The sequence below is a fragment of the Lissotriton vulgaris genome, unplaced genomic scaffold (genome assembly GCF_964263255.1).
Source record: "Lissotriton vulgaris unplaced genomic scaffold, aLisVul1.2 SCAFFOLD_1378, whole genome shotgun sequence".
Lineage (NCBI taxonomy): Eukaryota > Metazoa > Chordata > Amphibia > Caudata > Salamandridae > Lissotriton > Lissotriton vulgaris.
The window spans coordinates 49,655-338,012 of NW_028249917.1; the positions used below are offsets into that span (position 1 = coordinate 49,655).

The window sequence follows — 288,358 nt, forward strand, 5'->3', positions numbered from 1 at the left end:
TCCTGAGCATCTCCCCATAGAGGATGCTGTGGATCAAGTGCTGAGGATGGTGGCTAGATGCATGCAACAGTGAATTACCCGCAGTAGGCTTGCGGTAAAGTCTAGTGGATATGGTGCCATTGGATATAAAGACCTCCGTATCCAAAAAGACAACCGATTCCTTGCTCATGTGAGCAGGAAATTCAAGGTTTAAATGATTGATCGATCAAGAAACCCCAGATCTTTTCTTCATAACCGAAACCTGGCGATCAGAAACATCAGACCCAGACATAGCAGCAGCCCTGCCCTCTGATTATAAAATAGTCAGACTAGACAGAACTGGGAAACGAGGGGGAGGGACCGCAATAATCTACAAAATGGAGATCGAAATTAACATCATTTCCACTCATCTCGAGACTTGGGGAGAGTTTTTAATCTTTTCCCTTGTCCTCACTGGAAAAGAGTCCTGGAAAGGAGCCCTGATTTACCGACCCCCAGAGACCAAAGCCAATTTTGCCGCCCAACTAGTTGACATCCTGGCACCCCATATACTAGCCTGTAAAAATGTCCTACTGTTAGGTGACTTGAATCACCAAATGGAAATAAACGATGACCCCTACACAAGGGAACTGATGAATAGTATCGAGTCCCTAGACCTAAGACTACTCGTAACCGACCCTACACATAAAGCGGGTCATACGCTGGATATTGTATGTACCAACTTTCAGGATACGCATGTCAATGAACTAATTCCTGTTTTATGGCCAGACCATGTAAAAATCAAATTCACCATTAAAATAAACGAGTCCCCACAGGTTCATTTTAAAGAAAAAAAGCTGAGCCGCCCATGGAAAGAGATTAACTTAGAAATGTTTACTAAAACCTTTGTCCCCCGAGAGTAACTGAGGACATAGAGCTAGATATATCAGTCCTAGACTTTGATTCCGCAATCAGTAAGACTCTGGATTCTATAGCTCCTAAACGCCTAACAAACTGCCCGAAACTGAAATCGCCCTGGTTCACTGATGAATTGAAAACTATTAAATAACACACCAGGAAAGCTGAACGAAAATGGCGCAAATCAAAAAACATTGATGATAAATTACACTATAAAATTGCTCATAAAGAATATATGAACAAAATCGCCAATGCTAAGAAAACCTACCTTGGGGAAAAAATTAAAGCAGCTGGAAATTCACAGAAAGAACTTTATGCAATTGTAAAAGACTTCTCAAACCCCATTGCTTGCCAAAAGGTCATTCAGGAATCCCAGGACTGGGCCGATGAACTAGCCACCTATTTCAAAGATAAAATTAATACAATCCATGAAACCTTTCCCACAGAAACTGGCACAACAAGTGAGCTATGCCATGCTGATCCCACCACCATAAACCTCATACAGCAAAATTTAGCTGACTTCGGAACAATCACTGAGGACGAGGTAGCTAACATACTAAAAAAGGCCAAATCAGGTTCCCCCAAAGACCCAGCGTCCGCCCAGATTTTAGCTAAACTAGCACCTGCCCTGGCCCCCACATTTGACCTCTATTTTTAATATGTCCCTCACTCGTGCCTTGTTCCCTACCACCTGGAAAGAAGCCATTGTGAGGCCAATCCTTAAGAAAAATAACGCAGACCCCAAACAACCGATGAACTACCGCCCTATATCTCTGCTACCACTCTTTGGCAAATCAATGGAATCTATTATCAACGCAAAACTGGTAAAATTCCTTGAAAGACACTCGCTATTAGATTCCTCACAGTCAGGTTTCAGAGCTTCTCATAGCACTGAGACTACACTGATAGAGGTGGTTGACAATATCTGGTTGGCAATGGACTCCAAACAGTCGGCTATTCTCATCCTGTTAGACCTTTCGGCGGCCTTCGACACCATATCCCACAGAGTCCTATTAAAGCGACTAGCGGGGATAGGTGTCGAAGGCCAAGCCCTAGACTGGATACGGAGCTATCTCACAGGCCGTAGCTCAAGGGTCAAATCAGTACCTTTTTCATCAGAAGCTATTGATAACGACAAGGGAGTGTCCCAGGGCTCAATTTTAAGCCCAACCTTATTCAACGTCTACGTATCACCACTGGCCAAAATAATTAGGGACTTCGGCTTCGACACACTGTCGTACGCCGACGATACCCAAATTCTCATAACCCTTGGCTCTGATCCAGTAGAGACTAAAGTGAGATTCAGGAATTGTATGCTTGAAATAAAGGGCTGGATGACCAATAATTTCCTAATGCTCAATGCAGGCAAATCCGAAATAAGGCTTTTCGGTGCGGCCAAATCCATCTGGTCCCAAGAGTGGTGGCCACCGGAACTTGGACCCTGCGAATACTCAAAAGACACTGCTCGGAACCTGGGCTTCACCCTTGATGACAAGCTGTCCATGGTTCCCCATATGAACAAATTATTACACACCTGCATAGGTCTTCTGAGGAGCCTAAGGAAAATCTTCAAATGGCTACCCCTGTTCTATCATAAACCATTGATTCAAGGCTTAATTACTAGCCGCCTTGATTATGGTAACGCACTCCTCGCTGATGCCAACGAGGGCACACTAAGTAAACTGCAGACCCTTCAAAATACAGCAGCCAGACTGACCCTTGACCTACCCCCACGCTCTCCCTCTGCCCCTTGCCTTAAGAAACTGCACTGTCTTCCAGTCAGACAGCGCATAAGGTTCAAGATCTGTTGCCTAGTGCACAAATCATTAAATGGACAAGGCCTGAAATATTTAAAAAACAAACTTCAGCAATATTGCCCGGAAAGAACATTAAGATCTTCAAACAAATATCTCTTAAAGATACCAAGAGTTCGTACTGTCAGAAATTGAGACAGGAGTTTCTCGAAGGTGGGCCCGATGGCATGGAAGGAACTCCCTGCCTACGGCTTTAAGATCCAATCAGAATCACAACATCTTCCGGAGAGAACTTAAAACACTACTATTCAAGGCAACAGCATAATCAACTCCTCTCTCTTGCATCTCCCATACCCTCTGCCAGCGCTGTGAGACCTAATGGTGAAATGTGCGCTTTATAGAAAACAAATACATACATACATACATTGATGTTCAGTTTTTTGATAAACTGTATGGCTAGTTCCTCCGACCCCCTCCAAATTAGGAAAAGGTCGTCTATATACCTCAGCCATAGGGGAACATGGTTGTTCAAAATGTCCTCATGTTGCCTTTTGAGGACCTGTTCTTCCCACAACCCCATATGCAAGCAAGCATAGCTGGGGGAAAAGCAGGCCCCCATGGCAACTCCCCTTATCTGTTGGTAAATGGTATTATCGAAATAGAAATAGTTGTGCTCTAAGTAAATTTTGACCATATCAACAAGCATCCTGTTATGCAAAGAAAAGCCTGCTGGCCTGTGATTTAAGTAGTGTTCAACTGCTTTAACTCCATCCATGTGGCCAATGGAAGTATAAAGGGAGGGGACGTCCATTGTGATGAGGATCAAATCACTCCCCCAAGAGATATCCTGAATTCTACGTAGAAAATCTGAGGTATCCCTCACATAGGACGGTAAAGATGTAACCCATTCTTGCAGGAAGTAATCCACATATTTGGATGTATTTTCTGTGATACTACCTATTGCAGAAATGATCGGCCGTCCTGGAGGCCTCTGATTATCTTTATGGACCTTTGGCAGGAGGTAAAGGGAAGGAATTACCGGATGGTCATTTCTTAAGAAAAGGTATTCATCATTGCTCAATAACCCACCACTTTTCCAAGCCACCAACCTGCCATAATAGTTCAACCAAGAGGCTTTTACAATCTGTAAATTGCTTTGTTTATAGCACAAGATGTTATTTAATTGTAAATAGGCCTCTTCCATATACAACGTTCGTGGCCACAAGACAATGTTCCCCCCCTTGTCAGATTGTTTTATGATGAGGTTTTCATTGTCCTGTAACTTTTTCATTAATTCAATGTACAACGTTGTTTCCGATTCAGTTCAACACTTTCCAGAAGTATAGATTTGTACAGCTCTTTCAAGTCCGAGGTCACCTGTTCATGGAAAAGATCAAGATTATTATAAGGTAGAATAGGCTGGAATAAAGATTTCGGTTTAAAAGGTGTTTTGATAGTGCCACCCAAATCCATACCCTCCAGCCCCAAATCAGTTGTCATAGCACTTTGTTCATCCTGTAGTTGTTGCAAGTCCTGCAACAAATAAACATCCCCAGCTAACAATAAGGGAGGACTTAAGGCGATGTTGGATATATTCGTAGGTGCCTTTTTCGCCTTAAGTTTATGAAACTTCTGAAGTTTTAATTTACGAATAAATCTGTAGACATCCATCCGGGTCTCAGAATAATTAAAACTGCTCTCAGGACTAAAGGATAAGCCAAGTGCGAGGATTTGCCTTTCTGCCTTGTTAAAGATCACGTCAGACAAGTCAATTACAGTATTGGACATTGTATTGGAGTCTATTTCCGATTCCACCTCCCTCTCATTGCTTTCTTTGGAGGCTTGTTCGCGCCTGCGCCTGTTGTTGCATTTCCTCCTTGCGCTGCGTTTTGCATTTGCCCGCTTGTTTTTTGGGAGGGTTGGCGATTCTGGGATCTTAAAGTGTCTCTCCTGTCCTGGCACAGGCAGTCCACCTCCTGTGCCAGGGATAATTTTAAAGTCCCTTCGTTTAACCCTTGATTTATCCGTCTCCCTTCTCCATCAGTTTCACTTTCCGTAGTGGTGCTGATGTCGGAACCCGATGTAGAAGCGATGGTGGTATCGCTTAAAACACTAGTGTTTGTTGGTTTAGTAACACTAGCCTTTGCTCTTATACCCTCATATTTACGTGCGAAGGTAAAAACATTTCCATTTTGATAGTCCAATTTATCACGGTTGAACTTGTAGGCCGTACGTTTTTTTATGACCTCTTCGTCTTTTTGTAATTTCACCAGCATGTCTTTCCTCATCTTTGTGATACTTTCAGTTTCTTCCATTTTGGCAATTTCCAAATTTAATTCATCGATTTTGACTTGTAATTTGAGCCTGTCGCTCTCAGCATATTTCACCAGGATGCGAAGCAATCAACCCGAGGAGTCCAAATTGCAACCCGCCCATTCTTCCAACATTTCAGGGTCAGGGTTCTCGTAACTGGGCGCTAAGGTGATCCGCAAACCCCTTGGAACCCTGCCCACCTCCAAGTACCGAGCAAGCGATCTCTGCTCCCACCATTTAGCTTGCTCGGACCGCATTAATTTCTCCAATTTTTTAAATAGATCACGTGCACTGGAATTCACCGGTGGAGCAACAGCCGTGTGTTCATGGTTTATTGCCTTTCACTTGGTGCCTAAGAATTTATTAGCTTCAGTGACTTATTGCCTTTGCCTACAATATTAATAACGCTAATTTATACCTCCAGAGGTGTGTTGGACTTTCTGTGTGAGTAAGTGGTGTGCGTAAGTTCTGATTACACAAGTTGGCAAAGCAATACATTTTGGCGTAGTCGGTGGCAGGATTCGTAAATTACGCGGGGAGAAACATTTTTAAATAGACAAAAGGTGGTTTTGGTTCTTTTGGACCGAGTGAAATCCCTTTAGAACCCATGCAAATTCCTGGATGGGAGGCGACGCCGTACTCCGCGCTGGCGCGGGAGTATTTTAAAAGCTCAGGATTAAGAGAGAGCTGGTTTAACTGTCTGGTACGGAAGGTTCCTGTGGAGAAAGGTAAAGAATTATGTACAGTGGGTCTCAGAGGTTGGGCTCTGATACATGCCTACCGTCAAGTTTTCTGACAAATGATTATCTCTGCAGCAGGAACAGTTGAGCTTAGAAAAACAACTCATTGAAGCTAAGAATATTTCTACGATGCTTCCCTGTCAGAATAAGTTATTACAAGATAAGTTAGAAACATATCAAACTATAGCAGAACGGGCTGTAGTCCGTGTCGCTGAATATAGATACAGGAAAAGGAGAAGGCGAGTAAGAGGAAAGTCCATTTAGCGATTGCCAAAGCAGGCTTAGATTTCGATCCATCAACTTGGGACTCCAACATCTGGGAATCTTCAGAGTTCTCCTCCGAAGCAGAGCAGCCCTTACAGGGGGAGAGACAGGACAAGGAAGGAAAAAATGCTGAGAGAGAGTGGAAGCGCAGCCTATTCTAAGACGGAAACTTCAAATCGCTCCAGGGAACCCAGATTGATTTTACACAGCAGGAAATCAGTGATCTTTTAGTGAGGTTTAGACAGAAGCCTGGCGAGACGCTATTAGCTTGGATGGTGCGCCTCTATGATCACGGCGCATCTGGGGTCATGTTAGACGAGGGGGATGCTGCCAAATTTTTTACTCTCAGTACTGATCCCACTGTGCAGCGATACTTCCGGACTTTCCACGGTGATGACCAAACTACCCTGGGGCAGCTAGCTGTGTAGTCACAGGTACCCCACAGATTCAGACTGGCCTGGGAATGAGAAACCATGGTTCACCCTAAGAGATGCCTCACAGAGAATTAAGGAGGAGGGAATGAAGCTAGCTGTTCTTGTAGGTGAGGCGCATAATTTGATGGGTCAGTTAATAACTGTGTCAATGCGGAACAAAATCATTTGTTTGGCGGCCCCTGCATACAAAGCGGTGATAGTGACTTTGTTAATTAATCAAACTGGTAATACCATAGGAGAAGTAGTTGAGGCGGTCCGTGAGTTGGGAAAGCTTGGGGAATGGGCCAAGCCAGACAGGGCTTCACGCCCAGAGTCCCGCACTGATGACAACCGAGAGACCCGACGTGATATGTTTTTGACACTGCTAAAGGATGGGGTGTCGAGGAGTGAGATTGATGGTATTGAGACCAAAAGCATGTGGGAAATGTACCGTAAGCGAGGACTGGATAGGAAGGAGGGGAGTAGCCATGTGAATAGAAAAGATAACAAGAAAGTGAGTCGCAGGGAACTGAAACCTGAGGATAAGCCCGAAAAAGCAGGTCAGGAGAGAGAGAGAGAGGGAGAGGGAACCTCATGTGAGAGTGACAAAAGAGAAAGGTTGGGACCGAGATTGCACAGATTCAGATGGGGACCGGGAAGAGGAGGAGTTGTTCCCTGAGGGTTACCCAACATTGTATTCAGATCTGCGCCGGGCAGATGCAGAGCTGAGCAGGTGAAAATTAGATTAGGAAATGGGCCAAGCTCCGGTGCAGGGATGGGCTCACAAAGATAATAGACCACATGTGAGGGTTGAGATCTATTGGAAAAATAGAAATGTTCAGGAGGTGCGGGCTTTAGTAGACACTGGAGTGGAGGCCTTATTGATACACGGCAATCCACGAAAATTTAAAGGACAGTATTTTACTATCACAGGTTTTGGAGGACAGGAGGCCCCAGCAGTGCAAACGGTAATTCAGATGAAAATAGGCACACTTCCCAAGAGAGCATACACTGTTTTGATTGTGCCTATTCCCGAGTACATCATTGGCATTGACATTCTGAAAGGTTTGACCCTATATTTAGATGATGGATGCTATCAGTTTGGTTCAAAGCAGTACTTCTCAGTGGCTGCTGTGAGAATGGGGCGCTTAAAAATTCCCCCAGTGAAGGTGCCACAAGCAACAAAAAGTAGTTCATATAAAGCAGTACAGGATTCCAGGGGGACATGAGATTACCGCAACCATAAAGGACTTGGTGGAGGCGGGGTGGTGAGACCAATTACCTCGGCGTGGAAGAACACCGCGTGGCCCTTGCACAAACCGTATGGAAGCTGGCGCATGACAGTTGATTACCGCAAGCTAAATAAGCAAACGCCCCCGTTGACAGCTGCGGTCCCAGACACCATCACTTTGATTGAGAAAATTCAGAAACACAATGGGACAATGGGACATGGTATGAAGCACTTGATATTGCCAATGCTTTTTTCATAATTCCAATTGCCCCAGAGTCCCAGGAACAATTCTCGTGGTAGGCAGTTCACGTTTCAATCCCTGCCTCCGGGGTATTTGCATAGACCTAAGATCTGTCACCGGCTGGTGGCAGAACATTCGGATGAGGTGTCAGTTATTTCTGGAGTACAACTTTGTCATTACATTGATGATGTGTTGATTCAAGCAGAGACCCAAGAACAGGTGCAGGATCAACTAGACAGAATTGTAGAGCACTTGCAAAGCAAAGGGTGGGTGATTAACCCCGAGAAGGTGCAGGGACCCTCCCAGAGTGTGAAGTTTTTGGGCATTCACTGGCATCAGGGACACAGAGAAGTGCTGTCACAAGTGAGGCAAAGGATCAACGAGTTTGCAGTGCCGCAAATCAGGAAGGAGGCGCAGCGTTTCATTGGATTGTTTGGTTTCTGGAGACAGCACATTCCCCATTTGAGTCAGATTTTGGCCCCTCTGTACAAGGTTACACGGAAGAAGCATGAGTTTAAGTGGGGGGAGGCCCAGCAACAGGCGTTTGCATCAGCAAAGGAGGCTATACAGCGTGCCTTGGATTTATGGCCCATACGAGAGGGAAGCATTGATTTGAATGTAACTGTCCAGGATCAATATGCAACCTGGAGCCTGTGGCAAAAGCAGGGGAGACAGAAAGTGCCCCATGGGTTTTGGACAAAGAAATTACCTGATGCTGGAGAGCGGTACACTCCTTTTGAGAAGCAGTTGTTGGCATGTTATTGGGCTCTGGTGGAAACTGAGCTGTTGACCCTGGGGCACAATGTGTTTTTGAGACCTGAGATACCTATCATGCAATGGGTGATGAGCTCACCCAAGACACACAGGATTGGGCATGCATAGGAGGCTAGCGTCATAAAATGAAAGTGGTACATACAAGACAGAGCACGAGTTGGTTCTAAAGGTATCGCAGTGCTGCATGAGCAAGTGTCACAGACTCCTGTAGCAGATGCAGAAATGTTGCAAGATGTACCTAAAGTGCGAGAGTCCCGGGTGAAATGGGGTGGGCCTTTTTCAGAGTTGTCCGTGGAAGACAGAAAGCATGTGTGGTTTACAGAGTGCTCGGCCAGGTATGTGGGGACCAAGAGACATTGGAAAGGCAGTGTCATACAATCCGGTGACCAAAAAGTTGTTGTCAACTACTGGAGAGGGAAGAAGTAGTCAATTTGCAGAATTGTATGCGGTTTACCAGGCGTTAAAGCAAAAGCTCCCTGGTACATGTCACATTTACACTGATTCATGGTCTACAACCGATGGGTTAGCCACTTGGCTTCCCACATGGCGTGCTCACAATTGGATGATTCACAACAGGGAGGTTTGGGGAAAGGAGTTGTGGCAGGAGATTTGGGAATTGTTGTCCCAGAGTACAGTCACAGTTTATCATGTCGATGCTCATTGCCCGACTGACTCACTAGAGCGTTGGTGCTATTCCTTTGCAGACCAAGAAGCAAAGATTCGTGTAGCTGAGGTGGAGACGCAGGATTCTGACTTGGTGGGCATGGCTAAATGGCGCTTCAGAAAAGTGGACATTTGGGCGAGCGAGCCACTCGCATTTGGGCAGAAAGTAGAGGGATGTATATTCCCTTAGATTTGATTAAAACTGCAATCATTCACTGTCCCGTTTGTCAGAATACTCAGCACAGACCAGTTCCACAGGTAGTGAGAGGCCAGCTAGGTAGAGGGAAGTTGCCAGGACAAATATGGCAAATTGATTTCATCGGGCCGATGCCAATGAGTCGAGGATGTCAGTATGCATGCACGGTGGTGGATACCTATTCTGGCTATCTCATCGCCTTTCCATGCAAGAGAGCAACCCAGTATAACACTCTGAAAACATTGAATTTGGTGATCTTGTATTATGGAAATCCATTGCAGGTTCAAAGTCACACTGGGTCACACTTTAAAGGAAAGATGGTGCAAGATTTTTGCGTGCAGCGTAACATTGAGTGGATCTATCACATACCCTATTACCCACAGGCAGCGGGTTTGATTGAGAGAATAAATGGTTTGCTGAAAGAGCAGTTGATAAAGTTGTCTGATGGGCCATTGAAGGGGTGGAGGGATCACTTGCCTGATGCATTGCAAATTTTGAACAACTGACCCGTTGCTAATACAGAGACTCCTTTGATGCGCATGTTGACCCCAGCTTTGCAGATTAAGCCCCATGTGGCCACAAACACGATTCTGTATTGGGAGACAGCTCCCGGATCTTTGGCTCCATATCGTGCCACACCATAGGCTGCCGGTATTGATTTACATGCCTTGAAACTTTATCGATTGAAACCACGAGACATTACCTTGATTAAGACTGGAATTGGAGTTCAAATTCCCCCAGGGCATTTTGGACTGATCGCTCCTCAATCTGGGCTTGCCCTTAAAGGCATCCAGGTTTTGGAAGGGGTGGTTGATGCCGATTACCAGGGGGAGAACAAAGTTATTCTACTGAACAGTGGAAACAATGATCTGATTGTGCAACCTGGTGACCGTGTTGCCCAAATGGTCATCATGCCAGTTTATGGAGGAAATGTCATGAAGGGGATGGCCCCAGCCCTTCTAACTGTGCGTGGAAAGGGCGGGTTTGGATCTACTGACAAGAACCTAGGGGTAAAATTGTGGGTGGAGTCCCCAAATAAACCTCCTGACCCTGCAGAATTGATCGCTAAGGGCAAGTATAATATTATAGTCATCATGAAACCCGGACATGAAAAGTGGGAAAATGTACCTGCTGAAAAATGTTATTTGTGAGAGTGATTATACCAGTTTGTTTTCTGTTTCACAGTATGGCTTGCGGCTGCGACGCTTGCGCTGTGTGGTAGGTGTTTGGTTGTGTCCGGAGTGGTCGGGGAGGGCCCGGGGATGCCAAAGGGGATCAACCGCCCGAGTCGGATGACAGCATTATTGCAGCAACCAGATAACATCTGGACCTACTTGGCCAGGAATGTGCTGAACACTTCCCACTTCTGTATGAGAAATCTTCAGAGTACAGCTATGATACCAACTTGTCTTGTCGCTCTACCTACCCATGCACATGTGCTTCTGCACATCTTCAACCAAACTAACTTTGATGGGGTAGTGGAGGAAATGGATGTTCGAACACATCTGAGCACTGTCGCTTTTGCCGAAGGTTACAGATAGCCTCTGGAGGAACATGACGAGTATTGTTACTTACAATATCTCTACTGGAGATATTTGCTATCAACTAACTTGTGACCCAACCAAGATTGGCAAGTATGGCCAACTGAAATCAGAGAAGAGCAAACAATTGACCCCTGATCAACAACTTTATGTCAGTCACGACATGACAGTTTTTGTAGTAATGTTACCAATTATATGGTTTGTAATCACACAGTAGTAGCTGCTAGTCATGTTAACCATGTGAAATTACCTAAGGGATGGTTGTTCTTGAGTGGCAATATTTCATACACCTACATACCAGCTAACATAACTGGAGGACCTTGTGCCTTATCACGATTAAGTCTTATGCTTTTTCCCATGCATTCTGTCACACGTATTCGCTCTTCTAGAGCCGCTGTTCAATTACCGGAAGATTGTGATTCCGATATTGATTTGCTTTCTAGAACAGAATATACTTGTTTGGCTCTTTCCATTGCAGGAGTGCCAGGACTGTCCGTTTATAATGCCAGAACTATTGCTAAGCTTGCCTGTTTAATTGTGAAGAATCTCAAACATACTTCTGCCACTTTAGCAGAATTATTATTAGATGTTCAAGGAAAAAGAAAAGCAGTTTTGCAGAATAGGGCGGCTGTGGACTATTTGTTGCTAAAACATAACCATGGTTGTGAGGAATTTGATGGAATATGTTGTTTCAATTTATCTGACCATTCTACGTCTATCCATGCACATATTAATGCCTAAAAAGATTTAGTGAAAGGGGTTACCCAAGAAGTTGACCAAGGATGGTGGGGTTGGTTGTTTGGGTGGCTACCTAATTTTGGACAACTTAGTTATATCTTGGGTGTTATTATAGTGATTATTTGCATTTATATCTCATTATGTTGTTGCATTCAATGCATCCTTAATCTTCTCTCTCTTCTTTGTCCCAGATCCATGGTATTTAGGCCAATGGGGTATGATGGGTGAGGGGTGGAATGTACTGCATTTGCCATTTTACACGTGCTAAATTACATGTTGACCTCGATTACATGCAATGCTCTGATCTTCCATTTTGTTGCATTGCACTTCCATTTTGTGCTGCCTTGTCCTGTAGTTACACTTCAGCAGTAACAAACATGTTTTTCACGTAAACCAGTACAAGCTGGTGCGAGGCATCTCGAGAGGTTATGCTGTACCTTCAGCTTGTTTTTGTGCAAAGCTCCAAAGGCGGAGATAGGGAAAGGAATGTATTTTGCCTCGGCACATCCCAAACAGAATCTGGCCAGGTCTGTCTGGGTGGGTCTGATGCGGAGATGGGGCCAGTACCTGTGAATAGATGGGCGAGAGCGCCTGCTAGAGGCTTCTCGAACATATTGATTTAAACTATAAAAAGCGGTGTCTGTGGGGTGGAGCTCAGGAACTCAGTCTTGGAGTGGACGCACTCGCAGGACAACTTTGGTGCCCAGAGAGATTACTTCCTGAGCCCCGGTCTCTACAGGGTTCCCGACTTGGTGTTCAGTGCTTGGCCAGGGATGTTGAAGTCTCCGGTGCGGACTCATCTGGTGAGGTGCTTTGTACATTAACTGTTTATATACCTGTATTCACAATTTCATATTTATATATATAAAGTGGTGTAGTCATTGTTTATTGCCTTTCACTCGGTGCCTAAGAATTTATTAGCTTCAGTGACTTACTGCCTTTGTCTACAATATTAACCCCTTCGCTGCGGCGGCTATTCCGCCGCAGCGCTAAAGGGGCGGGGCGGCCGCATGCTGGTGACGGAGCCGCTCCGTCACCAGCCGCGGTTGAGCTATGCTGGTGACGGAGCGGTTCCGTCATGACCCGTCCCGTTCATTAGAACGCCCGCACAGGCGTGAAATCAGCGCCGCGCAGGCGCGGCGGCTGGGCCATGACGGAACCGCTCCGTCATCAGCACAGCTCAACTGTAGCTGATGATGGAGCGGTTCCGTCATCAGCAGGGGAGGGGTTAATAAAGCTATTTTTTTACCTCCAGAGGAGTGTTGGAGTTTCTGTGTGAGTAAGTGGTGTGCGTAAGTTCAGATTACGCAAGTGGGCAAAGCAATACAGGTACACAATATTTTGGAACACTGTATCCTTCAACGTTGAACAAACCAAAAAAGCTAATACATAGGATTTTCGTCCTACTCCGCTATGGCGGATTATTATCCCTACCCACTCTAGACGTCTATTGGAGTATTTATGAGTAGGGGTCACTGAGAAAAGGGCGACTGAGTTACTTCAGTATCTAGCATTAAATAAGTGCATTATCAAACCGTTGGGCGCCATGTAGTATAGTTCCTATATCCCTGATAGGCTCTGCGCATTGGAATAACCTACACTATAGTTTTGACATAGGACTGAGGTCAGTATATCTCTATCAAGTACATTAAACTTAATAACATGTGTGTGCCAGCTAACTCAGAGTTCATTAGAAACGTTCTCGAATGAACAAGAAGGGATTCGTTTCTGACAACGGCATAAACATGACAACTTTGTTTCCCTTAGAGTCGGAACAATATCTTCAGAGTCGTGGAAACAATAGAAACCGTTTCACTCAGTCAATCGTGCATGCTTCGTTTCTACAGAGTTGTTGCACAGAAATAGGGAGACGGACATTTCAATTAAAAGGGTTTATTGAACAGTCTTATTTCTCATGCAAGAAATATGAACTGATACAATCGTTAGCCAGAAAGCGAAGCATAATGCGTACAGCGTTAACAGTAATATAAAATAATACTGTAATAGCATGGTCTGTAGCTATGACATATATAAAAATACATACATAAATACCACAGGCTAAAATACTCAACTGGTGCTTCTAAAATAATACTACTCCAGTGTACCTAACCCAAGTCTAGTACGAGCGAAGATGTAGGTGCTGTTTTAGCTATAGTTTAGTTGAGCAAAAAATTGCCAAAAGTTTCTCTAGGTTCGAATCACCTCCATACCTTAGAATGAGAGAGGTTGTTATCTCTTTCCCGGGACTCGATCTCTAACACCCCGCAAGGGGAGCCAGAAACACTGGAGCTGGATTCTCGGCGAGGAGGATAACAGCGTATAGTCAGTGGGTCAGTTGGGGACTTGACTTCCTTCGGGACTTGCTGTGGCGAGCCGCGTTGTGCAAGTAGGTAGTCAAACCGCACCGTGCCTTGCCATAGCAAGTAAAGATATATTTATACCATGAAGGTGTTTAGTAATGCCAGTATTGATGTAAAAGTCAGGCATAAGAACGTCATGAATGAACTCCTAAGGAATAGATGTTCATGCATAATCAATGAGTTCTTGGAGAAATCAATATTCAAGCAAGGGAAAGGCCTAAGAGTGCGGTTTTCCAGGAACTTGTTGTGACGTAGATGAACGGATGTAAGTAGCCATGCCTGTATTTGGGTAGCATGGACTATGCCTAAATAAGGGTCGGATTTCTATGCCTAAATAGGGGCATGAATCGGTAAATTCATACGGAATCTAAATCGATACACAACAGTGGATGGCTAAGTGTGTTAATACACAGGTATGTTTTATGGGGAAAAATACTTGAGTATTCACTTAATAAAAATAAAATTAACAGTTTAAGCATGATGTTTTCAAATTTAAAAACAAACCTAAGCACTAGTTTGAAAACAAAATAAATAGTTGTGCATGATGCCGGTTACATTTTTTTTTTTTAATCGGGCGGGATACACAAGGTATACGTTTAAACTATAATATTAACAAAAAAAGATTGCATATAGTTTATGGGTAGTACGTTGGAAAATTTTGACAATGTTTTGCACACCAAAAATGCAAATTACGTTTATTTTGCATCTGAAATAATGTTATTAATCCATTTAAAGAATAGAATAACATTATTTTCACAAATATCTCTTTTAATAAATAAAAATAATAAGAATCTTACTAGGTTCCAAAAGTAAAGCTACATTTAAAGTGAGAGACTTTCTTAAGGGCCGACATGGTGAACCAAAGAAATGCAGACTAAGAATGTAATTGTTTGTTTAAAAAAAAATAGGGAAGTAATCCAATGAAAAAGTAAAGTAAAATATTAAAAATGAAGGCAATATTTTCAAGGTAGTCTGCAAGAACAAGAAATCCAAACTGTTCAATTTTTGCAGCTAATCTCTACTTTTCTTGGTAATACGAGGCTGCATGATACCCGTTGAAGACTGTGCCTGCCTCATTCCTTGAAACCTGCTCTTTTTGTAAACTTTTCAAGAAAGTATAAATATTAGGAAGACTTTTGCCAATAGCGTGATTAAAGGAGTTATGCCAACCCTCTATGGCATTATTTGTTTTTTCCTCAGCAGCTAAACAGGTTGAGCAGCAGTTCCAACTTTCAATAGGGAAACATGGTTTATGCCTACGTCCAGACGTGTTTAGATACCCAATCCATGTCTCTTCGAAATAGAAGAGGGGCCAATTTCTGCTCCTTTTGAGAAAAATAATCAGATTCAACAATTACAGTGTAGTACTCATCCACATATTCTGGTGGGACAAAACATAAAGCAGTACAGTTTTTTAGTTCAACTTGCATTTTACTGCTCGAAAAATAGTCTTCTAATAAGGCTGACGTTTGGACCTTATGCCAATATGCTTGTGTGAAATGGAAAAAACAACCTTGAATTTGAGTTTGCGGATACAAAGAATTTATTGTTTTAATCATTTGAATTTCGGAATCAATTATTTTGGATGGGCTTTTACAGTCCCCAAGGGTAACCAAATTGTAAGGGGTAGAGAATATTAGTAATCTTTTTTCGCCATTTTCATTATCATACAACAGAAATTGTTCATTGGAAAACGTTTTTGTTAATTCTAAAGGAATATTTAGGTCAGAAAAGGCTCGACAAGTTTGTAGATGTGAATTACTAGCCTGCTTTTTTCACAGTATCATTCTTCACAAAATTGGAATGGCAGGCATGCTGCGTGCAACATAGGGTGGGATATTTTGAGGGACCTCCCTCAAAACTGAGTCACGAGGTTCACTGGAGGTAGTGCTTTATTTCTTGAATTTTTTGCCTCACTTCAATTTCTGTTGCAGAGGCAGAGTGGTTATGCTTTGTTGTTTTTAACACAAGGTCACCTAGTGTAACTGCTCTGCCCCTGCAACGTGCTGCAAAGTACTCAACACACTTCCAGTGTCTCTCTGGCTTTGCAATACAGGTACCCTTGAAATTTAAGCAATCTATTGTCACATCTGGATAGAATATAGGCTTGCTCTCGTGATCAATCCATAATGAGAAAACCTGAAAAGAAAAAACCAAGATGAGTAAGGGTAACATTAGAAGATCTACCATAAAGCATACTTTCAAACAACTTTCTAGGGGGTTGAAATAACTTGGGTTAGGAATAGTAAATCTGCCCCAGAGCCCACTGTCCTGGGGTTGGAATAAAACATAAATACAATACAATACATTTGTAGAGCGCGCTACATACCCGTGAGGGTCTCAAGGCGCTGGCGGGAGGGGGAGGGCTGCTACTGGTCGAAGAGCCAGGTCTTGAGAAGTCTTCTAAAGGTCGGCAGGTCCTGGGTCAGTCGTAGGTCGGTGGGTAGAGAGTTCCAGGTCTTGGCGGCGAGGTAGGAGAAGGATCTGCCGCCGGCGGTGGTTTTCCAGATGCGAGGAGCTGTGGCGAGGGTGTGGCTGGCCGACCGGAGGCTGCGGGTGGGGGTGTAGAAGCTGAGTCGGTCGTTGAGGTATGCAGGTCCGGTGTTGTGGAGGGCCTTGTGTGCGTGAATGAGAAGCTTGAAGGTGATCATCTTGTTGACGGGGAGCCAGTGCAGGTCTCTCAGATGGGGAGTGATGTGGCTGCGACGTGGGATGTCGAGGATCAGTCGGGCCATGGCGTTCTGGATGCATTGGAGCGGTCTCAGGAGCTTGTTTGTTGTTCCTGCGTAGAGGGTGTTAACGTAGTCCAGTCTGCTGGTTACGAGGGCGTGGGTGACGGTCTTTCTCGTGTCGGAGGGGATCCATTTGAAGATTCTGCGGAGCATTCGGGTGGGGTGTTGAAGCAGGACGCGGAGACGGCGTGGACTTGCTTGGTCCTGGAGAGGGTGGAGTCGAGGATGATCCCCAGGTTGCATGCATGTTCGGTGGGTTCTGGCAGTGTTCCTAGCGAAGTTGGCCACCAGCAGTCGTCCCAGGCTGAGGGGGTGGTGCCGAGGATGAGGACCTCCGTCTTGTCTGAGTTCAGTTTCAGTTTCCTCTCCTTCATCCATTCGCCGCCGACCTTCATTCCTCTGTGAACATTGTCTTTGGCGGTGTGTGCGTCTTCGGTGAGGGATATGATCAGCTGGGTGTCGTTGGCGTAAGAGATGATGTTGAGGTTATATCGTCGTGCGACCTGGGCGATCGGTGCCATGGAGATATTGAACAGCGTCGGGCTGAGGAAGGATCCCTGTGGGACGCTGCAGATTATCTCGGTGGTCTTTGAGAGGAAGGGTGGGAGGCGGACGCTCTGGGTTCTGCCGGAGAGGAAGAATGTGGTCAATGCCAGGGCCTTCTCTTGGATTTCGGTGTCGTGGAGGCGTGCTGTTAGGATGCGATGGCAGACCGTGTCGAAGGCTGCTGATAGGTCCAGAAGGATGAGGGCGGCTGTTTCTCCTTTGTCCATCAGGATCCTGATGCCGTCGGTGGCGGCGATGAGGGCGGTCTCGGTGCTGTGGTTGCTGCGGAAGCCGGACTGGGATGGGTCTATGATGCGGTTTTCTTCGAGGTAGCGGGTCAGCTGTCTGTTGACAATCTTCTCTGTGACTTTTGCCGGGAAGGGGAGCAGGTAGATGGGCCGGAAGCTCTTGAGGTCCTTGGGGTCTGCCTTGGGTTTCTTCAGTAGGGCGTTGATCTCGGCGTGTTTCCAGCACTCCGGAAAGGTAGCGGTCTCGAAGGAGGTGTTGATGGTTTTCCGGAGATGGGGTGCGAGGACTGTGCCGGCTTTGTTGAAGACGTGATGGGGGCATGGGTCAGATGGGGATCCGGAGAAGATGGAGTTCATGGTCTTGATGGTGTCTTCCTCGCTGACGTTGGACCAGGCTGTCAGGCGCCTGGTGCGGGTGGAGGTCGCGGGGCGGTGTCGGTGGTGGGTGTGGGGGTGTCGGAGTTGAAGCTGTCTGCGATCTTGAGGTGAAAGAAGGTGGCCAGTGAATCGCACAGGTCTTGTGAAGGTGGGATGTCGTTGGTGTTGGAGCTGGGGTTGGAGAGTTCTTTCACGATGCTGAAGAGCTCTTTGGAGTTGTGTGTGGGTCCTCTTGCCGGTCCTGATGAGTTGGTGGTGTCTTCGGGTGGCGTTTTTGTGGGCTGTGTGGTTGTCTGGAGTTCGGTCGCGAAGCCATCTCTTCTCCAGCTTCCGACAGGTGTGTTTGGAGGTCAGGAGGTCTTCAGTGAACCATGCGGCTTTCTTGTTGGTGCGATGGGTTGTGGAGGTCTTGAGGGGAGTGAGGGTGTCGGCGCAGTTGTTGATCAATTTGTTGAGGTTGATGGCAGCGGTGTCGGGGACGGTGGGGTCGCCGGGTGGACTGAGGGCGAGGGTGGTGTTCAGTTGGTCCTCTGTGACCTTGCCCCAGTTGCGGAGTGGCAGCTGTTGGGTGTGGTAGTGTGTGGTGGGTTTCCTGAAGGTGAAGTGGACGCATCTGTGGTCGGTTCAGTGGGGCTCAGTGGTGTGGTTGAAGGAGATGTGTCCGGCGGCGTGGGTGGGTGTCGTCACGAGCTGTTTGAGTCTGAGGTTGGGCGTGGGTGCTGACGAGGTTGGCGATGGTGTCGCTGAACTGTGGTCGTAGTCCGGGTGGTCTGTAGACAAGTGTTCCTCTGAGGGTGGTGTTGGGGTCGGTGTGGATCTGGAAGTGCATGTGCTGGGCGGTGGTGAGCGTGTCGTCGGCGTTGGTTGAGACTCTGAGGGGGTCCTTGTGGATGATGGCGATTCTCCCATCCCACTCCGTTGGTGCGGTCTCTGCGGCAGATCTTGTAGCCCTCAGGGATGGCTATGGCGATGTCGGGTGCCGAGGTGGCGTTCAGCCAGGTCTCCGTCAGGAAGGCGACGTCCGGGGTGGTTGAGTCTAGGAGGTCCCAGAGTTCGATGGCATGCTTGCGAGCGGAGCGGGTGTTGAGGAGGATGCAACGGAGGTAGTTGAGTTCTCTGATTGATGGTTTGGTTGGCCTGATGCTGGTGAAGATGCAGTTCCAGCAGGAGAAGGGCCCTTGGGTGTTCTTCGAGGTTGCCCGGTGGCTGGAGTGAGCTGGTCCATCGTTAAGTGCGTGGAGGGTGCTGGAGTTATAGTGCAGTCTGTTGTTGCGGCGGCCTCGGGGTCCAGGGGTACTGGCGCTGGGTGTGGTCCAGGCGCGGACAGGCGCAGACGGGCTTGCCTTCGGCGTGCCCGCTGTGCGCTTCCGCGCGGCATCCTCCATAAAAGGCTGGGCGGCCAATGAGGGACGGGGACGGGACACAGAAGGCAAAGGGGTCGGGCCGCAGGAGTGCAGCGGCGGTGAGGGGGGGGACGGAGGGCAAGGGGTGCTAAGGGCGCCTACAGTACAACAGAAGCAATACCAATGAAAATGAAATAAAATAAATTACAAGAAAGAGAAGGCACAAGCAGTCACCAGAACAAAAACCACGGGAGCGCGCTAGCGGCGAACTCTTGGCAGCGGCAGCAGGGGGCAGGAGTCACAGGCGCACAGGGGGAGCCGTGAGACGTGGGGAGAGACCTGACCTGCGAACAGGGTCAAGGGTCACCTTGACCCTGTAAATCTGTAAATAGTAAATAAAATAGTAAATCTGCCCCGGGGCCCATTGTCCTGTGCCTGCCCAGGGGTTTGCACTGACTTGGGGTTGGAATAGTAAATCTGCCCCCGAGCACACTGTCCTGCGCCTCCCCAGGGGTTTGCACTGACCTGGGGTTGGAATAATAAATCTGCCCCAGAGCCCACTGCCCTGTGCCTGCCCAGGGGTTTGCGCTGACTTGGGGTTGGAATAGTAAATCTGCCCCAGAGCCCCCTGTCCTGCGCCTGGGGTTTGTGCTGACTTGGGGTTGGAATAGTAAATCTGCCCCAGAGCCCACTGTCCTGCGCCTGGGGTTTGTGCTGACTTGGGGTTGGAATAGTAAATCTGCCCCAGTGCCCACTGTCCTGCTCCTGCCCAGGGGTTTGCACTGTCCTAGGGTTGGAGTAGTAAATCTGCCCCACAAGGGGGTCCATCCTCCGGAAAAACATTCCAGATATTCATCGCATCAGGAGCTCCCCCTCCGTTTTGCGAATCCTAAATCTGAATGTTAGATCGGCTTTGAAACACCATCAAAACATTTACGATCTAATTGAGGATGAAGCCCCTGAAATCTTTGCCATCACTGAAACCTGGCTCCAGGACGCGGACGCCGCTATTTTCAACTTAGCATGCCCCCCTGGCTATTCTATGTTCACCTTGAATAGATCTTCTAGAGGTGGGGGTATAGCTCTCATAGTCAGGTCTAGTTTCTCATGTGTGTGGAGTGGCCTTAACATCGCCGGGTGTGAAAGTGCTTCTTTTAAGATCTCTGTCAGCCCTGAGTTTACGCTCTCTGGGATGGTTGTGTACCGCCCGCCGGTTAGCGATGTGGTGTTCAGAAATTCCATCCCCGATGTTGTTGGCACCTTGGTCACCGATTGTGCCAACTATTCCATCATGGGTGATCTGAACCTACATTTTGACACCCCTTCCAATCTGACGGTACGCAGCATTTCCTCTGATTTAGAAGCCTTTCAATTATCCCAGTTGGTTTCCCAGCCTACCCATATTGGGGTACATATTCTTGACCCCTTTTTTACCAACCTGCCGGAAACTAAAATCACATCTATTTCTCCACTACAGTGGACTGACCACTTCCTGGTGTCCATTCTTTGTCCTATATCTGTCACTCCCTCTATCCCTTCAGCTAGACGGGTACCCAGGAGGCTCTGGAATAAACTCAGGCTAGAAGATTTCCATCGACTTCTGGCAGAGGAGCCGCTGAGTCCATTGAACGGCGTGGAAGAGGGGTATGACCTCTTCTGTTCTTGGCTTACCAGGGCTCTGGACACTCTGATACCTATTGTATCAAGCAAAATTAACAACAGAGAGTCGAGTCCCTGGTATGATGGCGCCTTACGTGCCCTGAAGGGAGCCTGTAGACGGGCGGAGAGGGCATGGCGGAAGTCGTATGGGGCTGATTTAAAAGCCGCATACGCCGCGTCCGTCAAGCTCTACCATCGAGCGATTTGTCGAGCTCGAGCGGCATTCTATGCCGCAGAATTCCGAAACAGCACTAACCCGTCGAAGGCCATCTTTAAGGCCGTGAAAGATCTCATGGCGAAGCGGTCGACCCCTGTGGCCGTGAGCTCCATCTCCCATTGCGAATCCCTCGCTTCTTACTTTTTGGGAAAAGTCCAAACCATCTATCGGACATTCCCTAGCACAGGGATCGACCTGGGAAGTTCCAATGGGACACCTCACCAGTTTACCCTGCTCTCTATTCCCCCTCTTACCTCGGATGGGTTTGACAAGCTTGCGTTGCAAGTTAAATCTGGTTCTCCATCTGATCCAGTAAGACCTGCTCTCTTCAGAGATCAGGCCTTTATGGGACGCCCTGTTGTGTGTTCCCTTGTCAACCTCTCCCTGGAGTCGGGCGTAGTTCCAACTAAGTGGAAGCAGGCGGTGGTGTCCCCGATCATCAAAAAACCCTCTCTGGACCCGTCTAAGCCTGAAAGTTATCGTCCCATTTCGCTGCTACCCTGGCCGGCAAAGATAACAGAGGCTCACGTCAATCTGGCCCTGTCAGAACATCTAGCCCGGACCAACGCCCTCGACCCCACACAAAAAGGCTTCCGTGCTGAGCACAGCACGGAGACCACCCTCCTTGTGATGGTGGAACATCTCCTTGCGAGGTTGGACGCTGGGCAAACGGCGGCGCTGATATTATTAGATCTCAGCGCCGCCTTTGACACGGTATCTCACAGCATCCTCCTGCATCGGCCTGAGGAGATTGGTGTCGGTGGTCAGGCGCTGCAATGGTTCCGCTCCTTCCTCGACAACCGTTCCTTCTGTGTTGCCATCCCTCCCTTCAGGTCCAATTTCCAGCCTCTGGCCATGGGGGTTCCGCAGGGGTCCTCGCTGAGCCCCACGTTGTTTAATCTTTACGTGAGACCGCTGGCTGATGTCGCCAGGCAGTGGGGCCTAACTTTGGTCTCATATGCCGACGACACACAGCTGGCGGTTACTCTCAGCGGGGACGCGGAACAGGTTGCCCCCAGGTTCCAGGATGGACTGAAGGCGGTGGCTAGCTGGTTGACGGGAAACTGTCTCCAGCTCAATGCCACTAAAACGGAGGTAATGGTTGTCGGAAGGGGAGTGGAGTTGTGGGGTGACCAATGGTGGTCACCAGAGTTGGGACCTACCCCGACCCCGGTGTCGGAGTTGAAAAATCTGGGGGTCTGGCTGGACGCTGGCCTCTCTTTTGTGGGACACACCAAAAGAACAGCAGCCTGTTGCTTCGGCCTGTTGAGAGGCTTAAGACCCGTGCTCAAATTTTTTGATGCACCAACCAGACAGCTGGTAATCCAGGCTACTATCATCTCTCGCCTGGATTACGCTAGCTCTCTTCTGGTCGGGGCTAACCAGGCCGAGCTTACTCGTCTGCAACGGGTTCAAAACGCGGCGGCCAGAGCGATTGTTGGCCTGCCCAGATTTTGCCCGGTGGCGAGTGTTCTTCGTTCCCTACACTGGCTCCCAGTGAGGAAGCGTATTCTCTTTAAGGTCCTTTGTTTGACCTTTAAGATCCTGAGAGGTATAGGCCCCGACATTCTGTCCAGCTGTATCTCCTTCTATGTTCCTGCACGCGCCCTCCGCTCTCAAGGTCAGGCTTTTGCTGTAGTCCCAAGATTTAGGCTCAGCCGGATGGGAGGTCGCTCCTTCAGCGTAAAAGCTGCACTTGCTTGGAATTCTCTTCCGGTTGATATCCGGTTGCTGGAGGACCTCATGACCTTCCGGAAAGCAATAAAAACCTATCTGTTCTAACTGTTCCTTTTAGTCTTCCTTTTCCTGTTGTGTTATGTTCTCCTTGTCTATGCGCCAGGACGCTCCTTGGCTGGAGTAGCTGTGCGCACAATAAAAAACTTCAACATAACATAACATAACACAACTCACTGTCCTGCGCCTGCTCAGGGGTTTGCACTGTCCTGGGATGGAATAGTAAAATTGTCCCAGAGCCCACTGTCCTGCGCCTGCCTTGTTAAGTTGTAAAGAGAGGTGAGTTCAATAGTTGAGAGGTGATCAGTGCTGTTGGGGAAGCTTATTTGTCTTCTAGTGCAGCTCGAGGGATCTGAGCTGTGTTCCTAATCCATTTGGCTGGGGGTCCTGCTTGGGGTGTTGAGTTAGGACCGTTTGGTTAATGCAGAAAAGGATGATGTGATGACCGGACCAGTCGACGGGAAGGATGTGGTCAATGGTGATTACATTGCTTTCGGCAATAATTGCGTTGAGTGTTGCTCCTCTGTGGTGAGTTTCTTCTGAGCAGTGTTAGGTCAGGTTGTTTTCTAGTAGGAGGTTGTTTAGAGATTGAATGAGCAGGTTTTTTGTTTCATTCCATCTTAGATTGAGGTCACCTAGAATTATATTGTTTGAGTTACCAAGTGCACAGTGTGCAATCAAGTCTGAAAGGTGTTCCCCGAATTCGGAGGAGTTGCCTGAGGGGGTGGTAAAGGAGATGGCAATTTGATGGCCTGTTATTGCATGTGTTGATGTTGACTGAGAGACACTCAAAGGTGCTATACAGGCAGGATGTGATGGAGATGATGTTCTTATGAATGATAGCTATGCCCCCTCCCCTTTGCTCTTGTCGGTCATTGTTGATCATTGTAAATCCCGGAGGCACCAGCATGTCCATGCTGGGGTAAGAGAGCTTGTTGAGCCAGGTCTCCGTGATGAATGCTATGTCTATGTCATGGGAGAGGATGGCTTCTGCTAGTTCGGTTGCATGTTTAGAGGCCGATCTGCAGTTTAGGAGCATGCAGTTGATGGGGGACCCTTCTTTGCTCTGATTCTTAGTAGACCGGCTCTGGGAAGAGAGGTTAGGTGGGCTGGGGGTCTAGGGTCTCTCGGTGGAAGGTGTTCTCTTCCGACTCCCGTAATTACTTGGATCATAGATTTGGGGGAGGAATTAGAGGGAGAGTCATAGGTTGAGGCTAGGTATGCCGCTTCCCAAGAAGAAAGTGTGGCTTTTGCTCTTCTGGGTCTCTCAGAGCGATTTTCAGTATCCATTCTGTTGGTCGAAGGCCAGGGGGGGCAGGGGACCCAATGCAGGGCGATGCCTTGGCACATTCGGGATAGGTGAGAGTAGGTGGTGCTGTGGGCAGCTGGATGGGCTTTCGGATGATGACCAGGTTGGATTAGGTTTTGTTCAGGCCTCGGATCAGGGTTTCAGGAGGTTCAGGCGCTTTGTCGTGATATCCACGGTGGGAGGTAGGGAGTCTGTGGCAGCATTGCCGGAGGGGGAGAGGGGTGACTCCCAAACATGTTGGCTACTGGGGGGGAAGTTGCCTGGTATGTCTCTGGGAGGAGTCATGAGCAGGGGTAGTACTGGCTCATGACGAGGCTTAAGCTTTGTGTGGCCTGGGGGCGTGGTGTACTGATGGGAGACTGAGCTTGGGGGTGTGGCTTGCTCCTGGATGGCAGATTGGGATTAGAGGAGGGGTATGAGTGGGAGGTTCATCTGCCAGTGGGGAAGGGATCTTTGATCGGAGGCGTGGCGTTGTGGGTGGTGTCTCGGGGGGCGGGTCTGGGGATATCAAAGGGGATATGAGAAGGTTCTGGCATCTCACCTGCCGTGGTAGGCTCGCTGGTGGGAAGGGGGTCAGGCCAGGTCACGTGATGTGCAAGGGTGCCTTTTTTAGCGAGAGGAAGAGGGAGTCAAAAACCTTGAGGTTATTGTTGTTATCCTGTATCAGGAATATGCCATTCAAGTAGATGGTTATGGAGATATTACCACTCATCGTCCGGTGATTTGGTAAAGAGGACGTCAATTTGTGGCTATGGGATGTGATGGTGGTTTTGGAGATGTGTGTTGAGGATGGTGATCCAGGTATCAGGTCTTTCAGTGTGGAAGATGAGGTCCATTTTGATCTGCCCTTTAGAGGAGCAATGGAAGGTGTCTAGGAATAGTGTATTGGGGTGCTGTCTGATCAGTCTATGTTTGAAGTGTCTCTTCGATTTGCCAGTGAGGTTACAGGGGAAGAAGATCGCGAATGAGTTCGGCATGTGGGGTGTAAATCTGCCCCAGATCCCACTGTCGTGCACCTGCCCAGGGGTTTACAATGACCTGGGGTTGGAATAATAAATCTGCCCCAGAGCTCACTGCCCTGTGCGTGCCCAGGGGTTTGCACTGACGTGGTTGGAATAGTAAATCTGCCCCAGGGCACTCAATTAGAACATCACTTACAAAACGTGGATGTGGGCGTGGGAGTAGGGACGACCGTGACACCAAGTAGTGGGGTTAAAGACGGTTTTATTTTTGTTGCTCTAGCAGGTTTAGACATCAACGTCTTTCTATTTCGAAGAGTCAGTCTCTCTCTGGCGAACACGCTGGGGTCCGTGGCGGTGGTCTTCTCCTTCCTTTAGTTGGGGGTAGAACGGTTGTTCTCACAGGTGCCTCCTAGGTAGGGTGTTGTCTCCGCTGCCTCCGGCTCAGGTGCATGCAAGAGACCAACAGAAAGGGAGCTGTTAGTGTCCAGCCCTCAATGGGGTTGCACCAGGGGGTCCGGGGTATGTGAGGGTAACCCAGTGAGTCGTGCCTTCTGATATCTACAGTGCTTGGTGTACAAGGGAGGTGGGGGCAACAGGGTAGGAACTAGGAAGGGAGTAGGAGAGTGGATGGGAAGGGAGAACAACACAGGGTAGGAACGAACCGGGACTATATACACTATTCACACGCTATCGCTACGCCTCCCCAACCAGGCTGCCCAACGCCGCCGTACCTGTGACAGCCACACTCCTGCCTCGGGAGCGTGGCACGGCGGTCCGCAGGGTCGTTGGCCTCCTGGCTTCCCTCCGTCTTCCGTCTCTCCGTCTCCTCCGGGTTGTTCCTCCGGGCTGCCTCTCTCCGCGTTCTCTCCGGTTTCGCCTCCGTCCTCCGTTCCGCTTGCTTCCGCCTGTCTCTCCTCCTCCGGGGTGCTCGCACACCCAACGAACAACACTTCCCTCCTGTTCTCCAATCCGGTCGCTCTGACGTCCTTCGGGGGCGTGTCCTCCTCTTCAGTGGAGAACGCCCAGTTAAAGGAGCCGCTGTTGTTGTCTTCGTCATCCGGCTCGCGTCGTCCTTCGTTTCACCGCTCGGACTGTAAAGAAGGAGTCGGTGGATGGTCAGCAGGGTGAGGGTTCCACCAGTCACGCGAGGTAGGCGCCTCCACCTCGTTACAGTGGAGTAACGCGTAAACGTAAAAAAAGTTCTTCAGTTTCTTCAGTTCTCACAATGTCTTTTCCCACAATAAAAACTTTACCTGGAAATTAAAGATTTCATTTTTATAAAACCAAAATATACATTTTTAAAAATAGGATTCACGCTTAAGGAATGATTTCTTTAAAATACTTACTTTGGAAACTGAAAGTCTAAAACACCAGTCCTTCACAGCACGTCCGATCACCTCAGTGTGTTGCACACAAAATGGTGGAGAGCGAACTTTATACGTGTACTCGCCATACAACCAATTTTTAACTAAAATATGTTCTGAAAATGTTTCATTTACATGTTTTTAATACATGACTGAACTTTATTTTCATATAATCATATTATGCATTTCAATTTAACTGGACTGTTCCTCTCATATCAGCGTCTTGGACGTAGATTTTAAAAGAATACTAAAACACAAATTCTTAAATACAAATTGAAATTCTATTTTCAGCGTATTTAAATGTTTAGCATACTACAGTTGAACAATATTTAACAGGAAAAAAAAATACAATGTACTGGTATGTGTATGGTAGATGTTTCCGTTCTAGTTGTTTGCGCTGGACTAGTTGTTTGCGCAGTGAAGGCATTTTGCATTGCGGAGAATACAATTCCGAAAATAGTATGTGAGGGAAAAAATTGCAAATTAAAGCCAAGCGTGGTACAACCACACAATGTAATGATATACAACCGAATGCACATGTTGCATTGCTTATTGCCAATATGGTGTTTTTACATAGGAAATTGTATTGTTTTTTAAGAGTACTTTTTTTTAATTTTGTAAAAAAAAATGTATAAAGACCTTTATTGCACAAAATTACCATTATACAGCTCTAGGCCTACAACCCAAGGGACCGGCCGCGTTGTTATACAGTTGTCATTCTGCTTTGTTGGATTAACACAGCCCATCAGCCGACAATCCTGGGTCCGGCGGCGTATTGAAGGAGCTTTATGTATTTGTGTCAGTATAAGCTGTAGATAAAGTAATGTCTTACTTTTTCATAATGTATGCAAAGTAATGTTTTATCAAATAGTGATTGATAACAGTAACCAAACAGTAACTTAGGCAGTTGACATCAGTTACAACATTTTAATTTGCATTGAAATTTGTGTACGGCTATGTGTACACTGGCTGCGTCACGTCACCGTAGTGAGTCGTTCGGAAAAGTTGCGTGGGCTTATTGTCGCCACTACTCATATCCGTCAGGCTAAACTAATTTTATCCTCTTCTATCTCATCATCTGAGTCGGTAGTGGTCTCCTCAGGCAGCGTGTCTCACAGGTCACCCCTATATACATTCCATGGCATCCAGATCTTGTTCCACTTGCGTGGACATGCCCTTGTTGTATATACCCCTCTTTCTATTAGCATTAGCACATCCATATTTCCACACCAGTGCACTAGTGTAGGTACATCGACGCTCCCCACTTCTGTGCTATATCTCTTTTAGCTACCATCATGCCTATCGTTCCCCAGATTTGACCATGGAGTGAAAGATCATTTGGTTCCCATATATTCAAGAGACATTTGCGGGGTTCAGGTAGGAGAGAGACCTCTAGTGTTTGGGAGATAGTACGCATCACCTGCCTCCAGTATTCTAGCATATTCGGGCAGTCCCAGATGGCGTGCAGAAAGGTCCCTTCCTACCCACACCTGCGCAGACAGTAAGGGTGTTGTGCCCGGTGAAATTTATGTAATGAGGTCCTAGTGTAATATATCCGGTGCAGTATCTTAAGCTGCACAAGACGGAACCTGGCCGAAATGCCTATTTCTTTTGGGGATGCTAGTGCTTCATTCTACTCTTTCTCGTCCATTTCGCCCAGTTCGCTCCCCCACTTCTCTCGCAGTGTATTTGTAGGGTCTGGTAGGTTGTTTGTCTGTTCGCGGTATGTGAGGGAGGTAGCGTGTGTTGCATAAAATCCGTAAGCAAGCGGCCCTCCATCGGGGAGGCTTCAGGGATCTCTGTGTCTGTATGTACCGCTGTCAGTAAAGCATGCCTAATTTGTACGTACCTGTAGATTTCGTTAGGGCCTAAGCCATAATGTTGCTGAAGCTGGGGGAATGGGATTACTGTCTCATCTGCCCATAAGTCCCCCACTGTTGATATACCAATATTATCCCACTGTGTGAATCCCTTGCTCCGTCTTAGGTGTCCCAGCGCCTTAGTGTCCCATAATGAAGTTTGTTTAGTGATCACGCTATTCCACCCAAGTTTCGCCTGAGCAGCGTACCATAGGTTTACTGTGTGTTTCGTGGGTACTATAAGTTTTGCCGCCAACCCTTTGTGGTAGAGCGCCGCCAATAAGCTGTGTGTGCCGAGCTGTATTCTATCCGCCTTATATGCTGGGTCCTCTTGGGGTATATGTATCCAGTGATTAATGATCTTGAGCTGTGCTGCCCAGTAGTACATCTGTAGGTTTGGTAACGCGATTTCTCCCCCATACCAGCTTCTGTTCAGTTTTACATGTGCTATGCGTGCAGGGCGATCCCCCCCCCATAGTAGGCTGGAGACCATGGCCGTTACCTGTTGAAAGTTGAGTGGCGATACCGGATCTGGGGTGTTTTCGAATGTATAGAGGAAGCGGGGTAATGCCATCATTTTATACAGTGCTGCTCTCCCCAATAGCGTCAAAGGTAGACTTGCCCAATATTGCAAGTCACGTCACAGACGATCGAGCGGTGGTTTTAGATTTTTGTCATAGAACTCCAACGAACCCCTGGTGACATATATACCAAGATATTTAAAGGAATCCACTGCTACCTCTAGTTGACACCCTGCAGCCAGGACTGGTTCCGGCCCGTGTAGCACATAAATCAATGACTTTGTCCAATTTATTGTATAGCCTGATGCCGTCCCATGGGTGTCACATATTACAAGGAGCTCTGGTATTCCACGTTCTGGTTCCATTAAATAGACTAACATGTCATCCGCGTAGAGGGAGACTATCTTCCCAACCCTCCCCTCAACTGACTCCTTTCAACAATGGGGTAGTTCTAATCAAGGTCGCCAGCGTCTCCAGCACCAGGGCAAATAGTAATGGGGACAGGGGACACCCCTGTCGCGTTCCCCTCGCAAGTGGGATCGAGCGCAAGATGTGGCCGTTTGTCGCTACTTGTGCAATCGGATGTGCGTATAGGAGTCGGATCCAAGAAATACATTTAGGACCGAATCCCATATGCGAGAGCACTGCGAAGAGATATTGCCATTCGACCATGTCGAATGCCATCCTTGCGTCCAAGGATAATATCACTGCCGCTGCCGACAGTCGTGGAGCTCGAGCCAACGCCCCATGGACTCGCAGAAGGTTCAGAGCCGTACTTCTGTGTGGCAGGAAGCCCGATTGATCCGGGTGGATCAGTTGTGGAAGGTGGGCCATCAACCTAGTAGCCAACAGTTTCGCCAGGATTTTCACTTCTGCGTTTATGAGAGATATGGGGCGATAGGAGCTGCATTCTGTTGGGGGTTTGCCGGGATTCGGGATCGCTATGATTGTCGCGGTCCTCTGGTCTAGTGGGAGTTCAGTAAGTGCCAGACTGTCCGTGTACATTGCCAACAGGGGCACGCTTAATGTCTCAGACATTAACTTATACCATTCAATGGGGATCCCGTTGGGGCCCATCGCTTTCCCGGATTGCACGCCTTAATGGCCGATTATATTTCATCCGACGTGATATCGGCTTCTAGTTCCTCCGCCGCTTCCGGTGCCAGTGTTGGGGTTGGTATGTGGCTGAGGGAGGCTACAGCTTCTTCCCTCGTTACCTCTCTGTCTGGGGTGTATGCTGTTTGGAAGTAGTCTGCCAGGGTGTCGACTATATCTTCTGGGCGTGATCTAAGTGTGCAGTCTGGGGCGCGCAGTTGCAGGATACCTTTAGTACGTCCCCCTTTCTTGTCCAACCTGGCCAACATTTTCCCTGCCTTGTCTCCTACGTCATAAATTCTATGTGTGGTCGCCACAATATTGTCAATGGTCCATTTCTTCAGGTGGTCCCCATGCCGTTGCTGACATAACTGTAGTGTGTGTAGGGATTCCGGTGTAGGATCTGCCATGTGATTTGTATTTGCTGTGTGCAGTGCAAGTTCTAAGTCTGCTAATTCCCGCTGTTGCGGCCGTTTGTACCCTGTAATGGATGCTACGGCTTGTCCCCTCAGTACCGTCTTGTATGCCTCCCAAAGGACCGAGGGAGAGGAAACTGACGCTGTGTTTTCGGTGAAGTAATACTGCGTTGCTTTCCGCAAGTCTTTTCGAATTGTGGGGATTTTGAAATATCCTGGATATATCTGGTATATCCTTTTGCGGGTTTTTTTCCTGACTGGATAGTGTTAAGGTCATCGGGGAGTGATCTGAAATTCCCCTAGGGTGTATGCTTATGTTGTCAATGGTCATCGTACCAGTAGTCTGTGTCAGGAAATAGTCAATGCGCGATAAGCTATTATGTGTTGCTGAGTAATAAGTGTACTGTTGTAAGGTGGGGTGTATATGCCTCCACACGTCTGTCAGTCCCAGCGCCTCCAAGAAGCTGGTGAAGCGAGTAGGCCCTTGTGTCTGCGTCCGGGCAGGGAGTCGATCTGTTGTTTCATGTGCTCTTGCGTTAAAGTCGCCACCTATAAGAAGGTCCCCTGCTGGTAATTCTAAAAGTGCAATGGAGTGGAGCGATGGAGGTATGTAAACCAATACCACATTCAGTGATCTACCTTCCCACTGTCCCTGGACGGCCGCAAAGCGGCCCTGATCGTCTGTTTTGGTGTTTAAAACTATGAAAGGGAATGTCTTCCGCACCAGAATGCCTGTCCCTCTCGAGCCTGACGTGAAGTCGGAGTGTACCGCCATTTTGTACCATCGCCTATCTGGGGCCTGATTTGCCTTTCCGGTAAAATGTGTTTCTTGTAATAAGACCAGTGCCAGTCCAAGTCGCTTTATGGCCTGCATCACGAGACCTCTCTTAATCTTATCGCCTAGCCCCCGCACATTCCACGTCAATAATTTTAGTGGCATCCCGTATGTCCCCTGCTCCGTTGTCATGTTGTGAGCTTAGCGCCATGTCGAATTTGGCTGTGATTGTAAGAGTGTGTCCATAATTGTAGTGTACATTGTTTACCTCTCCGCGACGCTACCAGTCTGTCCCTGACATTTTGTCCTGACTCTATACTTAAACTCAATAAAACTTCAATAAAACTACAACCAGTACCCCCCTCCCATCCCACCTCCCTGCCTCCCTGCACAACGGACTTTAAACTGCCCGCCCCCCCAACTTAGCAGAGTGCATGTCCCCGTTCAAACCCACAGTACTTGCTTGCTGGGGTAAAAGGTCTTGTGGTGGCACCGGCCCTTCATGCCCTCCTCAGCCTGCCCGGAGCCAGTGTCCGATAACAGCCCAATCATCTCTGCTCGTAGCATCTGTCTGTTCTTCGACTACTGCGTGATCCTGCGGCCTGTCAGTATTCGTTGTCCATCGATCCCGTTTCCGGCGACCTTTCCGGAGTTGTACATCTTGATGCCAAAGAGCCAGTGTGTTCCCCCTGTTGTTGGTTTCGATTGTTTCTATTTGTTCGGCGAGGTGCATCCACCCGTCTCCAACCCTCCAGCCAGTCGTATGCTGCTTCCGGTGTATCAAAAAACCACGTCTTGTTCTTGGCACCACTCGCAATCTCGCTGGGAATAGCATAGAATACTGTATTTCTTTCGCTCTCATTGCCTTCTTGACTTCTAAGAAGCTTTTACGTCTGCGGGCGACCTCCGCTGTGTAATCCGGAAAAAATGCTATTGAGGAGTTCTGCACACGGATCGGTGGTGCGATTCTTGCAGCTTGGAGGATCGCGTCCCTGTCTCTGGCCAAAACTGGCCTTGGGGCCGCCCCTGGTTTTGGTTTCCCGCCAGGGACTCTGTGGGCTCTTTCCACAGAGAAGAAGTGAGATAAACCCTTGGGCTGTAGTCTGGTCTTGATCAGATCCTCCACATAAAGATCCATTGCAGGCAGACCTTCAGACTCCGGAATTCCCCAAATTCTTACGTTATTCCTTCTGAAGCGTCATTCCTGGTCACCCAGCTTCTCCTTGATGAGTTTGTTTTCGTTCTCGAGGCGAGCCATAGCCGTCTGTAGTTCTGAGACATCCTCTACTAGAGATTTCGTGACTATCTCAACCTCTTTCATCCGCTCTGTCATTTTATGAAAATCTGCCCGCAACAGTGTGACGTCGGTAGATATTGTCCCAACAGTGGTTTGTACTTGTGCCAAGGCTTTCAATACATCTTCCAGGGTCATCTTCTTGGCCCCCTCACTCTCTCGCGATTTCCCCGATGGTGTACGTCCTTCCGCCGTTGGTGTTATAGGTTTCTCGTAGGCAAATTTGTCCGATTTCAGCCGTGCTGAGTGGGTTTTTGATCCTTTGCCTGTCATTATGTCGCCGCTTGGAGTTCCCTGTAGCGGAGATGTGTCCCTCGTGCTGATGCCTTGCTCCCGGCGCTTCGTTATTGTGGCAAATACTCTGTGTCTCTTCTCCGCTCTGTGTGTGATGTTCTGCGTGGCCACCTCCGCCGCTGCAAGTATGGGATGAGTAATTCTTGCGTCTGCTATGAGTAGGATGTGATCACCATCGCATCAGTATGGCAATCTTGCTTATTAAATCCACTGCAGTGGAAGGGGGAGCCGGGGTGGCGCCCTCCGCCGAAGTAGTGCGTCTTTAGGCAGTGCGCGCTGCTGTTTCCTTGGGCAGCACTGGCCGGCTATGGGTATGGAAGTCCACCGCTCAAGCTGCGTATCCTTAGTGCTGGTACCTTAGTGTACTCCTTTTCTGTGCACTCTCCACCTTATCTGTTCAGTTGTCACCGCCACATTTGTTCTCGTAGGCGCCCAATTAAGCGCTGCAGGAGTCAGATGCGCGTCACTGCAGCAATGGCCGCCACGAGCTGTCCCCACTCCCGCACAATACCGGGTGGCCACGCCGTGTTGGGGTCGCTTGTACAGCCAGGGGGTGGGGGGGGGAGGTTTCCAGATCAGGCCCCCTCCTCACCAACACCGCCGCAGGGCCGCGGGGGCACGAATCGATCCATTGGGCGCTACCAAATCCGCTGCGGTGTTGTACACCGATGTCTCCGTCCACCGGCAGTTGCTACAATTCCAGAGTCCATTCTTGGAGGTTATAAGTGCGCAGGGATGCTACAGAGAGTACATGGGCTGGACACTCATCATTATGAGTTTCCCAGCTCCATGATAGCTTCACTGTACCTTAAGATGTTTGGTACCAAACATCTTATCTAAATAAATCCTCACTGATGCCAGTACGGATTTATTCATAAATGCACACAGAGGTGTCCCCTGAAACATGCCAGCTACTAGTGTGGCTACCAACTGGTCTGAGCCAGCCTGCTACCACTAGACAGGTGTCTGGCCTCCTAGCATTGAGAGCCTTCACTCTCTGAGGCTGGGAGCAATGCCTGCCCTGGGCTGAGGTACTTCACACCTCCTCCAGGCAGAAATTGCACTCAATGGCAGGAAGCTTCAAAGGTGATTCTGCCTTTGTAATACAACCCAGGCTCCTCCAGTTAGTGGAGAAAGCCAACCCCGTGCCCTGAACCCACATTTGGCGGTTCTAGATTAGGAGGGGGGCCTACATTCAGTCAGCACCACCCTTAAGGTGGGGCAGGTGATATGGACCCCATTTTTCTGATTCCTCCAACTTGTGTTGGAGAGAATTAGCCAATTAGGGCCAGGGTTGTGCCCACTCCACAAAGGAGGTGGTCACAGAGTGTAGGCACCCTAAAGGTAGGTAGTCCATCGGTTACTACTTATCACTCCCTGTTATGCCCCTAAATTTAGTATTTAGGTCGCACCCCTTGACCCTGAACTACAGATATGTCAGATCTAAAGAAGAACTAGACAAAGAAGAGTTGCGGAACCTGAGAACTGAGCACCTGCCTCAGAATGTTTGCACAAACCCCTGCCTGCTGCTTCAAGGATTTGACCATCATGGTGTGCTGCTTCGTCCTGTTGCTGTGAAGCCACCAAGAACCCTGGAGAACGATCAGCCCTTTGACAATCACCAGAGTACTCGGAGTAGAGGAGCTACTCCTCTGCAGTCCACAGGCACTGAACCCATGGAGTCCGGCTTCCTGACTTGCCGCTCCCTTTAACACAGCAGCCAAACCACAAGTGGTACACCAGCTCCGGAGGGTCAGATCTGTCTCCCCACCAAGACCTACCGGAGCTGTGCCGTAGCAATGCCCAGGGTTCCCACCCCCTGCAACTGACACCTAGAAGTGGAGTCCAATCCGGACTTCAACTGCCCAAGAGTCCAAACCGGACTTAAACTCCCCAAAAAGCAAGCACCCAATGAGGGACCCTGAGACCTGCACCGTGAGTGGCCCAGTAGTTGCGAAATCGACCCTGCAATCCGCCTGCCTCTGATCACAAAGACCATCTTGATGCACAGAGCCTGGCTGACCTATCTGCTCTGCACCCAGCACGCCTGCCCTGGGTACTGTTAACCAGCTGCGCTCCCGTACTCCTGAGGCCCTTGCTACTTGGTGCCCCGTTTGGGGTCCCTCCGACTTCCCTACAAGTCTCTCTGTGCAGTCTGTTTTGAGGTGGCTCCCTGCTTCATAGCGCGCCTGCTACCAACTACTCCAGCACCCTGCTCCCGGCTGAATCAGGGACGCTCCTGGCGATTTGCTGGTGGAAAATTGGAACTGGCCCTGCTATTATGCTAAAACCTGAAGGTGAACGCCAAGAACCAACTGTACAAATGTATATACACTTTGCTATATTTCACCATAGAGAGTCAGGTGTAATGCGCTCAATTGTGAGTTATTTTCCGATCTTTGAAAATTCATAATAAAATAAATACTTACCTGTGAACTATGTTCTTGGTCTTAAAATTTATATAAAAATAAGGATTGTTTTTGCAAATTGGTCTCGATCTATTCTCCGAGTGTGTGACTCATTCATTGCATGTGTGAGTACAACAAATGCTTAGCACTTCCCTCTGATAAGCCTAACTGCTCGCCCAACACTACCACAAAAAGAGCGTTAGTATTATCTACTTTTGCCTCTGTATACCAATCTGGGTCTCACTGGACACTCTACCCAATGTACTTCATTTTAGTGCACTATATTGAGAGCCACCTTCCTAAAGTTTCTATTGGGCATGAAACAGAAAATGCTTCTTTTTTTACTTCCCCTTTACCTTTAATCCCCCGGCAGCGTCTGCTTGAAACTTGTTCAAGCAAAACTAAGCTAGACACTTTAGTTTTCTTCCCAAATTTCTACAGATTCATCAAAGTTATTAGGAAATCAAAAAGCCGTTTTTCATAGTCGTGCACATAACCATAACTGCAGAGCGGTGCTTAGGCAATGAATGTATTAAAGCAACCACATCAGATGTGGCTTCTGAAGTGCATCTCATTACTATTGCTCAGTATTGATTACTTTAATTAATAGTGAAATTGCAAACATTTCTTAAACAAAAGGAAAATCTGAAGTCTTTAGCAGATGTACTTTCTCTGGATCGGTCCATTTACAGATGCCCGATTTGTGAACAGAAACTTTTCAATCCCCTCCAGTCCACATATATGTCATTTCCTCTGCTGCAAACATATTAAAGACTAAATATACTAGCAAAGCACTTGAAGGGACATAGCTTTCTTTTTATGTCTTTACCTTTCAATATCGATACCGTGTGGTGCATTTAACCTTTCCTTCTGCGAACAGAACGAAGGGTCTTTTTGCTTTTATCACAATGTACTGACATTTATTAGACCATTAGAAGGTTGGTAGTATCATCAAGGAAGAGGAGAGATATTTAGAGAAGGATCTGAAATTGCTGTTATAGCTTTACTTAGCTGTTTTCAAGTTAATATTCTTCTGAGGCATTCATTACGGATTTGTTTTGTGGGAGATACCGGAGGGTTGAAATTCCCAATGCTGGGATTCACACACTAAGGGCCACATGTACAACGTTATTTTGAGGTTACACATGTCCCAGTTCGTACAATCGTAAAAATTACATTTTAAATGTACATATGTCAAATTGAAATGTATTAACTAATAACCAAATTTGCATTTGCAATTCGGTATTTACATAATACATTACCACCAATTGGAAAACCGGTGGTAAACCATTCGCAAATGGAAAGGGGTACCTGTGGGGCTTCTTCACCATTGAGAATGTATTTAAAATATTTTTTAAGAGCAGGCACTGGTCCAAAGGGCCACTGACTTCTTTTAAAAAATTAAATAAATGTTTCATTTTATTTTTTTAAACAAATTCCATTTTACTTTAAGGAAAACGGGCTGCATTAGAGAAAAAAAAGATTGCCTTATTTAAAAGGAATCACAGACATGGTGGTCAGCTGAACCCAGCAGGTCCCCATTCCTGTGATGGCTATCATTCCTAATGGGTCACGATATGTGCCCTACCTCATCAATATTCAGGAGGTTTTGTGGCCCATTAGGATTGGCTATAAAACTTTAATACATTAAGAATTTTGAATTCCTAATTCCAAAATGCGATCTGGTAAGCATTGCAATTTGGAGATCGCAATTCCAAATGTTAATACATCTGGCCTTAAATTCCGTTGTTTATTGGTTTCTCCATTGAAGTGGAAATAACCACACAGTGCCAGAGATAATAGGCCCTTTACCATAATACAGTCAATAAAACTAAGCCACCTTATACCACATCACTGAGATAACTGAGAATAATAACCCTGTACAATTGAAAAGACTAATGGGACAGTTACTTACTTGTTAACCCACTTCTCCTTCATGGGAATATCAAAGAAGTCAAAAACAACTATCCAACTCATCATACTTCCGGGTGAGAACAACACAATGATGCTGTCAATAAGGTAACACTCCTGAGGGCGTGCAGAAGCAACTGCTGGCTCCTATAAAGAGCCATTTTTCAGCCTCATTAGGCTGCTGCCTGCGTAACTCAATTACCCTCCCTAATTAATTTTTATCTAGAAAAGGTGTTGCACCTTGGTTTTCACTGATAGCATTTTTAATGTGTCCAACACAGTCTGCAGATTAGTTGAAATATTGTAGTATATAGATTCAAGCACACGACTGGGACCGTTTCTTCATTTAAGGCATTTGTTATAGGCAGCATACACACAGGAGAAGTCTCCTGGTGCTGAGCAAGTGCCAGATATTGAATGAGAAGTATTGCATTGCAAAAAAGCCAAGCTCCTGAACTTCTGGCTATGTGTGGCATCTAGCTAACCTAGATCCAATATTCCACCCACTCCCCAGATGCCGGGACCCTTCTCCCTGTAAAGAGCTTGGTAGCCCACCCTAGCGGTGTGGCTTCCTGAGGGCTACATGCCCATGTAAAAACCCATTTGGCAACTGATTTCCCCTCTCTGCACCTGATGCCAATCTGTCTAAATGAAGAAAGGAGCAGCCCCTCTCAAGTGTGTCCACCATCTGCTCCTCAAAGTCAGCTTCGCTTTGAAGCTCGCCTTTAGGGCGCACAACATGTGTGGTTCCGAGCCCAGAAAAGGAGACACCTTTTCTAACTGTAGGCCTCAATTGTGCCTGGAAGTCATTTACACTACTCCTCATTAGGGCAAAAAGTCGTCTGGTGGCCAACAACTATCCAGGCCACTGGAAAGCAAGGGTAACAGAGTGGTAACTTTCTACAAGTTGCCTTGGCATAATATGTACATTAAATTAAACCTGGGCAACGTGTCATGTTTAATGCAATTAATATTTTGATATCAGGAATCAGACTCTGTAGCCCAATTCAGAGGTTGGCACAGGTGAGTGGTCAGTATGTAACCCTGAACCCGCCAATGGAGCTACCATCTCTGACACCAATTTAGTGGGTTTGCTGTTAGAACATATATTGGTACATGTTCCACTTACTAATATACAGCACCATGCTTGAGGGCATGACAGGCAGAACTTGGGGTGACTTACATATATTTGAAGAGGATATGTTGACTTTGTCATGGGTGAAATGACAAAGTCGAGTTCTCAGTCCAAAGCCTGCTCGTCCAGTCAAAAGTGGCAGGCCTGGGGGTCACGTTTTACACTGTCACTCGCAGGGTGACACAATAAGTGCTGCACCCCTGGAGGGACGGTTTAACTTACAGGCCCTGGGTACCCTGGGCACCACATACTATGGGCCTTTAAGTAAGATAACCTATGCTAATTGATTAACAGCCAATCAACCATATCTTTTCATGTAGCTTAGGGCACTGACAAGGAGGTCTAGTGTTCCGGAGTTAGTGCACTAACAGAATCGAACAACCAGCAGCAACATTGCTAAATGTCAGGGTGATCATGAAAAAAGGGGAATTTCCTTACAGAGGCTGAATGCAAGTTCTTGGTCAGGGGCACGTATAGTTTTGACAGAAATGATAATGAGAGGGGTATGGAGAGGGGCAGGGAAACACAACGTAATAGAGATGGCTCTTAGCAAAGAAATTGGTGGGGAGGTTATGGAGTTAGCAATTAGCAGGTTGCATGGGTATTAAGGCGACAGTCACATTTAGGAGCTGAGGTTATTGTTTGTGGCTATTGGGCGACAGCCAGATAAACAGAACTGTCTGGAGGGTAACCAATCGCAGCTACTTGGCGGGCGGAGTGGCGGGGGCAAGGAGGGGTGAAGGGACAGACGAAAACAGAAAAAAAGAAACTAAAACAAAACTTACCTGATGCAAGCCCGCCACTCTTTTGCTTCTTCTAGGCTGCAGCAAAGGCTCCCAGGCTCCGCTGTAGACAATCCTGAGTCTGCTCTCATGTTTGAAAGCAGCATCAGGATTGACCTGAGAGCTGTGAACTTGTGTTTTTAGGCTGGCAGGGATGGCAATACTCCTCTGCCATATCGGAGGACCCGCCACTGGGGGTAACTGGATAACGTCTTACATGGCTCTTCTGGGGGGCAAAGGATAGGATGTTTGGAGGTCACCTGGGGAAATTAGGGGATAGGGCACATGAAGGCAATGTTTGGGGTAGGTTGGATGAATGGTGGTTGAAAGGATCTTTTATGGGAGTAGATGGTTTGGTCATTTGGGGAGATCTGTCAAGGATGTGGGGGGCTAAGGGTGCAAGGGGATATGTTATTATATGTATTAGTGAAGTGGGGTTCGTACTATGTTTGTAATGTTTTGAGACTAGCTAAAAACGTTCATTTGCTCTTATTTTCTGGTCTTACTTGCGTGCCAGCTTGCCTGAAGATAGCAATGTTTTTGTATTATAATCAGTATTAAAAAAGCCAGGATGTATTGCCACCTTTCTCTCCAATAAACAGAGACCACCAAGCACAACTGTTAATGCCTGGTGGCTCTTTGGAAGGCAGTCTTGTGCCTTGCGCTTCATTCTGCATGCATATTCCTTCACTTTGTACACTTCCTCATTAGAAATTGATTTTTTCTTTTTGCTCGAGGTAAATAATGAATCTGATGTTGAAATAACTGAGTCAAGTACTCACAAATATTGGCTGTCCACAATGTTATTGTGTTTATTGTGATTGTCAAGAGTTTTTAGTTTTTCAATCCACATGTAAATATTACAGTTCACATTAATTTGATAGGAATACATACTCACGGAGTAGAATATACATTTGCTTTTTAATCGAATAATCCTTAGGCCTACAGCTGGCGCTGTCTAGGACGTATCTTGGTGCCTTGATACCCTCTCAGGTGATAAGCAGCGCTCTACAAATCCACCTTACAGTGCATGATTTTGGGCTGAAGAGCCGGCTGCGGCCTGAATCGCCTTCCACTGCCGTCCCATCTGTTGGTTTGAAATCAGTAACTGAACCAACCAATATGTGATGAGGATAAACAGGTCCAGGAGCTTCACCCCGCCCTAAATACCATTAAAGTAAGCCACTGAGTCGCTAAGCTAGCCTTTAATTAAATACAAAGTCTAAGATTATACGTGAGGTTGTGTGAAACATCATAGTGACACTTGTGGAAATCTTAATCACCTGAGATTTGTCCAACAATAATAATTCACATTACTGCACGAGCAGAGAGTGAGCTTGAAGGGCCGGAAGGTTTGGTGTCTATCAGACCCGCATCTCTGTTTTCTATTTTGAGCCGACATACAATGGCAAGAGAAGTTTTCTGATAATTGCTTAACGAGTTCTCCACTGTGCCTAGAATGGCTTCTCAACAACAGTAACTTTGCCTACATGCAGCTCTGCACTGTGCTTGCAGCATCTTCTCCACTGTGCGTAAAACTTTCAATCGCTGCATTATATCAGTGTCTATATCAGTCTCGCACAGTAGTGGCCTTTAGAGCCGGGCACTGCTATGATATTTCGATACCAAAAAGTATTTTTACTTTTAGCTAATGTTTTTATTAATGACCAGGAAAAAGCAGCTCCCCCAACAATAAAGATTTTAGAATAAACATGACAGAACAAACATACACAAATCTAAAATGCTAGCAGCCAGCATTGTACCTATTGGCTTTCTCAATGCTTGTTCTCTTTTATTTCTGTAGTCATCTCTGAACTGGCCTTCATCAGTCATTTTAAGTCTGTCTTGTCAGCCTCCTGTAATCAAGCAAAATACAAGTAAAAAATACATTCAAACATACATATACGTGTTGTAGCTCTTCATCAATTAGTCTGTTTGTTTTTCATACATATTTTGCTTCCAACCACCACAACATACAATATAGGGGAATGGGTCAGCCCCCTTCAGCCATTGGCTCTCTTCTAAAGTGAGTAGTATCCTTTTCCTGATAACATCTGCACATCAGCTTAAAGAGATGTGAACTTCTGTGCTAAAGCGTGTGGACAGATGGTGTACGTTGCCAATTACTATTTCTTTGCACATCTTGTCTTTTTTTCAAAATTATTTGTATTCATCTTTGCCTATTTAAACTAGAATTTCACGCTGTGCTGCGCAGCAAGTTGTCTTGTTGCACTGCACTGCGTGACATGGAAATGGCAGAAATGCGCGTATTTTAGGCAATATGGCGCATTCCTGCCTTCTTCCCTGCGCAGGCTCCATGTTGGTGGCCTAGCGCCATTGCAGGCACTGCATGAGGAGCATGCAGGATTGTTTTTTGTGCAGGAAGGGTCACCTTCCTGCACAAAAACAATCCTGAGAGGCACATTTGTCTTTCTATTTATGCGGCAGAATACAGGACATATAGAAAGAGGAAGTAATGAGGAAAAATAAAGATATTTATACTTGTTACGTCCCACCTGAGAAGGGGCATCTTTTTGGCGCATTCCCAGGTCTACCAGTTGAAAGTAAGTCTGGGAAAGGGTCAAAAACCCTTGAAGTTGCATGGGAACACCCACGCAACGCCCATGGAACGTCTGCCCAAGGCACAGTAAGGCAACGCAGTGATTTGCACTGCATTATCTTACTCTGGATTTATGGAGCCACAAGTGGCTTTGCGTGGCTTCATAAATCACATGTAAAGTTTGCGTCCCTCTAGCACCATGTTACGTAGGGCAAGAGCGACGCAAACCGGCTCATAAACAGGGGCAAAGTCTTCCAGTCACAGTAATTTAAAGACAATGGCACCTTTTCTTTGCAAGATAAAATATCATATTTTCCTGCGATAGTCACTGAAACTACATTAGGTATACCTGTACACACGACATTTCACAGCCACGTTCTTGTTTCAGTCATTCACGTTTGCTCTCTCTTCACCCATCCTTCCTAAATAATGAACATTAAGTCATGGCGCCAAATCGTTTTGCATCAGGCCCGTGAGTAGATTTCCTAGACGGACTCAATCCTTCCCTCAGAGATTATGAGAGCAGAAAACCCCTGTGCTCCACAACTCCATCTCAGACAGTGCTCCGAAAGCAGGAGTGTTTGCGTTTTCATTACTTCTGCTAGCTGCAGTTCACTGAGTTTGTGTTTGCAATTTTAGATAGTGCCTGCTATGCACAAATGTAGTGGGCGCTTTACATGAGCACAGATTACGCTAGAAAAGGTCATATTTTTTCTGTAACACATGGAGATTTGGGGCCAGATGTAGGTAATCCCCGATTACCGATTCTTAAATACCGAATCATAACGATTCGGTATTTAAGAACTGGCAATCGGGATGTAGGTATATTTACCGAATCAATTACCAAATCGGTAAGATTCGGTAATTATCGAATCGGTATTTACCGATTCGGTAATTGCCATTGATTTCTATGGGCCTTGAGGCCCATAGGAATCAATGGCAATTACCGAATCGGTAAATACCGATTCGGTAAAATTACCGAATTTACAAGGGGGACAGGGTGTCACTTCGACACCCTGTTGCACCCCTGATTCTGGCTTGTGTGCAATGTGACACACATACATGCCCTTAGGGCATGTATGTATGCTACATGGCACAGGTGTACATGTACAGATGTGCATGTACACAGGAATTCGTTATTTACCATGAGTTAGTATTTCATGGTAAATAACGAATTCTTAAGGGCCGGTGGCACTATTTTAAGTGCCACCTACTTCCGGAATTACCGATTTGGTAAATATACCGAGTCGGTATTTTACCGAATTTGTAAATTTACAGAATCTGTAAATTTACAGATTTGGTAAATTTCGGGCCCCCCTACATCTCAAAAACGAATTACCGGTCGATAAAGGCCGAAATCGCCCGTTACCGACCGGTAATTGGCGACCTACATCTGGCCCTAAGTGATTTTCCCAGAATCACAGCATGTTGAGCCGACACAAGAGCTTGAACCCAGTTTCCCAGTTGGCAGATGTGGCTGTAGCGCCCCCACCCATGTGATATTACTAATCACTTGTAATGGTACTACACACAGTAAACTCCCTGAAGTTATAGACAGTAAGTTACATTACACACAGCACCTTTCCCTGGTTACAGCGCTCTCTCACCTGCGCTGCTGGAAGTCTCTTCACTGCCATCCTGTCCCCGGCAGGATCCGCAGCGCTGCCGCATTCCTCCCTCCATGGTTGCGTCCTGGAGAGAAGAGGGGCCGCAGGGTAGGGGGGAAGGGGGCCCTGGAGAAGGTGAAGAGCAGAGAACGTTCATCCACATTGTACAGCGAGAGCCTGCCCGCCTTATAGTCCAGGAAGAGACCCACAGCCCTGGGGGTCACCCGGGGGTCCAGACGGGTGGGAGGGGAGGTGAGAGCAATGTATTTACTGTCTCTGAGCACCACTAGCCAGAATCTATTCTCAGGTGATGCTCCGAACTTCCCCTTCCTGCTCACAGTCTCGTCACACACCCCCAGGTCCCAGGCCGTCTTGTCTCCCACCTCCACCTCCCAGTAATGCTTCCCGAAGCTCAGCCTCTCTCTCCCCAGGACAGCGATGATAGGATTGAATCTCTGGGGCGTTTCCGGCAGATCCTGTGCTCTGTCTCCGTGCCTCACGCTCTTTCCGTCCTCGGACAGGATGAGGTTCCGATGAGCGGTGTCCGGATCCAGGGTCACCGCAGCTGCAGGAGAGAGAATCAGATACCAGAGCTCAGCAAACAATCACAGCAGTAATTACGACTCACCCAACCACGGAGCACCCACAGGCAAGTACTCACAACAACACAACACCGCTCAGCCTTCTTTCCATACACAATCATACAGTCCTCGCACTTTTCGGCTGGCTTCTTTAGTAGGAATAAAATACTCTAGTATTGGAAAAAGAAGACACAATCCAGCTCGAGAGGAGGCCTGTGCTGCGCGCCAGGCTCTAGACTGCTAGTTCTAGGTTTAAACACTGCTGAAAAACGTTTCCTACCACAAGAGTAACAATATGAAATGTAAATAAACAGGTTGTTACTGTTGTAATGTTACTTCGTATAAAATGTTAGGTATGTTTTCCATTTCTATTATATACACGTCATGACTGTCATCTCCGAATGTTTGGAGATGATATAAGTGATGTCATTGTTGTCACAGAGGCAGATGCCTTGATCACTTTGTTAGTGAGTGCGTCCCTTCTGCTGGCTCCCTGTGGGTCCTTTATCTAGATTAATAAAAGTAATATAACTTATCAATCCTATCTGATTCATTCTTGCGCCCCTACAACAATTGGCGACGAGGACGGGATACCGACACGGGCCCACGGGTATTGAAATTCTCGAGTGAAGTGTCGCGGTGCTGATTGATGAGTCACCGCGGTGTTGGCTGTAACGAGATACAAAGGGATGTGGATTTTCAATCAAAGAGAAACGAAGTAAGTGCATCGATGCTGTAGAGGAAATTAAGACAGCAGGCGTAGCGCGCTGAGGAACCCTGTCAGCTGTGCGAAGTGTGCCGGCGTAAGTGTGAAGAAGAATTTTACCGCTGCGCAAAGGTTGCCCCCATAGTGCGCTGAGGAACCCTGTCAGCTGAGAGAGGCCGCCGGCATAGAGCGCTGAGGAATCCAGTCAGCTGAGGCGCGTGAAGCATGCCGGGAAGTGAAAGGAAGGAATCGATGTAATCATTGGATGCTAGCCGAAGACGTCATCAAGCGTCAACAGCGTGCGGCCATTTTGGATAAGCAAAATACCTCAAAACATACCGATGCCCATTCAAATTACATGAAGTGCTAGGAATACTAATGCGGTGAAAAGGTATCGCGCAAAAGTAAATTGTTAAGAGGAAAGTACATATAACACATTCTTTGAGTGTAATTGAACAAAGAACGTTTAAAACAGTATAAGCCAGAGGAAGAAATTTAAGGATAATAAGAGCCAAGAAGTAAGGATCAAATCACATTAAGCAACTTATGAGGCAGAAAGGGAAGTCTGTCAATAAAAAGGATAAAAAACAAAAGGAAGATATACAAGTAAAAGATTTGGAAATAAATATGGTACAGAGCAATAACATATGTGTTCCACCACTTTTTCTTGATGAGCCAGGCAAACCCATCATGAAGTGGAAGAAATGGATTAGGGCATTTGAAAATTACATTGTGTCCATAGACGGAAAAGGATATGATGCAGAGAGGAAATGCTCATTATTGTTTGGTCTTTTAGGAAAAGCTGGGCAGGAAGTGTTCGATAGTTTGCCCAAGTATGAGAGCCCCCCAGGAAGTTTTGTACCATTAAACGAGTACCAGGAAGCTGTAAAAAGACTTGAGGTGCAATTTGATGAAGAAAGCAACATAATGGTGGGGAGGCAAAAGTTTGCGCTAAGAAAACAGCACGAAGGGGAGACAATTGATGAATATATAGCATGTTTGCGTGTCCTTGGAAAATAATGTGAATTTGAGGACATGACTGATATTTACATCAGGGACCAATTTGTATTTTATTGCTATTCAAAAAAGGTGCAGGAAAGGCTACTGGCGTGTAAAAAACCGACATTACAAGAGGTCGTAGACATCGCAAAAGGAATATAAAGGTCAATGGTGTCTACTAGAGAGTTGTCAAATGCTAGTGGTAACACTAATGTATTTTATCTACAGGACAAAAGAAAAAGTGAGAACAAAAGTTATGAAAAAGGTTGGAGTGAGAAAAAGGTAGGAGGTAAGCAATTAAGTTGTTTTAGGTGCGGCTCAAAAGAGCATTTGGCAGATTGCAAAACATGTCCTGCAATAGGTAAGAAATGTCTAAAATGCAAGAAATTTGGTCACAACACAGCCCTATGTAAAACTAAAAAAATGTACAGTAATGTAAACGTTAATACTGTGGTAGACTATGATGAAGAAATGTGTGCAAGCATAATTTTGTATGTTGAAATGGTAGATGGGAAAATTAAAGGACCAATAAGAGATGCCAAGATTGGTGATGTTGAGCTGCAATTCACGGCTGACTCAGGATCACCAATCACAACTATATCAGACAAAATATTTGAAGAAAAATGGAAAAATTTAAGTTTAGTAGAATCCGATGTGAACCCAAAGGCTTTTGGGGAAAAAGACATAAATATGCTAGGATATGTTTGTGATACTGTTACATGTAGAGGCAGAATGATAAGAACAAAAATCTATGTAGCAGAAAAAGGAAGGATTGGGTGGAGAGACTTGGCGAAATGTGGAGTTTTACTAAGACCAGGTGCAAAAGATCCTATAGTTTTAAGCGAGGATTGGGTAAACAGTGTATGCATAGACGACAACCAGGATTGTATTAAGCAAACCATAGAAAAGTACCAGAATGTTTTCAAGGACGAAATAGGGTGCGTCAAAGGCTTTACACACAAAATAAAACTAAAAGATGGAGCTGTTCCTAGTAAACATAAGGTGAGAACCATCTCACTGTCAATAAAGAAAGAATTGAAAGAGGTTTTGGTTAAATTGAGCAATGAAGGAGTGATTGAAGAAGCTGATGAGTCAGAGTGGGTTTCGGCTATAGTGGTTTCCAAAAAGAGAAAAACAGGTGAATTAAGGTTGTGTGTAGACCTCAGAAGTTTAAACAAAAACATCATAGTAAACTGCCACCCACTCCCTAGGATCCAAGATATATTGCAATCAGTTACTGGTTCAAAGTATTTCACCTTAATTGACTTGAGAGCTGCATACCAACAGGTATGCCTAACAGAAAATTCAAAGAATCTGACAACATTTGTCACACCATTTGGTGCATATAGATACATCCACCTGCTATTTGGATTAGCTTCTTCATCAGGTGTTTTTCAAAAGTTGACGGACATCTTATTTTGTGGAATGTAGGGGGTAGAAGCATTCAAAGATGACATCCTAATACATTCAGAGACACTACAAGATCACCTGAAAATTCTAGAAAAGGTATTAGGCATCTTAAAAAAGAGAGGAATGACCGTCTCAAGGAACAAGTGCAAGTTTATGATGACCAAAATAGAGTACTTAGGTCATGTATTGTCCTCATAAGGAATCACCCCAAAAGATGATCTAGTGAAGGCAATAAAGGAAGCACCAGAACCAAACAATAAGGAGAGTTCAAAATCGTTTTTGGGCCTTAGTGAATATTATGCAAAATTCATTCAAGGCTATGCTGGAAAGGTGGAACCATTGAGGAAATTGCTTAAGAAGAATGTGGCATACAAATGGTCTACCGAACAAGAACACGCGTTCAAAGTAGTAAAGGAAGAAATAGCGGGAGCTCCTGCTCTAAAACCTTATGACCCTGAACTGGAAAATGTGGTCACCGTTGATGCAAGTGAAAAAGGAATCGGAGCAATTTTCTGTCAGCTTCAAGGGAACAAAGAAAACACAATCGCGTTCATATCTAGAAATTTGAATGATACTGAAAAAAATTATAGTACTATAGAACGCGAAACATTGGCATGCGTCTGGGCTGTGCAGAAATTAAAAGACTATCTATGGGGAAAAAGATTCATGTTAGTCACTGACCATAAACCACAAATTTACATGATGGATGGTGAAGGTCATGGTAATGGCAGGGCGAGTTCAAGATTGATAAGGCTTTTCTCGAAGCTACAAGAGTACAACTTTCGAATAAGGCACATAAAAGGTGGAAAGAACTGTAGAGCCGACTGTCTGTCCCGCCTGCCAATCGGCGGTCAATTAGAGGAATCACTCGATGATACTGAATGCGTGGTGGCATTGGTGGATGCTACTACCATGTGTAAAGGATCCATTACGGAAAATGAATGGGTGGAAAACATGAGAAAGGATACCACCTTATTGAATGTGATGGATCATGTCAAATCTAAATGGCCCCCCATCAGAAATGTACAAAATGATCTGAAAAGTTACTTGCAGGTAAATGATGAACTGACCATCGAATGCGGATTCTTGAAAAGAGGAGAATTGTTCATACCGCCAGCAGGTTTAAGACAGAAAATAATTACTTTGGCGCATAAAGGCCACCCTGGTAGCACCGCCACTAGAAATGTCCTGAGGATGCATTATTGGTGGCCAGGAGTAGACAATGAAGTAAAGGACTACATAGACAGGTGTGAACAATGCTTAACGTCTGATAAACACTGGAGTGTATCAAAAAGTGAATTGCAGAGGGTAGAAATACCAAATGGTCCATGGACAAAAGTTGCTATTGACTTTGCAGGGCCATTCAACATATTGCAGGATGACTGTAGGAACCTAATTGTACTAACGGATTATTATTCAAAGTGGATACATTACAAATTCGTTAATACTGTAACAACAGATGTGGTAATAAAATTCTTGGAAACGATCTTTGCAAGTGAAGGGCAACCAAAGATTTTAGTCTCAGACAATGGTGCTCAGTTAGTTTCGCACAAAATGACAGAATTTTTAGCAAACGCTGGAATCAGACAGGAGAAGACACCTCTGTATAGCCCTAAAAGCAACGGTCAGGTGGAGAGAGTAAATAAATTCATCAAAGAAGGTATCCAGTCTGCCATCGCATCAAAAAGATGTGTGAAAGAGTTCATAAGGGAGAAAATAAATGCATACAATAACACGCCCAACGAAACAACGAAATATACACCTTTGTATCTGATGAGAGGTAGAAAATGTAACTCTGTACTTACGCCTAAGTTCAGGGAATGGTACAATGAAGAGGTAAATTCTGATGTAATAAATGACAGTGAAGTCAAGGTCAAAGAGCGCATTGTAAACAAACAAGAAAAGACCAAGAGATATTCAGACATTATGAATAGAGCAAAGAAAAGAACGTAAAACCAGGTGATTGGATTTTAATAAGAAAACCCACCGAAGTCACTAAGGGGGAGACTAAATTCAGTGAGCCAGTGGAAGTGAGCAAGACTACAGGTGGGGCAGTTTTTGCTAAAGGAAAAGGATGGTGGAGCAAGGATGACATTGTAACATTGAAAAAAGGGCAGGAAAAGATCATATTAAGAAACTTGGAAGAAGAGGAAAGGTTAGACGAGACTCCAAAATTGCCTGTCAGAAGTCTTTTCCTGGCTCAACCTGAATCATCTGAAATGTAACAGCGCCAAAACCGAAATAATACCTCTCGGTAAAGGTACACTATTTTCCCCTAAAGAGTGGTGGCCTCATAACTCTGAAGCACCACCAAGCGCGGTTGTGTCAGCCCGCAATCTGGGAGTTCAATTCGATGCTTCCCTCAGCTTCGATGAACATGTGCGAATCACCGCAGGACGCTGTTTCAGCTTAATCAGTCAACTAAAGAAATTCTTTAATTTCTTGCCCATCTCAGCCAGGAAATCAGTCGCGGTTGCGCTCATCCTTTCCCGGCTGGATTATTGTAATGGCCTCCTAGCAGGCATTAAGAAGTCCTCACTAAAAAAATTACAAACCGTTCAACATGCAGCGGCCAGGCTCGTCCTGAAACTCCCCCGTAGGTCTTCGGCCACTGCAGCCCTTAACGCACTCCATTGGCTGCCCCTCCACAAGAGAATCTTGTTTAAGCTTTTAGTCACCGTCTTTAAAGCTAACAAGTGTACGGGCCCAGCTTACCTGATCAAGCGCTTTCAGCATTATACTCCAACTCGCTGCTTGAGGTCATCAGGCGCTAATTTCATCTCTGAACCCCGAATCAAATTAAAAACAAAGGGTGGAAAGACCTTTTCATTCCTTGCTGCTAGAGCATGGAATCGCCTCCCCCCTAATCTTAGGCATGCCCCCTCAGAAAGCCTTTTCAGGAAATCCCTGAAGACGTGGATTTACTCTCAATCCGACTCCTCAGTTCTCGCAGCTATCTGATCCATGCTATCCAAGTAGAGCTGCTGTGGGTGCAGCGCCAAGATGCTCCCTCCGGAGCGAAAGAAGCGCTTTACAAAAAACCATAAATATCAAATATACTTGAGTGGGATAATGTGTCAGGCAACGAAGCTATTCAATTATTGAGGATAGCAACAAATCTTCTACAAACAAAGGAGAGAGATCAAGGGTTTCTATGGCAAGGTCAAGTGCTAGGATTGATGACAACGATAGTTCAGAGACACTACAGTCAAATGTGCCTGATAAGACTCTCAGTGTTTCAATGACGGACAATGAGTGTCCTAGTACCTCAGGTGTTCAGTCAAAATGTGGGAGAGCGGTCAGAGTCCCCAAACGCTTTGAGGACTATGTAATGGAATGAAAATGTAATCATCATATAAATCCTTACTTGTGTTTCTGTTGGGGAATAGGGAGATGTTGTAATGTTACTTCGTATAAAATGTTAGGTATGTTTTCCATTTCTATTATGTACACATCATGACTGTCATCTCCGAATGTTCGGAGATGATATAAGTGATGTCATTGTTGTCACCGAGGCAGATGCCTTGATCACTTTGTTAGTGAGTGCGTCCCTTCTGCTGGCTCCCTGTAGGCCCTTTATCTAGATTAATAAAAGTAATATAACTTATCAATCCTATCTGATTCATTCTTGCGCCCCCACAACAGTTACATTCTGTATTTATAGTACAAATGTGTTATGTACATGTTTTAAGATATATCACTTTAAGACATGAGACTTGTTATCTTCTGCAATTGATTCTATATTCTAAACAGAGCTTTGTTATTGTAGCATTCTGTACTGGTTGGACAGTTGTATCCTACTGCCATCCAGTCTGGACTTATGCTGTGCTGTTTCTTCAATAAACTACTTAAAATCTTTGGATTGAATCCTTACACAGGTTCTCAACATAATCAGCATAAGTAACTGATTTAAATCAATGGCTTTAATAAGGTTTTATGTAAGTAAAATATAAATAGAGATCGGGAAACAGCAGGAAGCCCTCCGCGTCCCCAACCCCCCACCTCTTCATTCTGCCATAGTGACATCCACCCAAGTTCCCCTCTTTAGCAGTGAAATAGTAATTTCCATTTCCACAGGCTTGGCCATAAGCACTTTAAGGTTACATTTCAGCTAAACTCTCTCTGCCGACAATGAAACAGATTTTCACAAAAAACAGGCGGTTTAAAAATTAAAAACTAAACTATGGGAGAAATATGGAGAACCAAAATCCGTGTGAGAAATCTTACTAACAAAGGCGTCCATGTGCGTATGGCTGCCTCCAGTTTAACAAGTTTTATTTAATTGTATTATATAAACGACTGAAAGGCCATGTTTTTCGTTATTTATTTCTAAGCCGAGCTTTCTTGGTGGATTTTTTATGTAAATTCAAACACAACCCTACAAACATCACTTTATGGTTTCTGCACAGAGGCGCCAATCAAGGCAGGATTTCTGATAATTTGATTCACGCAGCCCTGGTTGATTAGGACTCCGATGCAATGTTTTAAAACTTACCAGATATTAATAACATAATATCCGATTATTTCAATGCGATAATGCAATTAATACAAGCAGGCACATCTGATATACCCAGGAGCAGTGGGGCGCTGGACTCTCAAATATGAACCCCTGGAACAATCTGGGTTGTGGGGTCCGCCTGCGACTTGGCAAAGGAAACCAGAATAGAATTTCTTGATCCATAACATAATAAACCTGAACAGAGGGAGGTCACTGCAGAGAGTGGAGCACTGGTGAGGCTGTGATAGGAAACATCTGGAAGCGAGGGGAGGAGGCAGTGGCCATTGTATGGTGATGAGGGAGTGCAAGCCAAGGGCTGTGTAAGGAATGCCGCTGTGTAAGGACTGGACTATGCTGTATGGACTATGCTGTGTTGGGAAAGACGCTGTGCAGAGATTGGACCATGCTGTGCAGGGATTGAGGTTGTGCAGAGATTAGACCATGTTGTACAGTGATTGAGGCTGTGCAGATTGCATAATGCTGTGTAGGGACCAAAGCATCCAGAACTCTCCCGGAAGCTGTTAGTCCAAGGCCTAAGTATCTCACGCCTGGACTACAGTAATGCGCTCTTTCTTGGAGCGCCAGAGTCAACGTTTAAGATCCTGCAACAAGTGCAGAACGCAGCAGCAAGGCTGCTGCGGAACGTTCCGGCCAGGCAGTCAGCCAGGCCTGCTTTAAGAGCACTCCATTGGCTCCCTGTCAGAGAGAGAGTTACCTTTAAGGCCCTTTGCATCGCCCACAAGAGCATACAGGGGAAAGGACCAGCTATTCTGAAGGACATGATTCGGCCCTATAAGCCCACAAGAGCTTTACGTTCTGACAACAAACACCTCCTTCAGACAAAGAGAATCAGGAGAGCCCGCTCAGGTGGCAGGAGTTTCTCTATCCATACAGCGCGCGCCTGGAACTCCCTCCCACTCTCACTGCGCTCCGAACCAAACCTTCTCAGATTCCGGAAACATCTGAAAACGTATCTTTTTCCAGAATAATGTTAGCTCCTCTGCTCTCCATTAGTAGCCTGCTCTTGCTTTCTATAAGCGCTGGGATGCCCCAGGGTAACCGTGCGCGGTACAAAATTCAATAATAATAATAATAACTTGGACTATGCTGCATAGAAACTGAGACAGTGCAGAGCTTGGACTATGCTGCTTAGGGATTGGGGCTGTGCAGATTAACCGTGCTGTGAAGAGATTGAGGTGGTGCAGAGACTTGACTATGCTGTGTAGGGATTGAGGCTGTGCAGTGATGTGACTATGCTGCGCAGAGATTGCTGCTGTTCAGAGACTTGATAATGCTGTGTTGGGATTGAGGCAGTGCATAGACTTGATAATTGGTAGAGATAATAGGTGGAGAAGTGTGGCTCAATGGTTAGAGCGGCAGACCCTGATGCAGAGGTCCGGCCTGGGACCAGGGTTCAATTCCCGCCTCGCCGGCTCTTGGACTCAATTTCCCTGGACCTGATAATTCCCGCCTCGGTGCCTAGTTTAATCATGGGTCCCACTTTGTGACTCTGGGCAATAGCTTGTTTAATCTCCACAACGGCCCCAGCCGCCCTGTGGATGCCTGGCTTCACCTTGGGGGTGCCCAGGAGTGGACATTTCACAGGAAATCCAGGAAGGGTTCCACAGCGGTATGAATACAGCGCTACGAGGCCTCCAGGTAGAAGTGCGCTATACAAATACTCTACAATAACATTAACATTAACATAATTCTGTGTTGGGATTACTGTGGTGCAGAGATTGGACTATGCTGTGCAGAGACTTGATTATGCTGTGAAAGAATGTGTACAGTGTTACATTGTGCAAAGAGTATGCCTGAGTATAGAGGTATGCATATAGGGTAGAGCTATTCTGGGTTTGTACAGCAGCGCGGACAGTGGGTTGCTTGGTGTTCTGGTTGTGCAGAGACTGGAGCTCTGTGCAGATGGCCTCTAGAGAGTGCTGGTTGTGCTAGGAGCGAAGAACTGCTTAGATGTTTGTGTACAATATGTAGTGGGCTATTCTGGAGGTGGCGAGGTGCGTAGAGGTGAGAAATGTGCAGTCTAGGAAACTGTCATGAACACTGTGACTGCTTTTAGCTTTTCTTTATCTTTTATAGTAAGCGTGAAGTTCTTAGACACACGATAAATGCTAATATTGTGGCTGCCTGCTATCTAGGCAGACGTTTTACTGTTTTAGTAATGAATGTTGACATCATGTTATGCCCCCTTGCTGTACAGGTTGACTTTCTTTTTATGAGGGAAGGTGTCCTCCTCCTCCTCACTCGAGTATATTTAGCTCCTACGGCAGAGTTCAGATAACATTTTACCATTACAAGTCCCTGTTTCTTTGTGCTATCTTAGGTTGTGTCATTAATAAACAAAAGATTGTTTGGATTGCCAGTGTGTCCCTGAACTGACCTCACTTGACCATCAGTAACCAGAACACTCTGTATGCACACGTTGCTGAGTGGGCGAAAGTTCAGGCTGCAGTCCAACTGGCTTTATAATTTAATGCTGATGCATTGAACTAACAAGGAACAACACTGGGTTTGGCTCTAATCAGTAAGGCTGAGCCTGATAGAAGCAAAAACAGAGATACTGATACTCCTTTAGAGTGAACTCAAATGGTGCGTGAACATTAATCATTGGCAACCAAACCTAGTCAATAGTCATTTATTTTAGAAAAATGATTCCACTTGAATTACACACACAAACATATATACATGATGGAGCAAGGATTCGCACGTAAAGCGACTTGCTCACACTCATGAACCTCGCCCAACGTATAATCATATTAATCCAACTGTCCTTCTTATATTTAGCATTTTCCCCAACACGCGGGCGTTCCTGAGAGGCTTGCCTGTGTGTCTTTTCATCTTCACAATGCTTGCACTAAGGAAATGGCTGCTTTGCAGAAATCCAGTCTGCGCATGCGTCGGTCATACACATGTGATGTGACGCACTCGCATTTTGGAGGGATTGTATTGCTCATGCGCATTGATGCTAAAATGGCCGCTTGTGCCTCACCATGCTCTCTGCTTGCTACCGCTGCTTTCGCCTATCTGTCTTTTCGCTCTAAACTTTAATACTATTGCGGTTATAAAATAAGGGGTGTGTTTAAATCTATCACGGTATACAGTGTGATCATTTTTATGTATGATTCTAATTTGTTCTCGCTTACTTTTCATGTATCGCGTCTCTGGGGGGCCGGTAAAACATGAGCAACGCCATTATGAAGCTCCTCTGAGAACTGTCATGTGACCTGAGAGAAACCTCACTGCGCAGAAGCTAAAACAAGCCAGCTGGCTCCTGAAGCCCAATGCGCCTGAGAAAACTTCTCCGAGAGACTAAATCTTACCTTGGAAGAAGCAACACTTTTGCTACCTACTATGTACTGTATTGTCTTGCTGTATTCCTATGCCTGGGAACGTGAACCCAAGGGGCGGGTGTGCAAATGTTCATAATTATGATGGGAACTCTGAATTCTAGGAGGTGACAATGACCAGGTCACCTCTCCTGACCAATCATAATGTACGAAACTGTCATTTGCAAAATTGGTGGGTGGTCTAAGGGTCCCCAAACAGTATAATTGCCCTAGTGTAGCTTAGGAAAATTGTCCGACTTGTCCGAGTAGCAGACCTGTCACTGACCCTACGAACTCTATAGGTGCTCAATCTAGAGTGCTGCGGAGCACTCTGTCCATACTTTCCACAAACTCCTAGGGGTGGAAATAGTCTTAAGTGCTGGCGAAGCATTTTGCTGGGGAAATTCGAAAACCCAATCGGGGTTACTGGCGGATTACTTGCAGAGAGGGGTAACGCAGGCGTTGCATCCAAAGCTGTGGGTGTTGGTCGTACCTTGGTGAGCCCAGTCCTGACCCAAACCTGAGGGGTATCCTGTCCTGACTGCCCGTGAGCTGTACCTGCTCGCATTCTGGCATTCCTTTTCTGAGGGTCCTTGTCCCCGTCCTTCCAAACTGACCCGTGGCCAGGGTTAGTCTTCATTCCTAATTAGGTAAATATTACTCTGTGGGTTTGCGTCTTTCTCTCACTTTCTCTTCTTTCCTTAATAAAGCACTCTTGCCTATGATATTGCCCTATCACCTTGAAATGCAAATTGTATGCAATTGTTTATTAGAATTGTTCCACTTCTCTCCCCACCTGTAGGAGATTATCAAAACTGTCATATTTTATTAGTGTGTTCCCGTTTTTTCCCCTTTCCCTTAGCATGGTTGCAGTAAACTTAGTAAGAATAGCATAAGTAGCTTAGTCTAAATACACATTCTAGGTCCCTCGCCTTAGTTTAAACTTGTGTTGAATAGCGTGTTCACTAAATGCTCATATCCTATAGTGTTCCCAAATGCTACTGGTACTTGCCCTAATCTATAGCTATATTGTGGCTTTGGTTTTTACTGATAGATGTGTTACTGTGCATTTGGCTTGTTATTTTTACATATCCATTCTAAAAAAATTTTTATAAAGCCTTGAAAACTCATCAGGTGTCTGTGGTCATTTTACAGTACATGAAGTGGATAAATGTATTTTGGTTTATAGAATATATTCTTTCCTAGGAAACCTGTCACCTGTCCACTGCTAGCTCCTGATCCGTCGGGAGTAATGTGCCTGTGGTAAGTCAGGTACATGAATAGTAAGTGGTGTAAGAGTCACCCCCTGAATTACTCATAGTGGCGTGCAAGAAATCACCCGGTTCACGCAAACTCAGTCCTCGTTTTACAGTGCGTGGGAAAAATTGGTAAACTTGTGACCCGGGTGACCTGCGCGCTCTATCAGTAATTTTCTGGTAGCAGAGGTATGGTTAGGACTAGTTAAGATAGGTAGACAGGATAGTTGATAAACAAACCGTGAAAATAAAATGTGCTGCTGATTTTCTACTGTATTGGTTCAAAAATTTTGCAATGTTTTAAGGATTTATATGTAAATGTATATGATTTTTGCATTGCTGCTATAAGTGTTACATGTCGTATTAACAAAGAACTGTTTGTAAGCGTTCAGTGTAGTCCGAATCCCCGGGGAAGTATATAGCTAACGGTGAGTAGAATCCGGTTAGCTGGAAAAGTCACTTGTTTAGAGTCATTAGTGTAGGGTTAGGAATACCTGGAAGCACTAATTAGGATCTTTTTGCAACTGTATAACTGATAGCCACAAGTCCTTTGAATAAAACTTCCCTTGTGATATCACCTAGAAAGGGTCACATGTGGGAGGAGTAATAGGGTCTCCGAGGCTTGACTGGTAAGTAAAATAGTCCGCTGGTGAAATCCTGGCTCAGTACATATCCCAGACAGAAGTGGATGAGTCAGAAGAATAACGGGTTCTATATTGCTAGTGTGAGAGGTTAGGCAAAGAAGTCTATCCAGAGTGAATGAAAAGTAGACAGAAGTGGTTTACTTGTAGTGAGAGAAAGTTTTTCTATCTATTTAGAACACTCAGACACAGTGGCAGACGTTGTGTGTTAGTAACTAAGTTTTGCGCTCGCACTTTAGGAAAAGTTAAAAGTTTCCGTTACCTTGTGAAGGAGGGAGTCGGGCGGAAAGCTGCTCTGACGTCACTCCGTGCCGCGCTGGTATTGGTCAGGACAGCGGGTGTGTAGTGAAGCCGAATTTGTAAGGGAGGGGTGAGTGTCGGAGCGTTAGACTTGGTCTCGCGAAAGGCCGCGCACCCATTGGATAAGGATTCTTGTATTCACAGTGTTGATTGGTTCCTACAAAATAAGAGTCGCGCTAGCATTGGAAGTACCAAAGTAAACAAAATTAATCAGGCCGAATTAGAAGCGAGCCTGGAAAGGCATATGTGGTATCCTGAGTTCTTACCTAATCCACAGAACTCAGGCTTCTATAAGGAACAGATTATATGAGGTAGACCGCACATGATGTATGGAATAAAGAGAAAAATGTCATTTGCCGACAAGGTAAAGAATTTCTTCAAAACAGATAAGCCCATTAGAACAAGGGAGGGTGTGATCATTCCTCCACCGAATACTCCTGCTTCCTTCATGATGTTTGAAAGGGGTATCATACCTGTGTATGGCTAGAGAATTGGGCTAAGTATACTGCAGATGACGGAGTCCTAGCATTTCCTATTGATGGTACCTTTAATGGTAGGATCCTGTTTAACTTGAGGACCCGCATGAATGAATTGCATCCCAGACCCAGATTAACCCAGTACGAAGCCTTAGAAGAGTGGGAAATTGAGGCTTTGGAGAGAGATAGACCCCGGATGGACAAGGGAGTGAGCAAATGGTATCCGAGGGTCCATAGAGAGACCAAAGAGCAGAAAATGAAACATTGGAGACAAAGCATGATGGTGGAGGGGTTGTTTCCAATGATGGGGGTATTAGAACAAGGGAAAGGAAAAAGTAAAGAAAAAACCCATCACTCAATGCCCGTAGGGGACTCAGAAGATGAGCACCTAGAAGATTTATTGATGAAAAACCCCCCTCCCTATGTAGCCGAGTCAGAGCCTTTGAGTTCACCAAACCCGTTTGCCAAATATCCCAGATGTCGGAGGGATAGCGAGACAGATGGAACAGGTACAGACAGTAAAACCAGTGAAGGGATGGGTTTTGCAGACCTAAATCCACGGGCCCGAATTATCAGCCGTTTGCAGAAGGCCCACCTCGATTGGTTACTCCAACTGCCCCAAGTATTTACCCTCCCTTGGTACCCCAAGTATTGCATGACAATTCCGCAGGAAAGGTTTTACGAGAACAAGAAAAGGAAGCCCTGGCTAGGCAGCGGGATGATTTAGTCCGGACCATAGCCCAGATACATCCCCATCCAGATTCCCTGACTATCCCAGTAACCATTGGACCCGCTATTCCTCTTTATAGGGATAACCTGGCTAGTCCTCGTCCTCCTGTTATCTCCCCAATAATGCCTACTCCTAGCATCCCACCCCCGAGAAAGGAAGTATTCATAGATGACGATCAAGAGAGTGAATGTGAATGAGTAGTTCTGATGGATTTGCCCATTAGAGAACCTAGGACTAGCATGTCGGGGGCAAGAAGTCAGAGTAGGCCAAAAGAGGTTTTGATTGAAGGTACATCTGGGGTTAGGAGTGCCACAGTAGTATCCCCAGAAGAATTAGACAGATGGACCAAAGAGTTGGAGAAAGAGACCACTCCCCAATCCAGACCGTTAGAGATCTATAAACTAAGGATAGAAATAGAAGAGATGATGGCTGGAAATGTAGGATTAGACCGCTTAAACTCCTACAGTGAAGAAGAGTTACTGTTTATCAGTAAAAACCTTACCCGAAATGCTAGATTGCTCCATGAAAGATTAATGGACACAGCCACAGAAATGGGAATCGATGTCAGTCGCTCCAAAATCCTTCAGAAACCCTACAGAGTAGATTTTTCGGACAAAGACTTAGAGAGCTTGAATGTGGTAGGAAAACAGATCCAGATAAAGGAATTATTGAAACTCTTGCAGAAATGGGGAGATGTAGGGAAATGGAGAACTCGGTGGGCAAAGAAAAAGGAAGACAGCAGGGCTAAGTCTCAGGCTTCAGAATACGTGCTAAAAGAAGTAACCCCGACAGAAAAATTGTGTCCCATGAGAGAGGTCCCGGGAGGAAAATATGTCCATGTCCCTTGGTCCCGACAGGATATTGTGTCATTTACAAATGACTTCCCGAAATTACGGGAAAAACCAGTTGATTGGTACAGGCAGGTAGAACGCTTCATAAAAGTTCAGAAATGTCTTCTGAAAGACCTGGATGGGTTTTTCGACATTGTGGTCCCTGTAGATTTGTGGACCGACTGCAAAATTGAAATTGATTGGCCTAGTGAGGAATATGCGAGAGACGAGAAAACAGGAGCTCCCGCACCTGAAGTAATGAGGAAGTATGAGCAAGTCATACAATACCTCAAGAAAAAGGTGCCCGCAAAAGAGACAGATTGGACCAGAATAGAAAGAACCACCCAAGAACGCGATGAAACTGTCCATTCCTTTTATGAAAGGTTACTGCAAGTATTCAAGACTTACAGTGGTATCGATAATGTGGACATGAAAGACATGACCCATTTCAGTTACAGATTCGTGCTAGGATTAAGGCCTGAAATATCACAATGGATTCGAGATAATAAAATAAGTTGGCAGGGAAAGCCCATAGATGATGTCCTGAAATACGCAAAATACTGCGAAGATGAAATCGAGAATAAAAAGAAGGCCCTCAAGGAGAAGGTTATGTGGGCCTAGGTGAAATTGGCTTAACAGCAAGAAAAACAGTTAAGTAAATTGAATTCCAATAATAATGCTCAGAATGCCACTGCTGGGGGAGGAGGGAAGCCCCGGGCAAAAATGAGTCGGGAAGAGGCTATGAAGAAGTTCCCCTGCCACGGGTGCGGCCAGTTAGGGCATTGGAGAGACGAGTGTCCACACCTGCAGGCCGGTAATGCCCCTATAAATGGTTTAAATCCACAGGTGCAGAAAGAGGGGACAAGAAAGAACCAGCAACAGGTAAAGCTACCTCCAGTACCTCGCGCTCCTAGACAGAATTATAAGAACCAGGGCCAGCAGAATGAAAGGGCGGAGATATGGGAGGGAGAGAATGGAAGCAATGCAGCAATTCCACAGTACCTGTTAAATGATTCTTTCCTCTGTGATGAACAAGATTGACGGGGCCTGAGAGGGGAGGACAAGGAGTGCGTACTTGGCGCCTCCTTACCGGTAGACCAGACTGGACCATACATTGAAGGAAAGGTTGAAGGAAAAGACGTCACCTTTCTGTTGGACACTGGTGCTACCCGGTCCACTGTGAGAACAGTGGATGTTCCTAACCTACCCCTCTCGGGAGAAGCAATCCAAGTAGTGGGTGTCTCCAAACAAATAATAAGTACTCCAGTAACTGAGCCTATGGAAATCTCCATAGGAAACTTTAAAGAAATGCACAGATTTGTGGTCTGTGATTCCAGTCCTGTGAACCTGTTAGGACGCGATTTGTTGTGCAAAATGAACTGCACCATCTTTTGCTCACCAAAAGGCGTCGAAATTCAGACCCCCGATGAAGATGGTTTGTACAAACTGATGTTAGTAAGACCTGACGCTGACATTAAAACCTTGACGATTGAAGACTTGCCTGAAGAGCTTCAGTTAAGAGTGGTACCAGAAGTGTGGGATTTCACGGGAAAAGATGTAGGCTTAATGGCAAACGTGGACCCAGTTAAAATAGCAATAAAAACAAATGCAGTATATCCCAAAACAAGACAGTACAAAATGAGTGCAGAAGTGAAGGCAGGAGTCGCAACTGAAATTACCCGATTGCTCGAAGCAGAAATCATAGAAGAAGTAATGAGCAGTCCCTGCAATTCGCCTATCATTGGGATTAAAAAGCCTAGTGGGAAATACCGAGTAGTGCAGGATCTGCGCAAGGTAAACCAAATTGTTGTACCTTGCTGTCCCATCGTGCCAACCCTGCAGTAATCTTGTATCAGATTCCTTGGAATGCGGAATGGTTCACTGTCATTGACCTGTGCCATGCATTCTTTTCCATCCCATTGCATCCAGAAAGCAAGTTCCTTTTTAGTTTTGAATTTGACAGCCATATCTATGTCTGGAATCGTGTCCCTCAGAGGTACACTGAAAGTCCTTCGATTTTCAACCAGATCCTAAAGAAATGTCTTGAGTCCCTGATACTGCCCGGAGAGTCCGTTTTGGTACAATACATAGATGACCTTTTAGTGGCATCTAAAACTCAAAATGACTGTGTCACCGACACCATCGCCTTGCTGAATCACCTAGGAAAGGGAGGACATAAAGTATCCCCTGACAAATTGCAGTTCTGTAAAAACTCAGTAAAATATCTGGGGCACCAGATAGAGAAAGGGATCAGAAAGGTCACCACAGAAAGGATCAAGATAATTAAAGCAATGGACCTACCCCGAACTCAGAAAGAGGTGAGGATGTTTCTAGGAGTTGTGGGGTACTGCAGACAATGGATTGTGGGATTCGCAAATCTAGCCAAACCTTTGATAAAAATGACCAAGAAAGGAGTGGAAGACCCAGTCAGTTGGGACAGTGAAAGCATGTCCGCATGGGTAACATTGCAAAATTGTCTATGTACCGCTCCTGCATTAGGTATGCCAGACTATTCCAAGCGTTTTGAATTATTCTGTGACACCAGAGAAAATTGTGCGCTCTCAGTCCTGACCCAGGAGCATGGGCTGGTCAGGCGTCCCGTACCCTACTTCTCAGCCACTCTAGATCCGGTGGCTGCTGGATTGCCCGGATGCCTGAAAGCAGTAGCTGCTACTTGCGTCAGTCTGGAACAGAGTGAGAACATTGTCATGGGACATCCTGTCACCGTATATGTTCCACATTCTGTTGTAATTCTACTGACAAGAACCAAGACCCAGTATCTCACACCTAGTCGGCTGACTAAGTATGAGAGAATTTTGATTGGTGCTGAGAATGTAACAATTTCTCGGTGCAATGTCCTAAACCCTGCAACTCTGTTACCTGTTCCCCTGGATGTAGACGACGAGGGTGAAATGGAACATAACTGCATTGATCTAACAGAATTCAGCACTAAGCCCCGTCCTGACATCCGAGAAGTAGCATTACTTGATGGGGAGCTTACAATGTTCGTGGACGGCTCATGTTTAAGACATGAGAGTGGTGGTCTGTGTGCTGCCTATGCTGTAGTCACATTGACAAACACAATAGAAGCCTCCTACCTAAGTGAAGTGAAATCTGCACAGGTAGCAGAGCTCATAGCCATGACAAGAGCCTGTAGGAGGGGTAAAAACAAAAGAATAACTGTTTATACCGACAGTCAGTACTGTTACGGGGTTGTTCATGACTTCGGCCAACTATGGTTACAAAGAGAATTCATGACTTCCTCAGGTACCCCTATCAGAAACGGAAAGGTGGTACAAGAATTATTGGAAGCTATTCAATTGCCCAAAGAATTGGCTGTGGTCAAGTGTGCGGCTCACAGATCAGGAAATGATGATGTGACAGCCGGGAACAGATACGCTGACCAAATCGCACAATTTTGTGCCCGACACCAAATGTCCCTCCAAATTGGGTTGTGGGGTGGACACAGCTGCCAACTGATGTTGTTTGATAGTGTGTCAACATGGGATGCATTAAAAGACTTACAACAGTCAACAGGCAGGGAAGAAAAAGGTAGATGGAGTTAGAGTGAATGCAGAATGAGGAATGACGGTGTGGTGGTAGACAAAAATGGAGTGCCCGTGCTGCCCGACAGTCTGATAGATCCCATGGTCAGGATGATACATGAACCAACACATATGGGTAGGGATGCCATGTGTCGGGTGTTTGACAAGGTGTTCTACAATTCAAAATTCAGGAACCAAGCGGAAAGGTTTTGCCAGAGGTGCCTAGTGTGTCAACAATTCAATGCAGGAAAGAAGACGGTAGTGGAGCAAAGGCCCCTTTGTTAGGATGCAGGCAGACTTTATAACAATGCCCAAGTGCAAGGGATATAGGTACGTCCTGGTTATAGTGTGCCTGTTTTCCCGGTGGGTGGAGGCTTACCCAGCAAAGAAAAATGATGCCTTGACTGTAGCCAAATTATTGCTCAGGGCGTTGATACCTAGGTTCGGCATTCCTGAGACGATTGAAACAGACCAAGGTGGGCATTTTGCCAACGACGTCCTAGAAAGGCTCTGTAAGGCCTTTAAAATGAAGCAAAGACTGCACTGTGCCTACCATCCCGAGGCGTCTGGGGTGGTTGAACAGATAAATGGCACGATAAAGTCCAGGTTGGCGAAGATGTGTGATTCCACCAAAATGAACTGGACAGACGCTTTGCCCCTTGTGCTGATGAGTCTGAGAAGTATTCCAAATCGAAAAACAGGCCTGAGCCCCCATGAGGTACTAATGGGGAGAGTGATGCGACAAGCATGGGTACCTGGACACAAACTGCTAAGCATTACTGATGATTTGGTGCTAGAATACTGCAAGCAGCTGGGTGACCAAGTGCGTTCTATCTCCCACCAGATTGAAGAGACAGCTGACGAATGGCCCAAGACTCCAGCACATAAGCTACGACCAGGCGATTGGGTGGTGTTAAAGAAACACACCCGGAAGAGTTGCCTTGGACCAAAGTGGGGAAAGCCAAGACAAGTGATCCTTGTCACCACTACTGCTGTAAAGTGTGCTGGTGTGCCGAAGTGGATCCATACCAGCCACACAAAGCGGGTAACCGGAGAAAACGCGACTGAAGCTGAAGGCAGCGCCGCTGAGGAGACTCCCGAGGAGAGTCCGGATCTCGCTGACATCGAACTGCCGAGCACAAGTCGAGACGTTGAGTGGTACCCTGCCGACGACCAGGTTCATGATCCAATACGAACCAGGAAATATTCCTACCTAGACAGTGAGTGGGATAGTCCAGGTGAGACAGAACTAGAGGACGAAGGTCAGGTCAACGAGACTCACATCACACCTGATCAGGAAATAGGCCAAGTAGGGACAGATCAAGACGTCGACACTCCACCTGAAACTCCGGAGTCCGGAAAGGGACAGATAGTGGTCAAAGCTGAAGTTCATGCGGAAGAAAGTGAAGAGAACGAAGTGCATGAACCAGAGCAGATAGAAATAGATGAACGTGTTCAGGAATCAGAATCCAGTTCACCTGAAAGCAAAGAAAACCTACAAAGCGAACCTGAACAGGACCAGTTTGAGGACCCGATTTACAAAAGGGGGTGGTGATGAACAGAGTGTCTGAATTGAGCAGACCACTCTTACCCAGTCCAAAGATCAGGGCTTGATCCATCACCGTTATTTATCTCACTGCCCCATCCCAGCTCAGAACCTGGCTATATGCAAATCAGTCTGTCCCTGGCCCAGTGCATCATGGGAACAGGGCAGACTAAACTACCAAGCCAATTCTTTACCAGAAAGGAGACAAGCTACCGGGGACCGGTTTCTGGCATTTCAGCCTCGTCGGCCCGGCTTGCTTGAATCCTGATGGAGCAGTGAGAAAGGGACTCATGTCTGAGTATACCCTGCCACACCTATAGTGGCCAAAATCGATTTACAAAAGGGGGTGGTGATGAACAGAGTGTCTGAATTGAGCAGACCACTCTTACCCAGTCCAAAGATCAGGGCTTGATCCATCACCGTTATTTATCTCACTGCCCCATCCCAGCTCAGAACCTGGCTATATGCAAATCAGTCTGTCCCTGGCCCAGTGCATCATGGGAACAGGGCAGACTAAACTACCAAGCCAATTCTTTACCAGAAAGGAGACAAGCTACCGGGGACCGGTTTCTGGCATTTCAGCCTCGTCGGCCCGGCTTGCTTGAATCCTGATGGAGCAGTGAGAAAGGGACTCATGTCTGAGTATACCCTGCCACACCTATAGTGGCCAAAATCGATTTACAAAAGGGGGTGGTGATGAACAGAGTGTCTGAATTGAGCAGACCACTCTTACCCAGTCCAAAGATCAGGGCTTGATCCATCACCGTTATTTATCTCACTGCCCCATCCCAGCTCAGAACCTGGCTATATGCAAATCAGTCTGTCCCTGGCCCAGTGCATCATGGGAACAGGGCAGACTAAACTACCAAGCCAATTCTTTACCAGAAAGGAGACAAGCTACCGGGGACCGGTTTCTGGCATTTCAGCCTCGTCGGCCCGGCTTGCTTGAATCCTGATGGAGCAGTGAGAAAGGGACTCATGTCTGAGTATACCCTGCCACACCTATAGTGGCCAAAATCGATTTACAAAAGGGGGTGGTGATGAACAGAGTGTCTGAATTGAGCAGACCACTCTTACCCAGTCCAAAGATCAGGGCTTGATCCATCACCGTTATTTATCTCACTGCCCCATCCCAGCTCAGAACCTGGCTATATGCAAATCAGTCTGTCCCTGGCCCAGTGCATCATGGGAACAGGGCAGACTAAACTACCAAGCCAATTCTTTACCAGAAAGGAGACAAGCTACCGGGGACCGGTTTCTGGCATTTCAGCCTCGTCGGCCCGGCTTGCTTGAATCCTGATGGAGCAGTGAGAAAGGGACTCATGTCTGAGTATACCCTGCCACACCTATAGTGGCCAAAATCGATTTACAAAAGGGGGTGGTGATGAACAGAGTGTCTGAATTGAGCAGACCACTCTTACCCAGTCCAAAGATCAGGGCTTGATCCATCACCGTTATTTATCTCACTGCCCCATCCCAGCTCAGAACCTGGCTATATGCAAATCAGTCTGTCCCTGGCCCAGTGCATCATGGGAACAGGGCAGACTAAACTACCAAGCCAATTCTTTACCAGAAAGGAGACAAGCTACCGGGGACCGGTTTCTGGCATTTCAGCCTCGTCGGCCCGGCTTGCTTGAATCCTGATGGAGCAGTGAGAAAGGGACTCATGTCTGAGTATACCCTGCCACACCTATAGTGGCCAAAATCGATTTACAAAAGGGGGTGGTGATGAACAGAGTGTCTGAATTGAGCAGACCACTCTTACCCAGTCCAAAGATCAGGGCTTGATCCATCACCGTTATTTATCTCACTGCCCCATCCCAGCTCAGAACCTGGCTATATGCAAATCAGTCTGTCCCTGGCCCAGTGCATCATGGGAACAGGGCAGACTAAACTACCAAGCCAATTCTTTACCAGAAAGGAGACAAGCTACCGGGGACCGGTTTCTGGCATTTCAGCCTCGTCGGCCCGGCTTGCTTGAATCCTGATGGAGCAGTGAGAAAGGGACTCATGTCTGAGTATACCCTGCCACACCTATAGTGGCCAAAATCGATTTACAAAAGGGGGTGGTGATGAACAGAGTGTCTGAATTGAGCAGACCACTCTTACCCAGTCCAAAGATCAGGGCTTGATCCATCACCGTTATTTATCTCACTGCCCCATCCCAGCTCAGAACCTGGCTATATGCAAATCAGTCTGTCCCTGGCCCAGTGCATCATGGGAACAGGGCAGACTAAACTACCAAGCCAATTCTTTACCAGAAAGGAGACAAGCTACCGGGGACCGGTTTCTGGCATTTCAGCCTCGTCGGTCCAGCTTGCTTGAATCCTGATGGAGCAGTGAGAAAGGGACTCATGTCTGAGTATACCCTGCCACACCTATAGTGGCCAAAATCGATTTACAAAAGGGGGTGGTGATGAACAGAGTGTCTGAATTGAGCAGACCACTCTTACCCAGTCCAAAGATCAGGGCTTGATCCATCACCGTTATTTATCTCACTGCCCCATCCCAGCTCAGAACCTGGCTATATGCAAATCAGTCTGTCCCTGGCCCAGTGCATCATGGGAACAGGGCAGACTAAACTACCAAGCAAATTCTTTACCAGAAAGGAGACAAGCTACCGGGGACCGGTTTCTGGCATTTCAGCCTCGTCGGCCCGGCTTGCTTGAATCCTGATGGAGCAGTGAGAAAGGGACTCATGTCTGAGTATACCCTGCCACACCTATAGTGGCCAAAATCGATTTACAAAAGGGGGTGGTGATGAACAGAGTGTCTGAATTGAGCAGACCACTCTTACCCAGTCCAAAGATCAGGGCTTGATCCATCACCGTTATTTATCTCACTGCCCCATCCCAGCTCAGAACCTGGCTATATGCAAATCAGTCTGTCCCTGGCCCAGTGCATCATGGGAACAGGGCAGACTAAACTACCAAGCCAATTCTTTACCAGAAAGGAGACAAGCTACCGGGGACCGGTTTCTGGCATTTCAGCCTCGTCGGCCCGGCTTGCTTGAATCCTGATGGAGCAGTGAGAAAGGGACTCATGTCTGAGTATACCCTGCCACACCTATAGTGGCCAAAATCGATTTACAAAAGGGGGTGGTGATGAACAGAGTGTCTGAATTGAGCAGACCACTCTTACCCAGTCCAAAGATCAGGGCTTGATCCATCACCGTTATTTATCTCACTGCCCCATCCCAGCTCAGAACCTGGCTATATGCAAATCAGTCTGTCCCTGGCCCAGTGCATCATGGGAACAGGGCAGACTAAACTACCAAGCCAATTCTTTACCAGAAAGGAGACAAGCTACCGGGGACCGGTTTCTGGCATTTCAGCCTCGTCGGCCCGGCTTGCTTGAATCCTGATGGAGCAGTGAGAAAGGGACTCATGTCTGAGTATACCCTGCCACACCTATAGTGGCCAAAATCGATTTACAAAAGGGGGTGGTGATGAACAGAGTGTCTGAATTGAGCAGACCACTCTTACCCAGTCCAAAGATCAGGGCTTGATCCATCACCGTTATTTATCTCACTGCCCGGCAGAAGAAATAGATGAAAGACCTGGAACTAGTCAGACAGGGAGGGAAATAGACTCTGTCAAGCACAAGGAAAAAATTAAAAGAGTGCACGAGGAAGGCCAAGTGTCCTCGACCACTGAAAGTCACAGAAGCAAAAGTACACCCAGGTACGTCAAAAGGCTAAGACTCCGAATAAAAACAGTCGAGGAGAAACTGAAAGACCATAAGAGGGCTGAAAGTGAAAGAAAAGCAGCCCAAGGCAAGTCTCTGAGAAAGAGCGACAGAGTGAAGAAACAGAATAGACTGTATCGGAGCCCCGATTGGACATACCTGGTGCTGGAAGAAATTGATGAGCCCAATCGCAGTGGCAAAAGTGGCGAAGAGTCCATCACTGATCGGAGTTCGGACGAAGACCCTCCTTAAGACAAAACAGAGCGAAGCCTTGGTGTAAAGAAAAGAAGAGGGATTGCAAAAGCCACCTGTAAGCTAAAATGTTTGATTCAAACGTAGCTGGAAGGTCCAGATTTGGGTGTTGTAAAACTTGCTGTAAAATATGCTTATGTAGTATAGCTATGCTAATAGTGATGTGGATAGGATTAACCGTCTTTATACCTTTTATGATAAGTAAAGATCCTAACCTGTCCCCTACTGAACCTGAAATATTAGACACAGACGTTGCACAGACTGCAGAAACACCACGACGCTTAGAACGACATGACAATTCAGTTAGGCAAAGACACACACGACAAAATTTAGAAGCATCAGATGAGGGTGAACTGCACTTTCACAAAATGAAAAACAGGACGCATTTAAATGTTTTCGCTAACCTGTTAGTACATTATGTAGAAGCTATGGAAATAGAAGACTGTTATGTCTGCATGAAGCTACCCACATCTGTAGCTGAAGGTGTGACATATCACCACTTACCCCTAACCTACGGAATTTCCTGCAGTATATTAGCTAGCTTGTTTTATAGAAGCACTTTGCAGTACTACTATTCAAATGCTGACGTAGTATTTTCTGAACTTCCTATTAGAGGACATTTGAACCTTGTCCATGTTAAAAGCGAGGTAGCCCGTTATATGGGTGAATATTTCCTGACTATAGGTGACATAGACTTAGATGAAGCACGACAAGAGAATCTGACCTGTTCCTTGCAAGAGCAGGAAAAGATGTTTATAAAAATGGCAGACAGAAGGAGGGAAAAGTTTCAGAAAAAGGCAAATGATGAAAAGGATAGAGTCCCTAGGTGGGCCGAGCACATGGATAACACCTCACAAGGCGAAGCTAATCCTGCTTTGTTGCTGGATTTTGAACGGAAAGGAAAACTTTGTCTCCATAGAGAAAGGACAGAATATTATAACAATGTATTCATTGGTTCCAGCGAGTGTGAACATAATTATAAGGTAATTGGAGGTTGGGGTTTCAAAAATGGGTCAGAACCTGTGTTTCCAGGAATATATTATATATGTGGGAACAAGGCTTATTTCAAATTACCGGATCACTGGTATGGAAGCTGCTACTTTGGCATTGTTTTCCCGAAAATATACCATGTGAATAATGCTGCTGGAAGCAATGATGAAGACACTAATGGCTTAGTGCGTAGTAAACGTGAGAGTGTAGGAGAAATAATAGGTGATATTTTCAGTGCACTGATACCTGGAATGGGGGTAGTTCTGAACACACACAGAATTTGCAAATTATCTACAGTAGTGGATCGGTTATCTACTGACACTGCTGCTGGATTCCTGCTGGTCAATACTGAAATGGTTGCGATCAGATCAATGGTTTTGCAGAATCGCCTTGCTCTTGACACCTTATTGGCAAAAGAGGGCGGAGTCTGTAGAATGCTGAAAGCGCAACATTGTTGCACCTACATACCTGACAAAAGTATTGCACTTAAAAGATATGTACGAAATATAACTAATTTGGAAAAAGAGCTCAAACCATTAGAGGTTGACAGTGCCTGGACGAGACTGACTGGAGGTCTCTCCTCAATAGGTAGTCGGTTTTCTAACTTAGGTAGAAATCTTCTGTGGAAAATACTGATGCCAATAATCGGAATAGGTGTGGTTGTTCTGATCATATTCATCTGCTGTAAATGCCAAAAGTGTAAAAAGAAGTACACAGCAAATTAGAGAGGGGTGAAACGAAACATTGATGAATTAGAATTAGAAGAATTAAGGAATCAAATCTACAAGAAGGTGAAGAATCACCACTCTCATAGAGAAGCTGAGAGAAAACTAAATAATAAATTTGTCGAGATTGAGATGCATGATATGGAAGAATGAAAGTTGGCATCTGTTTCCTTTGTAGTGATGATAGTAAATATCATCAAAGAGGGGATTGATGGAGCAAGGATTCGCACGTAAAGCGACTTGCTCACACTCATGAACCTCGCCCAATGTATAATCATATTAATCCAACTGTCCGTCTTATATTTAGCATTTTCCCCAACACGCGGGCGTTCCCGAGAGGCTTGCCTGTGTGTCTTTTCATCTTCACAATGCTTGCACTAAGGAAATGGCTGCTTTGCAGAAATCCAGTCGGCGCATGCGTCGGTCATACACATGTGATGTGACGCACTCGCATTTTGGAGGGATTGTATTGCTCATGCGCATTGATGCTAAAATGGCCGCTTGTGCCTCACCATGCTCTCTGCTTGCTACCGCTGCTTTCGCCTATCTGTCTTTTCGCTCTAAACTTTAATACTATTGCTGTTATAAAATAAGGGGTGTGTTTAAATCTATCACGGTATACAGTGTGATCATTTTTATGTATGATTCTAATTTGTTCTCGCTTACTTTTCATGTATCGCGTCTCTGGGGGGCCGGTAAAACATGAGCAACGCCATTATGAAGCTCCTCTGAGAACTGTCATGTGACCTGAGAGAAACCTCACTGCGCAGAAGCTAAAACAAGCCAGCTGGCTCCTGAAGCCCAATGCGCCTGAGAAAACTTCTCCGAGAGACTAAATCTTACCTTGGAAGAAGCAACACTGTTGCTACCTACTATATACTGTATTGTCTTGCTGTATTCCTATGCCTGGGAACGTGAACCCAAGGGGCGGGTGTGCAAATTTTCATAATTATGATAGGAACTCTGAATTCTAGGAGGTGACAATGACCAGGTCACCTCTCCTGACCAATCATAATGTACGAAACTGTCCCTTGCAACATTGGTGGGTGGTCTAAGGGTCCCCAAACAGTATAATTGCCCTAGTGTAGCTTAGGAAAATTGTCCGACTTGTCCGAGTAGCAGACCTGTCACTGACCCTACGAACTCTATAGGTGCTCAATCTAGAGTGCTGCGGAGCACTCTGTCCATACTTTCCACAAACTCCTAGGGGTGGAAATAGTCTTAAGTGCTGGCGAAGCACTTTGCTGGGGAAATTCGAAAACCCAATCGGGGTTACTGGCGGATTACTTGCAGAGAGGGGTAACGCAGGCGTTGCATCCAAAGCTGTGGGTGTTGGTCGTACCTTGGTGAGCCCAGTCCTGACCCAAACCTGAGGGGTATCCTGTCCTGACTGCCCGTGAGCTGTACCTGCTCGCATTCTGGCATTCCTTTTCTGAGGGTCCTTGTCCCCGTCCTTCCAAACTGACCCGTGGCCAGGGTTAGTCTTCATTCCTAATTAGGTAAATATTACTCTGTGGGTTTGCGTCTTTCTCTCACTTTCTCTTCTTTCCTTAATAAAGCACTCTTGCCTATGATATTGCCCTATCACCTTGAAATGCAAATTATATGCAATTGTTTATTAGAATTGTTCCACTTCTCTCCCCACCTGTAGGAGATTATCAAAACTGTCATATTTTATTAGTGTGTTCCCGTTTTTTCCCCTTTCCCTTAGCATGGTTGCAGTAAACTTAGTAAGAATAGCATAAGTAGCTTAGTCTAAATACACATTCTAGGTCCCTCGCCTTAGTTTAAACTTGTGTTGAATAGCGTGTTCACTAAATGCTCATATCCTATAGTGTTCCCAAATGCTACTGGTACTTGCCCTAATCTATAGCTATATTGTGGCTTTGGTTTTTACTGATAGATGTGTTACTGTGCATTTGGCTTGTTATTTTTACATATCCATTCTAAAAAAAAATTTATAAAGCCTTGAAAACTCATCAGGTGTCTGTGGTCATTTTACAGTACATGAAGTGGATAAATGTATTTTGGTTTATAGAATATATTCTTTCCTAGGAAACCTGTCACCTGTCCACTGCTAGCTCCTGATCCGTCGGGAGTAATGTGCCTGTGGTAAGTCAGGTACATGAATAGTAAGTGGTGTAAGAGTCACCCCCTGAATTACTCATAGTGGCGTGCAAGAAATCACCCGGTTCACGCAAAACTCATTCCTCGTTTTACTCACGCCAGGGCCCAGTGCGTGGGAAAAATTGGTAAACTTGTGACCCGGGTGACCTGCGCGCTCTATCATACATATATATATATATATATATATATATATATATATATATATATATATATATATATATATTACCTACTGGCTATCGCCAGTAGGTATATATAGTTAGGATTAATTCCCTATGGGATTTTTGAAAACTCTATGTCTAATAACTTTGGCGTTTGAGGACGGAATCGGCTGAAATTTGTTTCTGAGCAGCCCCTGAAAATTTGGTGGAGTTTCGTCAAGGGGGGGCTGAGAAAAAAGGGGGGTCCCAAAACGCGTTTTTCCCATTCATTTTTCCATAGGGCGGTTGGACTCACTTTTAGCTCGAACGGCTGAATGGATTTGCACGAAACTTGGCAAAATTGTAGGGACTGTTAGCCCGATGTGCCTTTGCTAGGTCTCAATATATGTGCTCCAGTAGTTTTTGAGAAATTAACGTTCAAAACAAGATATATATCTGTAACAGCGCTCCGGGCAGCGATCCGGTCCGCTTACTTTTCGCGAAACGGAACTTTGCGCGCAGAAAGCTGATTGGCTCTCCGGTGTCTGTCAACATTCTAAACAGTCCGGAGCGGCCGCCATCTTATCTCTCGGTAGGATCGAGAGAGAAGAGGTGAAAAACGAAGGGGGAATTTATTGAAAGGGTGCAAGGTATACCCCTCTTGACCCCCTAGGATTGTTGTTGGGGTTATTAAAGGGTCCCGTGGGGAAAATAAAAAAAAAATTATTTTTCACGGTAGAAGCGTTTCCCGGGCCGCGAACTGGGCCGCAAACTGGTAGCGAAACGGGAATTCGCCATTTTGTGCTTCATTTTAATTGTTTAGAGACAAAAATTATCGCCGCACATCGGCCACAATGCATGAATATCGTTGAAAAGTCAGCGATATTCATGCATTATCCAGCAAATGCTCTTAGCCATGTTATCCACCTTCCATTGGATAACAGAAAGCTGATTGGCTCTCCGGTGTCTGTCAACATTCTAAATAGTCCGGAGCGGCCGCCATCTTATCTCTCGGTAGGATCGAGAGAGAAGAAGAGGTGAAAAACGAAGGGGGAATTTATTGAAAGGGGGCAAGGTATACCCCTCTTGACCCCCTAGGAATGTTGTTGGGGTTATTAAAGGGTCCCGTGGGGAAAATAAAAAAAAAATGATTTTTCACGGTAGAAGCGCTTCACGGGCCGCGAACTGGGCCGCAAACTGGTAGCGAAACGGGAATTCGCCATTTTGTGCTTCGTTTTAATTGTTTAGAGACAAAAATTATCGCCGCACATCGGCCACAATGCATGAATATCGCTGAAAAGTCAGCGATATTCATGCATTATCCAGCAAATGCTCTTAGCCATGTTATCCACCTTCCATTGGATAACATGGCTAAAAACCGCTCTGTGCGTGAGCTTTTTTTTTTTGCTGCGTGACGTTTGTTAACGTTCGATTCGATGGAAATCAGGAAGTGTTGAACACCATTTTGTCACTGCGAGTAAATATTTTGTTATAAATGAATCCTTATTGATAAACATTGTCTGCGCCATCTTGCGTTTTTGTCCAATGCCACAATTTTGTCGTGCACGGCAGCCATTTTAGATGCCTTGACCAGGGCCACTCTCTGCACGCCGCCGATTCTCAGCATGGCTCCCCACCCTCGCACGCATCTCCCCCACGCAATGGTCACCCCCGCTCTCTCTCTCATGCATGGGCCATATACTTCCCCCATCTGCGCTGCTCTTCTCTGAGAATCACACCCTGTGCCCGCTCGACACCTCCCTTTCACCCTATTCACTACCGCACCCTCTGACACTTCTCTTCCTCTGTGTCCGATTGTCCAGGCCGGACCTAGGCTATCACCTAGCCCTGCGGATGTAGTTTATGGCTCCAGCTGTAGAGTATCCAGACATGCCAACCCTCCCGATTCAGGTGTGAGACTACTGATTTCAGTGCTAGTCTTTCGCTTCCCGATTCCTGCAAGAAAAACCCGGGGGCATATTTCCAACAACTAGCGGTAATTTTTGTCTCTAACTTGTTTAGAGACAATAATTATCGCCGCACTTCGGCGAATTTTATCGCACATAAACCTTGCTATTAGCAAGGTTTATCGCAAATGCGATAAAAAACGGCCGCAATGCATGAATATTGCTGAAAAGTCAGCGATATTCATGCATTAGTCAGCAAATGCTCTTAGCCATGTTATCCACTTCCCATTGAACAAGCGCATGGTCTTTTAAAGATTTGTGAAGTACTCGGGGCGGCGGTGTGTGCGTGTCCTCTTTCAGGAGCGGGCGGGTGCGCACTGCCAGCAATTTTTCAGGCCAGGCAGTGTTCAACACGTGCATCACCCTTTCTCTGCCTGCTATTGCGCTCCATGCTTCGGAAAGGTAAGAAAAAGAACGTGCATTTGAGTTTGAAATGTCCGATCTTGTAGCAGTACACTTGCAAAGCCCACACATGACAATAACCCGATTCAAGGCCCCATTCACCCGATTTTTAAAAAAAATATAGTACTCCAAGACAGTTACATTTTAAAACTTTATTAATATTTAAATACAACGAACGCAACAAAAACTGTAAATATATTTAACCATTTTTTGAAATTAACCAGAACTATAACGATAACAACAACAACAACAATAATATAACTTTTATGCCTAAATTACGCAAACATTTAGCTAATCTGCTAAAGGGGGGAGTCGCCATTTCTTTACAATAATCAATAATGAAAAATCCACATCAATAGGGTTGCCCGTTTTCTCGATGCAGCACTATAGTGCAATATACACAGCACCTGGGGTGTCAAGAGTGAACAGGTCTTTCTTTGTTCCTTAAGATGTTATCTCCGAGAATGCTGATGCATTGGTGTCTGTACACTTCTTTGTCAATTCTGTCAAGATGATAACTGCTTTATAAACAGACGATATCTTTGTTTAGTCATTAGTGTTAAGTGTGTCTGAAACTACAGTGCCCTTCTGTTTTTTTTTCTTCAGGCTCTGCAGAGTTTTGTGTGTTGTTCTTTTGAGCGACAATTATTCCAGAGGTTTCAGGTTCACTTGTTTTGTTCTGCAGTGAGTTAACAGCTTTAGAGAGTTCATGTTTATTTGCTATGTCCTGCTGTTCGTGAACTGCTTCAGAGACGTCAGCCTCATTTTTTATGTTTCAGTAGATCCTGGACCTGCCCGGCCGCGCCCAAAATGGCGCCGGTGTAAATGGGACTCGTAACTGCTTGTTCTGTACTGGTTGCCCAACCTTGATATCACGAGATACATATGCAGTTTTGAAGCACATGGCGGAGGCTTGTCTGCTGTAGTGGGGCGCCCCTTTATCGTTTCAGTCGCCATTCCGCCCGCTTTTGCTACACTGTGCCTCATCCGCCATTTAGCTGTTTACCGCCCGCTCTTACGGCTACAGCGTCTCGCTCACCATGTAGTTGAGTTGCTCCCACTCTTGCGGTGCAGCGGTAGGCGGCTGCCACAGGACTCTTAAAATGGCGGCCGGCTCTTCGGATTTGGGCCTGGTCCAGTAAAATGGCCCTGGGACACCTTGGAACTCGGACGCTTGTCTGCCAGGGCTTGGGTTCCATTCTCGAAAGCGTCCCCTCAGCCTTGAAGATTGTACAAAAGTCTTGGGGGCCCTCGACTCCCGCAGGCTTCCGGTGGGGAGCGGCTGCCATGATTGCTTGCGGAATGGCCACGACGGAGCTACGAGATGGTGGTGCTCTCATGGTGACGCCAGCTTCAGTCTGAAACATCCAGAAACAAGGAGGGGCTTTCATCGTTTGGGGAAAAAAAATGTTTTAATCCAATGAAAAGTGTTATTTTTAGGTCACATGACCTAGTCTTACATAATTAGGAAAAGAAAAGTAAAATGAACCAATGAAAAGTTTTATTAACAAGTCACATGACCTGTTATGCTTACGTTACGCGCTGCGCGGCGCGCTCTGGATCGTTTCCGGGAAGCTGCGCCTTGCGCACCGGAGCACTTCCGGGTGCGCTAACGCGTCGCGTCATATGACGCATTACGCGACAATGCAGGTGCAGAATATAGTCAAAATGTCTCCACCAACCAGCGGTCGGAATTCCACCGCTTTCAGCAGTCCAAAAAGTTCGGTCAAATCTTAAGAGCGGGAGCAACTCAACTACATGGTGAGCGAGACGTTGTAGTCACAAGAGCGAGCGGTAAACAGCTGAATGGCGGAAGAGGCACAGAGTACCAAAAGCGGGCGGAATGGCAACTAAAACGGTAAAGGGGCGCCCTACGACAGCGTGTCTTCAGGTGAAACGGATTGTGGGACAAGGTCCAGAATGAAAGATTCTTCAAAAGGGAAAAAATTCCGCCGGACCCCGGGAGCCGGCCGCCTATGCCGGGGGCGATCTCAGGCCTCACCAGGGCAACACGACTTGGGGAGGGGGCAGGAGCCAAGCGCCCCCTCTCAGTCCGCGCCATCTCACCGCCCCTCGGGGGCCTCCGTCAAGCGGTTTAGGGAGGCACCGTATCACATTGTTTTCCAATGCAGTCAGGTCCACAAATGGACCCCACTTACTTTGAATAGTGAAGCTGCAGCAGGTGCAAATAAGGTTTAAACAGTGTTACAAGAACTGCTTAGAACTCTGAAGTATGGCACTCAATAACCAGGACTTATGCCATTTATGTAAGGCAGTGACATGGAAGCAACTCAGGGACAAAAAGCATGAACGAACATTCACGTATGAAAATCTTATTTGGAGAAGGGGTAGAATCCAAACGCCCCCTGCCAGTTCGCGCCACTACACCGTATGTGGAAAATCTGAAGCCATCATTCTACAAACTCTCAACGCTTGTTATCAGTGCATGACTTTCATGCTCGATCGATTGAGCTAGCCGGATCGGGCAATAAAAAGTATAAAATAGTTATGTAAATAGTTATTTAATAAAATGTTTTATTCTGTTTCTTTGGTGGTGTGTTGTGTATATTTATAATATTTGCATAGGGTTTGCCGTTATTTTGGGCGGTGTGGGTGGCGGAGTCGAGCTGTTTTGCAGCCCTCATGGTGTGGAGCTCAATTCATTTCACTATTTTCGTATTTCTCATGAAGGGTTATTCCTAATGTTTGTATTTTACCGAGGTTAAAAAGAGATCGAATTAGTGGTCTACTGATTTTGCTCGATTACTTTTATTTTTTTACACGATTTTTCACTATCTGCAAAGACTAAACAGAGTATTGCGACTTTGTGCTTGTTTGTAAATAGAGAATGATCCAAAGAGAACCAATTGTAAAACAGTAAATGCTTGGATAATAATCAATCAAATGGAGAGACAAGCAGGTACGACGGATTACAACAGGAGTAAAGGTCTGCGTTAACTACCGTTCACTATCTGCAAAGAGAGAGTACTACTAAGAGAAAAGAGGGGATTGGGGGGGGGCAGCGTTCAAAGCACATCAGCGTGCATAAACACGAAAACGTTTTTACCTATCACGTACTTGACATTTGACAGCTTTTGATGTTTGCTATTAAAAAACCATTGAAATTCACAGAAAAAACCATAGGTTATACTCCATATATAGTTAGGAATTTGCATTTACAAAACCTTGAAAATTCAATGAAAAAACCATTGGTTTTAGGCCATATATAGTTAGGGATTTGCATTTAGAAAACCTTATTTTACTCGCATAAAACCATTGAAATTCCATATATAGTTATAAGCCCTAACTATATATTGCGCACCCGCAATCCACTGCTGATGATGTCACATATTACATCATTCATGACATGGTTAGTGACATCACTGATGACATCACTGATGACATCTCAAATGACATCACTGATGACATCACTGATAACATCTCATTTGACATGACTGATCACATCACTGATGATATCATTCATGTGATAATACCATGAACCTCTTCAGACTCTAATATAACCTTAGATACAATCAGTGTAAACAGACAGTCACTCATCCATGGAGTTACTCACACACCTAGTCAGTTATGCCAAAAATCAATCACACCTCCATTTTCTCAACTATACAGTTATACACACCTTACTTATTCAAACATATACTAACACATATTTACTTTACTCTCTTATACAATCTCTGATACATGTTCACAATGATCCATACAGCCACTCACACATTCACTAGCTCTTATGCACAGTTATTTATAGATGTCAACTCTCACATGTACTGTGTTTTACATATGTACTTAATTTGACATGTAGCACTGAGATATCCATTCACTCACTAATACACTCATGCACAGTCAACCGCCCATACCGCTGTTTCCACATGCAGTTTTGAATCTATACATATAGTGACAGTCAAGTCAGTCAAGATATCTTTATTCGACTTTTTCCAAGTCATACAAAGAAACATAAACAATAAAACATGGCATAAAATACATATATGCTATTAAATGTTAAAAGCGACATACTTCATACACATTAAAAAGTACTATGTACATGATTTAAGAGGGCGAAATTTGACCGGCAGCTTTCACCCTTGCTGCGGCCACTAAAAAATTTGCAATACAAAATGTTGTACGTGGATTTGACGCAAGCTGTAAATAAAGCAGCGCCGGGCATACCTGAGTAAAACCTGCTTCTCTCTATACATATAGTGAATCAACTACTCACACATCTATGTACAGAGTCACACACCTCCCAGCCACCCATACACACACACTCAGTTTCCCATACAAATACTTGGACAACCAATCAATAACCCATACAGTTACTCATATAGCTACTGATCAACATATGCAGCAGTTTGTAGAACAACAGATATAATGATGCACAAATTAAAACAGTTTAGTCACTAACCCATGCACTCAGTGAGACACATTTAATCACTCACACATACAGTCAGTCTTTCACCTACTAAATCCTTCATCCAGACACTTATACATCCACTCATTCTTCAATATGTAAAACATATTTTAACTTTAGAGAAACATACAGTCACTGGATGTTGTAATCAGTGATGTCATCAGTGATGTCATTTGAGATGTCATCAGTGATGTCATCAGTGATGTCACTAACCATGTCATGAATGATGTAATATGTGACATCATCAGCAGTGGATTGCGGGTGCGCGATATATAGTTAGCGCTTATAACTATATATGGAATTTCAATGGTTTTATGCGAGTAAAATAAGGTTTTCTAAATGCAAATCCCTAACTATATATGGCCTAAAACCAATGGTTTTTTCATTGAATATATATATATATGAATCAAATTGTTGCCAATCTGTACATCAATAGAAAAAGAACCACACTAATTATACAAATCTACAACAATGGCAGACTGCCATCTGGATTAACAACAATAATTTCCCATCCATATCTTCAGTCACCCGACAACCATCAATTACATTAGTACACACTACACTTAACACTAGTTTGCACACCACACTCACTCCAAATACAACCAAAGCTTCCTCGGTTGAGTAACACTTTTTAAATAAAACTTTCTTAAGCCGAGAAAGAGAGAGCCAAACATTATGTAGCTTAACAAACAATTTTCTCCACATTACAAAAGTAAATTGAACTTACTGAGTTTAGAGCTGTCGGTTCTGTGAAAAGTTGTGATTTGAACTATTCAAAGTCGTCAAGCTCGTATGACGAGCTTGATGCAAGTGATTCGTACTCCTCTGAGTCACCTTTTCATTAGGGGCAGCGCGTAGAAACTACAAGAATGGAAAATTGAATTATCACATACATTCCGAAATGGAAACCGATGGATGCAAAAGAACCTTTTAAATTATAATTTTATGCCAGCATCATGTTTCCCGGAGAAAGATTTAAATGACGAATAACACAAGACCGAAGTCGAGTGTTGGTAAACGTCTGCCGCGTTTCTGAACTGCTAGCGCGTGCCATTCCTCTGTTTGTTAAAACGATAATGCGCTTAGAGAGATGTTTCAAATGAACGTGTGCCTGGTCTATTCACGCTTATCTCCGGCAATTACTTCCTTCGATGCATTGGCAGCCCGTAGTTTGGAATGGCAGCGGAAGTGCAATCAGTTACGGTTGTTCGCAATGATTCACCGGAAACTTATGGGTACTGACTCCAGTGATTCTGGGAATTGTAGTGTTTGGCTCACATTAAACTGTGGTTTGGATTTAATGGACATTTTTTATGGATGCAACGCCGCCTAGTACGCAGTGGTGTCACTCTTATTGCAATCATTACAAACAATGCTGGATGTCATTTTAACCTTTCTGAAAAGGTTCTCAGTTAACAATTGGCATGAGACTAAAGTCGAACAAAAATGCATATATATTACAGATATAAGCCTGAATTCCCAGGTGCTTGTGGATACACTCTCGAGTGGTTATGAGTAATTGAGTATTTGGATGGAACCATACTCCCGGAAAGCTTAAAATATCAATGAACATTTTTTCTGATAATCGCACACATGGGGTCACACAAACCTCCATTGACAGGCAGCCACCCAACCCAACAGAGAGGAGATCAGCGGTAAACCACCAGCAGAGGGGTCTGTCCCCCCTGCTTATCCTCTTCCCACTTTCTCTCCACTCTTTCTATCCTTCTTTTGGGGCCTTACAGATACGTCATCCACCAAGAACCAAGACCGCCCTACCCTGCGGAGACGCCTACTGTAACCACGAAGGTGCTTATATTACACCTAAAAAATGCCTTCAAGAAACCTCGTTGAAATAAAAAAAAAAGCACCTAAGTATGGAACAATAACTCATTTGATGTAATGTAATTATGCTGATGCAATACTGATGAAACTGCAAGGGATACAGCTTGTAAATTTCTGACAATTCATTTAACCCATTTATCACAGTGTTAAATTTCGCAATAAGCAGTGCTTCGCATTGGATTAATTTCATTTCAATGTTTTCTCCTCTTGGGTCCTGTTCAATTTTTGAAATTACTGTCCATCGTATATCTCTTTCTGTATGGGCTTTGTTTCTCAAATGATTAACCAATGGTGCTGTTTCCATATTTCTCCTAATTCTAGATTTATGTTGCAAAATTCTCTGTTGAACCTCCTGGTTTGTTTTTCCAATGTATAACATTGGTCAAGCACATAATATCCTATAGACTACAAATTTTGATTTACAGTTTGTAAACGTTTCATGTTTCCATTAAAGGGGAAAACAATGTTCATTCCACTGTCTGTTCACAACATATACAAGTCCCACATTTGTGGTGTCCCATCACTGGTTATAGGCCCATAAATTCACTTAGTGATGGTTTAGGCACCTTCTTGAGTGTCGCTCAGACTACATGATTAGAGATGCTTTTTTCTTTTTTGAAGGCAAATAACGGAGCACTTGAAAGTGATTGATCCAAATACTTGATAAGGTGCCAATTTTGATGAATTACTTTTTTGAGTTGATTCGAATTTAGACAGTATGTTGTAACAAACACCTGACGTTACATGGGCATTTTTTTTCTTTTTTCTGAAGTAATGTTTCCCTGGGGGTCCACAATGCTCTTTTCATAGCTGTTCTGACAAGCTTTTTGGGTAACCAAGATCAATCAGTTTATCTAACAAGTTGTTTTGCATGTACAGTGTATTTATTTTTATAGAAACAGTTGCGACGTATTTTTAGAAATTGCCCATAGGGCAGATTTTCTCTGAGGCTTCTCGGATGGTTGCTGGAAAAATGTAGCACCTTGTTTCTATCTGCTGGTTTTTTGTACTGGGTCATCACAAGGCCGCCTTCTGACGGATAAACTCCCACATCTAAGAAAGCAATTTGATGGTGTGAGTGTTTCAAGCTAAATTTAATGCCAGGTGTTCTGTGATTGAGCCAATCCTGAAATTGGAATAGTTGTTCTACATCTCCTGTCCACACCAGGAAGATGTTGTCTATAAACCACATCCAATTAGCAATAAACTGTTGAAATGGATTGTTGTTATAAATAAACCTTTCTTCATACATGCCCTTAAACAGGGCTGCTTATACTGGAGCAAAGGGACAACCCATTGCTACTCCTTTTGTCTGATAAAAGAAGTCGCCTCCAAAGGTGAAATAATTCCTTTAAAGTGCAAAAGAAGCCAATTTGATGAAAAAGTCTGCGGGCACCCTTACCGGTTTAGCTCTTTTCTCCAAGAAATAAGTTAATACTGCAAGGCCATCATCCTGTGGAATTTGAGTTTATAATGCTGTGACATTTAGGGTCACCGTGATGTTCTTATTAGCCTCAAAATTCACGTTATCCAACTTATTGATAAAATCTATAGTGTCTTGGAGATAAGATGGAACATCATCCATAAACTGTTTTAATAAATGGTCAACATATTTAGACATGGATTCAATCAGAGAATCGCAGCCTGACACTATTAGTCTACCTGGTGGACAAGTTTAATTTTAGTGGACCTTAAGTAGAATATAAAAAACTGGGGTCCTTGGATGTTTGTTTTGTAAAAACTCATACTCTGATAGCCCTAAGAAACCTTGGTCAAATCCTGCTTTAAAGATGCCAAATAGGATTCCTTGAAGTTCAACTGTAGGAACTTTTGAAATACGTCTGTAGAAAGCTTGGTCATTTAGTTGTGTGAGCACCTCCGTGGTGTATTCAGGGGTGCATCACACAAATATGGAACCCCCTTTATCCACTTGATTTATGATTACTGAATGATCATTTTTTAAGGATGTAATAGCTTATCTTTGTAATTTTGAGATGTTCTGTTTTTTTCTCCATATCAGTGATAGCAGAAAGAACAGGCTTTTCAAAAGTTAAGACTTCCTTTGGTATTTTGTTTAAAGGAAGACAGAACGTGGATTTCTTCAGTAAAACAGTCACTTCATTTGTGGTATAAAAGCTGTTTTCAGGACAGAAAAGTTTTAGGCAAATTATTCATCAAAACTCAATTGTTTCAGTTTTCATTTTTATGAAATCAGTAGTTCTTGTGGGGACAAAGGTCAAACCCCTTTCCAAAATGCTTTCTTCAACCTTTGTCAACACACGTTCTGATAAATTGTAGATTAGAGATGGTATTAGCTTTTGAAGTGTAGTCTCTGAGTGGTGATTTCCCAAGGTTGATTGTTTAATCTTGTGCATCCTCTTGGTTTTTGCTGGCCTCTCCCTAAAAAAGAAGAAGGTCCAGGTTGCTGTTGGGTATTCCATCATCTGTTTGTATTGGGGCGTGACTCGTTACGATCAGTCTCTCCTCCAGAGGATGATGAAGTGTACGAGAATTCAATAAACTGATTTTTTTATCTTCCTTGGTATTCTGGGAGATATCTGTGTGATTCAACCCTTGTATAGAAATCCCCTTGTAGGTATGGGTAAAAGTTGTGTAAGGAAAAATTATTTCTGCCCTTTGCCAAATTTATTTCCTTTTTGGTTGATAGTATAGTCCTTAAACTCTAGAATTTCCTTTTCAACTTTCTCTAATAAAGCTTTTGAATCTGTTATCAATTGATTATTTTTAATTTCTGTCTCCAGAGTAGCTATTTCTTCCAGTTGCTGTTGAGAAATCCTATGTGCTGCTTCAACAGTAAGGACCATCAGGTCCCTACTGAATTTGATCTCTATAAACCTATAGCCCTTTTTATAGAGCGGGTCATCAGTAAAAATAACAGGCATATTTCGAGTTTAATGTGAGCCAAACACTACAATTTCCAACCACTGGAGTCTGTACCCATACGTTTCCTGTGAATCAATCGAACAACCGTAACTGATTGCACTTCTGCTGCCATTCCAAACTACGGGCTGCCGGATGCATCGAAGGAAGTAATTGCCGGAGATAAGCGTGAATAGACCAGGTATTTGTTCATTTCAAACATCTTTCTAAGCGCATTATCGTTTTAAGAAACAGAGGAATGGCACGCGCTAGCAGTTCAGAAACGCGGCAGACGTTTACCAACACTCGACCTCGGTCTTGTGTTATTAGTCATTTAAATCTTTCTGCCGGAAACATGATGCTGGCATAAAATTATAATTTAAAAGGTTCTTTTGAATCCATCGGTTTCCATTTCGGCATGTATGTGATAATTAGATTTTCCATTCTTGTAGTTTCTACGCGCTGCCCCTAAAGAAAAGGTGACTCAGAGGAGTACGAATCACTTGCATCACGCTCGTCATATGAGCTTGGCGACTTTGAATAATTCTAATCACAACTTTTCACAGAACCGACAGCTTGAAACTCAGTAAGTTCAATTTACTTTTGCCGACAGGACAAAGACAATTTTAGCAACTTTTTTTTCTTTCTTCTACTTTATGTTTTGGTCACTTCTATACTGAATTGCTTCCTGTTGTTTAATGTCGTTGTAGGTTATTCCATGAGAAGTTTGGATACAACTAATTGACTCTATATTTAAAAAAATGGTAAGGCTGCTCTTTGAGGCTAGCAACACTGGTGGTTGCTTTACTTTTTCTAAAAAAGGACCTGTAAGTAAGATGGTATTTCTTTTTCTTTACAGCACAGTATCGGTCCTGATGAGAACCCTATAAAGAAGAGGGTTCAAAACGCGTCGACCCCGCTTTTTGAGTGCCAAACAATTATTTTCATTAAAAGAGCTTATCTCTTGTGCACTGTGTTACAGGGAAAAAAATATTAGTACTAAGTGCAGTGTGGAGAAAATAGTTTGTTAAGCTGCATATTGTTTGGCTCTATCTTTCTCAGTTTAAGAACCTGCAGCCTAGGTCCAAATCACAATGAATGCGCCCGATCTCAGAGGCTAAGCAGGGTTGGGCCTGGTTAGTACTTGGATGGGAGACCTCGCGGAAATACCATGACATCGGTCTAGGGGGGACGGTGCTCAACTGGTTTCGCTCCTTCTTAGCCAACCGCCGACAGACGGTCTGGGTCTCATCTGGATCTGCAGAAATGCCGCCATTGGGAGTTGGAGTTCCTCAGGGCTCAGTATTGAGCCCTACTCTATTTAACATCCTCATGACCCCTCTGGCGACATTGGCGGAATCCTATGGGGCCCGGATCGTCTCATATGCTGACGACACCCAGCTCCTTTTCACCTGCCGCAAGAGCGCAGATTTCGATGGAGAAAGTATCCGTGAGTGCCTTGGGGCTGTTTTTAACTGGTTCCAACTGAACAGCCTCAAGTGCAACTCGGATAAATCCGAGATACTTTTCTTCGGATGCCCATCGGAACCGGATTGGCATGGCTGGTGGCCCGCCAACATGTTCGCCCCAGCTCAGTCATCTAAATGGGCTAAGAACCTGGGAGTTAAAATTGACAACGAGCTCACGCTCAAATCCCAGGTGGCTACTCTTACAGGGACGTGTTTCGGGATCCTCAGGATGCTCCGAAAGTTCTTTCCTCTACTTTCTGAGGAGCATCGGAGGATAACTGTACAGGCACTCATAGGATCCAGATTGGACTATGCTAGTGTTTTGTACCTGGGTCTGCCGGAATATCTTTTACAGCGCATGCAGGTGAGCCAGAACGCTGCAGCACGAGCGATTTTTGGCCTGCAATCGCCGTACTAGTGCCTCCTACCTGCTCCAATCCCTCCATTGGCTTCCTATACGGAAGAGGATAATGTTCAAGGCTATGACTCTAGCCCATAAAGCCCTGCATGCCAATGGTGCAAAATACCTCCAGAAGAGGCTGGACTTTTACCGGCCTGCACGATATTTAAGATCGGAGTCACTGGCTCTGGCTGTGGTGCCACGTATAAAGAGGGCCCGACTGGGCAGTCGGTCCTTCAGATTCCTTGCCCCCCAGCTATGGAACTCCTTACCGCTGTCCCTGCGGGCTACATCTAATCTGCTTGCCTTCAGGAAAGGTCTAAAGACTTGGTTGTTCTCTGGTTAGCGCGCTTTCCCCTTTTTAGCCTCTGTCTTTTTTACTGTTATGTTTTCCAGTCTTTCTTTTTTGGGTCTGGAGCACAAAGCGCCGGGACACTCCTTTGGAGTAGCCGTTGCGCTATACAAGACTCATATAACATAACATAACATAACATAACATAACATAACATAACATTTATTTATCTGTTTTCAAAACCAACACATAAATACAAATGTTGTCATTTACAATGCCAATAGCTCAAACTTTTCCAAAGGCGAAACCGTTGCATTGTAAATGCTTGTTAATTACATTGGCCACACCCCTTTGAGACAACCCCATTTTTTTATCCCACTTAAAAGTCCTGCCCATGGCATTGACCGTGTTCAAGGGGTGGCCGCGCGCATGGTAGGGGTAAAAAAAGATGCATTTATCACTAGATCCTGTTAAACTACAAACCACATTCCTTTGCTGCAGAATATAGAAACCACAAACAGAAGCTGTGTTCCTTCACGCTGTCCCTGGTAAATGACTGCGTGTCTTTAGTCGTTATGAGCAGGAGTATAAAATACGTGATCTGATATTTCATGTCTAAATGCCCCTTGCTGCCTGGTTTACTTCTCATGCTTCCATTGTTGCGGGAGGCTGTGGCTGTCGATGGGGCGCACCCACAGCAAGGGTGGAAAAGATAAGTGAGCCGAGATTAATGACAGAACTGAGGGGTGGAGGGACGCCTCAGAATCATCAATAGAAGCATATGCTAATGAGGAGCAGGCATCATGCATACACTACAGAGGCAAGCCCTGTGGCCTGAACACACGAATAAAGCTCCCAGAACCGCATGTTTCCATAAATACTGAATAACAGGGCCTCTCTCCCTTGCATTACTGACGCGCCGACCCATTTCAGCCGTCTTCCCGCCAAGCGCCTTGGCACCTCTTATTCTACTCCAACACCAGTTTTTTTAAAAAAAAAGAAAGAAAAATACGATTCTAATCTTCCCGTTACATCTACAAGCAGCGTCTTCTTCGAAGCCGGGTCTGGGGAAACCGCAAGCTGCCTCCTGCCAGCAGCAGCAGCAGCGCCGGCCCGGTAATGATCCCGCCTCTGTCCCGCAATATGAAATGCATGTTCAAGCTGCTCCTTGGGGCATCAATCAGTATCGACTGCTCGCGCCTCATCTATCCCTCTCTGCATCTCCCGGAGAGCGCCTTCCCTCCCCCGCCGTGACATGTGTGCTCTGAGGCAGGGGGTGGGGGAGCGCGCAGGTGCACGGGCTGGAGGAAGGGGCGTCATTTCAAGTGAGGGCATGGCCTCGCAGGCTGGCGGGCGCAGGTGAGTCAGTCAGCCCTCAGTGGCGGCCTGGTGTGTGGGGCTTACAGGAACACAAGCCTGCCCCTTTCCCCACAGGCCGCTGTGCCCCTGAGCAGGTGATTAAAAATGCATGCCATGGCTCGCTGTGACTAATAGTTGTTTTACACGAAGGGACAGCTCTGCGAGGGGAGTCATTTTCATACAGGCCACTTGCTTCGAGGCTGCTTTGTATGTGTGTGTGTTTTTACAGGGATCGACCGCAAACATGCCCGCGGTTCTCCACCTTTCTGGAGATAAAAAAACAAGTCAGGTCCCGGGCCGGCCAGCCAATCACAGCGCGGCCCGGGGAATGACGTCACTGGGGTGTCCCGGGCCGGCAGCCAATCACAGCGCGGCCCAGGACAAAGGGGCGGGACTTAAAAAAAGACAGAGAAACGCCCCCGAATCGCGTTTTCCCGAGAAAGCGTGATTGACAGCCTCTGTCTCCCAATGGCTAGCCTCCATTTATGGAGCTAGCCAATGGGAAACAGAGGCGGTCCGAACATCCATACTGTTGACAAAAGTTTTCGATCTGGGAGGGGCACTGCGTGCCCTCGCCAGGTCGAAACCTAAAAATCAGTACCGTGGAGTTGGGTAACAAACAGCTGCGATTCAGTGCTAGGATCCGCTTGGGCGTAAGTGCACTTTACAAACACGTAGGTGTTCTCTGCACCCCCAGCAGTGCCAACTCAGGATTTCATCCTTCCAAAAATAAGAAATAAGTAGAAATGGTCCATTGTGACAAAAAGTACAACAAGGAACTGCGCAATTAAGTTGTACACTGGGAATTAAAAGTTACAAAAATGGACTTCCAAGAGTGGAGTGTTACAAAGAAAATATTCATAAAACAGTGGATTTGATTGGGGCGCGCTTACAAAGCTTAAGCTAACAATTTTCAGAAGCAAATTTTGATAAGAGGGAAAGGGTTTACGGTGACACTATTAAGAAAATATGAAGGTTATGTCCCCCTCCTCCTCCCCCACCACGGCAGGGCCAACTTGCTATTCTATCCTCCCACAGTAAGAAAGAATGACAGTTCAGTGGACAGGATGTAAAGAAAATGTCAAAGGTGAAAGTACCACATTGAAATGCACAGTTATGTGTAAAGTGGAATACGGTATAGTGTAGAACCAAAGGCAATTCAAGAATGTGATAGCGATAATGTGTGGAAAACATTGCATTTCATTGGGCATGCGTACGAAGTTTCAGCTAAAAAGGTCCAATACAAAAAAAAAAATTGGAAGAAGGAAGGGTTAGCGGTAAACCAGTTGAGAATGGCAAAGGCATCTTTTTGGTAATAACACAGTCCATAGGCACATTCTGGCTTCTGGTTTCGCAGGGGTGCTTAACGGGTTGGAGCCTGCCAGGAGTATGAGTGAAGGAGAGGATGGTATTTAAGGAAGTTATGTTGTATCACGCCTCCACAAGTGGTATCTATCTCCCAATTTTGTTTGATTTCATGTGTGACCGACCCATTGTGAGAGGATACAGTGCCATAAGACTCCGAACAGGACACAAGCGTGCCACTACATGATGGCAAGGACAGAGTAGAGCACACCATGGCGTTCGAGTGGAAGATTACCATCAGTGCTTACCAGACGTCAGCCTCTGGGAGACACAGCTAGAGGTTGGTATCCTAGAGCTCGAGCGGAGCAATGGCATGGGCAGGCTCCGTAGTAAGAGCAGCAGGAGGCGCAAAGAGACAACATAAGGAAGACGGAAGCCTCCCTGGCAGCGTGGCGGAAACAGAAGGTGTTTTGGCTTGGTTATGGAAACACACCTACAGGGCGGTGTGTAGAAGGCGGGCCACTCACTCTGGGATGCCTCACGGTTGGGTGAGTACACCTAACAAAAATCGTGTGTAGCAAACAGAGGCGGCACTCCCAGATCAGCCCCCACCAGATGTCAGGGCGCAGGAGAGACTAGCAAGGTAGCGAGTTGTGGCCTGGCTCCGGGAAAACGCTACCCCCGCCCCCAACAACAAAGAACAATCTACAAACTGTCAGGGTGATTTACGACCCTAGGATATGCAAATGAGCAAAAGACAAACCAGTGCTTTATGGCCAGCCGATGATTGATGGCTGAAGATTTATGATGCTCATGCAGAATGATTTATGACAACAAAATGATGACAGATTTGTGACAAAATGATTTATAATACCCGATGATTTATGGCCCATGATTTATGGTGTCCAAATAACACTGAGCAGCCCTGGACACTGGCCCAAGAAGGTGTCCAGGGGAGTTGTACAAATATGACGTATGTAATGAGTAATAACACTGCGGCCAAGAACCACCACAAAAACAATTACTGTTGGCTGTGTGTAGTAATACAGATACGCAGGTATGGTATGGTTCCTGGAATGGTCGCAGTGCGGCTGTTATGTGGGGGTGAAGGGCTGTGTACAGAATGGCAGATTGTGCAGATTCAGGGCAGCCTGTACGGGAATGACTCTGCAGAGAACGGGAGTCTGTGCAGAGTGGGACTGTGCCTGTGAAGAGGAGGAAGGGTAAGGCAGTAAATCCCTGGTCTGGAATGGGCAGCGCCGGTCACTGATTGGATCGATAGAGAATGAAGTGCTGTGGTGGGAGGAATGACTGTGCAGACAGTGAAGGACTGTTATCGTAAAGAGGAGAGGGCTGTGCAGAGAGAGGAGCTCCAGAGGAAGTGGAGCGGGTGGAGGTCTGTGCAGGTGAAGCAGGAGCTCCAGATGGAGTGTATAGGATGGAGGTCTGTGCAGGTGAAGGAGGAGCTCCAGAGGGAGTGGAAAGGACGGAGGTCTGTGCAGGTGAAGGAGGAGGTCTGTGCAGGTGAAGGAGGAGCTCTAGAGCGAGTGGAGACAGTGGAGAGAGAGGAGCTTCAGAGGGAGTGGAGAGATGTGCAGAGAGAGAGGAGCTCTGCTCTAGAGGGAGTGGAGAGCTGTGCGGAGAGAGGAGCTCCAGAGGGGGTGGAGAGAGTGGAGGGCTGTGCAGAGAGCGGAGCTCCAGAGGGAGTGGAGAGAGTGGAGGGCTGTGCAGAGAGTGGAGCTTCAGAGGGAGTGGAGAGATGTGCAGAGAGAGAGGAGCTCTGCTCTAGAGGGAGTGGAGGGCTGTGCAGAGAGAGGAGCTCCAGAGGGAGTGGAGAGCTGTGCAGAGAGAGAGGAGCTCTGCTCTAGAGGGAGTGGAGGGCTGTGCAGAGAGAGGAGCTCTAGAGGGAGTGGAGAGCTGTGCCGAGAGAGGAGCTCCAGAGAGAGTGGAGAGAGTGGAGGTCGGTGCAGGTAAAGGAGGAGCTCCAGAGGGAGTGGAAAGGACGGAGGTCTGTGCAGGTGAAGGAGGAGCTCTAGAGCGACTGGAGACAGTGGAGAGAGAGGAGCTCCAGAAGAGTGGAGAGCTGTGCAGAGAGAGAGGAGCTCTGCTCTAGAGGGAGTGGAGAGCTGTGCAGAGAGAGGAGCTCCAGAGGGAGTGGAGAGAGAGAGGAGGGCTCTGCAGAGATAGAAGCTGCGGAGAGAGTGGGGTTCTGTGCAGTGAGGAGAGCTCCAGAGAGAGTGTAGGAATGGCAGGCTGTTCAAACCAGGGAGTGCTGGAGAGATTGTAAAGAGTGAAAGGCTGTGAAAAAAGAAGGAGCGTAGAGCCCCGCAGAGCGAGGGGACCATATTCCATAAACTGAAACTTGCAAGTGCTACGTTACGACACACTCTCCACCATAGTTTCGGCCTGAATGGTGAGTATATAGTTGAAGAGCGGGAGCAGCGCTATCTTACTCCGACAGACAGTCTTAGGTGGTTGCTTAGTACGGAAAAGTGAAAAGCATGTGTGGTTTTTGTCTGGAAATGTAACAGCATTTAACAAACTTATATAACACAATAGCACACACAAGGCAACATAAAACAAAACATAACGGCACAACACAACAACCAGTCAAAGCAGAATGCAACGCAACAACCACAATACAACACAATAACATCACACTGCAGAGATGTTTCTGTGCATGGCATTTTTTCAGGGTGTAGTTGCAACATCATGTTGGTTAATGCACTTGGTGGAGACCATTTGTCTAGTCATACTTTTGACTCGTGATGAAGTAGCACATAGGGCTAATGTTCCTGCCGCAAAGTTCAACGTGTAACGTCCCAGATTAGTATTTTATGTAGATAACTCTTTGGATTATTGTTTTAGTGACCGAGATCCTTTTGTTAGTTGGAGTTCACCAGTTAGAATCCTTCTACTATAGCACAGTGAGCTGCATACAAATTGAAAGGCACAGGTTTAGAATCTTATTGTTATTTCCCTCAGTGTTTACTTATCCTACAGTTGCCAGAAAGGGTTGTCTTGAGTAGTAATACAGTTTAATAAATATGACACCCCCACTGATTGTGTTACATTTTAAATCCTGAGTTTTCGGGTAGATTTACTGACACTTTGGGCCTGGTTTGCGTTAAAACAGGGAAGCACACGTGGTGCAAACTGCTGTTTTGGGCCTTACTTTCCAGCTCAAATCCCAAATAGTGTTGGATGGTGGCCTGAAAGTAACACAAAGTAGCACAATGCGCTACTTTACGTCAAGGATGTGTCCCATGGGTGCTAGTTGGATGCAATCCCTATCTACTAACTTTCATAGAAAGGGGGTTTTGTATAAAAACAATTACACCTTCTCGAGGCAGGTGTAAAGTTTATTTTCTTCAAACCTTTCAAACTTTTCATGTGTTCTGTGCAAACTGGTAAAGTGTTAAACTTTGTGAAAGCATAGAATTTTATTGGAGGAGTATCCTTCTAGTCTAAAACCTATGCATTGTCATCACAAACACACACACACGAACACAGGCATGCACACACACACAAACACACACACACAACCCCCCAGCATGGTGCAAGGGTGTGCGTGCTGGGGCACAGTAGCCTAAAGCAGGCCAGCACTAAAGGAGAGAACAGCAGCAATATATCTTAGTAGATTTGGTGCTGTTGTGCTCGGTCTTTTTCATGCAGTGCAGCACAACAACTCTGCTAACTGTGCATTGTGAAAACTTAGTAAATCTGTCCCCTTGTTTCTACAGGCGAAACACTTTTAACAAACCATGAATACCAGGATGGATGACTTGACTCCTACACCTTGCATTCCTCATTGTCTAAAGTAACAGTTCCTGTACATTGATTTACACACTTGTATGATTCATTGTCTCAGTATAATATGTTTGTGATGTAAAGTGCTCCGACAGCCTACATTGGGATGCGTAGCGCTACAGAAAAATAAATATGAGAGAGGGGCTAAGGTGAGATGAGGAGCACCCGTGGAGGGTGGTAGTGAGAGAACCTGAAGAAGGAGGTCAATGGGGGGATGGAGGGAGGCTGAGGGTGGAAAAGATTGTCACAGAGGGCACCCCCAATACTAAGCCGGCCCTGCCAGCAGCACTACACATCCCAGCAACAATACAGAAACCAGAAGTGCGACAGCAGCAGCTGTGAAGACTCCAGCAAGAAGGGCACAAACTGCAGCTGCAGTACAGATCCCAGCAGTGCTGCAGACTCTAGCAGAGGAGCAGATCAAGCAAAGGCTACAGTTCCCAGCAGCAGCGCAGACTCTAACAGTGGTGCACATGTCAACGGCAGAGAAGACCCCAGCAGTGGCACAGGCCCAAGCAGCTCTTCAGATCTACCGATCACAATTCCAGCCGTGCTGCAGATCCCAGAAGTGTGAAGATCCTAGCAGTGGCACAGACCACAGCAGAATACAGACCGCAACAGAGGTGCAGATCCAAACAAGGGTGCAGATAGCAGTAGAGGTGCAGATCCAAGCAGCAGTGCAGACCATAGAAGCCATGCAGATGCCAGGAGTGGCACAGACCACAGCAGAATACAGACGCAACAGAGGTGCAATCCAAGCAGAGGTGCAATCCAAGCAGAGGTGCAGATCCAAGCAATGGTGCAGATCATAGAAGCAATGAAAAGCCCCGCAATGGTACAGACCACAGCAGAGTTACAGACCCCTGCAGCAGTGCTCACTGTCGTTCTCGCCCAAAGAGCTGCTGTCTGCTCTGATGAGCTCTACTGCCAAAGCACGAATAATACCAAAGCAAGAAAGAAGAGTCTATCTGACTAACAGAGACCCTCAGACATGCTGCACATTGTTAATAAATGAACGATAGCCAATGAATGAACATAGAGACTCTTCGATTCAAATCCTTGAAAACACTCACATAAAAACCAAATGAGAAATAAGCGAGGAAACCAAAAGAAGGACAATCTGTAGTTACCTGCAAAGCGGCGGGCCCATCTCCACTCTAGAATACAAATATAGGAAATTAAAACAGTAATGAACACATATGGAAAATACACAAATCTGGATCTACATTAGGGTTTACAATTATAAAGATATATTTTATGTGGAAATGTTCTGTTATCTAATTCACTAAAAAGCCAATTGACCTTACCCCTAGCCAATACTCCAATCCCAAACTCCAACTTCTCCCCATCCCTTAGTCAAATCCTAATCCATAAACATAAACTAGCCTAACTCTATTCAGTTAGGGCTTTTGCCCCATGTGAATAAACCAATTCACAAAGTAATATTCTGATCAGCAAGAGGCTTGTTTAACTTTAGCGTGGCTCTGCCATCCTGGGCCATGACGCTGCATCAATTCTGTGCACACCAATGCACGGCTGCTCTTTGGCACTCCGGCTTGCCGCCTAGCTGTATGGGGTAGCCCTTGAATCCCCTGGTTTTCTGCTAGTGCATTTCTGCATTTTCACTTTGACTTATCTTGGTCCTAGTTTTCATAGAGATTATTTTCATACGAATTTTGAGACAAAGGAGCACCTTTGCCGCCAACATATAAATCAAGACCAGAATGTCATCTGAGATCCTGTGCATCATATACAAGTGTCTGCCTCCATCACTTATCACTCAGTTGAACTAAGGGGCATATTTATAAAAAAATCGCGCAGCGTAGCAACTTATCTTGTTGTGCTGCATGATTGGGCAGGAATGCACCATATTTAACATTATACAGCGAATTCCCTTCTTTTCCCTGCACAATATGCTGCGTAGCACCAATGCAATAAATCAAAACTTATTCAATTAAAAGGCGTATGTTATTTAAACAACCCTGCTCAATCAATGATGAACATATAGAAAATAGGCAACAGCAACAAACTCCAAGTATATATGCAATGTTTTTAATCTATTGTCATATTGAAGTATTGAAAGCAAATTCACAGTATTATGTACTTTTTCTTATATACATTGCCCCGTATTTAGAGCGTGCAGTAAAGCAAAAAGAGGTGTCAAAAGAGCGTGAACGTGGTAAGGTGAAAGGAAAGGAAATCACACAGAATTGTAAAGATATTCTAAATGATTCAAAAAACACCAGCCAATGAAGGCCGGAACAATATATCCTGGCCACTTCAATTAGTCAGCATACAATCCCTAATGTTATTCTAAGGCATAAGATGTAAAAAATGTCTGCACTATATCATAGAGGGAGATATAGTTAGTGGTCCAGGTTTTTTAATAAGTGTCGACGTTTCGACTCGTCTTGCGGCCTTGCGGTTGATTATGCCTGGGCCATGCGAGTCTTCTTCAGGACAGATGGGACGGGACAACACTGGGATCTCATTGATGACCCCTTCTCTGGATGTAGTGGTCGTTATTCCCACTCCAAATTGACTCAGTCCTTATAAATCCAGAAAAGTTATCCAAGTATTCTCTTCAATGTATTAAGGTTTCCTATCCAAAGTGGATGTACATGTTCCACTACATGTCTTTGAAAACTGATTCCAATCGTGGGTATTGGGCAATTTCAATGTATAATTTTTGGTCAGGCAACTCCTCACGAAATAATGAACCTGAGGGGTTAATTATGTAGCATTTGTCGGTAGGCTAGAGTTGGTCACATTGCCGATGTGGGGAAAGTCAGGCAGCGAAAAATAAGGCAGGAGTTCCTTAGATTTGACACGCGTCTGTAGGAAACCACAGGACAACTGCGCGAGCTTGCCTGACCAAAAATTATACATTGAAATTGCCCAATACCCACGATACTCAAGCTCCCTAAATAATCTCTGACTGAATAATGTCTGCACCCAAAGTCTCATAAGCTGCAGAGTAAAACAAAGTTCTTATTAACTCCTGTGCTCACCAGGTACATAGATGGTCTCCTGAGTGCTTAAGAAATATATCCAATTCAATTCATAAACTTTATTCGACAATTAAGTCATAAAAGTATACATAAAATACATAATTATTGGTTAAAAAATCCATTAAAATTTATACAATAAATATTAAAAAGTTATTAAACTACAACAGACTATTGCCGAATAACATCTTATATTATTTCGAAGATCATAAAATCAATCTCATCAATATACGTTTGTTCCAAGGGAGAATTGCACAAAGGCTCATAAAAGCAACCCCTAATGTTTACGGGTATAAACAGCTTAGTCTTCACATGTCTGCCGCTATTTGTTTTGTGCGGATTACCCAAGCCCATTTCAAGAACTTGGCCACAGCAAGAGCAATTACAGGCGTCGGGTCTGTACATAGGATTCTTAAAGCCTCTCCATGCCTATGTATCCCAAGCAGTTTACATATAGGCTTGATCCACATCGATCTAGGGGCAGTATACAAGGGACAGAAGAAGAGGTAATGACTTAATGACTCTTGTTCCTCCCCACACTTAGAACATCTGTCGTTACCATTTTCGCCTGCCCATTTAGCTGTGAAAGACCTTACTGGAAGGGCGCCTACTCTAAGCTAGAAGTAGAGCTTGCGATCCTGCTGTTTCCCAATAATATCCCAATATAATTCCAGTTTCGGTTGGGCCTTGACATCCATGAAACGACCTGTTAAGTGCGAGGAGAGACCCTCTATCCTCTCTTCTATGATCACCATCTACCAATACTTTTACTTAAGACTTTTTTGGAGGGGAATGCGGCATTTTCCGAGTCTTCCCATAGTTCCCTCATTCCCAATTTGAAAAGTAAAGACCGAATGGCCTTCAGCCAGTGTATTTTTGGCAGGAATCTTTAGCCATTATCTCCCTCAGGCCCTGAGCATAATGCTGTAATTCTTCTGTGGTCCATAAGCGGCGCCAGTAGAGTAATGGTCGCAGAAAGGCAAGATCCTGCACCGCCTTTTTTCCAAGGTCCCACCTTAGTGGCTTTAACGGGGTACTTATGGGAACGCTAGTGGCTTTTCGCAGAAATTCGTTTTCTGCTAGCGTCAGCTTTCTTAGATCTTCAAATCCCCAAAGTTCGGCTCCATAAAGGGCCGAACTTAACACCTTCCTCCCGTATACTTCTAATAATGGGCTAATGGGTTTTGTTATTGAAGAGGTGATTTTTTTCAGAAGAATGCCTGCCTGCTGGCGGTGTATTAGCACCACAATATCTAACTGGCTAGACCACCCCAGATCTCTCTGAAGGGTAACCCCCAGGTAGGTGAAGGCATCTACCCGCTCCAGCGGGGAACCATTCATATGTATCATCTCTCTGAAAGGCCTGGCAGTCCCATAAGTTTTACGGCCAGTAAGGACCATACACTTGGTTTTTGCCGTGTTTATTTCTAAGCCCCTATCCAGACAAAAGTCTTCAAAGTGCTTCAGCGCTTGCTGGAGCCCACTAGGTGTCTTTGAGATGATGACGGTGTCGTCCGCAAACATGAGGATCGGGACCCGCTCACCAGACATCGCAGAGGCATCGGTCGAAACCAGGGAGAGGAAGTCCGCAACCCCACTCACAAAGAGCGAGAACAAGGTCGGCGCCATGACGCAGGATTGCCTCACTCCCCGCTCCACCGGAAAGGGCTCCGTAACCTCCCTCTGGCGACCCCACCGACCCGAGCGAACGTACCCTCATGTAGGCGGACGATCAAGCTCAGCAGTTCGGGTGCCATCCCCAGCCCCGCAAGTACTTTCCATAATGTGTTGCGTGGGACCAGATCGAAAGCCGCCTTTAGGTCAACAAAGACGGCATACAAAGTACCTTTTTCCAGGACCACGGTACGCCAATATAACATAATAAACCGGAAAACCAATATCTATGGTACTTGTTTTTGGGCGGAAACCAGCCTGGAGGTGACTCAAAATATTATCATTATCCATCCAGGTCTGGATTCTACCCAAAACCAGCCGTCCCATGATTTTTTGTATACAGTCAATCAAACTTATTGGCCTGTAGTTGGCTGCTAACGACTTGTCCCCCTTTTTATACACCAGCACTATTTCTGCCCCTTTCCATGATTTAGGGGCTTCCATCCCTTGGGCTATGGCGTTTGCCACATACAAAATATAAAACCGCCATCGCCCTCTATTGTTTAAAAATAGATCTGCGGGGACACAATCCATGCCGGTAGCAGGTCCCGCAGTGACTTGGTCCAATGCCCTATCCACTTCTCCCACAGTGAAGACCGGCTCCTTATAAAAGGTACAATCAGAAGCTCCTTCACTGGTACCAGTGACATTACTGGCGTAGTGGGGCTTAAAGTAGTCAACCTATGAATTTCGGTCGACATTATTATGGGGGCTCTCACGATGTCCCATTTAAAAAGTTCCCAAAAAAGTTTGTGATTCTTTGCATTATACGCCACTTTAAGGTCCTGCCACCTGCCCTCTTCCCAATCCCTTTTAGCTGTATGTTGCTGAAGCCTATAGTTCGCACAGGCCAATCTTATTGTGCCCATATCTTTGGATTTTTAGGCTAAACACAGCTCTACCCTAGCTTGGCGGCAAGAGCCGTCATACTAACTCTCCGGTTTTTTAATTTGAGTTCTTCTTTTTCCTGAGCTAGGTTTACAAAAATATGTTTTCAGTTTGGTGAAGAGTCTATTATGTGTCTCTAACAAAAAATTAAGGGGAGACCCATTCAAGGTGACTTCCTCCATAGCCTCTAGAGCCCCTTCCAGATCTCCCTCTATATTAGCAATAATTTCCTGATGCTCTGCGACTTGACACCATTTAAGGTGGCGCTCGTCATTTGACATGACTAAATCGGGGAGAGTGTGACCCTCATGAACATCATCCACTTTATGTATACCCAGGTTAAACATTGCAGTCAGGGGATTATGGTCACTCTCAATACGAGTCACTACCTCCATATGAAGGAGAGTAGACCACATCTTAAGGGGGACAAGTAAATAGTCAATGTTGCTTGCCCTAGCACCATTATCAAAAGTTTCCTTCCCCATTTTATCTGACAATGTGCGCCCGACGATGGCCCTCAGATGGTTTTCCATGCAGAGGCCCTTTAGCTGGATTGCGGCCTCGGTCCATTTTCTTATGGGTTTAATACCAAGCTGAGGAACTCCCCACCTAGCATCCTCATCCTCTGTTAGTTGTGTATCATCTAAGCCAAGGGGTTCAAAAGTGGTGTTAAAGTCACCGGCAATGAGTGGCAATGTGTTAGGGGGGGTAGCCTGTAGTAACATGTCCAGCTCTGCTACAACATCAGATTTCTTGCCACCTTGAAGCCCCCTAGCATAAACATTATAAATGGCAATTTCTAAATTAGCAGGGAAACTAAACCTAACACCAAGAATATCATTACTGAAGACAGGGAGCAACTGGGTATGACATTTTAAGGACTGCTTGATTCATATCACTAGACCCCCCATAGGTCGCCCCTGACTTTTTTTAACAGCAGGAACAAAAAAGGTCAGATATCCCACTCTAAACATTGGTTCAACCGCCCAAACCTCATGAAACAAACAAATGTCAAAGCGGTCAATAAATTCTGCCCATGCCTGCGAGTTAAGTTTTGACCCCATTCCCGCCACGATCCATGAGACCAACGATGTCTGACATAGTGGTCCATCAGGAGATACAGCCAGTTCGCCCCGTAGGGGGCAACCCCTTATGCCATGGTGTACAATACTCTGCCTGCCCAGGGACCAATCTACATTTGACGTCTCAATAGTGGCATCACATGTGTTACTTTGGCCAACCTCAACCTTCCCTTCTTCCCTAGTGCTCTGGGGGGACACTGCCCCCTCCCTTATGCCCCCAGCTCTACTGCCCGGGATGGACTTTTGTAGCTCATACTGTCAGTCGCAATCCCCAAGCCCTGACAAGGCCTGGAATCTGTTGAACAACCTTATGTTCCCTAGTGGGCAGAGGTTTGATACAGCCCCCTGCGAAAACATATCCCTCTCAAGCGAAACCGGAGTTTGGGGACCATAAAAATAGGCTAATAGTAGAGCTTGTATCCCAATAGACTGATCATTTTGAGGCCAGTTACAAATATAGTAACACATATCTGGTCTCTAAAATTAATAATGATACAGTCTCTTGCCACCGTCTTGCATCCCCTGCCTATCCAGTTAACTTTCCTAATACCCAGGATTTCAGCTCGCATATTTGCTGGCAATGGGCGGTACTTGTTAAGCCAGAAAATACACTTATGTTTAAGGTCTAGGTATTAATCTCTTTTCCCCTGAGCCACTGGAGGGACCCCTACCAAAACTACCACAAAGGGGGCTGATTGGGGAGGGAGATCAATATATACGGTAAGGGAGACTCACTGTAAGCCCTGGGTAAAGCAGCCAAATTTTAGTGTCTAGCATCCAGCTTATTGCAGTCTCCTTGATTTCTGCTTTTACACAATAGTGTCGCTCCAGCCCTTATATGATTAAGTGCCGGGGGTGCCTCTGTCCGTGGCAAAGTGATTTGAGGCGCCCCACTAGTCTGAGCTATATTTCCCGCCCCTGTCAAAGCAGGGGATTGAGAATTAGCAGTGTGCACCTTATCAGCAGCCAGGATTGGCCTAATGCCCTGCCCTGTCCCGGCACCACTATTAGGACCATTTGAACCATGGGCTACAGGTGTTTTCGCCCGTATAATTTGAGCACTGTGCCTTGATCCTGCCTGTTTCTGAGCTGTTGCCAGTGAAAGTTCTAGACACACCAATCTATTTTCAATAGAGTCCAACCGCTCATGTAATGGATGACACATCTTCTTAAGAGTGCCCTCTAGTCTTTTCCAAAAAGAAGGTCCCAAATCCAGGTGTGGTTCCTCGCCCCTAGTGTCCAGAAGACTTTCCTGCCCATATTTATCTACCAGACCAAGTTGTGCGGGGCTAATTGGTGGCGTCACTATTGGATCATCAGCAGGAACAGTATTTTTACAAGACCTTGATTTTTTCCCTTCAGCATTAGTTTGGGGCCCAGGGCGCTTCCTTTTTACTTGTACCCCCCCCCCTCCCACCCCTCCCCCCCCTTCGGCTGGACCGAAACTGGTTTTACTTGGCCAGCTGATCTGGTTTTAATATTAGGGGATGGGGCTCTACCTACATCGCTGGCAGGAACTCCATCTCTTGGAGAGTTATCACTTATGTTCAAGATAGTTAGTGACTGAGGCGACGTAGTAATTGCCACTCCTGACGGAGGAAGCGTTCCCTGTGAGTCAGTTTGTAAATGTATCGGTGATCTGGCTCCTGCCAGGGGGGCCAGGGAAGATCTTTTGTTAAAGGATGTGTCCAAGGATAGTCTTTTCTCAGTGAGTTCTATATCCTTTGCGAGTGCAGATGATACCCTGATGAGAAAGTTATCTAGGGTTCCCAATAATGATCCACCCGTTGATTTCCTGCTAAGTGGGCCAGCATCTGGTGGAGTAGCCATCCTTACTATATCCTGGATGTTACTCAGTTCTATTGACAGTTAGTAAATATCACAACCAATGTCTTACTATACAACACTGACCTTTTTGATACTGTGGCAGATGTCAGAAGGGTGGCCCGTCTCGTCCTTGTCCTGTCTTGAACGGGCTTAAACGGGCCCACCCTTGTCCCAGGCTTCGCCTGGCGTGTCCCGCGAAGCAGGGCTCTGCGCCTGCTTTAAGCACCTCCTGGTGCGGGCACGTCGTCAGCGGTGCGCGCCGCCGCTGTGCCTACTGGGACTTGTGGTCACGGGGCGGCGGCGCGAAGAATGATATGGCTGACTCTTGGCCGGTGGCGGCTTGGGATATGACCCTGTAGACTCTTGGCGGTGGCGGCGTCCTGTGGCAAAGAAGTAAGTAGGTGGTTCCCACCCTCCGCCGGGCTCTGCGCCTGCTTTAAGCACCTCCTGGTGCGGGCGCTTTATCAGCGGTGCGCGCCGCCGCTGTGCCTACCAGGAGTTGTGGTCCCGGGGCGGCGGCGCGAAGAATGATATGGCTGACTCTTGGCCGGTGGCGGCGTGGGATATGGCCCTGTAGACTCTTGGCGGCGGCGGCGTCCTTCGCTCTGGACAAGAATCAATTACTCCACCGTATATCCACTAGCGGGGCAGCCAGCAAGCCCTGTAGTAGGAATGACATCTGTGCCGTTAGTTCTTGAGAAATGAGCCTGTTACATAACGTAAGCTTATTGTAACATTAAGTACCATGCCTAGGAGACAAATGTATTTGAAAATCTGTAGTGACATTGAGAGCTTAATGTAACAAAGTTAGTATTAATTTATTGTGCGTTTTCCATAGTGTTGTGTGTTGCTTTTAGGATACTTCACAGCTGACAGCCTAAAAACAAGTGAAATGACAGCGGAGAGTCTAATCTGAAGACTGGATCCTGTATCCGAGGTTCTACAATCACAACCTTTGGTCTGTGATGGGTTCAATTAGAAATCACATCTGTATATTTCTGGCTTTAACAGTTTCCAGAACTGTAAAGGGCTGGGATCAGATCTCAAGGAAGAGGAGAAGCCATTCCATAATCTGTTTCATGTTCTGGAATGATTGTTGATCTATAACGTGAGCAGATTATGAGAGGAGGTTTCGGCTGGGTGAGGTGTGCACAGCTAATTTCTGCACAATTTATGCCTTAATAAGTCTTGTGGAACCTTCATTAAAAAAAATAACCTGATACTTTTTCTCAAAAGCACCTAGAAGTGTGCAATACACAGAAAAATAAACATGCACAACGGAATCTTTTTATGTAGTTCTGAGATTATACATTCTTTTGATGTCCTGAGATACATAAACTACCAGGTACATGAAAATGGATTCCTAACTAGTGTCTGGGATGGCAGGAGTAAACACACAGTGTCTCTGTCCAACTGAATGGCGCATGCAGTTAACATATTATACCACTGTCCCAGTGCCCAAGACGTTCATGACAATCCCCCCACAGTGTGGGCACAGCAAGATAACAGGGCAGAGCAGGACGCTAACCATCTGGTTTCTTACACCCTTCCTGGGGCATGGCTGGAAGCTAAGCTCTGCCTCCCTAAACCTCCTGAGAGCCTGAATAAAATATTACTTACCTTTGGTAACCATCTTTCTGGTGGATTCTTTACCTACCTACATATTCCTCACCTTATGAGTCTTCTCCAGGTGCCAGATTCGATCTAGAAAATTTGCAAAAGTCCCCTTGCACAAAAGTGGGCGCCATGACACAAAGCCAACCCCTGCACCTACCTGGATGGTATGTTATGTTATATGATTTTTATATAGCACAAATCACCAACCGGTCTCTAAGCGCTTCTAGAGAAAAGTGAGCAAGTCACTAGGGCAGAAATATCAGGCAGCAATGGAGGCAGTGATTACGCAGTTGTTAACGCCTCTCTAAATAGATATGGAATCGCAGCCCTGACTGGGACAGCAAAATCCCACGTAGGTTCCCTGACCACCACCCTCAATGCCACAGCAAGAATGGTCACAGGAACTAAGAAATTCAAACACATTTCTCCGGCACTCAAGGAACTGAAGTGGCTCCCCATTGACCAACGAGCCAGCTTCCGTACAGCCTGTCTCACCCACAAAGCCCTACACAGTGGTAAACCGAATACCTGGCCGCCAAACTCAAAAGGGCTGGCCAGTCTAGGAACCTCAGAAGCTCCAACACTCTTCTACTCATCCCACTGAAATCACGGAAACTCAAAACCGCAAACAAATCCTTTGCGGGAAATGCATCTAAGATCTGGGACTCCATCCCCCCCCACCACCACATCAGAACAACCACCTCCTTCCCGAAATTCAAGATCCTTCTCAAAGCCCTCTACCTTGAGCGCTCTTGACCGCAATGTAAATTCCACGATTGACTCTAGGAAAGATAACTAACTCCTCTTTCTGACAGCCCTCAGCCTGAAGATCTGTATTGTAACTTTGTTTTTGAATGCGCTTAAGTTGGTAATCTGCAGATGTTTGTCTTTGCCAAAAATTGCTCATAACTGTACCTGCTGTGAAGCGCTCTGATACCCTTGGGTCCAGCTAGCGCTATACAAAACTTCTAAATAAATAAGACCTTCCTAAAGATGAGCATAGCCGGTTCCTTGCGCAGGTACTCGGGCAGATCATTCCAGACCTGTGGGAGGAAGACGGAGAATGCTCTACCCGCTTTAGATGTGTACCTGGGGGGAGCTAACCTGCAAGCCTCAGATGATCGTAGAACCCGGCCAGGAACATACTTCATCAAGCGATCTTTTACATATTTGAGTGCCTCACCATAAATTGCCTTGTGGGCGAAACAGAGGCCCTTAAACTGCGCTCTCTGTTTAATGGCAGCCAGTGCAATTTATGTAGCAGAGGGGTGGCTCATGTCTTCCTAGGGTGTCTAAAAATGAGCCTTGCTGCATCGTTCTGTACAACCTGCTGTCTCCTGAGGAGCTTCTGTGGGAGGCCAAGATAAAGGGCATTCCCATAATCCAGCCTGGAGATGACAGTGGCGGAAATGATCGACTGCAGTGAGGATGCTGATAAGAGAGGAGCAAGTTTCCGTAGCTGCCTAAGTAAGCCCATACAGGTTCCCACAACAGTGGAAACCTGACAAGACAGACAGTTCAGAATTTATTTTCAGCCCCAGGCATTTTACCACCGGGACTGGTGCCGGGACTACTCCTAATTCTGGAGGCCAAAAAAGATCAGACCATGGACTATTACTTGTTGGAATGACAAGCAATTCGGTTTTATCCGGATTTATTTTCAATGAATTGGCTGTCATCCAATTTACAGTGAACCTGAGCAGGTTTTTTGCCGACTCCTGAGCCTGGCAGGAGTTATTAAGCCGGACAAGAAGTGGAATATCAGCGGCATAATTAACGACCTGACAATCCATATGGGTCAGGGTCTCCTCCAAGGGTTGCAAATAGATGGTAAAAAGAAGAGGAGATAATGTAGAGCCCTGGGGTACTCCGCAGGTCAGGGAGCCCAGATCCAATAGCTGCTTACCCAGCTGAACTCTGAGCGGGGTCTGACAGAAAAGATTTTAGCTATTGATTTACTTGCCCGTTTATGCCCAGGTTCGTGAGACGGTTCAGCAGTATGTTATGGCTGACCGTATCAAATGCCGCTGACAGATCTAATAAAATCAGGGCACTCGGCGGTTTACTATCGGCCCTAACTCTGAGCTCGTCCAAGATGGACACCATCACTAGCTCTGTGCTATGATGAGCTCTAAAGCCCGCCTGTCTAGCATGGAGCAGTTGATGATCTTCCGGATACCTAGAGAGTATCTTTAGTACGTGCTGTTCCAAAATCTTAGCTAGAAAGGGGAGCTGAGAGATGGGCCTATAGTTCTTTGAGGTCAGAATATACGCACCAGACATTTTCAGCAGGGGGTTGACCCTGGCATCTTTCAGATTTGTTGGTAAATAACCCAAATCTAGAGTTATTGAGTAGTCCCAAACCTGCTTCTCCAGCCCTGGCAGGGCCATTTGGAAAATACTCGGAGGGCAGGGATCTGCTCGAGAGCCAGATTTGGTACGATTTGCTAGTGATACCAAAGTAGCTGAGTCAAGACTAGGGAATTTGGACAGCTGACTACTAGGACAGGGAGGAGGGCTAGTCTGGTCAAGGGAACTAGAATCAATGGGGGTTCTGCTAATTTCCGAAATGATGTCCGTGACTTTCTGAAGGAAACACTCCTGAAAGGCATCACAATCTAGGGATGAGATTGTGGATTTCTTCTCGTTTTTGTGACTCAATTCCTTCAGGATGGCAAAAGTCTCTTTTTGTTTGTTTTCTGCCAGGACAATCCTTCCTTCATAGTATTCAGGATTAACGAGCCCCAAAGAAGTTGCCGCTTTAAGGGGAAAAAAACTCAATGAATAATATCCACCATACGCCGGGAGCTTTATCCACAGTCTGGGTGGATATCTGTGGACATTTTCTGCCCGAGACCAATGAGGCGAGCTGTTGAAAGGAGGGTGATGGGGCAGCCCTCGCCTAAATCTGGATTCAAGACTATCTGACAGATGTAGTGCAAGGTCCTTATTATTTATGGGAACTGACGTCACGCATCACTTGTCATAGCAGTGGCGGCTGGTAAACTTTTGAAGGGGCATAAACAGACATGGACAGCATTAAATTGTAATACATAGTCAAGGAGGTGTGTATTCTTTATGTACTTGATAATCCTGCCATATCATAGAGTGTGTGGGTGCGATAGAACAACTTTGATGTCTATGCGATGCAAATGGCAAATATTGCAAAATGTGTTACTTTTTTTTTTTTTGCATTTAATTTTCCAGACCTTGGCACGGGTTAGCAGCTGCCGGTGTCTCAAGCTAGACTTTGTTCTCTCCACAGCCAAGAATCCTTCTCTACATTCAAGCAGGCAGTACGACTTGTGTTTCCACTTCGCAGCACTAGTGTTTTTCATTTCATTCCAGACTTCACTCGCACTAGTCATTGGCGCTGATTCGCAAAAATGCCAGGAGTACTGGAAGTGACATCATCCAAACATTCAGCTGCTGATGACATCACAGGAAGTGACAGCACTTTAATTTTTGACCCTGGTGATGTTAGGGAAGGGGCTGCTGGATGACCTTCGACATAATGGCATTAAGGTAGTGACACAGCTGAAGCAACGATAAATGAAAGATTAAATATTAAATGCAAGGTTAATAAAATATTGCAACAGTGGTCTAAAGCAGATATTAATCTATTATTTTTTAACCATACACACAATACATGAACAGATTAATTTCTAGTAACTGCTTTAGAAACCTTTTGCATTATTTTATTGATCAATAAATTAATATATTTATGAAATACACGTGCGCATGATCCTCATGATTTCACATTGTAGGGGGCCCACTCAGTTGTATCTGTAGCCTCCTTGTGTGCCCCCTATAAACTCCTTCTAGAGACACTGAGGATATAAACAAATTAATTAAAATGCAGAAACTCGCTTCTAGAGACACTGAGGATATAAACAAATGAATTAAAATGCCCCAGTTTAGGATAAAAAGTAAACAGCACATATAACCAGGTTTCCTTTAGTTCCGGTCACTGCCTATGGGACCTGTCACACCAAGGGTCGGAAAGGCAGTGTCAGGGGTCCAAGGGAGGCAGGCAGGGGCCGCAAGTAGGAAGCCAGGGGTCGCAGCGGCTCCGATATGGTGTCCATGGCACTAGTACCTTTCTCCTCTCATTGGAGGCGGGACCCCTTTCTGAAGTCTGCCATCCCCACATCATGACAGTGTGAGGTGGGTCAGTGAAGCTTGCCGATTCCATCCCACTTTATGTTGAGGGGGAGACGTTGTTAAGAGTCTGAGCTGAATGACATGAAGCCACACACTGGGCTTCTCTCTACAACGGCCAAGCATATATCTTGTTGCTGCATTGCCGCTTGCACCACCCACTGATACAATACAATAGAATTTGTAAAGCACGCGGTTGCTTCAGAAGAAGGGTCCCGGAGCTAGCGGCATGAGTGCAGAACAAACAAGAACTAACAGACCCCAATATAGAAAGCCTGTGCATTAAAAATAAAAGTCTTAAATCGTTTACGAAAAACGGATTCTGAAGTAGCGAAACAGAGCAGCCGGCAGGAAATTCCAGAGTTTGGCAGTCAGCAATGAAAAGGAACAGTCACCTCTTCTTGTCTTGCGACCAGGGTCGGATTGGGATCACGATTTGGCCCGGGCACTGACGAAAAAAGTGGCCCACATTCAAGGGGCGTGGCCCAAAATTAAGGGGCATGGCCCACATTCAAGGGGCGTGCCCTTTCATGAAACACCATTTGGTTACACACGTCAATGTTCTTGAATATTAGATGTAAATACATTAGGAATTTGGACAAGTATGGTAGTGCACTGTCCAGTGACCAGCTGAAAGAGGGCATCAAAGATCAGAAATTGGATTATAAATTCAAGTCTGTTCCGAACAGGGGCCCAAAAATATGTATGGCCCAGGGCCCCCAAAATCCTTAAGATGTTTGGCACAGAAATGAATTAAAGTGAGAGGATACTGTTCTTGCACAGGAGACACGGGGGGGGGGGGGGGGGGGGAGGTGACAATGGCGCCATGCTGAGCAACTAAAAAAACAGCAAGGCCCCTTTCTGTCACAAAATTATTCGAGCCCTTCAGGGAAGGAGCACCTAATAAGCAGCGAAGCCGCTGCTATTACTAACCTACTCAGCTCTCCCCAGACCTTCAGCTCAGGAGCACATGAACAGCAGTGAGGCCCCTGCAATTAGTAAATTAATCAGCCCTCCCCGGCCCTCCAGGCCTCAGGGCAATGTCCTGGCAGGGGAGCACAAAACACAGCTGCTGGGTCATCCATGGTAGCCAGGAGGAGGCTGAGGTGAAGATGGTGCAAGTTGCAAAGATCACCTGGCCCCCACAGCAAGACCCATTCTTCCTCGCCCACTATTCACTCAGCCGTTTTTCTCTGGACCCCGACCCGCCATCTTGTCCATTCCCTCCTCTTGTACCCTTCTCCCTCGTTTCCCCCTTGACGATCCTCAAATGTTTCTTCCCTTTTCTGTTTTGCCTTTTCTCCATACCCTTGTATCCCTCCCACCCTCCCTTGGTGCTGTGACTGCATCCCCCCTCCAACCCCACTTAATGGAACTCTGCCTGGGAAAATCTACTATGTGTATATATATATGTATATAGAGAACTCTAATCACTAGTATATGAAGTAGACCTTTGTACTATCTACCATTCCTATGTGACTCTTAGAGTATATCCATTCCTACCCCTTCCTTAGGTATTTAGAGAACTCTAATCACTAGTATATGCAGTAGACCTTTGTACTCTCTACCATTCCTATGTGACTCTTAGAGTATATCCATTCGTACCCCTTCCTTAGGTATTTAGAGAACTCTAATCACTAGTATATGCAGTAGACCTTTGTACTCTCTACCATTCCTATGTAACTCTTAGAGTATATCCATTTGTTTCTCTTCCTTGAGTGACTTTACTACTTGTACATTTGCAATTTTTCTTTCTGTTTGTATCTCTTCCTTGTGTGACTTTACATCTTGTACATTTGCAATTTTTTCTGCTTGTTTCTTTTATGTAACGCATGTAATCCTAAATCCTTATGTTTCGCAACTGATTCTTATGTAAAGCGCTCTGACACCTTCTGATAAAGTTTGCGCTATATAAAATCGCATTAAATAAAAAAAATTAAAAAAAAAACCTAACACTGTTTATGTGCTGCGTGGGCCCCAGGGAGGCCAAGGTGAAAATGGCTCAAAGGCCTGAGCAACACCTGGCCCCAGGGAGACCGATTTTTGCAAACAATCACCCCCTAACCCAGCCACCCTCAGCCTGATTGCTTTGCTGGGCAGGGGGTGAAGGAGAGGCCACAGCGGATAATCACTACACAGTGAAGCTGCATTCATTTCTCTGTCTCGGTCTCCGTGCCCTCTGTGGCCAGTTTTTTTTTTCCTCTTTCCTAGTCCACAGAGATCACGGAGACAGAGACAGAGAAATTAATGCAGCTTCACTGTGTGGCTGGGAAAGGGGAGGAAATAAAACGGCCCACAGAGGGCACGGAGATACCGGCCCTTCGGCCGATGCCCGAATTGCCAATCCGCCCCTGCTTGCGACCCTTGGGAAGGTCCAGAAGCTTTAGTGTTGGATCGCAACAATCTGCCCTGGTGGTAGCAGACAATCTACTTCTTATATATAAAGGGCCTTTTTGCTCAAAGGCTCCATAAGCGAAGATGAAGGCCTTGAATGTATTGGGGCTGACAATGGGCACCCAATGTAGACTGCGTAAGGAGGCAGCTACAGATGAACGAGCCGGGATCTTCGAAATCAGACGTACTGCCGTATTTGGAAGGATCTACAAGCGATGCAGCAAGTAAGCCTGTAGACCCAGGCACAGACTATTTGCGAAGTGTAACTTGGAAGTAACCAAGGCATGGATGATGGTCTTGCAACTGCCCTCAGGAACCAGATGGAGCCTCTTCCTGAGAGACTTTACCGTAAGGAAACAATTAACGGAAACAGCTTTAATCTGCATCTTGAAAGACCGATAGAATCAAATTTGAATTTGAAGCCTAGATTTCTTACTGATGTGAAATGGAAGGGCTGCAAAATATAAATCCAAAGTCATTGCATCACTCCTGTACCTAGAGGATGTGCCTGGCTGTCCAGCATTTACTACAAGCGAGGCTCAGGTAGAAAGGCATTCATCATTACCTTCCATATGCTCAGTCAGAGTTACAGTCACGAAAAAATTATAATAGGGTTGCAAATAAGGTGAGGAGGTGGAGCACCGTAGTCCTAATCAAGAAACCCCTGCTGTGGAATAGGGGGAATTATGCATCCTTTGTATGACTAACATTAACTTTTATTATAGATTCTTGTTAATTAAATATGTTTTACCTTAAGATGACAGCAGAGAAAGTTAAATCAGTCACTGAACTATCTGTGTTGAAAGGTATTGCATCCTTTGGCTCCTAGTTCCTTCCTGCTCAGCCTGTGTGAATGTAATAGAATGTTCATGAGTGCATGCTTTGGATGAGTGGTCAGCTTACCTGTAACTGAATAAACCTACCTGTAAAATCTAAACTACTGGCTACTGGACTGATTGCCTACAAGGGCCTTACCTTGGATACAAAAAAGGTCACTTGTCAAATCACAGCAGGTTCACTCTTCCTCTTTTCCTTATGATGCTGGTTCTCCAAAGTGCATAACATTGGGCAAATAAATCTATAAGTATTTTACTAACATTCAAAGATGCCTGTCTGTTTTATAGAGTCGTCTATAATTACTGCATTAATTTCATTACCAGCTCTGATGCATTTCATAGGTTTGGATTTAAGTGTCTTCGTAACAAAACATTTGACAACTAAATATATGGGTGAGCTGATAAATCTAGACATTCTTATAGTTAACACTAATGACAAGTTTGTGGTTTCTCACCCAATGATTCAATTATCTTTATCTGTAGGTCCACTTCCTCTTCCACTACCTCCTCCTCCGCCTTCTCTTTCTTCTCCGCTAAGGTACAGAAGTCAGTTTGCTGATCTTTCATATTTTCATACCTTGGAAAGAGACAAGTAGAAATGCTATGAAATTCCCAACTGCTCAGAAGTTACAGATAGAAAAGTAATTATGCATTGAGTCAAATAAATATGAAGAAATAAAAAAAGGGAGGGAGAGGATAGGGGCTATTCACTCAGAGAAAAACAAAGAGTGGCATAGCAAGGCAGAAAGAAAAAGAGATGTATGTATGTATATGGTATTTCTATAGCACGATCCTAGCCAAAAGGCAGCGAAACGAGGTATTTGGTCGAGGACAAGAATAAAGTCAATCAGTAATAGGAGAATATAGAGATGTTGTTCCAGAACCTGGGTGCAGGTATGGAAAGTGCTTGCTGCCTTGTTTTAAAAACAGGTTTTTTTGCACTTCTTAATCTTTAGTCTGATGGCGTCCGGCTGTGGTTGTGTTGAGAACCACCAAAGATGATGAGCTTCTCTGCAAGATAAGAGTGGGTATTGGTTGTGATGTAAGATGAATAAGGATTATATGACCTCTGATTGTGTAGGAATGCATAAGGAGTTCACCTAGGTCAATGGATTAAACAGAAGGATCTCCCAAAGGGAAGTATATGACTGAGAATCTATACTGTGAAATAAAGAAATGAGATGCAGCTATAGAACTAGGTCCCACCCCACCCTATGCTCTCCGACCACGAAAGAAACCTGGGCATCATCTTGGACATTACCCTTACCATGAGACATCAGATCCTTGCCCTCACCTCCACCTGCTTTCACATTCTCCACATGCTCAGAAAAATCATCAAACGGCTCCCTCCCGACAACAAAAAGACTGTCACCCGGGCCTTTTCACACCAATTGATTGGACTACAGCAATGCCCTTTACTATGGTACCTCCACATACCTGAGGCACAAGCTGCAAACCATCCTAACGCCGCAGCCAGACTAGTACTCAACCTTCCTTGCTGCATGCACATCACACCTCTCCTCCAACAACTTAACAGGCTCCCTATCCAGAAACACTGCCAGTTCAAGATGCTCACCCACGCCTACAAGGCACTAAACAAAATGGATCCCACCAACCTCAACCACGACTACACCTCCACCAACCAACCAGGAACCTCCACTCAACATCACTCGCCCTTGCACACACACCCTGTATCCATAGAAGCAAGACAGGAGGCAGCGCTTTCTATTACTTGACAGCCAAATCCTGGATTGGCCTCCCGCCGCACATTAGGACAGCCACGTCTCTTACAGAGTACTGCAAAATAGTGAAAACCTGGCTCTTCAACAACCATCTTGCATAGCCCACACCTACTCAGCCCCTGCGTACCCTCATGGGTGTCACGATCACGCTCTACAAATCCCCATTACATTTCATTACAGTACAACAATCAAAATGGGACAAAGAATTTATACAGTGGGGCGCATAAAACGGTCAATTGATCTGTACAACACTAAATATGTTAAAGATTTATATAATATATAGTAAATGTGAGTAAATAATATATCAATGCTCTCAAAGTTAAACAGTAAAATAAAAGTACATGTTAGAAAACTGACTAATATTACTTTTAATAACGTGTCATTATATAGCACATCATATCACACTTCTATTGTTTCTAGGTGCTGTAGAAATTAGGATTATAAACCATTTTATTGTTATTTATTTTCCCAAAGCCATAAGGAGGGAAGCCTAAGTCTGAGGGTCTTTAGAATTACTGCATATGATTCACAGCAACCATTCAACCCAGTAAGCCATACAATTAATATTTAAATACTGCTTATAATATAAAATATGCAAATTGAGAGGAACAACACAATCCAAGGGGATAATTAATGTAGAAAAGAGAAAACTGGAGAAAGAGGCAAAGAAAAACAATGGCAAAAGATAGACTAGAAACAAAGAAAAAGAGTAGTGTATAAATGAAAGTTGAAAAAGACAGAAGTAAAAAAGCAAACAATAAGCAAAAAGTAAGATATGGACCACATTAAGAGAATGGAAATTAGTGCATGAATTTAAAAGAAACAGAAAGCAACAAAAATACAAAAACATCCAGAGGCACGAGAAAGGAGACAGTAAAATATAATATAATCCAGTAAAGGAAACTATGACTACGAAAAAATAAAACAACATTATAGATGGAAAAAAACACAAAAAGGCCAAATAAATGGAAAAAAGAAAATGAATAAGAAGATGGAAAAGGAGATGGAGAAAACAAAAAACTATGGAGGACGGTAAAATTATTTAAAAAAACTAAATATAAAGAAAAAATATCATCCTACATCTCCCCGTTAAATAGGGTGTGTCCAAGTAAGCATGGTTGCTTTGCTCTTCGCACCTAAGTAGAAGATAGTGAGCTATTGAAAAATTGGCTCACACGAGGGGCAAAAATACATAAAGAAGTGTGATATAATTCATTTTAATGACTCCTCCTTAATGTTTTGATATGGTGAGCTAATCAAAGAAGATAAGATAATTGTACCTGCTCAATACGGTCTTCGCATCCTAGGGAGTGAAACATAAACAGTTCAACACGTGACAATACAATTTACGTTCACAGTAAAATTAACATTTTGAAAAAGATATTCACAAGTTCACTAGTTATATAACATTTTTATATGATAAGATACAGTTTGATTGGGTTTCTTCTATTGCACTGATCATCAGAGACTGTAGCTCTTTTAAATAATGTTAATGTAAACTTTTATTGTGAGTTGTATTTGTATATTTATTCTTTTATACAGCAGAAATGCTGCGAATAAAGATTTGCTTGACTGGACTGGACTACTAATTACAAGTACCTATCCATACTAATATAATAAAGAGAGAGCCCAAACCTTTGAGGCGGGTAATCTCAGGAACCACAGCACCAATCACAACACCCAATACAGCGTTGGAAAGGGCAGTTGCAGCAGAAGGATATAGGCTATGCAGACGCCCACCATATACATTTGAATGGTAAAAGAACCGTGCCAGCAACGTAATCCCTTGTGGGCGTGTCTGCGTTGTGCTGTGGGCGTTTGCTGGAGGTGTGACAAATGCTGGGGGCGTGTGGTACGTTCCGCCCTTCATGCCATGTCTCATATCGTGTTCTAATCCCACCCTGCTCCCTTTAAATACCTCTGCACCCCATAATCATAACTCACCCTTACTCCTTAAAATACCCCAACACCCTTAAGCAGTAACCCATTTTAACCCTATAAATCAGTGGTTCCCAAACTTTTTTGACCTGTGGTTCCCTTGACCTAAATCGGCAGTTGGCCGTGGCTCCCCACCATTTTTTTACCGGTGGGTGGGTGATATGTACCTCCTGTTATCTTCCTTAAAATAATTGGGACGCATTATTTCCCTCATCCAACCATCCGTTCACTCTTCGAGCCATCCGTTCTCTCGTCCATCTCTTTGTCCATCTACCCCCTTTCACTAACTCATCAATCCTTACATCCATCCTTTCACTCATCCATCCACCCATTCACTTGCCCATCATCTACCCTTTCATTCATCATTCCATCCATCCATCCTTTCACACGCCCATCCACCAATTCACTCACCCATCAGCTGCCCTTTCACTCATCCATCCATCCTTTCACACACCCATCCACACTTTTACACATCCATCTACCTTTCCACCCATACATCCATCTATTAACCCTTTCTCTCATCCATACTTCCACTCATTCACTCATCCATCCATCCTTTCTTTCATTATCTTTCCATTCCCCCTTTCATTCATGCAATCATCCTTTCAGTAATCCATCCAGCCATTCAAACATTCCTTTACTTATTTACTCACCCACCTTTCCACATTATGAGCTGAGCCTTTGTCTGCAGAGTTGCAGGCAGAAGAGGCCTATCAAGAACGAACTACAGCAAGGGGTGGGGTGTGGTGGGGAAGAGTTCACTATGCCCCTGCACATAGGCAGTCTGAAAACGTAGAAGTCATGAGTCACACATGAGGCACAGTGCCAGGATGTGAGGTTACTGTAACATGGTGTTGTTTCCAGGGCTTTAAGCGGTGTAAAAAAACTGGGGGGTCTCTTCAAAGGGGGTGTTGGATGTAATTAAGAGGGCAGTTTAAAACACATAGGCTAGAAATCTGCGCTTAGCATAGTGTTGCGCCTGACTGGTATTATGTTGTTTATGTCATTGCATCCAGATATATAATACAGCAAGTATCATTGCACCAACAACAAGCCAGGACTATTGGCTTTGTCAATGGTTGCTAGTTCCTTAAAATAAAAAAGCAGCCACCATGGCTTTAATATTGAAAATACTTCAGTTCAAAAATGATGAGACAGTGAAAAAACGATAACCTGTTCTTTTAAACTTATTTCACAGGCTTCTTTAAATGAAGTGTTCTCTAACATTGCAGCATTGGCGTTTTACCTTTTATGTAACAGAAGGCCCTTCTGTACACTGAGGCAGGAGGCCGCCACCACATGCATGAATACCCCCGACTGCCCCATTGTCATTCTGTGTGTGGCAATCAGCCGCAGACAGTATGACAATGGGCGGGAGGGGCTGCTCTTGGGCTCTAGTATGAGTGCGAGGCGGCACCAGCAGCGGGGGTGAGGCCTCTTACAGGGGAGCAGCGCTGCTCCCTGTGATGGCCACAATTACAGATAAAAGGCAGGGACGGTCTGTGGAATTTACGGACGGTTGGTCACCCTACTGTGCGCGGCGCCCCTGGCACCTCATTATGGCGCACTGGGGTGCCGCTGCGCACAGTTTGGCAAGCACAGCTATAAATATACCCTGGACCCCAAAACCCAAACCTAACCCTTAAAATACTCATTTACCCCAAAACCCAAACCTAGCCCTGAACCCTATAAATACCCCTGTACCTCAAAACCCAAACCTATCCCTGAACCCTAAAAATACCACTGTACCCCAAAACCCAAACCTACCCCTGAACACTAAAATACCCCTGTACCCCAAAACCCAAACCTAGCCCTGAACCCTTAAAATACCCCTCTACCCCAAAACCCAAACCTACCCCTGAACCCTAAAAATACCCCTGTAGCCCAAAACCCAAACCTAGCCCTGAACCCTAAAAATAACCCTATACCCCAAAACCGAAACCTACCCCTGAGCCCTAAAATACCCCTGTACCCCAAAATCCAAACCTAACCCTGAACCCTTAAAATACCCCTGTACCCCAAAATCCAAACCTAGCCCTGAACCCTTAAAATGCCCCTGTACCCCAAAACCCAAACCTACCCCTGAACCCTAAAAATACCCCTATACCCCAAAACCCAAACCTAGCCCTGAACCCTAAAAATACCCCTGTACCCCAAAACCCATACCTATCCCTAAACCCTAAAACTACCCCTGTACCCCATAACCCAAAACTATATCTGAACACTTAAAATACCGAAACACCCCAAAACATACACCTCAGTACCCCAAAACATATAGCCCTATACCCATACTTACCTTATCCAAACATTAAAAAAAATGCTTTTACCATTCATGCATTTACAACGAATTTCGTTGTAAATGTACGCATGGTAAAAGCATATAAAATGTAATGCCAAGCGTTATAATGGCATTGCGGAGTCATGGTACTTTCGTAATGAAAGTATGCGGAGTGATGGTATGCGGAAAGAAAGTTACGGAATAATGGGTGTTTACCCTCCCCCGGTAAGTACATTGGTAGCACGGCGTCCCACATCTCCAGCAACATACTCATATTTTTTCACCACCCATTTGAAAAATGCACAGGTCTCTCTCATTGATGGCCAGCACCGACATACACCTTTAGACACACCTCCCGCCACAAGTTCTAGAATTGCGAACTTTAGAGCTGAGGAGCTACGTTCCAATCTCAGCATCAGCTCAACATTTTGTGATTCCAGGCAAATCGCTTTGTCTACCCTTGCCTACCACAAATGAATGTGTTCTTCTGTAATGTAAATTGTGCTCATGCCATGTTGTCGAGTTCGCGCTATATAATATTGCAAGGAAAAATAAAGTAGGGAAACTCGAGTTCACACACTACTGAACACGCACTTTTAAGTGCATCAGCAGTGCACTGTGAATCGGAGCGCTTCACAGGCCTGTCACACATAAGAAATGCTATCAAAACGAAATCCTACAAAACAATATACTACTGGCCGGCAGCAATTCATACCTGGACAACGTCGGGACGGTCTTCTAGTAGACAAATATAAACAAACAGGTTAATAATGAACACACATTTCTATTACTGACCTTCGCTTATGAAGTATCAAGCACAGATTTACTCGATTAACCCATGAAAGCATTCAATCCAATGGAGCTCTACTGTAATAGTAAAGTACACTACTATTACAAAAGTGTTAAATGGTACTTCCTGAATATAAGATTAGACCACATACATTAAAAGCTGAAGATTATATGGAGGCGAAGTAAATTCTAAATGATGTGTAATCAGTATCTCATCCTATCCAGGACCCTTAGACTCAGTATGGAGCAGGGCACCTCTTTCTCTGGGCACAGGAGCAGCCACGAATTGCGGATATAAATGACCGGTATCTAAGGTGGAGTGGTGTGGCTCACTGGTTAGAGGCGGCAGACCCGTAAGCAGAGAACGGCCCGGGACCAGGGTTCAATTCCCGACGCGGCAGGGTCGTGGACCAGGGTCAAACAGACTGGGTAATTCTCGCCTCGGTGCCTACTCTAACCAGGGAACACACTCGGCAACTCTGGGCATTAAGCTTGCCTCATCTCTACAACGTTTAGAAGATGGGCCGGCAAGGGATTTGTTTATGAAACAATTATATAACGTCGGTGAGAGGAACTGAACTAAATCAAGTATCCACACTTTAGCAAATTAGTGACTAAAATGCTTTTAAAGAAAACGTCAATAATGTTACGACACTAACATATTGAAACAATAAAACAGTACAAGAACCAGGTATTATTGTATCAAAAAGATTATTATTATCTTTATGGCATAAAAATGCATAGGGTACAAAACAATGCAAATGCGATATAAAAAGGAATGTGTTGTAAATATTCCTATGCTATATCACAAAAAGGTCTAAGCTGCTTACTAATGAGAACACAATGATTCCAAAACAATAATTGAAAATCAAAAGTGGTTATAACATAACAAGCAGGATTAGACGCAGCGGTCGACGTTTCGGTCTTTTGTGGATAACTTCATAAGACCATCATCAGGACTTGAGTTTTAAAGCATGTGAAGATAGTTGACCCTGAAACAAATTTAAAATTCCGAGACAAATAGTTCCCAGAAGTGGGTAGGGGTGGATATGCAGCGTGAAAGTAAATCGACTGGATCCAGCGACAAAACAGATTTGGGTTTTGAGATGATCGCTTCTCAATGATGTAATGATGTTGATCGAATTTGATCTCTCAATTCAAGTCAGGGATTTATCCTTTAAGTCCAAAGTTTGGAGTGTCCAGAGAGTAAATTGAGGACGACGCCTTATGTTTATTATTAAATAATCCGATTTTGAGCCAAAGCGACGGAAGAACGCGATCGCGATGTGTAGAACGGCAGCGGAATTAACACAGCAGCCATCGGCTTATTTAATAATCAACATAAGGCGTCGTCCTCAATTTACTCTCTGGACACTCCAAACTTTGGACTTAAAGGATAAATCCCTGACTTGAATTGAGAGATCAAATTCGATCAACATCATTACATCATTGAGAAGCGATCATCTCAAAACCAAAATCTGTTTTGTCGCTGGATCCAGTCGATTTACTTTCACGCTGCATATCCACCCCTACCCACTTCTGGGAACTATTTGTCTCGGAATTTTAAATTTGTTTCAGGGTCAACTATCTTCACATGCTTTAAAACTCAAGTCCTGATGATGGTCTTATGAAGTTATCCACAAAAGACCGAAACGTCGACCGCTGCGTCTAATCCTGCTTGTTATGTTATAACCACTTTTGATTTTCAATTATTGTTTTGGAATCATTGTGTTCTCATTAGTAAGCAGCTTAGACCTTTTTGTGATATAGCATAGGAATATTTACAACACATTCCTTTTTATATCGCATTTGCATTGTTTTGTACCCTATGCATTTTTATGCCATAAAGATAATAATAATCTTTTTGATACAATAATACCTGGTTCTTGTACTCTTTTATTGTTTCAATATGTTAGTGTGGTAACATTATTGACGTTTTCTTCAAAAGCATTTTAGTCACTAATTTGCTAAAGTGTGGATACTTGATTTAGTTCAGTTCCTCTCACTGACGTTATATAATTGTTTCATAAACAAATCCCTTGCCGGCCCATCTTCTAAACATTTCAACTGCCCAAGGGCGCAAGGGTTTATTGGGTCGCTCACCCTACCTAAAACTTCATCTCTACAACGGCCCCCCACAGACGCCGGGGATGCCTGGTTTCACCTTGGAGATACCCAGAAAGGGACCATCTCATAGGGAAAACCAGGACGGGTTCTCCAGCGGTCTTCAGTTCCAGGATACTCCTTGGAGTCACAGTGCGCTTTACAAGTACACCCACATTTACATTTAAGCCCTTCGATGCCGCTCCATGTGGCCCCACTCGCAATCCTGCAGTAGGAATAGTCAGTACCTTTGTGGTAATCAACTGTGGAAATTTTAAGACTGTCCTGCAACCGAACTACTCAATGTGTGTGCCACATTGGTCAGTGGGGTAAACTATCAGGCTATACCATTAAATATTATGGACTATGGTCCCATAAAGAACATTCACACTGGGAATAAAAGGGTAAACAACCCTTTGACAGTAATGCAATACAGGTGAATTTAGATACACTCAATGTACATAAAGCCAATGACAACTCAGTAATTTAGCACGAAAGAACACATAGAACATAACACATCACTTTACACTAATAACTCCTAGGCAGACACCTGAAGGGTTTGCATTCTTAGCGACAAACATTTGTGGGGCGAACAATGCAATCTCTAGAATGTGAGGGAGAGACAAATATATACTTCCTCAGTTAGAAAGATGTGCACATGCCTTCATGTCCAATTAAACTCCCTTACTGGCAGCCTGTACCAGGAAGGGGTACATTTGTAAGGCCAATGACACAAGTGACCAGACAGGATTGAATGTCTAGTCTCAATGAGCTAGCAGCTCTCAGTGCCATACAAGATTCTGCTTGTCCCATAACTTCTCTGCTTCAATCTACTATCAAAATAAAATGTGCTGAAAAGTCCCATCCATATCTGTGCTCCTCTACCTGAATGGTGTTGCTGTAGAGGGCCAATGATCTCACAGTTACTACTGGGTCCAGACTCTCTACACCTGTGATGCCTGCTCTTCTCCAGGTCATATACATCTCTTCTTCTCTCTTCAATCAGAAACCTCACAGGGCTTTCTGTGGGCTAAACGAGTGTCCCAGGCCCTCTCTCACACCTTGAAGAAACCCGGACCTCTGTAGAATGTTCTATTTTCTCCAGATCGATTGCACTGGGAATACTGGAAATTCATGTTACCCGTTACTCTGCTTAACACAGTTCCCTTTGGGTGCATTATATCTACTTGGCATTTCCAAAAATAAAAAGGAATATGCTACTTACCTGTATGCATCTGTTCTTGGCATGTAGGGCTGCTGACATTTATATCTGTGCATAGATCGCCACCTAGTGTTGGATCTGGATGATTGCACCTTGTTGTCCTGGAAGAGTCTTCGAAATATCACGAGATAGGTGACTCCTCCCCTGGACTACAGTGCACATGGGCATCTTCTCCATCCTCAGATTGTTTTTCGCCATTGTGGCAGAGATGGAGTATAGTAAAGTAAGAGATGACCATGAAAAAGAGAATTCTGCAGCTGCAACAGGCACCGGGGAGGAGGGTGGGCGATATGAATGTCAGCAGCCCTACATGCCAAGAACAGATGCATACTGGTAAGTAGCATATTCCGTTCGAGGCATGTGGGCTGCTGAATTCATATCTGTGCATAGACTGTATAGCAGTATCTCCTCTAGCGGTGGTTACCTGTACCAGCTGCAGCAGTCTGAAAAAGAGTTTTAAGGGCAGCCTGGCCTACAGCAGCTTGCTGCTTTGAATTCACGTCTACACAATAGTGTTTAGTGAAAGTGTGTATGGTAGACCATGTGGCTGCTCTACGTATGTCTTCAAGGGGAATATTCCCTAGGAAAGCCCTCGATGCCCCCATTTTACGCGTAGAGTGTGCTTTTGGGGGAATTGTTAAAGTGTGTTTAGCCTTTTGATAACATATTTGAATGCATTTAACTATCCATCTGGCTATTCCTGATTTTGATATGGGATTCCCTTTATGTTGTGGTGAAAAAGCAACAAACAATTGCTTGGTTTTTCTAAATGATTTAGTTCTGGCAACATAATATAGCAGAGCTCTTTTTACATCTAGTGTGTGTAGGGCTCTTTCAGCTACTGACTGTGGATTTTGGAAGAACACTGGCAGTTCTATTGATTGATTGACATGAAAAGTGGATATGACTTTTGGAATAAACTTAGTGTTGGTCCTAAGTACTACCCTATTTGCATGTATTTGCATGAAGGGTTCTTGAATTGTTAGTGCTTGAAGCTCACTAACTCGCCTGAGGGAGGTAGTGGCAATCAAGGATGCCACCTTCCATGTTAGAAATTGCAATTCGAATGAGTGGAGTGGTTCGAAAGGAGGTCCCATAAGTATGGTGAGTACTAAATTTAAGTTCCAGACTGGTGAAGGTGGGTGTTTTGGAGGAATCACCCTTTTAAAACCCTCCTTAAAAGCCTTGATTGGTGGTACCCTAAACAGGGAAAGGAGTTGTCTGTTTTGGAGATATGCTGCTATAGCAACAAGGTGTAGTCTTATAGAAGAGTAGGCTAGATTGCATCTTTGAAGATGCAAGAGGTAACAGATAATGTTTTGGATAGAAGCATCTAATGGATTGATTTGGTTATTGTTGCAATAAATTACAAATCTTTTCCATTTAGCTGCACAGCATGCTCTAGTAGTTGGGCGTCTTGCCTCCTTAATAATGTTCATGCAATCTGGAGGTAAGTTAAGGTATCCGAACTCTAAGACTTCAGGAGCCAGATCGCTAGGTTCATCTGATTGAGATCTGGGTCTCTGATTTCTCCATGGTTCTGAGTTAGAAGATGGGGCGAGAGGCGCAGCCTTTGATAAGGAACTACTGAAAGTTCCAGGAACGTTGTGTACCATGGCTGTCTTGCTCATGAGGGAGCAACTAGGATCATTGTGAGAGACTATTGCTGTAGTTTGCGTGCCAGCAGCGGAATCAGTGGAGCTGGGGGAAAAGCATACGCAAATCTGCCTGACCAGTTCATCCATATCGCATTGCCCTGTGACAACAGATGTGGGAACCTAGCGGCAAAGTACTGGCATTTTGAGTTTTCTTTTGTGGCAAACAGATCTATGTCTGGGTGGCCCCATTTTTGGAAGAATGGTTGGAGAACTTGAGGGTGAATCTCCTATTTGTGTAGCTGTTGGCTGTGTCTGCTTAGCAGATCCGCTACTTGATTGTCTTTCCCTGGCAGGTGTTCTGCTAGGAGAAAGATGTTTTTTGGAATTGCTCTGTGCTAAGTAGGACATCTGTGGAGAGTGTGTTCCTCCTTGTTTCTGGATGTAGTACATGGCTGTCATGTTGTTCCTTCGGATCAACACGGTTTTGTTGTACAAGTATTTCTGGAATGCTTTTAGGGCTAGAAATATTGCTAGCAACTCTAGTTAGTTGATATGCAGTTTCTTATGTTTGATTGTCCAGAGCCCTTGGGCTGTGTATTGAAGTAAGTGGGCTCCCCAACCTGTTAGTGTTGCGTCCGCTGTTAGTACTAGTTGTGGAACCTGCTCTTGGAACATTCGCCCCTTGGAAAGGTTTTGTGGGTTCCACCACTGCAGAGAGTTTTAAGCGTGACTGTCTACCAACACTAGGTCTTTCAGTTGTCCTTGAGCTTGGTTCCACTGTCTTGAGAGGCATTCTTGCAGTGGACACATTTGAAGTCGGGCATGAGGGACAATGAATATGCAGGAGGCCATCATGCCTATGAGCTGCATGAAGACTCGAGCTGGCAAAGAGTGTTGTGGCTGAAATTTGTGAATGAGAATCTGCATATTGGCTATCCTGGTTGAGTTTGGATATGCCCTTGCTACTAAGGTATCTATGGCAGCCCCCAAATATTGCTGTATGTGGGAGGGCTGTAGATGCTATTTTGGGTAGTTTATGGAAAAACCCAGACTGTGTAGCAGCTGGAGTGTTTGAGACGTGTCTCTTACACACTATGCGTACGATTTTGCTTGTATGAGCCAATCGTCTAGGTATGGAAACACGTGGATGTGTTGTCTCCTGAGATGTGCAGCTACTGTTGCTAAACATTTTGTGAATACTCTTGGAGCTGTGGTTACCCCGAAGGGGAAAACCTTGAATTGATAATGTTGACCTTCTATTGTGAACCTGAGATATTTCCTGTGCGCTGCATGTATAGGTATGTGAAAATATGCATCCTTGAGGTCTAATGTTGCTAGGAAGTCGCCTTGTTGAAGCAACGGGAGCACTTGTTGTAAGTGATCATATGGAAGTGCTCCAAGAGTATGTATTGATTTAGGGGTCTGAGGTCCAATATTGGTCTGAGAGACCCGTCCTTTTTGGGAATAAGGAAGTATAGTGAGTATACTCCTGTCCCTTGGTGTTGGAAAGGGACTGGCTCTATGGCCCCCTTTTCCAGCATGGATTTCACCTCTTGTTGTAACCAGGTGATGTGTTCTTTGGACATAGGACGGTGTTTGGGTGGTATGTTGGGTGGAGTAGAAGTGAGTTCTAGGCAATAACCATACTGGATAATTTGTCTCACCCACCTGTCTGTGGCAATTGCATTCCAGAATGGTAGGAATTGTTGGATTCTGCCTCCGACTGGTGTTAGATGGTCTGGAGGGAGTGTGATGAAGTCACTGTTTTGTGGAAGTGGAGGCTCTGGTGTTATTGCCTCCAAGTCCTCTACCCTTGTTATTGTTGCCCCTATAACCTCCCCTGTTGGAACCTTTGATAAAGGAACTTTGGGTGTTGCCTTTATATGTAGAGGAATTCTATGATGTGTTGCCTCGTGTAGCGCCTCTGTAGGAGGAGATTCGAAAGGAACTCCTATGTTGTTGAAACTGCAGTGCGCCCATGGATTTAGAAGTTTCTGTATATTATTTTTATTTTATCTAAATGGAATTCACTGCAGGGTCAAACAGGAAGTCCTGATTGACTGGTTGGTTGAGGATGGTGGATTGCACCTCGTTCTTAAAACCAGAGATGCGTAGCCACGCGTGTCTGCGTAGTTACACGCTAGTATTAATGGACCTGGCTGCTGTGTCAGCTGCGTCAAGCGCACAATTAATGTAAGCGTCGGTAATAAATTTTCCCTCGTGTATGAGGTCGTTAGCTTGAGCTTTGTAAGGTTCTGGCAGGTGTTGCAGTAAACCTTCAAGCTGGTCATAGTGTGCTCTATCATAGCGAGGTAGTAGAGCCTGTGTGTTTGCAATTCTCTATGAATTAGAAGCTTGTGAGGCTACTCTTTTGCCTGAGGCATCTAATATTTTAGACTCTTTATCAGGAGGTTAAGCATCTCCTGTTGTCTGTGAGTTAGCTCTTTTACGGGCGTTTGCTACTACTAGTGAGTCTAAAGGTAACTGGCCTTTAATGTAAGTAGGGTCTGTAGGAGCTGCCTTATATTTCCTTTCAATCCTGGGATTGATCACACGTGCTCTGGCTGTATCTTTGAATATATCTGGTGCGTGTTTTAGTACCCCTTTTAGCATAGGAAGTGTCCTGACATTTTTCTCAGAGGTAGGAAACATGTCAAATAGAAATCTTCTTCTATTGCGTCATTGTGCATGTCTACATTGTGGTATTGTGCCGCCCTATCTATCAGTTGATTGAACAATATGGTGTCGTCGGTAGGTGACGGCTTTGTAGGGTATGAGGAGGGGTCAGGGATGGGGTGTATGTCATATGGATCATTCTGATCATCCCTTGTGTCATCCTGTTGATGTTGATCCTCTGGATAGTTAAAATCTTTTTGAGGATCTTCCCCCGTGTTCTCCTCAATATAGTCTGAATGTGTAGGAGAGTAGGGAGCAAAAGGCATGGTAGGATAGAAAGGAGTAAAAGGCCTAGAGGGAGAAGTTCTGAAGTCCTTTTTCTTTAGAGGAATAGGGGAAGGAGTGGCCGTGTCCAATGGTCTTTTCTTCCAGTATTTATTTATTTATTTATTTTATATTCTTATATAGCGCCTGAATAGACCCCCGAAGGGGTATCTCCGCGCTTTACCAGTAAGAATATAACTCCAGATGGTTTTGTTCAGAGGGGATAGTGCATATTACCAGGGGAGAGTCAATTACTGGAAAATAGGTGCGTTTTTAAGGTCTTCCGGAAAGTCAGGTGGCTGGTGAGTGATCTCAACTCAAGAGGTAGAGAGTTCCAGAGCCTTGGTCCCACATGGGCCAGCGCTCGGCCTCCTTGTCTGGACTTCTTTATTCTGGGTACCTGCAAAAGCTCCAGGTTACTGGAGCGCAGGGAGCGTCCAGGAGCATATGGCTGAAAGATTTTGGCCAGATATTTTGGACCTTCACCTATCATACTTCTATGAATGGTGCATAGAGTCTTAAACTGTACTCGCTTCCTCACTGGCAACCAGTGGAGTCTGGTCAGCAGGGGGCGAGAAGGAGTCCTGGAAGGAACATTAAGGACAGTCCTTGCTGCCGTATTTTGGATCACTTGTAACTTTTTGAGTTGTCCTTCATTAGCTCCTAAGAGAAGACCGTTACAATATACAGTATAAAACTGTAACTTTACCAGTCTCAGGGTTTATATACAGTTTAGATTGTTCCTCTGATTGTGGATCGGGATGGAAGAGTTCATTTCCACTGTCCGTGGCATCGACTTTTTTAGCTCAGTCTTTTTCGGCTCGAGTGTTGCCTTTGGGTCGGTAACAGTTCTTGGTTAGACGTCTTTTGCTGGTTTATTAGACTTCTTTAGCTCGGTCGCTTTGTTTGGGTCGACGACTAGTTGCGGATCGACCGGATCTTTAGGTTCGATAGGCTTTTTGTGCTCTACAGCTTTCTTAGGCTGAATGTCCTTTGTCGAGTCGATGGGTTTTTTCGATTCGACGGGCTTTGAGGTGTGATGCACATCTTTTTTGGGATCGCTGGTTTTGTTCGGGTCGTGTGTTCCTTTTGGATCAATGACCAGCTTCGGTTCGAGTCCTTTTTTCGGCTCGATAGTCTTTGGTGTGACCTTTTTTGGTTAGACCACCGTCTTCGGCTCGACGACTTTTGGTTCAACGGCCTTCTTTGGTTCGACAACCTTTGGGTCGACGGCCTTCTTCGGTTCGACGACCTTTGGCTGTGCAGGCTTTTTCGGTTCGACGACCCTCTTGGGTTCGACAACCTTCTTGGGGATAACGTTACTTGGACCTGGGGTCTTGGAAGGCTTTGCTATTGTCTTCGGAGCCGAGCCGGAAGGCGGGGCTTCTGAATGAGTTTGTTGATCTCGGCTAAGGCCTTTAGGCGATGCCTCAACCGGAGCCTTCGGTAACGGGATAAGCGGTGTTGGGGGCTGTGTACTCACGGTTGCCCCGGTGGGATCTGGTCATCCGAGTCCGACTGGTCCTCGACGGTGACAATCTCTAGATCCGAATCTTCCGCTTCTGGGAGGTCGTGTTCATCATCGAAGATGTTGTCTGGTTCCAGTGCCTGTCGCTGCATTTCTTGCCTAGCGGCCCGTCGAATCCGGATGGTCTTCTTCTAACGGAATTGGGCACAAGCTGGGCAATTTTCTTCATTGTGCTCTGGTGATAAGCACTTGTTGCATACTGTATGTTTGTCAGTATGCGGGAATTTGGAGTGGCATTGTGGGCACCTTTTGAACGGGCTCCTTTCCATTGACAGCAGGCCCACGTGGCGTCGAAAAGGCCCAACGGCCCGCGTCCACGACCGGGTTGAGATGGAAACTTTGTTCGAGTCAAGAAGTACCGAGCGAGAACAATATCTTCGAAGTCGAAGGCCATTTGGCCTTTTAGCAAAGTTTAGTTTCGATTACGAAGTTGGAGTAGAGGAATAACATCTGAACCCAATGGCGGAAAAAAACAATCTGAGGATGAGAAGATGCCCATGCGCACTGTAGTCCAGGGGAGGAGTCACCTATCTCGTGATACTTCGAAGACTCTTCCAGTACAACAAGGTGCAATCATCCGGACCCAACAGTAGGTGGCAATCTATGCACAGATATGAATTCAGCAGCCCACATGCCTCGAACACACAGTTTCAAATTTTCGATCCTATGGTGAAACAAAGAAACATCAGACCTATTCTAATCCACACATCTTAGGTCCCTCAGACCTCAGTGGTGCCAGCTGAATGGAAAGCCTTTATGGAACAATGCATGCGCAGGCAGGATCTGTAGGTCTAAACAGATATCGGTCCATTAGGGCTAGTAAACTCAAACCTTATCACAGTCCTGAAAGCACCTAATAGACAAATCCATACCAGGATTTGCAAAGGGGTATCAGAATCTTTAGACCAGAAAATTGAAAAGATCCATTACAAAATCCTGAACCCTGGTGCTCTGGAATCCTTGAGCACTCTGCTAATCACTAAATAAGTTTTGCTACTTTTTCGTTCCTTAAAAGTTTCCTCGTCACTGCATGATCTGGTCTAGCCTGGTTCATGAAAGTCAACAGGACCGGATGCTATTACCATAGTCAATGCTTCAATGAGAAAAGGCTTTGTGCTAGAAACAATGGACTGAGTAAGGGTAACATAACTTCTTAAACAAACTAAACTAGAAGCCCCATCCAACATCAACTAATGCCAATGTTGCCTGTGTGCAGAGGTGTTGGAGGAAGTGACCAATGGACAGTAAAGTTTCATGAAAATGTAAAGTCAGATTAGAGTAGGAGCCAACAAAACCATCTGATGTTAATATATCTACCTGCTATCCCTTGGTTACTGGATTAGACCTTGGTTGATAGGCTATGGTCAGGATAATTGCACTGCTTTGTAAACATAATGGTAATGTCAACGTCTGAATCTTTATTATTCATCTCCCAATATCAATCTACATAATCCGATACTGCTGGACCTTTAAAGAACAGGAATCCCTAGAGAGACTCATACCTATTATTTGGACTATTAAACCTTTTACCTAGTTCCTTTTTTAAAGGCCTTTGTTACAGGTTCTCAGACCCATTCGGGAATGCCAGATTTAGAAACAAACAGATCATTGGTGTAACCACAGAGGAGACTACTCAATCTCTGCCATGGTTATGCTCCTTCAATGGTCCGACAGTGTAGGGGCCATCGAAGGCTGACCTCTACTATGTCCACTTACCAAATTTAGATGGCCGGAAGTACAGGTCAGTTTTCACTGCTCGACACTGCCAGGAAAACTTGGCAGTGAAAACTGCTCTATGGTTTCCTCACCATAGCAGAGAACTCCCATGGCAAGGAAAGCACTTTTTCCCCCAAAAGAAATCTCCTAAGGGAAAATAAAAATAAAAAACAGTAAGTCAGACGGATGACTCTGTCATGTTGATGGAGCCGTGCATCAAGTTTAAAAAGCATTGACAGGAACTGCTGCGGCAGAGGGTCCTACCAATGTTTTAACTCCTCCACCAGGCCAAAGGAGAATACTTTGTCTACCAAAATGTAAATCGGACCAAGGTATACCATATAACATATTAGGCGCTGTAGCATTATTGATAAATCTGACAAAGACTTTGTCTCATCTTCAGATTGCAATGCTACTCCAGTTGAAGACAGTGCCCAGCTGTGTTACATGTCAGGGTATTTTCAATTTCAATTTCAAAATGCTTTATTCGGTATATATATATATATATATATATATATATATATATATATATATATATATAACCATATAGCAACAAAATTACAAGACATAAAATATTACAGATGCAAGATATATTTAACCCGACAATGTTAACATTCAAATCTTAAACCATCAAATGACAAGTCCAAGCAAGTATTGCTCCTTCTTAAGCCAAAAAGTACACATGGTAAAGTGCAGTTTATCCCTATAATACATGTGCAAAATTTGCAAATAAAGTGACATATGCTAACAGTCAATAAAGGTAAAAACACAATACATATTGTATGATTTTTTAAACATATGTGCAAAATTCATGTCAGGGTATCAATATTCTGTGTCTCTGTTTTATCTTTTATCCCAGTCACTTTTCCCTGGGTTTACTTCTAACCAACATATTACTTTGTGTATTTTTTGTAGTGGGTTCAGAGAGTTATGGGATCATACATCGCTCCCACTATATCTGACTTACAGAATTGATACTTTCTTGCACTAATGAAGGTTTGCTGATCTTCTTGTTCTCTATATTTATAACCTTTTCTTACCTTCAATAACTCCACATCCTGCTGCTGACACTTCAATTCGATCTCAGTAATCCAACTTCTTAGGACAAATTGCTGTTCTTCTAATTTTGTTACTGTCTCCTTGATGCTCTGCAGACTTTTCTTCTCTTCCTCCTCTAAGTTGCTGAGGTGACGAGATTTTTCCTTCTCCAAAAACATCTGGAGCTTCTCAAACTCCTTAGTGATTTGCTCTCTCTGGCTCTTGAACTTGGCCTGCAACATACAAATAAATCATATATTCACGTTGCAAGCACCTTAGAAATATGTATTACATTTATCAAGGGACTCCGGGCTGACATAGGTTTTCTTGCCATTCACTGGGTGATTGAGGGCCATCATATCTGTAATATCAGAGACAGGGGTGTCCAGTAGGACAGCAGAAGGCATAGAAGTAGTTTTTTCCCTACAGGAAACTCAGCTGTTCTGCTCTTGATACAGACTTTACAATACATTATAAATACAATACCAGATAAAAACTGACTCGAGACAGTAATCTGTTTACTAAAAACCTCACAGCCTATGATTCTGCACTCATCCATGCCTGGCAAAAATTCTGAGATTTCACAGTAAAGAAATTTCTAACCACATAGGCTACAAGATGAGTTCCTTAAATGCCCATCTACAAATCCATGGCATAGACAAACCTAAACACCTGCTACGTGAGGCAAGCATTCACAAAGCTAATAGGTCCTGCACTTTAAAGAGTGTGAGTGTGTATGTCATTGTTTCTTTTCATGCTCAACTTACAATAAAGCCCTTCAGGTTCCATATCAAGGAGCTTAACTCACAGCAGGTAGGAGTCTCTTTATTATTGGGGGTTAAGGGGGGGGCGTGGCTTGGACGCCAGCCAAGATGGCGGCGTAAACCGAGCGCTCCAGCACCGACCGACTCCCGTTTCTACAGAATGGGCACTTTACCGGCGACTTCTCCCGCAATGAACGCCGTCCCGCGAATCGGAACGTGAGCTGTGCCCGGCGCCCTCACTGTTTCCGATTTTGCGGGTAGACACAGGAATTGCCGAGGAGATTTGTTTTCGCGGTTGCTGCTGCCATTTTGTGCGCCGGCCGTGGATCTCAGCGGCGGCCGGCTCTTCCACACTTCTCCCTCTGCAGACACTCCTCTGCTCAACTGCAGACACCATCAACGCTGCGCTCCTCGGTAAGCCTCTCAGACTTTCACCTGGCTCTATGGATGCGCCCTTCATTTCAAACTTTGCTTATGTTGCTTCATGAGGCTTTTCAGACTACTACGAACATGTAATTTACTGCAGCAACGCTTTTCAACATCTATAATTGCACCTCTATTGTGCTGTTCCTTTTAATGCCTCCTAATAAAGTCTTTTCAATCTCATACAAGATGCATTGAGGTATTTTTGTCAAAGCTTCAGTCACCAGTTATCTACGCAACCTGTGTGAGGTCCCATTTCCACGCACCAGCCGCCATTTTGCGCATCAGTAGTGCTTTCTCAATCACAACTGGCATTATGCGCGCCCTTATCCTCTGCAACGTTGAACCGTGGTGGTGACTTTTGTTATTACTTTTTTCTGGTTTTTCTAAGGCGCCTTTTTTCTCACGCTGACCTATTTTGGACCTATTGCGCCATCTTTAAATCTCAGCGAAGGTCGCTTCCATTTATTTTTGTTGTTCAGTGCTACATCCTTTCAGCGTTTTCTCCCACTACTTGAGCTCCTGTTCTCCCGTGCATTGAGATACGTTGTCAGGACACTTTACTTCACATACGGCCTTCCATTTTACTTTCCTGGCTGTTCTTGTCTCTGTGGATTATCTTCTCCTGCATAGGTGTGGCTGCTCTTCATCACGGGATTGTCGCTGCAGACTTCTACTATTTTGCATCAGCTTATTAATTTTCCTCCTTGGTCCCGCCTGCCTTTTATGGGGAAACTTCGTACCTTGAAGCTCACTCCTCTGCCGAAGTTGCCGCCTGGATCTGACTCGGATTCTCCTACCCAAGAAATGCAGGAGGGAAAACCTTCGAAGTCGGATTCAGCTCATGGGGCTATTCCTAAAGCGCAAACTGGAGGAAAGGCACAATCTTCCCTGACTTCATCCAAGCGCCTGAAGAAAGATCCGCCTTCCCCTCGAATCAACTCTTCCTCTTCTTCCATGGATCTCATTCTAGAGGAGCTCCGTGCCTTCAAGCCCTTTATGGAAGCCACCACAAAAAATATGCAGGCCATGCAGGAAAAGTGGACGTCTTTGGACTCACGTGTCACGACTTTGGAGAAATCCTCAGATTCACTACAGTCTTCTTGCTCTCGCATTCCTTCAATAGAGGCTGAAATTCTTCTCCTTAGGCGTCAAACTGAGGATTTGGAAAACAGAAACCGCAGAAACAACCTTCGCCTCTACGGCCTTCCGGAACTTTCAGAAGGGTCCAATCCTACCATCTTTTTCCAAACTTTCCTTGCGAAAATACTGGACAATCCGGCCTTGTCCTCCATCAACATTCAGCGAGCACATTGTCTTGGCCCCAGAGCTACTAACAAACCTAGAGGTGTTATCAAGCTGTTCTTACAGTATACAGATCTTCTACAGGTCCTCTCAGCCGCCAAGCTCAAGAAACAAATCATGTGGGAAGGTCACCGTCTTTACATTTTGCAAGATGTCTCCAAAGCCACCGCGGCTCGCCGGAAAAAGTTTTTAGACTTGCGACCTCAGCTTAGAGCTATTAATGCTAGATATGGGCTCCTTCACCCTTGCCTCTTCAAGGTCACGTATAAAGACAAAACAACCACATATGAAGACCCTGCGGCTCTGCAAGCTTTTCTGCGTCAGCAGCACCCGGATGTTATGGATACCTCCAATCCTGGCTGAATAGCCTTGTTGTCCATTGTCTGATACTTCTTCCTAGTCTCGTCTGATTATGGTTCTGCTTTTCTTCCTTGGTGTGGTTTTTGTTATGATTGCCGTTTCTTGTTATTATGGTTCTTGTTATTATGGTTCTTTTCTTAACTCATCTTAATGTTTTTTATCCTAATATCTTTAGTCATGTCGTGTTTTCGCGGTGGTTTCCTGCATTATTCCCTAATGTATCTCTTCTTCGTTTAGATACTTCCCTCGTCAAACTCATCTTGATGCGTCCTAATGTTTTCTGTCGTGCCCACTGGATTTCTACATGACAATGGTTGGTTGCTCGCTCTGGTTTGTCGTCGTCGTCTCCCGCAACCGTCACCCCCATTCCTGTTTGGGTTTTTCCGTTTTTTGTAAGTATGTCTTTCAGTCGTTCCTTCCGAACCTGTACTGTCTCTATGTTCATTTCTATCTATTTCCTCTTTCTCTCTTTCCTCCTTCTGCATTCTTCTTTACTTCCTCCCTGGTCTCTCTTTCCCTTTTCTTTTCTCTTTTTTGATATTCATTACTTTTTCTATAACTTCTACTCTACGTCTTATTTCATTTCTTCTCAATTGTATTATTATGCATTATTAAGCATGTTGCTTATAGCTGTTTTCTAAATTGTTGCATTCCGTGTCACGACATGGAACGTTAAGGGTTTAAATAATCCCATCAAACGGCAGAGGGTTCTCTCGCATTTAGCAAGACTCAAAACTGATGTTGCCCTCCTTCAGGAGACTCATTTATCTGAAACGGAGGCTTTAAAACTTAAACGTTGTTGGGTGGGTCATGTTTTTTGTTCCCCTACGACTTCTAGGGAGAATGGAGTTGCACTCCTGTTACATAAAAAGTTAAATGTTTCCTCTATTACTCATGAATGTGATGCGGATGGCCGTTGGCTCATTGTCAATTTACTCATAGATAACATCCCACTTACCCTTTTTAATGTGTACGCCCCTACTGCAATTGATAAGTCTTTCTGGCCTGTTATTTCTACCAAATTGTCTTCCCTTACTGGTGAATACATACTCCTTGCTGGAGATTGTAATCAGATTGTGGATCCCTTCCTTGATCGACACTCAAAAGTCAAATTTGTCCCCTCTAGAATGCACACACAATTTCTCAATTCCCTTAAAAATAATGCCCTTGTAGACATTTGGAGACTATGCAATCCTGAACTTCGTGAATATAGTTTCTTCTCCCCTCCTCATCAATCCCAATCCCATATCGATCATATATTTCTCAGCAAACACCTATCCCAACATGCTATTCGCTCAGACATTGGCTCCATTTTACTGTCAGACCACGCCCCAGTTATTGTAGACCTTGACTTACTCCCATTCTCCCCACATTCTGGCAGATGGCGGTTTAATAACGCTTTACTTTCAGACCCCACTTTTAGTGCTGAATTTACTGCTTTTGCCAAGGAATTTTTTCTTTTAAATCAAACCCCTGACTCTCCCTTTGTTATGGTTTGGGATTCATTCAAAGCAGCCTCTAGGGGTTTTATTATTAATTTTGTGTCACGGCGGAAAAAACTACATACGGCCAAATCTGAGAAAATTTTGGCGGACATCAAGTCTTTAGAACATGCTTACTTCACCTCAAAATCTGATTCATCCCTTAAAGCTCTTATCGATGCAAAAATCTCTTTTAACAAATTCACAACAGATGCCGCTTCTAACACCCTACTCAAGTGTAATTCTAGATATTATGGTGGTAAGAATAAAATGGGGAAGCTCTTGGCCAACTATCTGAAGATTCGTAAAGAACGTACAAAAATCCAATCTATTAAAACCTCTTCTGGTGATTCCCTTTTAAAGATAAAGTAATTCTTTCAGAATTTGCTAAATTCTATGATACGCTTTATACCCCAGAACAGACTCCTACTCCTGATGATCTTCTTGCTTATTTTCAGTCTCTCCCTTCTCCTCCCACTTCTCATGTTGATTTTCATACTCTGGAAAGTGATATTTCTCTTTCTGAAATTACCCAAGCTGTTTCTAAACTCCATCATGGTAAATCTCCAGGTCCTGATAGTTTTACAATTGAATTTTACAGTCACTTTGCTTCTCTTCTCCTTCCCAAACTCCTACTTTTATTTCAATCCTTTTCCGACGCTGGCTTCTCTAGCGGTTCCTTCCAACAAGCCTTAATTTGTTTAATCCCAAAGGATGATAAAGATCATTCTCTATGCAAAAACTATAGACCAATATCTTTGGTTAACACTGACTATAAGATTCTAGCGAAAATATTAGCCTTACGTATGGACCCTCTTTTACCGGACATCATCGGACCAGAACAATCTGGTTTTGTTAAAGGACATCTCTCCTCAGATAATTCCCGAGTTTTTCTCAACATACTTGGTAAATCTTCTTCACTCACTCTTCCTTTTGCAGCTATTTCCATAGATGCGGAGAAGGCTTTCGATCGCATTGGGTGGGACTTCATGTTTCAAGCTTTACGTTGGATTGGTATTCCATCTAAATTTATTTCTGTTATCTCTTTACTCTATTCTAATCCCCATGCTTCTATTTTTGAAAATGGGATGTCCTCGGATTACTTCTCTCTACACAGAGGAGTTAGACAGGGATGCCCATTATCTCCCTTACTTTTTATTTTAGCTTTAGAACCCTTCCTTACTAAAATTTGTTTAGATGACACTATTTCTGGTTTTCCTTTTGGTTCCAAACAAGTTAAGCTCTCGGTTTATGCCGATGATATTCTTTTCTACTGTTACGATCCTGCTACTTCCATTCCCTCTTTTCTTCAACAAGTCTCTTCTTTTTCAGCAGTTTCCGGTTATCGCTTGAATGCCGAAAAGTGTGAGATTCTACCTTTGAATCCTCTTTGTCAGAAACATCTCTTTTCTTCTACAGGTTTTGCGTGGCAACCATCCAAAATTAAATACCTGGGAGTTTGGTTTGCTCCTATGATTTCCGATACTCTCAAGCTAAATTTTGATTATGTATATAAGAAGATGGATACGGCTATCACTCGTTGGCATCCGCTCTTTCTATCCTGGTGGGGCTGACTCAACTCTATAAAGATGATGCTGTCTCCCCTGCTTCTTTACACTATTTCCATGCTTCCTCTACATATTCCCCTCTCTTTCTTTAAGAAAATTGATTCTCTATTACTGAAATTCCTTTGGAATGGTAAACGGTCTCGAATAGCACTTGCTTCCTTATGTAAAGACAAAGCTCAATCCGGAGTGCGTTTTCCTGATTTCAAACAATACCATCGTGCTTTTTCCCTGAAACAATCGACTCGTTGATTATCATCTAATTTGCCATATCATCCTCCTGTTTGGTTAATCATGGAATCTTCTTTCATTTCTCCTTTCACCTTCCGGGAATTCTTATCTTTCACTTCTTCCTTAGCTCGTTTTCGCTTACCTATTCTTTCACACTCTCGTACTCTTCTCTCCCCCTATCTCTCTTCCTCTTACTCGTCTCTTCTCTCTCTTCACGATCAGCCGATTTGGAATAACGCTCTTCTCAAAATCCGCAACCGTACTATATACTGGAAAACTTGGCATTCTAGAGGTCTCTCATGGATCTCTCAATTATTGTCTCAAGGTCAACCTCTCTCATTTCACCAACTTCAATCTCTTTTCTCTTTACCCGTTTCTGCCCGAACACAATATAACGCCCTTTATCCAGTCTTGCTTTCATACCTTCAAACTCTCCCATCTTCTAACGAAATTCCGGTAAATCATAGACCCACTTCCCTTTTATTGGACAAGTCTCCCTCTGCTTCCGCTTTATATAATTCTTTTCGTCTTGTCAATGATAGATTAAAATCTCGTTCTGAGCTTGCTTGGGAGCTGGATTTTTCTCAGACTTGGCCGGTCCCTTTTTGGGACAAAATTTGGACCAAACTCCATAGGACCTCCAGGGCTGCTAACACCACCCAGACTTTATTTTTTATTTACCATAGAATTATTTTTTACCCCACTCGCCCTATCTCGTTTCTCAACAGAAACTCCCTCTTCCTGTTGGTCCTGTCAATCCCCCTCCGCTGATCTCAAACATATGTTATTCGAATGCCCTCCTATTTCCCAGTTCTAGCAGTTGGTCTGGAAGCAAATTCAAAAGATCTTTCAGTTTCAGGTCCCCTTTTCGCCCTCACTAATTTTCCTTGGTTCCCTCTCGTCGGAACTTCCTCGTCCTACCAGCCACTACCCTTTACTTGACGTTTTCCTGGCTATAGCTTTTCACGTTATTACCTCTAACTGGAAACAAGCTACGAATGTTAACTATCAATCCTAGTGGAATGCAATCTGTTTCAATCATCGTTTAGACACCATTTATGTATCTCCCATTTCCTTAGCTGTTAAACGGGACTTACTTTGGCTCCCTTTAGTAACATATCTCTCTGCCTCTGCTCCGGTTCCTCCCTCTCCCGATCCAAACATATTTGAAGTCCGCAAACCCCCATGATTTCTTTATTATCTGATTATTCCTACATATATTTCATTGCTATTATTATTGTACTCGTATATATTATGCTTTGCTTAATGTTTCCTATTTATATGATATGTTCATGCTTTTTCATGCTTGTAATGCTTACTCTTATGATGTTTTTTATTTTAATGTTTATTTCTCCCATTTGCTTATTGTAATGCTTCTCCTTTCCTTCCCTTTCCCTTCCTTCCCCTTTATATTCTTCAATAAATCAAACTTTAAAAAAATTATTGGAGGTTAAACATCCCACCCCTACCTCTGCCCCATCCTCAATACTGTCCTGCACGGTGCAGCCCAGGCAGTGCCATGCCTACTCCGACCTCTAACCCTCACTGCTGCATTCCAAAGTCAGTAGAAGACACAAGAGAATTGTTGTGCTTTATGCAGCTACTGCGTGCCACAGTCCTATTCCTGTACTGCTGGAATACACAGTCTTCATGTGTAAAACTCTGAGGCCTCTGCCAGTCTAGTTTTTGCAAAGTCAGGGTGGGCTACACTATGTCTGGTACGGCTGGTGGGCTGGTTAATATATTTCAGTATAAATTAGACTGCCATCCTTTGTTTCATGCACACCCTTATTGAATTGTCAGTGTGGTTCCTTGAGTTGAAAGAGTTATTTCTACTTGGCTCCTGCAACAGGGACAAACACACTGGTGGTAAGTGTGTAGTCAAGATGTAAATCGTATCACAGCACAACTCTCCGTGCTGTGTCACCTCATACACAGCAAAGTGCCAAGTAGTTTTTATTAGTGTTGATCAATCTAGTTTTGAGTTGATTTGTGTCTTTATTTTGTAGCAATAATACTACTATGTTGATTGTTCGATGTGTTTTCAATAATCTTCATATTATTGTGGGAGTTTAAGAGACAATCTAAATATTGTAACAAACAAATACCAACAATTCGTTTTTTTCATTTAAATATCGCCTCAACACATTTCGGATGCATCTCGCTCTTTGTCAGGAAGACTCTTAAAGCATTAGGCATTAACCTACAAACAAGTGGTAAAACATAGTTAATGCCTCAAAAAACAAACATTCATTTACTTACATGGAAAAATACTATTTACACACTTAGGGGCTTATTAGGATGGAGGATTTTCCGCATCCTCCAGGCCAGCGGAATCCGGCAGCTTTTCCGCCACGGTTGGCTTACAACCGTGGCGGAAAAGCACTAATATGGTGACGGTGTCTCTCAGACACCGTCAGCCAGATTAGGATGTGCTCGGAAACATGCATTTCCGCGGCGACTTTTCCGCCGTGGAAAAGCATGTGTAACTTCACTGCGGGGGGCCCGTTGCGGGCCCCCTAGGTGAAGGGGGGTGGGGTGGAGGGTGGTGTGCACATGGGGGGTACTCCCCTGCATTTGTATGCAGAAAGCGGCAGGCACCGTGCGGTGCCTGCCACTTTCTACATACAAATGCAATGCGTGCATTTTTAACATTGCTGCGGGTGCAGCTTGAAGCTCCACCCGCCGCAATGTTAAAAATAGAGGATGTGACCGCCACCCTGGCGGTCACATCCTAATCTGCACAGAGGGAACGCCACAGCCCATGCGGACGTTCCCTCCTACTCAGGGGTCGCGGACGGACTCAAGTCCGTCCGTGATCCTAATGACCCCCTTAGTATGTATGAAGGGAACATGACATATCTTGTAGCGTTGATACGGAGACTCATTTCCAATGAGTGAAAACATATAATATTTTTCTCAATGAATTCAATGACACTATAGAATGAGTGCATACACATACCACATTGTTTATACATTCTCTAATGCTGGATTGTAAAGTGCACTGTGTGGTACCACTGCCTATCGAGCTATAAGTCTTGTCGATCTCTCAAAATCTCCTGTGACAGGTCCCGCAAAAGAAACTGGTAGAACCAGCATGTCTATGTTTTGGAGCCTCTGGAGAGAATGTTGCACACTTCCTGCATAGGCATATATGTAGGCCTAAAAAGAACTAGACCTTCACCAGCGGAAAACTATTGGAATGGATGTAGGAGTCTATAAAAACAAGCATTTACAATGCAATGGTCTCGACATTATTAAAGGTAGATCTATTGGCATTGTTAATGACATTATTTATTTTTATTTTTTAAATCATAAATAATTGGCATTTGTCATTTACATTGCCAATAGCTTAAATCGGTAAATAAATAGCATTGTCATTTACAATGCCTATAGCTTAATCATTCACATAGAACCACCTACACAGAGCCACCCTCACACAGACAGAGCCACCCACACATAGAGCCACCTACAAAAAAAGCTATCCACACAGAAACACACACAAACACTGAGCCACACACAGACACATACAGAGCCACCCACATAGAGTCAGTCACATAGAGCCACCTACACAGAGCCACCCTCACACAGACAGAGCCACCCACACATAGAGCCACCTACAAAAAAAGCTATCCACACAGAGCCACACACACACACACACACAGAACCCCACACACACAGCCACACACACAGAGCCACACACACACACAGCCACACACACAGAGCCCCGCACAAACAGAGCCCCACACACACAGAGCCCCACACACACACACACACAGCCACACACACAGAGCCCCGCACAAACAGAGCCCCACACACACAGAGCCCCACACACACAGAACCCCCCCCACACACACACACAGAGCCCCACACACACACCCACACACACAGAGCCCCCCACACACAGAGCCTCATACACACAGAGCCCCACACACACAGAGCCCCGCACACACACAGAGACCCCCACACACATACACAGAGCCCACACACACAGAGCCCCCACACGCACAGAGCCCCCACATGCACAGAGCCCCCACACACACAGAGCCCCCACACACACAGAGCCCCCACACACAGAGAGACCCCCACCCCCCCACACACACACAGCCACACACACACACACAGAGCCACACACACATACACAGAGCCCCCTAACTAAAAAACATTAAATCTTCGGACCGAGCTGCGCAAGCGCAGCCAACGGTCCTCGCCCAAAAAATGGTAAAATCTCTACTGATCTGCTCTGACAAAGGGGGTTGTGTGTCTGACCGCACCCCCCTCCCCTTTTCCAGGTGCTTATGCAGCTGGTTTGCTTTGTAAATAAGGTCCATGCAAAGCGCAGCCGGCCAGATGGAGAGAGGTATCAGCGTTTAACATGGGAGAGGAGGAAGGGGAGGCAGAGGGGGGGGGGAAGTAGAGGTAGGCAACAAGAGTTAGAGAGAGGGGGCAAAGGTGGAGGGCACTAAGGGTGTAGAGAGGGAGCCTGGTAGACCCAGAGGGAGAAATGGAAATTCAAGAAGGGGATGGGGAGCAAAAGGTAAGAAAGAGGGGTGGGGAGTAAAAGTTAAGAAAGAGGGGTGGGTGAGAAATAAGAAGAGGGTGGGGAGTGAAAGTTAAGAAGGGGTGGGGAGTGAAAGGTAAGAAGGAGGTGGGGAGTGAAGGGTAAGAAGGAGGTGGGGAGTGAAAGGTAAGAAAGAGGTGGGGAGTGAAAGGTAAGTAGGAGGTCGGGAGTGAAAGGTAAGTAGGGGTGGGGAGTGAAAGGTCAGAAGGGGGTGGGGAGTGAAAGGTAAATAGGGGTGGGGAGTGAAAGGTCATAAGGGGGTGGGGAGTGAAAGATAAGTAGGGGTGGGGAGTGAAAGGTAAGAAGGAGGTGGGGAGTGAAATGTAAGTAGGGGTGGGAAGTGAAAGGTAAGAAGGGGTGGGGAGTGAAAGGTAAGAAGGGAGTGGGGAGTGAAAGGTAAGAAGGGGGTGGGGAGTGAAAGGTAAGAAGGGGGTGGGGAGTGAAAGGTACAGTGAGAGCTACACCGACCAGTAGAAACAGAGAGCCACAGAGTGGGTGGAGGGGCAGAGAAAAGAAAAGTCGCCAGAGCAGGCGAGCTGGAGGAAGGGGAGAGCAGCTCTAAGGTCAAGACAAGGAGGGCGAGTTGGTGTGATGAGGACTCGGAGAGGTGCAGTGACTCCGCCCCAGCCCTGCCCACCGTTCAGAGTCCCAGGCCTATCTTCACGTCTCCCAGAAGGCTCTGTGTGCATGAACCAGGCATTGCCCGGGACCCTGGGCAGAACTAGGGGCTGCAATCCGGGGCAGGTCTGAAGGAAGCGAGAGAGGACTGGGGGCGCACAAAGGGGCTTGTGAAAATCTGACACCTGGGAACTGAGGGCCCCAACGGGTCTTGGGCCACCAGATAGTTTTATCCGAGACGGGCGGGAGGCAACTGCCAGCGTGTGAAAGGCGGCCTGGGTGTGGTGCCCAGGGCACGGGCACAGATAGGACCCGGGCTGACCACACATTACCGCCCCCTCTCCTGTGAACCGCGCGCGAGCTGGAGGCGCTTTATGCCACCCAAATTCCACTTCACAGCGCTGCGTGGGAGGAGGGGGAGCTGGGGGGTATAAAGAAAGAAGAGGGGGAAAGAAATGAGGCGGAAACAAGGCCGAAATGAACCCAGTCATACACACGCCTTGCAGCGGTGCAAACTCAAAGCAAATGCTCCTTTGTGCTATTTTCTGTCTCCTTCATAGGAACTGGATAGGATTTGCTCCACTTCAAAAAGATTTTTCACCCTGGCAAAAGATAGATTAAAGCGATCTGCTCTACTTTTGCTGAGGTAACATGTTAAGGAGAGGCGTAGACAGCGTTTTCACCGCCTATAAAATGTGAAAGATTAAACTAGATTTCGTGAAAAGCAAAACAGTGAAAAATCAACCGGTTTCATTTTCACATTATTTTTTAGCACTGCATTACTAATTAAAGAAGAGGTGGGAAGAGACGGGGAAGGAGGAGGAAACCAGGAGAGGGAGAGGGATCATGAAAGAGCCCCGTCCTTTTCAGACTGGGGGGCGTGTTTTTTCATGATAATGTCACAGCGAGAAAGAAACTAAAAAACACGCCCCCGAATCTGGAAAAGACGGGGTTTAAAGGGAGTGACGCCCCTCTCCTCAAATGGCTGGCCAGCATTTATGAGTCCAGCCAATGGAGAAGAGGGGTGGGTTCATGCCCCCTAACTAAGAAACATTAAATCTCGGAGCTCCACCCACACTGCTACGCAGTGCGACGCAGTCCTCGACCTAAAAAAACAGGGCGTCTGTTTTAGCTGAAAAGATGTCATACACTGTCAGCATTCACAAGTGTCAGACAGCATTCATAACTCTACCAATCTGGCCAGTAGTTCTGATTTTTTACTTTGCTTTTAGAATGCTGCTTACATATGGTCTGTGTGTGCCTCTAGAATCACGAGCTACTGGTTGGAGACCCCAGCTCCAGATGGTATCTCTTGCCTTTCAAATGTCCAGATGCAACACACTTAACTTTGCCACCAAGCAGGACTAGACCTATCAGCAGCAGCATAAAAGGAGCAAGTGCATACTGGTCAGACTGTTGGCATAGGACAGTCCTCAGAGACCTGGCTGTACGACACAGTGAGGGTGATAATCTCCGAGGGGCAGACAGGCTAGTGGGTGGGGTGGAGCAAGAAAGCAATATCGAGGTGGTTGTAAGGCTAAAGCTAGGGCTCCACCCCGCCAAAGGGCAAACGGCTAAGAACAGAGATTGAACGATAAATCACATAGCAACTGTTACAAATTACCATCTTTGGAGTGGTATTTGCCCAAATGCAATTACAAGACGAGGGCCACTATTATGCTTTATTTTCTTACATTTCTTTTAATAGCAGCCAAGGATAAACTACAGTTCCCATCTTGATTAGATGTAACTACAGTATGCAATCACAAAGGCAACAACCAATCATGTAAAAGCAAATCTAAAATCCTTGACTGGGAGCAACAAGTCCTCTTTTCTTGCTGCTCACAGTCAAGATAAGTACTTATCATCCTTTATTTCCTAATATAACAATTATGTTTATATTTCTATTTAAATTTGTGCTGTGTGTTGGTTAATAGAGATTTCTACCTGACGTTACCCCTTGATTTGTGCAGTCCAAGTGTTACCTGTGTGCTTGCTGAGAGATAGTCTGCTCAGGAGCTTCACTGAGCCACCCACTTACTGCTGTTTCCTACCCTCTTCTCAGTTCACTGCGGCCGTTCAACCTCTATCTTCCTCAGCAATGTGTCGGAAGGATGCTGGCTTTCAGGGTGTGTCTCCTTTGCATTGGTGGCCCACAAAGCTTTCTTTCAGGAAGGTGTTTCCTTTGTCATTGTCCCACTAGCCATCAAGTCCAGGCACTACATCTTTCTCGGAGACCTCAATTTCCATCTGGATGACTCCAAAGTCACCAAATCTGCCAATCTCCTGGAATGCATGGGCAACATTGGCCTCACCCAGCTGGTCACCGACCTCACACACAGATAAAGACATGCTCTGGACCCTATTTTCACAGCCAGCGACAGTGTCACACACAGCCATGCCATAGAACTCACCTGGACTGATCACACCATTGTCCTCCTCACCATCGTAGGATCACCATGCACTGCCACCAGCCTGTCCAGCTCTACCTTCCAAAGCTGGAACAAAGTGACGCAGGCCCAAGGGATAGATGCCCTCAACACCATCCAGTCCGACCCCGCAAATAACCTGGAACAAGCAGTCCAGAACTTCCCCACCAGGATCACCAACGCCGCCAACTGAGTGGCCCCTCAAACAAGCCAAGAACCGCAGATCCTCCAAACAAGCGGGTACAGGCCAGAACTCAGGACAATGATCCGCAGCTGGAAACAACTGGAAAGTAGATGGCGCACCAGCAGAGACACCACAGACCGAGCCACCTTGAAGTCAGCCCTCAACAAATACCACCAACGACTCAAAAACGCTAAAAAAATGCCCTGGTAAACCGAATTGAAGCAAGCGCCAACCACACCAAGAAACTCAGAGAGTTCTCGTGCCCTACGGCCACTGAGAAAACAATCCCTTCCTCACAGGATCTCTGCGACGCACTAGCACACCACTTACACAACAAGCTATCCATTGTCCACTTCGAATCCCACCCCACTGAGCAACCCATCCTCCTCACTCTAACGGTAACCTCCCCCGATCAGCCACTTGCCACATGGGTACAGCTCACCACACAGAACACAACAGCCATCATAACCTACATCCACTCTGGAGCACCCATGGACCCCTGCCCCCACTACCTCTTCAACCTCGGAGGCAAGGAAATCAGCCACCAACTCGCCTCCATCCTCATCGCCACAGCCACCTTTCCAGACAAATGGAAGCATGCATAAGTCAGTCCTTTCCTCAAGAAATCCTCCACCAACCCCACTGCATCTTGCTGGTCCCTTTCCCTGCCAAAGTCCTTGAGAAGGTCATCAAACTGCACCACACAGAATACCCAGAGAGAAACAGCCTGATTGATGGCTCCCAATTAGGTTTTCGTGCCAATCACAGCACTAAAATTGCCCTGATCGCAGGTACTGACGACATCCGCACCCTTCTCGATAGAGGAGAATCGGCAGCACTGATTCTTCCTGACCTCTCCACAGTGTTTGACAACGTATCCCACGACACACTCATCAAGAGACTGCATCACATCGGGAACCAGGGAGATGCCCTCAGATGGTTTTCATGGTTTCTCACGGGTCAAACTCAAGAGAATCCGCCAACCTCCCTTTGCTTCGGAACCCAAGAGCACCATCTGTGGCATTCCTCAAGGGCCGTCCCTAAGCCCCACCCTCTTCAATACCTACATGACACCTCTAGCCAACCTTGTCAGAACCCACAATCTCATCATCATATCCTACGTCGACAACACCCAACTCATCCTCTCAATCTAGGCAGGACCCACCACCACGACGACAAACTTCCACAACTGCATGGAGAACGTCGACGAATGGATGAAGACCAACTGTCTGAAGCTCAGACCTGACAAGATGGAAGTGCTGATCTTTGGCAACAACACCTCTCCTTGGACCGACACCTGGTGGCCCGCCGAACTTCGGATCACTTCTACACCGCCCAACCATGCCTGCAACCTGTGCATCATCCTGAACAGCAAGCTCAACATGAAGCGACAGATCAACGTAGTTTCCTCCACCTTCTTCAACATCTTCCGCAAGCTTAGAAGACTCTTCAAATGGCTCTCCATCGGCTCAAGGAAATCGTCACTCAATCCCTAGTCACCAGCTAGCTGGACTACGGCAACACACTGTATGCAGAAACAACCACAGAACTTATGGAGAGATTACAGACAATACAGAACTCAGCTGCCAGACTCACCCTCACCTGCTCAAATGAACCCACGTCAAACCCAACACCTTAGGAACTATCACTTGCTCCCCGTCCAGAAAAGATGCCAATTCAAGATATTGACACTTGCTTACAAAGCCCTTCATCGACTAGGACCACCGTTCACAAACCACTGCCTGAATTTCCAACAACCGTCCAAAGACCTTCACTGTGCCGCCCTCGCCCTCACACAAACACTGCACATCTGCCGAAGCCAAATCAGAGGCCGGTCCTGCTCCGACCAAACAACCAAGTCCTGGAATGACCTTCCCCTTCATCTCCAGACATCCCCTTCACTGCGGAATTCAGGAAGACACTCAAGACCTGACTTTTCGAATGAGCTTTGCTACCCAGCGCCTGGATATCCTCATCTGTGATTAGCAGTGCTACACCAATGCAGTTTGATTCATTGATTGATTGATTTAGTGAAAGTTTTAATTTTTTTAAAGAGGCAAGTATTATCCCACTACATTTCCCTTTTTATCCCCCTCCTTTCTTTCCTATAGTGTCTCTCTCACCCACAAACCACATGTTTTAAAAAAGGTTTAGTGTACTAATAGCTTTAGCAATTGTTATGGTTATTGTTCCTATATTTCAAAATTCTTGATCTGCTCCTGCAAGAAATGAGAACTTGTTGCTCCCCAACAAAAGATTTACAGGGTTGCTTTAAATAATTTCTTGGTGCCTTTGTAACTGCATATTATAGTTCTTTCATTAAGTATGATGGAACTGTACCTTATCTTGGCTGTTATTTAAATAAATGCAAGAAAAGAAAACACAAGAGGAGCCTCTGTGTCATTAATACAAATCACAACTTTGTTTTGCTAAAGCTAAGCAAATCTCAATTTTTGGCTTCTTTTGCTGAACCTGTTTTTTTGTTCGCTGTAGAACTCTGCACTTTACTCCTGCTAACAGTGGTAAAGTGCTTGAGCTCACCCTCCCATACATGGTACAGTTGGTATACCCCTGTATAGTAGGTTGGCTTAGTATATGGTGCTCGCTTTTGTTAGTGTAGCACCCTGCACTAATCCAGACAACCCTTATGGTGATTATAGAGATCTTAGACAACCTTAGAAAGCTCTCGAAGTAGCAGCTGTGGAGAGTATACTTTAAGCCTAACCCAGAAGGAGTGTAAAGCAGCTCGTTTACCAGTACTAATCATATAGTGCACATTAAATGAAACAGAATCACAGAGTGTAGTTATAAAAATATGTATTTATTATAAACACTCACTAACACATTGCAATATCGCCTACCCAGATATAATGACAATACTTTAGTAATAGAACAAGTAAATAGCACAAATAAACAGGGGTCTCAAGGGGGGGACCAAACCATATACGAAAATAGTGGAATGCGAACGACGACCTAAGTCGAGACTGGAACCAGGAGATGTAGAAGTGCCAGGGACCCAAGGAACCACCGACGGTAAGTACCCAGGAACGCCACGGAGGCCGTGTGCAGAGTGGGAACAGGACAAAGTGCTCAAAACAAGTCAATAGATAAGTCGTGGTTGCAGTTTTTAAGAAGGAACCTTCCCAGAGAACCTTCCCTTATGAAACCTAGTGGAAGATGGAAGGTTGGAGAGTCAACCCACCTGTGGATACCTCGAGAACCAAGATGCCTACATTAGGGAAGCCGGGTGCATAGTTGCGAAGTGACGTCGGAAACCACAACACAATGGAAGACTTCAGTGAAGACGCCGCAGGCAAAGAAGTTGAAAGATTCCAGTGGAACCCGAAGGTGGATTCAAGATGAGAGGTACCTGCATGAAAGTATTTCTCTTTTTCCTCTGTTATTTATGTCCTTTGTGTATTGGATACAGGATTGTATCCCACTGTATATTTGTGCTCAAAAAATCCTTTTGTTCCTTACATTGATTAAATAATGTGTCCGGCTGGACACTTTTTGCTTATAGTACACATTGTTGACTATAATTCATTGATGTTTGTTTACTAGATAAGATAAGGACCATTGTTGTGTCAGAAAATATTGCTACCCCAGGTCCTTAACCATCTAGAGGGTTCCCTTGTTGTTATATAACCATATGTTGCGCAATCGCTGGATTGCAAGGGACTAGATCCCATTCCACTCTTTTCTCCCCGAGTGGGATACCCTGTACCACTATCTATATATATATATATATATATATATATATATATATATATATATATATATATATATATATATATATATATATTTTCTCTCCACGATCCTCGGTCAAGTTATAAAGCTGTCATCGGGCGGTCCGAGTTTGGAAACCGAGAGTCCAAACAATTCTTACAGCAATCTTTTTGTATGTCAAAAGATACTCGGACACCTTCCTTCTGTGAAAAACGATTTAATGCGGCAAACAAACAACGCGTTTCAGCGGTTAACGGAACGTGATCAAGGCTTAACCGCTGAAACGCGTTGTTTGTTTGCTGCATTAATGCCTGTGCGGTAACGCCCACTGGGGCTGGACTTCTATTGAAATAAATCAGATGTTCAAACACACGCTTGCTTCCCCCGTCATTGCCAGTGAACAAGAGCTCTTAAGCTCAAAACGCGTATGGCTTCAAAAGGGATTACAGTTTGCTGACTTCCTGCTGCTTGTGGCGTGCTGAGCGGTAACCCTTACCTGTGTGACCATTCCACAAGGGCAACTTGGTGGAAAGAATTAATTGCGGCCGGTCCGGTCGCGGAATGGTCCCACCGCGGAAGTGCGGATCCTGGGTGTTCGGCATTTGGACACTAATAGGAAGGTGGGGGGCCTGAGCCACGAGGAGATATTGGCAGGCGGCTGGCAAAGCTGACATCACCTTTTCCCAACCGGGATGAACATTTAATGATGGAGGCAGCAAGGCACTTGCGTACACGAACTACGGAGTCTTTCTACCCAGGAACTAACAAGACCAGAATGCCTGTGCGGTAATGCCCACTGGGGCGGGACTTCTATTGAAATAAATCAGATGTTCAAACACACGCTTGCTTCCCCCGTCATTGCCAGTGAACAAGAGCTCTTAAGCTCGAAACGCGTATGGCTTCAAAAGGGATTACAGTTTGCTGACTTCCTGCTGCTTGTGGCGTGCTGAGCGGTAACCCTTACCTGTGTGACCATTCCACAAGGGCAACTTGGTGGAAAGAAATATATATATATATATATATATATATATATATATATATATATATATATATATATATATATATATATATATATATATTCATATTCTCTCTCCACGATCCTCGGTCAAGTTATAAAGCTGTCATCGGGCGGTCCGAGTTTGGAAACCGAGAGTCCAAACAATTCTTACAGCAATCTTTTCGTACGTCAAAAGATACTCGGACACCTTCCTTCTGTGAAAAACGATTTAATGCGGCAAACAAACAACGCGTTTCAGCGGTTAACGGAACGTGATCAAGGCTTAACCGCTGAAACGCGTTGTTTGTTTGCTGCATTAAATCGTTTTTCACAGTAGGAAGGTGTCCGAGTATCTTTTGACATACAAAAAGATTGCTGTAAGAATATATATATATATATATATATATATATATATATATATATATATATATATACATATATACATATCTTACCTACTGGCGGTCGCCAGTAGGTATATATAGTTAGGATTTTTTCTCTATGGGACTTTTGAAAATTCTATGTCTAATAACTTTGGCGTTTGTGGACGGAATCGGCTGAAATTTTCAGGAAAATGGCAAATTTTGTTTTTGAGCAGCCCCTGAAAATTTGGGGGGGTTTCGTCAAGGGGGGCCGAGAAAAAAGGGGGGTCCCAAAACGTGTTTTTCCCATTCATTTTTCCATAGGGCGGTTGGCCTCACTTTTAGCTCGAACGGCTTAATGGATTTGCACGAAACTTGGCAAAATTGTAGGGACTGTTAGCCCGATGTGCCTTTGCTAGGTCTCAATATATGTGCTCCAGTGGATTTTGAGAAATTAACGTTTTAAAAAACAGATATATCTGTGACAGCGTCCCGGGTAGCGCTCCGGTTCGCGTACTTTCGCGTAACGGAACTTTGCGAAGCAAAGCTGATTGGCTCTCCGGTGTCTGTCAACATTCTAAACAGTCCGGAACGGCTGCCATCTTGTCTCTCGGTAGGATCGAGAGACAAGAGGAGGAGAAAAACGAAGGGGGAATTTAATGAAAGGGGCAAGGTAGACCCCTCTTGACCCCCTAGGAATGATGTGGGGGTTATTAAAGGGTCCCGTGGGGCAAATTAAAAAAATTTGATTTTTTGCGGTAAAAGCGCTTCCCGGTTCGCGAACCGGGTCGCGAACCGGTAGCGAAACGGGAATTCGCCATTTTGTGTTTCGTTTCAATTAAATTACAAGATTGAGGGAAAACAATGTGGGAAATGGATATAAGGGGGTACGGGAGACGTATCCTGACCCCCTATGTTTTCTGAGGGTGGCTGAGGATGCTCATATATGTTGATACATGTCTTCCAGCGGCTGCGCGTGAGCGTTTTTTTTTTTTTGCTGCGTGACGTCTGTTAACGTTCGATTCGAAGGAAATCAGGGAATGTTGACCGCCATTTTGTCACTGCGAGTAAATATATTGTTAAAGATAATTGTTATAAATTAATCAGTATTGATAAACATTGTCTGCGCCATCTTGCCTTTTTTCCAATGCCACACTTTTGTCGTGCACGGCGGCCATTTTAGATGCCTTGACCAGACCCACTCTCTGCACGCCGCCGATCCTCAGCATGGCTCCCCACCCTCGCAAGCATCTCCCCCACGCACTGGTCACCCACGCTCTCTCTCTCATGCATGGGCCATAAACCTCCCCCCATCTGCGCTGCTCTTCCCTGAGAATCACACCCTGTGCCCGCCCGACACCTCCCTTTCACCCTATTCACTACGGCACCCTCTGACACTCCTCTTCCTCTGTGTCCGATTGTCCAGGCCGGTCCCAGGCTATCACCTAGCCCTGTGGATGTAGTTTATGGCCCCAACTGTAAAGAATCACCCCGCTTCAAAGGAGTTACAGTACATCAAGGCCCCCACCCCATGAGATTCGTCACACCACACGCGTTCCTACTATCTGATAACGATCCTGTATTGTGATTGGGGAGGGGATTCTCACTGTAAGGGTGTGTGGGACCGAGCCTGAAGCGGAAGATTCCAGGGATGCCTTTTTGTACATCAAAGTCTTCACAATTATGTGTCACATTAAAAATATATAGCACTCCAACAAAGTAGTAGGATTATAACACTTTAATAACTTATAAATATATACAACACTCCAACAAAGTAAACACGTTAAAAAAAAACATTTGAAACAACTATTTACATGGCAGCCTGCTGCAACATCCATCTCAAAGCATTCACCGTCCGCTTGATACTGTCCTTGCCCCTCCTTCCCCGGAGTAGCAACAATGGGCTGCTTTGGTCTGTCTTTTAGTCGGCTTTGGGTTATAAAAAGCCTACAAAATCCGTTGGCCTGTGAGGTGGCGTCAGTAGCGGACCGTTGTGCGAATAGGCCGAAGGCAGCACAACGCGCCGAGATCCGGACGGCAATCAGGTGGTGTCCAGCAAGTTGCCGCACTGGTCTGGCCATCCTACAATGCTGCGCCGAAAAATGGCGTGGGGCGCCCCGGGGGGGGGGGGGCGGGGGAGGAGGCGGCGCGAACGGGCCTCCCCCGCCTCCCCAGGTGGAGGCTCCTCAGCTGTAGTGGGGCGCCCCTTGGCGTTTCAGTCGCCATCCAGCTGAATTGCGCCCGCTCTTGCGGCACAGTGCCTCATCTGCCATTCAGCTGAGTTGCGCAAGCTCTTGCGGCTACAGCGTCTCGCCCACCATCCCGTTGAATTGCGCCCACTCTTGCGGTGCAGCGATAGGCAGCTGCCACAGGACTCTCAAAATGGCGGCCGGCTCTTCGGATTTGGGCCTGGTCCACTAAAATGGCCCTGGGACACATTTGAACTCGGACATTTGCCTGCTAGGGCATGGGCCCCATTTCCGAAAGCGTCCCCTCAGCCTTGAAGATTCTACAAAAGTCATCGGGCCCCCGACTCCCGCAGGCTTCCGGAGGGGAGCGGCTGCCATGATTGCTTGCGGAATGGCCACGACGGAGCCACGAGATGGTGGTGCTCTCATGCTGACGCCAGCTTCAGTCTGAAACATCCAGAAACACTGTAGACTACCAATTCGATGACTTCCGGTGGAGCCCCAACGTGACCCGGTAGGGAAGAACTTGCCCTCCCCTCTTTTGACTGATGGTTCTTGTTGCCTGTCACCTCTGTTGTCATCTAACGGAACCTTTTTGGACTGCCGAGTGAGAAAAAAAAAGGTGGGGCTTTCATCATTTGGTAAAAAAATTTTTTCCAATCCAATGAAAAGTGTTATTTTTAGGTCATATGATCAAGCCTTCCATCATTAGGAAACCAAAAGTAAAATGAACCAATGAAAAGTTTTATAAACAAGTCACATGACTTGTTATGCGGCTTTGGGTTATAAAAAGCCTACAAAATCCGTTGGCCTGTGAGGCGGCGTCAGTAGCGGACCGATGTGCGAATAGGCCGAAGGCAGCACAACGCGCCGAGATCCGGATGGCACCGAGGTGGTGTCCAGCAAGTTGCACCGGTGTGGCCATCCTACAATGCTTCGTCGAAAGATGGCGTGGGGTGCCCCGGGGGGTGGGAGGGGAGGCGGCGCGAACGGGCCTCTCCCGCTTCCCCAGGTGGAGGCTCCTCAGCTGCAGTGGGGCGCCCCTTGGTGTTTCACTCGCTATCCAGCTGAGTTGCGCCCGCACTTGCGGCTACAGTGCCTCACCCGCCATCCAGCTGAGTTCCGCCCGCTCTTGCGGTACAGTGCCTCACCCGCCATCCAGCTGAGTTCCGCCCGCTCTTGCGGCACAGTGCCTCACCCTCCATCCAGCTGAGTCCCGCCCGCTCTTGCGGCACAGTGCCTCACCCTCCATCCAGCTGAGTTGCGCCCGCTCTTGCGGCTACAGCGTCTCGCCCACCATCCAGCTGAATTGCGCCCACTCTTGCGGTGCAGCAATAGGCGGCTGCAACAGGACTCTCAAAATGGCAGCCGGCTCTTTGGATTTGGGCCTGGTCCACTAAAATGGCCCTGGGACACCTTGGAACTCGGACGCTTGCCTGCTAGGGCATGGGCCCCATTCCCGAAAGTGTCCCCTCTTTTGACTGATGGTTCTTGTTGCCTATCTGTTCTGTTGTCATTTAACGGAACATTTTTGGAGTGCCGAAAGGGGTTCTGGTCCGACCGCTGGTTGGTGGAGACATTTTGACTATATCCTGGACCTGCCCGGCCTCGCCCAAAATGGCGCCGGTATAAATGGGGCTCGTAACTCCTTGTTGTGTACTGGTTGCCCAGCCTTGATATCACGAGATACGTATGCAGTTTTGAAGCACATGGCGGGCGGGGATGAGTACTGATTGAACATTTGGACATCCCTATTGATATTAAGTTCTGATGTGTTATTGATTACTGTACTATTGAAAGTTCGAATTAACGTCAGCCATGGTACTTGCCCGCAAATGTATATCTAGATAATTTTATTGTAACTGGCCCTGTTGTACTTTAATTATAAAATGTACGTCCACCGATTCCGCAACTGTTAGACACCTTAGTTCTTGCAACCTAATGGCCCGCCCGTTACGTTATTCTACAGTGTAAATGTCCCCTCATCATATACGATTACAGTTTGCTCCGTGGCCGGCCCACGTGGTTATAGGCCCGTATTTGTATACTGACATTTTCACAATAAAGGTTTTTAAAACAAAACATGGTAGTAGTACCTAGATTGGTAAAGTTTTGAATAATAGCCACTGTTTTCGAATCAGTAAAAGGCAAGTGAAATAAAGCAGCCCGATTACATGACGGTTAAAAGGTATAATACGCAGGAAAGCAATAAAGATAAATGGTCAAGGGCTGTTGTGTTTCCACTCCTGCAACATAAAGTGATCGATAAGAATCCGATATTCATGCCTATCAGCGACTAAGACAGCAGGTCGAGCCTCTTTTGTTCAACGGCTCCCTCATGGGACGAAGAAACGCCCTTTTTCTCGAAATAGGAATATTTTACTTGCAGGACAGTTGTAAATTTCCCGGGAAAATACATTAGCCTGGAACATTGTTAGTGATAAACTGTAAATGCATCTGGGTCCTTTTCTTTACAAGTCAGAGTGAGAAAAAAAAAGGTGGGGCTTTCATCATTTGGGGAAAAAAAATGGTCTAAACCAATGAAAAGTGTTATTTTTAGGTCATATGACCAAGCCTTCCATCATTAGAAAAACAAAAGTAAAATGAACCAATGAAAAGTTTTATTAACAAGTCACATGACCTGTTATGCTTACGTTACGCGCTGCACGCCGCGCCCTGGATCGCTTCCGGGAAGCTGCGCCTCGCGCACCGGAGCACTTCCGGGTGCGCTAACGCGGCGCGTCATATGACGCATTACGCGACAACGCAGGTCCAGAATATAGTCAGAATATCTCCACCAACCAGCGGTCGGAACACAACCCCTTTCAGCAGTCCAAAAAGTTCTGTTAAATGACAACAGAAGGGACAGGCAACAAGAACCATCAGTCAAAGAGGGGAGGGCAAGTTCTTCTCTACCGGGTCACGTTGGGGCTCCACCGGAACTGATCGAATAGGTAGTCTACAGTGTTTCTGGATGTTTCAGACTGAAGCTGGCGTCAGCATGAGAGCACCCCGTGGCTACGTCGTGGCCATTCCGCGAGCAATCATGGCAGTCGCTCCCCACCGGAAGTCTGCGGGAGTCGGGGGTCCCGGTGACTGTTGTAGAATCTTCAAGGCTGAGGGGACTCTTTTGGGAATGGGGCCCATGCCCTAGCAGTCAAGCGTCCGAGTTCCACGGTTGCCCAGAGCCATCCTTGCAGGCCAGGCCCAAGTCATGAGCTCCGTAGCAGCCGTCTGTCGCTGTACCGCAAGATTGGGTGCAATTCCGTTGGATGGCGGGTGAGACGTTGTAATAGCAAGAGCAGGCGCAATACAGCTGGCCGAGCGAGGCACTGTGTCGCAAGTGCGGGCGCAAGTCAGCTGTTCGAGTGAAGCGCTGGGGTGTAGCTGAGAAACCTCCACCTGGGGAGGTGGGGGAGGCTCGTTCGCGCCGCCTCTCCCTTCTAGTGCACCCCACGCCGTCTCCTGGCGCAGGAATATGTGATGGTCGGACTAGGGCACCGCAGGACATGTCTTCAGGTCAAACGGATTGTGGGTCAAGGTCCAGAATGGAAGAGTCACTAAAAGGCAAAAAGTTCCGCCTGACCCCGGGAGCCGGCCGCCTATGTCGGGGGCGATCTTAGGCCACACCAGGGCAACAAGACTTGGGGAGGGGGCAGGAGCCAAGCGCCCCCTCCGAGTCCGCGCCATCACACCGCTCCTCGGGGGCCTCCGTCAAGCAGTTCAGGGAGGCACCGCATCACATTGTTTTCCAATGCAGTCAGGTCCACAAACAGCCCCTACTTACTTTGAGAATAGTGAAGCTGCAGCATGTGCAAATAAGTTTCAGACAGTGTTACAAGCGCTGCTCGGAACCCTCAACTATGGCACCCAACATCCAGGACTTATGCCATTTGTGCAAGGCAGTGACATCGAAGCATCTCAGGGACCAAGCAACATACCATATCCAGAGTCCTTCCCACAGCCTCTGCCTTCCTTCTTACCTACTTATTGTTCTTTCACTCCCACTCCAGGCTTTTAGTCTGTGGATGGAAAACCATGAACCTACACTCACCTATGAAAATCTTACTATTGATGGTTGATTTTGAGCCCCAAATACAAAGGCTTGTTTGGATCGATGTTGCAGCAGGCTGCCATGTAAATAGTTATTTAATAAAACGTTTTACCCTGTTACTTGTTGATTTTGAGCCCCAAATACAAAGGCTTGTTTGGATCGATGTTGCAGCAGGCTGCCATGTAAATAGTTATTTAATAAAACGTTTTACCCTGTTACTTTGCTGGTGTGTTGTATATATTTATAATATTTGCATAGGGTTTGTCGTTATTTTGGGTGGGGTGGGCGGCGGAGGCGAGCTGTCTTGCAGCCATCATGGTGTCGAGCTCAGTTCCTCTCACTAGTTTCGTATTTCTCATGAGGGGTTGTTCATAATGTTTCTATTTTAGCGAGGTCAAAAAGAGATCTCATTAGTGGCCTTCTGATTTTGCTTGATTCCTTTTGTTTTTTAGGTTTAAAGCATTTTATTAAGACAAAAGAACACGGGGAGAGGGAACAGGAGGTTAGGGTTACATACAGTACAATAAGAGAAAAATCGTAGTATCAGGAGCGTGCTCGTGGAACAGTTCGTTAGGCCAGAGGAGAAGCAATAACAGATGAAAAAATGAAATGCAATTATATCTCCACTCTGCGCATATCCAGCACCCCAAATCTGATCAAAGAAGGCAATGAAATTGACACAAAAAAAGCACAGCCCATCCCCCTCTAGAACCCCCGCCCCAAAGAAAAAACCAACTCCCCAACTCCCCCCAACCCCCCCGTCCAATGGCCCATCACCAGTACTACCCGCCCCAGAGCCACACTCCCGCTCACCAAGAACCCGCCCCCCACTCATTCTAGACTGCCGGAGTCGCCGGCGGCGTCAGCCTGAGAAGCCTGAGGTACCTCGGGCAGGTGAGCTCCCTGAACTCGGTGGTTAACAGCGCAAGAAAGGGTTGCCACAGCTCATCGAATTGATCTATCTCCCCCGCCACCGTGAGCGACAGTTTCTCCATTCCCAACACGTGCCAGAGTCTATGTAACCAACCCGTGATGGAGGGGACAGTGGTAGTGCGCCAATGGATGAGGATATTCTGGACCGCAGACCCCAGCGCGATTGCGATCTGCCTGCCCCTGCGGGACTTCAGCGGATACATTAGGCCATTAGGGAGGCCCAGCAGTACATACGCCGGAAAGCGCAGGAGCTCAATGCCAAAGTGCTTATCCACCTCATCCAGAACCTCCTTCCAATAGGCGGCCAGCAAGGGACAATCCCAAAGAATATGTGAGAGGGTCCCCACCTGCCCGCAACCTCTCCAGCACCCCTTATCAATGTGCCTATTCATCTCATACAGTCTCTCTGGGGTGTAGTACCAGTACGTGGACACCTTGGTAAATGTCTCCGTAAGGCCGGTATGGTACGCAGAGTGTCTTGCCCGGTGTGCGATCTGGTCCCATTCCTTGTGGCTGAGTGTCCTGCCCAGTTCCCTGTGCCATCGTTCCCTCCCCGGGTTATAATAGTGGAACGGTGGGGGCTGTAGATGCTTATAAAGATCAGTAATCAATTTAGCAACAGAGGTTCGGGTCACCAGCCACCGCTCATACGGTGTCATTTGACGATCAGCGGTGTCCCGCACCTGAGGCTGGAGGGCCCAATGTCGGACCTGCATGTAGCGTAGTCTATCCAACTCCGTCAGGCCGAACTCCTGCTGAAGCTGCTGAAAGGGAACCACGCCTTCCGGCCCATAGACCTGAAAGAGCACCCGGCAGCCCGCAGTCCTCCAATGGGAGAAAGCGCCCGGCTCTATCCCCGGGGAGAAGTCAGGATTATCCACTATGGGTGTAAATGGTGAAGGGAAAGTGGTAAGGTCCCGGGCCTTGCAGACTGTGTCCCACATCCTCAAGGGAACCCGCGTAACGAAAGAAGCATAAAGGTTGGGGGGGCGGTGGGCACGGCACAAGAATGGAACCTCCTGTAGGGTGCGGCCCGCCACCGCCTGGTCCTGAAAAAGCCAATGTTTATCGGACTCCCACCTGCTCCACTCCACAAGGTATCGTAGCTGCGCCGCCTGAAAGTACTTACGGAGGTCCAGAATACCAAGGCCCCCCGCTTCCGGGGCAAGCGTGGAGAGAACCCTCTTCATCCGCGGCTTGCGGCCTTGCCAGACAAAGCGGGAGATGTCGGCCTGCGTTTGTCTAATCCAGCCCACTGGAGGCTGGAGAGGTAGGGCTTGGAAAAGATATAGTATCTGGGGCAATACCGTCATTTTAACCGCCGCGATCCTTCCCAGCCAGGATAGTAGGCCCTTACTCCAGCGGCCGAGCTCCTCCCTGATCTTTTTACTGAGAGAAGTGTAATTGGCCGTCACCATCGCTGGCAACGTGGGTGCCAGGAGGATCCCTAAGTATGGTACAAGGGACGATGACCACTGCATAGGGAAGAGTCGCTGAAGGTCCCTCCTAGTGTCCGCAGCCAAAGACACATCTAAAGCCACCGACTTGCTCATGTTCATTTTAAAGCTGGCCACACGTGAAAAGGCATCCAACTCGCGGATGCAGGCGGGTAAGGACCTCCTAGGGTCGTCCAGGGTCAGCAGGACATCGTCCGCATAGAGGCTGACCGTGTGGACATACTGGCCCATCCTGATCCCAATAGCATCCGGATTGTGGCGGATCCTTTGGGCGAATGGCTCCATGTAGAGAGCAAAGAGGAGTGGAGAGAGGGGGCAGCCCTGCCTTGTGCCGCGCTCGATTGCAAAACTACGGGAGCTGCACCCATTGACTCGCACCGACGCTGAAGGATACTTATAGCAGTTGAAGACCATTGTGCGGAATTTATCACCAATTCCCAGTTTCCTGAGGACCAGCTCGAGATACGGCCAATGAACTCTATCAAAGGCCTTCTCAGCGTCCACTGCCAGCAACATCCGCTCCCCCGGGATCCGCGAAGCCTTCTCTAAAATGTGCGTCACCCGCTTGGTATTGTCGACCGTCTGCCTGCCGGGCACAAAGCCAGCTTGGTCCGCCTCAACCAAACCGGGGAGGTGCAGGGCCAGCCTGGACGCCAGAATCCCCGTGTACAGCTTGAGGTCGACAGTTAGGAGCGAGATGGGCCTATACGAGCCGCATAAAGCCCGGTCCTTCCCGGGTTTCGGAATCACCAAGACCGTCGCACTCAGGAGATCCGGTGGGATGGCTCCTGGGTCGGAGAAGGAGTTAAACAGCCGAGTTAAGACAGGGGCCACAACCGGGCAAAAGGTCTTATAAAACAGGGACGTGTAACCGTCCGGGCCCGGGTCCTTCCCGTGCTTCAACCTAGCTATAGCGGAAATCACCTCCTCAACGTGAATATCCCGCTCCAGATATTCCGCCTGAACGGGATCCAGCGCCGGAAGGGGCACCGACTCTAGATATTCCTCGGTGTCCCGGGGCGAGGAGGGCTCCCCAGCGTACAGCGCCTCATAGAAACTGCAGAAGGTTTCCGCCACCTCCGCGTCCCCGGAAACGGCCACTCCGTCTGTACTCAAGAGTTCCTTCACTACGTTACGCTGTTGCGCGACCCGAAGCCGATGCGCCAGGAGCTTGCTGCACCTGTCCCCCCCTGTGTAGTAGGCATGTTTCAAGCGCAAGGCAGCGTATTCCGCTCTATCCAGGTCCAGCGCCGACAGGAGCTTCCTTGCCGCCTTCAGCTGCCTCCAAACCCTCGGAGCACCAGCACGGCGGTGGACCTGCTCAAGCTCCCGAACCTGAGTAGTCAGTTCATCCCTCTTCCGTTGCCGCTCCCTATTTTCCGAGGAGGAGATGGAGATGAACTCCCCCCGAAGAACCGCCTTCAATGCAGCCCACTGTGTCGCTAGTGAAGTGTCTGTATTACTATTGTGTGTCTGATAGTCCTGTATGACCTCTTCAATACGTTTCACCACCGTTTTCTTGTGCAAAAGGGTGTCCCTAAGGAGCCACATCCCCCGAGAGGGGGAGGCCGCCGGCCACGCAAACGCGCCAGTAACCGGCGCATGGTCAGACAGAGTCAGGACCCCAACGTCCGCCGCCGTAGCAGCGGCGCGCATCGGCCCACTAACCAAAAGATAGTCCAACCGTGCGTAGGTTCGGTGCGCATGCGAAAAATAGGAGTAGTCCCTATCCGTGGGGTGCATGGAGCGCCAAAGGTCGTGTAAATCCATGTCCGCAATCCGGGCCTTCACAGCCTGGGAAAGTTCTCCAGTCTGTGGAAACCGCTGCGCTGATCTATCCAATATTGAATCAAAGACGATATTAAGGTCCCCCCCTAGAATAACATGTCGATCAGGAGAGGCAGTGACATCCACCAGTACTGAGTGCAAGAAGCGTTCCTGGTGGTCATTCGGGCTATAGACAGAGCCAACTGTAAACGCTATACCTCCCAGGCGGAGGCGATATGCCAGAAGCCTCCCCTTCTGCTCAGCATATTTATATAGCACCTCCCCCCTGAAGGAGCTCGCTATGAGAATGGCCACCCCCGCGGTTTTGGTCGCTGCAGAGGAGAAAAACTGGGTGGGGAACTTAGCAGAGCGCAATCTATGGCAGTCACGGGACAATAAGTGGGTCTCCTGCAAAAGGCAGATGTCAGCCTGCATCCCCTCAAGCAGAGACAAAATCGCCCTGCGCTTAACGGGATTTTTCAGTCCCTTAACATTAAGGGTCACCACCTTCAGGGACGACATGTCTCCCAGGGACCAGGAACGCTATGCTGCGGGCAAGGAACCAGAGGAGGGGGGGGCGGGGGGGGGGGGCCAGAGCAGGCCAAGCGTGGGCATGGACAACATCGGACGGGACTTCCCCAACTCTAGAACAACACCCAACCTCACCCCAAACACACCCACGGCAACTAGCCAAATGCCAACTCAAACAACCCATTGTCTCAGTCAAGCCCCAAAACGGGCAAGTCCGTAGAAAATAGAAAAGTGGACGTCCGGCCACTCACCTCCACCCGCTCCCTCCCGACCCCCCCCAGCCCCAAACCTGGCATCGAAAAAGCTATGTTCATCTCCCCCCAGAGTGAGTCTAGGCCGTCAAGGCCACGCCGTTGGAGTCGGCCGAGTCCCTGGCCGCCGCCCTCAAGGCACTGGCCATGTCCGCCCTGATGGTAGGGGAATCAGGACGCCCAGCGCTCGCCGTCGATCCGTCTCCTCGCTGACCTCCGTCGGCCCCCTCTCTCCGATCGCCTCCAGGACGGCCTGGCTCCATCCTCCTCTGTAGCCGTGAGCCCCAGGACACCGCAAACGTCTTGCAAGGAGCGTAGCTGATGTAGCACTCCGTTCCAGCGAAAGATCAAGCGAAAGGGGTGCCCCCAGGAGTACGGCGTCTCATGTTCGCGCAAGAAGTCGGTGGCAATCCTGAAGGACCTGCGCTTCTGCAGCGTGATGGCGGACAGGTCCTGATAGAGCGCCACAGGCCGCTCCCGGAAAGTCAGTGGCTGTTTCCTACGGGCTTCAGACATGATGCGCTCCTTCAGCAGGAAGTCGGGCAGGAAGGCTAAGATGTCCGGCGGGGGCGCCGATGACTGGCGCTGTCGTCCAACTCTGTGAGCTCTATCAATGCGGATAGGAAAGTCCACGGCCTCCCCCAGGATCTCCCGGAACAAGTCCTGCAGATAGCCCACCAGGTCAGTCCCTTCGTCCGCAGACTGCACACCACGCACTCGAATGTTATTTCTCCTTGACCTGTTCTCAAGGTCCTCGGAGTGGGCCTGGAGCTCAACGCATTGCGCCCGGAGACGGAGAACGTCCTGTTGTAAGTGGACAATCTCGTCGTCCCGGCATTGGGCCGCCGTCTCCACCGTCTCAACCCGTTCACCGAGGCCCTCCACCTCTCTGCGGACCTCACGGACCTCACTAGCCACTTCCCGCTTCAGCGTCTGGAAGTCCTCCTTAAGGGAACTGAACAGCTCTTCCATGAAAGATCTCGTGACAGGGGGTTCTCCCCCGGGCGCGTCCGCCGAGGCCCGGGAAGACCCCGGCGACGGCTGTGCTCTGTCCCGTTGCTGCTGGGCCCTGCCAAGCATATCCGGCAGGGTACGGTCCCCCTTCCTCGAACCACCTCTTCCAGACATTCCAAGCGCCTCAAGTGAAGAGCGGGCACAGGCCCGACCGCTCCAGGGAATGTCCAACCACCAGCAAGTACTCGCTATGGGGAGCTCCCGGCAAGATCGGGGAACTGCGCCACAGACGACAAAATGGCGGGTCGGTCCGGGCACAACAAGCCGTGGGCGCCCAGTCGAGATGGCAGCCAGAACCTGCACTGGGGGGACCCCGGCCAGTACGCTCCGCCACAGGGAGATAGCAGTGCAGAGGCTGAGGGTGCAGGAAACTGCCTTCAAGGGACTCCGGAGGAGGCCAACGACACCGACCCCTCGAGGACAAAATGGCGGCTGGGTGGGGCCAAGCAGATCGCCCGAGCCCGGCGACACCACCGGGCCACTCCAGAAACCAGGCAATCCGGAAAATTCCACAACCGGGGCCGCTCGGTTACTTAAAAGAGTTGGCAGATCTGGCCCCGGTCTCAAGTCGATCGTCCTCTAACCCCGGGATCGGGGCCCTTGCCATGCAGGAGGCCACCGCCTCAAGTCCAAGCACCAGGGCACGCACTCAGAGTCCCCCGCGTAGCAGGCCCCCCAGCCGGTAGCCCTCCTTCGACCTCCGTCGAGCGTCGGGACGGTCTCCACTCAGATCACCAACTTTCAGCACTAGGCCCAGCCGAGGCGCATGGACAGCACTCCGATACGCTCCGCCTCCCGGGCGCTCCGTCGTCTCTCGATCTTCAATCGGTCTTTTGAGGTGCTTCCACCGGAGCGATCAGGGCCAAAGCGGCATCAATGCGTGCACCAGGTTCTCCGCCACACTCCTCTCAGCCGCTGAGCATCAGCGGGGGGAGAAAAGCTGAAGAAAAAGGGCTCGTGCCCAGCTGGAGGAGCTGCGGGAAGAATCGTCCGCTCACCCCGACATCTTGGCCACGCCCCCCTCCTTTTGTTTTTTAAACGATTTTTCACTATCTGCAAAGACTAAACAGAGTATTGCGACTCTGTGCTTGTTTGTAAATAGAGAATGAACCAAAGAGAACCAATTCCAAAACAATAAATGCTAGGATAACAATCAATCAAATGGAGAGGGAAGCAGGCATGACGGATTACAACGGGGGCAAAGGACTGCGTTACCTACCCTTCACTATCTGCAAAGAGAGAATACTCCTAAAAGAAAAGAGGAGGGGGGGGGCAGCGTTCAAAGCACATCAGCGTGCATAAACACGAAAATGTTTTTACCTACCACCTACTTGACATTTTAAAGCTTTTGATATTTGCTATTAAAAAACCATTGTAATTCACTGAAAAAAACCATAGGTTATAGACCATATATAGTTAGGAATTAGCATTTACAAAACCTTATTTTACTCACACAAAACCATTGAAATTTCATATATAGTTAGTTGCACTAACTATATATCGCGCACCCGCAATCCACTGCTGATCATGTCACATATTACATCATTCATGACATGATCAGTGACATCACTGATGACATCACTGATGACATCTCAAATGACATCACTGATGACATCACTGATGACATCTCAATTGACATCACTGATGACATCACTGATGACATCTCAAATGACATCACTGATGACATCACTGATGACATCACTGATGACATCTCATTTGACATTACTGATCACATCACTGATGACATCATTCATGTGATAATACGGTGAACCTCTTCAGACTCTAATATAATCTTAGATACACTCAGAGTAAACAGACACTCACAGACTGTCACTCATCCATGGAGTTACTCACACACCTAGTCAGTCATGCAAAGAATCAATCACACTTCCATTTCCTCAACTATACAGTTATACACACCTTACTTATTCAAACATATACTAACACATATTTACTCCGTTATACAATCCCTGATACAAGTTCACAATGATCCATACAGCCACTCACACATTCACTGGCTCTTATGCACAGTTATTTATATATGTCAACTCTCACATGTACTGTGTTTTACATATGTACTTACTTTGACATGTAGCACTGAGATATCCATTCACTCACTAATACACTAATGCACACAGTCAACCGCCCATACAGCTGTTTCCACATGCACTTTTGAACCCATACATCTAGTGAATCAACTGCTCACACATCTATGCACATAGTCACACACCTCACAGCCACCCACACACACACTCACTCTCCCATACAAATACTTGGGCAACCAATCAATAACCCATATACTTAATCATAAAGCTACTGATCAACACATACATCAGTTTACAGAACAACAGATATAATGATGCACAAATTAAGACAGTTTAGTCACTAACCCATGCACTCAGTGAGACACATTTAATCACTCACTCATACAGTCAGTCACGCACCTACTAAATCCTTCATTCAGACACTTATACATCCACTCATTCTTCAATATGTAAGACATATTTTGACTTTTCAGAAACATACAGTCACTGGATGTTGTCATCAGTGATGTCATCAGTGATGTCATTTGAGATGTCATCAGTGATGTCATCTGTGATGTCATTTGAGATGTCATCAGTGATGTCATCAGTGATGTCACTGATCATGTCATGAATGATGTAATATGTGACATGATCAGCAGTGGATTGCGGGTGCGCGATATATAGCTAGTGCAACTAACTATATATGAAATTTCAATGGTTTTGTGTGAGTAAAATAAAGTTTTGTAAATGCTAATTCCTAACTATATATGGTCTATAACCCATGGTTTTTTCAGTGAATATATATATATATATATATGTATATATATATATATATATATATATATATATATATATCTTTTCTCGCTCTGTTTATGTGTCACCATCAGCTTGTTTACATAGTATGACTGGCCTAACACCATTGTATTCGGATGAATACATTAAAAAGATTTGTGAGGGGCCTTCTCTATTCTCAGACTCTACTGACACCACCCCACTCAATGCAAACTCCACACTCCTAGATCAATTGGAGAAACCCTGGAAAAAACAAGTCCGCCTCCAATTAATGACCCTTATGCTCAGGCAATATTTAAAAGCTGGTATAATTCCTGTGGTTGTCCAAGTCTGCAACATTCCTGGTATTTTTACCGATAATCCTAAATACATCCATAACTTTAGCCATATCGGCACTACATGCTCCAGGCAGGCATTGGTTAGTGTTAGGGATTGACATCGCCACAGAAACCCTCACTAGCCTTTAGATAGAAATCACAGAAATTGAAAAAAAGCCCAGTCACTGAAGCGAAGAAGCTATTAGATCAAATGCAGAAGACTGTAGACGACTTCTACAGAATTGAGCCGAATAAGAAAACTAATAAAGTAAAAAAAGATATAAAATCATATAACATCGAGACTACCTACTCTTATCTACAGAAAGATTTTTACAGCAATAGGACATATTCTAATCCTCAGAACACTAGACCCTGGGGACGTTTCAATCAACGTCAAACCCTGGTATACTTCAGTCGATTCTTCTGACAACTCTGACACTGGTAAAAATCCCAGTTCATCCAACAGAAACCCAGGCCCGAGTGGTAGTAATTTTTTAGGCCGAGGCCAGCACGACACCCCCAAAACGTGGTCGTGTGAAACGCCCAGCACGGTGGTACAATCCACCAGGCGAACGCCAGACTCGCCAAATATTCTACCAATGGTGAGCCAGGCTGACAATAACATGTCGCATTCCCAGACTATTCCCATCTTCAATTTGTCTCAACACACTCTGTCAGCGGCTGAAATATCTCTCCTCAGCAAGGGATTGTCATTTGTGCCAACCATACCTACTCATTTCTTGGACCTACACACAGAGATTCTGAGGTTTTTTCAATTGATTCGCCTTGTAGTGTAGTTCCTATTTTCCCAATAGGCTCTGCGCATTGGAATAACATAAACAGCAGTGTAGACGTACAACTGAGGTCATCTAGGTCTCTACTGACTATGTTCGACTTAATTTAGGTTTGCCAGCTAGCTCAGAGGTCACTAGAAACTTTCTCGAATGAATAGGGAGGGGTTAACTTCCCTGATTTAGACAAGAAGGGACTCAGCTTCTGACAACTGCACAAACATGACAACTTTGCTCCCTCAGAATAAAGAGTGTATCTCTAGAGTTGTGTGAAAACAATAGACAGCTATTTCACTCAGTCAATCGTGCATACTTAGTTTCACCAGAGTGCAGAGAAATAGAGACGGGCGTTTTCAATAAAAAGGTATTATTTTATTGAGCAGTCTTCTTTCTCATGCAAGAGAAATGAATTGCCACAATTGCAATACTTATTATGAAGTTAAGTGCGTACAGTAAAAGTAGTATTACGAAATAATACTGTAAAAGCATAGATATGGTTTCTTAGCCATATGATACTTAAAATAGATAAAATATATATACATACATAAAACCATTGACTAACGTACTCAACTGGTGCTTCTAACTACGCCTACCCCGATGTACCTGACCTAAGCCTAATACTTGGGAAGGAGTAAGTAAGTAGCAGTTTAAGTTAAGTTGGTTAAGATTGTTTTTGCCAAGGATCTGATTCAAGTATTCTCTTTAAGGGTTTAGTCAGCTCCGTACCTTAGTAATAGAATGTGGGAGGTCTGGTATCTCTTTCTTCAGGACTCGATCTCCCAGCAACCCGCAAGGGTGACTCTGGAACACCGGAGCTGGATATTCTCGGCGTGAGAAAAAGTAGCTTCTCCAGCGCGTCAAAGGGGAGGGGCGGCTTCCGTGGACTCTCGCATCAGCTGGGCTCTCTGGCAAGTAGATAGCCGCTCTGCTCCAAACCACCGTGTGTTTGCTTAAGGCAACCGTTGGTATTTTATACCTGAAAGGTGCCGGGTTTGACGTAAGGTTGGACATAAGATGTCACTAAGAACTAACAGTTCTTGCTGGACTCCAGGAGTTCTTGTTCAAATCAAAACAAAAGCGGGGGGGGGGGGATTTCCCGGGCTGCTGGAGGCTTGGTTTGTTTAAAGAACGTGTTGTGCTTTCTAGGAGTCGATGGGAGTAGCCGTGCTGTGCTTTGGACTGCATGGGCTATTACTGAATATGGATATGATTCTTATGCCTTTGTAAGGATATTATTGATTGTAACCGCACAAGGGCATGAATCGGGAATATCGAATTAGGGTCCTAGATAGAAATACAACAGCCTGAAGGCCTTTTTTCAACTCATTCCCTCTACCATGACTATATCAAACACCCCTTTTAGGCCACCTTCCACTTTCTCACCAACGACGGGAATGATTACCCCTGAAGTAGTAGTCTTTGAGAAAACGGTGTTTACAGACCTTTCATTACTGAAGGAAACCAAAAAGCACATTCCATACAATATGTCCCTTGAAGAGAAAAAAGCCATCAGATCATTGAAATCCACTGAATCACTGATCATTAAAAGCGCTGATAAGGGTGGTGGTATTGTCCTTCAGGATAGAGACACATTCGGTTCTGAAATCTTGAGGCAGCTTTCAAACTCAGATCATTATATGAGACTCTCCACTAACCCAATGAAGGAGTTGCAAGGTCTTATTTCCAAAGTAACGTCTGATGCCCTAGAGACAGGATTCATTAACAAGAAGGAATTCTTATTCCTCAATGTCAAAGCGCCCAGAACGCCGGTGATCTACACCCTCCCCAAAGTCCATAAAAGTACATCCAATCCACCTGGCAGGCCCATAGTTTCTGGGTGCGGCTCAATTCTTGAGCCCCTCCGACACTATGTGGACTTTTTTTTTATCAAAGAGTTTGTGCCAACCACTCAATGCTATGTGAGAGACAGTATAGTATGTCCATGATAAATCTGATTGAGCAATATCCTTTCAATGAGGACACTGACTTACTCTGCACACTTGATGTGGAATCATTGTATACGAACATTCCTCAGACAAGTGCCATGCTTGTCGTACAAAAAATACTAGAGTCCAGAACACGACCACACCGAGTACCTTCTATTTTTGTTCTCCAATTATTGGAGTTATGTCTTACAAAAAATAATTTGTGTTTGAAAATCAATATTATCTACAAGTGAAGGGTACTTCTACTTCTTTTTCCCAAATCTGGCTATTTTGTTTATGGATTCCATTGAAACCAATACCATACTGTCTGCCACTAAACCCTTTTTATCCGGTATAACCATCTAGAGAAGATATATTGATGATATTTTCCTCATTTGGCGCCATAATCCAGACACCTTACACCAATTCATTCACTGGTTGAACAAGAATTGCTGCGGCCTCACATTTACTAGTACTTCTGACAAATCATCCATAGCTTTTCTAGACCTCACTATCTACCACCTTGAAGTCAGTCTGCACACAAAATTGTACTGCAAACAAACAGAACGCAATACATTGTTCAGTTATTCCAGCAACCACCCTAGGGCACTCAGGGACTCATTACCATATTCTCAATTTTTGAGAATTAGAAGAAACTGCTTTGCCAAAGAAGATTGCACGTTGTCGGTCAAACTAAAGGACAGGGGTTATCCAAAAAGACTGGTCCGTAATGCCCTAAAAAGAGCTTGGTATTGCCCCAGAGAAGTTTTACTTAGCCCTAAACCCAAAGATGAAAACTCCAAAATTGCATGCGTCACTACTTTCTCCCCAGTTTCCAATAATTTAAAGAAATCAATACTTAAGCATTGGCCTTTGATGAATGCAGGAGCTCTCAACATAGAGCGCCCTATTTTCGCATTCCGCAAAAGTTCTAATCTTAAAAACCATTTGGTAAGAGCCGCACTTCCTACTCTAGCCCAGTGCCATACATTAGATGCACATTGGAGTCCGATCCCTTTGGTTGGACACGCAAAATACGGCACTTGCAATGTATGTGAAAACACTTTGGAAGGCAAATCCTTCAATTTCAATAATGTACTAATCAACTGTCATGCATTTACGATCTGTAACACATGTGATGTTATCTATTTAATTCAATGCCCATGCTCCAAAGTCTTTATTGGCCAGACGAAACAGAAAATCAAAACCCGGATTGGACAACACCGAAGTAGGGTGCGATGCAAAACCGCTAATGCCCCTCTTGTTGAGCATTTTTTGAAAGAAGGGCACAATGAGAATGACATTAAATGGACTGTCTTAAAAGCCCTGAAACTACCCCACGCGGCGGCGATATGGCCCTCCTATTGAATAAAGAAGAACTGAAAATGATCATTCTAATGGACAGTATTAGAACAGGATTCAACAGGAGCAAGGATTGGACTTCTCTCCTCTAAGTACTCCTGTTAATTTTGAAACGTTTTACATGCATTGATTTTCACCCGTTTTACATTCACTTTCTGATTAATCCTAGCATTATATCAAGCTCCCTTCGTTCTTCACAACCAGTTCATTGTATTTAGTTCCACACATATGACTCTCCCCACCCAAGATGGATGCTTCATCTGCCACCCTCATGCCACACTTCCTGTTCACTTGTGACACTTCCCCTCGCCTAAGATGGCCGCCAACCGCACCGTCTATTTTAACTCGATCACCACGCCTCCCTAATGTCCCTCCTGTCGTCGCTACCACGTCCCGCAGCCCCAAGGCATTCACCTTCTGGACATTGAGGGAAGCGGATACTATCCTTGGCCCTCCGGCAACCACTGCTGCCATTATGATCCACTAGCTTCCCACTGATGCAAGCATTGTTTCTTCTTATCAGGCATCACCCCTCGCCAATCAGAACAATCGGGACAACGTTCCCGTGCTCTTTACATTGCCGCCAATTTCTCCTTCCCGGCATCGTCCCGCAACTCTGCATACCCATCGGGTCGACTCTCCGTTGAACGGTTCGTTTTTCAGAATTATCCTCATTCCCACCAGATAATTTTTCGCAAAGAAATTGTTGAAGAGTGACTGTTATCGACGTGGGTGCTCCCGGGGCTCGCCTTCAATCTGTCATTTTTCCGCCAGCAATCTCCTGACTCCGATCCTTCCTCCCACTGGAAAGGACAATTGACAATTATCAGGTAAATCGCTGTCCTTATCACGGCCAAAATCACGCTGAGTCACTATGGCCCTAATCATTAGCCCTACCTTCCCATCCAGGTCCCTGGAAGATCCCTTTGGTTTCGGCTGTGAAATTAGTCGGCCACCCCAATAGAGGCACTGCCCTTGTAAATGACAAGTCTCGGAGGTGAGATTCACTCCATTCACAATTGCATTATGCCGCTATTTAACACTCCTTGTTTCACGCCCGTCAGATCACGAGTAGCACGCTATGTGCACTGCTAAAAATACCACCGTTAGTAATTGTTACCCAATCATGGGTATAACTGTTATTGGCTTTTCTATTACTTTTCTCCCTTCGCTGACTTAGTGCATGGAACTTTCATAGGTCTCCCTCTCTTGAAAATGCATAGCCTGAAGACTAACTAAGTAACATTTCAGCTATGTGTGTTGTCTTTTTTATATTCCCACTTTCTTAAACAAGTTCTTTTTGCCTTTTCTCCCACCATTTTCCAACAGGCTTGTATAGTAATTTAATATTCAGGCATTCATTTTCTAGTCCTGATGATGATCCTTGTATTCTTGCTTTAAGGATCGAAACGCCGTCGACATGTAAAATAGTTACACACAAGTTTTCCATTGTGTTGCCAATCGTGTGCTTACTATTTAAGGACAGCTTTGTTTATTGCTACCTGTATATACGCGTCCTTTTTCTTATTTTTTGCCTGAAAGTATTTTTCTTTTTACTCTTTTATTTCTGTCCTTTGTGTATTGGATACAGGATTGTATCCCACTGTATATTTGTGCTAAAGAAAATCCTTTTATTCCTTACATTGATTAAATAATGTGTCCGGCCGGACACTTTTTGCTCATAGTACACATTGTTGACTATAATTCATTGATGTCTGTTTACTAGATAAGTTAAGGACCATTGTTGTCTCACAAAATACACCATACGCTGAACCTATATACAATACAAGGCAGTCGGTGTAGGATTGTTTCTACTACTTGACCTAAAGACTGAATAGGTTGACCGGCACATGATGACTGTTCGGTACGTGTGTAACTTCCGTACAGTACAGTTCTACGCTTCTTCCAGTCAAGCAGTCGTAAGCACCTATATGACTGACAAAGGCTTCAATCATATTCACATAGAGTATTAGGCACTGTTGAGATAGAATGGTCACTTGTTTAAAGTAGAGAACTGAAACATGGTGCCAGAATTCTAACTGATGTTATAAGGGACACACTTTTTGCCTAGAAGGACACTTGACTTTGGTAACCCAGTTTTAATATTTAAGTTTTTAATGGTATTAACTATTTGGTCTAAAAATGTTTTCTATGTTTCCTTATACACTATTTACCATTGATGTACGGTTTCTTTTCTATCTACCTTAAGCACAAGCACTCCAACGGTAGAAAAGTCTTCAATTTTAGATAAGAAATACCAGTGAGAATTCCATGATTTGGTTTTCGCAAATTTGTTTTAAACTGATGTTGTACGTATCGTTTTCTCTGTAAATACTTTGATGTACTTGTTTTATTAATATGTTTTATGACCATATATTTGGCAAATAAACAACTACTACTGAAAAACATCCAAACTTGTAAGTAACTTTTCACAAATTGTATACATGATAACTAATATGAGCAGACAGCTGATGAATCTCGAATGCCTAACAATAGTACACAAGTTAATTAGAAATATTTTTCAGTGCAGGTGACATGAGTAGGTGCCTCTACCAGAAGGCTTGGTTGCCCATCTTCACGGTGGGACTATATCTATACACAGACCATACAGGTACCACCCACGTAGGGGGAACCTTGCATTTTCATATTAAGTGGGGAAACTATTTCACCATTTCCTTTGGCCGTGAAGAAGCGCTGCGGACCTCGCATAGACCAGAGAGGCACGAAACATGTTGACCCACATTAAATCACACTAACTACTTTGGCCCATCATTAACCTTTGAAGTAGCACTTACAATCTTTCAACCTGACTGGGGAGTTTACAGAATAAATATGTTATGTTATGTTATGTTAGTTTTGTCTTTTATAGCGCACGGCTACTCCAAAGAGTGTCCCGGCGCTTTTATTAAAAACCTATAGTAGAATAACACAACACAGAGGTATTAAAACAGATCAGCAGAAACAGAAGACAGGAAAGATAACCTAAAGAGTAAAAAGCCAGGTTTTAAGGCCCTTTCTAAAGATTAACAAATTGGCGGTGCTACGTAGTGCCAAAGGCAGAGTATTCCAAAGCTGTGGCTCTAACAGCCTGAAAGAGCGGCCTCCAATGCGGGCCCTTTTTACTCGTGGGACCACAGCCAGGAACAGTGATTCAGATCTTAAAGAGCGAGCCGGGTGGTAAAAAGCAAGTCTCTTTTGGAGATATTTTGCTCCCACGGCGTGAAGAGCCTTGTGGGCCAAGGTCAAGGCCTTGAAAACTATCCGCTTCCAGATAGGCAGCCAATGGAGCGACTGCAAAAGGCCAGCAACTCTGGCTCGCCTATTCAGGCCATATATGGCCCGTGCGGCCGAGTTCTGGACCACTTGCAACCGCTGCAATAGATATTCCGGCAGGCCCAAGTAAAGGACTTTGGAATAGTCCAGTCTTGAACCAATTAAGGCCTGCACTGTCGTCTTCCTATGCTCCTCTGAGAGCAGTGGGAGGAACTTTCGAAGCATCTTGAGAAGGCCAAAGCATGTCCCCGTAAGGCCCAGGATCTGAGATCTTAACGTCAGACCATTGTCCATCTTGATCCCCAAGTTCTTAGCTAACTGGGACGAGCAAGATGGAGGGAACATATTAGCAGGCCACCATTCCTGCCAATCCGGATCAGATGGACAGCCGAAGAAGAGTACCTCAGATTTATCTGAGTTGCACTTGAGGCTGTTAAGCTGGAACCATTTAAAAACAGCCCCAAGGAACTCACGGATACTCTCTCCATCGAAATCTTCTCCTTTCCTGCACGTAAAGAGGAGCTGGGTATCGTCGGCATAGGATACGATCTGGGCCCCAAAAGACTACGCCAATGCCGCCAAAGGAGTCATAAAGATGTTGAAGAGAGTCGGGCTCAAAACAGAGCACTGCGGAACTCTGACTCCCAAAGGCGGCATCACGGCAGAGCTGGGTGAGGCCCAGACCGTTTGTCGACGGCCAGCCAGGAATGATGTAAACCAGCTAAGCACCATCCCCCTCAGACCGATCTCATAAAGTCTGGCGAGGAGACCCACGTGGGGGATGGTGTCAAAGGCCGCAGACAAATCCAACATCACAAGCATAGCTTTGCCCCCAGAGTCTAGCACCTCTTTAATGGCTTCGGACACCTCCAATAGCGCCGTCTCGGTGCTTAGATTGGGGCGGAAGCCAGATTGAGTAGGGTGCAGCAGATTATAAGATTCCAAAAAATTGGAAAGCACAAAATGCACATGCTTCTCCAAGATCTTCGTTAGCGCGGGGAGGAGAGAGATAGGCCTGTAGTTGACCAGGGACTCCGGGTCGAGGCCAGGCTTCTTAAGAAGGGGGATGACCATTGCCTGCTTCCAGGCCTGCGGAACTACTCCCTGGCTTAGAGCAAGATATGCCTAGTCAGTTCTACTTCACTACCACCATACTTCACTCATCACCCCACTTTGGACACCCTCGCACTCCCGGCAAGCAAATTAACAAGATCTCCGCCAAAGTGACCTTTTGGGTGACCCGTAGGGCATTGCAGCACCGGCACAATGAAAAGCACCCGCCCTATAATGAAGCAGGACATCCCCAGGGATGTTTGAGGGCAAAAATAAATAGTTTTGTTGACTGTACGCCCCCTGGTTTGTCCGCACCTTTCCTATAGGAACAGTGACCTCCCAGGTCTTGAATTGATTACTATTTTGAGTACAGGTACTGGACCTTCATCAGCTTCAAGTCCCCTTCTTTTTTTGATACCGACATGGAAATATGCCCGGACTGCTTACCTTTGGAAATAGAAAACAGGGTAACTTCTGCATCTGGGATTTATGACTGGCCACCTGCCTTCACTAAACCCCATGGGGGGGATTTACACCAGAGGATAAAACTATCTTTTAAAATCCTGGCAGTTCCGAACCATAATGAAGGGAGGCCACGTGGCGGTGGAAGCTGGAGGAATACAGAATGTCCGAGTGACCACGGTCAAATTACACTCGAAGGAAAATCCACCAAATACAAGGAGGGAACTGGATACTGCACAAGACACCCTGTTAAGATTCCTTAAAACAGGGATCTCAAATGCACAGCTCAGGAGGTAAGCTGCTCCCTATAGTGCAGCCCAGCTCAATATGTAATACAGAAGGTTTAGCCACTTTGTGAGAGGTAACTATTTATAGGTGAGTATAATTGCATTTACATTCTAAACTCCATATCTATTTATTTTTCAGATATATGTAGACGGAGTAAAGAATAGTACATCTATACTTACTTATACCTACATAATTTAATGCGATTGTATTTGTCAATATCCTGGATATGATATTTTGTTATGACAGGTGATCACTACTAGTAATCCTACAATGTGTTGCCACTGTAACGATAGCATTTGATGTGGTCACTAATGCAACAATGGTCAAAGCCATTAGCGGTTCGGGACTATTTTCACTGATCAGAAGTAGCTCTCATTATAGAAAAGGATGGAGGTCTCTGCCTTAACATGTAGTCATGCACTTTAATAATATCCTTGTTACCATCACTCCTTGGATTAAGGTCACCTTCCCCAAGAAGACATCAAAGCACAAATCAGGGAAACAGTTGATCACCTTTACACAAAATCCAAACAAAACCTCTGAAAAACCCTTGGGTCTTAAAGTGACTGTGTGCCTCTATATTCATGGATGCTGCAGGTGAGAGTTTCAATGTGCAGTCAAGAAAACCCTAATCCAGGGATGGCCGACCCCTGATAAGAATTCTGTGGTGTCGCTGGAAACTAGTAAAGTGAGACAATGCTTAGAATGCTTGCTCCCCCCTAATGTATCAGGGGCTGTTCTCTTACCTCCAGTTCTGTCACTTTCGTCTCTTCGTTGCAATGCAGTTCAAGAATATCCTCCAGCTTTTTCTTCAATCCGTCAAGATAACTCTGAAACTTCTCCTAAAAGAAGAAAGTCCACACATTCAAAACCATAAACATATTAAGCAACTATCCTTCAGAGGTTGAGATAGGTTGAGATACATACTTTATATAATTATATTGGTCTTTTAATAAAATTGTCCGTTACTGCCAAACGCACATGAAGATGCCTCTTTTAGAGGGAATGATAGAGGGGCAGTAACTCCCATGGCATGTTATCTGGGCAGTACATCTGACAACATTTTATCTGGGCAGTAATTCTGTAAGCCATAGTCTCTGGGCAAACATTTCTCATGGCATGTTCTTCTCTGCAAGGGACTATTGATATTTACCAGAAAGCTTTTTAGTTTTTTTGATAACCAACATGCTTAGATGCCATATTGGGATGATTTTATATTTCTAGCATAAGAAAGTTGGTGATGGGATTTTATATAAAAAAAACACAGTTGATGGACAGAATGCAGAACAACGTCTTACATTCACCTCAGTACAAAGATCTGGGCCTAAATCCATTGTTTTTTTGCACTCCACACCACCCTAGATCAGACCATGGCTATATGCAAATCAGCCTTGACCCTGTGCCTCATGGGAACATTCCAGCCCTAACTACCAAGCCATGTCTTTCCTAGACCGGAATCAAGCATCCAAGGACCGGTTTCTGGCTATCAGCCTTCTTCAGCCTGGATAGCTTGACTCCAGTGATGTGGAGAGCCTGGGACTCACGTCTGAGCATACCCAGCCCACTCGGGGTGAAAATTGCAAAAAACACAGTTGATGGACAGAATGCAGAACAATGTCTTACATTCACTCCGGTCCTAGAGGCTGCGTGTGGCCTAATCAGATTTTTTAGGATGTGGGGCCCTTACCATGAAGGAGTTTATGGGTAGTACAGAGGGTTTTGAAGTGTACTCTCTCCTGAATGGGCAGCCAGTGGAGCGACCTTAGGACAGGTTTTGCAGTGATCCTACAGTTAGTGCCTGAAAGGAGCCTGGCTGCGGAGTTTTGGACTACTTGCAGTTTGGCAATGACTTTCTTTGGAGCCCCAAGATACAGAGCATTACCATAATCTAGTCTGGAAAGTAAGAGGCTCTGAGTTAGAAGCTTCCTGGAGTCCTGGGGGAGGAGGGGGAGGATCTTGCGGGTGGTCCGGAGGATGCCATAGCAGGACCGTGCTGTTTTCCTGGTTTGCGTGTAGAACGTGAGATCCTGGTCGAGCCACATGCCCAGGCTCTTAATGTGTTGTTTTGGGGCCGGAGCAGGTCCCATACAAGGTGGCCACAAAGACTTCGGTATAAAATGGGATGGGATGGGTTGCCCAGTACCAAAATCTCAGTTTTTTCACTGTTGAGTTTGAGGTGTGAGCTATCCATCCAGTGGGATATGTCTTGGAGGCAAGAGTAAAGGTTATCGGGGGGCGGTCCAGCTGGCTGAGAGAGACAACCAGCTGGGTGTCGTCAGCATAGGTCATGAGTTTAACGCCATGGGGGGTGACAATTTCCTCCAAGGGGGACAAGTAAATGCTAAAAAGGGTGGGGCTAAAGGAGGAACCCTGGGGGACCCCACAGTGTGCAGGAGTTACGTGACATCTGGAAGTTCCCTCAAGGGCTTGAAAGGATCTGTTGTGGAGAAAAGATTTCAACCAGGAAAGTGCGGACCCAGAAATTCCAAGTCCCCTGAGCCGGTGGATCAGAGTGAGATGGTTCACCGTATCAAAGGCTGCACTTAGATCCAGAAGGATCACAGCCACTGATCCTCCTGAATGGAGGATCTTTCTCGCTTCTTCCACAACTGCGATCATAGCGGTTTCCGTGCCCTGGCCTGGTCGAAAGCCCATCTGGGAGGAGTGTAAGAGTCCACTGGTCTCCAGGAAGGCAGAGAGTTGCTGGTTAACACATTTTTCTGCATTTTTGCTGACTCCGGGCAAGAGTGAAATAGGCCGGAGGTTACTAAGCTCAGCGGGGCCAAGGTGGAGAGCCTTTATGATGGCCCTTTTCCAGCTAGGGGGAACGATACCTTGTGACAACAATGAGTTTGGCCATTGGGGGAAGAATGGTGGGGGCAACTAGTTTTAAGATGTTAAGTGGGGCTGGGTCGAGTGGGGAACCGCTTTTTATAGAAAGAAAGATGGGAAGGAGAGTCTCCTCAGTAGTAGGATAGAATGAATTTAGGCAGAGGTCATTTTGTACCTGTGTGCTGGTGGAGGATTCAGAGAGGCATTCTGCTTTAGAAGGGGGAAGGAGCTTGAGAAGGTTTTGAATTTTCTTGTTAAAGAATGTGGTAAGCTTGTTGCATGCTTCACTGATTGCAGTGGTTGAATTCTGCCTTTCCATTCCCCTCATGGCTGACATTTAGGGGTGATGCTGAACTTTCCACAATCCTTTTTCGATATTAGGCAGACTCTCACCGGTCTTACCCAGAAGGCATGTTAATCTGCTTCATCGCCTTCCCCTCTCCCTTTCTTGCTTCCCGCTTTTATCATACTAATTTACCTGATCACTTATTTTTGTAGGAGTCATTGGCTGGTGTATTATTTATGCTCTCCATTCCTTCCTCTACTTAGCTTTAGCTTGCTAGTCATCTTGTTCACTAGGATCACACAGGGTATGCCCACACGTTGTTCAAGTGTGCAACTGGATTCAAGCTATTCTAGCTGATGAGGGGTGAAACCCCGAAAAAGTTCCTAGGATGCTTGTTTCCGGTCCATGGAGGACCTGGCTTAGCAGTTCGGGCTGGACAGTTTCCATGGGGCACAGGCTCGACTGATTTGCATATGGCCAGGTCTAAACTAGGGTGGCATGGTGAGCAAAACAATGATGGATTTTACCCGGATCTCTTGACGGGTGGGTGAATGTTTTGATTTGTTCTGCATTCCGTCCATCAATTGTGTCTTTTGCTTCCTTTTCTAAGGCATAGATGCAGATGTGGACATGGTGACTCAAGTATTGCGTAAACGGGTTTCTAAGCAACTTCCAGATGTCCTCTTCTGCCTACACAGATCAAGATGTTTATTGAAACCCAGTTCAACACCATGGTGAGCTGTGTTTTCCTATCTCAATCCGGTATCACAGCAATACGATCAGCTCCAGGCTGGCTGCGCAATAAGGGGTAGATAGCAGCAACTAAAGCAGTGGTTGTGTCGTGGTTTTACTTCTCTCTCTTTCCCTTTTATTCCACATCCTTGTGCCCTGCCCTTTCTTTCCTTTCTATCCCTGTTGCTGGACTGCATCCCTGCATTCCATGTGTCAGTGCTTGACACAGAATGCTCGGTTTTCTATGGCTACATCCTTGGAGGTTAGCTGATGCCTGGGCTGGTGGTCCTTTACATGTACTACTGAATAAACCAAGTTAAAGCCTTCAGTGTGCTCCTTGGAATTCTTTACAGGTTCCCAGTGTACGTTTATTTATTTATTCATCTGTAGAGCGCATGATTACACCGCCGGTGTGTCCCCACGCTGAGACAGAACTCTGAGAAGATGTGGCTGCCAGATGCATGACCCACGGATCATGCAGCCATTCTGACAATTATCCTTTATTTATATTATTATTTTATTTATTTAACTTGTAAGGCGCACAGCTACCCACAAAGGGTAGCTGACAGGTTCTTTTAATCTGTCCCGGCGCCAAGGGACAGATTAAAAGAAAGAAAAGAGAACAAACACAAATCACTGCAGAAAGAGCCATGTCTTGAGTCCTTTACGGAAGCTGAGATAGATAGTTTCCGTTTTTAGAGCAGTGGGCAGGGTGATCCAAATCTTAGGGCCTAAGTGGGAGAATGAGTGACCGCCCATTTTCACCAGCTTAAATCTAGGAATTACAAAATCACCTTTGCAGGAAGATCTAAGAGAATGAGTGGGGTGATAAGCATGAATAAGTTCCTGTAGATATACAGGGGCCGTACCCTGTTTTATCTTAAATAAATATCCTTGTTCAGATTTCACAAACAGACAGGTTTTTAGCTGCCTACGAAATCTGCTTTCGCATGGCTCTACTCTTAGCTCCATCGGTAGGCTGTTCCACATTTTGCTGGTACCTGAAAGAGCGTTCCTTCATTCTTGCTCTAAATATTTGTGGTACAGTCACCAGAGCTTTCTCCAACGATCTTTAATCTACGCCCTGGGGTGTACTTGGTAGTTAGCGGTTGGTGATATCTTGGGACTTAATTTAATAGGATGTGGTGGCAGTAGCACCTTGCCATGAATGCGACTCTCTTTTCCAGTGGCAGCCAGTGAAGAGCTGTCAGGGCTTTCTTTGTGTTTGATCTTCGCGGAAGGCCAAGTACCAGTCGAGCTGATGCATTCTGTACCCGTTCCTGTAGTCCAATTCAGAAGTTATTACTGCACGTACTATGGTTTTCGATGGCAAGAGATCCAGGACTTTCTGCAGAATTTTCATGGCCTCATATCATTTACCCGCTACTTTCCAAATTTGGCTCTCAAATGTCAACTTGGAGTCAAACCAGACTACGAGGTTTTTTATTTCTGCTTTTGGAGTGGGTAATTGGCCTAGTGATTCAGGCCACCATGCGGATGACCATATGAATGGCATCTTGCCTGCAACCAGTACCTCAGTTTTATTCCCATTTAGCTTGAGGCAGTGATTCGACATTCAGTCTGCTACCTCTTCTAAACATTCGGAGAAGCGGATAGCAGCCTGGTCCTTGTTCTGTGATAGCATCACAATTAGCTGCGTGTCATTTGCATAGGAAACAATCAACACCTTATGTTTCTCCACTTGCTCTGCCAGTGGTCCCACATAAATGTTGAATAGAGTGGGGCTTAAAATTGAGCCCTCTGGAACCTCATGGGGCAAGGGAATACTCTCAGATAGATAGATTTGTTGTGCGACTTGGAAGCTCAGTTCTGAAAGGAACAATGTCATCCAGCTCAGGGCGCTACGTCTGATGCCACACGTCTCTAACCTATGGAGGAGCAGTTTGTGGAAGACGGTATCAAATGCCGTACTGAGATCAAGCAGAATCAGTGCAGCCGTTTGTCCTTCGTCTGCATATTTTCTCAGTGTTTCTGGGGCCATGAGTAGTGCTGACGCTGTGGAGTGTGCCATTCTAAAACCTGATTGGGAGGGATGCAATACATCATTCTTGTTTATATGGTCTACCAGTTGTTTATAAGTTACTTCTCTGCAATCTTAGCCACAATCAGTAACAGTGAGATAGGGCGTAGATTTTCTAATATAGTTTGTTCTACTGATAGTTTCTTTTTAAGTGGCTTGACAATGGCCTGTTTCCATTTAGTGGGGACCACGCCATTTTGAAAGGAGCATAGAATGAGCTCTGAGATATATGGCATAATTGGGATTGCTCCCTCCATTACAATTTTAGGTCAGGCTGGGTCTAACGGGGAACCAGATTTTATCCTTTTTGCTATGGCTGTAAGTTCATCTAGTTCCTGGATCTTGAATTCATCCAGCGTCACCCATACAAAGTTTGTCTGACTTCCGCAGGACAGGCCGATTCCTTGTTGCGCTTCTACCGGAAAGGTGTCATATATCTTAATCACTTTATTCACAAAGAATTCTGCCACCTTGTTACAGCTCTCAACAGAGGTGGTTATGTTATCTCTAGTTTCATGTGTTCTGAGGGATTTTAGAATGGCGAACATTTCTTTGGAGGAATTGCCAGCCCTTTCAATTCTTTCCATATAAAATGTACATCTGCATTTCTTATTTAATGTGCGATATTGTTTTAATTCCTTTTTATAGTTTTCTTTGGTCCTAAAACAATAATCCTTTCCCCATACTCGTTCAAGCCTTTTACATTTCTTCTTGGCCATCGTCAGTTCCTCATTGAACTAAGGTGCTGTTTATTTTTGGGGATCCTGGTGCTCCAAGGCGCTCTTATCTAGTGCCTCTATAATCCATGTTTCCAGGTGGCTATTGGCTAGGTTAATGTCTTTATCTAGTATAATTATTTTTTTTTAACAGCGCCTGGGTAAAAGAGGTGGAGTAAAAATGATTCCACTTCCTAGTAGTGAGTTCCTTGGTCTGTTGTTCTAGCCTCTTTCTGTGGGAGGGCACTGTAAACTGGATTAGATGATGAACTGACCAAGGAATTGGCCATGGTGTGTCAACCTCTGTCTCCGTAATATTTGAGAAGATTTGATCTAAAATGTGTGCCCCTTGGTGCGTTTGTGTCCCTACTTTTTGTGCTAAGTTCAGTGCCAGTAGGTCCTTGCATATTGTACTAGCTTCTTGGTTTGTTATCGAAGTGTATATTTAGGTCACCTAGCACCAGAACATTTGTATAACGGAGAGCTGGGTGTACTACTTTCTCCTCCAGGCTTGTCATAAATTGTGATAGTGGACCTGGTGGTTGGTAAATTCGGAAGTCAGCTATGGTGTTATCTTCTGTTGCTGCTAGGGTAAATAAGAACGACTCACAGTTTTCTAGGTCTGCTTTTTTTTATCTCACACTTCATTGTGGATTTGTAGATTATAGCAATATTGCTGCCTATTTGACCTTCTCGATACTGCCTTACTAACTTATATTCGCTGGGGATTGCGTCCAGAACGTCTAGAGTGGAACTCTCACTAAGCCAGGTCTTGGTCAAGAATAGGGCGTCCAATAATCTTTCCCTTAGTAGGTCATGGACATCATATTTATGTTTGGCTGATGACCTGCAATTTAATAATGCTAAGAGCAACTTGCCTTCATTGTTACTGTTTGTTTTAAGTATTAAGGTCATATCAGAGTGATTGCATTTTACTTTTTCTTACTATCTACATTTATAGTATTTTTGGATAATATTAATTGGGCTTTGAAAGTCTACGTAGCTCCTCAGCTGAATACTCAATCCTCCCATGTGACCCCAAAAGACCAGGCCCCTGGACCTAATCGGGCGCGGACGGGCGCAGATGGTCTTGCCTTTGGCGTTCCTTTGGCGCACCAGCGGCCGCACGCTGCACGTGTCCGCTGCACAGCCTCATACACATCGGTCTTTAGAAGGGGATCGAGTGGGAAGTTCTGCCTCCCCGACCGCAAGATGCAGGTAAAAGTCAGTGCAATATGCCTATAACACAGTGCAAAAGTGATTTTAAGAGCATAAATTGTTAAAACCGAACTTTGTTAAAAACAGTGCCTAAGAAATGTTTCACGCGCGCACACCAGCAGTCTCACCGGAGTGTCTCACATTATCACCTGAAGCCAATTTTTGTCAGTTGGAGTGAGACAATGTTGTGAATCGGACAATCAGGTTGTCCAGTGTCATCCTAACCACCAGGATGGATCAGACGCAATATTCAAAATTCTTTGGCAACACAATTATTTGCCTGGGCAGAGAAACATCTGTTGGCTCTGCAGGATGTATACGCTCAGCATCTGAAGAATTTCAGAGGCGATATTTCTGAATCACAACCTTCCGTCACCAGTCATGTACTATCTGGCTCTTCCGGAATTCAATCAAAATTGGTGTCTATTTGGCACCCCTTGGATAGATTCTTTTGCATCTTCTCTGAAGGCAGTGTTACCAGTGGTTTCAGATATATATATAATAATAGATTGCTACCTTGTTACATTTTATTTTTAACATTGAAACTCATGACTTTATTTTGTACCTCATCAAGCGAGATTGCAATGATTTTAATTAATTGTGCAATTAAAAAAATCTATATATCTATCTAACTATCTATCTATCAGAGGGGCGGTGTCTACAAGCCTGGGAAGCTGCTTCAATAATTTTGGTGGCACCTTTTTGGCCACAACATCTGTGGTTCTCCCTTCTGATGTCCCTCTCCAAAGGTAAATTCCTTCATCTCTCCCTTCAACCTTCCCCTCTTCAGTTCCCGAGCCTCCTGATGTCACAGCTGAAACATCTGTTTGAAAGCCTAGAGCTTGAAAGGGTAAGCTTGCTACACTTAGGGTGTTCAGCAGACGTGCTAAAGATATTCAGGAGTCACAGAAGCCATCAACCTTAGTGTCTTACAAAATGCATTGGAGATCTTTCCAGAAGTGGTGTGGTCGGGAAGCCCATGATCCTTTCACACTAGATACCATTCATGTCCTGGTGGCTTTAAAACGTTTTTTACATGGCTTGTCACCCTCTACCATGTCAGCTAAGCACAAGGCCATAAAACTCTTAAAGGGCGACGATTATGCAAGGATGTCGCAGTTGCTGTGCCCTGCCCGACCTGAGACCTGGCTAGTGCTGAGAGGCTTGCAGTTGGTTCTTTTTTAACCCCTTGAAGAGGCTGATCTGTGGGGTTATCCGTTAAAAAAGTTTTTTTTCTAGTCACCACCAAGGACTTGAATGCATCAGTCATCTCTTTTCCCGATTGTTTCTTTCCAGTCAGGGTTAAATTATGGTTAGATCCTACATTTGTTTCCAAAATTAGATCATCTTACCAGCTATCTCAGGGAATAGTTCTTCCTGTTTTATAGTCAGAAAGTGATGAAAGTATTCCTTCTTTTCTGGATGTAAAAAGGGCTTTGTCAATCTATTTGGATCATCCAAAAGACTTTAAACAAACCAGTGTGGGTATCATATGAAACAGCGATTGAAAGGTCAACAAGCAACAGGGCTGGATTACCACACCGGATCCAATGCACGTGCTCAAAACAAGAGACACTAGTCCCCTGAACGTGCGCCGACCGAGCCAGCCTAATTTCTCGGGCTAGATTTCTCTTAACGAGCTACAGTGCCAATAGAGCGTTCACTTCTATGTCAGTCCACTGAGGCTCTGATTATGCTTCTCTTATCTTTACTGACAAAAACAGCAGCCAATAAAAACTTTAAACTGGCATGACCCCGGAAGGACAACCCCCTCCTTCAGTCTGCACCAATCACTGTCCAGTCCAATACATAACAATCCATGCAAAACCGGAACCTTCCTCTTTCTTTGCTGCTGCAGCAGCGAGTTAAGTGCCTTTCCCTTATTGCTTTTGCGGATGGGGGTTTATGGTGTGTGACTTTATAAGTGTGTTTATTGCGCGATTGCGCGGCTGGTTATAGCGCTACTGCGCGACTTGTTATTGCGCTATTGTGCGACTGTTTTCCTCGTCGGGTTATCGCCACCCAGTCCGCCGTCCTGCGGTGTGCGCTGTGCGTTTGAGCGCGTTAGGGGGGCGGTGGAGATGGAGGAGGCAGACGCGGCTTGGCCGCGCGCAGGGAGCAGTCGAGTGTGTGCCCCCAATACAACGCGCATGCGCGAGGAGCCGAGTTCCGTTTTGGCATTACCGGCTCCTCGCGATCTGCACGTTCTAGACTGCATCAATCCTTGGCCTTATTTTAACGCTGACTGGAGCGTGTCCGGATTAAGAGCTTTGGTCTAGGGGAGTTTTGAGTGTCTTAGGGGTCTCCTTCCACCGTGTAATTACCTGCCTCTGTGGTGTGTTGGCAACTGGGGTTGCGGAGTGTGTGTAGAGGCACCCCTGAGTTGCTCCCCCCTGTTAATCTCCTCCTCACCTCCTTTCCCTTGGATATGGCGTATTACACCGAGGAGGGCGACCAGTGGGTCGAATTCAATGAATATGAGTAGTATGAGCCTGAGGAAGAACAATTGGAGGAGAACTTAGGTGAAGCCCTGGCTACCCACGACTAGAGCTCCGTTAGTAAAGCCCTGATTAAGGCGTTAAAGCCTTTTACTAAGTCCCATCATCCATCGGGCAAGAGGAAGTTTAAATCCTCACGAAAGGGGGATACTTCGGATCAGTCCCAGGCCCACAAGTTAGCACAGATGGCCAAGTCAGTGATGAGGGACCATGGCTCTATGGCTTGTCAGACATCGGGGGATTCCTCCTCGACGCCACCTAGTACTTCAGACTCAGAGGTGGATTCGATAGCTTCTAAAAAGAAGACTAAGAAGACTAAGCACACGGCATTCAAGGCAGATGATAGTCAGGTCCCTCGGAACCTTCTGTTTGACCCTAATAGTATAGTTCACCCTAGGTCCACGGAATGGGTGCCCTGTGCTGAAATTGCGCATTATGTCACCAATAACTTGCGTCAAGGTTTTGAGAGTGGGGTGCGAGCCACGTTGAGGTCGGAATGCCCCAGACCTTCAGTGACAGGGAAGGTGACGGATACTCCGGACCTTGATCCTACCATGACAGCGTTCATGAGGAAGTTTGCTAAAGACCGTAAAAAAGGACTGGATAGGGCATGGCGGGGGTGCCAGGACAAATTGCTGGACGTCTCTGGACCCCTTACTAAGATTCTGGAGGCCGCAGGCAAGGCCAAAGAACAGGACGTGCCTATGGACACGTCTGATATAATGGAATGGGCCCAACGCGCCATGTGTTTTTTGGGAAATGCGAATGTGGCCTGTCTACAGAGCGGAGACGCTCTTTTCGGATGCAAATTGATTCCCAATTGGCAGAAATGGCCACCAACGAACCTGGTTCTATGGCTAACGGCATGCTCTTCGGAGACAAGTTCGTTAAGGAAATGGGCAAGTACGTTGCCACCTTTTCCGCGCTTGACAAGGTGCAGACCACGATAAAGAGGGTGCTTTACACCTGTGTTTTTGACAGGGCCGGACATCAGCGAGGTCGAGGGTCCGGCCGAGGTTTTAATCAGACCTCACGTGGAGGTGAGCAGCGAGGCAGAGGTTACCAGCGCTCCAACTTCTACCCCTTCCGTAATCGAGGAGGTCGTGGCAGTGGACAGAAAGGAAACTACAGAGGACAACAAAATAATTCAGGAGACAATTCCTATTCAGGTACGAATTCTTCGTGCAACAGAACACAAGGTGGGAGGCAGATTGGCCTTATTTATTCACAAGTGGCGGGAGCTAACAACAGATCCCTGGGTGTTACAAACCGTCCAAGGGTATCACATAGAGTTTTGTGCCTCCCCCGCGCAGCGTCAAGCGCCCGCGCCACTACATTTTTCCCTACTGCGAGACAATCTGTTAGAACAGGATTGGATGGTACATCTGGACTTGAAAGACGCTTACCTGGCGGTGCCCATTTTTCCACCGCATTGATGGTTTCTTCAATTTCAGTGGCGCAACAAGTGGTTCGAGTTTGCCGCCATGCCCTTTGGTCTCTCGTCCGCTCCCTGGTGTTTCACCAAACTGATTAAACCAATAGTTCAGTGCTTAAGGGAGAGGGGCGTAAGAATGATCATCTATCTAGACGACATCCTGATTTTGGGATGCTCTCCGGAGATTGTTTCGCTCCATCTATCATGGACGGTTCACCTCCTTCAGGAACTGGGCTTCCTTTTGAATTTGCAAAAGTCCATTCTGACACCTTCACAGGTTATGGAGTTCCTGGGGTTCCAGGTCGACTCAGTGAAGGCTCAATTGCTCTTACCGCTCAAGAAGAGGGTGGCAATCAAGAAGGAGTTGAGGAAAGCGCTTGTCTCTCCGACAATTTCCTTGAGGACCTTAGCACGCCTGGTGGGACTGTTGGCCTCGTCCATCCAGGCGATCTTTCCGGGTCCCTTGCACTACAGAGCGATGCAACGGTTGAAGGCTTTGCATCTTCGCAAGGGCGTGACTTACGCCCAACAGGTTTTGCTGTCGACGGACGCTCGCACGGAGATGAACTGGTGGTTGGAGCACATGGAGGCATGGAACGGCAGAGCCATCTTTGCTGTCACCCCAGAAGTAGTGATAGAGTCGGATGCAAGCCGGTGGAGCTGGGGAGCCCGTTGCGGCTCGGTGGAGACCGGGGGCCGCTGGTCCCACGAAGAATTGAATCTCCACATCAATTGTCTGGAACTCCTGGCGGGTTCATTTGCGGTGTGGACTCTATCCCCTCAAAAAATCTCGTTGCATTCTCCTACACATGGACAATGTGTCCGCGGTACGGTACATAAATCGCCTCGGGGGCACCAGGTCTCGTCTCCTGGCAGAGATAGCCAATGACTTTTGGCACTATTGCCTGGACCTTCAAATATCGGTGACGGCAGAATACATTCCGGGATCTGTCACCGTGACAGCGGATTGGAACTCTCGGTATTTGAGGGATGCCAGCGATTGGAGGTTGCATCCCAAGATTTTCAGGGCTTTGGACCACTTGTGGGGTCCGTGTGTGATAGATCTGTTTGCCTCACGGCTCAACAGACAGTTGCCCCAATTTTTCAGTTGGCGCCCGGATCCTTTGGCGATCAGCTTGGACGCCTTATTTCAGTCATGGACGATGGGCATTCTTTATGCTTTCCCCCGTTCATCATGATCCCGAGGGTTCTAGCTCAGATTCGGAGGCATAAGGCAGAGGTGATTTTGATCTCCCCATGTTGGAAAACCCAAGCGTGGTTTCCGGTCGCGATGAGTCTTGCATGCGCATCACCAGTGCGATCTCATCATTTCCAGACCTTCTTACGGACCCTGTGAGCCTTCAACATCCGCTGGTCCTTTTGGATCAGTTGTCTCTCATGGCGTGGAGACTTTCCGGAGACGCTGGCAAGTGCCAGGAGTTTCTCAAGACACTCTCTTTTTCTTTTCACAGGCATGGGCACCTTCCACCCACAAGCGTTATGAGTCAGCTTGGAGACGTTGGGTTGGTTGGTGTAACGAACGGCAGGGAGATCCGGTGGGATCAGATATCTCTATGATTGCGAATTTCTTGGCAGATTTGGCTCAGTCAGGCTTGGCATACAGATCGGTGAATACTTTCTGATCAGCTATTTCGGCGGGACATCCGCACGTGGATGGTAAACCTGTCGGAGAACATCCACTGGTGTGTAAGGTTGTCAGGGGGATCCGGCTGGTGAACCCCCCTCAACCCAAGTATACGGTACTTTGGGACGTTTCTGTTATCTTGCGTTTTTTATCGGCTTGGCCGGCTAATGAGGGTCTGTCTAGGAAGCAGGTCTCAGTGAAACTTACGATTTTTCTATGTTTGATTTCCTGCAGAAGAGTATCGGACATTCGAGCTCTGGATTTGTCAGGTAGAGTATTTACTCCCACAGGAGTTTCCTTTACTATTTCGAAGCGTACTAAAACACACTCAAAATGTATTTCCTATCCTGCTTTTCCTCACCACAGTAAATTGTGTGTAGTAAAGTGTTTGAAAGTATATGAGGATTGTACTAGAGAGTTTAGGAACGATTTTGGTCAATTATTGATTTCTCTACAGAGACCTTTCCGCCCAGTCGCCAATGCTACTCTGGCCAGGTGGGTTTCATGGTTGTTGAGTCTGGCGGGTATTGACTCCTCCAAATTTGGAGCTCATTCTGTAAGAGGGGCTATGGCCTCGAAATCCTTTGGTGCCGGGTCTCGGCTTCAGGACATCATGACTGCGGCTCATTGGTCATCTGAATCTACTTTTAAAACGTTTTATCATAAACCTATTGTGGATGTAGCCTCGGTGGTGGTGGAGAAACTTTAAACTAGCATAATCAGAGCCTCCGTGGACTGACATAGAATGAAAAATTGTCTAGCATTCGCGACAAAGAATTTTCAATTCTATTAAGGACACGGAGGTGAGAATTATCCCACCCGGGTTGACAGTGATGTACTTTGTATGTCGATTTGAAGAGGTGATGTATTTTACCCACCCGAATTATGTTATGCCTTGTTGTATTCCTTATTGTTGGAATAGCCATTACGACATATATTTTCATTTCAGGTGATCAGCACAAGCAGACCTGAGAAAGATTCCTGCGGGCTGAGCTGGGTCTCAGCTGAGGAGAAGTTTTCCCCTTCGGACAAGAGGATGCGATAGTTGCCACGTTGGGCTCCAGTCTTGGTTGGACTGCGAAGGACATCGCAAAGAAAGAGGAAGGTTCCGGTTTTGCATGGATTGTTATGTATTGGACTGGACAGTGATTGGTGCAGACTGATGGAGGGGGTTGTCCTTCCGGGGTCATGCCAGTTTAAAGTTTTAATTGGCTGCTGTTTTTGTCAGTAAAGATAAGAGAAGCATGTTCCTCGCTTCCATGTCCTTAATAGAATTGAAAATTCTTTGTCGCGAATGCTAGACAATTTTTCAATCATGTGCTCCCGCAGCGGTAACCAAGCTTCAGTAGAAGATGTGCTTCCAGTTAAAACTTGTTGAGTGTGTTGCTGTAAACTTGTGATATGGCTTGGTGCATTCGACGTCTACGGTGATTTATTAAGGGCATTAATAATATCTAACATGTTCGTTCAATCAGGGCAACTTCTGTAACTTGGGTGGAAGCAGGAGATCTGTGGGGCCGCCATATGGTCTTCACATCACACTTTTGTAAAACAGGTTAAATTAGATTTGTGTAGTTCAGAAGTTGATAACTGTGCTTCTAGTGTGTTGCATGCGGCAACACACGGAGTAATAATAAACCTACATCTGCATCAGTAATTGTCAATTGATTCATTAAAAACGTGATGCCTCCTCACTAAGGAAGGACTGGAATGAGGAGGACAAGAGGAGTGGGTTATTTTTTAATTACTCATTGGTAATCTTTATTATGCTGATATGTAGTAGACCTGCGCGACCCAGTCCACAAGTGCTAGCACCTCCAATCATGGATCGTATAACAAATAAGCGGTGGGTTCTTCAACTCTACTATAGAGATAAAAAAAGGACAACAAAATACTGAGACTTGGACGAGGAGGACTACAAATCCTGGTAATAACGATTACTGGCAAGTAACTTACAGCATTAACTATTGGTCCTGTCATTCTGGTTCTCTCATCATCCAGTCTACATCCTTTCTGTGACTGGAGGAGCATCAACAAATTTGAACATTGCAGGATAGCAATAGACTATAGCGGGAGAGTGGCACTATTCCGGTTAAAATGCAGTTTTGAAAAGTGTGAGTTCCATACTATGTTCTATCAATTCAGTACAACTAGACAAGAGTTTAAGTAAATTGTTACTTTTAGGAAAAAATTGGTTTGAATTTGATTTTTCAGATAATTGATTAAATAACAGAGTATAGCTTGTTTTAGAAAATCTACAAATTTGTGCTTACTACAGATAAGCTGTTAAAACGTTTTTTAATAAGTTTATTTTTGAGGTTATAAGGTAAATTTTGATAATGTTTTGGCATTCTCACTATTGGGTATGAATTTATGTTTTAAAATGGCTCATCTTTGGAGACAATAGGAATACAAATAAGTGGGGAGAACGTTAGATTGGTCAAGACTGTGTGGATATTTGATCAAATCAGTCAGATGATCGCAACGTGGCATACGCCAGTTTGAATAATGTTACATTTGGGAAGGGGTGAAGCCGTGTTGGTTGTGTATGAATGGAGGACACTTATGCGGGTTTCAAGGATAAATGTGAAAAAGAGCAAATTACATAACATGCTTTGACATTAAACTACATCACTGATAAAATGGTTTTAGTGTGAATGTATAGAGATCAACCAAGAGATATGTACTGCTTAATTTTCTAATAATGACTAGAAACTATTAGGGTAAAATATAACAACCATGGTTCTAAGGATTTATTGCAAACTACGTCGTTTTTTAGAGCACTAGGATCATCAGATGGATGAGTAATATGCTGCTATGTATAGAAAAATTATTTTTGTCTGTTTATATCTTTAAAATATTTACCTTGATGGGTTACACTGCTTGTACACAATGGGCATGCCTGCATAGATCCACCAATAAATAATAATCTCAAGAATGTTATTAATGTATTATACGTATTTTTTGTATGAAATCCATATATGAGTGATGCAAAAAGATATTGATTGTGTTACAAAATGCATTTTAGAGGCGAATGTACCTTCATAGCCCTTGAGGAGCACTCGACTCACAAAACAAGTTGGCAAAAGTGCATGTTGCTATGACTAGAAGATAAATGAATATTTGTGATAACTCTAGAAGCCCCTCACCATTTTTAATTAAACCTAAAATGTGTATCAACACCATCTGTCTGCACCACCTGAGGCTGAGGGAGATGTTGTTGCCTACAGCGTATGCCTGCCCCATCCCAGACCTTGTCCATTCTGCAGGGACACCTGTGTACCCCTTCCAGCTGCCTTCAAAAGAATTACAATGGCTTCTGCACCTGTACTGAGGAGTTGAATAAGTAGCTGGTGGAAGTTGTCCTGAGTCGGCAACCACTTACCCTATCCAAAGTAAGTATACCCTTTTTATAGTACGATCTTGGTCTGTCTTTCAGTTACTCACCTTTTTTTCTCTTTGTGTCCTTGTTTTGCTGATATATATACTTTTACTCAGCAGTATTTACAATGAGCAGTCTTTGTATTGTATGTTTCAGGGAATGTTAAAGGTCTTTGTAATTCTATCAAAAAAAGAGAGTATTGACTCATTTATCTAGGCTGCAATGTCACATTGCATTATTGCAGGAAACACACCTTGCTATAAATATATGCATTCCTTACAAAAGCAATGAGTGGGCAAAGTATTCTCTTCCCTGCTATCAATCATAAGAAAGTGTTATGGTCCTCTTTCATGAACCTTAACCCTGGATGAGGTGACATCACCCAATGAAACCAAAACTACCAGCCCTGGAGCCTGGAGGACCAGCACCTGGCTGCTCGCCAAAACCTATGTGGCCTGTGAGAAAGAAGAGCGTTGGAAAAAGCAAGGTCCAGAAAGAAGCCATATTGTGAGGACTTCCTGTGCAAGGTGAGGAATCCGCTCTTGCACCGATCGGTTGGTACGTAGCCTGGGTGCTGGATTGTTTCGGCGACCCCAATGTGCAAAAAGGTACTGTCGGAGACTAAGCTGAGGAGCGAGTGTTGTGTGCATGACCCAGTGGGTTGTGACCCGTGGCCTTGAGAGGCGGCCACCATGAACATCAAAGCTAGATCAGTGTAAATTGACTTGTGAGACCCTGTATGCTAGGAGGGTCCGCCTTAGATGCTGAGGACAAGAGTTTGGTCCTGTTGGACCTGGCCCTGCTCAGGTGCGGGTGGCATGACCTCGTAGTAGTTGGCAGCCAATCTTGTTTTAGTAGCTTTTTGATCCATTCCCCTTATTATTTATCTGACCCGGGGAACATAGGAGAAATATGAGACGGACACCCCTAAATTCAGAATTACGTGATACACTATTTAGGAAGAGTGCTCTCCACCTCCTAGGTCTAGAAATAGGACTTCTGGACTGGGACAATCTTCCAGGCAATCTAGCTGGACAATACTGCTAGGATGTGTATTCCCCGTCTGGAGACAGTGACAGGGCCTGGGGAAACTCCGCCATCTGGTATCTGCTGTCTGCCCTTCAGATTAGAGGCGAGGAGTAGTTTCGGGGCTGGGTCCTGGCCCCCACAACGCGCCGCTTCCTGCTGGGCAGCTGACGAGCCTGCCTTCCTGCTTCAAAGGATGAGGTGGCCCATGACGAGAGCCACCCCCAACGGGCCTAAGGAAGGGAAACCCTCGGCCTACATGAAAGGAGATCAAAGACATTTTGAGGGATAAAAGAAGGACACTGGAACTAGAGAATCAGATCTGCTAGGGGAACCTCCAAAGAGGTACCCCCGGGAGCCCTCCTAAGGCACGACGGGTGTGCCTACCACCAGAGCCCTGCTGACGCTGTCGCGGCTCCAAGTCTTGGCTATCCACAAGAGCCCTGCTGGCGCTGTCGCGGCTCCAATCCTTCGCTATCCACAAGAACCCTGCTGATGCTGTCGCGGCTCCAAGTCCTCGCTATCCACAAGGGCCCTACTGACGCTGTCGCGGCCCCAAGCCTTCGCCATCACCTGAGCCCTGCTGACGCTGTCGCGGCTCAAAGTCTTCGCTATCCACAAGAGCCCTGCTGACGCTGTTGCGGCTCCAAGTCTTCGCTATCCACAAGAGCCCTGCTGACGCTGTCGCGGCTCCAAGTCCTCGCTATCCACATGGGCCCTGCTGGCGCTGTCGCGGCCCCAAGCCTTTGCCATCACCTGAGCCCTGCTGACGCTGTCGCGGCTCCAAGTCTTTGCTATCCACGAGAGCCCTGCGGCCGCTGTCACCGCTCCAAGTCTTCGCTATCCACAAGAGCCCTGCTGACGCTGTCGCGGCCCCAAGCCTTTGCCATCACCCGAGTCCTGCTGACGCTGTCGCGGATCCAAGTCTTCGCTATCCACAAGAGCCCTGCTGACGCTGTCGCGGCTCCAAGTCTTCGCTATCCACAGAGCCCTGCTGACGCTGTCGCGGCTCCAAGTTCTCGCTATCCACAAGGGCCCTGCTGACGCTGTCGCGGCCCCAAGTCTTCACCATCACCTGAGCCCTGCTGACGCTGTTGCGGCTCCAAGTCTTCGCTATCCACAAGAGCCCTGCGGACGCGGTCGCGGCTCCCAGTCTTCGCTATCACAAGGGCCCTGCTGACGCTGTCGCGGCCCCAAGCCTTCGCCTTCACCTGAGCCCTGCTGATGCTGTCGCGACTCTCAGCTTGTACCACCACCCGAGTCCTGTGGAAGCTGTGCGGCTCCAAGCTATTGCCATCCCCCGAGTCCGGCGGGCACTGTCGCGGCTCACGTCTGTCTTCCACCTGTACTGACCAGCAGCAACATAGGGTGCGTTCCGCACTCCTGCCCGCACTGCTGAGGGCATCACGAACTGTGAGAACTCCACCCTGGGTACCCAGTGAACTCCTACCCGCACTGCTAGTGCGCCCCGAACTTTGAGGACAGAACCCGGAGTACGAAGCATACTCCTGGCCGCACCGCTGGTGCGCCACGAACCCTGAGACTAGAATCACGGCCTCATCGGAGGTACTGTGCGGACTGTATGGTTATTCACCTACTGAGAGAGTTATATAAAGAAACCTATATTTTTACTAGAATTCTGTGTCGTGTCTATATTGTCGTGTGTCTCCTCAACTACCACGTGCAATCCAAAATACTTGGCCCGCTAACTAGAGAATAAGCCTGCCGGCCCTAGCTACCATCCTCCCAAGGGGAGCAGGCGTCATTTGGGGAAGGGGCGCTCCCTTCCTGTACGTGGGAGTGGGGTTCCTACTGGACTGGGGTGCGACCCTCAGCCAGGTGGGGATTCCATTTCTAACACTGGTGGCAGTGGTTAGGATAAGAACGTACGACTCCAAAGAGATGGAAGTGCCTTGAGGATTCCATGTACCAAGAAAAAGTAACTGTTACCGAGGGAGTACAAACTCCAAACTACCATGCTTGATGTTATTAGACCTTTTTTCCGAAATGCAGGCTTTTGAATTCATGAGGAACCGCAAACACTCGCTGACCAGGAGAGTCACCAAGTCCATGGCATCTAGCGTGGGTGCTTGTAAGGAAGACTAAGTCCAAAAACCCTTTACAGACAACTTACATGGGCGCCTGGGCTCAGAGGGGAGGAGGGATTCTTCCCCACCCGGCATCAGTGATCCTCCAGCCAGAGGCATGTCCCCTGCGGAATGGGAAGACAGAGAGAAAGACAAAGAACATCAGATCGCAATGATAAACCTAAGCGCAGAAAGGGAAAAAACGCCTCCAAGCCCTGACGGAGGAATGTCAGAGGAAAATAGAACAGATGAGAATTGCGCATGAACTAGAGATGGAAGAACTCGATCTGAAATGACAGAGGCAGCAGGCCTGGTGGGCCGCCGCCTGACAAAGCAAGACGGCTATAACTCCCCCCTTGAGCCTGGCTGAGGGGGAGACCGAGCCCCGCGCAGCGGAGGACAGCGAATATTCCCCTCTTTGTGCTGAGTGGGAAGCAGAGTTCACTTTTTTAACTGCTGAGGCGGAGAGCTTGTATGCCGAAGCAGGCCGCCACGTTGACCCCTTTTCCCACACTGACGTCGAAAGACTGTACGCTTCAGTCAGCCGCAACCCAGCTCCACTGGCCAACCCGGGGCTGAAAGAAGAGTCCCGCCCAGGTGGCGACAGCAGAGAGGCCTCCATTTGTGCGAACTTTGTAGTAAACTACGACCCAGCTGATGGCCGCAGAATTTTATTCCTAGACACTGAACTTGAGGACGAAGTCCACCCCGGCGGGCCACCGCGAACTTCCGTTCCATACAGAAATAAAAGGGAAGCTCAGGCCAAGGGAGGGCCACAGACCCGTAGCAACTAGAAGAAGGGGTCTAGCACGGCCACCAAGAGGTAGGTCCCCCCACTGGAGGGCGGGGCCCCACATACCCCAGAGAAAACAAGAGAATCAGTTAGCTCCTGTAGGACGCAGGGTATTAGAGAAGGAGTCAGGGACTGACCCAAGAGTTGATGGTTCAAGGGATCGGGCCACCCGACCGACTCCCGAGGAGGGGCCCCGAGAGAGAGGGGCACCCATGGGTATGGGCCGGGCACCCGAAAGTCAGGTCAGCCTAGAAGAAAGTGTGTTAAAAAACGGCCAGGGACTGCCCACGCCATATCAGGATAGTGGTGTTGAATATATAGGAGAGGCCCTACCCGGTGGGGTGAAGGGTAGCCCAGGAGAAGAACCCGATGTAAATATGGCCGAGCACAGCTTAAGTACTATTGTTCCAGAGCCTTGCCAAACCCTGTTAGGAAACGAGTTCCCTGTCCTCAGTAGCAGACAATATTTGTTTGAGTCCCAAAGGATTTGGGGAGGGCCTTGGACGGGATCCCTCGGGAGTAGGGGAATGCGAAGCAACCATACGTAGGGCCCCCATAGTTCTAGTGGCCAGCAGTCCTTCCCCGAGTGGGAGGGTACCAGCATCTGGGAGGGGGTGCAGTGGGAGGGAGGACTCGCCTCTGCCCCTAGTTGAACAGGGGGGTTTGGATCCCAGGTTAACGATTTCATTGCAAGAGCAAGATACTGGTCTAGTGAATAAATTAGGTTCGAGGGGCACCTCTCCCAGTGAGAGGGTACAGAACCCCCTAGAGAAAGGAACAAAAGTGTGGGACCGCCCACCGCCGCCTCCCAAAGGGCGGCTGGACGAGGGCCCATTGATGGCCGGTTGGTGCCCGGCGAGCATACCTACCCAAAACGGAAGGGGAGTGGAAAGAAGATGCCCAGCACCTGGGCCTACTGCCCCCCACTCTCCGACTCCCCCAGCAGTAGGGAAGACTAGCAGGTGGGAGGACTGGCTCTCCCCCCAGATAGCGGCCATTGGGCCCCTTAGTTGGTTGTCTTGTTTGACTGGGGGTGGAAGAGGCCACGCCCCGGCGTTAGCTGTGTGTGTACTATGGATGCGGGGGGGACCCCCTTATACGCAAAAAAATATGGTTGGGTAACATATGCATTTGTGCTGCTTTAATTCTCTTCTAGTGGTCTGAAATCTGTTTCCACATAGATCTAGATCGTGACATTATGAACTTAAATAAGAGCAAATGTACGAAAGTATTTTTTCAGTGTCTATTGGTCACATGACCGGCATTGTAATGGTTTGGAGGCGGGCCCTCTAAAAGCATTTAAAAATACAACCTGGTTAATGTTTTCCGCATGTGAACAAGGGCTTTTGAGCATGAAACGCGTTGTTGCGTTTTTTCACCTGAAAAGAAACTGAAATAAACAACCTTACCAGATCCTGTGGTCCGTCTCCTGCTGCGCCGGTCTGCGTGATTGGAAGTGGCTTTGGAGTTTTGTTCTGTATATATATATAATTCTCCTACAAGTCACACATGGACCTGGAAAACTTGGCAGCTGTACACATACCTCTACTCCTCTGGAACATCTTGAATGGGAAGCCCCACCCCACTCCCTGTTCTTTGGAGATTGGTGTTTACATTTTTTCTTCTGCCTAAAAAGTGAGAGGTTTTGTAAAATCAAATGTCTGATAAGCTTGCTGGAGTTCAAGGGGGTGTGAACGGAAAGGCTGTAGAAGGGTCAATTGTTTTTTGAACACATAAGACAATATTAACACATGTAAATAAACTGTACAAATATTTCAAAGTATATCACCAGTCCGTAACGCACAAATCTAGCACACTGTTTCAATTCTGAAGAGTGATGGAAACATAGATTTTAATAGGATCAAATCAATACACTGTACTTGGTGATGAGGAAATAATAAAAGTTCATTGAAACTCGATTTCCACAAATTTTCATTTGTGCGCTATATAGCTTTATCAGTAAAACTGCATGTTTGTGCAAATGTAATGACTATTTCAATAGAAAATAAGCTGTCTAGTAACAACAGTGCGCTATCATAACACGCTTTTGTAATATATTACCGACAATGTGCTCCAAAGTGCACCAGCAGCTCTCTCACCAGGCCCCTGATTAATGGGCGAGGTTTATTTGCTGCACTTGTTAGGTCTCGCCTGGCGAAAGCAGCGCATGCGTCCCACCGCCACGGGGAAGACCTTTTGAAATCAATTCTCCCCAACGCTTGCATGCACGCATCTGCATGGACAAAGATGGCTGTTCTCACATCTGTCTAAATAGCGCGTTCACCACGCTGGCTCGCTCACTCCCCCCACCCACCCGAGCCCTGCGGCCTCCCGGGATCGGTAGACTGCTTGCTACGAGACACGCACAGGATGTGCCTTCAGTTACTATTTCAAGGGTTTGCACCAATTTGCACGACCCTTTGCAAATCTGGCACTTATTGTACCAAATATGCTGCACCTTTAAAACAGTATGCTGCACCTTTTGAACCTGCGGCAAAGAGGGCTGGCAGACTTTGTGAACTGTACACAAGGGGTTGCATGGGGCATTGAAAGTTCAGTATAAATATACATAACATGACAACGGTATTCACACGCTTGATTTCGATAGGAATGCATGTATAACTGGAATTTTCAGATCCCAACGGCCCCTTGGCGTGGCTGCGGGGTCTGTCAGAGAAGGGGCACATGACCAGCTGAGGGGCACAGCCCGGCCATCAAGGAAACAGCTGCTCTCTGCACGTGATCACAATTGGTAGCTGCGTGTGTGGAGGGTGGTGGGAGTGCGTGGAACACCTTGGCGCAGCAGAAGCACAGTGAGTGACCGGGGCATGTCCCTGGCATGCGTTGTATATTGCCAGTACACTGTGAGAGGGGGTGGGTCACGAAGGATTGAAACAGGGGTCTCTGGTACTAACTGAAGTTGGTAATTTTTTAAGCAGTGTTTCTAGTAAAAATGGTTAATACTACTTGGTCATAGTCTGCAATGTGAAGTCATGTTAAGATATCGTGGTTATGTGTTATGTTACATTATATTATGTTTTTTACTGTATTGCTATGCGTCCCCCTTGTGAGGCTTATCTGAACAGGGCTCAAGTGTATGGCCATTATTTTTGATGTAATCCGTTGTCTCACTCAGCAGTATGTTAGCATTTTTTTCCCTGCGCGAGCAAGTTGACAGGTGAACGGAAATAAAACTAGCACGCGACCAGAAGTTTTAAAGAGCACTGTGACGTAGCAAGCATGTAATGGACTCTTGTGCAAGCAAGGCCAATGCCCTCCTTACTGCTGGACGGTTAGGAGAATGCAACAATAAACCGGGGTCAGTAGACCCCCAGTGCCACTGAATCGGCTGCCTCATTGGTAGCCACGCTCCTTAAAATGCATGCACACAACTTGGTGTATGCAGTGTTCATCACGCTAAATGCAAAACTGTTTCATTCGCTGCTATATTTCATTTTAGTTATGTGTATCTGCAGACTAATGCTTTGTGTTCTGGAAAGGAGTTGTACTTAATGTGCATGCGCCTTAGACTTTTCACATACATGTTCGGAGATCGCATGTTTCTGTTCTGTTCATGAGTTGCTCACCCACTTCAGTCAGTGTTTTTTTAATTTGCTTTCTGGGGTTTGTGATCCACTGGTACCCTTTTTCAAATTGGAAATACAAGTCCCAGAATGCACATAGAAACCCTGGACGGGATGTACTACTCACACATGGACATGAAACTTGAGATCGCTGCATTTGTCTGTGTGTGTTAACCCTGGGCGTAGGTCGCGAAGTTGCGCTATGCGTAGCTATGCGAAGTGCACTACACGAGAAACGCGAACTGAGTAGTGCGCTGTTCATGATGATTGCACAGTGCGGACAAGCATCCGCACTGTGCAATCATTGAAAACCGCATCTTGCACAGTGCGAGCTGTCCTTTTCTGCCTCAAGAGTAGATTTTTACTCGAGCAGCAGCTTTCTCAACGCGGACTGGTAGTTTCTCATCGCGAGCGGTCGCGAGCATACGCGACCACTCGCAATGAGAAACCTGACCTCTCCACGTTGAGAATCTCGCCGGGAGGTTTTTTTTCCTCGTTCACGATTGGCAACTTGATGTTGCTGATCGCGAATGAGGAAAAAGTCTCGCCGGGGTGTCATTTTGCTCGCTCGCGGTCGGCAACTTGACATTGAGCACCGTGAGTGAGCAAAAAATGCCCACTACGCTACACTACGCGATTTTGCACTGTGCTACGTGCAATTCGCGTAGTGCAAAGTAGCACAAACTACGCAAACTTTGCGAGCGTAGCGTAGTTGCCCGCCCAGGGTTAGTGTGTGTGTTTATTATTTATTTATTTTGTTTAACATTTATTTTTTAGACTTTCGGTATTATTCACATGCATATCCCACACTACGGAAAATGTATCTATGCCCAAGTAGAAGACTCTTGTGTGTGTTCATATTCTAAAGCATCATAACGAGCAACAAAAGACAACACAAGGTGATTCCGTACATGTACGGTACTAGTGCTTAATTTGTAACAGAGTAAGTTCAGAGGCCCAAAGTTGTCTCAGAATCCTGCCACTGGTTCTCCCGAAAACATAGAATTGTTCATTTTGGAAGGGGGTACCCATATCAACTTAAACAAGCATTAAAAATGCAATAGGTCTCGGCTTTCATTAAGTTAAAGCCATTTGCTTTATTATACAATACCATTAGCAAAGCAAATGGCTTTTGCTTTGCTATACAATACCATTAGCAAAGCAAATGGCTTTAACTTAATCGAAGACGAGACCTATTGCATTTTCACTGCTTGTTATTTATTTGACACGTGTATTTTTTAAACTCCCCATGACTTTAGTGATGTAACATTGATAGGAGCACCACCACCAGCAACACTGAAGGGCAGTCTAGTCTACACCTTCCTCAGACCTATTGTATACACACTGTGTGCTCCTGTGCAGCCTCTCGAATAGGAGTACTTTGTAGCCTAGTTCCACCCAGTTTTGTAGCAGACATACTGTTGTAAACGAATCTAGGACCCTAGTATAAAATTCCCGATTCATACCATTATATAGGTATATTTTATCATCTATACTAGTATAATAAAGGAAGAACTTTCAGCCTTTGAGGCGGGTAAACTCGGGAACCACAGCGCCAATCCACACACCCCATACACCGTTAGAATCGTCAGGGTGTGTAGATGGTTATAGGCTATATACATTTTTTTTTTAAACGTTATTTAAAAAATTTACAGTAAAAAAAAGTAGTCCCTCCGAAGTAGTGCCGGCCGCGACGTTGGTGCTCACGTCAGGAGCGCGGGGAGGAGCGGCGTCCAGGAGCACGACGAGGAGCGGCGGACATGCCGCGGGGGAGGATCGGTGACGTGAGGAGCAGCGGACAGGCCAGCGGCGGTGCGAGCAGTGGACAGGCTGGAGGAGCGGCGGCTGAGGTAAGGGAGCGGCGGACATGGCGCGGGGGAGGAGCGGTGACATGAGGAGCAGCAGACAGGCCAGCGGCGGTACGAGCAGCGGACAGGCGGGAGGAGCAGCGGCTGAGGTAAGGGGACCCATGTCGGGGCAGGCGGGGGCGGGTTGGGCGGGGGACGGGCTGGGCGGGGGCCTGGGTTGCAGGATAAAAGAGAATGATCCCGTGTTTTTATGGTGAAACAGCAATCATTAACATACCTCTAGGCCAAAAAGATTAGCTATGATGTAAGCTTTCCCAGCCAATGTACACTCTGTAGAACGGATTGGTCAGCTGTACACCTCTGCAGAGAACAGACATATTTAAAGCAGTATATCAGCAGCGGACAGGCGGGAGGAGCGGCGGCTGAGGTAAGGGGACCCATGTCGGGGCAGGCGGGGGACGGGCCGGGCGGGGGACCGGGCTGCTGGACAACGTCAGGGCGGGCGGGGGTCGGGGAAGCCTGTTGCTCCCGGACAAGGTCAGGACGGGCTGCTGGTATCCTTATAAAGGCATGGGAATCATTACCATATTTGGCCCAAACCATACAGCCCAAATACGGCAGGGATACTTCCACTAAGCTCCAAGAATTAACAACGTTTTCTTGGAAAAACCCCACTTCAGCAGCCCGGGACTTCCCCCTGCTTGAATATTATATTTTCCTAGAACTCTCTGCATTTTTCAAGAATTGAGCCTTAGAGTGACGTTATTAAGTCCAAACATGCATCAAACTCGGCATCTTCAAAGTATAAATATGCCTTGATTTGCCCAATCAAACACACGGTGGTTTGGAGCAGATCGACTATCTACTTGCCCAACGCCCTGCAGCAGCAAGTGCCGAAGGAAGCCGACCCTCCAGCAGACGCACTGTGAGACTCTGCCATTTCTCTTGCCGAGAAATCCAGCTCCAGTGTTTCCAGGTTACCCTTGCGGGTATCTGGGAAATCGAGTCCCGAGAACGAGATACAAGACCTCCTTCATTCTAAAACCAAGGTACGGAGCTGATTAGCCCTCTTAGAGAATTCTTGGAATTAGATTCCTGGCAGAAGGTACGGAGCTGATTAGCCCTCTTAGAGAATTCTTGGAATTAGATTCCTGGCAGAAAAATTCCTAGACTTAAACTTCTTATACTCCCTCCCTCGTACTAGACTTAGATTAGGCGTATTTTAGAAGCACCAGTTGAGTACTTTTAGTCGTCCTTTATTACTGTATGTATTTTATACATTTTATACCTTTTATGCACTTTATGGCTTAACACCCATATAATGCTTTTACAGTACTATTTTATAATAATGTTCGTATTATATGCCTTGTACTTCATAGTAAGCTTTACTATTGTAGCAGTTCATTTTCAATGCTTGAGAAAGAAGACTGTTCAATAAATAACCTCTTTTATTGAAAACGCCTGTCTCTCTATTTTTCTCAGCCGCTCGAAGCATGCACAATTGACTGAGTGAATTAGCTATCTATTATTTCCGCGACTCTAGAGATTGCTTTCTTAATCATAGGAAACAAAGTTGTCATGTTTATTCGGTTGTCAGAAGCTAATCCCTTCTCGTGAATTCGAGAATGTTTCTAGTGACCTCTGAGCTAGCTGGCACTCACAAGTCTAATATATTCAGTAGAGACCTAGTAGACCTCACTCCTACGTCTAAGCTACAGGATATATTATTCCAATGCACAGAGCCTATTGGGAATATAGGAACTACACTACATGGCGCCCAACGTTTGGTAAGGCGATAATGTAACGCTAGATACTAGTGTAACTCAGTCGTGCTTTTCACACAGACCCCTCTTTCCCGTAAAAACTCCAATAGACGTCTGGAGTAGGTGAAATATCCTCCAGAACTAAGTAGGACGAGAATCCTATGTATCAGTTTTTGGTTTATTCAACGTTGAAGGGTACAGTGTTCCAAAAATATTGTGTACCTAATCTTTGTCTCCTTGAAACCTGCTCTGCACACTCTCAGTAAATAAAAATGAGTGACAACAAAAGGGAGAGAGCTAGAATAGCATCTCAAGCGGTATTAGATAACACAACTTTCCAAGAAACAGACCCGGATGCTAGAGCCATCCCGGTAAATGTATGAAAAACCATAACTATAAAACTTATAGAAAATGGGGTATCACCGAGTGGTGGTAAAGTTATATTTGTGATAGAGGCACACAAATATCGGCAGACAGAGGTATTCTACTCTTGGATTACTTTTCCACAAGCAAATCCAGTAACACGGGAGTTCCACTACTACAAAGCAGAGGAACCTCCAGCGGGATACGTTCCTTTTGAGGACGTTGAAATTCCACTAACTTACCAGGAGCATCAGCTCTAGTTTAATGGCACCCTAATTAGTGCAAAATGTGGTTATCAAACCACGAAGAATGCGCTCCTTTTTAGGTTTCGCTGGGGGACGGAGCCGTTAGGCTCCGCCTCCAGAGAAATCTATTGAGTACAGTAAGCACTCTGGAACACGCCCCCCCGTCCCATTGGCTAGCTCCATAAATGGAGCCTAGCCATTGGAACAGAGAGGCGTCCGTCATGGCCGGACCAGACACGGGGGCGTTCCCGAGATTCTTTGGCTTTTGCCGACGTCACGCGACGCCGGGAACGCCCCCGAGTCTCCTCCGGCCGGGCCGTGCTTGCTGCTGTCCTGCCTTGTGTCTGGCCGGGCCGTGCTTGCTGCTGTCCTGCCTTGTGTCCCTCCTCCCGCCGTCCCCACGTTTCCCGCCTCCCTCCCGACATCCGTGTCCTTTCCCGCCCCCCTCGTCCTCTCCCGCCCGCCCCCCTCGTCCTCTCCCGCCCCCCCCCCGTGTCCTCACAAATTGTGGTATCCCGTCCCGCCCGGGGGTCAACCGGCAGCTGCTCGGCACCTTGGCCGAGGCACGAAGGGGCTGCGACCGCATTGGTGGCTTTTCGGAGGCTTGTCGGCAGAGGCGCGCTCTGATTGGCCGCTGCAGTGGGCCTGTCCCCGTGAGCTGCGCCGCCGTTGGTTGGAGCCTCGCCGCGTCATCAGGATCTGCCCCGGGAGCCGCGCTGTGAGTGGCTGACTCCGGGGGAACCCTCGACGTCAGCGGAGGCCAGTGGGAGCTGCGACGGGGGCCGTGCCTGCGAGGGTGAGTCTTCGGCCCAGAAGCTGGGGGCACCCGCGTAGCTAGTGCCAAAATGATCCACGCATGAGACACCCATCAATGCCGCAGGCAGTTTGAATCGCGACAGAGAAAACCACAAAATGTTTAAGGACAGGAATGTCATTGGACCTGGACATTGAGGCAGCTGTGCGGAATATCAGCAATGCTGGTTTGGTCTCTCCTCTGGTTCAGTGGGTAAGTAAACTCTGCTGGTTCAAAATGGCTGCAGGTATTTGTGTGTAGGCCACAGCTTTAAATCCCAGCAGGACAGACAGATGTGGCTAACTGTTTTATTTACACAGCAACAAAGAAGCAAGTGGTGAATAGAATAGAGTATTTTAGTCGAACTGCAAGTGGACACAACCTTTGGGTCTTGCCTGTTCTTCACTTTTGAAGTTGGGTGTCCTCTCGAAAGTAGTTAAAAATGTCTATTCTAGCCCCTCGCAGTTTGTGCCATAAAATACTACTCGGAGGAACCACAGATCAAGACGCCCTACACGTTTATCTGCATTCAACAAACAGTAAAACAAGAAACATGGACAGGGCAGAATTTGGTTGTGTTGACAGTAAGCAATGCTTTCGTCATACATTTACGCTCACAAATCCTTAGAAAGTAGCGCTTCAGTCAGCTAAAACTAGTCATTTATTGTTTACAATCAATGTAATGCATCTGGTAATTATGTAAGGAGCATTCGTTAAGCAGGCGCCGTTCCACGAGCCGTGGATACAATCACTGCAAAACTCAGGTTTTGAAAGCAGACATTTGTTTTCAAGACTTTACTGTCCTGGATGCGGAGGGGTGATGAGCAGCCAAGCAGCGGTGCCTTCCTAATCCACCTGCGCACTCTCGCAGCTAAAACAAGCCTTCCAGCTGCTCCAAGCTCTTGAACTTCACTGAGGACGGCGCCCTTGCGTTTCACGTTCCCTCGAGTGCTCCCGAACAGCCAGTAACGCGGCCCATATTGGCTATCTAGCCGTTAGTTCGGCCAGACAGAAATCGTCTCAGTCTGTCATGGAGGGGGCAGCAGGTAAGGAGAAGGGTGAAGGGTGAAGGGTTAAGAGACTCACAGTGTCAGAGCACACTGGCCTCTGTGGCCGGAAGCGATGAAGCAATTCGGCCCTTGCAGCCTGGTACTCGTGGTTGGGCCGTGCGAGGCTGTGCTCTTACCCAAAGTGGTGGCGGAGTTTCCTGCGAACACGAGAACAGCATGAAAGGGGAGAACGGGGCAGACGTCCAGGCAGCTGGCTGAAGCCGGAGCTCTGTGCAGGAGGACACACGATACAGCATTTCTAACGATCGGAAAAATCTGCAGCAATATTGAACAGGGTCACGCACACAGCAAAAAAGTATAGTCACTGAATGGGATGCTCACAATTTGAGATTTACAGGCCCGGTCAGAGGAAAACGAATCGGTATGGAGATAATACTGCATACAACGAACGCCACTTTATCGCGGAGCCTCCACACGGCGCCTTACAGTAGATTCATGCTCCCTAACAACAGGCCCCAGGGTCGCCATCTGTGATTCTGGTTCTGGACGTGTATAATGTGCACTACATTCAAGGTTTAGGCACCGTAAAAAAGTAAATTGTGTATTTCAGCCAATGCATATAGCTATGAGGATCACCTTGCTACTAGTTGACAAGCTGTGTGTATACAACAATAGCAGGATTATATATATATATATTTTTTTTTTAGCAAAAATACGCCGCACTCAGAAATCCTTCACTTCAGGTATTTAATTAAGTAAACAGAGCCAGTCTGTCACACCGACCTGTTTCGGCCACGCAGGGCATTTCTCACTGTTGGAGGACACTACTTTATAGCCTGATAACATTTCTTGCTAATAAAGAGATCAAAGAGGGGTTCTCAATACCAATCATTAAGAAAACAACTGAGATGCTAAAACTTACAAGAGCAGGTGGCACAGATAACTTATCAGCAGTAATAATAAAAACAGCTATTCCCCTTGGAACAACTTGCTCCACCTGCTTTTTCAAACAAATTCTCCTGAAAAGAGCTTCCTAGATTGCTGGAAGGGGCAGTCCCTCGAATCTGGGGTACACCTCCTCCACCTCTGGCCAAGTTCGACCCCCCGCCCCACGTATGGAGCTCTCCCTTCATTGTTTACCTCTTCTCTTTCATCACTTCTCCCTTACCCTCCCTCTATTTCATGCTAGAGGCTTCATGCGAGCCTCAGCTGGTGAAACTCTGCTTCTGTGCCACCCCTGACCTCTGCGTGGGGCTCTTTGCATGTGTGTGGGGCTCTTTGCGTGTGTGTGGGGCTCTTTGCGTGTGTGTGGGGCTCTTTGCGTGTGTGTGGGGCTCTTTGCGTGTGTGTGTGTGTGGGGGGGGGCTCTTGCGTGTGTGTGGGGGCTCTTGCGTATGTGTGTGGGGGGCTCTTGCGTGTGTGTGTTTGTGTGGGGGGCTCTTGCGTGTGTGTGTTTGTGTGGGGGGCTCTTGCGTGTGTGTGTGGGGGGCTCTGGTGTGTGAGGGGGCTCTTGTGTGGTGTGTGTGGGGGGCTCTTGTGTGTGTGTGTGTGGGGGGCTCTTGTGTGGGTGTGTGTGTGCAAATGCAATACGTCTTGCATTTGCGACAGAGTAAGCTATTGGCATTGTAAATGAGAATGCCATTTATTTATCTGTTTTCAAAACCAACACATAAATAAAAAGTTTGTCATTTACAATGCCAATAGCTCAAACTTTTCCGAAGGCGAAACCGTTGCATTGTAAATGCTTGTTAAATGAAACTGCTGAGTTTCTTCACTCACTTATTCATATATTTTATCAATTTTCTTTACGTCCCATTGAATTATGACATTACAATTGAAAAGTTCATCAGTTGCACAATTTCTTTTATTGATTCATCTTTTCTTTTTGGGATTTCAACATCATTAGAGAAAGTTCATTGTATTCATGAAAATTCAATAGTTCATATTATGCCCAATGCATTTCGGGTTAATGAACAGTAACCCTTCGTCAGGGGCCTGTTGGAAATAGTGATAAGAAAACATTCAGGACCTTAGCATTCAGTAAAAAGTCAAAGTACACAGATATAACATGTGTGATCTACAACTTAAGTATTCCTGCAGGTAGTACATTAATGCCAGGGTTGTTGCGAACAAAAGGGACTGCTAACTAGCGTGTTTGAAGAGAGAAGACAAAAAATGGAGACTGTTTCGGGCCAATTCATAGGAAACAAAGTGGCTGCGTATAAAAAACATCACTCTAAATGGTACGGTTATTTCAAAAATATATGATGTCACTCTCAAATTTGGACATGAATAAATTGGCGTATGAGGGTTCTCAAATTTGGACATTTGGACTTTGTTTCCTATGAATTGGCCCGAAACTGTCTCCATTTTTTATCGTTCTTTTCAGACTTCCTCGCAGAAATCGGAAAGAAGAGGACGGTCAGAACACAAGGAAGAACGCGTCAAGTCCGAAGACAAGGAACCTGCTCATCAAAGTAATAAATCACAATATCCCAGAAAGAAGGTAGCAAGTATTAAGATTAAACATGCCGAGGATTTTGAGGACACAACTCAAGAACGGGGAGTGGGCTCAGACAATGTTAGACAGCGCAGCATAAGTCACCATAGTTCGCAGGATCCTGAAGGATCATCTGGAGACAGTGGACATGAATGAATGCATTCAGGTTGAAACTGCAGACACCAGGGTTAGTGTACCCCATAAATTATATGAAGTAACACTCCTGATGGAGGGGGGCATAACTAGAAAAATAAGAGCAATCTTTTGGGAGAAGCTCTCTAAGGTCTATGACATACTTCTAGCTGAACATGACTGGCCACCTGAATTTGTCAGGGAGTGCCCACATGGCGAAGATGTAATTATGCCAGCCTTCTCTAATCACATTCCAATCCATAAAAAATATACATATGCCAGAAAATGGGCAGTTGCCCAGGCTCCAGCATTATATAAAAATCGTGTAGGATGGGATGAGGACTCGCCTCCCCACAAATTCCAGTTAAAAAACCAGCCCACTGCACAAAGGCAGTACCCAGTAAAGCAAGAAGCTAAAAAACAGGTCAGGGAGATTTTAAATCAACTTGAATATCAAGGGGTGATTGAAACAAGCCCCTTGCCCATGAACAATCCTTTGTTTCCTGTCTCCAAACCAGACAATACATATTGTCTAGTATTGGATTACAGACACTTAAACTCTTGTTGCTATACATTTGCAGTACAAAATTCACATAGTGCAGTACTGATGAATAACATAGTGCACCAAAAATATAAAACGACATTAGACATCTCAAATGGATTTTTCTGTCAAAACATTTCACCTGAAAGCAGGCATTTGACCGCTTTCTCAATCATGGGGACCCAGAGATTTTGTCGTCTCCCCCAGGGATTCAAGAAAAGCCCAGGGTTATTTTCAGCAAGAGTAACAGAGTTACTCCACAAATACGATGATGAGGCACTATCTTATGTCGAGACATCTATCTGACGGATGATAACTTGGAGGTACACTTGAAAAGGGTGAACACCACCATACTTGGGTTCTCATCTGAGGGGTATAAATTCAACTTTAAAAAATCAAGAATTGCCCACCTCAATGTCATATTCTTGGGATATGAGTTGTCAAGTGAAGGCAAAAGCCTAGCAGCAAACTTTCTAGAGAAATGTGCGCTGCTCCAACCTCCAAAGACGCTGAAAAACGTACAGTCAATTGTAGGTTTCCTGAATTTTGGAAGAATTTACGTTCTGAATTACGCAGAGAGGGTTAACCCTATCTACGAATTAATCAAACCTGATTTCAAACAAACACATTGGACTCAAACACACACAGAAATTTTGTGTTCAGTCCAGGCAGACATGTTAACAAAAACAAAACTAGACACACGCGAAAACATGCGTAACCTTGTAATCCGAATCATCCCTGGAAGATGCGGATTCACGTACCTAATTTTTAATGAAGGAGAAACTGTACCAATAGCTTACAAATCACACTTGTACACACAGGCTGAAATGAAATTTACTTCAACTGAAAAAATTCTGACAGCGGTTCAAACTGCTGTACGAAAAGAGAGAGCTTTTGCACAGGGTAGACACATAATGATTGTTCCACCTGTGCCTGCCTTAGAGGCAGTAACAAAGGTAAGCATCCCAAATGCTAAAGCTTTACATCCGAGATGGATACAGTGGGTTAACTCTCTTGCTGCAACAGACGTTGAATACGTTTTTGACCCAAAATTAAAAACACCAGAATTTCTCCAGTATGAACACGAATGTCCTCTGCCAACCGAAATTCTGCCCCTTGAACATTATGGCTGTATAATATATACAGATGGATCAGCACAGCCCGCAATTGGGGGTAAAAAAACGTATAATGCTGTGTGCGCGATTGTAAAGGTCGCTAGCGCTAAGGCAAATTTAGACCTATGGTCACAAAAACTCAATCACTCGGAGACTGTACAGCTCAGCGATTTCAAGATGGCGCTTGAAAATACCGATCGCGAATTCCCCACACTAATAGTATGCAATTCGTATTACTGCATCCAATCTTACAATGAGTATCTGCAGAACTGGGTTCAAAACGGTTTCAAAGACGCGAAAGGTGGCACAATCAAGCATAAGTTGCTTTGGGAACAAGTAGGCCTTTTGCAGAAAGAACTACAAAAGACTAACGTGATACATACACTGAGTCATCAGCGTGATGGCGTTCACGTTGCAGGGAATTCATTGGCTGATGAAGCTGCGAAGTCAGCTGAGCAAGCGGCTTCCATAGCTACAATCAAACGCTCAAAAAGAACGATAGACGGTGAAACGCTATTAGCAGTGAAAGCTTCAATAAATGGCAATCATGCAGCGTTACCTCCAAACTATCCACTCACAAATACATACATAATTGATGCAAACTCCGTTCCTATTGCTCAAATCCCTGGAGTGGGGGACAGAGTAATTCCAAACAGGAAGCGGATACCTTACTTAATTCAAGAAGCACACATGGGAGAGGGTCTGAGACATCAGAAAATCAAGGATTCTATAACGGAATTAGAAGCAGTGTACTGGTGGCCAGGAATGAGCTTAGATAGCTAAGAATTTGCAATTAATTGCCCAGACTGCAACAGAGATGGCAGTGAGGAACCGCCCCAGACACCGGACTACAGAGTAGCCAGACAGACACAGACACCTCTGTTAGACAGCATTAGGCTATCAACCCACAGATGTCCCCACAGACAAATGCGGACCCATAACTACTAAAACACGATTCATTTGGATGTGGCCCCAGCGCTCGACTGACGCCAGAACTGTTATAAAGGATCTGTGAGTCTTTATCGGCACATACGCAATTGGCACGCTACATTCGGACCTGGGTCCTGCGTTTAGCTCTAGGGCTTACAAGGAGGCCATGGTTAGCTTGGGCGTTGCATTGCGGTATTCTAGCCCCTTCCATCCTGAGGGTAATGCGGTTGTGGAAAGAAAAAAACGTGACATAAAGCAATCCATAACAGCAAAGGTATTAGGTTCGGGTGATGGGTGGGTCAAACATCTAATAAGTGTCCATCGTAGTCTTAATCTGCCAAGGAATTCTCTGGGGGGAGTCACTCCTTATGAGCTACTGTTTGGTACTAGAATGATAACTGAGGATCTCGATTGTCAAACTTCAGTGGTAGAACAAAAACCCTTTGATATCAAAGATCGTTTGGCTGTCTTACAGAACTTAAATGAAACAAGAAGAAGTCTGAGTAATACAACACAAAAGCCAACAGCCACTGAAGATAAACCACCTGTCCCAGCAAGACCTGTCTGGATTCCAAAGATTGGGGATCTAGTGAGGGAAAAGATAGCAGTGAAGAAGGAATTTGGGCCTTCTTACAGAAAAGCAGTCCCTGTCTTGGGTATACAAGGAACAAGATCCTTGGTACTACCGCCTCTTGCTGGTAAAAAGGAGAACAGACTCTTGTCCATCGACCTGGTGAAACCACAAGATGAGGCCATTAATAAGTAGTAGGCCAAGTGGACTCCCAAGATGTAGCAGACAGCCAAATCTTGCTACAATCCAAGAGGTTCAAACTGAAAGACTTATCACCTTTGATAAACCTGCAGTAAGAAAAGAAGGACTTTGCAATAAAGCAATGGAACTCGTACCTCTTGAAACCCAAATAACAGTTCGACCAGAAATACCAGTCTACAATGATGTAGCACCTGAATACACTAATATGACAAAGGAGAAATCAGTTCCAGCGATTTCAAAAAACCCGATGCCATTCAACTAATTGACAGAACTGCATCTGGATACTTCATCAACTTTGATAACTTTTCCAAGGATCCCAGAACCTGAAGAAACAACAGCAAAGAAAACTCTCAAAGAAAAAGCAACAGAACTTTTTCATCAACTTGAAAAAATATATCTGATTTCACCATGGATTGAATTTTGGTTTGGTTTGGGTGCATTATTCCTCCTGCTCTTGCTAATATTGGTTTAAGCCTGGGACAAATGATAGATGGAAAATACAGTACAATGGACACAGCAAGTCAGAAAATCAACTTGGTCCTAAAACTGCACAAATCATCACATGTTGAAGAAAGAGACCTGTCATCAGTGAACATTACAGCCATCCCTATACCAGGTGGTATAGCATGGGATAAAACTGATTATGATATATATGGACCAGTAGAAATGCTGAGGATTCCACATCAATTCAAGGTCTCTCTGAATGACTTTGTATCACCGAGCACATTCTCTGATGATTGGGACTTAGAGACTATTAATAATATGATGTCAGAGTCATCAGACTATGAACAAATGTATTGTTTTAATCATTATGGTCATCACTATTTGCACAAATCTGCAAACCCTAGAAATGTTTTAAAATATAATCAATGGGAACATTGTCCAACGCCACCAAAAGGCAGCTCTAAAAGATTTATTGAAAAATGTCCTTACTTCACAGAATTCAATGTTACAGATCCAGAAAACATTTTATTTCAAAAATATGAATAAGACAGGAATAAAAACAATGTTGACCAATACCAAACAAATGTATTCTGTAAACTTTTATGCTAAGTTGTCCACATTAGGTTATGACTTCTGGAAAGACAACATAGAGACAAAAACTGTCTGGGGCACAAAGGAATGGCAGGTGCAAGGTCTGGAATCTTTAATCAGAGTCTGCATTATACCTGAACAAATAATGTTTTTAAATGACACTGTGCAACAAACATCTTGTCTTGGCCTAGCAAAAATAAAAGATTTAAATAAACCGTCTATACCAAAGCCAATACCTGAGAATAACAATACTTCAGAAAGGGAGATAGACTAACAATATGTTTTCATAAAGAACAGAACTAGACCTGATTGGAAAAAATGGTTCATCTGGCCCACAGACACCAATAACTGTCAAGATAGATTTGTGAACAAAAAAAAAAACAGGGGGTTACATTTAGCAGGCCAGATCCCAGATACTCCCAGAGACAACATCCAGGGATAGTGACAACATAGTCAAGTCAAGTCAAGTCAGATAATTTATATAGCGCACTACATACCCAGAGGGTCTCAAGGCGCTTAGGTAGGAGAGGAGGATTACTTGTCAAATATCCACGTTTTAAGTTGCTTTCTAAAGGCTAGGTGGTTCTGGGTAAGGCGAAGGTGGGTGGGGAGTGAGTTCCATGTTTTAGCTGCCAGGTATGAGAAGGATCTGCCTCCCATGGTGGTCTTGTTGATGCGGGGTACAGTGGCGAGGGCTTGGCTGGCAGAACGTAGTTGGCGGGAGGGGGTGTAGAAGGACAGTCGTGAGTTGAGGCATTCTGGTCCGATGTCGTAGAGTGATTTGTGTGCGTGGGTTAGCAGTCGGAAAGTGATCCTCTTATTGACGGGTAGCCAGTGGAGGTCTTTCAGGTGGCCAGAGATGTGTTCGTTACGCGGGATGTCTAATATGATCCTGGCTGAGGCGTTTTGGATTCGTTGGAGTTTCTTCTGGAGTTTAGCGGTAGTACCTGCGTAGAGGGTGTTGCCGTAGTCCAGTCGGCTCGTGACCAGAGCATGGGTGACTGTTTTTCTGGTTTCGGTGGGGATCCAGCGAAATGTTTTTTTGAGCATGCGAAGAATGTTGAAGCAGGATGAGGATACGGCGTTGACTTGTCTGTTCATTGAGAGTGAAGAATCCAGGATAACGCCTAGGTTCCGTGCGTGGTCTGTCGGGATGGGTGCTTTTCCGAGGGCTTCCGGCCACCAAGAGTCGTCCCATGAAGAGGGGGATGTACCTAAGATGAGGACTTCTGTTTTATCTGAGTTCAGTTTCAGACGGCTTTGTTTCATCCATTCGGCGACTTCTTTCATTCCTTCGTGTAGGTTGGTTTTGGCGGTGCTGGGGTCATTGGTGAGAGAAAGGATCAGTTGAGTGTCATCCGCGTAGGAGATGATGTTGAGGTTGTGTTGGCGAGCGATGGCCGCAAGGGGGCTCATGTATACGTTGAAGAGGGTGGGACTGAGTGAGGATCCTTGTGGTACTCCACAGATGACTTCAGTGGCCTTTGGGTTCTTCCGGTGAGGAACGAGGTGATCCATTCAAGTGCTTTTCCTTGTATTCCGATGTTTCTGAGGCGTTGTAAAAGGGTGCTGTGGCATACTGTGTCGAATGCTGCAGAGAGGTCGAGGAGGATGAGGGCGACTGTGTCTCCATTGTCCAGTAGAGTTCGAATGTCATCTGTTGCTGCGATGAGGGCGCTCTCAGTGCTGTGTTTTGCTCAGAAGCCAGATTGTGAGGAGTCGAGGGATTTGTTGGCTTCTAGGAAAGCGGAGAGTTGGTTGTTGACAGCTTTCTCGATGACTTTGGCTGGGAAAGGAAGGAGCGATATGGGGCGATAATTTTTGAGTTCGGTGGGGTCCGCTGTGGGTTTTTTCAGGAGGGCGGTGAGTTCAGCGTGTTTCCAGCTTTCCGGGAAGGTAGCGGAATTGAAGGAGCAGTTGATGACGTCTCGGAGGTGCGGTGCTATTATGGAGTCTGCTTTGTTGAAGATGTGGTGAGGACATGGGTCTGTGGGGGATCCTGAGTGGATAGAGTTCATCAGGCGGATGGTGTCCTCAGTGGAGATTGGGTTCCAATCGTTAAGAGTGTTCAAGAGGGGAGGTTGTTCATCATGTGGTTGGGTGGGTTGGACTCCGGGTTGGTTGTCGAAGCTGTTGTGGATGTCTGCAATTTTGTTGTGGAAGAATAACGCCAGGGAGTTGCAGAGGGCTTGAGAAGGGGTGATGTCGTTGGAGTTGGCCGAGGGGTTGGTAAATTCCTTGACGATGTTGAAGAGTTCCTTGCTGTTGTGGGCGTTGTTGTCTAGTCGATCCTTGAATGCTGTTTTCTTGGCCTTTCGGATTAGTTGGTGGTGTGTGCGGGTGGCGTTTTTGAAGGCGTCCTTGGTGCTAGTGGTTGGGTCTTTTTTCCAGGCTTTTTCAAGGGAGCGGCAGAGTTTCTTGGACTTCTTAAGATCATCGTTGAACCAAGAGGCCTTCTTGCTGCCAGGTTTGCTTTGACGTTTTTTCAGTGGTGCTAGGATGTCGGCGGTGTTGGATATCCATAGGGTGAAGTTGGCGGCGGCTTGGTCTGGGTTAGAGGAGTGGGCTGGTGTGTTTAGAAGGAGCGATGAGGAGATCTCGAATAACCTTTCATGCCACCTGCACGGTACTTCCTTCACACTGATAGAACCCGTTTTCAGGCAGCTATCCAATGGCAGTTACATTATGTTGAATGGTCACAGCTGCTGTGGCATGGTGCCAGGAAAAGCTTATCTGGTTAGGGTGTCGTCCATGGTCACTTGTTGTATGCAAGTATTGTATCCAACTCACAAGTCAAACAGTGAGACGGCAATATGGCCTTCACTGAATATCTCTTCTATACGAATTGATACTTTGAGCAGACTAAAAGCTATTCTTTTGCAAAAATCTGTGCAACTGACATCATCAAAAGAAACGTATGATCTGCAAGTTGCAAGGACATGTGCAGAGATACATGCATTATCATCAACAAACTGCCATTTACATTTCGCAGAAATGTTAAGTCAAATCTTGAACATGTCTGATATCAGTGGCATCGCACATGTATTTAAGACAATTTTTTCGGGACTGTTAACACCATTTGAAGCAGTCCTCTGCATTTTTCCAAATTTCGTGCACTCTGTGTTCGGCGGCCTGCCCATCATCTTGGGACTCGTAGCAGGAACACTGTTTTTATTTCTTCTGCTCCGATATGGCAAGTCCGGTAACCAGCGATACCCAAAACATTATGGAACAAACGGTCCGTGCCCAGAGGTATCATGAGAGAATAACACAGATTCTTGGCTTGGCTCGTTTAAGAGATCTGAATACGACATGGCTTCTCTCGTTCAGACCAATCTGGCAAGATTGCATCTTACCTGTTCTACGATGCCTGCTTTGCGGAGAGGAATGCGTGTTAGACATGTGTCCTACACTTCCATCAGTCCTGCCATCGGATGTCGACGCCTTGCTAGGTCCGGTAACGGCTCATGCATTGTGTTGTCCCCAACGGCTACAAATACTGATGACAGCATTCATTGAGATCCCACCTCTAAGTCTGACTGAAGGTGAGATACGAGATTCAACAGGCACACAGGTACCATCTGATCTGACCATTGCTAACGCATCAACAAGCAATGCTTCTCATCTCTGCACATTTGATCTGCTAGATCAAGTGGTTCTACTTTCACATACTGTGATAGACGATTTCTTTGCCAGCCTAGACGACTTGATGTTTTCTCCTGAGACAGAGAATAACTTTTGATTCATGCACACAGCATTCCCTGAACTCTGAAATTCGGCCTTCAATTTTCAAAACATAAAACTTTGGCTTTGGCATATTATTTTTTTTCTCATCAAAACTGATTGATTTTTCTGTGGCACAGGGTGATCTGCTTGAGGTAGAACTATTCCTAGAGAACAAGAAATTCTTTTTTGAACATTGACTGAGAAGTACTATTTGGCCTTGTCTCCTATTAATAGAACTATTAATATGACATGTTAATAAAATGGTCTCGACCTTTTCTTCTGTATTTAAGAGCCATTTTATAAACGTAATTCCATGAATATTTCAGCTCGCATAGTTTGTTTGATGACTTTATGCTTAGATATTCTTCACTGAAGTACATTGCATACTGTGAAATGCTAAAAATATTTTTCTGCATGCCCGGTTCAAATGCACTTTATGTATTTTGGGGTGGGATTGTAAACACTAGCTTTAGATATGTTCAGTGCCTACATGGTTAGCTTATTGAACTTAACATCGTGGAGTGGGTGTTGTAAGCGAATCTAGGACCCTAGTATAAAATTCCCGATTCATACCCTTATATAGGTATATTTTATCATCCATACTAATATAATAAAGAGAGAGCCCAAACTTTTGAGGCGGGTAATCTCAGGAACCACAGCACCAATCACAACACCCAATACAGCGTTGGAAAGGGCAGTTGCAACAGAAGGACATAGGCTATGCAGACGCCCACCATATACATTTAAAAGGTAAAAGAACCGTGCCAGCAAAAAAGTCCCTTGTGGGCGTGTCTGCGTTGTGCTGTGGGCATGTGCTGGGGGCGTGACAAGCGCTGGGGGCGTGTGGTACGTTCTGCCCTTCATGCCATGTCTCATATCGTGTGCTAATCCCACCCTGCTCCCTTTAAATACCCCTGCACCCCATAATCATAACCCATCCTTACTCCTTAAAATACCCCAACACCCTTAAACACTAACCCATCTTAACCCTAAAATTATACACTGTACCCCAAAACCCAAACCTATCCCTAAACCCTAAAAATACCCCTGTACCCAAAAACCCAAACCTAGCCCTGAACCCTATAAATACCCCTGTACCTCAAAACCCAAACCTACCCCTGACCCTAAAAATACCCGTACCCCAAAACCCAAACCTAGCCCTGAACCCTAAAAATACCACTGTACTCCAAACCTACCCCTGAACCCTAAAATACCCCTGTACCCCAAAACCCAAACCTAGCCCTGAACCCTTAAAATACCCCTGTACCCCAAAACCCAAACCTACCCCTGAGCCCTAAAAATACCCCTGTACCCCAAAACCCAAACCTACCCCTGAACGCTAAAATACCCCTGTACCCCAAAACCCAAACCTAGCACTGAACCCTAAAAATACCCCTGTACCCCAAAACCCAAACCTAGCCCTGAACCCTTAAAATACCCCTGTACCCCAAAACCCAAACCTACCCATGAACCCTAAAAATACCCCTATACCCCAAAACCCAAACCTAGCCCTGAACCCTAAAAATACCCCTGTACCCCAAAACCCAAACCTATCCCTAAACCCTACCCCTTAACCTAAAACTATATCTGAACACTTAAAATACCCAAACACCCCAAAACATATACCTCAGTACCCCAAAACATATACCCCTATACCCATACTTACCGTATCCAAACATTAAAAAAACATGCTTTTACCATTCATGCATTTACAACGAATTTGGTTGTAAATGTATGCGTGGTAAAAGCATATAAAATGTAATGCCATGCGTTATAATGTCATTGCGGAGTCATGGTACTTTCGTAATGTAAGTATGCGGAGTGATGGTATGCGGAAAGAAAGTTGCGGAATAATGGTTGTTTACCCTCCCCCGGTAAGTACATTGGTGGCACGGCGGCCCACATCTCCAGCAACATACTCATATTTTTTCACCACCCATTTGAAAAATTCACAGGTCTCTCTCATTGATGGCCAGCACCGACATACACTTTTAAACACACCTCCCGCCACAAGTTCTAGAATTGCCAAAATTAGAGCTGGGGAGCTACGTTCGAATCTCGGCATCAGCTCAACATCCTGTGATTCCAGGCAAATCGCCTTGTCTCCCCGTGCCTACCACAAATTAATGTGTTCTTCTGTAATGTAAATTGTGCTCATGCCATGTTGTCGAGTTCGCGCTATATAATATTGCAAGGAAAAATAAAGTTGGGGAACTCGAGTTCACACACTACTGAACACGCACTCTTAAGTGCATCAGCAGTGCACTGTGAATCGGAGCGTTTCACAGGCCTGTCACAGATAAGAAATGCTATCAAAACGAAATCCTACAAAACAATATACTACTGGCCGGCAGCAATTCATACCCGGACAACATCGGGACGGGCTGCTAGTATCCCTATAAAGGCATAGGAATCATTACCATATTTGGCCAGAACCATACAGCCCAAATACAGCAGGAATACTTCCACTAAGCTCCAAGAATTAACAACGTTTTCTTGGAAAAACCCGCCTTCAGCTGCCCGGGACTTCCCCCTGCTTGAATAATAAGTTCTCCTAGAACTCCCGGCATTTTCCAAGAATTGAGCCTTTGAGTGACGTTATTAAGTCCAAACATGCGTCAAACTCAGCACCTTCAAAGTATATATATGCCTTAATGTGCCCGCTCAAACAGGTCTGAATTGAGAACACAGGACTAATCCCAATAACCTTCATCTCTGTGCTTGTGTCCGGAGTCCAGTCCACATCTTGCGATTTGCTCGAGGCCGAGGCCTTGTGGCTGTGAGTGTTGGCTCGAGAGGCTGCGGAGCGGAGCGGTGTGGTGCGGTGACGGCTCCCGGCTGTTTCGCCGCCGTCACTGCCTCGTGCCTCCTGCCGTGTGCTCTGCCGTGCTTGGGGAGAGGAGTAGGTAGCCGTCTGCAAGGCCCTCCCCTGCTGCACGCAGCATCTGGTTCTCCCGCAGCTGCACGGAAAGCTTCTAAAAGGCGCCTCCAGGTCCAGCAAGTAAGGGGCCGCGAGGAAGAGAGTCTGCCTGCAGCGGCTGGAGCTGCAAGCCTCCCACGGCCTCCCCAGTGTTAAATAGCGGGGAAATAGTCAGCCACGGCGGCCCAAGCCGCGAGTCTTTGCGGGTCCACTCATTAGCGAAGGAGAAAGCCTGCTCATAGCGGCAGGAGGAGCCGCGAGTCTCCGATGCGGTAGGAGGCACGCCCGACACCGCGAGACAGCCACAGAAGCCGGAGCAGTAGCGCATTAGCCGCTAGAGATACTCCCAATGCTAGGCACTAGGAGTTTGGTGCACCCACACGGAGCCGCGAGTCTCCCACAGTTGTAGGAGCGGTAGGAGCCGCTTGCAATACCCCCTGCAATATCACATCTGTACAAGCATTAAGAACTCCACTCCAGCTGAGAACCGCTGGGAGCCGGGAACCACGGAGGGCGCAGCTGTGAGAACAAGGTGTAGCTGTGAGCCATTGAGAGCCGCTGGGAGCCGGGAGGGCGCAGCTGCGAGAGCCCTGCATGCTCCTGAGTCCTCTGACTTCTGAATACCAGAACCGGATACCTGAACTGCACAAAACAGACAAAACATTTAAAGCAGGGTACAAAGCAAGGCACGCAAAAAATCTTGCACTGAGCGCCAAGCACTGGACACCAGGCACCAGACACCAGGCATTCAGCAACACTGGGCTGAGCCTGTTGTGTCATCCCATCTTCACCCCATCTTTACCCTTACTGGATACTTGCGACGTGCTGGCTGCTGGCTGCTGGCTGTTGACCGCTGGCTGAGGGTCAACTGCTTACGGGTGATGTCTTATGGCTGGCTCTGTCTGAGGAACAAGGGGGGCCGGAGGAGGCCCTTCTGCAACTCCTATGTGGCTGCTGACAGTCTGGAGGTAAGCCGCAGCGCTCTTGCGGAGGGGGCTGCGTAGCGTGGACCCGGCAGGGGGGAAGGAGCACCAAGGAGTCCTACAGATCCCCCCCAGCTACGCATGTCCCTGAGTACTTACCAGCGGTCCCACTGCGCGCTCCGCTCGCAGCCAGCCACCCTCCACGACCCCCCCCCTCCGCCTTCTCTGCCTCTTTTAATCAGTAGTTGCGAGGAGCAAAGGACTAGGGGCTAGGTCCCCCATCGCTCCTACCACCCCCACCCAACCAACCATCACCCTCTCCGCAATTAGTGTCGGACACTGCGGGGGGGGGTCCGGAGACTCGGAGATCAGATATCCGAGACACAGGGGAGAAGCGGAAGAGCGGCAGGGAAAAAGATTCTACACGCAGAAGAAGCTCCGAGCCAGCCAGTGGGGGCTTACTAACGGCATGAGGTCTGGAAGGGTCAGGGGGTCCCCGGAGTCAAAGCTAAAGAAAAAAACTAAGGCAAAAACGGGAAATGGGAAAAAAAAATAAGAAAAGGGACAAAACAAATCCAAGCTCTCCCACAGACATGGAGCTGAACTTCTCCTCAACAGAACAGCCATCGGGGCTGATTAGCTCCGAAACAACACAGGGACCACTAACAGCCTGGACTCAAGAGACACCGGCAAGCGAACCACAAATCGCAAAAAAGCTTCATCAACCTAAAATATACACTAAGTTCAATTTCTTAAAGGACGCGGGCTCAGCAATATTCTCGAGCAACAAACACCTACACGGGCTGCCAACCCCACTGCTCCCCTCACCGCTAAGGCCAACATACTCACCACCACCATCAAGCGAAACGAGCACAAGCATCCTGGCCCTAGAAAACCCCATGGACGACCTTCAGCAAGGCGGCATCTCAGAGCACAGGAAAACAAGTACAAGCACATTATCTGAGATCCCGGGGACCTCAACTGCCAGAGGAAAGCCCCTTGATTCAACCACCAAACAGCAACCATCATCCACCTACTCAGCCAGTTGGGCTACACGCAGCCAGGGCAATGTCCTGAGACCCCCACCGGTCGAGTCCAAAGCCAACTCAAAACATACTCCAGTGTCAAATGCAGCAGAAAAACCAGACAAACTGGACAGCTGTCCAAGCCGAACAAGCGAAGGTGATCCCGGGGCCGGCCTACAGACAACAACATCAACACAGATACCAATACCGGCTATCCCCAAGGAAACACATTCCAGCCCGGCGCAGGGTACACAACCCACGAGCCACAGTCACAGCTCACCGATTAAGACTCACCCCTCAGCAGCAGGCGCCCTAACACTCACAGACCTGGGAAACTATGGCTTAGCATCAAGCCCCTCAGGCAGGGCGGCCTCCAGTCCTCACAACTCCAGCCAGAAAGCCGACGGCAGGGCAACAGTCTCCTACCTCAATACACAGGAATGGGCAGACATGCTAGCAACCTACACACCAGATCTTAAAGACCCCCTCCCTTAATTCACCTTCGGCAGCCAACATCACCAACAACTCCGTCCATCTCCCCAACGAGAAAGAGCGGGGAAAAGACCACAACAATGGAACTTGGCTCTCACTGCTAAACACAATCCAGCTAGCAGTAGATGCCCTGCAATATCAATCAGACAAAATGGAGCTACAACTCAACCTCCTCAACACACCGGCAGTCTTCACAGCCGGAATCGACGACAAGCTGGGCAACCTGAATAATCTGATACTGAGAGCACAAACAAACACTTATCTAAGTTGCAATTGTAGCCAGGCAGAAACACAACTAGCCACATTGCCTCTAATGCTAACTGACCTAATATGCGACATAAAGAACCTACACAGAGGCAACGTTATCATTGAAACGGGCCCTACTAAGCCCAAAGAAGGTGACACCAGGAGCAAAACACCCGGCACAAACCCAACCGCCCAGTATGCCCCGCAAACGAGGAGGTAACTCAGACGGGACTGGAGTCCCCGAAAAAACTCAACGCCAAACAACGGCGCCAACAAAAGAAAAAAGGGCGCAAGCAAAAATCTCATACAGCGACAATAACAAAACTCTACCCCATCTTCCTTGGCACAAACGAAAAACGCTCGGCCTCCACAAGCATCGTCCATCCCACAGTCCGTAACAAATAACTGCGCAGATCATGGTTTTTTAGTAAAATTAAAACATATATTGTGCCATTCAAATAGGTTTAAACAGAGAGCAGAGAAAGGTCGGGAAAACGATGAGTGAGAGAAGGAAGAAAGGCATGGACACAGATCAAGAAGGCTGCGAGTGGGAGAGAGAAAGGTGGGGGTGAAAGGCTCAGAGTGGATGTGGGGGGGACAGTGGGCGTGAGAAAGAGTCTAAGGCGGTGTGCGAGCGGTTTGCAAGGCCACGAAAGATAGTGTTTTTGAGAAAGTGAGATTGAAAATGAGTAAGAAAGAGTGAAAGAGAAAGGTTAAAAGCATGAGAGAGATTAAGTGGAAATGAAGAAAGCGAGTAAGAGATACAGGGAGAGGAAAAGCGAGGGTGAAGGGGAGGTGTGTGTGTGCATTCGTAAAATAAAGATAGTGGCAGTCTAAGAGTGGGAAAGCATGAAATACAGCTCTAAACTAACGCAAAAGGACAAACAGTTGTAAATAAGAGGTTGGGCTGGGCAGAAATGCGAGTCACGGCCTGGCGGGGTGATAGAAGCGCGTTCACGAGCACGTGCACTTCTACAAATCCGCATCGTGAACTCAGCTTTCTGGTTTGACTGCAATAGGTCTCTCTGCGAGACCTAAAAAGAATTAAATGTACGCCAACCAACTCAACCACTCTGGCCGACACTGCCCTTCAAATATACAACACACACAAACCAAACGTAGCGGGGCATATCTCTCACTAGGCGCAATACACAGAATCTTTGCTAAAGGAACTGGCAACCAAGACACCCCCTAAAAGCAACTTCAACAAAGAGAGCAGCAAAACCAGCCTAAAAAACGGCCCAAGAATGGAACTAAGGTCACAAAAAAGAGTCGTAAACTTAACCCTACGGAAGCTGAGATAAGCGCCACAAATCACATACTTACGAGCCACACTGAAAAACCAAAGGGCTGAGCTCAACCATACAAAATGGAAAATAAAAAAAAGACACAGAAAATGAGGCCTGGGCAAAATTATTACACGATACCGAAAGCAACAATAGTGCCCGCTTTTGGCAAACAGTGAACAAGATTCTACGTCCACAGCATAAGGACATAGGATCTCACATTGTGGAAGAGTCATGGACCAACTACCTCGCTAGCCATTTTAATGATCCTTCGGGACATGCAGGAGCACAAAGAAGTAACACCACAGAGCAAGTCTCTACTAGGCCCATGTCAGAGTCATTCACCAAGAGAGAGCAAACCCAGCCCAAAGACATCTTGGCAACACCAGCTGCCCAACAGATAGCCCTAATCACAAAGCAGATCTGCAAGGGCAGGAAAGAAGGAGCTTCAGGTCCCAATGGTATTCCGCCAGCCTTGTTTAAGGAAAAAAACACAGAATGGGCGACCATCATGCAACCGCTATTTGCGGAAATCAGACTCCTAAACCGCATCCCAGATTCCTGGAGAGGGTCGACGATCGTCCCCACACACAAAAAAGGCGACAAAATGACCCCTAACAACTATCGCCTAATTACCCTCCTCGACAACGAAGCAAAATACTTTGCGGGAACCATCCTAGAGGAGATTGTGTCATGGGCGGAATCAAACCAGATCATACCCTTGAACCAGACGGGTTTCCGCAAAAACACTGGAACAGCAACTAACATTCTGGCCATCTCACTGATTATTGATGCAGAAAAAACAAAAAAACTGCCGCTGCACCTGTGCTACAACGATTTCAGTGCAGCATTCGACAACATCGAAAGAGGCAGGCTTTGGTGGAATGGGGTATACCGCAACCGACTTTAAACATGCTGAAGCTTCTCCACTCTGATACCTCGGTGCAGGTGAAGCTAGGAAGCGGCACCCATTTGTCATCCAAAGTTCGCACCACCAAAGGCCTCAAACAAGGGTGTGTGCTTGCGCCGATATTGTTCAATCTATTTATGGCAGATCTACCAAGCCTACGCAATACATGCAACTGCCATTCGCCGAGGCTGGGAGGAAAAACCCTAAGCAGCCTACTATACGTGGATGACGTCGTACTTCTCAGCCATACTCACACTGGCCTTCAGAAGTTACTCATCGAAATGCACAGCTATGCAACTGAAAACAACTTAAAAATAAACCTGAGTAAAACACGCACAATGTCATTCAACACCAAGAACAAACACCACAAGCCCTGGACTCAAGGCGGCCAAATAATAGAGCCATCACGCGAATATAAATACCTGGGAGTCATTTTTGATAGTGAAGGTTCATTTGACTAGCAGATGCAGGAAACAAAAAGAAGAGGGACTATGATTGCTGCCACACTGAAAAACCTAGCTAACCAACTGTCAGGGCCAACCTTGACACCTTACCTGAAAGTCATTCAGGCAAAGCTACTCTCCTCAATCTCCTACCGCAGCGAGGCACTACGAGGAAGAGATTCCAAGAACCAAGACACTATCCAGGTAAAAGCCTACCGAACAATGTTTTTGCTCCCACCTTACACCTCCCCTGCGCAACTAAGGCTGGAGTTTGGCTTGCTAAAACAGGACCTTGCAAGACAGGGAGCTTACAATATTTGCTGCCACAAACTCCGCTCTGCCTCGACTGACGCACTTAACTCGTTGTTGGGGCAAGACATACAAAACAGGGATACATCTCAGGCACGATCTTACCTGAAGGCAGCATTAGGGGCTGTCAAAGCATCTGAGCTCTGGGACATGCAACTCGGGCATAATCCATTCAAAAAACTAGTCTGGAAAAACGTCAAATCTCTTTCTCTACTAGAGGACAAGGCCACATTTGCAAAAAGAAACCATGCATGAATGACACTAAATACGTACAAATCCCTGACGCCACAAGTATACTTCTGCCAGGGCTATTCAAAAACCATAAAACTGAAGTTCTTGAAACACAGACTAGGGGTCCTGCCTAGCAGAGAGCATCTTCCACCATGGCTCAGAAGCAACAGCCAAGAAGCCGGTCTACTGTGCAACCAAGGAAAGGGAGACATACTCCACATGACTTGTCTCTGTGAAGAGCTTCGACTAGCCCGCCAACAGCTCTTAAAGGAACAGTTCAAACAGATAGGGACGAGCACCCGAAGGCAAGCTGTGCTCGCCTGCTTGAACCCTGCAAACACCAAACTGAACTGCAGATATGTCAAGTTCCTGGCAATGATAGAGCAAAGACTGCCAAAACCCCAATAATTGCGACCACTCACACAGGCAACAAGCAGCTAGCCACTAGGTCGCAAGGACTCATGCTGCCCTTTCCCCGGGAAAGGACTGCTAGATAACCATTCTGGGTCTTTTACTATATGGATTACAAATACGACGATTTTAATTACCAAACTCTTTTACTTAATTTTAAAAAACCTTTACTGTAAAATGTTTTGTACTGGTTTTAATTAACTATGCATAATAAATTTACCTTACCTTACCTTACCAATCAAACACACAGTGGTTTGGAGCAGATCGACTATCTACTTGCCCGACGCCCTGCAGCAGCAAGTGCCGAAGGAAGCCGACCCTCCAGCAGACACACTGCGAGACTCTGCCATTTCTCTTGCCGAGAAATCCAGCTCCAGTGTTTCCAGGTTACCCTTGCAGGTATCTGGGAAATCGAATCCCGAGAACGAGATACAAGACCTCCTTCATTCTAAAACCAAGGTACGGAGCTGATTAGCCCTCCTAGAGATTTTTTGGAATTAGATTCCTGGCAAAAAAACTCCTAGACTTAAACTTCTCCTCTTATACTCCCTCCCTCGTACTAGACTTAGGTTAGGTACACCGGGGTAGGCGTATTTTAGAAGCACCAGTTGAGTACTTTTAGTCATTCTTTATTACTGTATGTATTTTATACCTTTTATGCACTTTATGGCTTAACACCCATATCATGCTTTTACAGTACTATTTTATAATACTGTTCGTATTATATGCCTTGTACTTCATAGTAAGCTTTACTATTGTAGCAGTTCATTTTCAATGCTTGAGAAAGAAGACTGTTCAATAAATAACCTCTTTTATTGAAAACGCCCGTCTCTCTATTTTTCTCAGCCGCTCTGGTGAAACGAAGCATGCACAATTGACTGAGTGAATTAGCTATCTATTGTTTCTGCGACTCTAGAGATTGCTTTCTTAATCATAGGAAACAAAGTTGTCATGTTTATTCGGTTGTCAGAAGCTAATCCCTTCTCATGAATTCGAGAAAGTTTGACCTCTGAGCTAGCTGGCACTCACAATTAGGTCTAATATATTCGGTAGAGACCTAGTAGACCTTACTCCTACGTCTCAGCTACAGGATATATTATTCCAATGCGCAGAGCCTTTTGGGAATTAGAATGCCCGATGTAGTTAAATGGCATTTACCGATTCGTAAATACCGAATTTTACCGATTCAGTATTTACAAATCGGTAAATGCTATGTAGGTATTTTTACCGATTTTTTTACCGAATCTGTAACATTCGGTAATTACCGAATCGGTATTTACCGATTCGGTAATTGACATTGGTTCCTATGGGCCTGAGGCCCATAGGAATCAATGGCAATTACCGAATCGGTAAAATGACCGAATTTACAAGGGGGGCAGGGTGTCACTTTGACACCCTGTTGCACCCCTGATTCAGGCTTGTGTGCCATGTGACACACATACATGCCCTGAGGGCAGGTGTACATGCACAGATGTGCATGTACACAGGAATTCGTTATTTACCATGCAATAGTATTACATGGTAAATAACGAATTCTTAGGGGGTGTGGCACTGTTTCCAGTGCCACCTACATATAGATTTACCGATTCGGTAAATTTACTGATTCTGTATTTTACAGAATCGGTACCGATTCTGTAAAATATAGGCCCCCACATATCCATCACCAAATACCGGTCGGTAACGGCCAAAATCGGCCGTTACCGACTGGTATTTGGTGACCTAAATCTGGCCCATAGGAACTACACTACAATACCTTGTACTCCTGGGCAGCCTCTCGAATGGGGAGCACTGTGTGACACGTGTGATCACGTGACACACTGCAGACCACACAGATGGGCTCCTGGTCATCTTCACAGAACAGTTTCAGTTTCTCTTCGTGTTCTTGGCACAGATTCGTCTCCTCGGGTGTCGGACTCGGTACCTGAAGCTGTTTGGAGATTTCCACCACGTTCGCCAGGTGTCTGTTGAGCCGGAGGGATTTACTTTGAGATATTTCCCTGCACTGAGGACAGGGGAAGTCTGTCTGCAGCCCCTCCCAGTACCGAGTGATACAGGACAGACAGAAGTTGTGTCCACATTCCAAAAACACGGGGTCTGTGAAATATTCCAGGCAGATGGAGCAGGTGGTCTCTTCCTTCAGGCTCCGGAGCGGGTTTGCTGCAGCCATGTTCCTTCCCGACCCAAGAGGAAGTGTTGAAGTTAAGTTTCGTTTCTCTCAGTTTGTGAAGTGGGAGTGCCTGTCTCTCTCTCCTTACGCCCCTCCCACCTTCACTCGCTGCTGCACCTGCACAGAACTGCCCTGCGCGTGTCTGCAGCAGAACAAGGAGTGTCTGTGGATGAGCTGCGATCGTGTTCGGCAGATCCGAAGCGTCTTCAACTTTATCTAACCTGGAAGTGACTGTGACTGTGTGCATCAGAGCAAGGCGTGTCCGCAGCAGAGCTGGGAGTATCAATGTATGACCTCAGTGGCTGTATCTGCGCTGGGAGCGCCAGAGTTTACCCAGGAGCATTAGGATCTGTACTGGGGGTGCCTGCAGGTGTGTAAGCCAGGCCCCTGCAGCTCCTGCGGTGCAGGGCCAACCTTTCAGGAGCCTCTCAAACTCTCAGGGGTGGCAATATTTGTCAAAACAGTCATAAAACACGAGCAGAATACGTGGTTACAGCATATTGCGAAACCCGTAGAGTCACCCAATACTTTATTGGTTTAATCTTCAACACGGACGTGTGGATTGCGGCTGAAGACACTCATTAACCTGATACTTCGGGTCGAGTGATGGCCGGAGTTTCCCTGGCGAAGGGATTCCCGAAATGCATTGGGAAGACGCATTGGAAACTTCACGTTGAATTCACGAGAAACAGAATGTTATGATCAAAATATATTACATCCCCAACGGATTAGACACAAGAAACGTGTCGAGAAGAACCCTTTTCAGTTGTTTATTTTTATTATAAATAATTGTATTGATGCATTGGGAACCAACGAAATTGAAAAAAAAATGATGACAAATTATTCAAAATGGTTTACTTAAATCACTGCACCACATGGGCATGAGTGGTGCACCTTGACGTTTGTGACAGAACCTGTACACGTCTAGCAGTGAATATCTGTCAGATATGATATGGGGGGCTCGGTGGCCTCGTTACATGTAGGGGGGGGGGGGTGTTCGAGGGGGCATCGGTTTGCTCTGCGCCACTGGGGGCCGTATTACACATGACTGCGCCCCTGGGTGTCTGCAGGTGACCCTAGAATGTCTGAGTCTGGTCTGGGGGTGTCCACCTCTGCGAGTGTCGGGGTCTGTGCTGTGAGTGTAAGGGAGTACAGCATATTTATGACACAATACAACGTTTACCAAGAGGGCACCTTGGCGCTAAAAACAAAACTAACTTAGCTGAAGACGGAGGCATCGGGAGATGGGAGCGAGTGCAGCAGATCAAGGAGTGTCTGCCTGTGCGCCGGGAGTGTCTGAATGTTTGCTGTGAGCGCCACCACCATGGGGCCTGCATCCGCTCTGATTACTGACCCTATGTTATTTATGGCATGACATTTTACTGCCTTGGCTATTAATAAACTGTACCTTGCACGCTGGGATTGAATGGGAACAGCAACACTACGAGTCCCAGAATGCAATCCACCGGCAGCTGAAAAGTCAGGGCAGGCCGAGGGGTCATGGGGTTACTTATCAGTTCTGGATCAGAGTAGTGTGAGAGTGCTTATCTTGGGGGGGGGGAGAGGGGGGAGACTGAGTACTATCAGTAATGCCTGCCTGCTTATCTATGAGTAGTGTCAGAGAACTGTTAGTAGTGTGACGTTCAGAGATAGTTGTCAGGGCTAGAATTGGGGGCTCAGCTTGCATCCTTAACTCATGTGCCTCGCACCGACCCACCCACCAGAAGAGCATCTTAGGTGCCCCCAACAAAACAGCATACAACTCTCACAGCAGAGAGAAAACTACTGCCCCCTCTCCAAAGAAGAACCCTCCCCCAATCCCTACGAGCCATAAGAGCAGCACCGGCTCCTGGGGTTCCTCAGCATCCTTCTACAGTTGCACCGAGTCCGCTGGACCTCCCACAAGACTCCCAAATCTCGGGCGCCACCTTGTGGCCACCAGTATCAATGCCACAGCCGCCAGCCTAGCACCGCGCGTCTAAACCGCTCAAACCAAAGAAGACGCTTAGACCGGATCGACAGACTGGCCTGAAATGAAATTCAAGGTATTTGTAGGCAGGTCAAAGTTGGGAAAACAAAGGAAGAGGAGACAAACTCTGAAGAGATGCAACACAACTTTACCACGGGGTTAGGGAATGAGCCAAGGACAGCAGGGCATATAGGGCAGGTAAAATAAGCTCCTCTTTCTGCGTCAAACACTGACAGGGGATATGCTAAATTTGTGCTGCTGGTGGGCACCGGCGCTCATTTTTAGCGACTGGAACTTATTTTTCAATATTAGACTTTAAGCAAGAGAGAGAAAGGTAGAAACAAGCGAAATAATGTGGAAGATAAAGATGGGAAAAAGTAACAAAGGGAGAAAAGACAGATGAAAAGGAACCAGCGAGAGATAAGATAAAGGAAGGCAGGGTGTGGTGGGAAAAGGGTAAAGGCTTTGGTATTTGAACACACCAGCATTCGGCCACCCCAGCCTTCAGGGTTGCCAGCAGCAGGCTCCCAAAGGAAACTTTGAACCCCTGCACTTTTTTTAATATAATGTAATCTGTAAACCGGACTTTAGCCACAAAACATTTGTGATCTTGGTGAGGAGGTTGTGTACCTTCATCTCCAGGTTCCCTGACAATGACTGTTCATCACCAGCTTCTTCCTAGTGTTTATACCCACCAGTCCCACATCATGTTTGGTGCATCTGTAACCTCCCAAAACATGTAAAAAGTATTATGTTTTGTGTGCTGAACTATTTGGTTGGTCTTGTTTCTTAAAAATCAAGACTTGGATAATACAAAATGTAGTACGTATGTGGACTCGCAATGCTAAAATAAGCATTGGTCCTGTACTCTTGTCAATCTCATTTTCTCTAAAGAAAACCTCTAGGTGAGTGTCAGTCAGTCAGTCAGTCAGTCAGTCAGTCAAAATATCTTTATTCGGCTCTTTAAAAGCCATACAAAGAAGCGAACAATAAAATACATTACATGCAAGATTTACCAAAAAATGCACATGATACAAAAGTCAGATACTGTTTTAAAAATTATTAAAAAGACAGTTTAAGAGAAAAATGTAATTAACATTAAAAATTATACTTGGCTAGGGGCTTTCGCCCTGGAGGCAGCTGTCAGGAATTTAGCAACGCAATAGGTAATATGAGGGTTAGGTAGTAGTTGTAAGTAGAGCAAAGCCGGTCTCACCTGAGTGAAGCCGGCCTCCTTAAGAATTGGTAACAGGAATTTTTTCCTAGGCTCTAAATACAGGCTACAAAACATAACAAAATGCATTGTGTCCTGTGGTGAAAACTGGTCACAGCTACAGGGCGGAGCTAAATCTGGTTTCTGCCAACTGGTAAAAGAACCTAAATAGTAGTGCAGCAGGTTAAATCTAAATTTAGTTAAAAGAAACCTATGGAAAGGATGTGTGACATAACTAAGGTAAGGCGCAAGTGAAGGTGAAGTAAGCAGCAGGCAATGATCCCTCACTGCCGGCTTTGCTAGTTCACACTCTTCACGGTGCATTTCTTTCATTCCCATAAAAGACTTTCTAACTAGATCAATGTCTTGGATCCTGATGGACTCCGGGGAGGTAAAGAGCTCCGGGCGGCCTAGATCAGAGAAAACTTTTGCTAGATAGGCCAGCCAAGGAATTTTGTTGGATTTATCTAAGGCCAAGACACCGGTCAAGATCTTGTGATTTAATAGAAGTTCATCGTTCATCCATATTTTTAGCCAGAGAATCAAAGGGGCCAGGCTTAATTTATCTGAAAGAAATTCAAGACCAACTTCTTTATGTACGGAGTACGTTGGGGTGGACTGAGGTACAGAGAGCAGGGCTCTGATGAATCCATTCTCCGCTCTCTGTATAGGCTCCACATTTGCGTACCCCCACAGTGCTGAGCCATATAATGCAATGGCCACAGATTTACTATTATAAATTTTTAGGATGGCTTCCATAGGCCTTGCTCCTAGCCTACCAGCAAAGCTCAATATTGCTGAGGCTGATCGTGTGACCGCCAATCTCTTGGCTCTAACCTGTGGGCCCCATGTCCCTTTCTGGTCGAACAAGATACCTAAATAGGGAAATGTGGGTACCCTACTAACCAAATCCCCCCTACAGGTGAATGTTTTAGTTCTCTTCCTGCGGCACTCTGTGCCCACCACCATGGTGTGTGACTTGGCGACGTTTATTCTAAGGTCTAGATGGTCCATAAACGTGCCAAAAGCGTTCAATAGGCGCTGGAGGCCAACTCCCGTGCGGGCGATCAGCACGGCGTCGTCGGCGTATAGGAGTGCCGGTATCTTGGTTACTCCTACACACGGGACGTCGGCATCCTGCCCCTCGAGGTGCGCACCCAGGCCATTGATATAGATGGTGAACAGTAAGGGGGCCAAAATGCAGCCCTGCCGCACCCCCCTTAGAGATCTAAAGAGAGCAGTGCACCTGCCCTCGTTGGTCACGCGTATGCTAGAGAAGAGTTCCTGATGCAGGGAGGACATAAAGGTAACTAATGCTTCATCTATGCCAATCTCCAACAGAATGGACCACAATTTAGTCCTATTGACTAAGTCGAAAGCGGAGGAGAGGTCCATGAATGCAAGATACAAAGACCCCTCCTTAGCTACAGTATATTTGGAGATGAGCAGATGTAGATTAATGCATTGTTCAATAGTGCCTTTTTTTTCCCTAAATCCATATTGGATTTCAGATAGTCCACCACAACCCTCAACATTCTCCCTTAACCTTGATAAAAGGACTCTCCCTAAGATTTTTACCGAGGAATCTAAGAGGGATATGGGCCTATAGCAGCCTGGGTCATCCCGCTGGCCTTTTTTAAAAATAGGAACGATGGTGGAAATATTCCATGATGCAGGTGCAGGGTTGTCATTCACTGCGTTAAACACGTTTGTCAGGACTTCGGCCCACAATTTTGGGGAGTACATGAAGAAATCAGCAGGCACCCCGTCCGGACCAGGAGCCTTGTGCTTGGTAGTGGACATAATGGCTTTCTCCACCTCTACTTGGTTAAAGATAATGGGGCAGGTGGCTGGTCTTATCAACGGGGCGTCTGTGGTAGCGTCAACAGAATCCCCATAAACATTTTTAAAATGGCATAACCATTTATCATCAGGAATAACGCAGTCCATGATATCATTATCATTATCTGAGAAGAAGGGCTGTTTAATAATCTCCCAGAATTTTTTGCTGTTCTTCAGGACTGCTGCCGAAAGGAGGTCTTCCCAGGCTTCTTGTTTAATGGTGTCCTTTCGTTTTTTTACTGCTAATTTATAAATTTTCCTGAGTTTTGAGATCTCATCGTTTACCCTAGGAACACTTTTGAGGGCTGCCAGTAATGATCTATGGGCTTTTGAGCAAGCTGAATCAAACCAGCGCTTGTTTCCTGGGGTTACGTTTTTAGTTTTTGCCAAAAGGTCCTGTGACACCTGCTCACATATGGCCTCGAACGCCTCTACGGTTTCTTTGCCCTGTGCGCTAAGGTTTTTACAGACCTCAACCTGCCCCTTAATCCTTGGGAAGTTCTCTGCATAAAATTTATCTGGGACCACCTTAGCCCATTTTAAGCGTCTTCCTTGGCCAGTTGTCTTTAATGGGTGGGTGGTTACTTTCAGCGGGGAAGGTCCTATGTTGTCTCCCCAAGCCACTTCTAGCTCAACAGGGTTATGGTCGCTTGAGTGAAATTGTGTGGTGCGATATATATTAACCCGTATAAGAATGCTTAGGGATACAAATATATAATCAATGATAGTGCCATATGAAATACCAGTGAAAGTTGGCAGTCTAATGTCACCATCTGGTTCATAAAGGTCGAAACTGACAAGAAAGTCCTCCAATTCCTCCCCCTCAGGGGAGTGTTCGAAGTGGGGTCCCTCAGGCCCATCATCCCCGTCAGGACTGTTTCCCCTGCAATTTAGGTTACACGGATGGATATTAAAATCACCTAATAAAATATAATCTATATCGAGCGTATTATTTTGACTGACCTTATTTAAAATCTTATCCAAATTAATAATATTGCGGCCTCTGTGGTCACTGTTCCCCGAATTATAGAAATTTACAAAAATCGTCCTTTTGGTGTTTTTAGGCACTCTTTCGACCACCAGGATGTTAGGGGAGTCAGTGTCGATCTGCCTAAAACTACCTATTAAATCTAAAGAAAACAGAAATAGAAGGCCTCCCTTGGCCCTCCCCATGCGGCTATGAACAGCGGCTTTGGTGAAACTAATGAACCCATCCCACCATAGGTTGTCGGAAGTATCCCACGTTTCCTGGAGGGCAATAATGTGGTGGCCTAGGACAAAGCTTGACCAGGATTTATCCTCACGTTTACCATTTAACCCCGCAACATTCCAACTCATTATCCTGCAGGAGTCCCTGGAAATCTCAGTTAATAGGGCCGGAGCTGATGCCACGAGTGTCTTCTAGCAATGTGAGACTTTCATTCCTTAAATAAGTTTCGTGGTAATCTTTGACAATATTCTTTTTCAATATAATTTGTGATGTATGGTGTCTATTCCAATATTTTTAAATGAGGCCTGAATAAAGTTGTGCATTGTGGTAGCACGATTCCTCTTAACATACATTGTATATAGCATTTAAAACCAGGGTTTAATTTGAGCTGGCGGTTTCCGGTGCTCGGCACTGGCACTTAATTGTCAGCACCAGCACTTGAAACTGTATTCCACAAGATAGCACTGTCCTGCTAACTTAGAGATGACAACAACAACAGTTAATTATTTATTCAATATACATTACATTAACTGCTATCCCCCCCTTACCCTCCCACCAAGCCATTTTTATAACTTAGGGGGCCTGGAATATTCCAAATTGTCACACTTGTAGGGTTGAAGGGTGATGGCTAGTAAGTGTGTTGTCACTATCATTGGTAGCACTGGCATGGGCAATGTGTGGTGCAAGCTGAAGTGGCCTCCTGATGAGAGCTCTGGCACCAGGCGCTTAGCTAGGCACTCTGCCTGCCACCCGTGGCGGACCCTGCCTTTTGCCACCACACGCCGCTTTGAAGAGCTGGGGGAGGGGTGCTAGAGAATATTTTTGCCGCTGCCTCCAAAACTCGCGCCGCCAGGTTACGCGTCTTTGTTCTTTCTCGCCTCGAGGAACAGGAAGCACAGCCAGGCCCCACTGACCAATGTTGTGATTGGTTGGCACACAGGAACCCCAGACCAATCGCAACACTGCAATGCAGCGTTGTGATTGGTTTTGAGCATCCTGGTTCGACGCTCAAACAGGGAATGGGGGCCTGGGAATGTTCTCCATGCAGGTTGTAATGCAGCCTGCATGGAGCACAGGGAAAGAGTGCATGACTTGTGTGGGCGGCCCGAGAGTCATGACCAAACAGTCATTGTGCACTTAGGAGTGGACAAACCACTCCTCCCTTGCTCCAAGAGCAGAGCAGCAACCTGCAAAGCAGCAGGAATCATCAAATGATAATAACTGAAAGTCTGTTATTACCATGTTATGTTTCTACTTCTTGCACTGCTTGAAAGCAATGGGGCGATGCTCTGGAGGAGACGCCACTGCCACTATGTGCTCTAAGATGTCACTGTGACTATGAGAAATATACACATCACGGGACTGTGTGCTGATCACATGTGAACCTTACCTCACGCTAATGATAGGACGCAATTTGCAGCATCATTTGAAATGTTTTTTTTCGGTCTGTGAGATAGGCCGCCAGTGCATGTGTCTTTCTTTCTGTCTCCATTCCACCATAGTGACAGTTTACATGTATTGAGTGCAACTAGAGATGATTTTCTTTTTTGTTTGTCTTACTAAAACTCTGACTGAAAGTTACTTTTCTGGCCCCCATTACAAATGCTGCGCTACTAAGATAGGGCAATAGCAGGAGTTACCAGCTCCAATGGAAATACCCGACCTGCTGTATCACTGTGGGCCCGGTGGGTCTTGTGCACATCCAGCTGCCGCTGTGTCCACTGGCGGACTCGGAGTGGACTCGGTCCATGCAGTAAGTCGTGAGGGGGTGACACCATGAGTTACCCGCACCGGGTGACACCAACCCTAGTGACGCCACTGCTCAGACCGATGCCCCCAGAACCCCTGACTTCCTTCTTTCATCGTGATTTGTTGCCTTTCGCTCGCCACCCTGCGTGCGACTTCATACCTTTTAGGTGAGTATTGTCCTCAACCTGACGAGATTAATCATGCCCTATGTTGTTCTATGACAGTATTGAGGTCTCTTTCCAAATAATTTTTTGTTTTATTTTTCATAGGTTTTTCCTGTTGGCGTTATATTCTGTGTGTTTATTTATTCTTTACCAGCTCTCAGGTATGTCTTGCCTTTGGTTTGACTTGGATATCCTTCTATCCTTTTGGCTCTTTGGTTCTCTTGCGCACATTTCTTTATTTCAGGGTGGAATTTTGTCTCCAGGCTGGTCTTTAAATTTTAGACCTCCTTGTCTATAAGCTCACAAGTTTGTTTGGGTGAAAGTCCCTCTTTGTCCTTTTCTGCCTGGCACTTTGGTCCCATTTTTTAATGCCTCGTTATCCTCGTTTTGAGTCGTTGTCTCTCTCCCGCCTTTATGGCATTGATATCCTTCTGTTAGATAATATCTGTGAGCCATAGATTGGCTTAAAATTGTTTAACTTTTAAGCTGTATTTAATAATTATAGATTCCCCCCCCCCCACTTTTCCCCCTGAGGATCTATGCCCTGAGGAAGGTGAGACCCATAATAGGTCTGTCACCGAAACGTACGTTGGCACCGATCTCACCAACTAACGAACTTAGCGGGTCTTACCACATTCTTGTGCTTTTTGTTAAACCTATTTGGATGTTGCCTTTTGTCATATATTTATCGCTGTTATCTTTTGAACTTGACTTATTATTAGGAAGTATTCTGCCATCCGTTTGGCTTTTGTTTTCCAATTTCACAGGGAACATATATTTTCTGCCTTAACAGTAATTCTCAATAATTTGAAATTCTGTGAATGTATTGATTCTATGTGGTTTGCCGCCTTTATTTATTTTTGTAAATTGGGGTTGTTTGATAGGATCCATTTGGGTCAGGATGTGTGTCCTAGTATGAGTGTGGAATATATGCTGATTGCTTGCTTGTGTTCTTGAATGAATGAGTGTGGGGAATGCATTATTATGTTGATATTATTTTATGTCTAATGCTCTGTGTATTGTATATATGAATATTCATTAACATTTCTATTCCTGGATTCATTCCACACAATAATTGTCCTTTTACTGTTTTGCCTCCTGGGAGGAAGACTGTATTTTGAATGACCTTTTAGGCATTTTTCTTATTCATCGCTGGGTGAAGACTCTTCTGTGTTTATTTGTTGCTTTATTCCCCTGCGTCTCCACCTTTATCAATTATCAGGGGCCCCCTTGTTCTATTGGGGTAAAAAGGTAGCAGGGTATTGAGAGTGCATCAGATATGGGAGGTGCTCTCCTTGCTCAAGACACTCTAAACCTATGAACGCAGAGGCACAGTGGTGGGTAATTATGAAATTAAGGCACTATTGGAAATTATCCAGAATTAGCCAACAAGTGAATTTCTACTTGGAGTGAGTACCCTATAGTTTGTCAATTAAGTCTGAGCCTGAGAAGAGAGGGTACTACTTGTTGTGCCATTCATCATTGGGAGGCAGGAGATTGTGAGAGACTTATGAAGAGCTGGAATATGGTATATTTGGAACATGTATTTCAAAGACAAGCATTCGTGGTGACAATAACTAGAAGTTGTCGATGTGTAGACCATCTTAGAAGTAGGGAATCCAGAGCACACCATGCTGCATCCTACTGGCTCCGCTGCTGCTGCACAGTAAACCTGATGTGATTTTGCAGTTTTAGGTCTTGCCTGAGCCAGCACAAGCGCTGCTCTGGCGAGATATTTAGTAGCTGGTTTAAAAGTGCTACCTTGCCGGCCACCAGCTTGCTATTACGCGCAAAAGCGCTCGCGACGTGCACAAGCGCGCGCGACGTGCACAGCTGCTATCTGGCTTTCAGTGCACACGTGAATTCCCTCCCCCCTCCCACTCCCTCCTCATCAGCTTCATTTTCCTTTCACTTTCACGCGGCCGTGTCACTTTCACGGCCACGCGGCTATCAGCGTCATTTTTTAAAATGTTTTTTTTTTACTTTCAGCGCGAGGCGTGCGCTAGTTCTTTTTTGCTCACCCATGTTTCTCTCACATCCACCCCCTCACCCTTCCCTGTGTTGCTTCAGCACTCACCGCCCCTCCCCAGCCCCCCGCTGCTCCCATGTTACCCCGTGTGGCTCAAGATTCATATCTCCGCCCAACCCTCCCTTATTGCTTCTACTCAGAACCCTACCGTTGCTTCTGTTTCTGCTCACAGGCTGCGCTTCACTTAAAAAATACAAAACTGTTTGCATGTGTTATTCTCTCTCTATCGCCCTCGGCAGGTTCCTTCTCTTCCACCGAATCCCACCCATGTTTCGCCTTCCAGCAGAAATCCACCTCCCTCAGACTTTTTTTTTCTCTTTAAATTCCTGCTGCTTGTTTATTTCACCATGAGACAAATATCTCTGTCATATTTCCTCAGCACTCCTCGTTGCTTTCCCCGTATTCACATTAACATTACACCCCATGCAGCCCACATCCCCATCCAAAGACTAAAGCGCTTAAAGATAGTTTTCTTTTCAATCATTTGGAGGATCAGCAGTTGTCGTTAGCTGCCGGGCTACCCCATTTTTAAAGAGTCATTTTGCTCAGGTTTAAATTCATTCTTTTATTTACCGCTGCAAGTGACATCTGCAGTCTCGAATCACTAAACAAAAAAAAGGCAAATGTTTGGTATACGTTGTGGCACTTACATGTATTGTGTTTACCCTGCGCGCTATAGCGTCATGAGGCATTCACTTCCATGCCTCATAGACGTCCTCACGCTTTTTTTCATTCTTTTCTTTGGCTGATGCCACACATATTGCTAAAAAAGCATTGCCAAAGCCAATAGGTCAAAAATGCAAAACCTAGTGGCTTTTTCAATGCTTGCTTTATCTAGTTGTTGGCAGTTTACTGCTGTGACATCCTATTTCATAACACCCATACATAGCTCGAGGACGTTGTTTACTGTAAATTACTGTAGATTGTATCCCAAAATCTCTCTGGAAATCAAAAATACAACCAAGTGACCGAAGATGCCTAGTTTAGACGAGGCATGGTTTTGTTTGCGCGGTATAGGATTGTTAATGTCAGGTGGGCTTAGGTTCTCGTCTTCATTGCTGCCAGGCTTGCTTCAAAATCCTTCTGCCTCGCTGCTTTCCATCTCCATTTGCTGAAGGCCTCACTCTCTCTGAGGTAGAGCTGAAAACATAACTTCCCTCGACACGGTTCACCTCAAATAAAAGGCCTGCTTCTGTCTTAAAATCCTCAGGGTTCCTGTGCTGGTCCACACCCCTTTGTATGTAATGTAGTCTCTTTTCATTTCTCGCCCCGTTCCAGAGCACATTGAGGCAAATATATTAGACACAGAACGACGCAATGTAAAGTGCATAAAGAATCAAATTTAGCACTGGTTATATAAACCCCGAATGCCTCCTGTCTCGCCTTGGAATGTTAAATGTATAAAAGATAACTGGTGAAATAATTATCATTTAAAAAATCCGTCATAATACTACTACCAGGCCCTTATCCTTATGCTGTAAAGGTGTATCGCATCAGAGATCACTTGCCCTTCATTTCACCAAACAAAAGCATTTTAAATGCCTTGGTCTTCAATCTTAAACTTCAAAGCTCATTAACGCATAATTACTAACTGGCCCTTAAATCATTATAGGCCGCAAACAAAACCACACGTAAAGGTGTTATTCCGTGTAAGTAACTTGCTAGTGCTTTGGTGAAGGCTTCAAGGTTGAGCTCAGAATATTCGCATCGCTTTTTTTAAAGGCATTCAGTAGCATATTTCAAGAGGGACGTGTCACATGAATCACTGTGAGGCAATAAAAAGATATAACGGACAAAAGGAAAGCGTACTTTCCTCGATTTCCAGCGAGCTTCAGAACAAAGATGCCTTTTTATGTTGTTGCACCAAGGATATTGTGCTACATAACTGATTACTTATAAGGTCCCAAAAGTGAGACCTATTGGCTATGCCAATGCTTGTTTTCAGTGGTCATTGGCACTGAACCTGGTGGAGCTTTTGGTGCCACAGTAAAGAATACTGGGGAGGTAGCAGCAGGGCAGGTTCCCTTTGATGCAGTGGCAATAACTATGTGCCTCCATTGCAGTTCATTTGGCAATGTTGAAACTCATTCAGAACCATTTTTAGGCAACCAGGAGTTACTCCGCTCTAATCGTGACAACTGACATACTTTACCTCTGGGTTAACAGTTGGCTAGGTTCTCAGGGTCTCAGATGGCTTTCTTTAGCAGTGAGATGATCCACACTTTATGAGATTGTATGCGACGATGCATTTTGTGAGGAAGACCTCAACTCTTTTGAGAAGTGGTACGAGTGATCATACTAAGAGGGATCTGAAACATTATATTATCTTCATAGGAGTGTCCCTTAGGGCTAAGAGGATATACAAGAGGTCTGTAAGTATGAACATTTTAAAGATCTCAATTAGGGTATGTTCCTTTCATAATGGATGGCTTTGTGGTATGTTGCATTCAGTTTTTGCAGTTTGCAAGAACGCTGGCAATAACAGCAGCAAAGGAATCCTCACTATCATCAAATATTTTGCTGCGCCTCCTGCCGCCACCATCAACATCACCACCTCACAAGAACTTTGCAACAAGCTCTCGGAATTCTTCTCTAACAAAATCACCTCCTAATACAGCACCATTGACCCTCAACCGGGCCCCTTCACCATCACAACTCAATTTTCTACTACTGCCAAAGAACGAGCCCTAATCTCGTGGCATGCCATCACTACCATCGAAACCTCTGCTACCATGAAGACCATCCACTCGGGCACTATCTGACCATTGGCCCCACAACACTTACACCAAAGGACCCCTATCGACAAGCAAAACACTAACACCCATTCTCAATATCTCCTTTGACTCAGCCACATTTTCGGTCATCTGGAAACATGCCACCATCATTGCCATGCTCAAGAAACCATTGGCTGCCCCAGCCACGCTTTCCACATACAGACCCATCTTCCTCCTACCATACCTAGAAAAGGTCTTAGAGAAACGAATCAACCAATGCCTCGCCGACCACCTCAGCAACCACCAGCACCTCAACACTATACAGTCCAGATTCAGGCCCACCCACCACAGTACAGAAACAACACTCATCATAACCTCAGACAGCATCCACATGATCCTTGACACATGCTCATCAGGCACCTCCATGAGACTGGCATCCAAGGACCCCCTCTCCGCTGTATTTACTCCTTCTTAACTGATAGATCAAAAGCTTTCAACCTGGCACCAAACTTATCGGAAGCCCACAAACTTATCTGTGGCATGCCCAAGATTCCATGCTCAGCCCCATCCTCTTCAATGCATACATAATCTTTCTGGTCAATGTCATCCACGCACACGACTTGAACATCTTCTCCTACGCCGATGACACGCAAGTCATACTCTCCCTCTCGTATAAGAACCCCAACACAAGTAACAAGTTCAGCAACTACATGTCCAAAGTTGCTAACAGGATGGAAGCCAACTGGCTCAAGCACAAAACCAATAAAATTGAAGTAGTGATCATTGGCTAGAACACCTCACTTTGGGCCAGATGTAGGAAGCCAAATACCGATTGCAAACGCCGAAATTCGCAGAATTTCCACATTTACGATTGCAAGTCAGCCATGTGACATGTAGGGACAGAATTACAGAATCGCTAAATAAAAAATCGCTAAAAATAAAGAAAAACAGTTTGCGATTCTTATTTAGCTAATATGCCACACCGACTCACTATTTTGCGAGTCGCTAAATAAGGAATCACAAAATTAAGTCGCATACCAATGTACATAAACTCGCAAATATTGATTTCTTTAAAAAAATCGCAAATTTGGAGTCGCAAATTAACACTGACTCTAAGCAGGTGGCAACTAGATGCACTGCTTATAAACAGCCCCAGAATGCATCTGCGTGAACACAATTGCGGCCCTCTGTGTCATTGCAAGGCGGATGCAGATGCAAGCTGCAGCACTGAGGATCTGGAGACGACAGGAATGCGTATACAGATTGAGCATCACACTATTCCAACATGAGCGCATGCCTGGGAGAAGCAGTTGAGAGAGTTGCGATCCGTGCTCTGTGACGCGTGAGCCACGAGCAGGGGGAGCCGAGGAGCTGAGGAGCCGAGGAGCTGCTGCCGAGGCGGTGGTGAGTTGCGGTGAGGAGCCGTAAGCTGCAAGCGGTGTTGAGCAGTGGTGAAGAGCTGCAATAGGATAGAGAGTTGCGGGTTGCGAGTTGCGGGCTGTTTGACCCGCGAATTGTGAGCCGCGAGCAGAGGTGTGCCGCGAGCCGGGAAGCGAGGAGCAGCTGTCGGAGCTGCAAGCGGTGTTGGGCGGTGGTGAGGAGCTACGAGTGAAGAGTGTCCTCGCGTGGCATCTCCCTCCCCCCTCCCCCCGCTGTAGCATTTCTCTCCGTTTGGGAGCTGCGAGTGGAGCATCTCTCCTCTTTTGGCTGTGGCAGTAGGAGCCGTGACATTTCCACTCCGGCAAAGTTTGTACAGAGACCGTGGGGGATCGTGGGGGCAGTCCCCCGACATGGCTCTCATTAGGACCTGAATGGGGGCTCAGGAGCCGCGAATACCGCATTAGCCTGAAAAAATTCAACGATGCGGTCCCTCGCAGACCCTCCGCACCAACAATCATTTGGATTCCAGTCCAGGTTCTCTAACTTACCGGCAGGCAGCACGACAGCAGCAGTAGAAGCAGAGCGCTGAATGGAGCCTGGAGTGAGGAACCAGAGGCAAAGGCTGAGAGAGCCCTGGGCTTCCCTATTAGCTTGCTATTAGCGTGAGCCAACCTGCCACTAGAGCCTGTGTGTCGCGATCTCTGAGGGAACGAGAGAAAATCACAAAGCCCACACAGACCGCAAAGTCACTGGTGAGTGAAATAACGCTAATTAGAGGCCAATTACAAGGTAGTAGGGACCCCAGGGGTGCCAGGGACTATCCCTACGCAAGAGGATCCAACTACCACTCCGATCCGACCCCCCTGTCCCCGCTCTCACCCTGACTGCAGCTGCCCTTACTCAAGGAGGCAGACGGTCTTGGAAGGTTGAGGGTGAGCGTGAGGGCGAGGGTTAGGGCTATAGGTATAAGGCAGAAGGCTGAAAGAGTGATTGCTACACTTTCAACCACTACACATTCTCTGGAAATTGGAGCACAGCCTTTGACTGATTCCGAATCCAGAGAGGTCGTGTGGTGGCAGGTTGCAAGCAGGTGTGAGCGCGGAGGTCCGCGCTGTGATAACAACGCCGCTGCAATCCAACAAGTATCTTAATAACAAGGCAACTGGGGATGCGTTCTGGGAAGGAAAGATCAACAGGTCCCCTAACAAAAAGGGTGCGGAAGAACCAAGCACCCAAGGTACAAAAAAATAATAAAAGCGCAGGTAAAAGGATTAAATCAGAACCTAATCTCACCAATTGCTTGGATGTTCAAAAAGTCAACTAAAATACCGCAGAAATTCGACTTCCTGGCTGACCCGACCGGGGTACTAATGTCAATGGAATCAGACACATCCAAAAGCCATTTACAAACCCCAATTGAATCGTTAAACATCTTTAAAGAAAAAAACAGTGATACAGTAGATTCCGCCGAGGAAAAAAATTCAATAAATGAAATGAAAAAAAAGGATTCATTATGCGAAATCTTGGACCTAAAAAGGGATCTAATACATTACACTCCACCGCAGCTAAACCGAGGGAGGAGGTAACAAATAAGGACAATAGAGAGATTGAAGAGTCAATACAAATTACACCCCTGCAGCAACAATTTATAGCACTGAAAATGCCAATACCTTTAGAGATCAAAGTGGACATAACAAATAAGAGGAAATTGCAAGAAACAAGTAATAGTGACATTAACACTGGGAAATCACATGTAGCAGAATCTACATCATTAAAAAAGTTTACGAATAATGCCACAAATAAGGAGCGGGAAACGCCACTATCATTACCACTAGAGGTCAAAGTGGACATAACAAAAAAGCGGAAAATGCAAGAATCATCTAACATCAACATGGACACATCGAAATCACATGTAGCAGAATCTACAGCAATAAAAAAACTTGCGAATAATACCACAAACCTTACAGAAGAAAAACAAGTCTGTGTTATCCCAATAAATGGAGATGTGAGTCATGCAAACACAGAATACAGCTTCTTAAGGGAGATAAGTGTAGAAAGTGGAAGCCAAGGATCACAGACACCGAATGCGAATGGTATAGGTAACGAGGATCGCGCAGCAAAAAAGATAAAATTGGAAGGAGAACAACATATAGATGAAGCAGTCAACAAAATCCAGCATACCAAAATAGATCAAAAACCAAAAAATATAATAAGTCAAGATCCAGGAGCTATATGGGATATATTCTACCAAACTTCTACTTTAACAGTAGAAGCACTGACATATCAGTCAAATAAAATGGACACCCAAATTGAAATACTGGGAGTATTGGCTAATGCGGTCACTGGAATAGACCGAAAATTGTCAGAACTAAACCACTTAATAACTAAAGCTCAAAAACATGCAGCAACTAACAGCTTTGAATGCACTTGTGAACCAATCATAAATAAACTTTCAACTATCCCTGAAGTAGTTAACACCATACTAGAGGATGTGAAAGACCTAGTTCACAAAAAATATAACAAAAAACAGGAAACAGCTCAAGCCCCGCAGCCCATTTACGATCATATGAATACTCCAGTAAGAAAGCAATGGTAACTGGTGGAAGTCAACAAACCAAAGCAAACGGAAAATCTAATAGGTCAGAATGATTCAGCAAGTTTATATTAAAATCCCCTGTAGCTAGAATATTAACGGTTGGGTCAAGTATTATTTGTTCCAGCAGAAGTGTTACCAATTTGACACTTATGTTCTTGGGAGATGACTGGTTTGGTGGAATATAAATGTTAAATATTATTAACGTATTCCTGTTTTTTTGCTCACCCGATGCAAGTGTTATCTTAACTGCTTGTATATTTGGGTTATTGGTGACCAGCTGTTCATGGTCAATTTGCAAGTCGGTCCCAAAGAGTATTGCCAATCCCCCACATGGGCGTCCAAATTTGCAATATCTGATGGCTGGGACGTAATACCCTTTATAACCTTGTATAAAGAAAGCTTCCGTTTCCCATGTCTCTTGTAAGCATATGATTTGGTAAAGATTTGACAAGGAATCTACTCCAGCGTTAATCATTTTTTTACCTATTCCGTTTATGTTCCAAGAACATATGCAAACCTGGTGTCGAGGATACCTCCTTTCCTTGAGTTTGTTTTGATCATTTTTCTGTCAGTGGTCATGCAGTGCGTTCCGTATCCAGCTTTCGTTTATTTGCTTAGATTCTACAACTTTTATTTCTTCCATGCTCTCTTCTTTAGCCTGATGTGTACTACCCTGTGTGTTTTTTAGTATTGAGAATACCGGATTGTTCTTTGATTCCCTAGGAGCTTTTCTTGGGAATTCTTTCTTTTTAAACAGTGTCGGGTAAGGTTTGGGCAGCGGTTGACTAATTTGTATCCCCCAATTTTGGAAAACTTCTTGCTCCTGCATGATTTGATCCACTAAACAGGCTGTATTTAACATTAAGACTGTGAGTGGCTGAGTACCGTCCAGGTTTTGTACAAAGCCCACAGATTCAATGTCTTTTGTAGTTACTTTTTCTAATGAAGGTATTGATTTCATTAGTTGTAAGATATTACCTCTATTCAGAATGTCACTGTTGTCTCTTGAGTCGTATAATGGTGTCATTATTATTTGGGACACCATCTTTGAGAGTAATGAGTCCGTTTTTTTTTCGGTAACTTTTTGGTGGGTTTTACAGATGATTAGTTTGTCTTGGCCAGTCTTCATTATTACATTTGTAGGCTCCAATATCCATCTTTTTATTTGCTGGTTCTGATTTAGTCGTAGTCTCACCTGACTGCTTTTCCAACGGGACTGAGTACTTTTTTTGTTGCAAGGGATTTGTGAGATCATTCTGTGAGTAGTTTTTAGCTTGACGAATTGTTCTCTGTACCCTTAAATCTAAGTGATTTTTTTCCACCATTTAGCAGTGTGTTAAACTCTGCTTCAGAAAATACTATCTGTGTTTCATTCGGGGTACTTTGTATATCACGTAGATGGCACCAGGAAATACATCCATTTCCTTTTTGAGAGCGTGTTACTTTACAATCCTGAGTTTTATTTTGCTCGGCTTGATACTGTTTTTTTATTTCCTTGGTTTGGCTTTTCGTCAGTTGTTTTTGGACCGTGATATTGTCTTCTTTAACTTCATTGCATACATGTGGCTAGTTATCCATCCGGTCTTTAGACGATTTGTTAAAGATGTCATAATATTTTTTTTTGTTGTTTACCACCGTTTCGAACTGGATCACTGAGAGGAAGAGATCTTGATTTTGCAAGTTGCCTGTTTTCGGTGGCCGCTAGGTGGCAATCGCGTGCGCGGCTCCAGAGCTGAGCAGCAGAGCAGAGCAGAAGCTGCACCGGAGCCGAAGCTGCGCCGGGGGCGTGCAGTTCATTAGCGTGCGGGCCCCTAGGACTGGGGGGAGCCCTGCCCGCCTGCCGACCGCCAACTGACCACAGCAGGAGCACAGCCGGAGCTGCCGGAGCAGTGCAAAGCAGAGCGTCTGAGGGAGCTAGAGAGACGGTGAACGGAGCGGAGCGGAGGTGAGTCTCGTCGGGGCGGAGGTGATCCCCCTCAGCCTCCCTACCTTACCTCACCTCACCTCACCTCCTTCCAGAAGAGCAGCAGCATTGAATGGCGTGAGAGCTGCTAGACTCGTAGGAGGTGAGAGCTGGAGCTGGAGGTGAGAGCTGGCGCAGTGAGAGCTGGCGCAGTGAGAGCCACAGCGGGTCCCGCAGTAACGACCTGGCAGAGTCCGGAGGCTAGAAGGCCGTCGCACTCATTGTATCCACCTCAGTCCCACCTCAGTCTACCCTGCGGACCACCTCACGAGGCACTGAGGGGGACAGCAGGCTGCAGCCAAGCGCCCCTCTCCCCCCATGCTCAAGGCGCAAAGAAGGTGCAGAAGAAGTGAAGGAGTGAACGAGCATGGCGCAGGAGAGACCAGCCTCGGCTGCCAAGCAGTAACTGTAACAGTAGCAGTAGCAGTCGCCCCTACCTCCACGCCCACACGCTGCCTCATCTGCTCTTCCATCGTGGCAAGGCAAGGCCATACCGCAGCAAAGGCAAAGCCACGGAGTAACGTTGTAGACCAGTGGCAAGGCAAATACCAGGAGGACACTTGGTCATGGGGGCCAAAAGGAAGGGTCGCCAGGCGACATCCCCGGAAAAAAGCCCTACGACTCATTCATCGACCAGTAAGACAACGCGGATGACAAGGAGTAAATCACTAACTGTCAGCCCAAATGAAAGGCCACAAGAGGCAGCCCAAAGAGGGACGATTACAAACTTTTTCAAGAAAAGGGATCCCCCAAATAGCAACCATGGCTGCAGCGAGGCTACTACCGCTGGCACCCAAGACCTGGCTCAAGACTACAGCACACTCACACACGGTGGACGATTGTCCAACTTTAACTGCACTCCTAAAGTTGTGACGCCCCTCTGCGAGGAACCCAGGGCCGCCCAGGAACAGGCCGGTATAGCCCATGGTCAATTACACCCAAGGCTAACAGCAGGACAACTTTGGGCCAGCTCTCCCCCCCAGTCCACAGATGAGACACAGGACATTACGACTGACAAGATCATAGCTACAGCCTCGACCGAAAGTGGCCCTACCGCAACCACAATAGTGCAAATCCGCCAGTTAAAAGCCTCTGGCCCATCTTTTCAGAATCCGGGTCCAAGCCACTTCCAGCACGATCATGAACACAAGTTTAAGAATCTTAATTTAACGTTCCTTCAACCGGATTCCCCTGTTTCAGTGCTGCCAGCCGCCGGGGAGCTCACAGGCTCCTTTCTTTACAACCTCGAACAAAAGATTGAAAGAACCCTCAATCTAACCCCAATTCCATCGTGGCCCCAAGAATCTCCTTGGCCCGACAAAACGAAAGCTGAGAATCCAGCTCGCAATAGCAGTACAGATACGAGTACAGACAACCCATCTCAGCTGGAGACAACCAGTGTCACTAACAAAGCTCTCCTGTGGCAATCCACTAAGATGGAACTACATATAGACCTCCTACAGGCAATAGCGGGGCGATTAGCAGATATAAGCTTCAAGGTGGAGGCCCTGACTAATAGGATCTCCCAGCACGAGCTCTCCAACTGGGGGGCCTGCTCTTGCCGCTGCTCAGACCTCATTGAGAAGTGGGCTTCTCTGCCTGAGTTACTAGCTGAAATAATGGATATAGCGAAAGGGAGAACTGCGGCACCAACGTCGAACGACAAAGAAGAGTGGGCAAAGCACAACAGACACACCCCGAAGGCGACACAGACACCACGGGCCCCAACGGGGAAGAATGACACAGCTGACAACGGCAAAAGTGTAGAGCACACAACCATAAAGTCAGTCAGCAGCTCACCAGAATCCATAACCGCCCAAAGCCCAAACCACAGGGACAGTGAAGACACCGGAACAGCTAGGCCGGAAGATTCTGCAGGTACAACAGACATGCAGAACCCCCCATTGTCAAGGAGAGCAAAAAAGAAGCTAAAAAAGATACAGAAAAAATCAAAGCTAAAAGTGAGACAACCACAGCTATTGAAGCTCAAGTACCCACCTTTGAAGGAGGGGACAAAAGCAAAAGAAACTCAGTTGTATCCAATATTTACAGATAAAAACTGGGGCAAAAGGACTCTCAAGGTCTCCCCACCGAAGGGAGAGCAACCCAAACAAACCACACCATCAAGTCCCCCCAGCTCAAAGGATGAAAAGGCACCAGTAACGCAAACTACCCCCACGGTAAATCAGCCAATGGCCGGAACAAGCCTACGAGCGCCAACATGGCCCTTGCAGCCAACTCTGTCAATATCCATGCCACAAGGAGCGATTCTGCATCAACCTCAAACAAGCCCCCAGCTCTCAACTAGGATCAACGACGAACAAAACAAGAGGCCGCAAGGAGGCCTGCCCTCAATCCTCCAATGTAGTCATAGGTCAGCGCCCACTCCAGTAGAACCAGCAACAAAAAAGGGAGGTGGGGCCCAAAATTTGAATGCACTCGCTGCCATCTAGGAGGTGGTTCTTACTCCAAGATTTTCCAGCACAGGACAACATGACATCCTGAACCAGAGCAACCTCCTACGTCTTTTCAAACATCTGGACACCCTGGACAAGACACAATCAGGGGATATAGAATGGGTGAAATTCGTGAGTTTGAAAGGGGACACACACGGAGACTCCACCGTGGTGGGTTTGAAGATTAAAGAAATACAGCAAGCCATCAAGCAAAACTCCACCCTACTTGCGGAGTGGGGCATCGAAGTTCAGATACTATCGCCCCCAAAATATCCATTTGTTCTGGTCCCAGACAGCGGGAGAAAGGCTACCCAATCTGTCCTGAAAGGGACAACCAGTTTGGGTCCCCCAAACAGAAGCCAGACGGGCCATAGGGCACCCACAGGAATCAGAATCCTATGCGAAAATGACCAACGAGTCATACACAACATCTCTCCCACCCCTGAGCAAAAGGGACTCGGAAGCAGGAGGACACAGTACTCCTAGCCGCAACAAAAGTCTGCCCCCCTGCCGGGGACGTCAGGCTCGGTACCACTGCAAAGTCCCATCTAACAGTAATCTCCTGCAATATAGCAGGGATTAGCAAAATCCGCAACAATGAAAACCTGAAGCAGTTCCTGGAATGTGGAGACCTAATTTGTCTCCAAGAAACCTGGGCCTTGACCCACACCCCTCTGGCCGGATATTACGAATTCCAAGTACCAGCAACGAAAAGGAACATCTTTGGTCGTCCAGCAGGCGGACTATCAATTTTCATAAAACATGATTGTGCCCTCGATGCTACTACCATCAACGTGAACACGCTCGGTCTACAAGCGCTACAGATAAGGGGTCCGAGTTTCATCAAAGATCCAATCCATCTGCTAGTACTAAACTGCTACATTAACCCCGCACAGACTCTAATGAAAGACCATCTGGAGGCACTGGCATCAAATCTGGAGGACTTGCTAAATAAATATAAAATACACCAGGTCATCTTAGCAGGGGACTTCAACCTAAAAAATCTAGACAATTTGGAAACCCTTCCCCGAGGATCAGGAAGGGCGGCTCCCCTGCGCGACCTTTTCCTCAGCCACAATCTGGCATCAACTCATGCACAGAAAACATCTCGCTCAAATGCCTCAGTCCACTTTTCGGAATGTGTCAAGAATCGATTACATCGTGATAAGTGGTGTACTGGCGGATAGAATGACTGATTTTGAAGTTGTGAACCGGCAGGATAGCGACCATAGGCCATTAAGAGCATCATTCCAGCTGGTCATACCGGCTGCTACCCTCCACCAACCCATTGGGGAGTCAAGTGGGGAGGAGACACACACCGTCCTGCGGAGAATCAAGTGGACAGACAAGACAGAGGGGAAACTTCAATCATGGCTGGGTCAGACACAGCAAGAGAGTCTGCCTGCATTTGATCCCCCCACAACAGGGTGGGTGCAAATCATTGCGGATTTACAAAACAAACTCGGAAATCCCAAACCACAAAACACAATGATAAAAGCGCCTCTTAAGAACCGGAACACCTGCCCTCAGGAAATACGGGAACTTAAACGACTCCTGCGCAAGGCTCGCGCAACAAAGAAAAGAGGGTGCTGCCAAACAGTAGGGCCTTCAACATCTGAACTGAGGGCCTCACTAAGGAAGAAGCTATGGGAACTTAAAAAAACAGACATGGAAAACAAATGGCTAAAAGTTTTCTTCCTTCTCAAACAAAAGAACCTGGCACGACTCTGGAGATTCATCAATCAGCTGAGCAACCGAGGGCCAACGAGAGAAAACGGGGTAGCTGAAAAAGATTGGATCCAACACGTGAAACAGCTTTACGAAACAGCCCCCAGTCATGAACCTTCGACAACGGACAAGGCGGAGCTAACTGAGGATGTCCTACAGTCCCGCTTCCAGCCAGAAGCAGCCACCTCAAGCCCAGGCAACAACACAAGGGGTAGTACCTCCCAGACCGACGTTGATGTTACTACTCCTACCTGGACAAACACCAGACAGGTCATCAATACCATCAAGCGGATGAGGAATGATGGTGCGCTGGGGCCCAATGGGATTCCAGCGCCAGTCTTTAAACAGGCACCAGAGTTTTGGGCATCACTCTTAACTCCGCTCTTTAATCACACCTACCTGACCGCTACAATCCCCGACACTTGGAGGGGCTCTATACTGTTTCCCATCTTTAAAAAAGGTGACCGCTCAGAGCCTTCGAACTACAGGCTCATCGCCCTGCTCGACTTGGAGGCCAAGGGATATGCACACCTATGACTCAGTGACCTAGAAAAATGGGCTGAAGAGGCAAATATAATACCAACGTATCAGACTGGTTTTAGGGCCAAGGCATCTACAATGGACAACGTCCTGGCACTAGCACATCTTTCAGCCAACGCAACCTTGAAGAACCATCCCCCACTATTCTGCTGCTTTGTGGATTACAGCTCAGCATTTGACAAAGTGGACAGAAAACGCCTATGGTGGAAATTAGAAAAATGGGGGATATCACCAAAACTTTTAAAGGCTATTAGGTCACTTGGGTACGGGTTAAAACAAGCACTCGCACTATCACTCGCAAAATAGCCACAGTAAACGGGCTGAAGCAAGGGTGCGTGCTGGCCCCCATCCTATTTAATCTATACACCGCGGAATTGGGTGAGGCCCTAAAAGGTGCCAGTCTAGTAGCCCCCAGACTAGGAAGAGTGAGGCTACCAGTTTTACAGTACGCTGATGGCACAGCCATAATGGATCACACGAGGATAGGCCTACAAAGAGCTTTAACAGCCCTAAACAGCTTCAACATCGCCAATAGCCTGACAGTCAACAAAGGGAAAACTAAGGTCATCATCTTCGGATCCTACCATCAGAAACGGCAAGCACAGTGGCAGCTGGGAAATGCTCAAATACATTCTGTGGCCTCTTACAACTACCTGGGGGTCTGGTTTTCGGAACGGGCCAAAGCAAATGTCCACCTTAATCAGCTGACTTCGAAAGCCAACAAGGTAACACATTTGCTAAGACAACTAAGCCAGAATCTGATCAGCCCTTCCGCTAGCCCAATTCTGATAGCCTTAAGAGCAAAGCTTCTTCCTGCAATTTCCTACGGACATCTGGCATTTCCTGGGAAGCTGGACGCACTTCTCAACTCTGCCCAAGTTAAGGCTTACAAGTCGGTGTTACATATACCTAGGTCTGCAAGAAGAACCAGGCTGAGACTTGAGCTTGGCCAAGCAAGGCCTGACGTGATCGGCCAGGGGGACCTTATCAAGTTGTACCTGAGGATATTAAAGGCCCCGGCTAACTCCCTAAAACACCACTTGAGATACATCTTTGAAGACCCAGGCTGGGAATTGCAACTAAAGCTCTTAAGATAGTGGAAGAAAATCTTGTGAGGCAGGACATCCCGCTGAATGTTTGGAAGAGAGCCATTAACAAACAAGTGAACGAAATCTCCTTTGAACTTGATTATAAATCCCTTTGTCGTAGCCCCAATTTGGAACCCCTAAACAACTCTTACACTGTGGGCAAAGCACAATCATATCTAAGCGAGGCCATCACAACACAGGCCCGAAGCAAACTTCTATCCATGAGGCTGATCACGCTCGAGATAGCAGATTTCAACCCCGCTTGGGCCCAAAGAGGGGACTCCATATCCTGCAGGCTATGTACGTACAAAAGGGAATCCTGGCTGCACCTTCTCTGTTGCTGTCCTTACTTCAAGAATGAACGCCGGCGACTGTTGCTCCCGATGTGCCTCAATCGGAGCATAACAACATGCTCGGAAGCATCAGCCCTGTGTTTGTCCACCACCAACACTATGTTCCTAGCGAGATTAGCGAAATTCGTTCACCAAATTAGTTTAGCACTAAAAACCCATAATGAGATTATTTCATCATTCAGGAGGCTCACCTCAAAAGCAACTGATCAGAGTTGAAGTGCACTCGTCACGCAGTTTCATTGACAATGCCACTTGCACGCCCCCATATGGAAGAAAGTAAGGACTTGTCCCAACGCATACAATCCCGGGAAACGCCAATCAATGGGACTAAGACTGTGGGGTCTGGGGTTAGAAAATCGATTTTCTTCATTATCTAATTTAAGTGATTGTGATTGACAACCATCTATCTGTAATGCTGTGTCTGTGCCTGCTTATGCCAAAAGTTCATCAGGTTTAGCTTGTTACCCTCCAACAACTAGCCCGCTGGGGCTTTTGATTGCTGATTTACCTGGGGTACCGAATGTCACGATTGTAGACCAGGTCACAGGGGGTAAGGTGTTAAACATGCATTCTACAAGCGATGGTATTCCTATGACACCAATTTCAGGGAATCTTCTGTCATGGAATGTGGCTGGTATATCTTCCAAAATGGACAGCGCAGACTGGTTTGAATTCATAAATAGGTACGACCTCTGTATTTTCCAAGAGACTTGGGCGTGTGAGCCTATTTTTGCTTTGGGGTATGTAAACTTTCATGTTCCTGCCATCAAGGGTCCCAAAGGGCGGCCTATGGGGGGCCTTACCATATGGATTAGGCAGTCTTTAAAGATTGTTGTAAAATGTGTGGAACTTGACCAAAAAGATATTCAGCTTATACGATTGACCAGTGATCTACCCCTCTCCATGGATATATATAATATCTATGCCAGAGGTGGTAGTAAAGGTAGATCCGAGGTTCTTATGAGCCTTTCTACTATTCTTGGGATCGAATCTGCGGGAAAAAACATCTTAATTGCAGGTGATTTGAATCGGACATTCGAACCTCTAATCACTGGTGATTCTCCTCTGGGATCGGAGGAAGATAAACTTTGGGACATTCCCACACTTGAGTCCCCCCCGATAACTAGATGGACAGCTGACATCTTAGGTCTAAATGCCATGTGCTTGGAGCATGGGTTACGAGCCCTGAACGGCCGAACCCAATCAGACCGTGTTCCCGCCATGACGTTTAACAATGGGCGAAGCAAAAGCCGTATTGACTACGTTATCTGTAGTACATCGCTATGGCCATCCCTTATCGACATGGTAGTTACTGCCAGAATAGAAAGTGACCATGACCCGCTATGCGTCTCGCATAATTGGTGGACATCTAATGTAAACCCCCCAACTAATTGTCATTTACTTGTGCCACCAACGATTACGCAATCCAATAATATGCGTAGGTTAAGATGGTCTGGTGTTAAGACGGACCAGCAGGCCCTGGAAAAGATAGGTGCAGCGGCAGACAAGGCCATTCAGGCACTGGAAAATATCACTGATCTTGCAAATGGACAAGATGATGTTAAAAAAGTTCATACGTCTCTTTTTGACGAAGTCAAAAACTTTTTTTTAAAACCCGCACGAAACAACAGGGCTTGTCCATTTAAACCAGCAAAGTGGTATAACCAAGATTGCAGGATAGCAAGATCGAAATTAGGAGCTGCCATCAAAAATAACAATCTGAGTGAGACTCGGTCTGCTAGGAAGCACTATAAAAACTGTATCGCCAGGGCAAAAAGAGACTGGGACGAAAATCATTGGCAGAAACTGAGATGTGCTGGTGAAAGTAAAAATTCTAGACAATTCTGGCACATTGTCAAATGGGGTCATGATAGATCTCCAGAGCCTCCTAACAATAATGTCCCTCATGACGCTTGGGTTAGGTTTTTTAGCGAGCAGTACTCTTCTAGGGATCAGCTTGCTAGCAATTTTAACCCTACTTATCTGTTCGCAGACGAAGATGTTTTTATGTTAAGCGAAATCCTGTCTGCTTTGAAATCCGTTCATAGGGGCAGAGCCCCGGGTAATGACGGTGTTCCGGCGGATGTCTTTTTAGATGACACCGTCAGGTGGAGTAAGTACATCTGCCTTTTATTAAACCACATAGCCAGAGGTGCTGAAATTCCGGTTTCCTGGCGGGGTGCCGTCATTATACCAGTATACAAAAAGGGGGATCGTGCCCAACCCTGTAATTATCGCCCAATCAGCCTAATAGACACGGTCCAAAAGGTGGTAGGACGTGTTATTGTCAATAATCTGCTTGATTGGGCTGAGGAGCAGAACGTCCTATCCCCTTTTCAGGCGGGTTTTCGCAGAGCAACAAGCACTGTAGACCAGGTTTTTCGCTTCCAACTTATACAATGGCGGACAGTGGTACTGGGCGGATGCAGCCTCTACGCAGCTTTTGTTGACTTACGGGCTGCATTCGACCTGGTGCCGAGGGCAAAATTGTGGGAGGTGCTGGCAGCCCTGGGGGTCCCGATGATTATTCTAACCTTGATCATGAGACTCCATGAGGGCACTTATGCTAAGATCCAATGGGGTGGCTATGGTAACGACACTATTGACTTCCCTGTCGAGCGGGGGGTTCGGCAGGGTTGTTCAATGGCTCCAACACTGTTTACTCTTTTTATAAACGGAATTGTTCCCCTTATGCAAGCTGAGCCCGTAGATGCTCCCTCTCTTGCTGGTGCAAAAGTTCCAATTTTAATGTTCGCAGACGACACCCTAATTTTATCAAAATCCCCAAGTGGTTTGCAAAAGGCATTGGTAATCTTTGACAATTTTGTTGTGATCATGGTTTGGAGGTAAATGCAGCGAAAACAAAACTCATGGTTTTTAATCCCAGTAGGAAATATAAATCCAAAATTACCTTGAGTGGGCGCTGCCTTGAAGTCGTGAACTCCTTTACTTATCTGGGGATACATATCTCAAACAATAACAGATGGAACCACCACTTGGATTTGGCAATATTAAGGCATAAACAGCTTGCTGGTACCATCATTAAGGAGCACACGAAATCTTTAACTAAGCCAATCAAACCGCCACTTATCATATATGAGGCTAAAGCAATAGGGTCTGCACTATATGGGGCAGAACTGTGGGGGCAAGAGAACCTCCAGGAGTTACAGAGGTCAGAGAATAGTTTCCTCCGTAAACTAACTGGCACCCCACAGAGTAGTCCCCTCTTGCCACTCAGATATGATCTTGGTAGGAAGGAAATTTCGGCTATGTGTAAACTTCGACCGATATTATATTGGCGTAGAATCTGGACCACCCCTGAGTTGTCACAATATGCAGAAGGATTTGCTGATGTAATCAAGGCAGATCGATTTCATGAAATTAAATGGTTTAGATCTCTGAGAACTGCACTAAGTGAACTAGGGTTGAGTGAATTGTGGTCGGATCCAACCGGGTCATCCTTTCCATCAAAGTTGTTCATAAAAAACCTTTACTGGGAACATGTTGAAAATATGAGCCTCCTTAGCAATAACAACGGGTCTATGACGACTGCCTTCCTTGAAGCTAAACTGTTTCCAATGTTTGAAATGTACTGGGACATCATAACTAAACCCATGGACAGGAAACTGTTTTTTCAACTGAGGGCTGGCTCTCTACCTCTTGGTAACTTAACATCTAAATGGAGAAATAGAGGTCCAGCAACTTGCTTAGTTTGTGGGGAAGGGAAAGAGACTCTGGGGCATTTTTTGTTTGTCTGTCAAGCATATTCTGTTCCGAGACGTGTCTGGTTGGCCCCCATGTGCAGAAATTTGGGTACTAAAAGCTCCATGGTAGCCTTACGCATTGTTAAAACTACCCCCTTAAACTGGATTATCATAGCGACTGCAAAGTATTTGGGGTGGGCGTGGGTAATTAGGCAGAGATTGCTAGTAGGGTGACTACTCTCTGCCTAGTTGTTCAGAGACTGCTAGTTTATCTATTCTCTGTTCCCATGCCTGGTGTCTAACTGACGAAAACTTACTTACATTAATTTTTAATTATGTATGATTTTATAATATGAACTTTGCACCTTGATGGTTATAACTTGATGAAATCTGTTTTTAAACTTCCTTTTTAACGTGTTTGTGCTTAAAGTCATGCTGACTCTGTAATTTAATTGTATTTTATTATGTGTTTGTTTGTCTGCTTTTATGAGTAATTACTCGAATAAAGCACTTTTGAAATGAAATGACTGTGGGAGCTGTATCCTTCTTTCTCATTTTGCTTTTTTTATACCATTCTTTTAATTACCGCAGGGTACACTTTTTTTTTTAAAAGCAAAGAAGTTTTTTTTTTTTTTTTAGAATTACTGTTCTCTGTACCTTCTCTTTTTACTGTAAAGATTTTAATTAATTGTACAGTTAATAAAAACCTGAACCTGAACTGGATCATCTCACCCTCGCTTTTTTCTGGATCTATTTCTTCTTGTATTGAGTCTTCCTGGTTCATTTCTAGGGATTTCTCCGAGGGGGGAAATATTTTTAATGTGTTTTCATTTTTTACCTTATTTCTTGCTTTACAAATTTTTCTCCTGAAATTTTATGACCTTGACCATTTTCCTTATCTTTTTCTGTAATTATTTTTCCGTAAGCTTTTTGCATGAGGATGGGTAACGAATCGGTTCAAATGACACGGGACGATTTTATCCACTCTCAAAATTACAAGCTGTCGACCTTAGCATAATTACCAAACAAAATCCAATTGGAAAAAATCTACTGATGGACTTGGAAGCAATGGGTCTACGAGCATTAAACAGCAGGTTCCCAACTGATCAACCCACTGGCTGGTCATTTCATAATCATGAATCAAAATCAAGAATAGACTTTACATTATTATTAATAGAGATGTTTGATAAAATTGGTTCCTATAGACTTAAAAAGGTAATTGAGAATGACCACAGCCAGCAAATATTGGAAATGCATCTCGAACTTCCAAAATACCATGATTATTAAGCATGGGCGGAGTTTGCGGATTCGCAATCCGCGAATTTTCCGGATTTGCGAATTTGCGGATTGCGAAAATCCGCACATTTTTTTTTGTGTTCGCACGGGTTTCTGCAAGTTCACGAGGGTTTCGTACAATTTCGCAAATTGCGAACTTACTTGTCGGGTCGCCAGTTTTGGGAACTTGTTGTTTCTACGTGCCCAGCCTGTTTGCAAGCCTTTCTTCATCACTGCCACCCTCTGTCACCACTGGCACTCTCTTTGTTCACCCATGCCACCCTCTGGCTCACCCATGTCACCCTCTGTGTCATCACAGCACCCTCTGGTTCACCAGTGTACATTATTGGGGGAAAGCAAAGTACTGCCATCCTCTGTCAACACTGGCACTCTGGTTCACCCATGCCACCCTCTGGCTGGCACACCCATGCCACCCTCGGTGTCATCACAGCACCCTCTGGTTGACCAGTGAGTGTACATTATTGTGGCAAAGCAAAGCACACCTGCTAAGTGCTTTAAGTTTTGCAAAATTAAATTACAACAACACCTGCCCTGCCCCAACTGACATTAATGAAGGATGGCACTTGCTTGTCTGCTCCCTTTACTTTGTGTTGCAATGTAAATTTTTTTAACAGGATCTTTGATGGCAATGGCATACTTGTAACTATTCTGTGACTGTCAGAGCAGGGTCACACAATAGTTGCAAGTAGGCAACCGAATTCTGGATGGCCCCTTCAGGAAGCACTACAGGGAATGGTTACAAATGATGAGCTTGAACTTTTGCACCTGCTCATTGGTTTTGCTTTTGCAAAAATCGTTTTTCGGTAATTTCGCGCTATTTGCGAGGCGCGGCGTTGTGCGAAATCAACCGTGGAAGCCGCGAACTCGTGCGAATTACCCCAAGGTCGAGTATGGGCGCCGCCATTTTGTTAGCGTGACGTATTTCCGTTTCCGCCCGCTATGTGTAATCTCGCGGAATGAGCGCCTTGCGAATACAAGTTCGCGAGAGAAATCGCGTGCGAACTTACTTACGCGCACGTGTTCGGGCCGCCATCTTGTTTTTCATTCATTCCTATGTGTCTGGGCATGGTGTTTCTATCCTCTCTATATCTCTGCCATCCTTTGCTTGTTTTAATATTTTTTTAATCTATTTAACTTATTATCTATCCCTCTAGTTTTCTAGCTCTATATTTTTGTGTTTTAGGCTACTTTTGTTTACTTTTCAACTACTTTTTTAAACTTTTATTTTCTTCTTCCCTAGTCTTATTCTTTTTCATTTTTTCTCCTTGTTGCTACCACCTGCCCAGACCATGGTGAAGCCAGCAGTCAAGCTGCCCAAGACGGGCCCCGCAGCCCGTGCCCGGCTCCCGTGTGGCCGTTTGAGGGCGGAAATGGTGGTGCCCAGGGACATCTTTAGCCCTGAGGAGGTGGGCGCACTGGTTTACTATGTACAGCGCCGCCTCCCCAGGACCATCGCGGCAGGCGGCATGATCGCTGGTGGCTACAACAACCTCCAGGAGCGACGGAAGCGGTGGGAGGAGGTGTGCCGGGCCCTGTTTGACATCTCGGGGGTCCAGCGCACCTACAACCAGGTGACCCACCGCTGGACGGATCTCCTGGACCGGGAGCGCGACCTGCTGGCAGTGGAGGTCCCCGGGCTTGGTGAGTAGTAGTAGCAATTTTTTCATCACTCACTACTCTGTTTTTTCTCCTGCTCTGTGTGTTATATTGCAAATGTTTGTTTTAACTTTTTTACAAAGAGCAATAATGCTGCCGATTACATTGATAGTAGAGGTGAATTAATATTTCAAAATCTTCTGTGCATTTCAGGTGCACTGCTCTCCTTCTCTGTGGCGGTGCCCCTGCTTATTTGTTTTCTATTTTGTGTTCATTTAATTGGGCTGAGTAATGTATGAGTGTACTTTACAGAACTGCGTAATGCTAGACACAAAGGGGCAGATTTACAAGCCCCTTGCGCCACGTTTACGCTGCCTTACCTGACGCAACAGCGACGTAAATGTGGCGCATCCCTGCGAGTCATGTACAACGTGATGCATCTAGGGAGATGCGCCACGTTAAGGCCTGTAAAGTAATCCAAAGAAAGTCAAAAAGGCCTCAAATCCAAATATCCAGCAGCATCCACAATAAGTAATCCTTCCCAGTCAAGATCAAATTCAAAATGGACAAAGCAATGGGAGGAGCTTGCTGGACAGGAACAGGAAGAACTTGGTGACTGGGGCACTTCCTTCACACCCCCCACCCCCCACAAAATGGACTCCTTGCAATTAATTATGGTGCCTGCTGGTGGTTTTCAATTCATGTGCAGAATTGTAATTTTTGCAATTTCGCGAGTGCGAGATTGTTGCTGCGCGGGACGCGAGCAGTGCGAACACAAGCAAAAAAATCCGCAGCTCGCGACCTTGCAGATTTTCTGTAAATCCGCGGGAGTTCTAGGCCCCCTGGGCATAATGAATGAAATCAGAGCAGACTGGGTGGGCCTATGGCACAAAGCACACTGCCTGACTTCAAAATGGCCGCTTGACCCCATCCACATGGCCAGGACCTGCAGGACCATGCCTCAAAATGGCCCCCCACCAACATAGCCAGCCCCCAACACCGCCCCAAAAAGTCGAAAAACACACACAAAAATCACCACAAACAAACAACATCAACTTATCAACTTACTTGTGAAATCAAATTTCGAATCCAAAAGTAATCCAAAAGGCCTCAAATCCAAATACCCAGCAGCATCCACAAAAAGTAATCCTTCCCAGTCAAGATCGAATTCAAAGTGGCCAGGAAATGGACTAAGCAATGGGAGGAGCTTGCTGGACAGGAACAGGAAGTTGGAGACTGGGCCACTTCCTTCACCCCTCCCCAATTGTAATTTTTGTAATTTCGCAAATGCGAGATTGTTGCTGCCCGCGCCGCGGGCCGCGAGCAGTGCGAACACAAGCAAAAAATCCACAGCGCACGGATTTGCGGATTTTCGGTAAATCCGCGAGAGTTTGCGGATTGCGGATTTACCGAAAATCTGCAAAATCCGCGAGCGGAACAGATTTTACGCCCACGCTTAATAATTATTTAACTACACGAGGTCAGATCAGTACGATTAACCATAGAAAACTCATTTGGAAACCGGATAAAAAATATGTTGTGGAAAAAAGGCCCAAAAACTGGTCCAAGAATGTTTTAATGAACAGCCTATCCAGGCTACACTAACACATTGGGAACAGTTCACTCAGAAGGTAGTTGAATTAGATTCAGATACTCCAACTAGCAGGCAATCCCAACTTAAGACGAAAATAAAAAGAGATATTAGAATTAATCTCCCATACACAATTAAAAAAGTGAGGCGGACTCGTAACAAACTAAGAAAACAGCTAACTAGGATGCCGGATAACGAGGAAATTAGAAATCAATTTAGAAGTGCGAATAATAATTTGGGGAAATTATTGTGGTCTGAAAAAAACAAAGCCCAGCAAGACTTGTGGACAAAAATCTTCCACGCAAGTAACCAACCAAATTCCAGAGAATTTTGGAAAAAAATAATGAAATAAACAGACCTAATAAACACGTGAGAGCCTCGCCAATAATTGAAGAGGACTGGGTAAGATTCCTCAAAAAGACCCTATACGTTGAAGCAGAGTTTCGCTCACAGGATGACACTCCGACAGAGATCACTGAAAGAGAACAAGAAATTGATCCGGTGAAAGACTTCTCAGAGTGCGAGGTAGCGAACTTAATAAAGAGAAAAAAAGGACGGAGCACCGGGACCCAATGGAATTCCGTTTGCACTTTATAAAGAGGACCCCGCTCTATGGGCTACTTATTTGACAAAGGTCTTTAACGTAGTTATTCAAACAGGGCAAATACCGGAATCCTGGAGAGGATCATTAATATCTCCTGTCTACAAAAAGGGTAACTGGCAAGTACCGGAGAACTATCATTTGATCACTCTCCAAGACACGGATGCAAAGCTATTTGCGGGTCTCTTATTATTAATTCTGTCAGATTGGGTCAAAGAAAGGCTAATACTACCCCCAAATCAAACAGGGTTCAGTAAAGGCTTAGGAACCACAGCTAACATTTTAATCTTATCAGTTCTAACTGCTAAAACACTTTTAGCTAAACAGTCCCTTTATTTTTGTTTTGTCGATTTGAGATCGGACTTTGATCTTGTAAATAGGACCCTTCTATGGAAAAAACTTGAAGATTATGGAATCCCTGGCTCACTACTGAACCTTATCAAACTACTGATTTCTGAAATCTGGGTCAAGGTGCGGATCGGAGACGGCCGATCACTATGCAATAAAGTACCGGTGACACGCGGCCTTAAGCAGGGTTGCGTGCTTGCACCATTACTTTTTAACTTATTTGTAGCCGACCTCACCAAAGCACTAAACGAAGTTAACTCACACCCGCCTAGGCTAGCCGGAAAACAAATGTCGAATTTGCTATATGCAGATGACGTGGTGTTGCTGAGTCACACAAAAGTGGGACTAAAAAGACTAATCGATCGTACACTTAGGTATGCAAAGGATAATCAAATGATAATACATGAGGCAAAAACAAAAATAATGGTCGTCAAAAGGAACAGAAGACAAAAAAAAATGGATGCTGGGACAAACTCATCTAGAGCAAGTGGATAGCTATCGGTATCTTGGTGTCCTATTTAATGAGAGTGGAAGTTTTCTCCCCCAAAGGAAAGATATCACCAGGAAAGCAAATAGCTTGGTTGCAGCATTTAGAACCATCCAAAAGAATCTAACTGCACTGACATACGGTCCTCTATTAAAAATCATATCTGCTAAACTATTACCAGCTTTAACATACGGTGCCGAAGTCCTAAACGGTAAGGATGCGGAGTTAATTAACAATGCAGTGGCAAAAACCTACAAAATACTATTCAACCTACCATGCAATGCCTCACAGGCACAAATAAGGCTGGAGTTTGGGATAAATAATCAACAATATGCCCGGCAAGGCCAAATTTGGAAAGTTTGGAATCGTGTAATTACTGATCAGGACAATCAACTGTCTCGAGCATTATGGCAAGAAGTAAGAGTCAACCAGAAACTTTAAGCATGGTCATACCTAAATAAAGAAAAAGAAGAATTTAGGAAAACACAATCACCCAGGAAAGTTAAAAAAAAACAATTTATAAACTGGTTATTCATCTATCGCTCGTTCTAGACAAAGAACTATTGGTAAAAAGAAAACACTCATGGCCAATTGTAAACAACTATAAAAAAAAGCATGTCCAAAATGATCTTCAAACTAAGCGGACATTTATAAGAGTACGCTTTGGTCTATGGCCAGGTTTGTGCCATCTTCCGCCATGGAAGTCAAATGAAGGCAATATGATATGTAGACTATGTAAAGGTGGACAAGAAGATATTTTGTACTTGGTTTGTCTGTGTCCGGCAATAGAAGCAGAAAGGAAAGTAATTCTCAGGCGGTTATTTAATGCTCGAGGTATAAGAACTTGTAGACAAGCAATATTGGCATGTCTAAGCCCGAACGATGTACTTATGAATGCTGCTTTTGTAAAATTTTTAACTGTGATTGCGAAAGGCCTTAAGGAAAATTTTATGTAGATTCCTCTCTTAAAAAGATTAGCATTATTATTTGTATGATGTTTTTAAACTTTTTATTGTTGAAGATATTTTAATGTGTACTTTTTTTGTAAGATTTTAATTAATCAAACAAACAAAATAAACTTGAAACTTGAAACACACTATTCCAACTCACAGAGGCAGAAATCCATGAGAGGTACAGGCTTCACCCCACCACCATCCTAGACCTGATATGTGAACCTGCAACCAATCCTGGAGCACCAAACACCAAGGGCGCACACAATACCTCCACATGTACTGGTCCTCTGTTGCTTGCACCTACTAGCATCCGGCAGTTACCAGGGGGTAATAGCTGTGGCTAGTGGTGTCTCACGGAGTTGCCTGTCATGCTTTTTCAACACATTTCTGGATGCCATGATGCAAAGAATGCACCACTACATCCGGTTCCCCAGCACACAGGCAGAACTGTATAAGACAAAGATGGACTTTTATCAGAAGGCCCAGTTCCCACATGTAATAGAGTGCATTGACGGGACACATATACCAATCTGCCCCCTTTGCTACTGAGTACATCTACCGTAACCGCAAATCAACACATTCAATCAACGTACAGGTCATATGTGATGCATCTCTCATCATTACCGACATCATTCCTAAATTTCCTGGGAGCACACAAGATTCCTACATCTTCAGGAACAGTGGGATCTACACCAGTCTTGCTGGGGGTGAATTTGGAGGATACCTGCTAGGTATGTCTCTGTGACACACCCTGATGTATACCTTTGTTGTATCCAATGCTGACTGTGAATAATCTTTCTTCCTTTAACACTTAGGTGATAGCGCTTATGCGATGCGTGCATTTATCCTGACTCCATACCTCAACCCACCTATCCCAAGTGAATGGAGATTTAATGTTGCCCATAAATCTACGCGGAATGTGGTGGAGCGTACATTTGAACTCCTAAAAAGCAGGTTCCGCTGCCTCCACAAAAGTGGAGGTGTATGGCAGTACCGGACTCTGATCTGCTGCAAAATAATAGCTACATGTGCCATCCTGCATAACCTGCCCACAAAGAAGGGAACACCCGTGGAACTCACTGAATAAGAGGATGAGGGTGAAGATTGTCCACCGCCATAGCACAGTGCTGCAGGTGTTGCAGCAGCACCAGATGGGAGACACAGATGGGCTGAGATCACACACAACTATTTCTGAGTAAGTAATGAGACAAAGTAAGTAACTTCAATTGTGGTACAGTGTTTTATTGACCTTCAGTCAGGTAATAGGACGCACCAGGAAGGCCTTACAGTGCCTCCACAACCCAAGCATGGCATAGATACTCTCCATGCAAATTTCCAAATCCCATCATTTGGTCAAATGGGTTACTTCACCCACCTCCCAATGTCTGGTGATGCCTGGTATTATTTTCTGTGCCCACTAGGCACACTGTCCTCCCTAGAGGTCTGTCCTGCGGCTGGTCCGTGCCTTCCACTGCGCCTCCTGGACTCTTGTATTGGGGGAGTGATACTGCTGCGGCTTGTTGCCTCCTCACTTTCTCCCCCAGCCCCCGATCCTGTGGCACCGATTTGTGTGGTCTGGAGCACTTCCAAGGCACTGGTGACTGTGACCAACCCCACTTGTGACATCACGACTGCAGTTGGCCATCTCTAACTGCATGGCCACTGAGCGCATGCTAAGGGCAGAGGTGGCAGTGCATAGCTGGTTCACTGCCTTCTTGTACCCATCCATTCTCTGTCCAAGCGCCTTGCTGCATGTTTGTCGTTCATTTTGCTGCACAACAGTCTTACAGCCTCTGCCATGTCCTGCATGCCCTCAGCCACAGTGTTATTAAGGCAGTATATGCCCTCCTTCATGTCCTGCATGTTTGTGTTAATGGCCACCATCTGTCGTTGCATTGACCACATTGATTTGCTTTGCAGCCGCTGCACATACATCTTCCCCTCCAGACCTGCAAAAACACTGGACTACTCTCCCTGTGCATCAGGACTGTGTGCCCTTGGTCGGGGAACCTGTGTGGTCAGGCTCCATGGGGGACTGTGTTCCTGCTGTATGTTCAGCCTCTTCCTGAATGGACTGTTAGGCTCCCATGCTCTCCTCCTCTGACCCCTCCATCTCCTGGAGGCTACCCACTGTATACCTCCTGGCTCTCAGTGGTGGTGGTGATGGCGGTGTGACCTCAGCAGGTGACAGGGCCTCCTCATCCTGGGTGTTGGGCTCCCTGGGTGCCTCTTCTTTCTCCCCTTCTGCAGCCTGGCGCGCTGGGTCGCCTGTGGATACAGATTGTCCAGTTACTCACTTGTCTAGCAGCATTAGCTTTTCTGTAAATTTCATGACTGCCAATCAAACTGACTGTTCCCCGCTTGCTTATTTACTGATGTGTGTGACGTGCATTTGGGTTCAGTGGACTAACAGTTATGCTATGCGTTAATTGGGACTACATCTCCCATGATGCATTGCTGGTGTTTTGCAAATCATGGACTGGAATGGGATTCATACTGGGTCATTGGGGATTGGAGTTAGGGAGGGGCGGGCACAGCATGCTGTGCATGCATCTTACCATGTCTGTTGGCTCCTCTGGCTGAGCTGTCCGCATCTCCGATGCCACTGACGCTCTCCGGCTGGACTCCACCATGTGTTCCATGGGAGTTGGAACAGGCACAGTAGATGTCCCCCCACCTATCTGCTTGGCTTGTTTGAGCCTGCAGCCACCCTCTTCTTGGGACATTTGCGTAGATCGTACCAGTGCTTCTTAAATTCATCTATCGAGCTCTGCGTGACGCCGATGGAATTCATTTTTTCCTGGATCACAAACAATATTTTTATTTTTAGAGATTGTGGAATGTGCAAGAATTTTTTGCCAAAAAGCTGGTTGTGATCCTTCACCACCTCCTCAATTAGTACCTCCAACTCCCTCTCACTAAATCTGGGTTTTCTCTTCCTCTCTTCAGCCTCCTTTCCCTTCTCCTGTGCGTCCATGATTGTTTTGGGTGTCTGCAAGGTGGTTGCTGTGCAGCTCCTGGATTTTTGGTTCTGCTCCCTGCCTCTCCCACAGCTTCAGGCTCAGTGTAACAGCATGTCTCAGGCCACTTCCTGGTTGTGAGGTCATCAAGATGAACCGGATTGGCTGATTCACTAGTCAGCGATTTTTTCAAATTGCGTATTCGTTAATACCGATTCGGTAATGCGAAATCACTAATACTAATTCGGAAATGCGAATTCGTTTTTTTTTTGTTGCGATTAATACCAAATCGCTATTTTTTTGTGAATTTTTTTATCTACATCGAACTTTGCGAGTTCTTAATAGCGATTCGGTAGAAATCGCTATTAAGAACTGGCAATGTGGGTTTTACCAACATCTGGCCACTAGTGACTACAACTGCTGGCCAGCTGAACTAGCACCCAAACAAACACCTCAGAATAATCAACAGCAGCAAATTGGACATGACTGCATAGGTCAACCCCATCACTGCATCGTGCTTCCTCACCCTAAAGATGCTGAGGAAGACCTTCAAATGGCTCCCTAGCAACACTAGGAAAACTGTCACTCACGCAATAGTCATCAGTACATTTGATAATGGTAACCCGTGCTCACCAAGAAACTCACTAGAAGACTACAAACCATACAGAACTCGGCAACTAGGCTCATCCTCAACCACCCACACAGAACTCACATCATACCACATCTCACAAAGCTACACTAGTTCCCAACATGCAAGCACACTCATTTCAAACTCCCACACAGGCAAATATAAGGCCTTCACAACTTAGGCCCCACCTATCTTATTAATCTCATCTCCATCCACAAAGAACCCTGACACCTCCGCTCCACAGGACTCCTACTTGCACACATCCCACGCATACACAGACCCAGATCAGGGGGACGGACAATCTCTGGCGGTGCTCCTAAAGTGTGCCCCCCCCATTCCATATCAGATCCACCTCCTCTCTTCAATTCAGCAAGAAGCTGAAAACAAGGCTTTTCAATTAGCCAACGTACCAAAGACAGGGCTAGGCAAACAGCTGCTGCTCAGCGCCAGGATATACTCACAGATAGTGCACTTTACAACTACACATAACATAACCTTGTATTGCATTAGTCCGGCTTATTATCTCATCAAGCACTTGGGAAAAACCCAAATGCATCCAAGCTAAAAACCTTTCCTACGCAGGAGTAAATGGAATGGTAAAATGCTTACAAGACTCATCCTCCACATTGGGCTACAACTTCAGTGCTTCAACTGTTGCGGTGTAAACAAGGTGCCATCTTGGAACTGGAAACTACAAAAAAGTGGTGGGTGATTTGCTTGAATGAATCTAAGCCACTGACAACTGCTCTGAGCCACAATCCAACCAACCATGCCATCTAAGACCGGATCCAGCCATGAAGACCCAGGTCACTCACGTGCCAGAAGGAAGCCCCAGTGCGTCTTCTTGCGTTATGCCACAAAACCCTCCTGCTCCGGGCTTGGAGCTCTCAGTCTGCACTGCCCTCTGCTAGGATCAGCCAAATCGTGTGAGAGCAGCCTCTGAGGCAGTGGCGCCCGTGAGGCAGACACATGCTACCATTTAAAGTGAGAGCAACACATTTTAAACATAACTTGACAACTTAGACACCTATGGTAAAGGCCATTTCCGAAGTCCAGTAAACAGTCTTTCTGTTAAATGCTTGATAACAGGTTTAAGTCAACAAATAATTCTTGGATTGGGAGAGGAGCTGGGTAACTGCCCACTTTTCTTATGCCCTAAATGAGTAATGACTGCTTTTGAAGTTCACTGACTAACTTTCTCGTGTTCTGGTTCTTCCCACCATTGTGCTTCTCTCAACAGTTAGTTTGATTTTCTCTCTTTGGCTCCAGTCCATCACCCAAGAAAGATAGTGACAGCAAGATTCACCAATAACAAGAGATTAAAGAGAGGGGCAGAAAGAGATCAGAATGAAGGAGGATCCTTTGCACCGCTAATATAATCACTGACATAGAAGTCTAACAGCTTCCTTACGAATGGCCCTGTAATTCCAATAGGGCCGATAATGGGAATTAACAACCCAATCAGAATTAAAATATCCAAGGTTACTCTTCAGATCCAGCTCTTTGCATCCAGACATTTTGATTGAAGCAGCCATGTCCAAGTGAAACTTTAGGGAGACATGAGGAATTCCCAGTTGAAGCGAGCTCTGGTCCACCTTTCTCTTGTAAGGAATGATTTCTGAGGGGCCATTAGGGTCCTTCTTGTAACTCCATGCACATGCCTCCATCCTCCCCTAAGTTAACAACACCGTTGGTATCAATAACAGGCAGCTCCTCCGCTGCTCCCTAGTCTTTCACTCAACTATTGGAGATCATTTTACAGGAGATTAAATATCTCAAGACTTTGCAAGAACAAAAGCAGAAAAGTGGAAAATTAAAAAAATCATCGAACTGGTATTGAGGCCAACCTTTCACTCATCACAGATCGGCTTGAGGGAGTAGAGCAGAGGGTATCCGATCCCGAAGATCAGAAAAATTCAGAATACTTCAAAAAGGAGAAATACGATATGGAACATTTTCATGCCGCTTCTATCTGCATTTTTTGGAGTGGTGGAAAGTACGGAAGGTACTGGCCGACTGATAGAGAAACTGGTTCGATAATATATTTTGCCTGACTGCAACAGACCTCACAGCAATGAGAGCACATCGTGTCCTCTGCCAGATCCGGAATACCCAGCCACAGTACCCATTAACAATCCAGGTCAACTTCTCGGAATTCCGTATAAAAGAACAGACTTGAATCTAAACCAGGCAAGAGAAGTCATCTGTCTCACCATAAGAGTTCTCTTTTTGTGTTTTCCAGCAGCAGCAGCCAAGAGACACAGAGACTTTAGAAGTTTGTGGGATTTATTAAAGGCAGTAGGCGTACGGGCTCAACTTGATCAGCAGTCCAATGAACATTTTCTACAAGGGCAGCTTGGAGATTTTTTCCCAAATTCAGGATGCACAAGAATATTTGAAATCAATTCAAAGTGCGGAGAACTCGAAGCAGCCCTAGCATGTGGTCAATTTACCATTTACGAATTGATTATCACAAAATGTTATCAACTTGATGATCGCTGTAAATAGAAATTGTTAGATAAATAGGATCTGGCAATAATATCAGATATTTATAGATGAGATGATGGTTTCACAGATTAAGGAGCGTGTTATGTTACATTCACAACATTGGTGGGGTAGCCCTGGGCCCTCTTTTGGGAGGCCCTGGGTGCAGTGTGATGGCACCTGCAAAAAGAGGGAACTGCCCCTACCCCGGGAGGAAAAAGCAGGCATCATTCTCCAGGTTGTTTTTAGGGTGGGGTTGGTTGGAATGGTGTGGGATGGGCAGGGTAGCTAGGAAGGGGGCACGTTAAGGGGATGGCAAGGGAAACATGCCCTGTTTCTTTTGTGGACTTTTAATTTGTTTTTATCTGTGTTGTGTTATTCTGTAACCAGTTTCACCTTACCTAAAGCGCCGGGATTCTCTTTTTGAGTAACCGTTGCGCTATATTAAATAAAAAATAACATAACATAACATAACATAACATAACAAGCATTTGCAATGAAATAGGTCTCGCATTTGCGAGACTTAGAGGCAGTAGCATGGTAAACTTAAAAGCGGGCGCCATGCTGAAACTAGGCACGGTGCCCGGCACCCATGTTGCAAGCATGAAAGCGGGCGCTGTGCTGAAACAAAGTGAGGCGCATGGCATGCCAAAAGTTATGCGCATGGTAGCTCACATGAAAGTGGGCTCTGTGCTATAACAAAGCGTGGCTTCCGTGTACAAAAATGTTATGCAAGCGGCAGCCCGTGAACGATTAGCAGGAAATAAAATGAGTTGTCCCTAACGGGAACATATAACCACCCACTGCGTAAGTAAACTGTAGCTGGCAGTTGCTGCTTGGCATAAAACAGAAATGATGTATTGGGAGCACCAACCAATAACGAGCCAAGTAAGAAGAGCAGCACAGGAAGTAACCAATGGCAAGCAGCATGTGGGACTCTACTCAGTTTAGTGATTACTGAAAGACCAATGTCAAAGAGTAACTTGCAGACAAAGCCAATATTAACAGCAGATGATAGAGTTAGGCAGCAAGACTTGATTGCTGGGGTTACAGTTAAATCAAAGACTGGAGGTATGGAAAATGATAAAGGAGTACAAAACAGATGTAAGCAATCATACTGAAAGTACGCAATATAAAAACAAAATCAGAAATAGAAAAACATGTTTTGGAGACACAAAGGAACAACAAGAGTAACATCAATGGAGAGATCAGAAGGCAAAAAGGGAAGGGAGTAAGGGGAAGGGTTACTAAGCAAAACGAAAACATGAAAATTACATGGTTATGTAGATGTTCACAAAGGGCGATGCCTGCATCATTGGACAAGGATCGTAAAAATGACAATCATATTGCCAATGTGATTTAGTGCCCCACACAGGAAACAGTGATCACTGGTACTGCTATTTCCCACCTTATCTCTGAAAACTTTGTGGCAGTGTCCCCAAACTGGCAAGTTTAAGCAAGTGCCTCAAACAGGCAAAAATACATGATATTATCACTGAAGATGTATTAACTTAGAAGGGTTTTGGCAGGTACATGCAACATCAAAGTCGTAGGTGTTCCAAATGCAGAAAAAATGGACAACATATCTTCACACCACAAAGTGCATAAATGTACTGTTAAACTTAAAGTAATCCAATTTTTTTTATAACTGAAGTATATCTTTACTTCACAGTAAGATATAAACATAAGATTGGTGTTGCATGTGCTTCTCAAATCCGCTCTATAGTGCTTAGTTTCAATTGTGATTATTGGCTTTTTTAAGTATTCTCAAAAGCAAAATCTGTTTAATGGACATCAAAAAATAGGAGAGCATGCCAAGTGGATAATAATCAGTAATTCTAATTATTAACTCTGCTGAGAGACTTGAGGGTGGAACCACTTCTACCCTAGCCTGTTATGATACGTAAACATGTTGAAACCATTAACTGATTACTTTTGAAGACAATATTTGAGATACTCCTTCAAGTAATAATACACATTTAAGTAGGCCAAATATTTCCTGACTCTACTAACCCTGTAAGAAATGGCAACATTCAAGCAGAAACTACAATTAGTCAAACTGAGACCTTCCAGAGAACATATACATGTTGTAAACTGCATATATTTGGGGAAAAACATGCAATGCTGCTGGCATTCTAAATCTCCAGAACAAACAGAACGTACTGCTGAAGTTCTTTCTTGACTAAGTGAACTAGGAAAGCAGCGCATATTGTTATTTTTAGTGGCGGTAAAGGCTTTAGCTCATGAAATGCCGGATAAGGCTCAGGATGAGCTTTTCACATTGACAGCACAAGCAGAAAGGTGGAAACTATTCTCCAAACCTCCTTTCAGCCTAGTGACACTTAGCTGTGAGGTCCCACTACTTGCAGGCACTCTGCGTGAGACAATCAATTGTAACATGGATGACAGATGTGGGTCAGAAAGAACAATAAGCCTTTGAGAAACAAGGTACAAAAATAAAATAAACACACATTATTATGAAATAAGGCCTATCACGAAGCAAACAATAATCACCATGTGTGTAACCTGCATGTCCAGTATGTTAAGCATGTTTGAAAATAAATGAATGCAAGGTTGCAGACCACACACAGCCTATTGGGAAGGAGTGATGGTTGGGTGAGGGTGATAGAACTCTCTAGAGTAGCATCTACTTGCATTCATAAAGTGTAGTGAGAGGGCAAGCTTGCGATCCAAGGGACTATCAAATATGCACAAACCCCATCACTGTAGGTAGCACAGTATTGAACCTTTGTAGCCACAAACTCACATCCACTCTTCCACGAAGTGATCTCAGGAGCGTCCAGTTGTGATGCAGCAGGATGCCTTGGTAAGGGCAAGTTAACAGTTGTGGATAACTGTATTAAACCTAAGGTGAGAATGGGACCTATCCGACTTAGCTACAAGCAGGGGATTAAAACCGAAACATTCTTTGGCTGTCATGTCGTTCATTTATGTCAAAAGCAGTTATTAATGGAAATGTGTCAAAATACATTTATAGAGATATAATTAAACACGTACTAAATCAACCAATGTCATAAAGTCTTGAATGTGATGTGGTAAAGCAGAGATCCCCCTGTAGTTAACAATTATAAACACAGACCCATGCATTGCAAACAAGAGTGCATGTGGCAGAACATATCAGATAACAGTGCAACCTATTAGCACAATTCACGTGAAATAACCAAGATTCTTTTTTTCTCTTCTTAGTTCTTTAATTTCGTAGATCTTCAACCAGCATCCATCAGCCGACATGTGTATAGTTGTATACAGGGAGGTTATCTCATGACTTTTTCAAGGCTGTATGAGTACAAACACATAAAACAAAACACTTTACATCCTTAAATTCAGTAGTACATGGACTACAAACATCTCTATCCAAAATTACAAGATTTACATGCACAAGACGCAATTGCCGCGCAAGACCAAATAAATATCCCAAGATCGGGAAAATGAGGGTAAACTGAATTAATCTGTAACCCAAGAGGAAAATGGAGAAACAAAAACCTATTGACACCGTGATATTCAAGTGCGCATCACAGCTCACCAAATAAGTGATAATCAAAAGGTTGTGTAAGTCACTGGACATGGTGAAAGTAAATCCAAGCATATGATTGAAGTATGTGCGACAACTGGGATGTCAGTGAAAAGATTATTTAGTAATCCCTAAATATCTGGGGTAAGTGAAGGCGCCATGAATACCTATGTCTTCTCAGTAAAAAGCCTCTGTAAGTAAAAACAAATTGCAAATCAGCAATCAATTAAGCATTGCACTCAAAACCATTCCTAGTACAAATCTAAAAGATACTTACTCAATTTGTGGTGATATTTCCAACCCACAAAGGGTTTCAGTATTGGTGGCGTCCTCAAACCTATTTTCTCTATAAATATCCAAGGATCCTGATATGTCCCGTTATCAAATTCTGTAAGAAAATCATGACCCGAGATAACTAAAAAAATAACTGTCTTCGTGACAAACCCTGATATATCCAATCATTCCAAAACTATCTCTAGCACCTATCGTGCTCATTGTTGTCCATTCCTCATTTATATTCCACATATTTCAGACCTATATTTAAAGGTCACACATGCTCTTCAAATTATCAAACCATGTGTTAAGTGAACTCCCATGTAAATGGTCCCAAAAATTATTTGAAAAGTGGAATCTTCGAAAGCGTCAAGGGTCAAATATGTAACTCGCTCAGGCATCCTCATTCCCTTTCTCTAAATGTAATCAAAACCCCTATGTCAAAATAGCTACACATTGGAAATGTCGCATGTCTCACTGTGGTTTTGCCCATGAGACGAGATAGCGCCACGCTCACAAATCACATACATGTGGAAGGAAACAGCCCATCCGCCTTTATCCGACATGAACAGCCATTAGACATTTCCCTCTTATGAATAAACCCGGGCACACACCACATTACATAAATTCTATTAACTAGCTCACAACTCTCACCTTCAAATGAGAATTTCAATGCTCAGGACGCCACCACTCGTGTGATACCAAATACGGTAACATGAGTCAATCTGTGAACAACCCACTTAAGTATAGAACGTTCCTCCTCACCTGACGTCACTGGAATCAACAAATCACCAACTGCGCTTCTACACCACATAGTAAAAACAGTCGAGGGATATCATATATATAAGCCAATTGCAAGCAACAGGCGGGATTACCCTCACTATACGAATTACTAGATGTCTCGGAGAGACAGCTCATGCGCGCTGCCTACGCAAGACCTAAAAAGGAGAGATCACAGTTTAAGGAGATGGAAGGATCCTTCATGGCAGTTAAGAACAGAGGCAGGTATCAAGTAGTCAAATGTTCAATGTATCTAAGGATTCACACACGTAAGCATTTTTACAATCTCTTGTACACTGCTTCCATTTTTCGAACTTACTGCACTTTTTTGGTGCGGCATACACTTGTTTATCAGGAAGAACTGCTCAGAGATATGAAAGATCTTGGCTGATGATTTACCCTACACGCTATGTACTTTATAATACCCTGATAATGCACTTTGTTATTAGGGAGTATTGTCCAGAGGGACGGGCTGTGTAGGAAGCTGGCTCTTTATGTGATGTATCAGTTATCTGATATACCTTGTAAAGAGTTCAGGGGGTTCCCTCATAAGTGGACAGGGGCTTCCTCTAGCAATCTCAAAGGTGCTCTATTAGGGGTTGTTTTGTCGAGCAGCCTTAGGCTTAACCAAGAGGAGTGCAAGACATCTGCAAATGCAAACACTGATCAATAAATGACACACACGACTCAAGAAGGTGATCCACATCAATTTATAAAAATAGCAAGTATCTTTATGTATGTTTAGGTATCAGAGAGGAATTGGTCAGGTAAGGGCATTTTTAAATATAAATTATTTTCAGTTCATTCATTCCTTTATTTCGGTCTCTAGGCCCATAAAAGTATGCATAAAACAAAAGTACACCAAATTTAGACAACAATACAGTACAGTGCATCAAATTCAGCAAGTTTTGATTCCAGTTACAAACATGGTCAGTGACATCACTGATGACATCTCAAATTACATCAATGATGACATCATCCAGTGAATGTGGTTTGCTTCATTATTTAAATATGCATTATTTATATAGCAATTTGCATTGAAGAATGAGTGGATATATAAAAATAAATATTTAAATGGAGGATTTAGTAGCAGTGTAATTGACTATTTATTTGACCAATTTATAGTGTCTCACTAAATATAGTGGATAGTGACTAAACTGTTTGAATATCTGTATCACTTCGTCAGTTGTTTTGTAAACTGGTTCTCCAGTTAATTACTAGCTATGTGAAAGTCTATATTAGTTATTGATTAGTTAACTGAGTATTTGTATGGGAGAGTGAATGTGTGTGTGGTTCGGTGGGGAGTGTGTGACTGCCCAAAGATGTGTGAATAGTTGATTAACTAGATATATGAAGTTAAAACTACATGTTCTAACAGTTGTTTGGGTGAGTGAATATATTTATGGGTGTGGTGATGAGCAAATATATTTCTCAATGGTACATGTCCAACAAACTAGAAAAATAAAAGGCAGTGTATGTGTCAGTTGTTGTATATAAATAACACAATGATTGTGTGAGTAACTGTATGGATAACTTTATACTTGTAATAATGATTTTATAATTCACTAAGTATGACTTACTATCTAAATTAATAGATGAAGTTGTGTTTGTATAAGTGTGTAGCTAAGTAAATATGTAAGTATGATCCATTGTTTGCATAAGTGAGTAGGATGACTTCATATGTGAATAGGATGTGTGCTGGTGTGTAATGTTGATTTAGGTGTATAAGTGTTTTTGATAGTGTTCTATTGTTCATTGACAGCATGTATGAATGAATCTACAGGTAAGTGATTAGATGTGTGTATACATCTATGAATCACTGAGTGGGTTTTTAGATACTTGTATTGCTGTAACAATGGATTCAAATATGATACTCTGTATTTTACAAAGAGTGATGAAAGATTTTACTAGTGTACGAAAAGGTGTATGTGATTGTCACGTGGATGATGTCATCAGTGATGTCATCAGTGATGTCATTTGAGATGTCATCAGTATTGTCACTGACCATGTCATGAATGATGTAATATGTGACATCATCAGCAGTGGATTGCGGGTGCGCGAAATATAGTTAGTACAACTAACTATATAGGAGCAGTTTCAATGGTTTTGTATGAGTGAAATGTCCATCTAACTCTAACCCCCCTAAAACGTCAATTTGTTTTGATGTCATGAATGGTGTAATAGGAGGGGGAAGGAAAACACATAAGGTGGACGTAAATACAAGGACAATCAATTCATTTGATATCAAACTACTCAGGAAACAGGGAATTAGAAAAAACATTTCAATAAATAATTAAAACTTCCAAGTTATATTAAAACACATTAATATAAAACTATTATACAAAGACAAATAGAACCAGAAGATAGAATTAAAATCTGTTGTCCTGTAGCGATAGGCACTTGGTATACACCTGTATTAATAGACCATGTTTAACAATTTTTTAATTACTTTTCTTTAACAATGAAGCCCCTTCTCTTTCGCCACATGATGTTAAGAAACCGGGAGACAGCAAAGACGATTAGTTTAGAGGTGTCATATTTGAGTACTCGAAGAGCCTCTCTGCAGTGCTCGAACCACAGGTTCTGGCAAAGTGGTATTAGCCAAGAGCGCCGAGCGCCCTGGTATCCCGGGCAGAAAAATAAAACATGTAGTTCAGTTTCCTCTTGGCAGTTGCAAGTGGGGCACCCATGTACAGGTTGACCAGCCCATTTTGCAGTGAAGGCACATAGAGGTAGAGTACTGTGTCTAAACTGCACATATATTTTCCTAGCTAATTGTGGTAGAATGTCATCCAGGAAGGATTCAAGTTTGTAATTATCCTTCACACTAAGAAACTGGATCGTAAGAGTGCCTATTTTTGGATTCATGTGAATGCCTTCCAACTTTTGTGCGCAATAGTTTCTTGGTATTGTAGCTCGGGGAACCAGAGACTACTCCACAGGGTTGGCATACCTAGTTTGATACATACATGCTTAACATGTGCAAACCAGGGGACCTTTTTAACTATACCAGGATAAGATAATAACTCAGTAGTTTTTTACCTGGAATGCTGCAAGTTCAGGGGTCGCCCACAATCTCCTCCAGAAGGTTAGGGGTCTTGGGGCAACCTCATCTTCAATCGGGGGAATGCCAAGATCTAGCCGCAGGGGGATTAGCGGGGTACTAGCTGGGAGGCCCCCAATTTGCCTGAAGAAACTGTTCTCCACCGCTGTTAAAGTAGCCCCAAGAGATCCGCCCCGTACAACGTGGCTCCCCTCGCTTGCGCCCTATACATCTCAATTGCTGGCCCTCAGTGAAGCTTCGTAACTAGAAGCCTGGGGGATCAGAGTGCACCAGCACCGACCAGTTGGTTACCCGACCCCGCTGCTTCAAATCCAACCCAACTCCAACAAGCGTCTACTAAGCAGCCGGAGCGAACGCAATCAAACCAGCACATTCCTCAAATGATCGAGCAGCACCTCGGTCACATGGCCCTACAAACAGGAAGGGAAGGTGGTCTGAAGAAATCTACCCCCCAACCAACTGGTCTTGGATATCCAAAACTATAAATTTAAGAACCGACAATGCATGACCCAACCTTGACCAGGGAAATAAGGGAAGGAACCTAAAACTCTACTCATGGAACATCTATGGTATCGGGACCAAAATCAATGACCCATCTCTATTGTTATATCTTCAAAATTTCGACTTAGTCTGTTTGCAGGAAACTTGGCTGGAGGACCTGCCACATCTTCAAGGCTATATGACATACCTTCTCCCCGCAACCCGACGATCGAACTATGGTCACTGCAAAGGAGGACTAACCGTTTTCGCCTCGATCGAAGCTATAACAGTAGGGAAAGAACGCACAAGCAAAAACACAACATCCCTCGAAATAATGGCAATCCAATTTGAAATATGGGGTCGAAACACCCAACAACATACCACTCTGGTAAACATCTATATTCATCCCCAGAGCAAGAGGACTGGCGCAAGGCAGCTGACACGCAAACTCACCCAGCTAATAACGGAGGACGAAAGTGTGAGTTACATCCTAACTGGAGATTTCAACATGTTCCTAGGGGAGACAACGGAGGAATGCAACGTAGAAGATGATAAACATCAAGCATGGGGTATAACCTCCCAGGATAATTATAAGCAGGGCAAACCAACAAAAATCTCTAAGGACTTGCATAGTGAACTGGAAAGTCTTTCACTGGCAGGGGACAAACCTCAAGCCCCAACTTTCCACAGGAACTCAGCTAAAACCGCATTCGACTACACCTTTCTCGCCCTCCCACTTCTTGATTTAGTTAAAGACTTCAGGATTGGGGTTTCAGACCACAGCGACCATCAACCCCAAGAGCTCACTCTTGGAATCCAGGGTACAGCCATAACATACGCCAACCCAGAACCCCACCAAACAACGAGATATCAACGCAACAGAATTCGGTGTAAAATACGCGATCCAGAAAAGCTATCAATCGCGGCAAAAACACTGTGGGAAGAAATCAAACTCAGCGAAGGAAGCACCGTCCATGCATGGGAAATCTTCTCCAAAGCTTTGGGTCACCCAGCCCCACTGGCCCCTACACATTCAGCACAAAGAGGGCCCCAACTAAAACAAAACATTTGGCCTAGAACAAGAGAGTGCTCCTATTTGACATCAAGCCAGCACGCCGAACTAAGACAACTAACGGGCGATATAAACAGAGCAATTCGCGCAACTGGCCAAAACAGAGCATCTGCCGGCACTGTAGATGCACTAAGAAATCTCAGAATAAGGAAAAAGAAAATCATCTGGCGTGCAAAAAAGGACCACACGGAATCACTCTGGGCCAAACTACTTCACAATGCAAAACGAAAAATAGTGCAAGATTCTGGCAAACGGTCAAGAGCATTGAAAATCCATTGGCCCCCAGGATCAACTCACATATAGCGGAGGACGTCTGGACAACCCATCTGCAAACTTACTTCAACGCAGACGTCCAAAGTAATCTGCAAAAACCAGTCGAGCCTCCTTTTGCATTCCCTCCACCCCCCTCACACAGGAATGAACAACGACCCAGTTCCTCTCTAAAAACGATCGAGGGCAGAATTCAGCAAAGTCACCACGAGGGTGCCCCTGGGCCAAACGGCCTGCCTCCAACCTTATACAAACAAGACCGACAGTACTGGTCCGGCGCACTACAACTGCTCTTTGACAGTATCACCATAACACGAACAATTCCAGAATCCTGGAAAGGCTCCATCATCTCGCCTATTTATAAAAAAGGCTGTAAGAGCGACCCAAAAAACTATAGGCTCATCGCTCTCATTGACATCGAGGCCAAGTATTACGCGGGCCTCGTCCTAGCCGACCTTCAGGAATGGGCAAGGGAAAGTCCTTAATCCCAATCCATCAAACAGGGTTCCAGGAAAACCTAGGAACCACCACAAACATCTTGGCTCTTTCCCTTCTAGCCGATTCTACAAAAGCAGCAAGAAAACCATTATTTGTCAGTTTCATCGACTACAAGGCCGCCTTCGACAGTATAGATCGAGGAAAGTTATGGTCAAAGCTATCTCAATGGGAAATACCTTCTGCCCTCCTGAGCCAACTCATTCTACTACATTCTGAGACGTGGGTCCAAATCAAACTGGGGAATGGCACAACCTTATCCAGGCAGATCCCAACCTCCAGAGGCTTAAAGCAGTTCTGGCCCCTACCCTATTCAACCTCTTTGTGGCCGATCTCTCAACCGACCTAGACAACAGTAACCATCACGCCCCAAAATTGGGAGGCCTTCCTCTTTCAAACCTATTGTACGCCGGCGACTTGATTTTAATTAGTCAAACACCAGTCGGCCTACAACACCTACTTCATACTACAAACAAATTTGCCTCAACAAACGGGTTAGAAATTAACCTAGAAAAATCGAAAATAATGGTGCTAAACCAACGCAAAACAAAAAAACGATTGAAATGGTAGCTCTGCAAGAGAGAACTCGAAGTCATTCAAAACTATAAATATCTTGGGATCATTTTTGACCAGAACGGGGCATATGACCAACAAAAAGAGGTGATTCAGAGAAGAGGAACCCTCCTAACGATCACTTTGAAAAATCTTAAAAGCAAAATAGCAGGACCAAACCTGCTTCCGCTGCTTGAAGTGCTCCATGCAAAGCTAATACCAACGCTCACATACGGCAGTGAGGCCATGCGAGGGATGGATGAAGAAACCCTAAACAAAACGGTAGCTAAAGCTTTAAGAATAATTTTCAAGCTTCCCAAATACACCTCCCAAGCTCAATTAGGACTCGAATTTGGAGTAGTAAATCAGAAAATAAGCAGGAAGGGGGCGTACGTAAAAAGCTGGTACAAAATAAAGTGCGCAGAGGTGGGCTCACTTAACTCATTCCTATGGAAGGAATTATCAAGGAATAATGCCTCTCCGGCCAAAGCCTACCTTGAATCAGGGATCAGCATGTGAGCCCTGGAGAACATTTGGGAGATCGGACTTCCATTCAACAACGTCAAAGACCTAGTAAATAAGTCAACATAGCTTGTATCTATTGAAAACGACAAAGAATGTCTAAATAAGAGGGCACACAGCTGGTTTGTGATACAAAGCTACCTAAAATGCTCACCACAACCGTATCTCGGAACCAGTTTTTCAGGATCGTTAAAAGAAGGATTTTTGGCACTGCGGATGGGGATTTTATCCACCAAACCACACATGCCCCCGTGGAAATGCACATTTGCATCTACACTATGCAGACTATGCGGCAAAACTAAAGAAGAAATGCTGCATCTCTTATGCATATGCAAGTTCCTTGAGCGGGAGAGGAGAGAGCTGTTAAAACCACATATAAACGAAATGCATATTTGGTCTTGTCGACAGGCAGTAAAGGCCTGTTTCAGCAGGACCAACGTTAAATTAATCTGCAGCTTCGTCCGCTTCATGAAAACTGCCCAAATAAAGCTTTCCGCCGCAGTCTAAGCCTAACTGCCACCGCCCAAGCCACCTTGTCCGGTAACTCTCCTTGACCCCCTTCACGCCTTGACCCTGACTTCAGTCGTTAAGACTATACAACAGACTGTCAGAGCTATGGACACCGGGGCTGCCACCAGATTGGGCGTTACCCCTTTTTACTCCTATCGTAAATAAACTGTATGTATTTCACTTAGTAATCGTTCGATTTTAAAACATGTGCACCACGTTTTTAAGGAAATATGAAATCAAGGTATACATGTATTTTATTTATAAATGTTATATTGATGTGTGGACTGCTAAGATTTTAATTAATCAATGCAATAAACTAAACTAAAACTCAAACTAATTGCTGGCCCAATGGGTTTAGTTGTAGAATCCCTTACCATTTTGGCTATGCACCCAGCAATCTGGGCTAGCTTGAGCTTGGCTTTAGCTATCTGGGCCACCCACTCCATATCTTCTGTAAGAGTGACACCCAGATAGTCAAAAACTGGAACCCTTTCCAGTGCTATCCCTTTTAAGTGAGGATTGGGGTGCGTTTTCTTGAGCAGATTGACAATCATGAACTTAGTTTTGGTGGTATTTATCTCTAGCCCCTGTCGTTACATAATACAACAAACCTGTCCAAGAGCCTCTCTATGCCCATCGGCGTCTTGGACAGTAGAAGAGTATCGTTAGCAAACAGCAATGCCGACACCTTGGTGTTTGCTAACTTAGGGTCATCATTATCTACGACCTCTGCAAGTAGTGGGATGAGTTCATTGACGAAGAGGCAGAACAGGGTCAGTGCAAGGACACAGCCCTGCCTCACCCCTCTGTCAACTCGGAGCCTGTTGGTTAATTCTCCTCCTCTTCCACATCTTACTTGGGCATAGGTGGAGTCATGCAGCTTAATAAGCAGGAATAAGAAGGAATACCCATATCCCTGAGGACCCCCCAAAGTTTGGGTCTGGGCACCAAATCAAAAGCTGTTCTCAGGCCCACGAATATCAAATAGAGGCTGCCACCCTCTATTGATACCATCTTCCAGGCAATCAGTTGGAATCTGAATACTTGGTCCACGGTGGAGGTGTTTTTCACGAATCCGGCTTGATAAGGGCTAATGATGTCATTCTCCTCCATCCAGCCCTGAATCCGATCTAATAGTACCCGTGCAAACAGTTTTTGCGTGACATCGATCAAACTGATCGGTCTATAGTTTGCAGGGAGTAACGAGGAGCCCTTTTTAGGTCGAGCCTAGACATGCAAGCAAGCGAAGCTTGCTTGCTGTCTGCTTGAAACCTATTGTCAGCCATATTTGGGAATGTGGACACGAGTCGGACGCGCGCTTTGCTATTCTCAGTTTTGACCGCGGGAGCGCGCTCCTAGCTACTTGCTGTGTGTGTGTTGTCAGTTTCGCTTTCGAGCCAGTGCCCCTGGGGAGCCTCGTGGGCTCTGGAGAGATGCTGGCACTATCGTTGAAGTCCCACACTGGGGACTCCAAATACCATGGCCCCCGCAGCCCTCAACATGCTCCAAGTACCTCCTGTCCCCAGAAACGCAAGCACGGAGCCCCACTCACCGGAACTTCTACTCCGCAGGACTCTTCTGGGGAGACAACATGCCCAGTCAGGTCCCGCTCCGGGGCTGCTCCCTCCGGCGTCAACGGGCTCAGGGACACCGGCACTCCGCTCCTTGGCTTCCCGGGCGGACGCCGGCTGCACGCAGGGCTCTCCTCTCTCTGCACCGGAGCCTTGCACCAGCCACTGCACCCTGCCTCCTGGGAAGCTCCGGTCGCGCTCGACTTCCTGCTTCTGGTCAGGCCCCGCCTCTGTCTCGAGGAGGGCTGCCTGACTTCCGGTCTACTCATTCCCGGGAAGGTATTGGGAAAGAGTCTAGTACCCAAGCGACTTGTACTTGAGAATCTCTTTATTCTCTCTGTTCTAGTTATGAGCTCTGGCTTACGGGTTATTCTTGTATTATGAAAAGCTCTTTTCTCTCGCCCCTTTAGTGGAGGCGCTTATACTCTAGTCATTACGGGAGGTGACGTCACGTGCTGCGCTCCTTCAGTTCCTGGTACTTTGCTTCTCGAGCACCGTGTCCGGTGTCCGGACCCATCCGAGGCCGAAGAGATGCTGCTGCCGCTTCAGAGCTTGCTCCGGGGCGGGCGCTGGTTGTCCTGTGGTGTGAAGGTAAGAGTGCCTTGTGTGCTATGTAATAGGAGAGCGCGCCACGGCGCTATAATATGGTGGAATTGGGGAAAGAACCTTGTGTATGCGACGCTTAAACTTTTTTGCCCCAAGTGAACTACTGGCAGTTGAACAGGGAAGTGCCCGCGCAAGAAGCGCGTGGCACTTAAAGGGGCGGGTTGAGGCTGCAGTGCCACACGTAGAGGTGGGCGAGTAAACATATTAACAGCGAAAGTCGAGCCAGCATCTGGCTCGGCTGTAAGAGCCCAAGCACAAGCCGAGCCTGACATTTGTTTGCTGTGTGAATCGTGCAACAAACGACATGTAAAATATATTATAACAAGACTCTTCAAAATAGACAACATTATTTCTGTAATGTGTGGCAGCTTTGACATTAAAAAGTCACTTTTCAGGTTTATTGAGGAAATGAAGAAAAGGAGGCGGAGGTGGTGTGGGTTGGTGAAACACTATATTTCATATGATCACACAGTTTGTAGGAATCCAGGTTTTCTAGTTTCACTTTGTACGAATCATGCACTACATGGGTGTCTTATTTGTCTCCCTTTTACCAGGATGTTAAACCTTTGTTTGCAACTTTGCGCACAAGGTTAGAGCGACTCGGCTGGAGTTTCCAAGAGCAAAACTACAAGTCCCAGAATACAGCTCGCTGTTGAGTGCTGACTGAAATATCCACAACTGGCTGACAGTGTAATAAATGGCTGACGGCCATAAATCAGCTCTGTTGGATAAAGCAGAGGGAGGGATGCCTCCGCTAAGACCATTAGATGTGACCAGATGCTGGATCTGACATTATTTCTTTTAACTGCTGGATATTTTTTTCTCAAACTTTGAAACAAGTGCTTGTCATGTGAAGAGCCCCGCTGCAGTATGTTTAACCGGCCTCGTATATCTTCTTCCACGCCTGGGATAAGCTTAGCGCATATAAGTGAGGGAACTTTGTATTGGGGCAAGGGTGTGGTAGAGTGTTACTTGTGCGCAGAAAGGTTATGGTATTTAGGGGCCCGTTACAATATTCTTTGTTCCCATTTACCGTACATTTGTCCATCTACTACAACAAAATCGGCACTGAGTCACCGAGAGAGGGGCCCTATTTGAAATTAATAATATGTGAAGCATGTTAGCTGAACCCACATTTTAAAATTATTTTGTATTTCCATGCTTTTTTTTGTATCAAAGCACTGTGTACATGTTGAAAGAAGTACAAAAGTGACACTGGGTGTTAATTAACCCGCTTTGAGGAAAACGTGCTTCTCCCCCTCTGCCTATACATTGCTCTCTAGCTCTTTGCTGCTGCCCTCCACCCTGTCCTCCGTGTTACTTCCTCCGACCTACACCCTCTTTCCGTTGTCCGTACCTTCTCCTCCCCCTCCGTACCTTCTCCTCCCCCACTGCCCTGTATATTGCTTTCCATCCAGCTGAACGCTGACCCCACCACCATATCACTTTTACAACACTCTGGCCAACCATGTTGCTTGTTTCTTTATGTTGGAACCGCTACCATTACCTCTTAGAAAGAACATTTACAAAGTGACGTGCTCTTAAAAATTGAATTTTGACATATTCACAAGCCCACGTTGCGTGAAATTATGATTTCTTTCGATTACCTTTCATAAATACCGTGTAAACATTGGGCGGACCAGTGGAATTGATTCCGTGGCGATTCGAGGTTTACTACACAATTTAGCATTTGCCTTACACACACACATACACACCCACATACACACACACTGCCCTGCCTCACACACACACTGTGCTGCCTCACACACACTGCGCTGCCTCACACACACTGCACTGCCACATAATTATACTGCTCTCAATGCAACATACACTACAAATACAGCTCAGTGCTGCATAATTACACACCCCATAATTACACTCTACTGAATGCAACACACACTCCACACAATACCACTCAGTGCCACATAATTATATGCTACATAATTACACAGGCACTCAATGCAACATACAACCCAAACAATACCACTCAGTGCCACAAAATTACGTGCCACACAATTACACTCTACTGAATACAACATACACTCCACACACTACCACTCAGCGCCACATAATTACATGCTACATAATTACACTGCGCTCAATGCAACATACACTCCAAATACCACTCAGTGCCACATATTTACATGCAGCATAATTACACTGCACTCAATCCGACATACTCTCCAAATACCACTCAGTGCCACATAATTACACAGCACATAATTACACTACACTGAATGCAACATACACTCCAAATACCACTCAGTGCCATATAATTACACACCACATATTTACACTGCACTCCATGCACCATACACTCCAAATACCACTGAGTGCCACACAATACACACCACATAATTAAATTGCACTCAATGCAACATTCACTCCAAATACCACTCAGTGCCACATAATTACTCTACTGAATACAACATACACTCCCCATATTACCACTCAATGCCACATAATTATACGCCATATAATTACTATTCTCAATGCAACGTAAATACACTCCACATAATACCACTCAGTGCCATATAATTACACACCTCATACTTACACTACTCAATGCAACATAAATACACTCCATCTATCGCACTCACTCACTCTATCTGTCGCCATCACTCTGTCAATCTATATTTTGCCCTCCCTCTATCTATCTATCGCCCTCCCTTTATCTATCTATCGCCCTCCCTCTATCGCCCTGCCTCTATCTATCTATCGCTTCACCACAGCATCACTCAGCACCACCACAGCATCACTCATGGGAAATACAACATCACTAGGCACTACCATAGCATCACTGAACGCCACAGCATCACTCATCGCCACCACAACATCACTCAGCACCACCACAGCATCAATCTGTGCAACGATTCAACAACTGGTTCAAATATGTTCTCTCAATGTTTCAAGCTTTATTACAAATGTCACAAAAAGATGTTAATATTTCACTTCTGTTCTTGGACTTTCGTCACAATAAAATACAATTAACATAATCTTCCCAAAAATTATTTACAAAAGTTTAAGCTATTGCCATTATAAATGGCAATATCTTTTATTTAAGTATTAAATATAAAAAATTTTAAAGCCATTGTTATTTGTAATATCAATACATCTAAGTCACGTAAATACAACACATATTGCATTACAAATGCTATAGGTGTCACATTTGCGAAAGTTAAAACTATTAGCATTGTAAATGACAAAGCTCATAAGTTCTCTATTTTCAAAACTAACACATAAATAAAAACTGTGTAATTTACAATAGAAATAGCTCAAACTTTCCTAATGCGAGACCTATTGCATTGCAAATGCTTGTTATAGATTGGGACTATTTCTGCCCCCGCCCACGTATCGGGGATGGGCATACCGTTGAGAGAGCGCAAACTGAACTAAAATGCACGAGTGTACCATAAGTGCAAGTTAGTCGCACAAATATAATAGAAGTGCTTATAGGTGTTGAAAATGTATTCTGTTATACTTAGACGTGTGCAGTTAACATAGAAAATTCATATAAGTAATGAGACTGACGCAGAAAGGAAATGGCAGCACGATGCCTCTGGGCCGTAGCCACCGATTTCCCAGCCCTACGTAAGGACATCAGAAAATTCACTACCCATTCCTCGTGGCCCCAAAGCCCCTCTCTATCAGTCCCCAAAAAGGCTAAATAGGACCGAAACGCCCCTTCATATGCCTTCCTTGTCCTTGGTGCTAGGCTCTCTCCCACGAGGTGACGAAGTTCGGGGCACCGAGAGACCAGAGAGCTTCGGGAAAGGGTGCCGGCTCTGGGTCCGCTGTGGGAAGGAAACCCGAGAAAGCCTGCATACGAAAACGAGACAGTGCATCAGCCGCCTGATTCATCACCCCCGGGACATGTTTTGCTCTGAATAGCACATTCAGTTGCATACACAGTAAAACAATTTCTTTGAGCAATCGTAAAATCAGTTTACATCGTGCTGCCTGGCTATTGATGCACTCGACCACGGTCATATTGTCAGACCAAAATACCACAGAGTGATCTTTGAACCCTTCGGGCCAGGTTCTCAGGGCCACCAAAATGGGGAAAAGTTCCAGGAAAGCAATATTACTTGTCAGTCCATTGTCATGCCACCATGCCGGCCATCTTTGTGCCGACCATTTTGTGCCGAAGATGGCACCAAAACCTATGCTACCTGCCGAATCTGTCCATAGCCCCAGCTCTTCAGAGGACACGGCCGGTTTGTTCCAGACAACTCGACCATTAAAATCCGCCAGAAATGCTAACCAAATGCGCATGTCCTGGCGGACCTCAGCCGATAGTCTCGTGCGATGATGACCCTCCTTTAGGCCGACCATAGCTTGGGCAATAGAACGGGAAAAGGGGCGGGCCATCGGTATAACCCTCAGGGCAAAATTCAACTGTCCCACCAACTGCTGTAATTGATGCAGCGTAACCTTAGATCCATTTATACACATTTGCAGGGCTGCCCTGAACTTCCCCACTTTGTCAGCTGGTAAACGAAAACAACCCTCACTGGAGTCTAACTCGATCCCCAGAAACTCGAGGCAAGTCGCAGGACCCACCGTCTTACCTGGTGCCAATGGCACACCAAACTGCTTCATTAACACACAAAATTCGGCCAAGGCCTGGCCACACTCGAGATCCCCGGCTGCCCCAAGGAACAGAAAATCATCAAGGTAATGCATTACATGTTGGAAACCCGTCCTCTTTGTGAAGACCCATTGTAGAAAACTACTGAATTTCTCGAAATAGGCACAAGATATAGAGCACCCCATCGGCATACACCTATCCATGTAATAATGGCCCTGAAACATGAAACCTAGGAGACGCTGGTCGTCTGGGTGTACCGGGAGCAATCGGAACGCTGACTCGATATCTGACTTCGCCATCAGCGCCCCGGGCCCCAGGCGATTCAAAATGGCTACGGCCTCATCGAAGGATGCGTACCGCACCGAACACACTTCTGGGTCTATTGCATCGTTTACAGAAAGACCACGTGGAGCTGATAAATTATGAATCAGTCGGAACTCACCCGGGTCCTTCTTGGGGACCACCCCTAAAGGAGAACAAACAAAATTCTGGACCGGGGGTGCACTAAACGGGCCGGCAACCCGACCTCGACTAACCTCTTTCCGGATCTTATCCTGTACCACGGTCGTATGCTGCAGGACCGAAAGTTGATTTTTACACTTCTCCACACCCTGAAAGTCCCCTACTGGGATGCGGAAACCATACGAGAACCCGTTCCGCAGCACCCCAGCAGAAGTACGATCCGGGTATTCACTGAGCCAGGGAATCATCGCCAAGGTATCAATCGGGGTAGGTAAAGGCGCCCCTCGGACTATGTTAGACCTGTTTGGCGCCTCCTCCACCGCCGTTATCACCCGTTTTGGCTCTGCACGTGGACTCAGGATGGGACGACCCGCACCCACTACATTCGTGTTTAAATTTACACGATCCCTGGGGCCTAGTACATTTACCCCTGTTGAAATTCCAGCAGAACCCCCTTTTCCCTGTATTGCTGGCAGGTCTCGAGTAATCGTCGGTACCCGTACCTGATCGAAAGGGCGTCCCCGCATATTGGCGGGAGGATTCGCCAACATTACTCCCTACCAATGGCATTTTCAACATACCTGTCTCCTTCATTTTATCCCATGTCAAAGAATCGTAACAATCCCAGGTTAAGCTTTTATTATGCTCTTTAGCCTTTCTAAAAAGATTATCGTAGCAGAACCAATGGTTACCCTGGTGTGACGTCGAGTACCCCATAATTCGTGACTGATAGGTCGGCAACTCGGAAAGCAACTCGGGCCTACGTTCTCCCAAGATCGACGTAAAAATCCCCCATGCATTGCCCCAATTGCCAATATTCTCATTCACTTTAAAGGCGGCCATTTTTGCGCGCCAAACACTCTGATGCATGAGGTCTTTCTGGCCCTTAACATGCTCCACTTCATAATGATCAACAAGCAACGAGAAGATGTTCACATATTCCCCTGCCCAAATCTTCTCTTTAATTGCCAAAGGCACATGTTGACCCAACCTTTCTCTACGAGAGGGTGCTGACTCATCCCTCGCAATCGGCAATGGCCGCTTACCTGCACCGGACGCTGCCTCTGCGGTCGTAATCGTCCCTTGTGGCTTGTCACCTACTGCAGCCGGCGCGGACACCTTGGCTGCATCCCGTTTCTCGCGCAATTGCTTCATCAGCGCCTGCGCGTCGACAGCCGTGGCGCCCTCGCTACTTTCGCCCAACCACGCTGTAAGTTGTGCGGCCAGCTCGGGCGGCATATCTTCATTGGACACCGGGGTGACCACCACGGGAATCGGATTACCCTCCACGGGTACTGGGGCTGGCGCTTCGAGCGGGATACGGGGAACCGGGACGTCTCCCCCAGCCGGTCCCCTCCTTGGCCTCTTGGCTCTCCCTCCTGGGGCTGCTCCAGCCGAAGGACGTTCCGGCCCCCCTTCCCCCTCTCTCTCCGCCACCCGCTTCTTCAGCTCGGTCATCTCCTTCATGAGGACCCGAAGCATCTGTTCGGTCGTCATTCTCTTTCCGCCTTTCTTGGGCATTTCTCCGACAGAGTATCTGTAAGACAAAAGAAAGATTAAAACGCTCAAAATTGGCTCTTCGTTCCGTCTCGAGCTCACGTGCAGCGAGGAGGTGCAGCTTCAGAGCACAGGAACAAGAGGATGCCTTCTGGTCTTGCGTCCCCTTTTATCCGTCTTCAGGGCGGGCGTAAACCCGCCCCTGCCTGCCCCGAGGGCGTGGCCAGCCGCGTCAGTGTCTAGGCCAGCCCACTCTAGGGCGGGAAAAAGCGCTCCCCGGCTACGCCGCTTCGGGCATACCAGCCGAGACACGCTTCCCGCCCAAGATGGCTTCCCGGGGGGATCGAGGTACTCTGCCATACGTGCGGGGGGACCGAGTGGTCGCCCCTTTCCATTAGCATTGTAAATGACAAAGCTCATAAGTTCTCTATTTTCAAAACTAACACATAAATAAAAACTGTGTAATTTACAATAGAAATAGCTCAAACTTTCCTAATGCGAGACCTATTGCATTGCAAATGCTTGTTATAGATTGGGACTATTTCTGCCCCCGCCCACGTATCGGGGATGGGCATACCGTTGAGAGAGCGCAAACTGAACTAAAATGCACGAGTGTACCATAAGTGCAAGTTAGTCGCACAAATATAATAGAAGTGCTTATAGGTGTTGAAAATGTATTCTGTTATACTTAGACGTGTGCAGTTAACATAGAAAATTCATATAAGTAATGAGACTGACGCAGAAAGGAAATGGCAGCACGATGCCTCTGGGCCGTAGCCACCGATTTCCCAGCCCTACGTAAGGACATCAGAAAATTCACTACCCATTCCTCGTGGCCCCAAAGCCCCTCTCTATCAGTCCCCAAAAAGGCTAAATAGGACCGTTATACTTAGACGTGTGCAGTTAACATAGAAAATTCATATAAGTAATGAGACTGACGCAGAAATGTGTGGAAAATGTATTCTTATTAGACGTGATTAATCATGATCCATGTTATGTAGCTGCTAATGGGGAAATGTCATGCTGCAAGGCATAGAAGGGAACAGGCCTCATGGCCAGGCCAGAAGAGTTTGGAAATATATGCTTAGGCATACACATGGATTGCACTAATGTTATGTAATGATTTTGTTTATTAGTTAAGGTTTATATTCCATAGATGTGTTTTCATAACAAACGATTAAGGTATTAACTTGTTGTTTTAAATCACGAAAGAATATGAAGAGAATAAAAAACCTCTGTGAAAAGGGTTGTAGGCCTGAAGTGGTAAACAGGTTTTCTGATTTGCACGTGCTGGTACAGGCCGAGCTGAGACGGGGAAAATGTTGCAAACTTCTGTTAGAAGTTTATGAGAATTGGGATCCTAGCTGTGGATGTCTGTCGCCAGGTGCGAGGGGGTCTCGACTAAAGTTTAATGAATAGAGCTTTGTTCAAGGAGACTGGCACAGACATGGAGGAGGATTCAGGAATGTTTAGGGGGTATCAGCGGGCCGGAGAAGAGCCTGAGAAGCAAGGTCAACGCTAAACCCGAGGCCCAGAGGAAGATAATCATGGAAAAAGCCAGAATCGACACCACGTGAGAGTCGTCTCTCGAGGGGCGTCTCGAATGTTATTGTGTTTCTGTATTAGGGACAGTTCCCCTGGGTGGAGTTAGAGCAGACGCCTGAGGACCCTTCAGAGAGCGGATGGGTAGGCAGAGAGGTCATGACTGGAGATCGTAGGTTTTCACCTAAGGACTAAGAGCCCATTCGAGGAAGACGATGAGAGCGATACAGAAGACAGCCTGATAAATAGGTTACTAACAGATAGGTCACCCCCGTACAATAAAGAGACAGAAAATGCCGCGCTCAGCAGTGAAGGGGGGGTTGACACAGGGGAGTACAGACCGCTTCCTATCACAGATTGGGATCCCACTGCAAACAAAGAACTGCCCCAACTTAGTCCGGTGCAGAAGGTGGTCGGAAGGTTTGTGGTACAAAGGGCGCCAGAAACGGAGCGTGCCATATCCTATGCAC

General features: G+C 45.7%; 1 protein-coding gene across 1 annotated transcript; it reads right to left on the bottom strand.

The window, feature by feature from the left end:
- Nucleotides 1-39,875: 39,875 nt before the first annotated feature.
- LOC147663456 (E3 ubiquitin-protein ligase TRIM39-like) lies at nucleotides 39,876-224,427 on the bottom strand. The gene is made up of 8 exons (XM_086950439.1): nucleotides 224,014-224,427; nucleotides 172,803-172,898; nucleotides 128,570-128,800; nucleotides 112,698-112,720; nucleotides 110,131-110,252; nucleotides 93,319-93,345; nucleotides 43,254-43,818; nucleotides 39,876-40,942 (listed from the first exon to the last, which is right to left on the bottom strand). The coding sequence occupies exons 1-7, from the start codon at nucleotides 224,425-224,427 to the stop codon at nucleotides 43,274-43,276; spliced, it is 1,458 nt and encodes a 485-aa protein (XP_086806565.1). The 3' UTR covers nucleotides 39,876-40,942; nucleotides 43,254-43,273.
- Nucleotides 224,428-288,358: the final 63,931 nt, after the last annotated feature.

Coding starts and splice junctions, on each gene's coding strand:
- LOC147663456 (XM_086950439.1), bottom strand. CDS start 224,427: ATGGCTGCAGCAAACCCGCTCCGGAGCCTGAAGGAAGAGACCACCTGC. Junction 112,721..128,569: donor AGGATGTGGAGTTATTGAAG/GTAAGAAAAGGT, acceptor TTCACTCCCTAG/GATGCGAAGACCGTATTGAG. Junction 93,346..110,130: donor AAAGATAATTGAATCATTGG/GTGAGAAACCAC, acceptor TTTGTATTCTAG/AGTGGAGATGGGCCCGCCGC.